The sequence below is a fragment of the Dermacentor variabilis genome, unplaced genomic scaffold (genome assembly GCF_050947875.1).
Source record: "Dermacentor variabilis isolate Ectoservices unplaced genomic scaffold, ASM5094787v1 scaffold_12, whole genome shotgun sequence".
NCBI lineage: Eukaryota > Metazoa > Arthropoda > Arachnida > Ixodida > Ixodidae > Dermacentor > Dermacentor variabilis.
This window is the reverse complement of record NW_027460280.1, coordinates 51332371-51590714: the sequence shown is the minus strand read 5'-3', so window position 1 is coordinate 51590714 and position 258344 is coordinate 51332371. Positions and strand designations below refer to the sequence as shown.

Sequence of the window (258344 nt, the reverse complement as noted above, 5' to 3'; positions counted from 1 at the left end):
AGTTCCACCATTTTTGATGCAACCGTATGGTTTTATTTGAAGTATTAATTATTTATTGTCAAGTAAAATAAGTACATAAATGCCTATAATATATTGCCACTTTTATGCTACATCTTGGAGTTACAATAAGAAGTATACTTTGCTGTGCTAAGTTGCAACTTTCGCTTTCCCCTGTCCTTGCTTTGTTTAAAGAAAGGAAAGTATTGCGATGAGCATGCTCCGATAGTATAGTTGTCATTCACTGCCCACGACTGGTTAACGTGTTTCAATGACTTCAGAGTCTGCTTCACTGATAGGCCGCAGATCTCATTCTTTGGTGCTGCCTGAGTATATTCTGTGTAACTTGCATCGTACTACTGCGCTGATTGGAGAAGCCGCCCGAGAGGCTCATGGATGGGACAAGTGATTCACTGCGTAGGAGCTCACTGGATGGCGTTTTGAAGTCTTAGCGAGTCCGATCAGAGCAATGCTTGAAGTTTCAAAGTATTATATTGAACAAGATGACGAATTGGTCGAGTTGGGGTGGGTTCATGGTTATGAAATTGCGATGGGGCAAAGACGACGGAAGAATAGAGTCCCGTGTTCTTCAGTCGTCTTTGCCCCTTCGTGCTTTCCTAACCACGTATTGTATTGAAGTTCATCCAGCTTTCAGATGGTAGCAATAGTCTGGTAGCGTTGATTTGGTACCGCAGCCGACATCATTAACGACTGAACATTGGTGACCACAACGTGGCCCTCCAGAGATAGATTTGATTGGTCTTCGGTAATGGAAATACATTTTGAGTGTCTTGGTAATGATGGAAGGAATTAATACGGTAACAACGATACCAACGATACCAAACGATACCAGAAATGTAATTTGAATATTCAAGTAATTCTTAGAAACCCGTGAAGTTAGGCTAGTTGGTATGCGACTAGCCGTCGGACTAGAAAGACTTTGCGCAGTTGCCGCTTAATGGTAAACTCGGAGGGCTGCGGTCAGAGCAAACGGAGAGCAGATGGACGTGTTGGAGAGAACATAAGGCAAATGTGCAAAAGGGCGAATATAGGAAGAATTACATGCACGAAGTTGGGCTTGCCAGCGACCAACTGATCAGCAGCCGAACGATAAGGCGAAATTTTTTGCGTCACGCTCTTCTTAGTGCACCGCCTTCTGCGCTGTTCCAGATGTTTATCAATTCTTCAAACGAAGTGCGCCACCGGGCAAGAAGGTAACGCTATAACATCGTTTGTATGGCTGCCAAAAGATCAACCAACTGAAACACCGAGAACGCTGCCGTAAAATGTAATCTTCGGAGCCAGTCCGCTCGCGAACATTTCTCATCTAGGCAAATGTCCAAAAGCTGACGTTGACGTTGAGGAACCCATTTCACGAGCAGCTGACGGAGATACGCCGGCAGACGGTGCTGCGGATATATAAGGACTGAGGACAGCGGGGAGAATATTTGCCAACAGTCCGTTGGAAATAGCACATATGACGACAAGGATGCCTGCGCGCGGAGCTGCTGAGGGTGTCGCTCGGCCCGGCCGCTATCGCGCCGGGCGTCACGGAGGCGCGTCAGCCGATGTCGATATTAGCTTTCGCGCTACCAGGGTCGTACGTCGCCGGCCGGCACCCCGCGCGTCGTGGTCGGCCCACTGACGCAACTAGAGTCATTCGTTCGTAAATGATTCGTCCAAGCTTGTGACAAATGCGCGCGCAGAGACGAAGCGCCCGTCCTGCGATAAGCGCTTTTTCTTCCAAGCGCGGGTGGCTCTCGGCCGGGATTTTGATAGCGTGCGTAAACAGGAAAGCCTATCGGGCGGCTGTGTGCGCGCAATTGTTAGGCTCACGTGCCACTTTGCGCCGGGTTCGCCGGCATCGCGCACGTGGGGGCCTGCGCTGCTGATCAGCGGTCGCCCCAAGGCTCCTTTTCTCTTTGGGCCGTTTCAAGAACCCGTCGGGGGTCCGCGGGCGTGCGCCTCGCTGTCCCTGTTTGGGCGCTTGCAAAACGGCGGGTTTCCGGCAGAACCAGTTGCAAGGCACGTGTTCATCACGTGCGCGACTCGGGGACCGGGCGCAGCGGAGCGATCGGCCGACCCAGTTGCCGCCGGCGGCGCTCTCCCTGGTCGTCCGCTGAAGATCGCGGCGGTGGCTGCTGCTGTGGCGGCCGCCGCGCTGGCTCGCTTTTCCTTGACACTTGGCGCGCTATTGCGTTCGGGCTGGGTTGAGTGGCGCCGTTCAAGTTATGCCAGGGGCCGCTCGATCTCGCCCGCGTCTGATCTACATTTCTGCATTTGTGTGTTTTCGCCCACAGGCAAGAATTTGATCGTCTTCGCAGGAAGCTGCACGGGTACTAGCGAAGTTCGTTAACTGGAGGCCGAATTCGCGAAGGTTTTTCTTCGTATGGGACGTTTGCCATTGGACGGCGCTCTTCGCTAATGGTATGCCCGACATCACCATTTACTGGCATCTGCACTTTCGAACAGTTTTGGCGTAATAACATTTTTTCGCGAACAGAGGCTCGGCTCCGAAAGACGCCAATATTACTGGCTGTGAACCTACTTACGTAAGGAGTCGCAGCTCAAGTCACGGTAAACAGAATTTACGAGGAAAAGACCACCTATAAAATCTATGATATGTTGGGAAGTATGCGTAAACATAAACTTCTATCGTTACTAACAGCGCGAAATAAAAAAAAACGGGAAAATACAGGACAATGCCGTCCTTCTTTAAATACCTCTTATTGTTCAGATGCCGGCTGCCGTAAGTGGTACGTTTTTCAATATAACGAAGCACTTAAATGCTGTCATCACCGCTTCATCTAGCGGGCCTGCTTCTTCCTCATTCAGCCATCATCATTACCTTATTTCTCAAGAAAGAGTGACACAGGCCTGAACCAGTGTCTTCAAAGCAGCTCTCTTCATTGAGCAAAACGAAAGGCATAAAATTATGAGGATGATGATTCGGAGAGAAAAACTGATGGCCATAAATAAAAAGGGCGAAAAAAAGAAAACACTGCCGCAGTGCACATCTCGAAGTACCACATCAAGTTCGCTGCCTCTCAGAAAGACCACGATGGCCTTCATGGCCTGGCGCGCAAAGTATTTCGACCAAGGTCCCTAAGGAACTTCAGAAAGGGACGAGTTTTCTACACGCACGAAAGATGCAGTCACTGACTAGCTATTTCGTGATTACAGCGGGCTCACACAGAGTGCGGGGTCAGAGCTTATCGCTTTCCGTGTAGATGTTGATTTTGCAGTGCATGGCACATACACACAAGCGGTATTGTCCTCCTATCAAGAAATGAACGGACTGTAGCCATAAATGTCAAAATTTACAAATAATAATGTGGAACAATTTGTCTCTCCAAGTCAGCACATCCTGACACGCGCCGTGTGCTTGGCAAGCAGGAGCTCATTACTTCACCGCAGAAGGAACTGAATGCGTCCTCAGTCCTACCAGTGGTTACTGTTACTTAATGACAGATGACGAAAAGTGGTACGTGATATGTTGCCACGCCGATGAAATAGGCGAAATTCCCTTCGAGACCCTTACGAGACCAGCGAGGCTTTGCAAGCTCTTTGCTGAGATTGAGTTGATTAAATTTTGGGGTTTTAGGCGCCAAATCCGCGATATGATTATGAGGCCCGCGGTAGTGGGGGACTCCGTATTAATTTTGACCACCTGAGGTACTTTACCGCGCATGCGCCTATTAGCACGAGGGAAGGACTTTTAGGACTGTGCCCCCCCCCCCCATCCCTCCCCATCCCCCGAAACACACTATAACACCAGAACATCCCACACTATAACTTCGGTATATCGACAAGCAACTCAACCACTCAGCAACATGCGCAGCGAGATTTGGAAGCCGCCAATGCGATGCCAGATTTCCTACGGCCTGGTTGCCTGGACTTGTAACCGAGCAATATAATGATGAGGCGCCCACCTCAAACGTCCGTGGCACAGTTCTGCCCGTGTTAAGCCACATTCACGGCCACGGCTCTTTGCTTCGATCATGATGACTTTCGTCGAGTGATTTATGATAGCTGAGCAGCCGTCGCACACATTGGCTGCGCGCGCGCAGCTTTTGTCACCGGCTATACTGCGCACCATGCTGTGGCACCGCGCGTGGAAAAATCGAAAGAAAGAAAGAAGACGCTCCTCCGTGCGGGTGTAGGTTAGAGATACGTTTCCAGTTCATAACTTCCTGGTCGGCGCTTGCAGAGGAGATGGAAATTCTAACGGACGGAATACGCGCGATGCGTACACGTGAACAGCACGCGGCGGCGGAGGACAGCAATGCAAGGAGGCAACGTGAAGCCTCCCCAAGCGGGCGCCGCCTATTTTGGTGCCTCGCGGTGTATGCGCATCGCGAAGCGCTGTAGATTAAGTTGGGCACTGTTTTGTTTTCGCTGGAAAATAGATTACGTGACCCAGAGATAAAGGCGCTGCGGGCCATGTGCCTCGCGTCAGCCGAGCCCTAGCAACTGGCCAACGTCGGTTCGAGGGTGACGACGCCGCAGCTAAAGTCCGCACTCCGCGCGGACCGCCGGCGGTTCTCGGTGGCAATTTCCGCAGGGCCCTGCGTTTCCCTAAAAGGGGGATTTATTCGAAGAAGCTGAGGCGCAGTGCAGTGTCCGTCACTCGTGATCGCGTTTACAACACGACTGAGCTGTGCACGGTGCACTCATGCGTCGCCTTTGACGCTTGCGTGATCATCTTTTGGCCGCACAGATGTAACTGTTCGCAACGATACGGGTACCATGTGACAACAAGAAACATTATTATGAGCTTAATGTTGCTCGAGGCTCGCCGCGGTGAATAGCACAACTGGAACAATTTTAGTTTGAATGGGCGCTGCAGAGCACAGAAGGGCGACTCCACGCATGTCTCTGGTCTACATATCTTTTACATTTAGTAGGTTCAAGAGGGAAATAAATGCGGAGAATGACGAAAACTCGATATCAGTTTTGCGTATTTTCAGCCATACGTGGTTAGTGAGCTAATCAGGAAAAAAGCACTCGGACAGAGTAAAGAGCATTTTTATGGCGCTTTCTTTTTTTTACTTTTTTTTGTTGCTTTGGACTGCATGCATGCGGTGAGGTCGCAGAATGAGCGCAAGGCTTGGCGCAGTGAACCCGTTGAGGCAGCTCAGAGGCTATGGCAGTTGCGCTGCTGAGCTCGAGGTCGCGGGTTTGATACTGGTCACGGCGCTCGCATTTCAATGGTGGCGAAATGCAAAAACACTCGTGTACATAGATTTAGGCGCACCATGTGGTCAAAATTCATTTGGGGTCCTGCACTACACCATGCTTATAACCAGATCGTGGTTTTGGTAGGTAAAGACCAAGAATCTAATTTTAAGGTTTGTCGCAGTGCTAACTCTTACACCACTTCGCTTTGTTCTATGTAGAGGAAGACGAAACTGTTTCTATGAATAAGTTTTGTGAACCTGTGTTCTTGCGGGTTGTAAAATTGCATCGAATCAACTTTGACTGAACGTCTCTAATGATAGCCGCCGTGGTAACAGTGGCTATGGAGCTGTGCGGCTAATGCCGGGGGCGCGGGATCAAATCCCGGAAGCGGCGGCCGCATTTCAATGGGGGCGCAATGCGAAAACGCCCGACTACCATACATTGCTTGAATGCATCAAAGAAGCCCAGATGGTCAAAATTAATCTGGAGTCCTTCACTACGGCTTACGTCATAATCGTATTGTTAGGGAGTGATCCGTACATGGATGAACGCGATGCTTGGCAGAGCGACAAAGATGAAGTCGTTTGCGCATGGGGCGGATCAGTAGTCTTCGATTACCCTACCTTTCTTTGTAAATATTCTGTAAATATATCCTTCGCCTACATCTCGCCTCTGTCACACTTTGGCGAAGTTGCGGGGTACGTCGCGCCTAGCAAAGGAACTCCGGAGCGGCCGTCATTTCGGACATCTGTCTGCAATGGCGGCAGACGCGGCGCCTACATTAGCACCCGCAACTTCAACGGTCGTGCTTGTGCGACCCCGGGATTCTGGCACGTTTCGCGGTTTTGGGGAACCGCACGTTGAAAGAGTGGCTGGCGAAGTACGAATGCGGGAGTGCTAACAACCGACGGGACCCTGATGTTGGCAAATATTATTTTCTAACTCAAAGGCACTGCGAGAGTATGGTTCGACAACTACGAAGCTGAGCTCGGGAGCTGGGATATTTGCAAAGAAAAACTACAAGTCTTGTTTGGGAAGCCCGTTGGCGTGTTATAGATGACATGTTACCGCAATGCCGAAAGGTCGATGCCGAGATACTGAGGCCGACAAGGTTGGGCACATCTTGAAAGGGATCGCCGTTGGCGCCTTCAACCTTATAATGCGCAAAATTTTTTCTGCAGTCGACGCCATTTAAAGGAGTGCCGGCGCTTGGAGCATCCGGCGCATTGGTCACGCCTTTGCCCGGCTTTCCAACACAGCAGCAACTTCCTCTTGCGAAGACCACAGGGCGGCACAGCCGCCATCAGTTCCACCAGATCAGCTCATACGGATTGTACGCCGCGAACTTGAGACCATGGCCCCTTCCCCAGTACACGCCGGTGACTCGACCTGGATTACGACTCAATTTGTCCAAGCTAGCAGGAGCTCATCAACATAGATATTCACTCTGCGTACACCTTGGCCAGCCCAATACAAACTTCATCGCGTCCGCTCTCATCCTATCGAGAGCAACGATTCTCTACACGATAACGCGACCCGGCTGCGTGGAGAATCCCTGACGATCGACCGATATGCTTTACTTGTCACCGTATCGGTCACGTCGCTCGTCACTGTGTTCGCTGTTCCTCGCCGCCTCGAACGTCGTCCACCCCTTACCGTCGCCCGGACAGCAACCACTTCCCACCTTCAACTCAGTCCTATTTCCCCGACGCTGATGCTCCCATTAGTCATTCTCCGTCGCTGCGTGGTCACCAGTCGCGCTCGCCTCCAGGCCGTCACTCGTCGTCTCGCTCATCGCAGACTCGCCGCCCATCGTCTCCCTTTATCCCTGAACGTTCCTAACAGGAAAACCAAACAGCGCAGCACTTGGAGGTGACGCTGCATTAAGGCTTCCACCAGAACTCCACTTCTGACGTTGCCGACGAGACGAAGCTTAGACGTTGATGTTGATGGCATCACTATTTCTGCGCTCATCGACACTGGAGCGCACATCTCTGTAATGAGCGCAGATCTTCGTCATCGCCATCATAAAGTGCTCACGCCTGCCGCCTCCTGCATCCTGCGCATCGCTGATGGAGGCACTTCTGCCGTTCTTAGGATGTGCACCGCCCGCGTCTGCATTTCTGGTCATCCCACTTCCGTCCAATTTGCCGTCATTGAGAAGTGCCCCCATGACCTAATGCTCGGCTTAGATTTTTTTTGTATTCAGTCTGCCTTCATTCATTGTGCGAACGGTGCTCTTCAGCTTAAGCTGCTCCATCTTCCCGATATTGCAGCTGACATACCACCACGCTTATGCTCTCACGTTCGCTTGCTCGCACGCTTACGCTCTCACGCCATCACGTTCGCTCGCCACCCCAAGCTGCTAAATACATCATTTTGACGTCTTTACGCGATGTTCCCGATGGCGACTACGTCTTTTCTCAGATTGTCAACGTTCTGTTAGCCCGCGAAGTCGCCCTCGCTCACGCCATTGTTTCCGTTGCTGACAATACAGCGGTCGTTCCCCTTCTCAACGTCAGCCTGTTGACTAAGGTTATACCGCAAGGCACGTCGCTGGCCACCCTTTCTGCGCTTGATCCCTGCAAGACTGCCGCTTTGGATAGAGATGTTTCGCGGACTTGCTCCGCCAATTTCTCTCTCGACGACATTAACAAGACGATCGCTCCCGATCTGAACCAGGCGTAAGATTTCAGATCTCTACCGCGTCCTGGCGTCCTCTCATGACATCTTTGATTTTGGCGACCGGCCTCTAGGCCAAATATCTGTCATGGCTCATCGAATCAACACTGGTGACGCCAATACTTTACGCCGACATCCATATCGAGTATCCCATCAAGAACGTCAAGTCATCCAAAACGAGGTCGACCAAATGATTACAGAAGACGTCAGCGAACCTTCGTCTAGCCAGTGGTCATCCCCTGTCGTTCTCGTAGTAAAAAAGGATGAGAGCTGGCGTTTATGCTTTCATTATCGGAATTTGAACAAGGTAACTCCGAAAGGAGTCTAACCTTTGCCTCGCATTGATGAAGCCCTCGACTACCTTTATCCATGGAGCCCAATATTCTTCGTCCATCGACCTTAGGCCCGGCTATTGGCAGATATCAGTCGGCCCTATAGAACGCAAAAAGCTTTATTATTACGCCAAATGGCTTATGCCTATTCAAGGTCATGCCGTTGGGACTGTGTAATGCCCCAGCAACTTTTGAACGTATGATGGACATACTGGTGCGTGGATATAAGGGTTCCATCTGTCTATGCTATTTAGACGATGTGTAATTTACGGCATCGTCTACTCGCCTACGTTTGACAGCCACCTCAGACGTTTATCGGCCGTTCTTGCCGTTTTCAGTAGAGCTGGTCTTCAGCTAGATTCTGCCAAGTGCAGTTTCGAGCGACGCGAGATAACTATGCTCGGTCACCTTGTCAGTGCTGTCGGTGTTCAACCAGACGCTGACAAGGTGCGAGCAGCGCAATGATTTCCCGTGCCATACTCAGCCAAAGACGTCCGGAGTTACGAAGGATTATGTTCCTACTTTCGTCGCTTTGTCCGGAACTTCGCGGACCTCGCCTGCGCTCTTGCCTGAACTCTCGAAGAAGCACGTTCCCTTCATGTTTGGTCCCGAACAAGCCGCTTCGTTTTCTGCCCTCATCCGTCTGTTCCCCACACCACCAATTCTGGCCCATTTCGACCACTTATTACCTACAGAACTTCGCACCGATGCCAGTGGTCAAGGAATCGGGACTGTCCTTGGCCAAAAAAAAAAAACAGCACGGCAAGGAACGTGTAATCGCCTGCACCAGTCGCCTTCTTTCATCGCCTGAGCGGAACGTTTCCATCATTGAAGGTGAGTGCCTGACTTTAGTGTGGGCTGTCACCAAATGGAGGCCTTGCTTGTTTGGCCGAACTTTTTTCTGTGAATACAAACCATCATGCCCTCTACTGGTTTTCGTCACTGAAGCATCCGTCTAGACGTCTCGGTCACTGGGCACTACGGCTCAAAGAATATTAACGCCATAGTGCTCTTCGTCTGCTTCTTCGTTTGTTGTTCACTACAAGTTTGGACGATTGCGACAAGATACAGATTGCTTGTCACGTCACCCTGTAGATGGTCCCCACCTCAATGATCCTAACTCAGACGCCTGCTTATAGTCCATCCTTGCTTTGGATGCTATCCCCACCGAACATCGACGAGACACGTCTTTACGGCTCATCATCGATAGTCTAGTCTCTCCATCACCAGATCCTTCCATTTGCCTGTTTGAGCTACACGACAGCGTTCTGTATCGTCGTAATCTCGGCTCAGATGGCTCAGAGCTTCTGCTTGTCCTACCTCGCCATCTACGCTCCAGTGTTCTTCACCAGCTTCCCGACGTACCGATGCCGGTCAACTAGGTGTCTCGCGTACTTACGTCCGCATCTGGTGTTGGTTTTTCTGGCCTGGTATGTACCGTTCTGTGCGCCGCTATGTTGCTTCTTGTGAATGCTGCCAACGCCGCAAGCGCCCTTCAGCGCTGCCTGCAGGCAAGCTTTAACCTCATGATATCCCTGCAGAGCGATTCTTCTGCATCGACCTTGGCCTTCTAGGCCCTTTCCCTACGTCCATCTTGGGAAATAAATGGGTTGAGGTCGCGACGGAGTACGCCACGCGCTTCGCAATCATCTAGGCACTGCCGACAAGCTTTTCTACAGACGTCGCTGACTTTCTGCTCCACGACATATTTCTACATCATGGCGCCCCTCGGCAGCTCTTCACCGATCGCGGGAGGTACTTCCTCTCCAGAGTGGTAGATGACATTATTCATACCTGCTCCCCTCACCATAAGCTCCCCACCGCTTATCATCCCCAGACAAATGGAGTGGCCGAGCGCCTGATCTGAACGCTGAGATGCTGGCCATGTATGTTTCAGCTGATCACCATGACTGGAACAGCACGTTACAATTTGCTACCTCTGCGTGCAATTCGTCATGCCATGACACCGCTAGATATTCATCGTTTTATTTACTGTTTGGCCGACATTCTGCATTGGCATTCGAGACTCTCCTTCCTTCGGTTCCTCACTCGCCGCTGATCACGCCAGTGACGTCATCGCTCGAGCTTGTGCACCTCGTCAACTTTCTACTTCGCAAGAACCCAAAAAATCTCGTCACGACAGCCGACACATAAGTGTGGACTTCTCGCCAGGCTCTCTGATCTTACTATTGTAGCCATGCCGCCACGTTTGCCTATCTGAGAAGCGTCTCTCACGTTACACCTGGCTCTACAAGGGGCTGCGCCATCTCGGTGACATCAATTACGAGACTGTACCTCTGGACCCTGCTTCTTCGTCCTCCTCGCTACCAACTTATGTTGTTCATGTTTCCCGGCTGAAGCCATTTTGCTCTGACAACTCCTCATCTTCATAGCAAGCGCAGGACGATGCTTCCGCTGCCGGAGAGTGATATTACGGAGCGCTCCGTACATGGATGAGCGCGATGCTTGGAGCGATGAAGACGACCGTGAAGACGCTTGCGCGGGGGGCGGATCAGCCATGTTGTCTTGCCCTACCTTTCTTCGTAAATATTCTGTAAATATATCCTTCGCCTACATCTCGGCTCCGTCACAATATCTTGGTTTTGGCACGTAAAACCCTAGAATTTATTTTTTATACCTAATGATACGTGTAGCCAGTTCATGTTGGCGAGAGAGAGAAGCGCGAATCTTTGCGCTTTTTGATTTTTCTTGCGAGCATGCTTAAATTGAGGCGGACAAGGCAAGGAGAGCGAAAGGATGCAGAGAAAGGGTGGGTATACACATTGAGCAGATCTAGTTCTAACCGTCGTATACTGCGCTTGAAAGCGGTTAGGAATTCGAAGCGTCGACGCAAAGGGAACGCTACAGAGGAAGAGCGTGCGCAGGGTCGAGATGATGCAGAAGGCCAACGGCCATCGGCTGGTGTTACGTCGCTCGGCGTCGACGCGGAGTGAGTCTGCAGAACGCCGAGGGCTGGAGGTCGAGAGCCTCTTGCGATCCGTAGAATGCGGGAATCGTCGTGCATCAGCGCCGTCGCCAGGAAACGTCAGGAAGTACTAGAAGAAACGTGAAGACACAATAACGACAGAGGACTGCATCATCAAAGTCTCGGGTTGTAATCGATGCCACAAGCATACACAATAGACAGCTATAGCTGGTTTAGGCAGTCATCGTTTCATCTTCTCTCAATTTTTCCTATTTCTACAAAACGCTGGAATTGCATGAAATCTTTTAATGTTGCATGGAGCGTATGGCCCAATTTTGCCTGTCATATGCGGATTGCCTGAAGAGGCGCACGTTACTTGCAAGGCAACTCTAGTAGCTAAATAAAATATTTATTAATTGACATTTAGTTAATTTTAGATCACTTGTAGCAGTTGCGACAACACTAAAGCCGTGCAGTTGTGAAGTCGTGTCTGCGTAGCCCCACTCTCGAGATTTCTGTCGCCAAAATCTGATAAAAGACGCATTGACGCACATGCATCCCAGTTCAAGTTGTCCCGAACTACCAGAGGGAGGCTTCTCTGTCAATCAATATCTCTGTCGCTCCCTCGGAAAATTCTTGATTGGAATGTATTTCGTGGCGCATTATAAGGGCGCCGATACGTGGGGAGCGGTGCAAGTCTTTTAGCAGACATGATCACTGCGGCTCGGCTGCACTTTTGCAATTGCGACATGTTCCCTAGAATGTATAATTAAAAAAGTTGAATTCTTAAATCCACCTGAAAAGGTGGAAAAGCGCAGGCGATTTTTAACAATCTGTTCATACTAAACAAAAGAAGAAAAAAAAAGGGGGAGGCGGAAATTAGCTATTGCATGGAACACGTTTTGGACGCATTTTCTTTGCCGCCTGGCGATGCCCACGTTGTGATCGTGGTGTAGATGCACACGTTGTTGCGATGTCCACCATTGCACCTATTTAACCGTCATTTACTCTTGATTAGAGCCTGGACGTCGCGCTACTCGTGACAGACCAAGCGACACGCCCTGCACCGAAAATACGTCGGAAATACTTTCCACGTGGTTATACTGCTTTACGTTGCTGTGCAAATTCTATTGAATAGAGAAGTCGAAAAACACAACAGCTGCGTCAAAGAGGTTCCGCAGTGCCTCGAAAAAACATTTCAAAAACAAAAAAAGGGGGCACGCCTCGAAGAGCGAGCGAACAGCTTGTAAGGTTCGTAGACGTGACAGTGCGAGCGGCGTACAACTGCGCTTGCAAAGATGCGCGTAGAGCGTCCCTGGCGGAAACTAGCGAGCGCCCGACAATCGCAGCAAGGCTGCCGCTCGCAGCGTCCAGTGCTCCTCGACTCACGTGATCAGCGCGTGGAGAGGTGTGTTTCTGTTTTTCTCTTTACTACACGCTCGCCCGCGAGAACGCGCGCAAGGACTCCCGCTCCTCTGATCCGGCTCGTCACTGGGAGAGCGGGAGTGCGCGGTCGAATGACCTGGCGCCGGGGGGGTGACGAAATACGGCCAACGCACAAAACGGCTTTTTTCATATCTTAACAAGTGGATTCGTTGCGAGGGCACGAAAATAATGCAGAAATGGCGGAAGGTCACCTCGCGAAGGTCAGGGTGGTTTTTCACCTTGAGATGAAGTAATCCAGTCGTTACGAATGCACGACGGGCGTTTTGACCGCTGTAGATACGCGGACGAGTTCGTGCGCACTCTATACCGGGTGTCCCACGTACGTACAGAGTCAGCCAAACTTTAAAAATATGCACGTGCCACATAGCTGGACAAAAACGAGGTAATATCGTTTGCCGTCGCTTGGAGATGCTCAGATTATTTTTTGCATTCCGGTTAATTACATAATTAGGCTTAATTAGTTAATCAACTTCTCAAATATTATATTTAGACGGAAAGTGTCAATCAGAAAATCGTAGAGCAACATGAAAGACTCCCGGTATAGCTTTCTCTGCTCAATACGTGACATAAATTTCTTTTATTGCGATAGCAATTATATGCACACTCCAGGCGCATTCTTGCCGTCGCCATGAGATTCCGTATCAAGTCTAAGGGCGATAAAATCGTCGCCGCGCGATATTTGCTGTATGTGTGAGTGAAAGCGTGTGAGGGTGAGCCGGCGATCGCGGCTCAATCTCGCCCACGCAACAGCGGAAAGCGGGGAGGAAGCGTGCCATCTTCCGTCGCGCACAAAGCTCCGGGGGGGAGAGCAGGGAGGGGGGCGCGTTCTACTCCGGGCCGCTGTATCTTAATTGAAAGCCATATCCGACGGGGTCAGAGTCCACCATGCGCTGTGTTTTCGCGGCTTAGTTCACGTTGGAGGCGAGAAGCAGCACGAAGGTCAATTCGCTCGCTGCTGCTGCCGTGCTTCCTCACTCCACCGTTTTGACAGCGAGTGTCTGCGGACATCGAGCGCGATATGTTCATGTTTGCCTCTGCGCGCCGACACCGTGCTTTTTAATTCAGTTAGTAAGCGAATTAATGCTTCCAAGTTTATACGGCCGGTAAAACTACTACGCTTACTTCGTATAACTGTCTACTAATTTCCTATTGTAATGGATGCTTCGCCTTTCGGGCGAAAATGTGACTTTTTATGTAGCCCGTTTTCAGCAACAGAAATCTGTAGCGGTAGTTTTTGATGTTGCTCTACATTTTTTTTCATTAACACTTCCACCTAAATATCATATTGGAGAAGTTCATTAATTAAGACTAATTATGTAATTAGGCGGCTCGTAAAAGATAACCTGAGTATCTCTAAGCGACGGCAAACAACGTTACCTTGGTTCTGTCCAGCTACGTGACATCTGGATACCTTTAAGGTTTGGCTCAAGTTACGTGGGACACCCTATATATTCATCAGCGAACTCGAGGAAAGGGCCTCCCTAAACTCGCACACACGCACGCACACACACACACACACACACACACACACACACACACACACACACACACACACACACACACACACACAAAAGAGGCCTGTACACTGCGGGGCTTCCGGCAGGCAGGCAGACACTCGAAATGGTCATGGCGAATTAGGAAGTCACGCTTCATTTCGACGAGGCCTGGTGGAAGAAGGTCGGGTGAGAGAAAGTTCTTTGTGCACGAGGTGCGGGACGCCAACAATAGCAGGCGAAGTCACGCCTCATTTTGAGGATGCAGAGTGAGAGATGGTCGGTTGAAATTCCTTTCAACACGTGGTGCCAGACGCTAACCCTAACAAGCGGGAGATGAAAGGATAGCGCGCGAAGAGAAAAGTGGAGGAGGAGGCTACAGTGAAAGCATGAGGGAGAAAGCGGAGGAGAAGCGGAGGGGAGGCGACCTGCGCATGCGCAGAGTTCCCGGCGGCCATGGCGTCAGCAGCCGCCTGGGAGATCTCACCTACGCTTCCGAGGGGGCGGTCAGGGTGGCGTGAGGTGGGGAGGGCTCCGCCATTACCCCCTGAACATCTTTCAGGCCTACGCCCAAAATTTTGACGTCATATCCGGCAGGCTGATACTTCCAGAAGCCGCAGCGTCAGCGACATGAATTTAGCCTTGTTCTTTCACGCTCCTGGCAGCGCGGAGACCGGTTGGTTGGAGCGGCGTCGTCGCGTTATCGTTTTGCAGCAATTTTGTTTCTGTGTGCGACGTGCAGTGGGTGCTAAAATGCCAAATAAGTGTTGTCTGCCGGGGTGCACCGGCAACTATGATACGGGGAAGAGGATACATGTGTTTTCTTTCCGTAAAGACGACGACACTTTCAAGAAGTGGCTACGCGCCATTCCTAGGAAGGACTTCACGCCCACTTCGTACACTAAGGCAAGAATTCTTGATGGTCCTGTTGTGTGCTCCTAGTTGCTTGTACTTGTTAAACACTTTTGCTATGATACTTCAGAAGCCCAGATAAACTTATTGTGCCCACAGGGACTGTAAACACGCTTATACACAAAGGGGAGTGCATTAGATTATTTTAATAAGTGTCTTCTCAAGCATTTACGAGACGTTTGTACGTTGCTGCAGGTTTGCGCGAATCATTTCCACGCTTCATGCATCGAGAGCCCGACTTCACACAGGGATCCAAGAACAGGAAACGTTCTTACAGTTACACTGCTCGTACCGCGGTTGCGCCGTGGATATGTGCCTACAGTTTGTTCCGGCTGTCCTTCGTACCTTTCAGCACCAGACAACAGCACGAGTGAAGCACCTGATGCCAAGAGGAGCCGACTAGAAGCTTCCCAACTGGCCCGTGGTGTCGAATAGTCACTGAATTCACATGAAGCGGAGCAGGAGAGAGACGATTTTTCGTCCCCTGAAGACCTCAAGGCGCGCTTGCAAGAGCCATCAGTGTCAGTGAAGTGGACTGTGATCCATAAAGAAAAGTGCACGATGTTTTTGACCATCACTGACGATCGTGAACCTTGGTTGAAGGCGTCATTGACGGTGTTCGAAAACTTTCAAGTGTCTGCCTGCTATCAAGGCTCCGCGGTCAAGAACCTTGTTAACGCTGTTGTACCGGACTCAGTTCGCAAAGTAAGCTCCTTGTAGGAAATTTTGGACAACCTGTGCATGCTGTCTGAGGAGTGCTGTAGTTTTCGCCACCTGTTGCTTACAATACATTCCCTTCTAGACATATTGGAAGGAAGCACTTATGAAGACAAGAAAGAGGCTGTGAAGTTGATAAAGGAACAGCTACTACTGCTTTCTGCAGAGCGTATTCAGTGCAGCACACAGGTAATGGTGTTTGCATGCATTCCACACACAATATTGCTGCATGCCTATAAGTTTTTGAGAGTAACAAGTGCACTACCTTGCTCCATCCGAGCACTATCAGGAAAGTGTGCTAATCATTTCAAATGTGCCCAGAAATTGATTCTTGCGATGAAACTTTCCTTCAGTATGCTTCCCAGAGATTTAAACATCTGCAGCAACATGAAAACACCGTGACGTTGATGCTTGACGAAATTTTTATCAAGCCTTGTTTTGATTACAAGGGTGGGAACATATGTGGTGCTGCAGTGAATTCCAACGAGACAGCCACGTCAGTACGCGTATTTATGGTTCAAAGTCTGCTGGGCTCATTCAAGGAGGTAGCACACATTCTTCTGGTAAAAACCATATCGGGCGACCAACTTCCTGCCATACTGAAGAAGGTAATCTTACGCTTAGAAGAGATTGGGTACAGGGTCATAGCTGTTGTCTGTGACAATAACTCACTAAACAGGAAGGCAATGAAGATGTTTCTGCCAAGGCCGATGCTTCGTCATGTTTGCCAACATCCGGCAGACCCAGATCGACCGCTATTTTTCGTGGTAGATGCTGTGCATCTCTTTAAGTGCATACGAAATAATTGGCTGAACCAGAAAAATGCAGGCACTTGCTTTTCATACCCACGCTTCGAGCTTTTAAAGAATGATGTTCGTCCTGAATTCAAAATGACTGCCTCATTTAGGCGTTTGAGAGATTTACGTAGAGAGGAGTCATCTCTGCTGCTAAAGTCTGGGTATAGCTTGACGTCAGTCACTTAATCCAAGCAAATTGGAACGGCAAAATGTTAAGCTGGTACGGCTGGTTTTTAATCCGCATGTAACCGCAGCTCGCAGTGGCGAAGCCAATCTTCAGCATGCGCCAGCAACAGCAGATTTCCTCCAAATCATTCTTCGCTGGTGAAGTATTGTCAACGTAAAGACACCGAATAAAGGCTTCCATCATCGTAATGTTTAAGAAGAACCCATGTCATACCATACATATAGGTGTCCCAAAAGTAGTTTTTCTAAATGCTTTCATTACATGGCTCGACGTCTGGGAATTTCATGGGCATGACACTGGAGTCCTTACCACGGAGACATGAGTGTCCTATGTCTCTCTGCTCGTTCATTCTTGGAATTAGTAAAGTACTGCATAAGTGAGCTTCACTTATACTACGTCCTACTAGGAAAACTCCAAACGGATCCTCTCGAGAGTCGTTTTGGACAGTACTGGCAGATGGCTTGTAGGCTGTACCACATATCTGTTGGACAACTCTGTGAAACAGAGGGCAGGATTCGCCTTCAAAATGCCCTCCCAAGGATGAGCACTGATGACCTCAGAGGCATCAAATAAACAGTGTCAGAGATGTAGGCACCTCCTTTAGTGTTCATGTTAACAACGGTGACCTGTGATGAATGCCAGTTATTGGTTATGTTGGTGGGTATTGTGCGCATGCTACAATGAAAGTTCTAAAGTGTGAAAGTTGCCGATGGCACTTGGTTGTTACTGGAAATGAGACCGAAATGTATGAAGACACCCATTCCTTAATCGCACAACTGGATCGAGGTGGCCTCAAATTTCCCTCTGCCCTTGTGATATGTCATGTACATGGAAGTTGTAGCAACAAAGCTTGTGATACAAAGTGCTTGCACAGTTTCTCCTTGGGCTCAACCAAAGGAGTGTCGTTCGGAAACTGACTCTAGACTCTCTGCCGAGGCTTGAGTAAATAGATGCATGTGAAAATGGGCCCGCCTGCGAGCTCCTTGTCGCACAGGTTGCAAACTGTGGAGCAAAAATAATGTTGAACAACTTGTGCAAACAAGGGAATGATCATCTAAATATTAGAAAAGAACAGAGGGCAAAAGCCCAAAACTCAAATCTTTCTTGAAAAGTAATTTTCCATACCTTCTACTCTGTACATTTAATTGTGTTGAATTGCACTGCGGATATTTTATTGCATGTTTCTGATGTGATTTCTTCGGCCAACTTCTGCCTGTCGCAGTACAATGAGCCTTCTTTTGTTTGTGTCGTGCATATTTTCTAGCCTCAATTTAAACTGCAGTTCGTTGTTTTGTAATTTGAAATTGTAGTGTTTTCGGCATCTCAATGCGATATGCTTCTTTTTTTTTCATTGAACTAAACCTCAGGCAGTTCTTGCTGTGGTTGGTGAATGTCCTATTTGTGATAACTTGTGGCTGTGCGTGCTTTTCTTGTGCAGAGTGCATACAGAGATATTGTGCAATTTGGTTTGTGCGTTGGGATTTCTTGTGGATGCCTCTAACTGTAGCAGCGCATTAAGTGGTCCTTTGCGTCACTTATTTATCATACTATAGTTCACAATTTGGCCACCAGTGTGTTTAATGGACAGTGGTTTCCTCGCATGTCTTTGACGCTGAAATGCAATGTGTTGTGTTTGGTGCCTTTGAAGTGCAGCATTTTTTTCAATCTGATAAATGAGTGAAATAATATTTTTCTCTAACCTACAATTAAAATGGCAGTACGGTTTTCATGTTCTAACTTTTGGCATGGCTTTGGCATTGCAGTGTGCTATGTTCTGCTTTCTGTCATTATACTGTGGCTCCTAGTGCGTACATGAATAAACAAATGGCTATTTTGGGGTATTGTTACTCTGCGTGCCTCTTATCAGTGCAATGACTTCTTTTGGCCATCCGTTATGATTGTATAGTACACAGTACAAAAGGCAACATGTGTCTATATTACAGCGCGGTATCGTTTGCTGTCATCCATATGAGCCGCGATTATAGTGTAGGGGTATATATCTTTACAGACAGCGTCTGCTGTGATCAATAAATATGTATAATATCCTTTGTTGTATTCAGCGGTCGAGAAACCTTTATGTGACATCACTTCTCACGAGGCGAGCGCGCAGCAAGCTCTCGCAGCCCTCTTAGCCGGCGCGCAGTGACGTCGCCGACGTCACATCACGTGGCGCACAGGCCTGAAAGATGTTCAGGGGGTAATGGCTCCGCTCTTCCGCAGGCGTCAGCCGCTGAGGTCAGCCCACGGTACCACCGTGTGTGACGGGGATCACTGCTGCTGCAAGGGGCGATGGCGTGCTGCTTCGAGTAAGGCTCGATGTGACGCTCCACTTGGTGTTGCCGCTGACACTGGTGGCACGATAACCCCGCTACGAAGGGCCGCTCTCGTCATTGGTGGAACAATAGCGTGCGAAGAAAAGGGTAGTGCCGCGCAAGACGGACTGTGCAGCGGCGATGGCTACGATATGGAAACAAAGTTCTGCATAAGCGGAGGTCTCTCTGCGACGGCTGCTGTGAATCGCTCCCATGCGTCATCCACACGCTGCCTCTCGCAATCTCCCGATTAGCGAGGCAGTCGCACCACACTTAGCTCCGTTTGCAATGGGCCTCACGAGACAGATTGTCGGCGCCAGCTGCACTGCTCACGGCGTTCTCTTCCTAATATAAATCGTGTGCCGATATGATCATGATCATAATACAAAGTATTGACACGCGAAACGAAATCACGTTTAGAGCTGCGCTCAAGTTTCGCATTAGGGAGTATGGTAATTGTCGGCGAATTTATTGAATCAGAATTTTGCCATCTGCAATCGCTATCTTGTTCATTAAATCATACCCTGGAAACAGTCTGGAAAGAGTGATAAGGGAGCGTAATAGCTATTGTAGCAGACGATAGATGCGGCCCTAGCTGTAACAAAGTAAATATTATATTTATCAAGCCGTTGTGTTTATGCAGTTAGTATTTGCTGAAGTGTTGAATTATTTCTGTCATAATAGCTACATGCTTTCATGGTTTCCAGTTCAACTGCTTTCGTCCATATACAAGTCAAGGCGTTTTTTTTACTCAAGCCGAGCTAAATTTTCTACAGCTAAACGACGCTTTTACACGTGATACGCATTGAGCTTGTTGCCGTAGCCTTACGTGCGCTTTTGATTTCGGAAGCGTGTCATTTTGTATGTCAAAGGGAGACCACAGAACTCGGGGTACTCAGTCACAAATTCGCACGCATATAAAAGCACTCATGCGCGCCGCCACGCAATGAGGGACGCCATGGGTCTGCCGTTCCACTTGTGGCCGCGAAGGCAGCCCCGCCTTACGCGTAAGCTTCTTTTAGCTCATAGTACGCATAGAATAAAGCGCGAACGTCTGTATGTAATATAAAGACTTCGATCTTGAGCAATAAGTATGCTGCACTTTATAACAGCCCACTTAAGTACAGCAATCTTATTGAATCCATCTTTATGTACCAAGTTTTCGCCGCAAGTGGGCGCGGCATACCCTCCATCATGAGTTTCTCTGCCAATTTAAAATTCCAATTCTTTCTCCAATCACGAACAGCATGTTTGATTTTAATACTGTAAATCATGGTCTTTACATTTTCACGAACATATCTTGACACGTTTCGGGCTATTGTCAGTCCTTTAACGGCTTCTCTTCTCTTGGTACTCACGTGAAGCTTTCTTTTCTTTTTTTTTCTTGCTGTGAGACAAAAAATAACTCCTTAGTAACGATCACTAACATCCTAACCGCTGCTCCGCCGTAGACGCACCATGATGAAAACGGCAAAAAAAAAAAAAGAAAGTTCGAAGCTGCAACGACATCACAAGAACGACCGACGGCAACCGACAACAGGAAAGCCATCCCATAGAGTTAAATTATGCTATAAGTCTAGAGGAAAAGCTGGGCGAGAAACGTGGCAACCACCAAGACACTGGCATGTTGCTGCGACTCCTTTTTGTTAACGCTGGAAACAAAAATAATATGGCGCAATAATGCAGCATATTGACACGTATTCTTTATATTTCTGGGGTGACCGCTTTTCACCGGCTAGCAAATGTTAAACATTATCATTCAGCACAACACGCGCCTGCATGATTTGAAATTTACGTGAATGTTATCGGTCATACTATCTGTTGGGTATGCCCTCGCCGAACCATGCATTAGGATTGCATTCGCGACACGAATTGTGTAGTAGTTTCTGGAAACCACGCGGGCACCAGCGATTACACTGGAACCATGCTATAGAACCTTCGACAAGTGATGTATAAAAGCCGACGGGCTTGACCCGCTGATCAGATTCCGAAGATCGCCGACTGTATTCGCCGCTATCGTTGTGCTTTGAGTGTAACTTGCTTTTGTGGACGCAGGTTCGCCCTATAAAAAGTTAGTTATTCACAGTTTTGCTGCTGTGTTCATCCCCGTCACTACTATGTGACATCTGGTGGAGGTGCTTGTGCGTTCATGTATCGGACGCCCCCGCAACGCCGCGATCCAAGCCCGCAAGTTGAAGACCCCATCAACTTCGCTCCGCACCATCGAGCAATCGCAGGCTACAAAACCTAGCCCCTGAGCACGTACTTCTACCCGAGATGACCAAGAAGATCGTGGCCAACTCAACAATCCCAATGGCAGCCCCACCGTCCCCCATTCTGCTGCAGCAGCCCAGGGAGCCACCGACCTTCCGCGGATCATCCCTTGAAGACCCGGAAAACTGGCTGGAAATATACTAAAGGGTCGCTGCATTCAATAACTCGAAATCCGACGACAAGCTGTGGCATGTGTAGTTCGCTTTAGACGACGCCGCCAGGACGTAGTTTGAGAACCGGGAATCGACCCTGACGACATGGGACGAGCGTCCGGCGCAAAGAGCGAGCCCAAGCACTGCTGAAAACCCGCATGCAGCTACCCAACGAGAACACAGCGATCTTCATCGAGGAAATGACGCGCCTGTTCCGCCACACCAACCCAGATATGTCTGAGGAGAAAAAAATTCGGTTTCTCATGCGTGGGGTAAAGCAAGAACTCTTTGCCGGTCTTATGTGCAACTCGCCCAAGACCGTAGCAGAATTTCGGACGGATGCTACGACAATTGAGGAGAAGTTAGAAATGCGTACAAGACGGTACAGACGCCTCTCGACGCCAGACAGCGCAGACCTTCAAGCGCTCTGCTCCAAACATACCTGCGGGAGGCGATAAGGTCAGTTCTACGAGAAGTTCGAACTATAGAAGATGTCCCCAGCGTCATAGCCCCAAGTGAATTCGATTGCCGACGTAATCCGAGAGGAAATCCAGCAGCCACTGAGAGTTCCTGGACCTCTGCAGCCTCAGCCGGATACGATGACTTACGCCGCCGTAGCCCGCTGTCACGTTCCTCCTCCGCGCTCAGGGCCCCATGACGCCGCGACTCCGTCGCCAGACGCCGCCGCCGCCCCCTCCCCCCGCCTGTCGACAAACGCAACGCCCCGAGGAAGACAGACATTGAGCGCGCCCCTAACCACCGCCCGCTCTGCTATCACTGCAGGGAAGCCGTCCACGTCTACAGCCGGAGCCCACACCGCGAGATGTGAATGCGTTGCGTCCGCAGCAAGGTGAACGTCCTCGCGATATTGCCGACTACCTCGTCGCCACTCAGTAGAGCCTTCAACGAACTCAACGACCCGAAGTTCGCCGTCACCAGGCCGCTACTTGTAGCCGCAGCGCCGACCATACACTTGGCCGGCCCGGGGCGGGTCCGTCAGCCCATTTCCGGAAAACTATAAGCAGTACCCGATAGAGGTGCGGTTGCTGTTCGTCAAACTGACGACGATCGTTCGCCGACAACGAAACGCCGAAAAGATTATGTCGACGACATATCAACAAGACGCCGCCATCCCGACGAAGCCTAGAGGCGAAGAATACGCCGACAAAAGAACATATGATGACGCGAAGTTCCAGCCACAGGTCAACATGACGCAGCCATGATCCGACGCCCAGACCAAACTGCAACGCCAGACAAAGAACCACCTACCTCGACGTGCTCCTCGAAGGCCACGCAGTCAACGCCTTAGTGGGCACAGGAGCCGACCACTCCGTCATGAGTGGACCCATTGCGGCCAGTTGAAGAAAGTTGAAACTGCACGGAAAGGCCCTAAAATCCTGACAACTGGAGGACACCTAATAACACAGACTGGAATCTGCACGGCAAGAATTGCCGCTCACGACTGGACCTACCCTGCCACCTTCGTTATCCTCCAACAGTGTTCACGAGACGTCATTCTCGGCATGGAATTCCTGAACGAACACGGCGCAATCATCGACCTGAAGTCGAAGTCGATAACGATGCCAGAAAATCGCGCCATACCGCCAGCGAGCTCTCGTAGTCGCTATGCTTTGAGTGTGCTCGAAGATCAAGTGAGCATTACGCATCGTTCCAGCATTGTCATTTCCGTCGGCACTGAAAGACCCGCAGGCGTAGAAGGTGTCATCAAATGGTGCTCAACGTCTACTGCTCGAGCGTGAAATTTGTGTCGCAAGAGGGATTGCGCGACTGCAAGGAGGAAAAACGAAAGTGATGCTGACCAACTTCAGCAGGGAGTTCAAGCACGTCAACAAGGGCACGACTTTCGGAAACCTCGGGGAAATTGTGGAAACCAGCAATGCGTCTGTGTTCTTGGATTCTGCCGCGTCTACCTCGACGATCATATCCAGCTTCCGAGCCAATCTTCGACATAAATCCAAGCTTCCGCATGAGTAAGCAACAACAGTTTGAAATACTTCTCTGACAATACAAAGACTGTTTTTCGACGTCATCGAGGATTCGGCAAACACGAGTTGCAAAGCTCCGCATAATAACCAAAGAATCCGCTCGACCACCCTGCCCAGAGCTTTTACCGAGTGTCGACGCGAGAACGAGAAGCTATAACGCGACAAGTTGACGAAATGCTGCGCGACATCATTCAGCCGTCGAAAAGCCCGTGGGCGTCTCCTGTGGTCTTAGTGAAAAAGAAGGATGGAACTATGTGCTTCTGCGTCATTTATCGCCGCTTGAACAAAAGAAACGAAGTTCGTATACCGCTTCCCCCGTATAGTCGACGCGTTAGACCGGTTCTGCAAAGCTTCTCGACTTTTCGTCGATGGCTCTCAAGACTAGTTATTAGAAAATTGAATTCGACGAAAGGGATCAAGAGGAGGCCACTTTTATCACGCCAGACGACCTCTTCGAGTTCAAGGTGATTCCATTTGGACTTTGCTTTGCACCTACAACGTTCCAGCGCGTTATTGACGCAGCCTTGGAAGGGCTGAAGTGGCACACTTGCTTCGTCTACTTGTCTACTTGGATGACATTGTAGTCTTTTCCACGAATTTCGAAGATCACCTGAGGCGGCTTCAGACAATACTAGAGGCGATCAAGTCATGTGGACTCACCCTGAAGGCGGAAAAGTGCCCTTTCACTTACGAAGAACTCCTGCTTCTTGGCCATGTCATTTGCAACTCTGGAGACAGTCCCGACCCCCAGAAGACAGCTGCCATCGCTAAGTTTTCACGGCCCGTCGACAAGAACGCAGTGCACAGATTTCTTGGCTTGTGTGCCTATTACAGGCGCTTTATAAGAGACTGTTCAAGCATTGCGGAACCATTAATTCTTCCCACTAAAGCTGACGTCGACTTTAAATGGGAAACACGGCAAGATGACGCATTTAAGTACCTGAAAAGACGACTGCAGTCACCACCGGTGCTTTCACACTTCGACAAAGACGCCGACTCCCAGCCACGGCGGCCGCATTTCGACGGGGGCGAAATACGAAAACACCCGTGTACTTAGATTTAAGTGCATGTTAAAGAACCCCAGGTGGTCGAAATTTCCGGAGTCCTCCACTACGGCGTGCCTCATAATCAGAAAGTGGTTTTGGCACGTAAAACCCCTTCAATAAAAAGAAAGACGCCGACACGGAAATCTAAACCGACGCAAGAAGCATTAAAACTTCTTTCTGGGCGAGTTGGTGCATACTTGATATAAAAATTGTAACAGCGCCAGCACATCCATCCAAAAGTATCAAGGATGAGACACAAGCGCTCGAGACACAAGCACTTGTGTCTCGTCCTTGTTACTTTTGGATGTATAGGCTGGCGCTGTTACAATTTTTATGTCAAGGACGCAAGAAGCCTATACACCTCGGTGCTGTGCTAGCTCAAAGGAAGAACGCAGTTGAAAACTAAATAGCTTGCGCTAGGCGGTCACTGTTAAAAGCGCAAACGAGTTATTCTACGACGCAGAAAGAGCGCCTTCCGATCATTTGGGCTACGGTGAAATTTCGGCCTTGCATATAGGGCAGGCACTTCCAAGTGGTAAGCGACTACCACACCATGTGTTAGCTGGCAAACTTAAAGGATCCTTCAGGTCACCTAGCACGATGAAGTCTCCATGAATTGGACATCACCGTCGTGCATAAGTCCGGGAGAAAGCATTCTGACGCCAACTACCTGTCACGTGCTTCGATTGATCCGCTACCGCAAGTTGAACTGGATGACGACGCCTTCCTGGGTGCAATAAGCGCAGACGACTTCCCCGAACAGCGATAGACAAACCCTGAGTTACGAAGCATTATGGAGTACTTTGAAGGCAAGACCGACGTTGTCCCTAGGGTACTTCGGCGTGGACTGTATTCGTTTTCTCTAGACAACGACCTCCTCGTAAAAAAGAACTTATCCCCAGTTCGCGCAAACTATACCTTCTCGTTGTGCCCGCAGCACCCCTGTCAGAAGCCCTGCACGACGATCAGACAGTCGGGCACCTCGGGTTTTCCCGTACGCTAGCAAGAATACAAGAGATGGAATATTGGCCGCGCCTAACTGCCGACGTCGCCCGTTACATAACGGCATGCCGTGACTGCCACCGACGCAAGACACCACCGACAAGGCTAGCGGTATTGCTACAGACGATCGAGCATCCTTGCCGACCGTTTCAGCGAATAGGAATGATTTGTTGGGACCCTTTCCGACGTCAACATCTGGAAATACGGGGATAATCCTGGCGAGGGACTACCACACCCGCTTCGCTGAAACGGAAGCTCTGCAGCAAAGTAGTGCAGTCGAAGCGGCGAAATGATTCGTCGAGAACATCCTGCTGCGACAGAGTGCCCCAGAAGTCCTCATGACCGACAGAGGAACAGCCTTTACAGCAGAGCTCACCCGAGCCATTCTGAAATACAGCCAGACAAGCCGCAGGAGGGCAGCTGCCTACCACCGCACACGAATGGTCTTACGAAGCGGCTGAACAACCACCTCGCCGACATGTTAGCAATGTACGTCGACCCCCGCAGGGGCGTCTACGTCAGCAGGCGTTTGGTGTGTTGCGACACCACGTACCCGAGCACACGAGGGTTGGACCCTCCCGCGTGTAGCCGTGCGTGGCTTAGCCGTGTCTGGGGAAAGGGGAATCCTTGGGGTTGAGCCGATGCAGGGTGTTTGGACCTTCAAGACCCCCCGGCGGAAGCAACACACCTCTTCGGCCTTTGCTTCACAAAGACGGCAACTCCAGACTGACCCACCTGGAGGAAATCGGCAGTCGCCCTTTTCTGTCCCTCTATTCAATCTTATGCTTTCCCTAGCGCTGTCTCTTCTTTCCTGTCTTCTTCTCACTTCCGAATTTCTAGGCGGTGTTGGATCTGGAGGACAATACCAATTGCTGTCCCCCAGATTTTGGACCTTGCCGTTGGGTGCGGGAATTGGCCGAGGTTGAGAAGGACTTTTAGATGAAAACTGGAGGTTTATTCACATTATTTACAGTGAGAGTACAAAGAAATTAACAGTCATAAAGTCATTACGGGCCGGCAGCAACTCAGACGCTGCGGCCCGTGGCAAGAAGCTCGAAAGAGATGAATGAAGGAATGCTCTCTTGCTGCTCCCGGTCTGTGTCTTTTAAGCCCTTCGGTGTCTCGAAGTCACGTCACGTTCGGACAATGGGCGAGCCCGCTCAGGTGACGCCATTTTGGCCAATCGGCGAGCCCGCTCAGGTGTCGTCATTTTCGGCCAATGGTAGGCGCCCGTGTGATTGTGTCACACCCGGCGCACAGGGTCGCTCCTTGGGCCCCAACTGTCCGAGCGCTTACTTCTCTCTGCGGTATTGTCATCCTGACTTGCAAGCGCCGTGACAAAGGCGGATGGGGGCGATTGCTGCCAGGGCTTCACGGTGCATTACACTCGTCTTGCCTCTTGGACCCTGTTAGGGTTGGCGTCTGACACCCCGTGGCGAGCGGTCATTCACCCTACCCCCTGAGCCGGAGCCCACGAGCGCCGGAGAGGTCATTCGCCCTACCCCTGAGCCGGAGCCCACGGGCGACCTCTTCCACTCCTCTCATGGTCGTGGCATCGTGTGTGCTTACCTCATCCCCCTCACCTTCTCTTGGCCGGAGCCCACGACGCCGGAGAGGTCATTCACCTGGATTCGTCGATGAGAGGATCGACCTCTCCTCCCCGTGCTTGGTATTGCAGGAGGAGGGGCCTTCTCTCCGTGCCGGTCACGTGTCATTCGACGGAAGCAAGATCCCACCCACAACTTGTAGAGAGCCTATTTAAGGGGCTCCGAAATGTACTTTGAGAGACTTCAGACTTGTTACTTCATACTTGATACTTCATATTCATGCTTTCTTATTTTCTTTCAACTACCTTTGAATAAACCGTGCAAGTTTCGCACTAGCAAATCGTCTCGCCCCTGCTTGGTCGCCATGATCTACCGGATGCCTGCAGCCCGCCGACAACGCCATGCTACCCAATAAGTAATGACGGTCGAGCTTCGATAGGCAGGCGCCGCTACTTCTCGGCAGCAGTACGGTACGCTACCCTGGAGTACGCAACAACCCACGTTACCTGGAACAGTGCCAGGCTCCCGCTACACTTTCGGGAAGAGTCAAGCAGTGAATAGCTCCACCTGCGGCGCACGAGGTGGGGGACGCCAACTCGTTTGCACGTGCCGCGCTTCGGGAACGGGGTAGATGTGCTTCTGCGCCCCTTAATTAGCTGTGGCGCGATTCGATGTGGTCTGCTGAACTCGAAGGAGGCTCAGGAAAAGGTCCCGTATCTAACAGCGGCAAGCGTTAACCTGGTGCATGTATCCAACTTTGGGTATTTTATATTAGGTTATAGTAGCTACGTACAGCTCGCGTCTGCGTTTCCTCCCGGACTCGTGGCGTCCCCTTGTTGGGCTCGGTGGTGGGCGGCTGGCGTAGCTACCGAAATTAAATGAATCCTGTATGGCTAAGACGTCGTTCCCCCTTCTTTCCGATTGTTCTCTTTCCAAAAGAGGGCGCACCGAAGAAATTTTCCAGCTATTCAGCCAGTGCAAAGAAACTTTCCCCCGCTTCCATGTGATACGCAGTCAGGATCTCGAAAAGACAGTCAGAACTATTTCACCTTTCATCGTAGCTAAATATCTTGCCGACACAATAGGTTCTGGTTACAGAGTGACGAAAATGAGCAGTGGCGACCTTCCTCTTGAGGTCCGCGACACTCAACAGTATTGAAAACTCTCCAGTCTCTTAGCATTCCGTAATGTGGCAATCACTGTTAGCCCCCATCGATCATTGAACACATGTAAAGGACTTATCTCTGATGAAGATCTCTTGAGCCTGAGCGAGGTAGTGCTCCTGGAGGGCTGGAAAGAACACAACGTGATTCAAGTGCAAATAATAAAGATCAAGCGAGACAACCAAGATATTCCATCTAAGCATCTCATTCTCACCTTTGCGTCGAGCGTACTACCGGAATTCCTAGAAGCGGGATATACCAAAATTCGAGTCAGACTTACATCCCAAACCCACGAAGAGGCTTCAAGTGTCAGAGATAGGGCCATGGTTCGCAAAGCTGCCGTGGCCGACTGACCTGTACGAAATGTGGCGAACACGAACACGAATCCGAGAACTGCAATGGCACACTCCGCTGTCTCAACTGTGACGGTGAACACGCAGCATACTCTCGAACTTGCCCCACATGGAAAAAAGAAAAAGACATAATCACAATGAAAATCAAGGAGAATATATCATTTCAAGAAGCACGGAAACGTGTTTCCTTTGTCCATACCTCACGGTATGTTGATTCGGCGCGCAAGGAGGCAACGTCGCATTAGACTCCGGTACTTGCCCGGCCCACAAAGAGTGTGGTTGCGGCCATGCCACAGCCCCCTTGGCGTCAGCAGCCAGCGCTGCTTCGCCATCCCTGAAGGAGGGCCCATCGACCTCTGGGTTGGTGGCCTCCAAGGCCCTTCTTTTAGAGGCAAGGCCTACGGTGAAAACACCCCGTTCGTGTGAACGGAAGCCCAGCGGCTCCCAAGAGTCGATGGACGGAACCCCGAGCCAGACAGCGCATCCAGCACCTCGGGAGCGGCGTGAATCTCGCGACCCCTCCAAGCAAGACAAAACCCGAGTCACGGGGCCTCACACGGCTCCGTAAGTCATCTCTTCAACTTGACTCCTCTTGACACACGGCATAAAAACACGAACAATGTGGCTACACAAATAATACACTGGAACGTTAGAAGTCTTATCCACAACCTCGATGATATTAAAGAACTCTTGCACAAATATAACCCAAAGGTGCTGTGTGTTCAGGAGACACATCTTAAATCTACACAAACTTTCTTCGTCAGTACACCATCCATCGTAAAAACCGCAACGAGGCGAACACCTCGTCTGGCGGTGTAGCAATAGTTGTGGACACGTCTGTAGCTTGTCATCATGTCGTTCTTCAGGCGCCCCTTGAGGCAGCGTCAATTCGAGCAATTCTTTTTAATAATTTGATCACTGTATGTTGAATATACATACCCCCTAATTATCATCTCGGAAAAAGTGATTTCTATAACTTAATTGATCAGCTTCCGGACCCATACATACTCGTAGGCGATTTTAATGCCCACAACACCATGTGGGGAGACTCGCGATGTGACGTGAGAGGTCAATTCATCGAAAACTTTCTTGTGAACTCCGGTGCGTGCTCTTCAACAAGAAGGGGCCAACGTATTATAATATTCATCATAATTAGTATTCATCAATAGACCTGTCGATTGGCTCTCCTTCAATTTTCCCGGACTTGCAATGGCATGTAACCAAAAATCCCTATGGAAGTGACCATTCTCCCGTAATGTTAAATCCAATACGTCTACACGAATGCCCCCACATACCCCTTGGTGGAAACTAGCCTCCGCCGAATGGAATCATTTTAAGGAATCAACTTACTTATCACGACATGTTATCGCCGATTTTAGCATAGATGAAGCAGTAGCGTATTTTACTTGTTTTACACTCGACGCAGCAGAAAAATTCATTCCACAAACACAAGGACTCTCATGCAAAAGACGGGTCCCCTGGTGGAATGAACAGTGCAGACTGGCACGAAAGAAACAAAACAATGCGTGGGGTCGCACCCCGACTGCCGAAAACCCTATAGAACTTAAACTAGCAAAATCACAAGGAAGGCGCACGCCGAGACAGGCAAGGAGGGCTAGCTGGGAGAGGTTTCTCTCGGGCATCACTTCCTACAACCACACCCAAGAGTTCAAAGGATGGAATAGCGTAAGAAAGCTAAAGGGGCAACAAATCCACCCTTTGGCCTTGGTGGACGACCGACGTACTACCTTGGAAGACCAGGCTAACGCTCTGGGCGAATACTTCCAACATGTATCAAGCTCCACATATTACACAAAAATCATTCCTAAAATATAAACAATTAGCTGAACTTAAGGCACTGGATCGTGAATCCCGTCTGGATGAACCATACAACCGTCCTTTTAATATTGCCGAGCTTAAAGCTGCATTGAGCACATGTAGAAGCTCTGCACCGGGAGCTGATAGAATCATGTATGACATGATTAAGAACTTACACAAAGACACACAAATGACACTTCTGGCACTTTTCAACTCTATCTGGGCTGTCGCATACCTCCCGTCCTCATGGAAGGAAGCTATCGTTATTCCCGTCTTGAAGCTGGGTAAAGACCCTTCCTTGGCGGCAAGTTATCGCCCGATAACTCTTACAAGTTGTCTGTGTAAGCTATTTGACAAAATGATTAATCGTAGACTGATACAGTTTCTTGAACTGAACAATATGCTTGGTCCCTATCAGTGTGGCTTCAGAGAAGGGCGGTCCACGACTGATCATCTTGTGCGCATTGAAGGAAATATCCGGGATGGATTTGTACATAAACAGTTCTTATCGATATTCCTCGATATGGAGAAGGCGTATGACACAACGTGGCGATACGGGATCTTGCGAGACTTGTCAGGAATAGGCATTCGTGGAAATATGTTAAACATACTAGAAAGCTATTTGTCCAAACGTACCTTCCGCGTGAAAATCGGCGATGTATTGTCGCGATACAACAAACTGGTGTACCCCAAGGAGGTGTGCTTAGCTGCATGCTCTTTATCGTGAAGATGAGCACGCTTCGGGCTTCCTTACCGCCTGCCATTTTTTACTCTGTTTACGTAGATGACATACAAATAGGTTTCAAATTCTCCAACATTGCAGTGTGTGAGAGACAAGTACAACATGGTTTGAACAAAGTGTCCAAATTGGCAGACGAAAACGGATTTAAAGAGAGAGAGAGAGAAAAACAACTTCATTGATAAGTTAATCGGAGTTATGGCAGGTCTGGGTGGAGCCCTCAGTCCAGGGCTCCACTGGCTCTTGCGGCTCGCTGAGCTTGGTCCAGGAGGGCCAATTGGCTCCCCTGATCCTCGCTTGCGAGTAGTGCCTCCCACTGCCGTACGAAGTCCGTGACGCTTATAAAAGGTGAGTTGACGTTGCTTGGCCGAGCCGTACATTCGCACGTTATGTGGGCCAGCGTGGGTTTCGCGCCGCACCCCGGGCAGGTGTCCGTGTAGTATGTCGGGTGCTTCTTGTGTAGGAGGTTTAGGTGTGGGTATGAATTAGTTTGTATGCGACGCCAGTCTTGGGCTTGTATTCTATTTAGTTTGGTGTGCGGAGGGCCATAGGTCTGTCTCTCCATCCTCTGAGTCTCTAATATGTCGCGCACTGCGGACAGTGGTTCCTCTAGGGTTCTGGCCGCTGCTTGGTCGTTGCTTCCTCGAGCTATGCGGTCTGCCCTTTCGTTCCCGTCGAGTCCGTTGTGCGCGGGGCGCCACGTCATGCCGTGGTCCAGGTCCAGTCATGAGCCGAGTATTCTTCGGGCGCTGCGCGGTAGCATTTAAAGTGAACCCCAACAAAAGTTATTGTGTGCTTTTCACAAGAAACAAAGGGCTCATTGCAGGGTCCCAATATCAAAATGTATGGTCAGCAAATCCCTGTGAACAAAGAGCACAAGTTCTTAGGCATCATACTTGACTCTAAACTAACTTTTATTCCGCACATAAAGTATCTCAAGGCGAAATGCTTAAAAACAATGAACTTACTGAAAATTTTATCCCACACAACATGGGGCAGCGGTGTTGAATGAATCTTTACAAGAGCCTGATTCGACCACTAATGGACTATGGTGCCGTGATCTACCATTCTGCAGCCCCGAGCACGCTAAGAATGCTAGATCCGGTCCACCATCTAGGGATCTGACTGGCAACTGGCGCTTTCAGAACAAGTCCCGTTGAAAGTTTATATGTAGAATCAAATGAGAGGTCACTCCATCTGCAGAGAACATACATCAGCCAAACATATTTTCTGAAAGTTCACTAATCCTCAGCATCCGTGTTTTAAACCGTTAACGATATGACATATGCTGCACTCTTTCGTAATCGTCCCTCTGTAAGATAGCCCTTTTCACTTCGTGTGAGGGAACTTAGCGTTGAAATGGATGTCCCACTCTTCAAACATCGCTTAATGCCTCCAGGTAAGCTGCTACCTCCTTGGGATTGGCAGCTGATACAATGTGATATGTCTTTCCTGCAAGTTACAAAGCACGCTCCAGAGATTGAAATCCAAATGCATTTCCTGGAACTGCAGTACAAGCACTCCTGCATGGAGTCCTACACAGACGCATCGAAGTCACACGACGGGGTGTCCTATGCAGCGGTCGGTCCATCCTTCTCGGAATACGATGTACTGCATCCGGAAACAAGTATCTTTACGGCTGAGGCCTACGCACTTGTCGGCTGTGAAGCATATAAGGAAATCAAAACTCCAAAAATCAGTTATACATATGGACTCCGTAAGTGTTCAGAACGCCTTGATGTCATTCTGCAAGCACAAACATACAGTAATTAATGAACTCTATTCCGTCCTGTGTAAAGCGTATATATCTAACCAGCATGTGATTATATGCTGGGTGCCTGGCCATAGGGGCACCGAGGGTAGCGTTCTAGCGGACCAGATGGCCACATCAATTGCATCACACACTGTTAATTCTACCGCTGCGGTCCTAGCTGTCACAGACCTGAAGCCTTTCTTAAGAAGGAAACTGCGAAACTACTGGCAACGCTTGTGGGACCTGGAAACAAATAATAAGCGGCATGTAATAAAGCCACAATTAGGTTTCTGGCCTCCTGTAACAAAATCACGCCGGACAGATGTCCTGTTCTGTCGTCTAAGAATAGGACACACATTTGGCACGCATAACTTTTTATTCGCTGGAAATGAGCCTCCAACCTGTGGTAGATGCGGGAAGAGGCTGACCGTCCTCCATGTCCTCCTGGAGTGTCGGGAAGCCGAATCTGAGAGAAAGAAACATTTTCCCTTAGCATACTGGCAGCACATCCCTCTTCATCCTGTAATGTTACTCGGCCCAAAACCGCTCTTTGACACCAACGCAGTCCTAGGTTTTCTGAAAAATGTTGTGTTACATGTTATTAGCCCCATATATTCGTAGTGCCTCCTCTCTTCAGAGGATACCGCTGGGATAGTTGTTTCGTATAGCACGTGCCTCTAAGCCCTTGTGCTGCAAGGGCTCTGGCGAGACAGTAGTGCTCTAGGCAATTTCAGCATCTCACATATTTTGTATATTGCATCATTGTTTCCCATTGCAGTTTAGTGTTCGTAATACATGTCAATAATTATTGCCATAATTTTATTACACGTAGATTTTATGCAATTTACACCAACTCATTTGGGCCCCTTTACAGCCACGTCACATTAACTTCACAGAACCCATCAGTCCACTACGAACTCATTAACACTAGCATGGCGCCCTTTGGCCATACCTGGCCCTTGCGCCACTAAACATCAAACATTCATTCAATGTACTGTACGTCGACGTTGAGCAGAAGACGTGGGATGCCGTCCTGCCTTACGTAACCTCCGCTTATAACACGGCAGGGCACGAAACAACGCAGATCACGCCGTTCAAGTTGGTTTAAGGCAGAAACCCGGCGACGACTCTCGACGCCATGCGGTGTTAAGAACGGCCCGCTAAGGTGCAAGTTTTGCCAGCCAGTTGCGACAGCGGCGTCAACTTTTCCTGGAACGCCACCGCAACCCTCTAGCCACGGCGTCACTAAGTCGACTGTGTACGGAGAACAATACGCGCGTCCTCGACTCTCCGTCACAGGAGCCAAGATGAGTTCAACGAAGCAGGCTTTGTGCCTGAACACGACACCGCCGACCCGGTCTGCGGTGAACAAGGGAGTCCCCGAGGGAACGTAGTTCGAGGCCCCTTCCCACGCACCATTCCTGACGTCAGCCCCGAGTTCTGCGAAGACTGTCTGACCTCGGTTGGCGACCGTGAACCTGTGCGGAAGTGTGTGTGTGTAATCCCTCGCGCAAAGAGGCAGCTCGTCTACGGTGCCTGGTCGAACGTTTCCCTCACCTTGGGATCGAGGGAGGACCGAGTGTCTATAAACCGCTGTTGTGCGGCTGCTCAGTGTACTTTCTCTCGCAGTCATGCTAGACTGATGAACCGTAACGTCCTTATGTAGATACTGTAAATAAACCCATATTCCTCGTTCTCGATGAGAAGCGATCCTTCCCTTCAACAGCGTCCTCAGCGTGGATAAGTTGGACGACGGCATGGGCCAGATACCATCTAATTCATGCCTGACTCCAATTTTGACAACTGGTTACGAACGGTGGGATTGACCTCCCAATCCTGATAACTGGACGCCAGCGCTGGGATTGTCCTCAAACTCTTACAGCGGTCGCACGTCACCGACGAAGAGAATCTCGACGCCGCTGCCTATCTCCAACGCACCAAAGAATCCCGACAGCTCACCCGCCTGCACATCAAGTATCAGCAGAGGACCGACAGCCGGCACTACAATCTTCGACGACACTCTGGGGAGTATCAGCCCGGAGACCATGTTTGGGTTTGCTGACGGGGACTAGGCGAAAAACTTTTGCGACGCTGTTTCGGACCCTACAAGATCATCCTACGTATTGGCGCCCTTGACTATGACGTCGTGCAAGACGGCATTTCACAATCACAGCGGCGCCACTTATGTTTGTAGCATCAGGATGATGCTTTCTAAGAGGGGGGGGGGGTATTGGCACGTGTGCTTGTTTTTCTCCGGTGACCGCTTTTCACCGGCTAGCAAGTGTTAAGCGTTATCACTCAGCGCAAGACGCGCCTGGATGATGTGGAACTTACGCGAATGTTATCGTTCTTTCTATCTGTTCTGTATATCTTCACCGAACCATGTATTAATATCAGATTGCATGCGCGACACGAATTGTGTAGTAGTTTCTGGAAACCACGCGGGCACCAGAGATTGCACTGGCACCATGCTCGAACCTTCGACGAGTGATTTATAAAAGCCGACGCACTTGGCCCACTGATCAGATTCCGACGATTACCGACTGTGCTCGCCGCTATCCTTGCGCTTTGAGTGCAACATACTTTTGTGGGTACAGGCTTGCCCAATAAAAAGTTATTCGCAGTTTTGCTGCTGCATTCTTCCCCGTCACTACTACGCGCCAATATCGAACAAGTTTGGATCTACATATAGCAAAGCTTTGTGTGAGTGCATTAGTCGAAACACAATTGCATGCACCCGCACCCACACACCTACACACCCGCACAAGCACACACACCCACACAGGTGCGGGCGCGCACATATTTTACGTCATACGCAAAACACCGACAACGCCGCCTGTCACCAAGGCTGCGAAGCGTAGGCGGGCTCGGGCGAGCACTGTTCCCGTCTGCGTAGTTGATTGCTTTAAAACGTACAAAAAATCGCCAGGCACTCACTCAGTTGCCGGTGCTGCATCACTAGCAAGAGAGACGACGGCGGTGGATCGCGGCGGTTCGACGGAGAAGATAAGCAATCGCGCTTTGTTTACTGCAGTTTCAGAGTAATTACTGTTTTTTATTTTTTGCTTAATGCCGTTGCGCCTTTAGCGAACGCTTCCACGTTTAAACTTAGATTAGGTTATTAGATTATGGGGTTTAAGTACCAAAACCACGATCTGATTATGAGGCACGCCATAGTGTGGGGCTCCGAAAATTTGCACCACCTGGGGCGTTTAGGGTGCACCTAAATCTAAGTACACGGTTGTTTTCGCATTCCGCCCCCGGCGAAATGCGGCCGCAGTGGCCGAGATTTGATCCCACGACCTCGTGCGTAGCAGCTCAGCACCGTACAGACTACGAATGCTTGCACGGGAGATCACGCTCTCTATGGTGCACACCAAGCAGCCAGACCAACCGGAGCAATCGTCAATACGACCTGCCCTCTTTGATGCATCTCTGTATGCCAACTGGACTCCGCCGAAGTGAGGCCACTCTGCTTTATCGCTTATGGCTAGGGGTGGCCTTCACGAAATCTTACTCATTTCGAATTGGAATGGCCGACAACGCTCTCTGCAATGCCTGTCTTTGTGAGGAGACGCTAGAACACATTCTGTGCGACTGTCCTGAATATAACGTTCAGAGACAGTCCCTGGCGTCCGTGCTAGCGCACCTTGACAATAGACCATTGTCAGTTCAACTATTTTCACATATCGCCGACAGAAGACATCGCAGCTGAAGGCGACGAAGGGACTACTTCGGTTTATGAAAGAGACGGGCTTGGACAAGCGGCTGTGTCAGTGATGTCACGTACCGCGAAAGAGTGACTAACGATGTGTGTGCTGTGTTATGTGCTCTCTCTCTCTCCTCCCCATCCCCCACATCGCGCTCCCATGTGTAGGGTAGCAAACCGGTTAAGCTAAACTGGTCAGCCTCCCTGCCTTTACTTCTCCACTTTTTCCTTCCTTGCTCAACACCGTAGCCACTAAGCAACCATGGCAGGTCGTTTAAATTTGGTCGCCTCGTCTACAGTCCAGAAGATACAATAAAGAGAGAGAGAGAGAATACAGAGGAAGGCAGGGAGGTTAACCAGAGGTAGTTCCGGTTGGCTACTCTGCACGGGGGGAAGGGTTAAGGAGGATAAAAAGAGAAGGAAAGTGGAAGGGGGAGATAGAGAGAAAGCGAGACGAGCACTAACAAAGCGCGTACACTATAGAGTGGTAGTGGGCGGCGTCCTTAAAGTCTATCGTTAAGCCCCGTAGACCGCAGGAACCTTAATAACGCAACTAAGGCCTTCAACGCGGATGTTCTTTCGGAGCACTGACCTAAAGCTTTCAGTTCTAATAGCGGACGATTGTCCAACTGGTCCAGTACTCTGCACATCACTAGTCTCTGGGCTCTATATCGCGGGCAGACACAGATAATGTGTGTGAGCGTCTCTTCCCTGTTGCATGTGTTGCACGTGGGGCTATTGGCCATTCCAATAAGGAAAGCATATGAGTTCGTAAAGGCAACGCCTAGCTACAGACGGTACAGCATCATCTGTTCACGTCGTGGTAAACCAAGCGGGAGGTGCATCCGCATGTCCAGAGACAACGAACGCAAACGACACATGGTGTAAACGGTCGAGTCTCACAGGGGCAAAGTACAATCACGGGACATCAATCGCAGCACAGCCGCAGCGTCTGTTCGCGAAAGCGGAATGAAGACTCGTTGACCACTTTCATGCGCAGATCGGGCGGCTTCGTCGGCGTGGTCGTTCCCACTGATGTTACAATGTCCTGGAAGCCATTGAAAGATTATGTTGTGTCCCTTGTCATGGCTATGATAATATCTGTGTCGAATTTCTGAGGCCAGTTGTTCATTGGGTCCGTGGCACATTGTGCTTTGTATGCACTGAAGGGCGGCCTTCGAGTCACTAAAGACAGTCCATTGTTGCCTTGGTTCCTGCTTAATGAAATCAAGTGCAGCACGGAGTGCCGCGAGTTCTGCACCCGTCGATGTGGTCACACATGAAGTTTTTAATTTGATTTCTTCAGACTTTGCGGGGATGAAGACTGCAGCAGCAAAGCTTTTGAGTTTCACCGAACCATCTGTGTAGACATCTTGGCGGAATCTGTGCACGTTGTGAATGTGTTCCAAAGTTGCTTGTTTCAAAGATTGCAAAGGCTTTGTTTCTGATGCCTGGAATCGTCAACTGCACTTGCGACCGGTGCAGACACCACAACGGGTCGGATAATCGTGTAGCAGGCGTAAATTGTGATGGCGAGTAGGACTGATGTCTTACAATACTTTTGGCAAAAATTGAATGTGGCCTTTTTGCTGGCAGGCAAGCAAGATGATGGGAGCGAATCCGAGTCAGGTGTCGGATGTGTGCTCTCAGGACATCTGTATCGATGTAGACTGTCAAAGGAACGTCTCTGGCAATGGCAAATGTCGCAATCGATGATGTACTTTTTGGGAGACTGAGACAAGTTCTGAGTGCTTGTGCTTGCACACTCTGGAGTTTGCGGATATTTGTAATGCAAGTATGCAGGTATGCAGGTAATGCAGGTAAGCTGGTACCGCAGGAAGCCCAAAAACAATGCTTTATACAGTTGCAACATTGATGGTACTGTTGCGCCCCAGGACTTCCCGCCGAGGAACGCAAGAAGATCCACAATGGCGGCCAAACGCCTTGTCACGTACAAGACATGAGGGCTCCAAGACAAGTCTCTGTCAATGATCGCGCCAAGAAATCAGTACGTTCGTCTATATTGTATAGTTCGGTCATTAATCCGCAAAGCACATGGGGCCATCGCTTTGGGAGTAAAAGCAACGAGTGCACATTTCTCATCTGAAAGCTCCAGGCCTTGTCTTCTTAAATATGTTGACACAGCCGTTGAAGCTTTCTGAAGTCGCGCGCGGACTTGTACACGTCCCACTCCTGAAGCCCATATGCAAATGTCGTCTGCATATACGGAGAGCTGAACAGTTTGCGGTAACGTATCAGTGAGACCAATGAGCACCAGGTTGAAAAGAAGATACAATAAACATTAGGTAGTTGGTGATGAGACGGGATGCCCCTCTTTAAAAAACATAAGGAATGATGCTAAACGATAAGTCGGAGAATGCGGAGCGAAGCTGTGGAGAGAGAAAGAGACAGAGAAAGAAAGAAAGAAAGGAAAGGGAGGGAGGTTAGCCAGAGGCGAGTTTCCAGTTTTCGACACTGCGCTGGGGTGGGGCATAGGGTTTGCAAAAACGACAGAAAGCGAGAGGAGAAAGAAAAAAGAGAAAAAGAAGAAAATAAATCAGGTAACAGAAAAAAGGCGTTCGAATCACAGGCGTTCACACAGGTCGGTCGATCTCAAGAAGCGCAGTAGTGCTTGCACGACATTCTGGTGCGATGTTAAGGCGCTTAGATGTTGTAAAATTCTTTCTCCCGACAGAGGCTGGTCGTTCAACTGGTTCAGCACGACAGGAAGCGATTGTTTCTGCACATTGTACTGCGGGCACTGGCATAGAAAATGACGAATGGCGAATACGGCGTAGCGCTCATTGTGGTTAAACGCTTTGAATAAAGGGCTCTGTATTAAAAAGCAGTTGCCGGCGCCTTCAAAAAAGCGTCACGCAATTTCTCATGCGTTGCACGAAATCGGCCGAGTCTCTACCTATTGATGGCACTGAAATGCGACCTGCGGCATAGAACGTTCAGTCTACGCTCGCCTCAGCTGTCTGCATGTTGACTATACAACCTGGCGTCTGTGAGCATTAAAGTCTTTTGGCAGGGCATTATACCTCGTTTTGAATGACTCTTAATATCACTTCGCTGTAATGGGAAACGCCTGAACTTCGAAGCCCTGATGTCTGCAACTAATGCAGATTCACTTTACCCCAGCTGTATCATGCATTGTGGTCAATTGTGAAGCCTTCATGTCTCTTTTTTTTTGCTTTTTTTACTTGATAGTGGTGCTAGCTAGTGCTTGTGTTCTTTCCCTTCTTTTGCATGAAATGGGTCAATATATCTTCATGTTACTTCACTGTAGCAGTCTCTGCTTTGAAAATGATTTCGATGTCGCACGTGATTTACAATAATTATTTAATGTGATGCTTTATATTTGCTTTAAAGCTTGTTATTGTGTCCAACGTACTCTTCTAACTAATTAAAAAGCGCTGCATTGGTTATTCAGACTCGGGGCACTACAACAGGCGGTACAACATGCGGTTTAATTCTGTATTTGAGTAAAAATAGCGCCGTGACACTAAAAGAAATCATAAAATGTAAAAGCAATATGCTCTTGACGGACCAGGTAGGGGAAATTTTCAGCTATGGCGTCCTCTGATATCTCACTTGCGTGCTCCCGTGAAATCATCGATACGATCTGCTTGTTTCACGATGGAATATATGAAATCGATGCTGTGCAGACAGTGGTAAAACGAAAGCATAAAAAAATCATCCCTTATTTATTGCCGGAGTCCTATATGTGCTATTTTGCTCAAGCTAATCGTGCTGGTTTGCAAGCTTTACTGTCGCTGTCTTCTCACGTGGCCGCGCCTGTACGAACCATGCATTTGCAGACGCGACGGCGCTCTCTCAACCTACTATAAATATACACGGCATGTAAACGAAGAAAGTGTTTGCATAAGAAACGTTGGTTCACGGGCCACCAAATGAAGCTATTAGCGGCTGGGGCGTTGTAATGAAAACGGCATATTGGCGATGAGCTCCACTTCGTAGGCAAGTGATGCTTATCGGCAGCAAACACTTGTATCATAAGGAGACACTGTCGTCCTAGAGAGCCGTGAAGTCGTACACATATCCACTATTGCACAGTGCGATTTCATTGCGCACACTGACACCGCAGAAGTAACTATCAGGGGCGCGCACAAGCGGCAAATCCCACGAACGCACGTCAGTCATGCCAGCAATGGAAGCAGGCACAAGCAGGCGTCTCCGGCGCGAGGCCCGCCTGCGGTTCCAACGGCCGCCGCTACGCGGCTTTCAGTGGCGCGCTGCGCATTTTGATAAGTGGAGTTGCTGGCTACTAGCGATCCAAGGAAAACAATGGGAAGGCGGGAGGTGGAAATTCAAGACGATGAGCAAACCGAGAACAAAGTGAAAGCAGGAGCTAGCGTTTCGATAAGTGGCCTTGTCTTTTTCAAGGCTGTCTACTAGCGAGTAATACCATAGAGTCCAGCGGCCGTATCGACTGTAGCGCATCAAGCGGATGGGATTAACTTCTTCCGGTTTCGTTTTTTGGCGCGCCAGATTTGAACGCTAGTTGGGACGCGCTACGCCGGCTGCGCTGCTTTTTTTTTTTTTTTTTGCTCTTTAATTGCCCGCGGTCCTAGTGCGGAGTCGTTTAAAATTATTGCAAACGATATTTCCAAGCCTTAATCCAATCTGTGCCACATGCAATTTGAGGAAATGTTTATTTCGCTCTATATAAATGCTCGTTCCACGCTTTTCGTGCGTTCATCCAACTTTGTGGCTCCAGGTAAGCAGCAGTAGTTCCCATGCGAAGCTCCACCGGACGGCATCAGCTAAAATAAAAGTAAATTTCAAGCATGTGTCATTTTGGTATTTAGCCCTTTTAGGAATACTGCATATAGAGGGAAAACGTACGAAAGTGACGAATGGGCGACATTAAAAACAAAAGCAATTTGCTTTTACATACATGGCATCGAAAATACCCCACTCATTCCAAGCCGTACTATATATTATGAAGGAAACCTGCGATTTCCAAGCACTCCCCCATTCCCGGGCATTATGTCCTGCACTTTAAGAGCACAAATGCACGGGCGACTGCGCGTTTCCAAAACAACTTGGCCCCAGCCGACGCTAGGCTACATACATCCAGGTGGCCACAACACAGGCTCTCAGCCAGACCACGTTAGACGCTCGCAGAAGGCACTCTACTCGTAATCAAGACAAATGCCTGGGTACAAAGCCTGTTTTCAGTCGTTCAGAAGACAGAATTTTCGAGTTCTTTGTTTTTGAGCTGCTCGGCGTTATCTTTTGCGCGGACTGCCGGCGAAAGCAACATACCGCAGTATTATCACTCTTGGCAATCGCTCGTCACGTCTTCGAGAAGCGTGAGTACCGAAAGAAGGTATATGTTGCGGGGCCGTAGAAAGCGTCACAAACTTGTCTAAGATTCAGTACACGCCAAACTGTCACCACGGCCGGCTTGCTTTTTTGCTAAGTGCTACACAACCCCAGGCGCTTCGAGCGTGCCTCAAAAGTATCGCAAGAAGTTACGAAATTAAGTAGGATAATTTTTGTGGTCAGAGAGTGCGTCACGAACGTGTCTCAGTAAGATACAGTTCACGTGAAACTGCGGCACACAGCCGAGCTGCTTTTCGCTAACTGCGCCACAACGCCGGGCGCGGCCCCTGTGCTTGAAAAGTAGCCCAAAAAGTAACGAAATAAGTTATAATAACGTCCGGGGTCAGAGAAGGCGCCAGAACTTGCAACGGTAAGATTCAGTACAGGCCAAACTGCGTCACACGGCGGAGCTGCTTTTCCCTAACTGCGTCACAAAGCCGGGTGCGGCAAGCGTGCCCAAAAGCTACCGAAATAAGTTACAATAACGTTGGGGCTCATAGAAAGCGTCGCAAACATTTCCTAGTACGAGTCATTAACTTACATTAAATACGTCAGGACGGCCGAGATGCTTTTCGCTAACTGCGTCACAAGTCTCGGTTCCGTACCGTAAACGCCAAAACTGCTTAAACGCGTCGCAGACTGTCAAACAAAATTTCTCACCTTGCCGTAGCCCAATAGTGCAGTGCTGCCGTGTCGAAGTGCAGAAGAAACGTAAGAATACGTCGGGAGTCCAACAAACACGCTACATCCAAAAGAGACGGGTAGCCGAGAAGGCGAGCTTCACATGCGCAGCCGGCCTCGCTCGCTTCGGTGGCATTTCTGGCGAATGACGCATCATTTGTTTCTCTATGGACGCAAGCTTATGGCGCGTCTGGCGTTCTGCTAACTTGTTGCTAGGTGACGCAAGAAAAATAAGTCGCAAAGTATAAGTTTATTTATATAGAAAGCTTTTTAGTTTTAGTGCGAAAGAATAAAAAAATTAAATGTCTGTAAGTTCATTTCACATTCTTTTTTCTGATGCTCGCGTCAACTAACGGATGGGGTTGATTGACACTTGGTGTGACGTATTTCCTGTTGCCAGATTTCGCCTGGTGTCCCCTATTGTTGAATTTATTTCTCTATAGTGAGACAGACGCCTTGAACGCATGATTATTTCAAAGGCAGCATGTGCATGTGCACGTAGCGAGCGCATTCGAAGCGCCATTGATTCTATCTGCAAGAAGCGTTTACTTTCTCATTGCCGTGCAACCGCGAACGCGCCAAGGCGAGCTTTCTGGTTATTTTCTGGTTAGCACGGCCGGCGCCGCCGCGGATGCGCAGAGGCGAACGCCATCTGGCGGTGGTCCAAGGAACCCAGAGGCGCGCGCTCCGCGCGTACTCCGCTGCGATTGGTTGGCCTATTTGGCAAAAGACCAGCCAGGCCGCAGCCATGGTCACGAAACCCGATGAGGTTTGCAAAGAAAAGGTTTGCTTTTAAAACAAGCATTTATACGTAGCGCGTACTTATGGAAAGATGCAAAGTTAATCCCATATATTTTTCAGGAGGATCGAATGGTTAGTTGTAAATTTTTATGTAAACTTTACGGTGCGTGAAGCGACGCGTTTGCCAGCGCCTGAACTAGATGGCGCCACTATACTCCCTGTGTACAAAACTGGTGATGCGAACCATCCGAGTAGTTGTAGACCTATTTAAATTCTTCGTGTATTTAACAGACTATTTGAAAAGCTAATTGTACTACAGTTAAATGCATTTCTTGTAAGCAATAACATTATCTGCCCACAGCAGCATGGCTTCGTTGCAGGTAGATCTACATCAACCGCAGTTTTAACACTTTCGCAATGCCTTAACTCTGCTCTTAACAAGAATAACATTGCTGTGTCAATTTTTCATGATACTATAAGAAATGCGTTCGATACAATCTGTCACTCCATATTGTTAGAAAAACTGGAATCTTATGGTATCGTTGGAAACGCGCTTCAATTCATCCACAGCTACATTAAGGCACGAAGGCAAGAAGTGGTAATTATTAACAAACATCATTCTGCTTTCACCGATATGATATGCGGTGTACCACAAGGCTCGGTTTTATGCCCTATTCTGTTTTCATTATACATAAATGATTTACCGGACGCACTTAACCTGTCAAAAGTTTTGATGTACGTTGACGACACCGCCTTAGTTTACTCAGGCGACTCACTCTCGTCATTACAAGACACTATATCTGGTGAGCTGCTAAAAGTAGCTTATTGGTTTTCAGAAGCTAGAATAGTCCTAAATACTGATAAAACTAAGTAAAACAGCTGCTTCTATCAGCGACAAGGATCTGCTGATGCACCCAGCCTCAGTCGACGAAAGCTACCGGCCCTTCCATGATGGCGCTGGTGTCACATCGACAGATATGCTGGGATCACCGATGACGACAGCATGGAGCGACCCTATGGAGCATGGAGCAGTGGGCACGGTAGCATCGCAAAGATGCAGCCTTCAAATTCGTTCCTGTTTATTCTACAGGTGAGTAGACGCTATGACAAGTCATTTCGTAGTAACGATGTCTGCCTAATTCTGCTGCCGTGCCCACGGCCGCTTCGCGAACCCTTTTGCAAATTGCGTGTTTTCTTGCGCATGTTGTTACTTCTGGGTGGAGATGTTGAGTTGAACCCAGGCCCTACACTAGACGGCATAGCAGAACAGTTAAAGCTAATTGCAGGGGCTATTGAAGAAATTAAGAAAGAAAAATTTATAACAAACACTAGACTTAATGCAATTGACAAGAAACTTGAAAAGATAGCTGGCATTGAAAAACAAATCTCAGAGAACAATAAACGAATATCTAACTTGGAAAAAAGCTTAATGGCTATGGAAAAGAAAGTCGAGCATCTGGAAAACCGGAGCCGTCGGTCCAACCTTGTCATATACGGTGTTGAAGAAAAACAAAAGGAAACAACAGACATGCTTCTTGAATTGGTCGAAAATAAGATTCTAGACGGTATACTTCAGATAAAAACCAAGGGAATCGAAAGAATCCACCGCCTATGTAAAAAGAAGCAAACTGATACTTCTAGACCACGACCCATAATCCTCAAACTACTCGATTGCCGAGACAAAGTTTCAATCCTCAACCACTGCTCGCTGCTCAAGGGCTCAGGTTTCTCTATCAGTGAAGATTTTTCTCGTAGTATTCGAGAAATAAGAAAGAAGCTGTGGGATCGAACGAAAGAATACCGGGATAGGCAGGAAAGGGTGTCGCTAGTCTATGATAAGGTGCGTATAAATGGTCAACTTTTTGCTTGGGATAGTGACCACGAAGATTTAGTTGAAGTCCAAAGAAACGAAGAAAAGGACGCCTTACAAAAGAGTCACTCGAAGTCGACAGAAGTAACCTTGTTGAATGTGAACGCACGAAGTCTTGCAAATAAAATAGACCAATTCGAAGCTCTTGCTTTAGAAATTAAACCTGACATTATTGCTGTCACAGAAACGTGGCTTCACTCGGATATCTTAGACCATGAAGTCTTGCCGCCGGGATATGTGATTGTGCGCAGAGATAGGGGCACTAGAGGTGGGGGTGTCGCACTTTAAGAAAGAACTACGATGCACCGTTTTACCAGATAAGCCAGAAATTGAGGCGGTGTGGTGCAAAGTACAGCTGCAGAAAGGCTGCATATTTGTAGGAGCTATCTACAGACCGCCAAACGCTCAGACAAGGTATCTAGAACTTCTGGATTATATGCATGATCACATGACGAATAGAAAAATTATCATGGCTGGTAATCTTAACGTGCCTGAAGTGGAATGGTCGTCAAAAAAAGTGCGAGGTGCTGCGAATGACGTCATATTAGATATACTGTTCAACTTTAACCTCAAGCAACTCATACGCGTCCCCACACGTATCCAGGGCAAATCCAGTTCTATTCTAGACGTTGTTCTTGTTAGTGACCATTTCCTGAACGACCAGACATGCACCGAAATCTTAGACGGCATATCTGATCATAAATTAGTCCTATGCACACTGCCTCTACCTGGTCTTGTACGACACCACGGCCCTGTAAAACACGTTCTTGCATTCAACAGAGCAGAAAACGATGCAATAATCACATATCTCACTCACGAATTTCTCGACTTTTCAGATCTTTGCTCGGATTAAAGTCGTCGATAGATCACATATGGTTGCAATTCAAAGCACACGTGATGCATTGTATTGAAAATTTTGCCCCACTAGAACGCAAACTTACAAGAAAGTATAATCCATGGATCACCCGCGAAATAATTCACGTTGAACGTAAACTTAGTAGGCTGAGGAAAGCTAGGAGGTCTGGTTTAGCCGCTAATTTCACTACCCAGATTTCCGCGTTATCTAAATCATTGAAAAGCAAAATACGCGTTTCCAAAATGCAATACTGTGGTACTACTCTATCCACGTTCATGAAAACGTCACCAGCAAAATTTTGGCGTTACGTAAATGGTAAAAAGCGATAGCAAAGCTTCTCCTTCAATAGAAACAAAAGATAAGGCGGATCAATTCAATCGCTACTTCCAATCAATTTTTACAATCGATAATGGACTAATGCAACATTCCCCGATTATCCCATCGACCAAAAATAAATTACTAGAAACCCCAGAAATAACCGACAGTGGTATACTGTGTCTGCTATTAAACCTTGATGAAAAAATGAGCTGTGGCCCAGACGGGATACCAAACGCTTTTCTCAAACGGTATGCAGAACCAGTTAGTAAGTACCTACGCCTAATATTCACAAAATCTACCCAGGATTCACAGATTCCTTCTGAATGGAAAGTCGCAAAAATAATCGCAGTGCATAAATCCGGTGACAAGACGATCCCATTAAACTACAGGCCCATTTCCTTGACGTGTACCAGCTGTAAAATACTCGAGCATATTGTCCCCAAATTCATCACAAAGTTTGTCGAAGACAATGACCTGCTACACCCCAACCAGCACGGATTTCGAAGATGCCTATCGACCGTAACGCAACTCGTCGAGATAACGCACGACTGGGCCCAAGGCATTAATGAACACTCCCGAATTGACATAATTTTCATGGATTTCTCGAAGGCATTTGATCGAGTTTCCCATGAAAAGCTAGTTATCCAGCTGGTCCGCAGACTTGGGGATGAGCCAATGACTCGATGAATATCAAGCTATTTGTCCGGGCGTCAGCAATTGGTGCAATGCAATGAGCACGTTTCTGACACATTAAATGTCACATCCGGTGTGCCCCAGGGATCCGTATTGGCACCGATATTATTTTTGTTGTTTATAAATGACTTGGCAGTCAACATTGACGTAAAAATTAGGCTATTTGCAGACGACTGCGTACTGTATAGAGAGGTCAAAAGCCACAGTGACCAAATTGAGCTGAACATTGCCCTGAATGACGTAGCAAGTTGGTGCTCTAACTGGCAAATGGCGATTAATTCAGACAAAACAGTTGCAATGTCAATAACAAAAAAGAAAACAAGCTTAGCATTTCATTACGGTTTCAATAACGTCACGCTCCGAAATGTAAGCCAGTACAAAATCTGGGTGTGATAATAACTTCTGATCTCAGTTGGGCAGTTCACACGGAAGCTATAACCGCGAAAGCAATGAAAAAATTGTTTTTCCTTAAGCGGACGCTGCGGCACGCTGACCGTGACACTAAGCCTATAGAGTACACCACACTTGTCCGACCGATTCTAGAATACGCCAATATAATCTGGTTCCCCTTCACAAGTAGCGGTATCAGCATGCTTGAAAATGTGCAGTGCAAAGCGATTAGATTTATTTTTAACCGCTATCGACGCCTTGATTCCCCGACAGAATTGCTACGCCGTGCAGGTTTGCCCTCACTCCAAAATCGAGCTAAAATTCACCGCCTGAAGTTCTTATATATGCTAATGCACAACTATTTTAGGTTAGACCACACAAGATACGTCGAAACTAAACAAACAAGGCAACTACGTCATACAGATAATCTCACACTCCAATAATATGCATGTAACAACAATACATTCTATTATTCTTTTCTCCCTAGATGCATTCGGGAATGGAATACCTTTGACCGACTTGTAGAGGAACAGCAAGGAATTGATGATTTCCTTGAGATGTTGCATAACACACTTAATGCATACTCATCAACCTGATCTCATTTATTTATATTTTCGATATGATTATTTATTTTTTTCTATTGGCATGCTTGTCAATACTCGTATTCATACTTACTGTTGTACGTATATTTTTTCCTTCTTATTTGTACTTTTTTAGCATACTTACCTTGACAATTAATATTATTACGGTTTCTTCCTGTAACCCACTCCTGTATTAACCCTGTCACAGGGTTGACAGTATGTTGAAATAAAAAGAATAAAAATTAAAATATCATATTTCACACCAACAGGAAAATAGTAGACTACAGTGCGTTCACTTTGACTCTAGCGAACCGAACTCTGGATTGTGTTGATTCATTTAAATATTTAGGTGTTACTTTAGACAGTCACTTGCACTGAAGAGAACAAATTAGCGTTGTCTGTAGAAAACTCGCTTTCAGCTGTAACACACTGGCCCGTGCTCGGCAATATTTTCCTCGTGCTTTGCTCCGTTGCATATACTTTTCTTTGTTTCATACTCACATGAGCTATTGTTGCGAAATATGAGGCCTAACATATAAAACTTGCTTAACATCTATAGTGCAGTTGCAAAAACGCGCCCTAACAATAATAACATTTTTCTCAGTTCATTACTCAAATAGCGTTCTGTTTACTGACCTTCGTATTCTTTCTTTCACGGCGTTAAGAAATTATAAGATCACTTGTTTAGTTCACAAGATACTCAATACCAACGTTCCCTTACCCAACACCATATTTAACTTCCCGCGTGCAAACGCCAGGCAAGCAACTAACTTTAACTTAAACCTTCCTTATTGCAGCAATGACTACGGTGAACGTTATTGGAGTTCTTTGGCGCTGTAACTTGAAACACTGTGTCTGTGTAAATGAAAGTAACCAGAAATTTTGATCTTGCATGTAAACGCTTCTTCTTCTCTATCCAAACGTAATAGCTCTTCCTTTAAAAAAAAGTACTTGTTCGTGGAAATAATGTTCCTACTCATTCAGCAGATATGTATTTGGTTGACCTGTAATGTATTTTTATGTATTGGACCAGCTACTAGCCACGTAGGCTATTGGTCCAACTATTTTTGTATGCATCCTTTGAATTGTTTAAATAAAGCTCACTTTTTGATTGATTGATTGATTGATTGATTGATTGATTGATTGATTGATTGATTGATTGATTGATTGATTGATTGATTGATTGATTGATTGATTGATTGATTGATACTGACGGAGGCTTGGGATTGCGTTGATAACGCTTCTCAAATCGCATCTCGTTGTCGGCGCCCGTGCGTCTACACAGAGCAGTAACATGGCGTGGTGGCCGATTTCAATGTATGGGTGCAATGGGGAGCTTTTCCTCTAAAGCTGGTTATATTATCTCTATGCTAAATCCAAACCTTCCTACCATTACAAGACACTATATCTGGTGAGCTGCTAAAAGTAGCTAAATGGTTTTCAGAAAATAGACTAGCCCTAAATACTGATAAAACTAAGTATATCATATTTCACACCAACAGGAAAATAGTAGACTACAGTGTTCACTTTGACTCTAGCGAACCGAACTCTGGATTGTGTTGATTCATTTAAATATTTAGGGGCTCATCAGAGGAGTGGACCTGGAAATCAGCGAGGCCCAGCTTCAGGCCATGATCCCGAACCAAAGAAATCCCAAGGCCTTGGAAGCCAAGCGGATCAAAAACACCTCGACGGTGGTAGTGCTCTTCGACGGCATGAAAGTGCCGAACTATGTCATGTGTGGCGTAAGCCTAATACGCTGCACGCTATACAGGCGGCAAAACGACGTGTGCTACGGGTGCGGTGACTTGGGCCACAGAGTCAACGTGTGTCCAAATCCTGACAAGAAGAGGTGCCGCGGCTGCAGAGTCAACGACCCGGCTGAAGACCACCAGTGCTCGCCCAAGTGCGCCCTCTGCGGGGGCTAACACCCGACGGCGGACAACAAGTGCAAGCAACGATACCAAATCCCTTACGTCGGGCGGCGCAGGAGGCGCCGACGCAGAAGCAGAAATGCGAAGAAATCGCAGCTGCAAAGCCAGCCACAACCGATGGAGGGTAGATCACGCGATTCCAGCGTGGCAAGCGCCCCTAGACGGGGACGTTCGAAAACGCCGACACGAGTGCCAGCCAGCCGATCCCCAGAGTGGACAATAAAAGAATCCTGGGGCTGCTAATTGATGAGATTGATGAGATTGCTCTCGCTGAGCCCTCCCCTGCGGTTCGTCACCCTGAGGATCAGCCGGAGCATGTTCTCCGTTTTGGACGTGAGCCTCATGACCGTTTGCTTGTTACCGCCTTTAGACTCAATTAGCAGCCCCAGGATTCTTTTAGTGTCCACTCTGGGGATCGGCTGGCCGGCATTCGTGTGTAATTTGATCGGTATTTGATCGATCGGCGTCAAATTCCTCCTCCCTTGTTTCGAGGGCCTGTACAACAACAGTTCCGACACAAGCACATGCGAGGAAGCGCTTCTGTCAACTGATTTATTCGAAAAAAATAACAGTGGAAATGCAATCGTGGAGAGAAACACGCATGGTACTCCCCTTTGAATACATTCTAATTAAAAGGACTCAAGAAAGCGTCACCTAACGTGGATTCTGACGCATGCATAGGACCTCACGCACGCACGCATACTCCCACACACGAACACACATACACACGCACAGGCACGTATGCACCACACAGGCAGTCTCTCTCTCTCTTGCATGCGAATGCCGAGGAATATACCATTTGTTATTTTACCTGCGCCAATTTTTTAATCTCGCCTGTGGCAGGGGGTAGAACAATTCTCACCGATGAAATGAATTACTCAGCGAGGCGGACATTACGTCTACGAGAAATCAGTATGCTTAGTTGAATAGTTAACATAATCGAATTAATTATCTATTTAATTCACTACTTTATGGCACATGTACTGGTGTTTGCGAATTGTAGCCGGTAACTTCTCAAGGCATATCCCCTTCAAAGAAATTCTTAAGATAGCACTCTTTGGGCATATTGATTTTCAAAGTGTCCGTCGAAATACATTGACGTCCCAGTTACTTTTGTGCTTCAATACATAGAACACCATTTTCATAAAAAATAAGTGGAACAAGCGCATTTTTACCGCATGTTTGACGCACATATCTCGAAACCGGTGCCATCCTCAGAACTCGTTCCAAGTTCATACGTCTTGCAAGCTCACTAGCTACAATTCGTAAATCGCAATATGTGCTGTAAATTAATTAATAAGAAACTTAGTGAAATTCTGTTAATTAGTCAATTACGCATATGGTTTCTCGTGGAAGTAATGTACGATCCCGCGAGTCATTTCTTTCAAAAGTTAAATTTTTGCTATCTGCCACAGGTGATGTTGAAAAAAATTGGTGCACAGCTTTAGAAATGAACCATTGAATATGATTGTATCCGTAGTATCCGTAGCAGCACAAAGGCGCGGTGTCCTTTTCCTTTTTTCTTCCTATTGATGTCACACTAGATTTTCATCCACCGGAAGTGTCTCTCCATCACAGAGATGCCACCATTGTCGGTGAATCGCCATGTTCTGAACGTATGGGCTTTTTGAAGCTTCCCTACCATACGAACTACCTTGGCCGCTATGGGAAATTTATTTACCCTGCCTGGCTCACTGTATAAGCGGATCATAAATACATCTGACCCTTTCGGATTTCGCAATGGGTTGCCTTTATTGCGGGACAAGTTTGTCTTTAAGCGACACATTCGCATGATTCTGTATCGTTGTTCGCACGCAAGGGCATGAATGCATAAGAATATTTGTTACCTTGCAGCACTTACAGCTCCCCAAAACGCAGACCGGCTGGCCGGTACGTAGGCCCACGATAATAATGGCCTTCTGCCTGTCGGAATCGCTCCGCGCTGTCTCGGCAGAACGAGAAACGGCGTAGTAGAGTGCGAAGTAGGGAAGATAAAAATGGGCAGATGTGCTTTCTGAGTCTTCATATGAACTCCAATTTGTCGAGTTTGTTTTTTAAGATGAGCACAGCAGCTGGAAAGGGGAAATAAATAATACATATGGCTCTATAAAGAACCGCTGTCGTCTCAGTACATGTTATAACCCAAGTTTTCGTACAAGTAACTGCAGTGGCACATGCCCAGTGGCGCGAGGTGCATAATCGGCAAGACAGCAGCAACCAGCACCCTTAAAGTGTGTTCGTGTGTGCGTGAGCGGGGGGGGGGGAGCGTCTTGAGACATACAAAGCAGATCTCGCTTTAATAAATACGCTGATACTTCTACCGGTTCCAGGTGCAGCCCGCATGGGCGGATTCTGTCCTTAAAGACCCAAGGCGCCGTCTTCGCCGGAACATCAAGGCAAGAGAAAGACGGCCATAATGAAATTTAGCGCTATTGGAGCACAAGTATGAGGCATTGTGGAGGGCGTGTGGAAAGGAGTCTTGGCTCCGGGACTTACACATGGAAACTCGGTATTGTGCTTATAATACCAAGTGCATACTAGACTATCTATAGATTAATGAGGGGCTGTAGCTTTAGGACTGGTCGGAAAAATTAAAACGCGAACAATGAGGCAGTACATGGAGGCATGGGCTGGCCATCGTTCGACGTACGGGAGACCCAGAGTGAAATCTGCTTCGAAAAACGAAAGAGGATAATGAAGAAAAACAAAATGGGTGACTGTTGTTTTTAGGTATACCCATACAGAAAGAAGCACCCACTCACAATGAAGAAAAAGAACCTGGAAAGTTACCTGTGAATATTTCGTCAATGGCGTGGACAGTGACAAGGTTAAATAAGGTTAAACGCGAAGTTAGACACGCAGAATCAACATATTATCTGATACATGACGGAGAAAAATCCAGCGACGGAAATATGTCAAAGTTACAGCAAAGAAACCAAAAAAGAAAAGTTGCGCGATAACATTAAACTGCTGTGCACAACTGTTCCGAGGCCACATCAGAATGTTTGAGAAAAAGGTGTTAACAACTATATGAGAGGATTTGTCGACGACGGCAATACTTGGTAGCCATGTACAAATAACGCAGAAATCATAGGACATATTTTATTAGCATAACACATTATCCACATAAAGGTCGGTGATGACTTGGCTTTAAGGAAATGAGAAGAAAGGTTAATAAATATGCAAGGGAGAATAATGAAAGACTGCCGGAGTACTCGTGGCAATAAATCGGGGAACATAAAGAATTGATTGAAAGGTAATATATGCCTATCAGGTTCGATGGTTGGTTATCACGAACCATGGATCTTTAAGGTCAATAATACGGTTAGTAGAGGTAAAAATAGGCAGCTTGCTGTTATGCGCCACCATGCCGTTTCAGAGGAGATGCTCATCATATCCGTTCCCTCATTCATGAAGGTAACTCTGTCGCTCTCTTTCTTGTTGAGGTATCGAAGCTATGGCATCGATGCCTCCATAACTTTGTTCGTGACCAGATCAGTAAATTCTGTAACATCATGCATTTAGATATTTTTGATGACAAAACCGCCCATCAAATCTGTTGCGCGTTGGCCAGGAACGGAGCAGGCAAGTTGCCAAAGAAATACGGAGTTTATTTTCCGGCACTCACGGACACATGGTTACATCGGGGAATGAACGAATATTGACACGTGTACTTGTTTGTCTTTATAGGCGACACGTGTCACCGCCTAACAAATGTTATCGCACAGCGCAGGACGCGCCTGCATGTATCGGAAGTTTCTGGAAAGTTATCGATGCTTCCATCCGCTGTCTGTGACCGAACCTTGTGTAATCTGAACGCATGTGTGCGCGACGCGAATAATGTAGAACTTTGTGGAAGGAACGCGGGTCCCAGCGATTACTCTGGAACATTGGACGACTGATATGTATAAAAGCCGACGCGCTTGACCCGCTGATCAAATTTTCGACGATCGCCGAATGTGTTCGCCGCTGTCGCCGTTCTTTCATTGTAGTCTGTTTTTGAGGGCGCAAGTTCGCCCAATAAAACGCTAGTTTCGTCTTTCACAGTTTCGCTGCTTTCTTCACCGTCACTGCCACGTGACAATATCGCACAGAGCACGGGCTTTTACAGCGAAGCTGTATATGGTTTGCCGATTCGTCCGTCCGTCCGTAGGTGTTCCGCCTATAGCCCCATGCGCATGCGCGAAAAAAAAAAGAGGTGAAAGAGGGGCGCACCATTGGCTGCGCCTGTAGTGACGTCATTGCTCTCCGTCGCAGCCGAGCGCGCGAGCAGCAGTTTCTCTCCGGCTCCGAAATGGGTATAGGCCACGCGTCATACATCCTCCTGAGGAGCAGGCAGCTGAATTTCGATCAGCAACGCCGCGAGCAGAACCGGGAACGAGCTCGTCTACGCCATGCCGATGCTGCAGCCCTGGCACAAGAACAGGCACGTGCAGCCAAGCGCAAGCAGCAACTGCGTACCGAGGATCCGGCAGCCTACCAAGCCGTCGTTTAATGAATCGTCGGGATTGACCCAGCGGAAGGGAAAGCGCGCGACGATAAGATGGTTCTTTATTTTATGACGCCAACTTTGACGCTCGTTGCAATGGACGACCCTGACAACGACACATTGGCTCGCGCTGCCGGCTCCGTTTCGTACTACTACGATGGCAACTGTATGTCATGGCTGTACATATTCGCACATTTGTAGCTTTTCCTTCGTGAAAACCAAATGCCGCACTCACCGCCCCGTCTTCGACCTGCAGTTGTTCTTGCGCTTCGGAGAATGCAGGCAAGACCGACGGAACAGCGCTACGGGAAAGCATTGAAAGGCACTCCACACGACTTCAGTAAGTCGGCGTTGAACTCGTAATTCTCTGGACGAAAGTGCAGCGAGTACATTGTGCGATTTTTTGGCTCTTTGCCAACGCGCTGTGGCAGAGGTACGGCACTTAGCCACTTCGAACGGAGAAGTTCACTCGCTGGCACACAGTGATAAGTAACGTTGGATTCGCCGCTGCAACTGCCTTGGCCAAGTTCCGCGGACCGTTCGCGCATCCCACGACATCACATGGACGTGGCATTCTCGCTGCTTGTTCCAAATGCAAGTTTCGCGAGCTAGCAGGACCAGCGCAGCACGACGCGATAACGAAACAACTGAAATTCCAAAGCGCGCGCGGCGCAGAGTCGAGCGAAAACGAAACCTTTCGACCATCCATGCTGCTGAAGGGTAACGTCAAAATGGTTATTTTTTCTTAGAGTCGAGCAGAAGTAGACAAGGAGCATTTTCTTCCGTCTTATAACCTAATGAAATTATCTTTTTAATACGAGTAGTTGAGTACTAGTGACATAAATTATGATGAGGAGCGCTTTCGTCATCGGGCTAGTACCGGAATGTCGCTGGGGGGTCTCAAATCGTGTCATGCATTTACCTCAATTTCTCGGTTGCTAAAGCTCTGTTCGCGATTATATTGACGCCTTCGACGTTCTAGAGCATTGCTGTATCACTTTCACTTCACTTCATGGTAACCTTTAGTGTCCCTTTAGATCACATAGGAGCATTACATGTGGTCTGGTTGTCAGACGCGCTATCTCGGGCACAGCAATGTTCCTCCACTGTCAACGCTGTATGCTTTGTGGTAAAAACAAAACACAATGCGGCACTACTTGAAAAAAAAATGTTCACAGCACTTAAACATACGCTAAAGGTGATGAAGGCGAAAGCTTCTGCGCTCACGAGACATTAATTAGATTACTTGACATTCTCATTTGAATGCGTTGCTACTTCCCATTACTTGTTTTTTCCGACGAAAGGTCAGGAGTTCGTCTGCCTTAATTACATATACCTTAATTAACCATGAATTAATTAAATTCACCTTAATTAACACAAGAGGTCGTAGGTTCGAGCCCCACCAATGGTTTTGGGTTCGACCATCAATGGCGGCGCCATCAATTTTGGTGCCATTGAATTTCGGTCCCACCGAAGGTCGTGGGTTCTAGTGCCTTAACTTTGCCTTAATTAGAACCAATGGTCATGGGTTCGACGCCCACCAATGGTCGTGGCCTTGACCGTCAATGGATGGCATCATCAATTTTTTGATCTCATTGAATTTTGGTCCCACCAAAGGTCGTGGGTTCTAGTGCCTTAACTTTGCCTTAATTAAAATCAAACGTCGTGAGTTGGACTCCCACCAATGGTCGTTGGTTCAAGTGCCTTAATTAACACCAAAGGTCGTGGGTTCGACTCCCGCCAATGTTCATGGATTTGACTCCCAGCAATTCTCGTGGGTTCGAGTCACACCTATGGTCTTGGGTGACACCATCAATTTTGGTACTTCGACGCCGGACGGCCAACTTTTCGATAACGCCAGACAAGGGATTTTTCGACCCATGGGGCTCTATGGGCTTTCTCCTTAAAAATTTCTCGCCTCAAGCAAAAGTCAATCGACAAAACTGTCCGAGCGCAGGGGGACTGTGCACATGCTCATCCGATGCTTACTGGACATGTTTTCACCTGTAGCATCACGGTCTTCAATGAACGGCTAAACATGGACTAAGGCGGTGTTTTCCCTCAAACTGCGCCCGTATTGACAAAAAGGTCTTGAGCTAGAATTGTTGGCAAGAGAACATCTCAGCCAATCTTGATGCTGGACATATTAGTGAAGGCGGCCAGCCAATGACAAAGAGCACTTTCGAACGAAAGACTTAGTGAAGTAAGTCACTGGGGTTGTCTGCAACTTTGTCGCTTTCTATTCGTGCCGCGATACGTTTTTGTCGCGCAATTAATTTTTTTTTTTGCGAAGAGTGAGTGTGTTGGACACCTAATTAAACAAATATCCAGCCCACAAAACTCATCCAATTCTTTTCTTTTCATAAATTTTCAAGAAATTCCAAACTTGACCCCCTTTTTAAGAATGACAAACTAGCGAATAGATATTATTTTTTGAAAGTCGCTTTAGATGACGGCAATAATTGGAACTTGCAAGTAACCAACGTTTGCAAAATTCTGCTCACGACATAATTGCCGTTTGAAGCGATTTAAGAATCACTCAGTTTTGAGCTTTACGAGAAATGTTAAATTGCCCTCACGCTGATCAAGCTTCTTCTCAAGCAAGGTGGTTGTTTGTGCGAACTGGTACTGCATTTCTTGAAATAAGATGTTAGCTCGAAGCAGAAAGGGGCAAGAGACGTGCGTCTATACTTCCAATTTATCTTTTAGTGCACTGATGCGCCCAGCTTATATGGAGATATGTGAAAAAACACGGTAAAGAGAAAAAAAAGAACAGAAAGAATCATCATCTTACGTACACTTCGATTCCACATGGAATCAAGAGTCAAACTAAAAAACAGGAACCTAGCGGGTAAGCTTGGTTGACTTGTTCATATGGTTCTATGGCACCCGACGATTTCATGTTATCTGCTTGATTCCTGTTTTCTTATATATTTTCTTTTGCCCTTCATTCCAAGTATATCTATATATATATATATATATATATATATATATATATATATATATATATATATATATATATATATATATATATTTCTTTCACAAGTTTCTTGCATGTTTTTTTCACACTTCTCTGTATAAATTGTGCGTAGAAGTGTATTAAACAGTTGCAGTTTCGCTCGAAATGCGAAGCATCGATTGCAATAGCAAATTAGTAGACAGCTATACAAAGTAAGGATAGTAGTTTATCGGCTGTATAAACTTGTTAACATTCGCTTACAAACTAAATTAACAAGCATGGTGTCATGCACGAGCAAGCAAACATGAACCCATCTCTCTAGATGGCCGCACACACCCGCTGTTAAAACGCTGGAGTGAGGAAGCGCGGCACCAGTAGCGAGCGAATAGACCTTCGTGCTGCCTCTCGCTTCAACGCGTACTAAGCGGCGATAACACAGCACACACGGAGCCCGGACGGCCCGCACGACCGCGCCATACGCAGCCGCCGCCGAGCAGAACCACAGGTAGAACCTCCCCCCCTCCCCTGGAGCCTTGCACGCGATGGGGCAAGACGGCGCGCTATCTCCCCGCTCTCCTTCCCTGCGCGGGGTCGCGGGATTGGCTATCGTCGGCTCACGCTCGCACGCTTTCACTCGCACATACAGCATACGGCGCGCGGCGACGATATTACCTCATTGGACTTTATACGGAACATCACGGCGACGGCGACGGCAGAAATGCCCTTGGAGGGTCCATATAATTGCTATCGCAATAAGATCAATTGAAAGCGCAGCGAATGTGCCTTTCTGCTTCGTGCTGGCATTCATGCTTCGGGAGAAAGATATATTGGCAACGGACTCTACATTACCCGTAATAAAGATTATTAATATCTTTAAGAAGAAGAAAGAAAAATGGCAGAGCGCCGAGGTTAGAACAGTCGTCGCCACGGTATGGCACCTGTGCAACAAACAGTTCACTCAATAAAGGCCTGTATACTCGAGTGCCGTACCTTAAAGGTTAGAGGCCGGCTTCACTCGCCCTCGAAAGCTGTCCTCAAACGTTCGTTGTTATCTGTCCTAAAGACACAAAACGGATAAGAAAGCGAACTTTCTTATAATTTTAATTTCTAGAACCTGTTTTCATTTTTACTGGGAGAAAATAAAAGGTTGAGGCCCCCTTCCTGAGCTGTAGGAAGCATTCAGCCCTCGCATAAACGATCTATTTCGCGCCCAAGTTAATAGCGAGGGCAGAGTAGCGCGCATCACCTATGAAGAACAGTGTGTCCTGTTCGTAGGATATTGAGGTCAGAATTTTCATTTTTCCCGCGCCCTAAGCAGCTGGCAGCGCAGCGCAGCGCATTTTCGTCGGATGGAAGAGGTGCACGCGCCATCTGTGATCTCGACGAAGAACGTTCTGCGTACAACCGAGGGAGATAGCGTCACGGCAGAAGGCCGTCAGAAGCTTGCAGCACGCAATAGGTGCCAGCACCGTCGCGTTGTACGCGCACGAGGCACCAGGCAAAGTGACGGCGCGGGAGCTTTCCTTGCGTTCAAATTGTTCTGGAGGTAGCCCAAGTCTTCTTTTCGTTTTCTTGAGATGCGATACTACTTGATATATACATGCGTATATACTACGCAGCCTTTACTATGCGGCCTTTGATAGTTGTTGATGACAATGACGATGAGCAATTCACATCGCCTTTGAAATGGAGCACTCACAGAGTTAATATATGGGGCACTGACAAATGGTCACCAAGCCTGCTTGAGCTAATAAGGTACGCTGCACAAGGTTTTCATTCTAGCTTTTTTATATATGTTTCGGGAAACTTTTTCCTTTACTTTTTTTTACTTTTTCTCTTCCTCAAAAATGCTCGATCTCTTGCACCACTACCTATGCCTGCAACGGATCCGGCCATATCCCTGCTTTTTGTTTCCCCACCAATACTCCAAACGTCTCTTTCTTAACTCGACTGCTGACCAGTTGCTGACGACTGCTGAGTTGCGAAATGCTTTTACATTTCAGTGGCGTGAATATAATGGGCACACTTCATCATTACCTCTGTGCATTTGTTTGAGAATTGGCTAATCACTCTCAGCACGCTAAAGCAAGTGAAAATTGAGGACTCGCAAGAGCGTCGAAGCAATGCTACGAAAGGGCGATCTACTCAAATACCGAGCTGATTCGTGCTCGCAGAATGTGTTGAATTGCTCTGTCAAAGCATAACTTCACATACGGCGTAGCGATGCCCGAAGAAACACTTTATGTGTTTCCACAGAAGAAAGAGTCATTCTTTCACACCAAGAACGTATCCAGCGGCGTACAACATTTTTCGTAGACGGAAGCCAATAATTTTGCAATTGGCTTGACGTCACAAACGAAAATTCGCGCCATGTAGTTTCGATGCTACCACAATGCGGGCAGACCGGTCCCTCCGTGCCAGTGTTGACTCAACTAGCCGCGCGAAGCGCTGATAGTTTTTGCTCCGACGCGCCGCCTAGCTGGGCAATGCTGGGAGCCTCTAGTGGAGAGGGTAGGTGAAATGTTGTTGGACAATTTATCTCCCCTCTCTCCCTTTCCCAGTTTTGTCTACCACACTGTGTCCAACTGCACAATGACAGAACATCAGTTGCTCGTCGGAACAGCAACGCATTTCGCTGCAGGTAAGGCGCACATGTTTCTTGTTGGTGCAAGGTGCATAATTTTTACAGCAAAAGATTGCGCTTTGAGTACACGCGGACTTCAACAGCGCAATTACAGCATGTCCCCTGTAGCCATTAATTAAGAAGGTAAAAGTGAAGTTTTGTTACTTGATAATTATATTGACGATTATAGCGAGAAGTCTTATGTCCGCCGTTGCTCGAAGCCTGGTCACCTAGATGACTTTTTCTCGAATCACACCGTTTAAAAAACATAATCTGAGACAGGCGTCAACTCGTCGTGGAAACACGCCACGTACCTATCAGCCCAACAGCGAAATTCTCCTGCGCTATTTCACCTTTGAAATTTGTGTGCGCACTACTGTTACGCCTGTTTTACTTTTGTGCGGTGTTACGATGGGCCTGCAAAGGTACTGAACTGCAAACCTTTCACAGCCCGCTGCAGTTGTTTCGATCGACCTGCAGGAGTAGCGATCTTCGGAGAAGCAACCTTCGAACCTTTCCCAGCCCGTTGCGACGAGTCGTTTGGGAGAGCCAACAATGCGCCTCCTGCGGGCAGCCAGCGGCGCCAGCGAGTCTAGCCACGTTCGGCGGACCGAGTATTGTTAGTTGATTCGCTGTCGCCTTCACGGTCTATCTGGAGCAAGAGAACTCCTGGAAAAGGGTGTTTTGCGGTGCTTTGTCACGGACCCCAGAAGTCGTCACAGTCAATGGACAGACGCGGCGGCTAGCTGCGGGGTCAGCTCTGGGATCAAGAGGCGCCTGCTTGGGTGAAGCGTATCAACCCCTGTCTACGACGGCCCACTCCCCTCGGTATGTTCAATGAAACCAAAGTGCGGAAGTGAGTGTGTGAACCCTCCCTCTCAAAGGCGGACCGACTGCGATGACTTTGGACGCTCCCATTGGACGAAGGTTCAACGGCAGTTTTCCCTCACCTAGGGATCTAGGGAGGACAGATGGGTTTTAAAGGGACACTAAAGGTTACTATTAAGTCAACGTGGACTGTTGAAATACCATCCCAGAAACCTCGAAACGCTTGTTTCGTGCCAAGGAGAGACTTATTTTAAGAGAAAATGCGTTCTGAAGCGTCCGCGTACCTCTAGCGCAGTTCAAATCGCCCGCCCTCCGATCGAGTACTGACATCTTGGTCTCATAGTGACGTTGCGCCATCGGTGAGTAGAACGGCGTCCGCAGACGGCGCTACGGCTTTTCTGCGCAAAACGCAAACGCGCGGCCAGAAACAGAGCCAAGACAGAGCCGACAGGAGAGCGAAAGCGGGAGTATGGTGGCTAGCGGAAGGAGAAACGCGCGACCATAAGCTGGTACTTCATTCTATGACGCAAACTTCGACGCTCGTCGCAATGGACCCTGACAACGACAGATTGGCTCGCGATGGTGGGCTCAACTCCAGCGATTTGAGCACTGACGAGCGCGACCTGCTGCTGATGGCTCGCGCTGCCGGCGTCGTTGCGTACTACGACGGCGGCCTCGACACCGGCTCTCCGGAGCGGGAAAGTAACGAGGGCTTCCCACGACATCACATGGACGTGGCATTCTCGCTGCTTGTTCCAAATGAAAGTTACGCGAGCCAGCAGAACCCTCAAAGCACGACGCGATAACGAAACTACTGAAACTCCAAAGCGTGCCCGGCGCAGAGTCGAGCGAAAACGAAACCTTTCGACCACACATATTACTGAAGGGTAACGTCAAAATGTTATTTTTTTTTCTTAGAATCGAATAGATGTAGACATGTCGCATTTTTTTCCGTCTTATAATCGAATGAAATGATATTTTTAATTCGAGTAGTTGAGTATTAGTAACACAAAGTATGAGGAGTGCTTTCGTCATCGGGCTAGTACCGGAATGTCGCTGGGGGGTCTCAAATCGTGTCATGCATTTACCTCAATTTATCGGTTACTAAAGCTCTGTTCGCGATTATATTGACGCCTTAGACGTTCTAAAACATTGCTCTACCACTTTAACTTGAGTTTCTGGTAATCATGCTAGACTGATGAACTGTAGCGTTCTCCACCCTTCATGTAGATATTGTAAATAAATCCCATATTCCTCGTTCTCGATGAGAACAAGTCCCTCCCTTCAACAGCGTCCTTAACGCGGATGAGTCGGACGACGGCATGGGCCAGCTAACACTTATTTCATGCCCGACCCCAAATCTTACAGGGGACAAAAACTCTGGCGGGCAAAAAAAAAAAAGAAAGAAAAAGGAAACTATCAGTTTTCCAGCAATACAACACAGAGAGAGCCTCCTGTTTGAGTTTAATGTGAACATATCAGAACAAAGAAAAAGTCAGTTTGCTGATCCGCAACAGCAATATTTTTAAGTAATGTATTAATTATGAATGAATAAAGAACAGCTGGATTATTCAGAGAGGCGGACATTGCTTGCACAAGAAATCGAAACACAAATTCAGCTAATTAACAAAAATGCGCTAATTAATTACTTTACGGCACATATTGCCATTTACGAATGGTAGCAGGTGAGGCTGCAACGCGTATCCACCTTGAATTAATTTCCAGAATGACATTAGTTTGAAGATATGCGCCATCAAACTCGCCGTAAAAATGCACTGTTGTCCAGAATGGTTGCTTGCTGTTCTAGTTGTTCAGCAGAAGTCACTGTTATTCCACTTACCTTTTTTAACAAAGCGACCTTTTATGCATTGAAGCACGAAAGCAACTGGAACAACCACGTATTTCGCCTCACACTTTGGAAAATATCTTGAAACTGGTGTAATCCTGGAAAAACAAGTAGATGCGTCTTGCAAACTCTTAAATTTATACGTCTTGCAAATTGTAAATTGTAATATGTGCCATAAAAATAATTAATTATGAAGGTAACGAGGGATGTTTTTAATTTTTTAATATGTGTTGGGATTTCTCGTGCTAGTGTTGTCCGTCTCTTCGAATAATCGAGCTCAAGAACAATGATAATGCTACCGGCCACAGGAAATTTTTTTAAATTCCGGAAATTTTAAAAAGGATCCCCGGTATATACACTCTGTTTTTTGTAGCTGTACCAATATCAAGAGGCGGAATTCCGGGTGACTGTTGCAGCTTTCAATATGCCTTTTCATAGTTATGAGACGAATAATATTTTTCTCTCAAATATTTAAGGTATCTTTGACAAATAATCACTGCAACGTATTGACAAAAATTGTTGGTCTCAAGGTTCCCTGAGGAGGGTAGAAAAAAGGCAAGTTTCCATAACGCGCATAGTTGTAAAAAAATTAATTTCCAGCTCAAAGAACAGCTTTTCTCAGGAACTTGACCAGACAAGCTGTCGTCTTTGAATGGACCGATAACGACGAAAAGGAATGGAAAGAACTGTGTGACTACTTTAGCACACAGCCATTGTCGTCGGTATTCCATCCGGCCAAAGCAACAAAAGTGTCATGCGATGCATCCCGAGACGGAATCGGTGCCGCTTTGTTGCATTGCCGCAACGACACATGGAAGCCCGTGGCGTATGCGTAGCGAGTGCTTACCGAAACACAGCAGCGTTATTCTAAAATTGCAAAAACAAAGCTACGGCCGTGGTGTTTGGCTGAGAAAGATTTTACCACTTCGTCTGCAGTCGCCAGTTTACTGCTGAAACAGACCACCGCCCTTTCGCCCTTTGATCGCCATCTCCCAGAAGGGGATTGGTGACATGCCTCCGAGGTTGCAAAGTTTTTTGCTGAGATTGCTGCATTATGACGTTAAAGTAAATTTGTTCCAGGTAAACAGCTCCTCCTGGCTGACATGCTGTCACGTGCCACAACCAAGACAACGGCGTGCTACCTCGACAGTAACGATGTAAAGGTACATGCCGTGGGTACAGTTTCTTCACTTGTTAGTGAGGGCACATGGCGGCGGCTGGCTACGGAAACGGCGCGTGACGAACAGCGAAGAAGCGTGCTGCGAGATCAGAACTTCGCCCGAGTACCTTGAACTAAAGTGCCTGACATTTTTCATTAATGTTCTTTTCCCGTTTCTTGTTTTGTTTTTCGAACGGAGGAAGATGCTTCGTTTCTTGGGCGCATAGCGCTATACGTGTGCCGCCCAAGTGCATCGTATGTAAAACCACATGCGCCATGTGTTCAGGATTCCACTGAAACAACTTATCTGTTATTGACAAAAAGACACGCCTTTCGAAATCCTGTATATGTACATGTGTGCAATAAATCGGTAGTTTTTCCCCCACTGCCCTGGCAGTGGGGGAAACTCCCTCATCTCTTTGACTAACCCATAAGACCTTGGCCCCCTGCGTCATTGTTTTTTTTTTCCCAAATGCAAACTGGTGCTCCGGGGGCGGCATTTCGGGGTTGTGACGACAATTCAAAAGGAAACGGCATCGCTGCTGAAGCGCTTAACAAAAGGGGACTTCAAACGGTACTTCCATTAATTGAACTAAAGGGGAAAGCGGTGTAAATTGTGTCCAATGGGGAGTATATTGAAGGTGATCAGGCTGATGTATCCGAAAGTTTTGCGGAATTATTTTTTTTTTATAAACGTAGTGCACGAACTTTTGGGACACACTTCGGACCAAAGAATGCAGAAAATAATATACGCAGCCTTCGTCAGGCGCACAGCCTCAACTCCAAATGGCTACGTGTATATTTTGCTACGTGTATGAAGATGCACCCCATCCGCCAACAACGAGGCTCGCTGTTACATCTGTGACGATGTCACGCGCACTCGACGCGGAAAACAGGAAACGAGACGGCGACACCAGTCATCGCTCATATATTGCTGGCCGGCGTGCGGGTGATCGCTGGTCACGAGAACGGAATTCACGCTCGCCCCTCGAGCTTGTCTTCGAAATGAATACAAAGCTGAGCGCATTGGAACTCTTGTCTTCCAGCGATACGACGGAGACAAACATATCACTTATGTGACTTGTTGTTGGGCCGAAGCATTACACTTGAGATGTGTCTTTACTGGGAGCGATGTAGGCACGAACATTTGAACATATTGAACACTCCCGCATAATTCGACTGTGCTAGAGCTAAATAGTTGTGAAAATTTGAAGACCTTCTGAAAAATTGCACTTTGTGATTTTATTGAACCGAGATCAGCGTGTGACTGCTGAAGCGTGCTGAAAGAGAATGAGTCGGAGAAACTCGGAGGGAGCGCGGAGATAAAGAGAGTGAAGAAGTTAGAAATGGTGACATGACGCTTGCTGCTATTCTTACTACTCACCATCTGTTTGCTTTTCCCTTACAACTACTAGTGATTCGCCCATGCTAAAACTTTTTCACTTGCTAGTTCCTGCCCATCTGTAACGTGTTCATTTGATTTGGGTACCCGATAATAAAGGTTAGTTTTTTAATGACACTGACGATTCACTGGTAAAGACAACTTTTCGGCCGACTCCTTCCTGTTCTACCACTGACAGCCCACATCACGGTGGCTAGATATCGAATGCAATCAATTATTAAAGCCTCAGCAAACCCACTTCTTACTGCTTCTCCATATTATAAGCACCTGTCATTTCCCTGGCATAGTGAATGCTGTAACACAAAGATGCTTGAGGTCTCCTCACAAAATTACGTTGCCGCATTCCCTCTCTGACTTTCTACTTACACAGGTCGGGTCTGGCTTCCTCCCCTCTATGCTTGTTTTGTAATGAGGAAGAGAGAATCCATCACTTCCTTCTATCTTGTCGCCGCCTTACTGCGGCAAGAAAAAGAATACGGGAAATACCGTTTCGAGAACTTAGCCTGCACTTAAGAGAACCTGTTATTATTTTGCTTGGGGACTCCACATTGGGATTCAGCGACAGGGATGCTTGCTCCGCTGTCCAAATATTTCTTGCAAAATCCAACCGAATGGCCCGCTAAATTCTGTCTTTTCCTTTTTGTGTGCTTTTAAATTAACTATTATTCATTCGATCTCACTTTACTGATTTTATTTTAACAGATAATTCTACATTATACAGCGTTAAGTCTATAGATATTCAGAAAGTTACTCATTATAAATTAAGCTCATCCATGCCTTTCTTGGTCAACAACAACGCTTGTTTGATATGTGCGGGCTTATTACATATTTTGGCGCAGCCGACGAGTGAGCGAAGCTGTGGGTGACTTTTTTGGTAGAGAGGTACAACGGCGGAGCGGTATTTGAAGGCTACCAAGTCCAAGATGATTCTCGGATCCACCCCCCAATGACACAACGAATGAGCTCCTGGATCTGGTTCTGGATCGAGCTTCTGTGTCACCCGCAGAGCTTGTTAAACAAAGTTCGGCGAAGGTGAATATTCCGGTGGTCCTGTTTAACCAGCTGGTACTCGAACAACCGCTCGGTCGTGCAGCGTCATATGACGAGAGATCAAGAACTCTTCAAGCCTTAGCGATGCAACAACAATTTTTGCAACAGAATGCCATGGTGGAAACTCTCCTGCCTGCTGTACACCAGAGCAGAATTCATTCAGCAGAAATTTTACGGCCAGAAACTTCTGACGGGTCTTCTGATAATCCAGAAGGATGGATCACTTTTTATGAGGCCGCAACAAAATACAATGGCTGGATGTCAGACCAAGACCAATTCCTAAACATGCGACAATTTCTCAGAGGTGTAGCGAGAAAGTGGCGTGAGTTGCGCTTCTTAGGGCATGTTTGCGAACCTTGGTGCATGTGGAAATAGAGCTTCCTGTCAACATTCCGAAGAAATACAGTTGAGCGATGGGCCCAGGCACTGTTTTACCGGTTTAGGTCTGGTTCCCCGCTTGACTACTTTCTTGAGAAGCAGTGACTGCTTCGACTTGCTGAACCAGAGTTGGCATTAAGATCTGTCTTGGCATTCATAATTCATGGTCTCCCAAGATATTTGTAACGGCACGGACAAATAAGATGGCCGGAACACTCGAAGCACTACTAGAGCTGCGACAAGCATTCCCTCATTACTGGTCTGAGAGAAGCTGCAAGACGCGGCCAGATCTTCGGGGACAGTCAGATTCTCAGCCCAGCAACTCGGATGTAAGGTCACCACAACTTAAAGATAATGCAAATATTAGACTACGGCGACCGACTCAGGACTCGGTGAACCCTTGCAGTCATCAACAAAGTTCAAACAGAAACAAATGACACCAAAGCCTCAGTGTTTTCAACCTGAATGAGACGTACTATCTTACTTATTTGTTCAAGTTTACTTCACATACAACTTGAAGTGAACAGAAAGAGCCTCTGACCTCTTGTCGACAGTGGAGCTTCAATATCAATACTCAAGAGAAGCAGAGCAAATGCAGAAGACATTCGCAGGCAGACCAGTCCTTGTACGAGGTTATGACGGTCGTGAAAAAGAGCACTGCGACTGTATAAGCTTAAGGCTAACTTATAATTCTCAGTGCGCGGAATTTCTAGCTTTGGGGATAGAAGGCATCAAATACGACGTCCTTCTCTCTCGCTAGGGCATGGAATCGTTGAAGCTAAGCATTCATTGGGAGAACATTGTGTCTGTAAGCCCCAATGCAGATAATTCCAAACCTGGGACTGATGCAAACCGAATTCGCAGGCCGAAGAATGGAGACAGTATTCAGAAACTCTACCCGGAATTGTTCTGCTTGGGAGGCTATCCTTCTTGTACGACCAAGTTTGAAGTCCCCTTTAAATTACACGAAAAAATTCTAGGCCGGGAAAAGCCATACAACCTATCTAAAGAAAAGAAGAGATGGTTGAAAGAGGAGCTCCAAAGATGTTAGATGCTGATATCATCCGTTCATCTAAGAAGGCTGTCCCGCCGTTTACATCGTCAATCACCTTCGCCCCAAAAGAAGACGGTAACCTCAGACTATGCACTGACTATAGAGCGATCAACAACCAGATGCATCTGACCCCATTTACAATGCCTCGAATGGACAGCATCATTAACGCAACAGGCGGATGTACCTGATTTTCCAGCAGAGACCTGTGCAAAGGCTTTTGGCAAATGCCACTTCAAAAAGAAGCCAAGCAATACACCGCCTTTGTGACTACATTTGACATTTATGAGTATAATAGTCTTCCGTTTGGTTGGAAACACTCGCCCAGCTGGTTTCGGAAGATGATGAATACAGTTCTGAACCCTTTCATTGGTTGTTTCTTCAATGTATATGCAGACGACATCATCGTATACGCCAGAGTGAGCAGCAACATGAAGAACACCTTGCGCATGTGCTCACTGCCTTTTCCGAAGCCACGCTAAAGGTTAACTTCAACAAGAGTGAGTTCTAATAAAACAGCTACTTTTTTTACATCGAGTAATGGATAGTACCACCAAGAATACCAAAGAAAAGTCCGTGACGCACATCGCTAAGTTTGTGAAGGCATCTGATGTCCATTCACTTCGCATGTTTTTTTGCTAGCCGGCCATTTCAGAGCGTTCATTCGAGACTATGCCGCGAAGACACAGTGCGTAACAAGGTTGACGCAAAAAGATATGCCGTTTCTATGGACAAAAGGGACTATTCTATGAAGACACGGTGCTTAGCAAGGTTGACGCAAAAAGATATACCGTTGCGATATACAAAAGAATGCGATTGCGCGTACGAAGAGCTGGTACAGATAACTTCTTCTGACCCTGAGCTTTGCCTTCCGGAGTTTTCGCTTCTATTCGAACTAAATATAGATGTGTCGCATTATGGAACGGCAGTGGTTCAGTATCAGGGAGACTTTACCCGGGAAACCAATCAACAGCTTCGCGTGGTGGGCTACCACAGTTACACTTTCACCAAGAAGGAAGTAAACACACAACTGAGAAAGAAGCTCTCGCTGTCCTAAAGGCCATTCCGTGCTTCAGCTTCTACTTAGAAGGAACAAAATTCAAGCTTTATATTAAGAAGCACTGACACACCTTTTGAAGTTGGCAGAACTTAAAGGAAAAATCGCGCGCTGGGTTAACGAGCTTCAGCAGTTTGACTTTGAAGTCAGTCATCGCCCGGGGCATTCCATGAAAGACGCTGATGCTATGCCGAGGCTGGTGGTCATGCCTGTTTCAGTACACCAAGAAGCAATAAACGTTGCGAAACTTTGAGAAAGAAGTGAAGCGCTCCAGCCCGCACTGAAAGGGAACGTTGCAGTGACTAGCTCCCACCCAAACTGGGATACATAGCGCAAGAACGACACAAGGACGAAGCAGGAACATGAGACGAGCGCTAACTTTCAACAATTGATTTATTGCAGCTGGTGAGCATATATATACTCACTGGGACGCCACTGCAACAGAGACACTGAAGGGAAGGAGGAAAAACAGTCATGTGACTACTGTTCCCAAAAATTCAAGCTCTTTCTTTGATAAAAGAATAGACGGCGTGCTAACACAGTCGTCACCTGCTCTAGTTATCTCAGCTGCTTCGACAATTTCCCTCGTTATCTTATTCCTGTGGCGATAGACAACAACAGTTTGTATTAAGAGAGGGAAGCATGGTGCCTTCGCGTCACATTTTCTACAATGGGCAGCCAGATGCCCATCGATTGCGATGCTCTCCACTTTATTACTATGCTCCGCCAGACGCTCGTTTAGACATCTGCCCGTCTGGCCCCTGTAGTACTTCCCACACGAAAGTGGAATCTTATACACCACGTTGCGAGTGCATGTACCAAAAGGATCCTTGTGCGCAGTAGTGCAACCTGGCTTTCGTTTCCTCATGGGAGAGCTCAACACACTCAACCTCAAGCGTTTGTTAAGTGCTGTAAAAACAACATTTACACCATACCTTTGTCCAAACTTTTTTAGGTTGTGGGAAACCTTATGAAAGTAGGGAATTACAGCCAGTTTTCGTTTGTCCCTTTGTTCTTTCCTCTCTCTTTCGTCATCCGCTCTCTGCTCATGGCTCGTGCGTGAAGTTAGCTTCCTTCGACGATGCAGGCTTTCAGCAACCGAGATAATGATATGTCTCGGATAGTTCGCTGCTTCCAGACGAGACACCTGCTTACTAAGGCCTTCATCCAGCAAGTGGGCACATGACTTAGAAAGAGCGCATGACAAGAAAGAACGTGCGGTACTTCTTTTTACGAGTTTTGAGTGTGCAGAACTGTACCTCAAGGGCGGCTTATTAGCTCTGGGCTCATATACCCAACACACGTGTTCAGCTTTGACATGCAAACGCAAGTCTAAAAACGTGATATTGCCCTGCGCAGGAAATTCAGTGGTGAACGTAAGTGGCCTTAATACTCATTGAATGAGGCAAGAATGCTCAACAGCAGGGTTTGAACAGTCAAAACAGCAATCTGCATGAGAAGTGGCGGCCGGAACAAGTAGCGATCTATCTAAAAATACAAAAAAATCATCTACATATCTAAAACCCTGTACAACGCCCAAGTCGCCCATCATCATCAGCCTGGTTACGCCCACTGCAGGGCAAAGGCCTCTCCCATACTTCTCCAACTACCCCGGTCATGTACTAGACAACGTTGGATGTCCTTTTGCACCAGCCTGGACCCAAGAAAACCATTGTCCACAGTATGGCATGTTGTACGAGCACTACCATCTTCTCCACAACAGCTACGTCCCCTCTGAGCTTTGGATATCATCCAGACGCGCAGTCAGAGAAAATTGCGGAAGATTTCTGCACACACCTCTCCGGACCTACAACATAGGTAGCTTCAGAGCTGAGGTGTGCTCCTCCAACAATGGACGATCGTCTCGAACTACCATTCACGCGGCGAGAACTACGTGCAGCGATTTCCTCTTCGAGACACTCAAGTGCGCCTGGTACTGATGACATTACCTATTCTACCTTGCGCCATTTAGGCCCTCGAGCGACTGAAGAGCTTCTGGCTTTATACAATCTCTCTTGGTCCTCGGGAACTGTGCCTGCACACTGGAAGACAAGCAAAATCGTGGCATTATTGAAACCAGGCAAGACACCCCATGCTAGGCTTTCCTACAGACCTGTGGCGCTTGGCAGTTGCATAGGTAAAACCATGCAACGCATGGTTTTGACGCGCCTGGAGTGGTTTTTGGAGAAGCGTAATATATATCCAGAAGCAATGACAGGTTTCCGAAAGGGTAGGTCGTCAATCGACAGCGTCATTGACCCAGTAACAACTGTTGAACATCAGTAACGTCGCTGTCTTTAACGGCTGCTGTCTTTCTAGATATCAAGGGTGCTTTTGACAACGTTCTACATGATGCAATTTCAAATGCTCAAGAAGAATGTGGCATCCGTGGACGTATGCATCAGTGGGTGCTTAGCCAGCTGCCTTCAAGAGAGAATGATATTCATAACTCCAGACGGTGAAACAAAGAACCACCCCGTCTATCGTGGAGTGCCTCAAGGAAGTGTATTGAGCCCAACCTTATTTAATGTCGTTCTGATTGGACTGCTCAAAGAACACGCAGGCACAGTCTCGGTCTCTGTGTACGCAGACGACATCTGCATATGGCTGAAGTAGTAAAGGCAAGGCGCAGAAGACCAGGACTCAAGAAGAAGATCACAAACGACAGGACCGTGCCACTCACAACTAAGTTTATTTTCGCAACAAGCCTGCCTTATGTGGGTTATTCACGCCGAGTCGCGCACAATACTTTAGAAGTAAAAAACAGCAATCTATCGACCACTCAGGAATCATATCTGGCACATAATAACGAATGAGCAAACAAGAACCACACGTGGATCAGCACGGGAGGCAATTGATCTAGTATAGTCTTTTTCCAAGCCAACGGGGACAAAACAAGACATAAAAAGTACCGTCTACGCTTCACTACCAAACTATCCACAACATAACGCACTTCAAACGCCTAAGGCCCAGTCAGTGATAAAACCCGGGGTTTTGTCCCTGCAAACTTCCTAATCTCATCCGCGCACCTAACTTCCTGCCGCGCCTGGTACGCTTCCCTTCCCTTGGAATCCAGTCCGTAACCCTTAATGACCATCGGTTATCTTTCCTCCTTATTACATGTCCTGCCCATGCCCATTTCTTTTCTTGATTTCAACTAAGATGTCATTAACTCCCGTTTGTTATCTCATGCGATCTGCTCTTTTCTTATCCCCTAACGTTACACCTATCATTCTTCTTCCCATAGCTCGTTGCGTCGCCCTCAATTTAAGTAGAACCCTTTTCGTAAGCCTCCAGGTTTCCGCTCCGTACGTGAGTACTGGTAAGAGACAGCTGTTATAAACTTTTCTCTTGAGGAATAATGGCAACCTGCTGTTGATGATCTGAGAATGCCTGCCAAACGCGCTCCAGCCCACTCTTATTCTTCTGATTATTTCAGTCTCATGGTCCGGATCCGCAGTCACGACCTGTCCTAAGTAGATGTATTCCCTTACCACTTCTAGTGCCTCACTACCTATCGTACTGTTCTCTTCCGAGACTGTAAACATTACTTTAGTTTTCTGCAGATTAATTTATAGACCCACCCTTCTGCTTTGCCTCTCTATAGGTCAGTAAGCATGCATTGCAGTTGGTCCCCTGAGTTATTAAGCAAGGCAATATCATCAGCGAATCGCAAGTTACTAAGGTATTCTCCATTAACTCTTATCCCCAATTATTCCCAATCTAGGTCTCTGAATACCTCCTGTAAACACGCTGTGAATAGCATTGGAGAGATCATATCTCCCTGCCTGACGCCTTTCTTTATTGGGATTTTGTTGCTTTCTTTATGGAGGGCTACGGTGGCTGTGGAGCCGCTATAGATATCTTTCAGCATTTTTACATACGGCTCGTCTACACCCTGATTCCGTAATGCCTCCATGACTGCAGAGGTTTCGACTGATTCTAACGCTTTCTCGTAATCAATGAAAGCTGTATATAAGGGTTGGTTATATTCCGCACATTTCTCTATCACCTGATTGATAGTGTGAATATTGTCTATCGTTGAGTAGCCCTTACGGAATCCTGCCTGGTCCTTTGGTTGACGGAAGTCTAAGGTGTTCGTGATTCTATTTGCAATTACCTTAGTAAATACTTTGTAGGCAATGGACAGTATATAAGCTGATCGGTCTATAATTTTTCAAGTCTTTGGCGACCCCTTTCTTATGGACTAGGTTTATGTTATCGTTCTTCCAAGATTCTGGTACGCTCGAACTCATGAGGCATTGCGTATACAGGGTGGTCAGCCTTTCTACAACAATCTGCCCACCATCCTTCAACAAATCTGCTGTTAACTGAACCTCCCCCTTTGCATAGCTCCCAAGGCTTTCTTTACTTCTGCCGGCGTTACTTGTGGGATTTCAAATTCCTCTCGACTATTCTCTCTTCCATTATCGTCGTGGGTGCCACTGGTACTGCATAAATCTCTATATAACTCCTCAGCTGCTTGAACGATCTCATCCATATTAGTAATGATATTGCCGGCTTTGTCTCTTAACGCATACATCTGATTCTTGCCTATTCCTAGTTTCTTCACTGCTTTTAGGCTTCTTCCGTTCCTGAAAGCATGTTCAATTCTATTCATATTATACTTCTTTATGTCAGCTGTCTTACACTTGTTGATTAACTTGGAAAGTTCTGCCAGTTCTATTCTAGCTGTAGGGTTAGAGGCTTTCATACATTGGCGTTTCTTGATCAGATCTTTCGTCTCCTGCGATAGCTTACTGGCATCTTGTCTAACGGAGTTACTACCTACTTCTATTGTACATTCCTTAATGATGCCCATAAAATTGTCCTTCATATCTTCCACAATAAGCTCCTCTTCCGCATACCTGTTGTGTAGCTTGATCCGGAATTCCTCTATTTTCCCTCTTACCGCTAACTCATTGATCGGCTTATTATGTACCAGTTTCTTCCGTTCCCTCCTCAAGTCTAGGCTAATTCTAGTTCTTAACATCCTATGGTCTCTGCAGCGCACCTTGCCGAGCACGTCCACATCTTGTATGATGCCAGGGTTAGCGCAGAGTATAAGGTCTATTTCATTTTTAGTCTCGCCATTCGGGCTCCTCCACGTCCACTTTCGGCTATGCCGCTTGCGGAAGAAGGCATTCATTCTCCGCATATTATTATCTTCTGCAAACTCTACTAATAACTTTCCCCTGCTATTCCTAATGCCTATGCCATATTCCCCCACTGACTTGTCTCCAGCCTGCTTCTTGCCTATGTATACCCTGGCATTGAAGTCACCCATCAGTATAGTGTATTTTGTTTTGACTTTACCCATCACAAATTCCACGTCTTCATAGAAGCTTTCGGCTTCCTGGTCATCATGACTGGATGTAGGGGCGCAGACCTGTACGACCTTCAATTTGTACCTCTTATTAAGTTTCACAATTTTAGACCTGCCACCCTCTCGTTAATGCTATAGAGTTCCTGCATGTTACCAGCTATATCCTTATTGTCGTCTCTCCGCTAAGCCTCGGTAGCACAGGACGTGCCCGCTTTTCAGCACTGTATATGCTTCTTTCGTCCTCCTAAGTTCACTGAGCCCTATTATATCCCATTTACTGTCCTCTAATTCCTCCAATAGGACTGATAGACTCGCCTCACTAGATAATGTTCTAGCGTTAAACGTTGCCAGGTTCAGATTCCAATGGCGGCCTTTCCGGAGCCAGGGATTCTTAGCACCCTCTGCTGCGTCGCAGGTCTGACCGCCGCCGTGGCCAGTTGCTTCGCAGCTGCTGGGGACTGAGGGGCCGGGGTTTGATTGTTGTGTTCATATAGGAGGTTGGGGCCAAGTACTGCACCAGGGTGGCCAATCCTGCTCTGGTGAGGGAGTGCGTTACCGGTTCTGGTCACCGGTGTCAGGCCACACTCCAGGCCTGTTTATGCAATTTCATCAACACGCGGATTTTTTTAATCCGGTGGAAAATTGCGCGGAACCGGGATTCTTACCATGGTCCTCTTGCACGCGAGGCGAATGTTCTACCTCTACGCCACCGCTGCACCCCTTTGTTAACCATTTTCTTAACTATTTTCTTAACGGCGTTTGCCAAATTAAGATCTTTACACATCTGCTTAGCTCTTAACCTTACTTTCTTCAGCAAAACACGCCGAATAGGATTAAAGACAGTGCATACCGTAGCAGAGGCTTTATCACGGAAATCACCCTGCGAAAGCACTACGAAACCCCCCTCCTTGTCCGCAGGCAGGACACAGAGCCTGCTTTCTCGAAGTGTCGCCGCCACCCGGCCGATCCGCTCACCCGTGCGCTCATGTCCGCCACAAGAGAGCACATTGACTCCCTGACAAACACAGGACTCACGTTCCTCCACTGGCGCCATCTTAGCCACATCACGAAGACAAGTAAGAAGCACAGCGGGATCATTCCGAGGCTGGACAGCGAATTTTGGGCCGAGGCGCAGAATCCGGCGACCTTCCTCAGGAACGTCGGCGTCACCTAGAGTGTGGAGCCTGTCCTCACTAGGCGTGACCTTGAGGGAAGCCAAGGGACGAAAGGCGTCCAGAACGCCGTGCCAGAAGGTTTCAGTGGAATAGGTCAACAGCCTGGAGTGTTCCCGCCATTTCTGGCATGCTCGCATCACGTCGTCATCACAAAAGATGCTTGCGTACAACCAGTCACCGTCGACGCCACTCAGCATGAAAGATCTTGTACAACCTTCTACCATGGTTAAAAGACGGAGGGAACCCCCCAGGCATATCCATAATTGCAGGAGGTAAAATCCTGGACCGAACACAGAAGGAGAGGGCCCGAGCTTGAACCTCTGCATAGGCCGCACGAGTAATCAAAGAACAAAGATCAGGAGGAACAGCATAGGGAAGGCCCAAGGTACTAGAAATGCACTTTAGCAGGGAAGAAGTTTGGGCGTGTTGGTGGGATGCATACAAACTGGGATACATAGCGCAAGAATGACACAAGGAAGAAGCAGGAACACGGGATGAGCGCTCGTCCCGTGTTCTTGCTTCGTCCTTGTGTCATTCTTGCGCTATGTATCCCAGTTTGTATGTATCCCACTAACACGCCCAAACTCCTTCCCTGCTATAGCTCCCACCCTTGTGTAGAAAATCTTGGACCTCTACAGTAATAGCCCTCATTCAGGTGGGTATGATGGGTTTTGGAGAGCCTATTACATGAAGCTCACGAAGCGATTTACATGGCATCACATGAAACAAGACGAGAAGATGTATGTACAATCCTTTCACGAATGTCAGCTGAATAGCTGACAGTCGTGAAATTCAAGCAACCAACTCAAGAAACGACATTGCCAAAACATTCAAGGACACCATTCGAAGTATTCCACTTGAACTTCGCCGAGGTCCGTAACAAGACTGTGCAGAAGGTGTGCAGAAAACGCAAGCGTTTCTTGTGTGCGTGGACAAGTGCACAAGAATTGTAGCAGCGAAACCAGGAAGAGAGAATGCCAACAGCGTGATCTGATTGCTGAACCGCAAAATGTTTCACAATGTGAAAATTTTGGTATCGGATAATGGTTCAGCCTTTCGAAGCCATAATCTGCAGCAGTGAGTAAAACGACGTGGAGTAACACTGAGATTCATCGCCCCGTACCATCCAGCAGCTAATGGATTGGCGGAACGAACTATTCGGGACCTGAAGCAAAACATCAGCATGTCCCCAAGTTTCCCGGGAGGATGCAGGTGCCGCCTTCAAGCAGCAGTATCGCATAAGAATTGATAGCGCACAACGGGTCTAGGATGTAGACCACTCTTCTGTTGCAACTGGAAAACCAACTTATCTGCCAGCTGATGTATCCTTGCAAGTCAACAAGATGGCGCAGCTTACAGAAACAAAAGGACAGAAGAGAGCCGAGTGAACTTGGTTGTCTTAAAACTTTGATTTTTTGGTTGTCTGAAAACAAAGTGCAACGTTACCAGCGCAGGAGGTAGGATACTTCGTTCTTCTGTGAAAGGAACTATGAAACACTGGCTATGGTATATAAAGGACTTCATCGTGTGGCGAAAACCGCAAGTCAGCAAGGCAACTTAAAACCTCTCTGGTATATCGAAATAACGAAAATGAAGAATCGACTTCTATAGCAAATGTGCTTAAATAACATCCCAGGAGGGATTGAGAAAGAAAGTGGGGGGGGGGGGGGGGGAGTAAAGCGTCCCGAAAAGAAGAAGCCAAAGAACATCGGAGGGAGCGCGGAGATAAAGAGAATAAAGAAGTTAGAAATGGCGACATGACGATTGTTTGATTTGTTTGATATGTGCGGGCTTATTATAATTTATACGAGAAGAAAAAATCTGTGGTTTGCCGTGCGAACACCCGGATCTTATTACAAGACACTCCAAGGGGGGGGGGGGGGGGGCGCTCTGGATTATTTTTGACCACATGGGGATTTTTAACGCACACTGCTGCGACGCCTGTTTCTCGAACCTCGACCGGCGTTACTATTTGGTAGTGTGCCGTTGTCGGCGGGCTGCAGGAGTCCGGTAGACCATGGGGACCAGACAGGGACGAGACGATTTCTAGTGCGAAACTTGCACTGTTTATTCAATGGTTGGCGAAGGATAAGAAGAAGAGAATTAATTATTTAAAATGTACATTGTGGGGCCCCTTAAATAGGCCCACTAAAATCGTAGGCGGGATCTTGCTCACGTCAACGTCACGTGACAGGCACTGAGTCTGGTCGTGGATGGGCGGCTGATTCCTTCTCCCAGGTGACGTGGCACGTGCTTGCCTCCTCTGGCGGCAACCCGCGGGTCCGGTTTGGTTCGCGGAAAGGGTCTCCCCTAGAGGCGGACAGTTCGCGGAAAGGGTGCTCCCCTAGAGTCGCACACACAAAGGGGCCTGTCATCACTGTGGGGCGCCTGCCAGACCGCCAACCACTCGAGACAACCATAGCAAATTAGTAATCCATCCTTTGTTTCGATTAGGCATGGTCTTTGAGCATCCTCTTTGCCCGCCAACCGTAACAGCACCCAATGTACGACACCACGGGTGTTTCTGCATTTCGCCCCCACCGAAATGTAACCACCGCTACTGAGACTGTGTTACGAGCGATGTGTTTATATTCACATAATGAAGCTGAAAATAGAACTGTATTTTTACGTGAGAAAAATTAAAAGAGGTTTCATTTCCCAAGTCGATGTGGAAAGGATAGCATTAAAAGAAATTGTCCCGACTTTCCTAAAATCCGTCTGCTGGTCGAGGAATATCCCGAGTGTTATAGTAGAGCACTGTAAGAAAATGTTGCATTTGGTCCAGTCTTGGGTATCGTAACAAAATCCAAGACAACACAATCATTTGATAAGCATGAAGTCTACAGACGGACAGGCCTGCGCGCGGTTCAACAAATATTTGTGTTGTCTGCGGGGTGTTGCGTCCGCCAGGGTGTTGCGTACCTCCCCGCTGCCGATCAGTTGTTGTGACGCCTGTTTATCGTAGCTCGACCGACGTTGCTATTGGGTAGCATGGCATTTTCGGCGGGCTGCAGGCATCCGGTGGACCATGGCGACCAGGCAAGGGCGAGACGATTTCTAGTGCGAAACTTGCACGGTTTATTCAATGGTTGGTGAAAGATGAGAAGAAGAGAATGAAGTGAAAATTACATTGCGGGGCCCCTTAAATAGGCCCCCTAAAATTGTAGGCGGGATCTTGCTCACGTCAACGTCACGTGACCCGCACAGCGTCTTGTTGTGGATAGGTGGCTGGTCCCACTTTCTCCGGTGACGTTGTTTTGCGGCTGGTCCCACTTTCTCCGGTGAGCCTAGACGGGCTCGCCTCCGCAGGTGGTACTCAGCAGGTGACGTTGTAAGTTCTCGTCGTGGCTTTGCAGGAGGTACTACTTCCGGTGGGCCTTTCGTTGGTTCTCGGAAAGTACTGAGAGTTCGTGGAAGGGGTCCCTCTTTGAGTCGCACCGTTTGTGAAAAGGGTTCTCCCGCACACACACAAAGGGGCCTGTGAACACTGGGGCGTCCACCCGACCGGCATCCACTCGAGACAACCATAGCAAATTAGGAGTCCATTCTTCGTTTCAATGAGGCATGGTGGCCGATCTTCCTTTTTGCCCGGCGTGTTACACGCCAACCGTAACAGGGGATCGAGTTGCGCAGCTAACCTTCCAAATGCAACATAGACGAATGCAGCGCGCGTTTTCTTGGCACCTGGTGGTCTTTCCACGCACCCTTAGTGTATGGATCTGTATGCGAACACTTTTTTAATCCGAAATACATTAGAAACGACCAACTAGTCGAAAGCCGTAGCCTTAGTTAGGAAGGTGCCATCTACCACTGCACTGACTGGTTCGGTCGTAATGCGAAAGCCTTGACGCTAGCCAACAGAAAAGAGGAAGGGTAGCAAATAAATAAATAAAGTGGTAGCATGCCGTAACTTAACTCATCCCTTCCTCGATACAGGAGCTCTTGCTTACGCGATACTACATCACTTTAGTATAAGGACGTCCTAGGAGCGCCATTCTGTCTAGCTCGGAGACAGCCTTTCTTTCTTTCTTTCTTTTTTACGACATCGATCTTATCTGGCCATTCTGCGCATGGGTGCTTCGCTCACGTGGGCGAAAGTCACATTCCGATAATTTCAGTTTGCCTGCAATTGTGTTTTTGCAGCGACATAGCTTCCAGGGCGAAAAAAAAATTACGGAAAGAGAGAGATGACAGGACAGGCCGCTCGTATTACAACTGAAGAAATTTAATAAATTAAGGACATTCAAAGGGGCCACAATATGTCCAGATATATGTGCAATCGATCGCGGAAACAAGCCAGCAAAGAACAAGGACAACAACGCACGACAAGCACACTAGAAGTTGTTGACACAAAGATTCCTGTCCAGATATGATACTTATTTTCTTGTGTGGTGTGGGAAGGAGGGCGGAGGGAGAAGGTTTGTTATGTGTGCAAAAACTTCGAAAATGCCTTTGAGCCGTCCGAGCTCATGAACATTATCAAAACTCGATGAGCATTCGCATTTGCTCTAGTGGTCAGCCAAGGGGCCATGTGCGGTCAAAGCGCTGACAGCGGCCCGATGCTCCCTTAGGAGGCCGTTCAGGCATCTCCCCTGACCTATATAGCATGTTCCTATGTAGCGGAATCTTGTAAGTCACGGCAGCATCTTTGGAATTCACAAAGCGGGTGGCATGTTTCTTTGTGTCGACGTGTGTTTTTTTTTTATATTTAGAGCAAAGCTCTTATGCGCCCGCTCCTGCCGCGAGCGTCGGCGTCTTCGTAATCGAGCGAACGAGCACAGAGAATGATGAAAGAGCGAACGCGGAACGCGAATGAATGAAAAAATAGCGAGAAGAGCACGAGGAGGAAAATGGTGAAGGAGGGTGCAGCGGAGCCATGAGGCGGAAAGCGGAGAAGAAAGTGTGTGAAGAAAAATTCGTGTGGTGGCAACATTCATATGGGGACGGATTACGAGCGACGCTGTTTAGGCTGCATGCATGGGCCACGTACATTATGAAATCATATATTATTTTTCATACCTTCCCACACTACGCCGACACAAGCGCCGCAGCGGTCAGCGCGCGTCCCATGCATCTGCTACTGCAACCGCACCGGCACCTCAGACGCGCGGGACGTTATAACCACAGAAGCGCAGGCCATGTGCACAGGCGCCGTCACAACTCTCTTTCGCCCTTGCCTCGAAATGGTCGGCTACGCGCGCATTCCTTTCCAGGCGCCGTGTCTCCGACGCGGACGCAAGCCGCCCAGGGGAACACACCCGCTGGGAACACACGCGGGGAATGCATACGGGGCCTAGAAGTAAACAGCTTCCCTGCAAAAAATGTAGTGCCGGGCAAGACGGGCTTTCCGACGACGATGGCTACGAGATGGCCCCAGAGTTGCGCATGTGGTCTTTTCACCGATGGCGCCACTGACACAGGGAAACTGAACGCTGCATGAGCGGAGGTCTGTCTGCGACGGTTGCTGTGAAACGCGCCCACCTGTCACCCACGAGCTGCCTCTCGCATTCTCCGGATTAGCGAGGCAGTTGCGCCACAGTTCGCTCCGTTTGCAACGTGCCGCACCAGACAGATTGTCTGCGCCGCCTAGTATATCGCAAAATAAAAAAAATTGGAGGACGCTTAAGCTTCGCCTTCAAGAGTGGAACGCGAAAGCGTTCCCGTCGACCCGCCAAGGGGTGTAAGATAATGCGCTACGGCGCAGCGATCACTCACGAGGCGCCCCGCATCGGACTTTGCACCCACGCGGTGAGCGCCGAGCAACGCAGCGTTCGGCGCGGCAACGAAACGTGCGCCTGAGCAAGCGGAACGAACCAAAGAACTCGGTGTCTCGGAGGGGGAAACGATCTACGCAAGCCAAACGTCGTGATCGGCACGGACCGCGACGCGCCTCGCACCGGTCCCCGCACAGCCCCAATGCGCTCAAACGAGACGAAGGCGAGAAGCGGGCGAGTGGCGCGCCACCTGTCGGGGCAACGTGGTACATGGCGAGGAGGGGGTCTTCTGTGTTTGCCGCAAGATGGCTCTGAGTGTTCGGCAAGCGCAGAAGAAATGTAGCGGAAGCGTACTTCGCTATGTGTTTAACTACGACTTCTGTAATTTACATGCTCATGATTACCGATACATACCGCTGTATAACTTTCTACGGCACGTTTCTAAGGCAACACAGCATTCACTAGAGGTGCTTTTGTCCCACTTTGAATCATCGAACTCATGGCTGAGTGCTAGCGTCTCCGTCTCACACTCCGGAGACCCTGGTTCGATTCCCATCTTGCAAGTTGTTTTTATTACTGAATTGCCTTCCGGGATTTTTCGCTCACGGTCAACGCCGACGACACCGGCTTTTCTGCGACACGAGCTCCTTAACACGTCGCGTGTTAAGGAGCTTGTCGCGTTAATAATATGCGTATACAGTTGCGCTCGAGTTTCGCATTAGGGAGTATCGTAATCATCGGTGATGACCATGCAGCATATCCTTGAGAACGTCTGCGGTTCTGAATAAACAACACGGACACCGTATTTCCTCGCCGCCTTCTTTAAGCGATCGGACACGAGAGGGCTCTATAGGAGGTGCTACCCAAAAGTTCCAGGGATTCAGTCGTAAAAAAAATGAGTTCAGCATAACGCCTAATCAGCACTGTCTCCTTCAAGGTGTAGTCCCCTTGACCATGTATACACGGATCCCAGCGTTTCTGCCACGATTCCATGCATTTGTGGAACTCTCCAGGTGACAGTGCGTTGAGAACCGCCTGCCATTCCGACTGGACATTTTCAACAGTGTGAAACCGACGTCCTTTCATCCTCAGCTTCAACTTTGAGAATAAGGAACAGACACAAGGGTAGAGGTCAGGTGAACAGGGTGTGTGCTGGGAAGTACAGTCATTTGTTTGGAAGTCAGGAACTGTCGAACAACGAGTGATGTGTGAGCGGGCGCGTTGTCGTGATTAGGAAGCCAGGTGTTCTTCCACTTCTCCGTACGTTTGCGATGGATGCTTCTTAAGCTCCTCAAAGCGTCACAGTAAAGCTCGCTATTCACGGTTTGTCGAGGAGGTACGAATTCCTTGTGGACAATTACATGTAGGTAAAAAAATACAATAAGCATGGACTTCACATTGCCACGAACTCGACGTGCCTTTCTCGGCCGCGAGGAATTGGGCGACTTCCATTGCGACTACTGCTGTTTGGTTTCAGGATCGTAGTCATAAACTCATGCCTCACCCCCTGTTATTACACTGGAGAGGAATGTGGAATTGTCTCTCACTTGTTGCTTCACTTCCGTGCAGATAGAAACAGGTGCACTTTCTGTTCGTCACTGAGCAGTCGGCACGAATTTTGCCGCAATGTGCCTCATATTCAAAACATGCGACAAAATTCGCTGACTGTGCCGTACGATTGTCCTACAATGTCGCAGGCATTCTGTATAGTTAGCGTGAGATTTGCAAGGATAGCCTTACGAACTTCCGCTATCATTTCCGTGGTTGTGCTCGTTGACGGGCGTCCAGAATGTTCATCGTTCTCAACACACATTCGACCCTCTTTGAAGCATTTATGCTATAAAAACATCCTACTTTGGCTCGCGGCGCCGACTCCAAAAGCGTCCTCTAGCATACGACGAGTTTCTGCCGCACCTTTCCCAAGTTAAAAAAAAAAACTTGTTGCAAATCCTTTGCTCCTTGAAGTCTGCCATATTGGTTGCTAAGAAATGCGCCAAATCAGTGAAACATTGCATTGCAAAGCAACACTTCGCAAAACAATACTTCCGCTCAGATGCAAGTAGTTGAGTACACTGATCCGCAAGGTATGCTGCTAGCCAGAGCTAGCGGCGGAAATGTGTACCACACTCAGTTTACCCGCGTTTTTCAAATTCCCGCAACGTTTGGGTAGCGTTAGGGTTGAATAATGTTGGCTTTAATACTCCTGCCTGTGGAACGGCACGATAAGGGTAACGCAGGGCAGTTGGGCGATTTCGGTCTGCATGAAGAAGCTTCACTGCAAGTAATCTTGCATCCACTTGAACATTCTCCCGCCGATTTCAACACTTTCCAGAGAAGGGAATATGCCAATCTGTGGGCGACATTGTCATAAGCGCCCTTTACATCAGGAAAAGCGTCACTGGTATGCATTGCAGGCTTTTCTTTGCGCTATGGCATCAGTATAGTAAAGTCAAGCAGAAAGTCATTGTCAAAAAGCAATCACGTACATATCCACAGGAATGCCAGCATATTGGACGTTTAAGCAATGCACCCGGAGCTGAACCACACTGATAAAAGCCGAAATATTGTTGAGTGAGGAAGCTCGCCATTTCTCTAGCTAAGAACAGGAAAAGGACTCCGATGGAGTTAAAGGCAACGTTAAGCCAACTTGCACAATAAAAAGAAACTGAGCATGTGAAACGTGGCTGGACGACACCCGAAGTTCTGTTAATGGATCGAAGCATAGCTGACTCCTGATTTTCATTTAAAAAAAGAAAATGAAGAAAGATGATATGAACTGAACTAAACAACAAATAATCTCGGCAAAGCATCTTGGATGATCATCGAACCGCTCAGAAACGTTCGCCCATTTGCCCGCCTTCTCCGTGAGAACACACGTCTATCGACAAACGTTAACTTGACTCTGCGGCTGGAGGCGCACTTTTTAGCAGCGGCAATAAGCTTCCCACGGCACCTCGGATAACTATCAGGAGAGAGTGCGAGCAAGCTGCGCTCGCCTCTCGTCTGGGAAGGAATCTTTGACACCGCGTGTGAGAGCGCGAACGGTGGCGTTCTGCAGTGGCAAATCGCAGGAAGGTTGCGTAGTCCGGGAAGCCAGGTTGACTCGGGTGTCCCGGACGTATCAGGTGCACACCTTCGGCTCGCCTCTTGGCTCATGGGATAGGACGTCACCGGCATGCCAGGAGCCGTGGCTATAAACAACTACTGGGGGCCCAGCCCAAACTGCCTGAGAGAGACGGCCGGCCTTCGAGCTGCCTGAAACGAGAGAGGCCTGCTCTCGTGTGAGCAAGCGCCATGCCACAGGGACACAATAGGCGCAGTGAGTCCGATCCTGTGGCCATGAAGTTGCATGGAATGAGAAAAGAAAAGCTCAAGGCCTCAGCCTGAGTAAAAGCTGCTATCGAATGTATTTATTACTTGGCACTCGTCTGCTCCTGGAAAATTGCACTTCAATACTTCCTACTGGCGAGGAGCAGCGAAGTTGAGCAGCAGCATGCCGTCACTTTCCACTTATTTGGATCCTCAGTCAGGCTGAACGTTCTTTGCGTAATTATTTCGCATTTTCTCATTCCGACTCATCGTAAATTGAGTTTAGATGCGACGGAGAAACAGTGCGAGATATAGATATTGTAAAGATGTCGGAACAAAACAACCTTTAGTAAAACGAAGAGAAATAGCACAGTACAAGCGCGCACACGCATGTACGCACATCGAAACATTCCGCGCAAACTGGGCCGTATGGTTTGTTTTTCGAAGAAAGTGATAGGTTCGGCCCCGCTACCCAACGCTAACGATATATATTGGTTAACTCGCCGACTGGGGGCTAAGAGACGAGAAACGAGCAAGGTCGTGTAACTTTATTTGGCGCACTGCATTGCACAGATGACAGGGATTGCGTGCACACATTTGATGTTCCAATTCATTTTTAGTCTAGTGAATTCCCATAGGAGTATATATATATATATATATATATATATATATATATATATATATATATATATATATATATATACTACAATCCCTGGTCGGGATTTTAGTAGGGTGGGAAATGAGCCATACATGATCTAATACAATAATATTGGCGGACAAGAGAGAGAGAAACAGAAAAAAAGAAAAAGAAAATGTATGCAATGCAATCCATATGCTCAAACTTACACACCGATATATACCGATTGACATATTCATAAACACATACGCATACATACATACATACATACATACATACATACATACATACATACATACATACATACATACATACATACATACATACTACATACATACATACATACATACATACATACATACATACATACATACATACATACATACATACATACATACATACATACATACATACATACATACATACATACATACATACGGTATACACGCCCTCGGTTCATATAAAGCATTGAATTTAGAAAGCAGGTTAGCAAAGCACAAAAGCAAAATATATATAAAGAACGAGATTTATATGCACAAGCTTGAGAGAAACTCAGCCAGGGAGGGCTGTAACACTTGATCGTTTTTTAATAAATTCCAGTCACGAATCGTTCTTGGGAAAAATGAATATTTAAAGGAATTATGATGTGTTTGGTACGGCGTTAATGTTCGATCCTGCCGTTGTCTGGTGTTATAACCTGAGGGAAATCGAATAACTGTAGATGCATCAACCTTAACAAGTCCCGCTAGCATTTCATATAGAAATCTTAAACGTGAATGATGGTTTCTCGTGGCTAGAGGTATTAGATTACCTCTGGTTACCAAGTGTGTTACAGATGTGCGGTCGTAACGATTGTATATAAAGCGAACTGCTCTTTTCTGAATCATTTCCAGCTTTTCAATATTTGTTTTTGTGAATGGATCTCAGATAACAACGGCGTAATCTAACCTAGGCAGAATGACAGATTTATACGAAAGAAGACGGACTGTAGGAGGGGACAGTTTCAGAGCCCTGTGAAGAAAAAATAGTTTGCGTTGTGCGTTTGCTGTGACTTGATCGACGTGTTTATTCCATCTAAGATCACCTGTTATGAGGAGACCTAAGTATTTATACTCTGTAACTTCGGTAAGAAAAATCTTATTGATGCCGTATTGATAAGTGAGGGGTAGTTTTTTGTGAGTAATTGTCATTGCTACTGTATTTTCAAGATTGAGGGACATTTGCCAATTTTCACACCATGACGTAACCCTATGAAACGCTTGATTTAAGAGTAGCTGGTCAGATGTGCCTTTAATCTCGGAGTATAAAACACATACATGTATAGTTTAATTTTAACTGGGATGTTGCCAACAATGTCGTTTATAAAGATGAGAAAAAAGAGGGGTCCCAGCACCGAGCCCTGAGGGACACCGGATGACACTGAAACGTTACCTGAGCATTGCTGGCTTCAAAACATACAAATTGTTGGCGGTCAGTAATGTAAGATGAAAACCAGGATATTAACTTAGAGTTTTGTAGTACCAAGTTTAATTTATAAAGCATTTTGTTGCGAGAAACCGTATAAAAGGCTTTACGAAAGTCTAAAAAATCGCGTCAGTTTGATTTCCATTACTTATAGAAACCGCGAAATCACGTGCAGTTTCTATTAATTGATTTTGTGTAGAAAAGCCCCAGCGAAACCCATTTTGTTCTTTGGTGAAGAAGTTTTGCTCCTCTAGAAATACTGAAATGTGCTTAGGTATTATGTGCTCCATCAATTTGCAAGCGGTTGAGATTAATGATATGGGACGGTAATTTTTTACACAGCATTCGCTGCCATTTTTTGTAGGGGTATCACCTTAGCCATTTTCCAGTCTCTTGGGACCTCTTCCTGCTGTAACGATTTCGAAAACAATATGTGAAAGTACTTTGCCACCGACTCAGCATACCACTTTAAAAATACATTTGGGATGTCATCGGGACCACACGATTTTTTGATATCAATATTTAGTAGCATATTAAATATGCCCTGTTCGTTTATGATCATATCGGGTATGGGCAGAAGGAAGGAGCTGAAATTGAGCATGAAATCGTTGTCTCTAGCGTAAACAGATTGGAAATTATCGTTAAATGCGTTTGCTATTTTTGAGCGATCTTGGGTAATGCAGCCCTCAATATCCAAAGCGCTGCAGTTGCGGGATGAAGGAGAAACCAGGCGCCAAAATTTTTCTGGGGATGACGAAATAAAATGCGGCAATAGTACCCCATGATAATTCTGCTTATCTTTCGCAACCTGATTTCGGAGTTGAATGGTTAAGGTGGATATTTCTTGCATTCGGAAATTTGTTAGACAGCCTTTTTTTTTCTGTTTTAGTGTTTTCAGTTTACTTCTCAGCTGTAGTGTAGATCCAGTTATCAAAGGGTTCTTATTTTTAATTTTTTTCCAATACTGGGAAAAAACGATCAATACATTCTTTGATATAATATCCTTTAATGGTCCCAGAGATTGTTTACATTAGCGTCACTGCGCGAAAACGTATCAAAGTGAAAGGACAACTTGTCTATTATTGAAACATCATCTGCTCGCGAGAAGTTTGGAAAATGACAGTTTGTTTTATTTGCGTTCACAGATACACCAGAGAGCGTTAGCAGTACCATCTGGTGATCAGAGATGCCGGGATAAATTTCGCATTTAACATTAAAAGCAGGAATGACTCGTATAAAAAACAAGTCAAGTATGTATCTAGCATGACCTTGTATCCTAGCAAAGTCATTAACAATCTGTAATAGGTCTAAGGCAAATACGAGGCCAATAATTGCTTCGCCTGCTCTGTCGCTTTGCTTCTGAACTGTCAACGAGTTCCAGTCAATGTTTGGTACGTTTAAATCGCCGGACAAAATAATCCGATCCCCTTGTTTAACATGAATGCTGATATAGTTTTTCAGTTCAACAAGATCGGTAGGTTCGGAGGAGGGTGCCCTGTAAACAACTCCAATAATGTACTTAACATTTCCGTGGTAAGCTTCACAGAAAAGGCACTCGACGTTAGGCACATCAGGCATTTGAATAATGTTCACAGAATGTTTAAAAAGAATCCAAGCTCCGCCGCCTCTAGCTCCGCGGTCTTTCCTGAATACATTGAAGCCAACTGGTACAAATTCACTCTCGAAGACTGAATCATTCAACTATGTTTCGGTTAGTAATACAATGTCGGGGTTGTGAGAAACTATATTACCTTCCAGTTCAGTGTTTTGTTTAATATGCTTCTGCAGTTTATGTTCAGGATTCGTAATTATGGTCAGGGTTGTGTTATTGATCATTCATGGGACTGTTTATTTAGTAGATAACGTTGGTTTTTCTAGTCATTCCGCGCGTAAAGAGTTCCGTCAACAATAAGTTTGTCATAAACGAGTTTTGACTTTGGCACCCCTATTTCTCTCTTCACTTGCGTTTACCCATAGATTTTTACGCACCTCGCGCACCCGTTGGAAGAAGTCCTCGGAGATATACAAAGATATTTAGTTCTGTGCGCATCTCGAATGCACGACCGGACTTTTCTTTCAAGAGGGAAGCGAGCCTTCCGTACTTTTATTGCTTTCTCTTTCATCGAACCCCCGCGGTCTCTGAGCTGTGCGCGAGAGAAAGGACCTCCGTTCGGTTCCTGGAAGTGACCCAGTGACGACGTTTCGAGGTGTCGGGTGATGTTTCCCGGGCCTTGGGGACGGCGGCAGGGATGGAAACCGCCGTTGGAAAAACGCGGGACGGGCAGACTCGCCCCACCGGCCCTAGAGACAGGACCACTTCTTTAACGGCTAAAACTGAACGTTTTGTGTATTTTTGACTTGCCTTAGTGTAAAGTTTGACGGGATCAAAGATCCGCTGGACAGCGGATCTTTGATCCCGTCAAGTGCGATCCGCGAGACCAGCATATATATATATATATATATATATATATATATATATATATATATATATATATATATATATATATATATATATATATATATATATATATATATATATATAGTCTTCTGTAGCGCAGCTTAGCGAAGAGCATTTTTTCAGCCCTTTTTGTTCATATTAGAGGCTGCGCGATGTAATACCAATATTCTCCAATTTTCCTGCGATCTGTTCTGCTCGGACTCACATAAGGTGCAAATTTTGTGGTGTGCGCTGCAATTCTCAAAGTGAGCAGTATACATGCATACAAAAGCCAGTTTATCCGTAAGAGGTACTTGATTCGGAACCGAGGACTGGGATTGAGAGAGCGGATTGAATTATACGTTTCATTTATCTTCTTTTTTCTCTGCATCTTCTTTACGATGAAGAAGATCCTCGAGCGTGGGTGCAGTACGTTAAATTGCCTTGAATTTGAGCTTTTCTTTGAGCGTATTGTTCCAAAATAAGATTCCTGCAGATTGCGAGCTTCCAGAATGTATGCAAATGTCGAAGGAACCGACAGGAGTGCTTTAATTGGCGGCAATCTTCTACGCGGAAGTAGATTTTTTTTATTTAGTCTTTTATTTCGCTTCGAGGTCGAGACTAAGTTTCCTTTACTTAGCAGTAGCCGGCTTTGTAGAAGAGTGTGAGATCTATGTCAACCGAAGTTTTTGCTTAGACTGAAATTTTAGGAGCAGCTTATGTATTCTACAAGACAAACTCACTGGCAGACGGAAAGGTCCTTCAATATAATTTCATTCCAGGGGGAAGGAAAAAAATGAGGAGGTCCGACCCCCTCCGCGCGTGAGGAGAAAAGTGCGGAAGAAGTCACGTGGTATTTTTCCCGCTGTAGCGGCCATTTTGTCACGGCACAATGGCAGTTTTGTAATGGTGGTACGGGCTCATGCTGTTAGGATTGGGGGCTCAATCCCATCGCTCGTAACCCGTTGTCAAGATTGGAGTTCGGCATGAATTAGAAGGTAGCTGGCCCATGCGTCGTCCAACTTACCACGCTGAGAACGTTGATGAAGGGAAGGACTGCTTCTCATCGAGAACGAGGAATATGGGTTTATTTACAGTATGTACATGCAGTTCATCAGTCTAGCATGACTGCGAGAGAAAAGTACATCAGTCTAACATGACTGCTTGATAAAGAGTACTGAGCATCCGCACAACAGCGGTTTATATGCACTCGGTCCTTCCCCGATATCCAGGTGACGGAAACGGCCGTCCAGTCATCGTAAACAAGTCGCCTCTCAGCGGGACGGTTTACACACACTCACACACACACTTCCTTGCGCGAGGTTCATGGTCCCCTACTGAGGTCAGCTGGACTTCGTAAAACTCGGGGCTTGTGTGAGGAAAGGTGCCTTTTATTCCCCGAGCTGACCCCCGCAGCGCGGCCGGTAGCCCATTGTCTTGCGTCTCGAACGGCGCGTGGGAAGAGGCCTCAGTAGACGTTCCCGCGGGCACTCCCCCGCTCGCGGCAGACCAGGTTGACAGTGGCGGGCTCAGTAACAATAGTTGGTCCACCGAGTGCGTTTAGCCACAGTGGCGACGAGGCTAGAGCGTAACGGTGGCGTTCCAAGAAAAGGTTGCCGCCGCTGTCGCAACTGGCTGGCAAAACTTGCATCTCAGCGGGCCGTTCTTAACAATGCGTGTGCTGCCTCGTAGGCCTCGTAGCGTGGCAAAGGCGTCGTGTGTGCCGGATTGCGTTAGTCTCCGTGTTTTGTTAGGCTGTGTTATCATCTAGGTCAGGCTCTCCCGGCTGTTGTTGTGGCCAGGTGGTACTGGAAGACGTAGACAACGTGAAACAAGCGCGCATGCAACGCCGTACTCTAGCGTATCACACCACAGACGAAGGACGATTTGGGAATATATTTCCCGTCTTCGCTGGATTCATGCCAACGTGTTATCACAGACTGAAACCGCTGTGCTTCAGAATATGGAGGATACACGCCTTTCAGGTCAGTGATAGTTGTGCAGTGTTCCTGCTGTTCATGCCTTTGTGGCACGTAAGACTGCCATGTGGAAAGATGGGAAAGAAGCGGCTGCTGTGAGCAATTAAGGGATGAAGCCTCCTTACCGCAGATACCTGTGTGCTCGAGGGACGCAGGGCAGTGAAGTTTGGCAGATACGGTGCAAGAGTGAACAATCCTCGACAGCAGAACGCACGCATGGATGCCCATCAAACGGTTGATGGTTGCACGTAGGCTCGGTCAACGCGCTAGCCGAACCCATAGGCGCTTACTGTTCGGCACCGCAGAACTTCGTTTCCGTGAAGCTTCACTCACCGTGAGAACAATATCCCTAAGGCCGCAGTCGGTGTATTTAAACGCGTAACGACATTCTCCTCTGCTGGCCTTTTCATCGGCGCGCTGTGGCTCGTCGCATCTCCGCGGAGCCCGGCCGTCAGAAGCTTGTTAAATATAGCGAAACGATTCCCATAAAGCCACGACCACAATATTTGTTTGTTCTAATAAACTTCAGATGGGCTAGCCATAGGTCGTGATGTGCGTAAAGTGTGCTGCCGATCATGGTCTGCGCATTCTTGCAGTGCAGTGAGAATGCACGAGAAGAGGCGGCAAAAGTAGCGGGGGACCAGCCTCACAGTCTAGCCTGTGGAGTTCATTATGAACTTCTTTCAACGCTAGAACACAATACTCGGACGAAAGGACTTAGGCAACGGTATTGTGATCGTATACACATCGATTGGATCCGTTGGTCGGATCACTACGGCTGGCGTATGTCCGCGCATCCCGGCGTGGTTGCGCACCCAAGGCGATAAATGTAAACATGAGAGGAGAATCTGCGCCGACTAGATGGCGGTGTGATGAAAACTTCAGGCGTCACTGAGCTTCACTAAGAGTGACGTCAGGGCCTCTCCTTAGTTTTTCCTTCCTCCATGTTTCCATCCAACTACGTAATCTTCATATAATCGCGAAGTTTGATTAATCCTTCACATCTCTTCTGAACTCTCTCTGTCAGCATCGCTCCTCTTATTCTCGAAATCCGAATAACACTGTTGAGCACAGGCAAACCCAGAATGGTCATACGGGTGGCTTCCTCTGAGAACCACTTTTCGCCTATAACTGAAGGTTTCTCCGCGGCATATTTATTTCTTATACTCTGCATGCTCAATTCACCGTGCTAATTTCTTTGGTACTTGAAGGAAGAACGTACGAGCAGATGATATCCGATATTAGGTAAATACACCACCATGCTCTGAGAACAGGGCACAACATATTCTTTCAGTGGATTCCTGCTCACTGTGGCATTGTCGGCAACGACTTTGCTGACAGTGATGCCCGGTCGGCCCGCGAGGACACCCAGACGCGTCCGATACCTTTGGCAAGGATGGGCGCTGCCAGGGAACTTCGTCTGCTTGCACGCAAAAAGTCACAAGCTTCCTGGAGCCTTCAGCTGCCGAATGCATAAGCTGGACCCCTTGCTACGACTACAACTGCCGTCTAGCATTTCCCACGGCGAAACAACCTTACTGCGCCGCTTGCGGGTTGTGGCGTCCACCACGTATGGGAATGGCCGAGAGCCCGATGTGCGACTCCTGTAGGTGCGAGGAAACCATCGAGCACCTATTTTGTATCTGTCCTCGCTACAACGTACAACGCCTCTCCCTGCGGGCAACTTTAAACCGACTGGGCTCGAGACTGTCCTCTGAGACAAAGATACGCGGACCGTGGCCACATCCGTCAGTGGCACAAAAAGCGATTCGTGCACTAGTGTAGTACTTGAAGAGCACAGGTTTGAGCGACCGCTTAAAGTGCCCCTGTGGATCCTCCCACGTACATGCACTCAGTGATCACTCTCTTCCTCTTTCTCTACCACCTTTCCCTTGCCCCCGGTGTAGGGTAGCAAGCCGAACGCATGTCTGATTGACCTCCCTGCCTTTCCTCTCCTCGCTTTTTCTCTCGGGAAAATTCCGCCGTTACTGCCGTAATGTGGCCTGGCACCCATATTGCCAACGAAAGTTGAGTGGAAAATAATCATACATCATGGTGACTAATAATGCATATGGTAACAACACAGATAAACGAGCTACCGAGTGATAAAGAATACAGATACTCACAAGTATGGATTGAAAAGGGAAACGTGAACAAACACTCAGAACGAAAAGAAAGAGAAACGTGGCGAGTGAAACATGGATCGTTGTCGGCGCGCGGCAAGTATTAGGTGTAGTGCGATGTGTGTGGAAAGGAGTCATGGTACAAAGACTTGCGTTTGGAATCTCACTGTTTTGCATCAAACTCCAACGTGCAATCAGAACTAGAGATTAACCAAATGAGCGCTTGAAAACTTGTTCTAGGTGCGCGTTAAAAAGATATGAACGAGGCAGTACAGGGAGTCATGGGCTAGCTTTTTGAGCTGGGCAAACGATGGTAGAGACGAGAGGGAATACTATTCATACGGATATAGTCCTCATACATTTCCTCTATTACATTTCTAATTCATTTAATCAATTCCATTTCTTTTCTTGGGCTGTCTAAGAAGTGAAACAACTCGCCCAGCTTTGCGTTGTATACGGAGACATATGTGCTGGATGTCCTTCGAAGTACAGTATAGGCTAAGAGCAAAACGTTCTTCGGAAAACAGCTAAGAAACATGATAGAAAATAGATGAATGTCTAGGACATTTAAGTACTTGCACAGGAAAAAAGTTCGAGTTATAGTAGAGGAAAAAACAACAACAGGGAATTAACCAGTAAGGATTACGCTAAAACGGTGGACAACGACAGAGAAAAGGGTGGTAAATGTAAAGCTAGAGATGCAGGACCAGCGTATCAGATAGCGCGATGGAAAGGAAACTATGAAGATATATTGAGCCGCAAACAGAATCAAAATAGAAAATTTTTATCGTAATCCATAGAGGCAGTATCATCCTGTTCGAAGCCAAATCGGGGTGTTTGGCCGGGCAGAGTTACAGGAGAAAATTGTCCGATGCAGATTATTCGGGCGTAGTGAGTGGAAACAGCACAAAAACCATTGGGTGAGTTCTGTTAGCATGTTCGCAGTATCGATTCAGAGGTAAATGAGAGCGAAGTGTAACCAAGGTCCGAGACCTTGGGCTCTACAGATATCAATGGGGAGGAATTACCTATAGGGAGGACTAGCAAAGGAACCTGTGGCGGAGTATCGTAAAAGACAGATAGAGGATTGGTGGTTTAAGGAAAGGGACCACAAAGAATGAACGATACTTTTTTTGATAGTTGGTTAACACGAGCCCCGGATCCTAAAGGCCAATAATTACTGCATCAGAAAATAAAAATTGATACCTCGTTGGCGCCATCCGCTATGCTTCTTTTCTATAAGGGTACTCACAGGAGCCGTCCACCCGTCCAATTAACTGAACGCAGATTTTTTTTTTTTCTGTACTCAATACTCCGCTGATTTCCGTATCCAACTGCCACCAATCTTACCCTTTCAGAAATTTTGTCGAAAATACTATAAAGGCTGCGCGGACCGCAGTATAGTGTTTCCGTAGTGTTTGGTCATAGAACAAAGTCTGGGAGTGTGTGTTAAATTCACGTAGACCGTGAATAGCAAAAATTTGTTAATTAATTCCTTAATTACGGATTGTATGTATTTCTATCACAACCATGAAGGCGAATGGTATTCGATGCTTGAAGATATCCGAGGTCGTGGCCCCAATTCTATTCAGGGGGCAGCGCAGTGCGGGGCGAGAAGAGCCTCGCAAAGGCAACCTCCTCGTTTTGATCTACAAGTGGGTGGGCCAATGGTATGTATAATAGCGTGACACGCGATAAGCAAATCGCCGTACCGTGTCGCGATGCCATTATAAGACCCATGCGGACAGACGGGCGCCCACGGTGAACCAAGTTTCGAGCTTTCGAGTGCTGTCGCAGTAAAATCAGTAGAATCGCCTGTAGCGGCACACAGTACCATTCTAATCCTTGGATGGATTACACCAAGAGGCAGACATTATACTTTCGCGGGAAATTCAAATCAACAAAATGCCAGTAAGTTATGTTTTTTCTAACTAATCGCTTTGGTGCACACATTGCAGAAGAAATTCTGAGACCCGCATCAGTTGCGAGATGCGCGTTTGCAAATTGTGCGACGAAATGGAGCAGTGTCCCAGTTCAGGTTGTCGTGCACTGCTGTAGAAGGCGTTTTGTTAAAAAAGAATGATGTCGTTCGAGGTGCATTTTGACGCAAGCTTGGCACTTCTTACCTCAAAGCTGATGCGACATTCGGAACAACTTCCTATAGTTGGCCTTCATTGAAGGCTCAAGTGCTTCAACTTATCAATCGTGACATGTGCATTGAAATATAAACGTAAAGTTTTGTTTAAAAAGACTCGATAATTAGCTTATTATTTGTTTTTTGTTGTTGTTGTTGCTTAAAGACTGTATTCAAACGGACGGTAAGCTACGATAAAGCCGTCTATATCCCAAGACACTGCTAAGAAATTGAGGCTACCTTTCCTAATACAAGACAGGCAAGGCGCATTTCACAAACACACAAAAATAGTAAGCATACACAAAAAAGTAAATGTAAACCAGACAAAAAAAAATAAAGATAACCAGAAGTGTTCCATATGCTTCACGTTAAGAAATAGAAGTTTATGCCCACTTGGAATAAAAAAACTATTATACGCTATTGTACGCTCACACAAGAATGCCAGTGTTCAAGTAGTCAGTGATTGTTCATGCAATTTATGTCCGCACCTCGACTAATTTATGTACCATAGACAATTTTATAAAAGCCTGTTAGGATTTTAAAAAAATATATACCGTGTAAAAAAACTACGGGGCTTTGTCTGGAATACCGATGCCCGCCCACCCCCCAATACACACTCCAGCTTCCTAACAAATAAAAATAAAGCTTGTAATCAAAAGTTGTCTTCCGAATAGTTGTTAATTCTGTTCTTGTGATTGTAACAGCTCCAAAATGTGTCCGCTTGGTGAAATAGTATAGCTGCACTAATGTGGTTTCGTTTCGCTACCATAGTCTCATTTATATAGGGCATGTAACGTGCCTTCTTATGAGGCACAAATTGCGTTGCCGCTTCTTCATCCATTCAGTATCACGCAGAGATGCGAGAAGGCGCGAGACCGGCCATTCGTGTTTTCGTTGTTTCAATGAACGCTAGAGTTTCACGCAGGTATACCACGTCGAGGCCCTGTGCAGAATGCGTTGACTTGCTACATGGTGCATATCGAAACCTCAGCGTAAACAAGACGACACGATGTTTTTTTCTTTTTCAATCGTCCCATATCCTTCCCGTGTCGTCCTGTTTACGCTAAGGTTCATTGTGCAAGTCATGTAGGGGGGGGGGGGGGGGGGGGGGGAGCTCTCCACAAACCTTCAAGTAACGTCTTATCTCTCTTCATTGGAACACTCATAGAGGCCGATAAAGCGCTCCGCGTCACCCTCTTTGTCGAACTGTGCGCATGCATAGTGGACAAACGGTGCATGAAATTTCAGTAACCGAGCGGGAATGTATGAGGATCATGCCTGGACCTGCAAGGTCCAGGCAACGATCGTGCGTGGCTTCTGCAAGGTTGAGCGAATTACGAAGCACTCGTGCGGTGGCGTAGAGGGCTGGAGATTCTTTGGAAACCTCGACAGAGCTTCCCTCGCGAGCTCATCTGCACCCTATTCACAAACAAATAGCGTACTGCGCGGAATTAGCGCGGAAAGAGAGATATGACAGGACGCAGTACATTATTTATTCAGTATGAACCAATTAGCCCGCAAGGAAGTTGACTGAATAACCACCGTTCGGGCGTCTGCCACACATGATGGCGAACGGCGTGATGACGATACAGCCGCCGATGCTGACGGTCTTCCCAAGGAGTAATGTGAATACTGCCCCGGCTCTTCCGACTACGAGCACAGCCACGTAAGAAGGCAGCCACTGAAAGTGGATGTTAAAACCTTTGTCTCCGCGCTCCTTGGGCCGACAGGACTGGTAAGAAGGCAAGGTTGCCGACTTGGAGTCAAAGCCCGTGTTCACTTCACTTGTCTTACGTGACAACGCTTCTCCTTTCGCCGGAACGTTTGGGCGGGATAAAAACACGATCGCCACGACTACAACCGATCGCGCACTGCGCTTGCATGTCAGAAGTTCTGTGAATACGGCTCCATATGTGTTTGGTTTCCGTGCTCACCAATATTTACGCGAACTGTGTGGGGCTCGTTGAGTAAATTGAGCCGTGTGAGAAGCTAACGGTCAGCAAACTCAATTTCATCATCATCATCATCATCACCATCATCCTGGCTACGCCCACTGCAGGGCAAAGGCCTCTCCCATACTTCCCTCTCCCAAACTCAAGTTATGCGCAGGGAACTTTAATCGCCTTAGTCAAACGTGGGCATTAACCGTACATTTTGCTTTATATCTCAGTGAAACATATTGTTACGGTGCATACGGGGAAACGTTAGCGGTAATCGCGCAGGCTGGCACATAGGTCACAGCTCCAGGAGACAGTCTACCACTTCCTCTTCCTCTTGCGCGCACGGTCCTGCCCAAATGCACCGTAACAATATTTTTAAAAAATGGGGAGAAAGACAACCTTCCACCCTTATGTCGGTTGCGGTACTCCACCAAATGGGCTACGGCGCTTGCTGTTTTTTTTTTCTTTTATTTTCGTGGGCCGTTTGGCCAAGCGTGTAATCGCACATGTAACGCATTCTTGAGTGACAACGCATCTCCTGAATGCGACGACGAACATGAACATCCGGTGAAGCTGCGGGAGCCACGACGCTTGAAAAAGTGTCTGAAGTCACCTCAGCTTCCTACATTGGCATGTTGTCTTCTGTTTCCCTTTCAGCGCTTCTCGATTCGCTTCGGATATAGGTGACACCTCTATACCCGTGCGTTTATTTCAAATACTTCAGCTCCTTAATGTTGTTCGGCGTTTGAATGACTGTTGCCCTATCTCTTTTTCTTTCTCCTTTTTCGTATAAGGAAGTTGCACCATTTACGAAGAATCGACTGCTAGCATCACAAAGGGAGGTGATTACTGAGCGAGTGACGCCGAACTGTGGAGACAATGATAAACGAAAAAAAGAAAAAGGAAAGAGAAAAATGGGAACACGAAGTAACAAGACAAACAGCACGAATCCTCTCTTCCTGTTCGCCTTGTTCTTTTGTAGTCGCCTTTCTCTTGCACCAGCGCCGATGGCGGCAATCGCGAGTGTCTTCATATTTGTTAATTGTACGTGAAGCTACGTCTGCTGCGGCCCACTGACAGTGACGTAAAAAGCAAGAGCCTGTTGTTGTCGATGCGCAGCCGTTATTGCATGGCATTGCACATGACCGAAGTACAGAGGAGATCGAGTTCCATCGAGTGTGAAAGAGAAAGTTGAGAAATGGCGAGACACGGGATGACGTATGGCAAATCTTTATTCTGGTCCTTCGGAAGGCGCGTCAGCACGTAGCGGGCCGCTTCCACGTTGGTACAGAAAGGCCGAGCCTCTCTGCTGCGTGCTGCGACAAAATAGACGAGGTGCTGAAGGTTCATTTTCGTCCAGCGCGACGTTGGCGTGTTTTAATTTTTATAGTACTGCAACGTGTCATTACTTGCGTAACTGCGTCCTTCTTCCATTGTGATTACATGCAGTTGCGAAGGACGCCGGATAAGTTGCGCGTACTCGAGCTTTGTTCGGAGAAACACAGGGTGCGTTTCTGTTGGCCTTTCGCGCAACGCATAACTGAAATGTCGGTGGCAATGGAAACTGTAGAAAGGTGCTAGCTATGCATGGTAGCTAATAATTTAGACATGAGCGGACTATTCGCATATTTATCTAGTATTGCCTACTATGGCATATGTTTGCGCAAGAAAGGACTTGAATGAGACACTCTCGCCCATCTTTGTTGTCTCAAAGCATCCGCATTCGCTCGCGAGCGACAATTCCGCACAAGAAACTCGCCCGTGTGCTCACCTGACGCCTTTTATTCTCGTTTGAAGCGGGCCCGATGTATTCAGATGAAGAGATTTGACTCTCTCCTGTAACAATTAAACGTAGCTGTCAATAAAAACTAAATCAGGGTTGACTCTGTGCCGTGGTCCATCGTCGTTTTTGCTTCAGTTGACCGCGATCTTAAGGTCCCGAGTCAGTCACGTGAGTATATTGCAACATACATTCTTGTCGTCGTATGGGTAACTGAGGTGCAGTGCAGTTCCGCTCTCTTGATTCCGTCAAACCACGACGGCTACTGTCGCCAAAGTGACATTGCATCAATTCCTCTCGTCGGTTGCTTCAGCCGTCGTGGCGGGCAGCGTAAATGAAGACAAGCGCTTTGCGCCTATTTTGCATGTACTGAGAATAACTTCCGACGAAAAAGAACAATCTTACATAGCATCACTTTCTTTTGTTCGTATAGCAGCACTTTATGTTAGCTGGCTGAGCTGGCCAGTATGTTTTCGGACTGCCTGCTGATTCTCTACACGTTGATTGTTTCTGGATTTCGTTTAACTTTCTAGCCTGCGGGGAAGACGATTACCATGCAGCTATTCCCTTTCAGCCGAACAGCCCACGACTAGAACAAAAAATTAGACGGCAGGTTTTACAGAAAATTTTTGAACGCGGCCACTACTGGTGATCATTCTGGTGTCCATTTTTGTTCTTCCATAGGCCTATATTTTTTTTTTTCAAAAAGGCGAATAAATCCTAAAGAATGCCCACGCTATCTCATCGGCGTCCGAACAACACCGCGGAGAAAAATAGAAACTGCTTGGAACGGGACATTTCTTGCGAGTCGTACTCTACACTTATTTAGAGACTCTTTTCTATGAACAAACCATTTGTCACCGAGCAGCGCTGTCACGAGGTCGCGCTCCGCTTACACGGCGAGCAGCGCGCGCGGCCCGTGCAGCGAGCGCCTTCGGAAGATGAAGAGAAACCACACAATACCTATGAGTGCACACGTACGAGATACAAACTTTTAATAAACGCAACTGGACGAAACAACATTGATGCTCTCTTGATATACATCTATACGTATGTACACCAGTTTCTTCGAATCAAGCCCAAACTAGACCCGAAATTTCACAGTCAGCCGCCGGGCTGGTGTATACATGTATAGAGCCGCTAAAACTGCAACTTGAAAGACATCGGTCACACAAGAGCGACGATAAGAGCGCGCTACACGTATCGTGAAGAGGTAACAACTGCAATGACCCTGTGTAAGAGTTGTCGCGAAACAAAAAAATAAAATCGACAAGCTCTCCAAAAGCAACCTCTGAAACATCCGTTCAACCAGTCGTAATGTAATTCCGTACACACCGCATTTCTTTCCTTCACACGCGACATATCACACACCAGACCAGAGGCGTATCCGCTTTGGAAATGGGGGAGACGTATGGGAGGAGGGTCCCACGAAACGCGACCGAGGCTTGCGCGCGCGAGTAAAAATATACAACAAACTAAAATCGCACGTAATACTGTAACGCAGGTGGTGTGGTGCATGAGATGACTTAGCATATCGGACAAAACGCTCTCGACTCGGCGCTAGTGAGCTGTAGTTGCAGTTCACTGCTTGGAAGGCAAAAAATAACACGACGTCCACTGCTGCCCTTAAAAGATCGCCGTAACGGTCACGTGATGACAGGCGGTGATGGCAGCGACAAGAACCAGGCAAGACTAATGATGGCATCATGCGGAGGTTGCGGCGGCGGCCGCCCACAGTAACTTCCTTTTTTTTTTTTGTTGCTTTGTTTTACGCACTTCTGCCAGGCTCATTAAGCTTGGCGTTCGTCATATCAGCTGCCACCACCGCTCCCGGTTTTTCGCGGAACCGTTACGGAACCCTGTTAAACTTAGCCATCAAACAAGCAAACGAACAAACAAAAATGAAACATACCCGCCGTGGTTGCTCAGTGGCTATGGTGTTAGGCTGCTGAGCACGAGGTCGCGGGATCGAATCCCGGCCACGGCGGCCGCATTTCGGTAGGGGCGAAATGCGAATACACCCGTGTACTTAGATTTAGGCGCACATTAAAGAACCCCAGGTGGTCGAAATTCCTGGAGTCCTCCACTACAGCGTGCTTCAGAATCAGAAATCAGTTTTGGCACGTAAAATCCCATAATTTACTTAAAATGAAACATGACAAGTTCTCATTCTCTTTGTCACACGCACCACTAAGTAATCGCGGGAAAAATGAACGCATCTTAAATAAAACGCGAATAATTAAAGCTTAGCTTCGGCCGCTCCATCCTGACAGCTTCTAAGACCCCCGTAATCCGAGCGCTTTCTGGCTACGCTACAGCATGAAAGACCGATTAGAGCGCAGGGATTTGTGAGGGTTTCTTTTTGTCGATGAGGGGTGGAGAACAATTTCACTTTGCTGGTTTGAACGAGGTGGGACCAAGAGGCCACTTGGGTCACAACCTAAGTCGAGCTAACGCGACAGAGGATTTCGTTGCGTTGACAGCCCTGGGTGCCTGTCGGTGCACGATTTCAGAAAGGGTTTACACTACGATGCAGGGGCGAAGCGAGGCGGGCCGGCAGATGAAACGAGGTGTCGTGGGTGGGGTCGACAATAAATAGAGGGATGTGGGTCAGAGGGGCCTCGGACGGGCAGCAAGCCTTGGCGGGGTGGGCCCGGACAACCCTGGAATGTTCGGCGACGCTATGTACAACAATCCAGCCACGTTGGAGGACGAGCTCGCATCACAATGCGGGAAGCAGCGATGACTGCGCAGTGACCACTGTCCTACACCTTGTCCGGCTGCGATGGCAGAGAGAGAGAGAGAATAGAACAGATTTGGTCAGGTCAGCTCCCAGAAACCAAAACAAAAATAAACTCTTTAAAATATAAAATATGTCTTACAGTCTACAAAATAAAGGGACGTCTGGAGCTATATATATATATATATATATATATATATATATATATATATATATATATATATATATATATATATATATATATATATATATATATATATATATAATTGTAGGTAAGCAGGTCATCCCTAAGTCTCTCCACGTCTCCACAGAACGGAAATAATCTCTTTAAATGGAATGGCGCTGTTGCGGTACCTGGCCAAAGCTACCCATGCCTCAGAGATTTGGTTATTGTTTCCCTCCGAAAAGTGCATCTTTCATGCCGACGCTTTTGCTGCATAATGTACCACGTATTCAGACTTCCACTGCGCTCTGCGGTTCCTATGTATCCGCAAGGACAGAATGGCAGGGCGCAATCACCAGTGTCGGGTAGAGGAAGGTCGACGTCCGGTCCACTCCGTGCGAGTTCTCTGCAGTGCACGTGTAGCCTCCCATGTCATTCCAGGCAATATTTCGGATCTCGAGATCACCGTTTTCCAGCACCTGCGCGAAAAAAGAAAGAAAGAAAAAATAACGGGAAGGGTCATTGAACAGCTGATCACGACTTCGTGCCAGCCATTTTGTGTGGTTTCACTACATGTGAGCAGGCCGAGTTGCTGCTGCGACAGCTACTGGCAGAATAATTCGGAACAAACAGCTTTCAATTCGACTGACAGTGACGGGTCGCGGAATCTCGTCTACGTATACGTCACGTCAGACTGCCTGCGCGTCCCTCAGCGGCTGCTTTCGGAATGCATAGCGAACTGTCAGCAGGCGAAAAAAAGATTACAGGCGATGAGAGGCCGTACCTTGTATTTGTCGCTGTTCTGCAGCTCAGTGTCGTCGGGACCGAACCAGGAGACGCTGGGCTTTGGCGAGCCAATGGGCCGGCAGAATAGCTGCACGGTACTGCCCATCAGCTCTAGGCGGGTGTGCGTCCACATGGTGATGCGGGCAGGGACGCCAGGGGGCACTACGTACAGAAGAAACCAGCAGCCGACGTCAGCCATAGTACAGCCGCAAACACGGCGACACGCATCTCGCTCCTCCATACAAGTGAACCCGACATTTGAATGAGGTGGCATAAACCGGCATTTGGAGTTGGTTATACGCAGACACAGCCGGCCGCGTACTGCCACACGCCTTCAGCGAGACATCGCATGCAAATTCAAAAGCGCCATCTCTTACGGAGTCAATTGAATACGCCATGCTCCTTAGTGTCTCGCTTAAGTGACATAACTTATGAAAGCGCAAGAATTCAGAACAAAAGTGAACAATGTAAAGTGATCTTGGTGGCCATGCATGGCAGGAGGTATGCACGCACCGAAGGACTTCTTCACGAGGCACATGGGGCTGGAGCGAGCCGAGCCGATCTTGGTGACCTTGACCTTAGTGCTCTTGCTGATGCGGTGGTAGGGGTTCTGGGCGACGCACGTGTACTCGGCCTCGTCGTACTGCGACGACGCGCAGTCAATGTACAGCCGCGATCTGGTGAAGCTGAGGCCAAGCATGGGCGCGCCCTCTGGGTTCACGTCCTCTTCCGTGCGTTCGCTTCCCGACATGTCCTGCGTAACGGGTCGACGGAACGAGGTCAGAAAATGGTTTCAATAAAGATCATTTTTCATTTTTGGTTACCGATTTAGAAGCACTCGAAAGTACCGAAATGGCGCAGCAAAATTGTTAGTTTATAGCAGTTTTTCTGAGGTCATGACTATGTTTAAAACAGTGACATTAAGCACAAGGTCAACGCGGTTCTTTGAATATATATAATCAAAGTAGCCCTTATTTGATGTTGTGAGAGCTGGCGTAATCCTGACGCACCATCGCTTCTCAAACAGCCGCACGCAACTGCCGCTCTCAAGGGCAGATCGAAAGAAAAGTCACCGGCAACTCTGGTCGCTCTTTTCGCGAACGACAGAAGCACACTGCAGGCAATCAATTACGCTCAGCGGAGACTAAACACAGCTGTCACGCACACGTTGGTGGAAACGTAAGCAGTGGCAAAGCTTGCCTTGACGTGGTCACGGCGAGACCCCCGCAAGGAGATGAATCGTGAGACGCTTCATGTTGCGACGATAGCTGCCCACAGAAACAGCGGAGTAGCAGAGCTAAATGTGCGTACTAATTTGTGCTGGCCGCTTTGGACTACTAAATAACAGATTCTAAAGCGCCGCATTTATAGTAGAGCATCCAATTCCATTGAACGGGATTGACAAAGCTATTGGAGGAAAGGAACGTTTTTTTCTAGCTGCTCGATGCCTGCATTAGGTCGTTCACTATTTTTCTTAAGTACATTATACTCGGACGGGCACTATAGGAAACAATCGTGATGTTATCGCAGAGAAGGCTACGTTATTATTTCGTTTGCATCTGATGAAATGTTTAAATTCAGCAAGGCGATAATAAAGCCGTACATTAGCCGAGTGTCTGCAGGTGCGTTGCACCCGTCTTAAATAGCCCTCGCCATAGCATCTTCAAGGCACATTCCGCTGCCGACAACGAAATCGAACGCGAATACAATTAGACATATTTTAATGACGCCAATGCGCACAGAAAATACCGCGCGCCGAAACGTTAGCAAATGGACGCGGCGAGCATATATATAAGTGCCCCAAAGTGTGCGTACAAAGGGTGCAAACACACCAAAGGGATGTTCTACAGGAAATGGATACCACGAGGCTAGCTTTGATCTTTTTACCCTTTCTTTATTTATTTAGTATGTGTCAGCGCGCACGGGGCAACGACACGGAAACTGTATTTACCAAGGTCTCGAGCGCAATGCCGCATGTTCTCATCTTACGCCAAAAGCAGAATTCTACTCTTAGTTCAAAGCCATCGGGGTCACCGGTTCATTGGCTGCACGCAGAGAGCAGCAATCCTTTCTCTTTCATCATTAAATTATACAAAGGCGCGTCGATGAAGCGACATGTGTCATCGGCACTAATCGATTCGACATATCGCGCGACAGAATATATAGCCAAACGAGAGAAAGGCTAATGCCACGGGAGCCCAAAAGAGCACCGAGTGAAAGGGCCCTTGCCAACTGAGAAACTAGCGAAGGTTCGTTCTCTTTATTAAAACTTCTTTCTGGGCGAGTTGGTGCATACTTGACATAAAAATTGTTACAGCGCAAACACATGCAACCACAAAGTATGAAGGACGGGACACAGCGCTTGTGTCCCGTCCTTCATACTTTGTGGTTGCATGTGTTTGCGCTGTAACAATTTTTATGTTCGTTCTCTGCGCCATGGAGACCCGCGTGTCCCTTGGCGCGGACAGCAGAGGCCTTCTCTCCGGTCAGCGACGAATGATGTCACTGCACCTGCTTCGAAAGAGCCCGGGGAAAACGACTCAGCTGAAATTCTTCCGGGTGACACGCGAGCGCAGTCGCATTAGCGCTCTTCGCAATCATGGTGCGAGGCTTTCGGTTTCCCTGCGAGCGCGCATGCATCGCGATAAAAGTAATGCGACGACGTGCCCTCCCAACGCCCTGGAGACAAGTGCTGCCCAAGGCTACCGAGAAGAGACTGCATCGCGTGCCCATGCGGCAGCAGCAAACGTGGACTCCGTCACGATAGCGCTGCCGCTGGCAGCCACTATCGCGCCGCCAATGTCCTCCTCGATCCCACAGCCGCCGGGGTTGAATGAACAGCCGCCAGCGCTGCTACAGCACCGGCCGCGCTGCAGGCGGCCAGCCAATCTCGGAGGCGGCCCACCCGAGGTCGCCGTGTGTGAAGACGTGCAGAAAGCGCATAAGCCGATGGCGCGACCGTTGAAAGCGTGCTCTACGCTTTTGCTTTTACTGTTCGATGCGTGAAACCGCGGATGGCGTGTACTCGTATTTCCACTCATTCTCTCCTTTCTTTGGTTTTTGCAGTCGAGTATTATTATCTGATCGCTACCAGAGCCACAATCAACGGAATAAGTAAAGAACTTGTCAGCTATAGAGGTATTAAAGGAAAGAGAGACATCTGTAAACAGCCTGAATCACATCAAAAGGATTGAAGGGTTGTAACCATGTTTTGACAGCTGGATCTTTCTTTTCCGCATTAGATGTCCCAAATGGCATTACAGCTCCAGAAAACCGGATAACAGAACATCCTCTTGTACTGCACGAAGTATAGTCGAGCCTACGGCGTGTGCGGTTAAGCATGCAAACGGTTCCGATAAATGGAACCCGGTTAAATCCGCAAATCAGGCAAAGAGCAGCGCTCACCTGTCCGATACGGAGTCCGTTTTTGAGCCAGTGGATGGTGGGTGGGGGGTTCCCACCTGCTTCGCATTCTACCACCAGAGACTCGGACTCGGCGACCGTCATCACGTCAGGTGGGGTGTTGCGAAGCTTAAGGTGCGACTTGCGCAACAGGTTGCTGCCAGGGCCTGCGTCGGAGCGAGCACACGACACGTCAGGTTTTTGCCGCTCGAAACCAACATGTCACTGGTCAGACATGATGGGATGCTTCGACACTTACCTACTCGTGAGCCTCTCTGTGCCTTGGACACGAACAGCTGCGTAAAGGAGCAGACATGTGTGTTTCCGTTAATTTTCCGAACACACACACACACACACACACACACACACACACACACACACACACACACACACACACACACACACACACACACACACACACACACACACACACACACACACACACACACACACAAGTTGATACGCAAGGTCGTCTTATTTTGGATTGACTATTAAAGGGCAAAGGAGGGCGATAATGGAGCACGATATGCGCTCATACGCTTTCCTTGATTTCGTAAAAGCTGTTCAAGAAGCCGCAGAGACATCCTTGCTAACGGCCAAGGGCACATTTTTCACGATGCAATGAACTTTTCAGGCGACGCCAATCAGCCCCTGGAAGGCTTTCGAAATGGCTACGAGCCCGCGACCTCAAATGAGCGCCTTCTGTAGCGCCTTCCGCGAATATTGAGCTTGCCTTCGTACCTTTCGAGACACGAACCGGTGCAAGCAGTTCAAGTGCGAGCAGGCGCGCTATCAGTCAAAGAAAAGGGATCAAGAAAATCGAGAGCATCGGTCGTCTCATGCGCTGTAGCCCTGTTACCTCAAACGCGATAAGAACGCCTCTGTACTCAGTATTCGTAGAAGTGCCAGGAGCCTTACATTTTTTCTCGCGTTTATCTCTCGCTACACTACCACGCATCTTGAGTGGTACTACAAGCCAACAATTGAAGCCCGCGATAGCAGCCTGCAACTTTCATTCATATCTCCCGGAGAAATGTCAGCAGCATACCTGTTCGTCACAGGTCTGTGTTCTAATGAGCAGCATGTCCGCACTGACGTCCCTGTGTTTCCCAGCGTGTTCAGACATGATAAGACAGGGGGCTGCACCTTTTCTTCGCACATATTGCAAAACCTTGAACGTACCTTTCCCTGCAGCGTTACGCACCTTCCACGATATCTGATTCGTCTATAGTACAAAGCAAGAACTACCGTGCGTTGCGTTCATCCGATCATGATGGCGACTATTCACTGGTAAAGAAGAGAACGCAGGCATTGTGATTTCTGGACGCGCTTGGTTGTCTGTTGCGTCACGTATCACAAGAGTGCCTGTCAAATGACGCGCTACGTAAATGAAAGACAGCAGAAACATCCTGCGATATCCTACATGGCTGCCGAAGTTTAGAATAAATTAAACATTCAGATCCTCTTGTAAGAGACAAGTTCCTACTAGAATTAAAGATACGCCGTGTTCTAAAAGGCGTGCAAAACACGATTCAGCATGTATTACGAGTGTACGCGTAATCTACAGCTGCGGTGCAATAGCTTCTAGATACGCGAGGCAAGGGGCGAATGCCACTGCTAACCGTGTCTTCGATGCTGCAGACTGAGTTATCAACGGCAAAACGGGGTAGCAAGACCACACTCGGTGTGCTGCATCGGTACATACTACGTAAGTTCAGTAGGCTCTGTGAAACACCGGTTGGGCGAACTCACCCCGACGGCGTTGCGCTGCCGGGCCCCTTGGCCGACCAGCGACCTGCCCAGGACGACAGGCAGCAGCAGCACCAGGACGCTGACGAAGCTCGCAGTTCGCGGGCGCATTCCGTTTGCCGGGATTCGCACAAGTGGCGTCTGGACGCTCAAGACTCAGAGGCACGCTTCCTGCGTTGACAGAGAAAAGACGGTTATATAGTTCACTGACAAGCCAATGCTTGCGATTTCTCTTGACGAAGGGAAGTGGGACAACTGAGTTAATGGAAAGAGAATTACAAGAAAACCGTGCAGATCAGCACAATTGTCACACAAACACGCCGTCTATCTCGTTTCGAGAGCTTGAACACGCTCGGAGGCTTCCGTGAAGGAGGGAGATGTGACCTGTGCTCGGGAATGAAAACGTTCTCGTGATTTCTTCGTGATTCAATGCTTATATCTGCCTCGCATTGTACAAGAGCTCAGTACAGCACGAGAAGTATGTTGTCCTCAGCGAGATAGAGAGAACAGAAAACAAGAAACGGGTAGGAGGAGGAGGACGTTGTAGGTTCTAGGCGGATCTAGCCTTGCAAGACATGCCCCGGCAGTTTCTCCTCCAGAGGGGCTCCTTTCAGGAAAGTTCGGCCCTGTTCAGAAGCGCAGCACGAAACAGATGAACAAAACGGCGCGCACAGCGAAGGCACAGAGGTTAGCCATATTAACTGTCCGGTTGGGTAACTCTGCACTGAGGAAAAGGAAATGGGTAGAACAGATGAGAAGATATGAAGAGTGTCTGTCCACAAAAACATTTGGAAGGCAACTGACAACAGCTACTGTTGTTCATTACATCACGGTGGCGTTCAAAAAACACAGTAACGCTTTTAGAGCAACTCAGGCAGACGTTGGATGGTATTAAGGCTTTGTCCTTGGTTTATGACTCACCAAAATAGACACTACTTTGGCGCATCTATAGGTATGTCGCATAATTGTGTACGTCTGTTCGTGCTATCTTATACGTTGACGACGGAGTCTCCGTCAGAGCTACTCAGCAGTAGATGGGTAATCAAGAGAATAGGCACCAGGCCATGTTCCATAACAGTAATCGACCATCTTCCTTTCACATTACGTACAATATAATCGATAAAGGACATACGTTCACTTTAAACGTAACACAATTTTTAATATAATTGTGCTCATTTTAACTTTTCAAGATCGCGTTGCAAAAAGGAAAAAGAACAAAGAAGCCAAATGTAAAGAATTATATCCAGAACATGCAAGGCTCTGATTTTTGTAACTTGCTGAACAGATGCCATTCAGTGTCTTATAGTAGGTCTGCTTTTGCGTTATGTGCACAGTTTTGCAACAGTATTCACACGCCGGCGATACAAGCAACGTAACCATGGGCAACGTCTCCTCTGTCTTGCTCTTATCCGGCCATGTGCTGCTTTTCCCCCGCCGAAACAAAGCACAATACCCGAAACGCTGGCGGGAGCCGTTAGAAGTGTATCCCTTTCATCCGCTGAGCCGCGACAGTTACGCGTATACGGGACATCCGTAACTCCGCCGGATACACCGCGGCAACGTCGAGCTAGGTGTTACGCGACCCACACCTGTGGCGGCGCCCGTATCCCCAGGCCGCATGCTCCGCAGGAGGCGAAAGCTGCCATGGGGAGTTTCCGGGAGACGCCAAAGTCCCACATAGACTCCGCGAAAGGGAGAGCGGCCGCTTTCTTGGGGCCTTTGTCGGTCGGCGTACTCCTCAGATTTCGCGCATCGTCGTCGCGAGAAGCACCGGACGCGCGTGCTCGTGACAGCACCGCGTGCCCCGAAGACAATGCAACGGGCAGTGGTTGTTGCTGCCTCCGACCGTAATGCGAGAACAAGCGCCGAGACACCGTCGCAGGCGGACGATCATCATGCAACGTTTCCCTGCACCCGCACGCGCCGCTGATGCGCCCACGCGTAAAGACGCATAGCGAAACTGAACAGCCGCAGGGCGAGCTCCAGCGCAGGAGCGTTTTACTCGCAGACCATTCAGGCTTGAAGAATGTCTTTTCGGTACTTTTATTCAGCATCAGTGTGGCCTCCAAAAAAATTTCTGCCGTCGCCGTCGTCGTGAAGTTCCGTATAAAGTCCAAACACGATAACATCGCCTCCGCGCGTCGTACGCTGTATTGCGAGTGAAAGCTTGCGAGGGTCAGCTGAAGATCGCGGCTTACTATCGCGCGCGCGAGCCACATGGGCCCATTCAACTCCGACTGCTGCTGCTGCTGCTTACGGCGCGGCCGCGCGGGCGCCGTCTCTTTAAAGCGATGTGCGACGTGGCCTACGTGCGCGCCCGCGCGGGCCTCATCTTCAAAGCGTTCTGCGATGTGGACAAAGTGCATGCGCCGAGTGCCGGTATAGCGTTGTATGCACTGTGCTTTCAGCGTTTCATTCGCATTGAAGCGAGACACAGCACGAACAGCAATTTTCTCGCTTTTGCTAACGCGTTTCCTCATTCCAGAACTTTGAACAGCTAGTTTCCGCGGTCATCGAGCGCGATGTGTTCATGATTACCTGTGCGCGCGTGACACCGTGATTGTTAATTTAGTTAGTAAGTGAATGCTTACAAGTTATATACGGCCGATAAAACTACTATTCTTACTTCGTAGAGCTGTCTACTAATTTGCTATCGCAATCGATGTTTCGCATTTCGGGCGAAACTGCGCTTTTGTGTGTGTGTGTGTGTGTGTGTGTGTGTGTGTGTGTGTGTGTGTGTGTGTGTGTGTGTGTGTGTTTGTGTGACACGGACGTTCGTCCAATTCCCAAATTACCTCAATTTTGTTTTAATACGTTCATGCGATACTACTGCTGCGATTACTACTATTGCAACTGCTACTACTAACTGTACTAACGCTACTATTACGACTACCAGTACTACTGCATGTACTACTACTAATAATAATAAAAAGAAGATGAAGAAGGAGCTTATCGCGCACGCGTACGGGACTGAATTTGTCGGCAAGTTGTCAGAACCACCGGGGCACCATTCCCATCCAAGAGCGGCTCGCAGACTAATTAACGAGGTGACGCCAACGTCAGCGACGCTGTTTACTTGAACGCAAAGCCTTTCAGTGGCAGGATGCTTTGCGGCACAGAGATACTGGTCGTGCGGACACTCAAGAACGAGGAGAACGCCGAGCTTGCTAAAAGCTTGGCGCTGCACAGACGCATTAGTCATACTCGCCTTTCGTAATTAGCCGACTCAAAGCGGCTATTGATCCTGACGCCCAGTGCATGGCACAAACATGCTATATACCATTTAAAAGTGTGCTAGCCTCCCAAAAGCATATTTGCGCGCGGCATAGACGTAAAGTCGCTCGCAGCAGCCTGACCATTGAGCGCGAGCGATGAACACGAAGCCGTCGCACATACAGTGCTCTATGGAAATTTATGACGATAACCGCGACACTCCCTGCCAATTCGACGTTCAGTCTCTATAATTACTCGAAAATGAGACGTCCACCCAATCGCAGCAATTGCTACAAAGGAAACCCATACGGGTTCCTCAGTTCAGTTTTGCACAGTTCTCAGTTTAATCCAGAGATGTATACCTCTTGTTTCTTCAGGGCAAGGAACGGTCGATCCATTAAGCCTCTTTGCGGATTTCACGTCGTCGCTGCGCATATCGCCTCATTATGTGGGCATTTTCAAGTAATCAATAATACAAAATATTCTTCTAGTCGCTACAGGGACTTTCCGTAGAAATGCGACTCGGTAAGAATACGGCCGTCACAAGAGGCAAAATCAAAAGCACTGCGTCTGCTGCAGTGCTCGCAGATACTCTCTTATCGCGCGACTCTCCGCAGGTACGCACGTACTTCATCACAGCAGGCATTGGACTTCTCAAATCTCACGCAATCCCTGTGAAACGCACAATCCTTTACTGCTCTCGCGCAGTCGACACCTCTCCCTGCACGAGTCACCGCCCTGAGTATTATCTACGTGGAGCTCTTCGAAATTCTTTTCCTTCATTTATTTATTTATTTATTTATTTCCCTGCTTTCCTCGTTTCTTGGAAAAACTCGCGCTCACACGGTGCACTCCGCTCAAAAACGATTAAGCGCAATTTTAGGTCAGTATGGGCATCGATGCGTCTTACGTTGGTTTGGTCCGTTTGATTCTGTATAAGGGCTAAATACAGTCCGACGTAGCGTAAGCGCGCGCACACGTTACGTCACGTTGGCAAGAACAAAGGCGTCTGTAATTCCGACCGATGGTTCGACGCACTCGCGCAGCCATGCAGCGTAAGCGGACGCGCCCGGAGTCGAGCGACGCTGCGCCGGTAACGTCGGGCTACAAACGCGCCTTTAAGGCTGTTTCGAGATGACTGAACTACGTTCACGCTACGTTTTAACTTCTAGCATTTAGACCACTCGGTCCCCTCCACTCAATGTACACAAAGGCTTTCTCCCGAAAGAAAGAGAAGCAAAGAACAGCTGTGCGCCGGCGCCTGCATACGCACAGTGTGGGCGGAACATATATCACCGGCTCACGCACACCGGCTATCTATACACACACTCCTTTTTACCATATATTGAGTGGGACCGGTAACAGAACGTAGCGGAACGAAAAAGAAAATGACTAGCATGCACTCGAGGGAACGATATATAGAAATAATAACAAGAAAACGCCGAAAAATTTCGGGTATAGCCCTGCGACGATCCGGTTATTTGTACGAACACGAAAAAGTCAACACCCCATAAAGATCTTACTAACGCAAAGCTTGAGAAGGGGCAATTATCGACGCACAAGCGACAAAAACGACCAAGAGCATGAGCACGCAGTTCATGAAACAGCGATTCGACAGGGGCGCAAGTCAGTGCTTGACAAAGTCCCGAGTCGAAGCGCCTTCGTCGCGGTACAGAGCTTCGCTTTCGCGCATGGTGCAAGATCCTCCGGAAGTTCACGATAACCAAAACTCATCAAGGTTAGCTCTTAAGAGTATATAAATCGGACTCTCGGAAACACCAGAACCAGCCAGAAAAAAATCGTCAGAAGGCACGGATGGCGCAGCTTGGTGGGTAGTGTTACACACACACACACACACACACACACACACACACACACACACATATATATATATATATATATATATATATATATATATATATATATATATATATATATATATATATATATATATATATATATATATATATATATAGTAACGGAAGACAGCGCATGTTGCGCCAGACTGCACACCACCCTAAGCACTTGCTCCTTACCTATAGATCCACACAACTTCGAGTTGAGCTCGGATACTCGCAAGATGGACCGTTCGCCAAAGGAGATGAGGATGGAGTGAGCGAATTGTGCAAGAGACAACACGGGAGACGCACGGCGCTTGCTTGCAGAGGGAGCGAATCTTGACTGGCCCTCCCTCATGCGCGATAACGGAGACCTTTCAGCGGGCTTCTCGGATAAAATGGCTGAGATTGGTGCGTTATACGTGGTCACGTGTGCCACGCGGACGAAACTCATCCACGAGGGCTAGCCCACCCGCGAGCCTTCCCTGCTACCCAGTATAGAGACATTTGCCCCTGGTGCGGCGCCAAGCCCACCTTTATCACATTACATGGGGATGCGTTCAGAATCAACAATTCCTTCAAATAAAAGACCCGAGTGCGGAACAGCGGGAGAGGGTGCTCTCCAGCAGCGACCCGAAAGTCCAGCATGGACTAGTAAAGCACGCTCACCGAGTCATCATTATCATCATCAACCTGGTTACGCCCAGTGCAGGGCAAAGGCCTCTCCCATACTTCTCCAACAACCCCGGTCATGTACTAATTGTGGCCATGTCGTCCCTGCAATTTCTTAATCTCATCCACCCACCTAACTTTCTGCCGCCCCCTGCTACGCTTCCCTTCCCTTGGAATCCAGTCCGTAACCCTTAATGACCATCGGTTATCTTCCCTCCTTATTACATGTCCTGCCCATGCCCATTTCTTTTTCTTGATTTCAACTAAGATTTTATTAACTCGCGTTTGTTCCCTCACCCAATCTGCTCTTTTCTCATCCCTTAACGTTACACCCATCATTCTTCTTTCCATAGCTCGTTGCGTCGTCCTCAATTTAAGTAAAACCCTCTTCGTAAGCCTCCAGGTTTCTGCCCCGTAGGTGAGTGCTGGTAAGACACAGCTATTATACACTTTTCTCTTGAGCGATAATGGCAACCTGCTTAATGATGCCCACAAGATTGTCGTTCATTGCTTCAACACCAAGGTCCTCTTCCTGAGTTAAAGCAGAATACCTGTTCTGTAGCTTGATCTGGAATTCCTCTATGAAAGCTCGACACAAAAATTCAAGCATGAAAAAGTCTGAGCTTGTACATACTCTAAAATTTTCCCTCTTACCGCTAACTCATCGATCGGCTTCTTATGTACCAGTTTCTTCCGTTCCCTCCTCAGGTCTAGGCTAATTCGAGTTCTTACCATCCTATGGTCACTGCAGCGCACCTTGCTGAGCACGTCCATATCTTGTATGATGCCAGGGTTAGCGCAGAGTATGAAGTCTATTTCATTTCTAGTCTCGCCGTTCGGGCTCCTCCACGTCCACTTTCGGCTATCCCGCTTGCGGAAGAAGGTATTCATTATCCGCATATTATTCTGTTCCGCAAATTCTACTAATAACTTTCCCCTGCTATTCCTAGTGCCTATGCCATATTCCCCCACTGCCTTGTCTCCAGCCTGCATCTTGCCTACCTTGGCATTAAAGTCGCCCATTAGTATAGTGTATTTAGTTTTCACTCTGCCCATCGCCGATTCCACGTCTTCATAGAAGCTTTCGACTTCCTGGTCATCATGACTGGATGTAGGGGCGTAGACCTGTACAATCTTCATTTTGTACCTCTTATTAAGTTTCACAACAAGACCTGCCACCCTCTCGTTAATGCTATAGAATTCCTGTATGTTACCAGCTATATTCTTATTAACCAGGAATCCGACTCCTAGTTCTCTTCTCTCCGCTAAGCCCCGGTAGCACAGGACGTGCCCGCTTTTTAGCACTGTATATGCTTCTTTTGGCCTCCTAACTTCACTGAGCCCTATTATATCCCATTTACTGCCCTCTAATTCCTCCAATAGCACTGCTAGACTCGCCTCACTAGATAACGTTCTAGCGTTAAACGTTGCCAGGTTCATATTCCAATGGCGGCCTGTCCGGAGCCAGGGATTCTTAGCACCCTCTGCTGCGTCGCTGGTCTGACCGCCGCCGTGGTCAGTTGCTTCGCAGCTGCTGGGGACTGGGGGCCGGGGTTTGATTGTTGTGTTCATATAGGAGGCTCACCGAGTAGCCACCCTCAGTGGTGCCCTGGAATAGGGGCGTCGACCCTGCGCAGATGGGGAAGGAAACCGTGAAGACGGCCGACCACATCTGCCACCGCTAATTTCTAAGCAATCAGAGCAAATAAAGTTTTTCCTCCTCCTCCTCCTGCTACTTCGTATTCTGCTTCTTTTATTTTATTTTCTCTCCTTCCACATTTTCCCTTCTTCTTTTTTTTTCTTTTTAGTGCGCAGCGCTGACGGTCACGCGCCAGAGGCACGCGGCACTTGGACACGTGCGGCCGTTGCGGAACACTTGCAACTCCGAAATCCGGCATACTTTTGTTTTCCTTTAGTATACGACGGTATGCATGTTAAACCACGTACACGAATTCAATTTTAGGTCTTGTGTGTATATCACCATAGTTTAATGCGCCAGGCGGCAATTCACGTTAAGCGTGGCACAACTACAACGCATTTGATTGCATATATGGAGCATTTCATTGTTGCTTTGGTCGTCGTATATTTGTTTGGTGCGGCAGGCTGTGCCATTACGCGCCGCTGCATGACCTAACAGCTGCTGCCAAGGCCCACAGCTGTCAAGGTAAGAGCGCGCCCTGAGACGCGAAACCAAAGTGCGAGGCTGTGCCTTGGACCGTCGACTTGGCGCACTTGCGTATTAGGTTAGCGACAGCGGGGATCCTTCGGTTCGAAATAATTATGGCACGTGGACAAAGTGAACGGTGCACCCCTTCTTATTCGGGTCAGAGGTCGCCGACTTTAGATGCCAGACACCGTGACACAAGAGAACGTAAAGACGCGCGCCTTGCAGGAGTGCGGAGGCTCTGATTTGGATAAAGACGTTCTTCTTCCGCAGGTGCCTAGAGCCCGCTACGTCGCGGACGGTCGACCTGCCCGAGGTTCACCGTGACGCAGCAGCGCTTATCACGAATCCTGAGGGGCGACGGCGCGACCGCAGATAGTGCGCATGGTGCCACGGAGGAGCAGACGATAAGGGCAGCCGCATCAAGGGTTGACGACGCGAAGAAAAAAGAAAGTATCTTGCCCCATGGAGCGGCTGCGATAAAATAAAAAATAAAGAAAAGCCCTCTAGGAACCGAGTCCGCTGAATAGAGTCGGTCTATTTGCACGCACTGTTTGTAAACGTGGCAACGTAAGCGATCGAAAGGTCAGAAGTGGCGCCTGGATGGCGGAAGACTGGTGGGCTGGCTGATTCGGCGCCGCCGGGAGGGAACGCGATCGTGTTGTGTATGTACGTGTGCCGGTGATTATACGTCAAGCTCGATAAGGCCTTGCCACGACCACCATGCGGACCAATCCGAACAGTCGCGCGGGAACCATTGAGTGCATTTGCTCACGCTCAAGTGCGCCTTACGTGAAAAGAGTTTATGTCATAATTGTAGACACGTACTACTGGCTTCTCAACCACTATGAAAATTGAGTGAAGAATGCGGGTATGTGTGTTTGGGATTGTTGTTGTCCGGTAAAGAGTATAGGCCAACCACAAAGAGAAGAGTACCGTGGTGTGTGTGTATGTACAGCGATGGGCGTACGATGAAAGCGACGTGCGCGTGTTTGTGCCGTCTCTTTCTGCCCCGGTACTCAGCAGTTGAAAGCTGCCGTTAGCAGCACGTGCATCTGACGATCGCAACTGCGCAGATTACAGGGAACTTGCTCCTTACAACGTTCCCACGGAGAACAATCAAACGCGTGAGAGAGCACGATGAACACGACGCTCGATTGCTTCGCCGCTGCGCACAAGACATTTGATCTTGCGCTCGGAACCGAAGGCCCTTTACTACAGGCCGCTGTTTCTCACAGGTGGAGAACGTAATACGTGCCGGCACCAGACACTTACCCAAGACCGTATGCGCGTCTTTCTACGACGTTGGACTGCTTCCAGAGTATGCGGCTGCTTCTTGTCGCTGGTATAGGAGTGTCGGCCCGTTTTTACGCACGATTATTTAGCCTTCTAAATGCACTAACAGCCTCCACCCCACCTCGGCGTACTAGGTAAGAAAAAGAAATATGACGAGAAAGGATCTCGCCATATAAACGCACCATTTCTCACAAGACGTCTTAAGAATGCGGTTACGGTTCCCAGATCTTATGATGTTTTCCATAGTCTTCTTCTGTATATACTATCTCCTAAGTTAAACTTTAATGGGAAGGAACGAAGCAAGAGTGTAGTTGTGTAGGGTTTATGTATAGACACCCATCTGGGCCCTGTAATGGCTACAATCAACGCTTCACGTTTGCCCGCCGTGGATCCTTAGTGGCTTTGGCGTTGCTAAGCACGAGGTCGCGGGATCAAATCGCGGCCGCATTTGCGATGGGTGCCGAAATGCAAGAAACGCCCGTGTATACCGTGCATTGGGTGCACGTCGAAGAACCCCGCGTGGTCAAAACTAATGCGGAGTCCCCCACTTCGGCGTGCCTCGTAATCAGATCGTGCTTTTGGCACGTGGAACACTACGTCGCCGCACACACCCATCGAGAGATCCTCACCGCGCCGCGTCTCGTATCTCGATCAGTGGCCGCGCGCCGCTGGGGAAACGCCGGCCTTGGCACGCTTCCGGCGATCCGGAGTGCCTCAAGGTCCTCCAGTGAGACACCTCAGCTCGGAGCGCTTTTCTGGGCTCGCAGTCAATCAGTGCTGATCGATTGGCTGGCGCGCCAGGCCGGTCCTGCGTCGAGCAGGTATATGGGATGTACAGCCGACGCGAGGAATCGCGTTTCTCGGCGGGTACCACCAGTGCGTCTCAGGGTCACGGTAGTACGCGTCGAATTCTCGAGCGCTGTCACTTCCTTTTTCGTCGAACATAGCTTTACTTGGTTCCCGCGGTTGACCTCGGCTCGCAGACGAGGCCGCTCGCCATAGGGACTGAACTACCGTAATGTTCCCTAGCTATGTACGCCCCAGCTTCGTTTATTTCTGTTATTTTTTCTTCCGTTATGTTTTTTTTTATTATTATTAAAGAAGGATGCAGAAGTGCGACAGGCCCTGTCGCTGCCTGGTTGTGCTTGCCACTAACCTCATGCAACGCGTAAGTAATGAGATGGTAAAAAACAAATTGCTTCCTGTCGTAGGGAAAAAAAAAATGTGACCGAACTTGTACATTTACAAAAGCCCAGTGGTGACAGTATGAGGATCGTATAGCTGACGGTAGCCCATACATGCACTCGTATGCCTGAGAGTAATATAACGTGTGAAAAACGCACGAGTCTTTAATTGTCGTAGGTACAAGTTCGAGAGACCGCCATAGGAACAGGCAGTCGGTGAAACGAAGCAGAAGGGAAAGGCTTAAGAGGCACTGGCTTGCAAGGAATTTTGTGGCAATACTGAGCGTAGGGTTTTCCGAAGAAGCTGGTCCTCGAGCACATTTCGCGAAGGAGCGAAAAAAGTGAACATTACCAGTGTCATTACATCACTCACAAGGAAGCTATGGCAGTAAATTTTTTTCGCAATTACCGATGGCGCAGTCCGATTATTACACACACATTAGCGAGCAAGGCTTATTCTGATTATTCTGACACTGAACATATGGACGACCTTTACTAGAGTGATGTAGTGAAGGAAAGCATGTAGCGTTAAGTGGTGTAAAAAGCAATACCTTCGCACAGTACATAGCCGGATGATGCAATGCTACCTGGTGAGTTCACGTGCGCACATTCTTTGAGAGAGAAGTTCGGTTATCACTTGCTTGGCTTTAACACCCCATAACCAATTAGTGAATACTTCCCCTCCTTTTTAGGCAGGCACCACACCAATCCCTAATGGAATTCGCTACACAAACAGAATATATATATATATATATATATATATATATATATATATATATATATATGTACACGAAGGTAGCTTCAGAAACGTTAAAATATTTGGCGGAAGAAGTGTTTCAACCGATGCAAAATAAAGGGAGCCAGTAAACCGTCTCGAAAGCTATGCAGCTTCTCGCACTCAGTTTCGTGCTGAACGCGAAAAGCATATGCGCATTTCTGAGATATCTTAGTAGATCAGGGACACGTCATTTTACATGCAGTCATGCCCACGACATTTTGTACGAAATCAGTTCTCGGAAATAAAGTGACGCGAAGCATCGAGGAGTATCCCTCCTGGTTACTGCTAGTGCTAGCTGGTATGCAGATTCCCGCGCATGCCTCTTGACGCTTCAGCGAGCAGTGGAGGCGTGTCCCACACCGAGTTGCATCAGGACGGCGCGGCGGCCGACATGCAAGGCGAGATAGACGAAAACGCGGAGCCTGCGGAGAACAGTCCAGCCAGAGAAGGGGCTCGGGGCAGGATTCGGTAATTCTGCTCCCCAGACAGGCGGTCAAGGTCGCCGCCATCCAGGCATCTGGTGCGAGAAGCTCCAGATGGTCGGCATACCGGGCTCTATTAGTCATCCGGACACGCTGTGAGAAATGTGCATGAAGACCTTGAACACCTCGCACGTTCGGAGCGCCCGAAAGGCGAGGCCAACCCTTCTGCAGTCGTCGCCTGGGGCTGCCGGAGTAAGCAGCCGCAAATTTACGGCCGCCCTCGCTTCCGCATGGCAACGAGGAGCCGCACTACGCCAGCGCCGGTGACGTCTGTTCGCGGCACTGCGAGGTGCTGCCATTCCAGCAGCGTGCGGTTTGTCTGGTTTCGGCGACTTTGGGCAAGGACAGATCCAATTTGCTGATAAGTGTCCATCCTTAGTGCTGATACCACAGATAAGACCTCCCGAGTCGGCACATGCCGCCCTGTCGGCGAGCGAGTGGCATTTTATCCAGCACTAGCTGCTCAATAGGGTACCGCCGTCTCGTTATTGATTATTTTTGTCATGTGGTTGAAGACACGCCACATTTACCAGGATGGTATACACAATGAGGCGTCACAGTGCGGAGAGACCGGCCCCAGACATAGCAAAAATGCGACTACTATACATATATATATATATATATATATATATATATATATATATATATATATATATATATATATATATATATATATATATATATATATATATATATTCGTTCACAACACAACACATTGCCAGAAAAATTACGATGGCAATCGCATTGCTGGGGCAATGAATTACCCGAGCCCTTCTCTAGCGGTGCCGATATCAAGAGTCTTGAATCATCTCTCCGTACATGCCCGAAACTTGCCCGTATTTCTTGCGGCTGTCGCTATTCCAAGATAACGTAGCTGAGATGAAAGCTCACATGCCTTATCTTCATTGTTACACTCTTCCTTGACATCTCGCATCGACACTCTGGTATCACGAAGTGTGAGTCACTGTCAATGTAAATAATTAGACAACGGCTGAAGCTACCTGATGTCTTGCCTCTGTCCGTTCAGCAAAGCTGTTTTATTGCTTCTGATAACGGGTCTCGTTATACGGAACCGAACGTTATATATCATATCACGTATAAACGGATATATATATATATATATATATATATATATATATATATATATATATATATATATATATATATATATATATATATATATATATATGCGTGCTCCTGCGGGGCGGCGGTCCCCCAGACAGAGTACTCGCATCTGATGGGGTGCACCCCAGCTGCGAGGGGGTGGCCATCATTGCCAGTCACCTGAGTGGCGGCGGACGGTCGCATGGATCTTGGCGTGATCACACCTCGAATGGTTACGCCGCGCCCGCGCGGCGGGGCTCACCATCCCGTCCGGGCGATGCCCAAGCTGCCCCCTGTGACGGGTCGGACCAACACGCTGCACGTGCCCGGAGCTCCGGCACGACCAGGGGCGCCGGTTGCCGAGAGGGCAGCGGACACCGCGAAGATCGCCCCACCTACGCCGAGGCTGTCGGCTGCGCAGCGCCAACGCCGAGAGATTGACTGGCCAACACTTCAAGTACGGCGCGATCCGGCACCTTTCGGTCCCGAGAGTTCATTACGTTGCGTAAAAACAATTGACAAGAGGGTGCCCTTTGAGATGCATGCCTCTAATATGAATAAATGTTTAGCCTCGGGCGTCGCACCGAAGGGTCTTTAGGTAAAACAGAAGCTGGCAATGGATACCTTTGACGAAAAAGAAAGAGAGCAGTGGAAGGCTATACTACGGGAGGCCTCGCTTGGGCTCACTCGGCTGAAATTAAATACTTGTTCTGTTTATCTTGTAGCACCACTCAAGTTCTTTACGTTTGAAAGGCAGCCTGAAGAATGTCTGTTTGCCTACTACATATATATATATATATATCCGTGTGTGTGTGTGTGTGTGTGTGTGTGTGTGTGTGTGTGTGTGTGTGGTTGAAATGTGTGGTGCCACGTATTTGTCACTGAACCGTCGCGGCACCATTAGTGCTGTAACACAAGTAGGTGCTCTGCCCCTAAAAAAAAGTGACGGAGCAATATTTACTGCTCCACTTCTGAATAACCGCGCTAGGCATTTCAAATGAATGCCGACTCAAGAAAGTATAGCCTTTGTCAAAAACCTGCAGAACATGAGCGGTTTCGGGAGTATTACGACTGCGCGTGAGCTAAACCGACTGCAGACTTTGTAGCGGACCCACAGCAAGCACATCGCGAGAATCCGTGAGCTCTGGCCTGTGAAGATATCTGTCGTCTTCACCATGCGTACTCTTACAGACCCAAGCTATGGTTCCTGCAGGGCTCCACCACTTCGCTCGATAGCACGTTTTTCTTGCGCGTGGTGGCTTTCCACGCAACTCGCCACGGTGGCAAGTGGTTGTGGCGTTCAGCTGCTGAGCGCGAGGTCGTGTGTCCGATTCTCTGCCGCGGCGACCGCATTCCGAAGGGGGAGAATCGCAAGAAAGCTCGTCTACGCAGATAAAGGTGCACTTTAAACGACCAAGGATGGTCGAAATTAATCCGTGGCCCTACGCTACAGCCGCACAGTTTCGGAGCATTAAATCTCACAATTTGATTGAATCTTGCTCTCGGCCACTCGCCGGCTCGCGAAAATAACTCAGACCTAGCTCTCAGAGATGCTCTGTCGCTCGTTGATCACAGAGTAAAGCCAGGACGCAGGCCGCACGTAACGCTATACTGTATCGGACACGGCGAGCACTGCTCGTAATAACTGCGGAAAAAACGGGATGGTGCCAACGACGGCCGCGTCGCCACAGCCTCAGCAGCTGTCAGGTTCAACGGCACTTGTGTTTCAGAATTAAGCGCAGAGGGTGTCGCGCTCCCACTGAACCATCGGCGAGCGCGTAGCGTGACTAATAATCATCGCCCCCGACGTGCAAGGTAGAAAGTGTAAGGAAGGTTGCCCGAAGCTACAGCTGTGTTCTGCCCAGTGATTAAGTGCTATCGTCGCGAAGGAAAACGCCTTTTCGTAACCGCACGCCCTTTACTTGGCGTCGTCCGAAGGGCCGTCTTTTTCTGCCTTGCAAAAGGGCCGCTAGCTGACTCTCGCAACACCCACTAATCGTGTTGAGGCCGGGATGCGCTACGCGTGTGACAAGAAAGCGCTCGCCTGCGCACAATGCGCGGTATGCGCTTATCGCGGGGACTCGTGGGTGCGCCGTGCTGACGTCACAAGAACCGGAGGAGAGAACAGGTCCCGGACCTTCAGTAGTTGTTGCGACACTACGCGCATACGGTTCGTGGTTTCGCACGTACTCTGGCCTGGAGAGGACAACTCATTCAAGCCGGACTCCCGATAGGATTGCGGACGCCCTGGAGGCTTTTGATATCGGGGCTAAGGCAAACAGAGCTGAAAATGGAAAAGCCTGCGGCATCGCCGCAAGCGAGCGTACGCGGTGTGTTCAAAGGAGGGAAATGATACATTACAGAGGCGAGAAGTGGAGGAGGCGGAGGTAGAATACGCTAAAAGCGGTGTGGCCCTGCATTTCGTGGTTGCGCTGCCGTCGGCGCTAAGGCTATCTGATAAGCCTCGGTAATGGAGAAGCCCAGAAAGCTTCCGGCCAGGCGCGCGCGAGAAACCGACAGTGCAATGACGCAACTTCCGGAAGAGAAAGTGATATCAGAACGAACAGGCACGCCTCCTGATCTCGCTTGGCTAATGTCGCCTATGATAGCCGCATTCCTCTTACGTACGTCTCTCCCACTCCTTCACTGCTCTCCTCACTGCAGAGTTGGCTTCTTCCAGATGGCGTACATGTGACTTTGCTTTATTTTGTTGTCATTCCAATAGCAGTCGGTGTGCAACGAATGCAGTACTACAGAAAAATATTCTGAGCCCACATGTGTGTAAAATGATTAAGCTTCCTAGAAAAATTACTTGAAGGAACTCTGGCGCTGCGATATATCAGTTACCGTGGGAATGGCTACGTTCTTGTGGAGATAATTATTACGCCTTGTCTTTCTATATTTTCAAGCAATCATGTTTTTTATAACGCATGAAGACGACAAGGCTCCGCGGAATTCGCATCATTGCAAATTGTTGCGTTTATAACGCTATATTTTGTTGAAAGTGATCAATTCGCCGAGTCACAAAACCATTTGAAGCCACAAAGACGAAGTTTAGTCAAATTCATGATCCGCCCATCATTCTCATGCTGGCAGAAAACCGCCTTACTTTCGGCACCCGTAAACACTAGTGCCAGAGTTCCCTCTAGTAAATTTTGTAAGAAGCTCCCAGTGTGAACAAAACGTTCTCAACTCCAGCCTCTATTCAGCTAGACTCTTGCCTCCAAAAAGAAAACAAAATGCAGATTCACCGAAGTGTTTCGGAAAGTTAAAACGGCCAGTCGAGAAGCACCACCGACGTCTTGGCAATTTACGTCAGCTCCTGAAGCAACGAAGAAATAAAGTCAACATATGATAGGAAACACCTACGTAATCGTCCATAAAAATTACCGCGACGAAATTTATGCAGTGTCATCGAATATGCAGAGCAGAAGCGTACTACCGAGGTGACTATCGCTTTATGATCGCTATCATATATATGACGCGTGGCTGGAAAGGTTCTTGGCCAATGTGAGGTCTACACACGGCAGATGACGCGTCGCGGGCACACTGATGTTTGTGTAACATTGAATGCCGAACCTTTCCAAGAGAAACGCTACGAGGCACTTTCCGCCTCGCCGAGACACGTCTATGTTGAAATCCCCCACAATTACGATGGCAGTGGAGTCGGTACGGGTAGGGGTGATGCGACCAACGATGCATACGCTTGGCGTTTGCGGCACCATCTTCGTCTTACATGCACGCCGTCGCCGCGCACATTCTCGCTTCTACTCACGACGGTGTTCTTCGTAGGCGCGCTGTTATTCCGCAGTCCACACCGCACGCGGCCTACCCATTGCACGGGTGGAATAATAATAATAATAATATTTGGGGTTTTACGTGCCAAAACCACTTTCTGATTATGAGGCACGCCGTAGTGGAGGACTCCGGAAATTTTGACCACCTGGGGTTCTTTAACGTGCACCTAAATCTAAGCACACGGGTGTTTTCGCATTTCGCCCCCATCGAGATGCGGCCGCCGTGGCCGGGATTCGATCCTGCGACCTCGTGCTCAGCAGCCCAACACCATAGCCACTGAGCAACCACGGCGGGTAGCACGGGTGGAAGGGAACTGAGATAAGCTTATGTGGTTTGCCTATGGAGCCCGCGACGTCAAACCGCAATCCATACTAAACAGTGTCTGTTCCGGTTTTACTTATTTTATTACGATATATTTTCTATCACAATACGTTTTGACATTTCTCGTGATTAAACACAGCTGGGACATAACCTGCAATACGCTTTTGCTTTAAGCTTTAGCTCTCGGGTGGCCGGCATCTTTTTTGCCTGCGCACAAAAAACGCCAGAACCTAGCGTATAGAAGCTGGGCTATAACAATAAGGAAAAAAAAAAAGAAAATACATTTGGATCACATATTAGAGAGTTTTAGAATAGGGGCCCCAAACGTTTTGGGGCCCCAAAGAAATAGCGTCGAAGCCACTGCGCAGGCGCAAGACGCAAACTCCGTTTGAGTTTTGCGTTGGGAACGCTATTTCACCGATTTAGCGGGAGCCCAAATAGCGGCCCCAAAAGCTTTGCGTCGGAAAACATGGTGGCACCCATCGAAGCTACGGCTGTAACCTAGCACAAAACTGGGCTCGATTCGCGGTAACGCGTGAAGTTCGCAAGCTAAGAGAAGTGAGTGCTGTTATCGCTTTCTCTAACTAGCGTGTGTTATGAAGATTGACTCATTAGACGCCGCTGATTTTGAATTCGATTGTGGATTTTATGGCTCGTAGGCCTAACACGGCTAAGCTTGGCTGGTGAAGGCTAGTAAAGTTGGTTTGCTCAAAACTAAGCGCAACTAATTGTTTGCTGCTTACAGAGAATAACCTCTAAATTGTAATTAAACGCGAATACACGCAAGTAAAAATTATTATTCCTATCATAAAATGGTATAATTTATTTAATTATTTCTAATAGTTTTTCTTTGACGCCGTAGTGGCGCTGTCAGCGCAAGACGCTGTCCGCAAACGTCAAACCCTATTCTAAAGCTCTTCATTCCTACGTGCCCCAACGCTAACACCCGCAAAGCTCTTTGGGGCCCCAAACTATTGGGGCCCCTATTCTAGAACTCCCTATTCTCAGCAACTGGGAAGTGATTCTCACGCGGCGCAGGCCGGTTGCTCGGATCATGTCGGCGAGGCCGTTTCTTTTACAGTACGGCGCATGATGAAAAATTGCATCATCTTCGGCCGCATTCACGGCCCCTAGTAGAGAGGAAGCACCGCTGGGAAGGAGAGGGGGTTGCAGGCGAGGAGGGGCTGAGTGCATTTCCGGGGGCGATGGAGGGTTCCAGAAATTGAACTACATTCGGCACGCACTGCCATGGGGCGGGACAGTGGCGAGGGAAACGCAAGGAGATAATCTGCAGAGGAGCTTGGCGTACAGAAAGTCAAGTATGGCTGGCCTTCGTGCAAAAGACAAAATAGAAAAAAAGCACATAAAAAAGAGCAGCATAGAGCAAATTGCATCACCCGAATGCATTTCACTGCAATAAACTGGATACGTTTTTCTTCATTGAAGTCGCAGCAACAGGCGTAGCACGTTAGTTTCGAACTTTGTGAAACCTCCTAAACAATATTCTATAATATCTTGACCAACTTTGAGAACAAGAAAGAATATTCTGTGCTGAGTACATTTTAATGCTGGAAATATTACGGATGCCTTCCTAGAAATTAGTACACGGGTTTTAAAAACGATCTATCTGTGGCTCCATCCGGATCCAACAGTACTTAGCGAAGCTCCTTGCCACGAAACCCCCCCATCAACGGGGTAAAGCATTCGCTACCCAATATTTGGATATCAGTATGACTGTTGCTAGCGTTGGACGCAAGAGTTTTATGAGGAGCTAGCCGGATGCCATAGAGGAGATATCGCTCGGCTCCTTGTAAGAACAAGTCCGCTGAACGGTCTTGAAGACAAATTATCTGCCACTCAGCGCGCACGAACAAGCAGAAAAACAAATTTTGTCACAGATATCTGGGTAACCTCATAACACTACGGCATTACATGCAGTTGCACTCTCTGGACTTCGTTCTTGGTGTCCACGTGAGATAAAACGTGTTGATTCCGGAGTCAAAATAACAGAGAGCTTTAGATTATGGGGAACGCAAGCGTTGAGGCCCCCTAGCGCTTGGGGCCACGATATACTGCGCAGATCCTTACGTAGGGGCCCGCGCATGCGCAGTACCGTGGCCCCAAGCGCTAGCAGGCCCCAACGCTTGCGTCCCCCATAATCTAAGGCTCTCTAATCAAATACGCGGGCGGGCCCATCCTGGTACCATGCAGTACACGACACGTGTCCTCCTAAGGGTTTTAATGCGATTTCTGCAATGCATTGAAAAACGTAGGTGGGCCGGTTCTGGTACAAAAGTATGGATAAACTGGCAAGTTGGTTGACATTCGCCTTGAGGAGCTTTTGAAGCGCAAGAAAAAGGCGAAAAAGAAAGTGGGTTCTGTGTGTTTTCGTCCCCTTTGTTGCGCTTCAAAAAACTTCTCAAGGTGATTCTCAGTGTACTACATGTCTTTGCAAGGGTTTTAATGCGACAGCATTATATAGATCAAAGCCTGTCTTGCGGCGATGTAGAGAGGTATGTCGTCGGCGGGACCAGCGTTGGGTGAGAGTGACGGCTGGAGAAAGCAGGAGCAGCGGAGTGGTGTGACGTAGAGCAGAACGTGACAGGGATGGGCAGGTGTGCGGCTGTGTTGCACAATGGCCTCACCAATCTGCTCTTTGTGAGAGTGCTTAGAATAAAACCACGTTCGATGGATAATTATCGACTGATAGGAGATCAAAATGCTAACGCATTACAGTCATTGAGGTGTAGCATGAGAACCTGTGAGCTTTCTGCCTTTGGTAGGTGTTTGACGCAGGATTGAATTGAATTTCATTTCATTGAAAGTTCTAAGCTTCTTAAGGCCACGGGGTGCCTGACGGAAATCCCTGCCCCGCATACTGATGATGGTGGACCAGCCTGAGCCACGCTGCTAGCGTGACTGAGAGAGACCCAACATATTCAGGAAGCTTTTATATAGTCTTCGTCAAAGTTCACGGGATCGTCGCAATCACCGGCGCTTGGTGGGATGATCTCGAGGCAATGCAACGTTTTCCAGAGTGAAAAATCCAGCCTTTCTCAGTGGCAAAGGGCTGTTGAGGCTGACACATTTTTCATTTGTTACCTTTGCAGTTTTGACATAATCCGTACCTAGAACGTATTCATGGAGCCGCACATTTTACCATAAGTTTGAGCATTTTTTTACTGATATGATTCTTGGTCTAAGAATACACTGAACACATATATGCACGAGTGAGGGTTTTATTCCGTGATATATTGACTTCCCCACCATAATTTATGGTGAAGAACGCATGCTGCATCTACGGGCGCATAAACGTGTGGTTAAGGCTGGTGCTGATAAGGCCTTGGCCCCATTCTTGCTATCTCAGCTATGGGCATTCAAAGAAACGTGTGCAGGGGCTGCGGCAAATGTGACAAAACTGTCTCAATCGTTTTCTGCTGTCTCAACCAAATGCTACGTTTCTTTCTTGCATCGCGGGCTCAGTTATTCAAAAATCGCTTTCAGATAAGCGGACCTACTTCTCAGGCAACTTTGATATAAGGCAATTTTTATCCAGCGACGACAGCGGCGCAAATGAAACAAGAACCCTGACAAATATGAAAAGAAAAATATTTGCTCGGTGGCATTGTGGAACCTGAACTATTTCAAGCATGCACTCGACGTGATTTAGCGGAAAGGTGAGATCTGCTTGCCAAGAAATTTATTTGATTTGTGTTCTAAGCCTTTCTAATTAATGCTTTCGTGATCTGTTTAATTATTCAATCTCTACCATTAAAGTTGACTGCATCAAACTGGGAAAAAATATCTTTGCGTTGCAGGAATCATTCCGAGTACAAGTAAGTGACAGTTTTACTGCGGTATTAACCACAGGGCTCCGCCAAACAAACTACGTATCACGTTTTACACTAGGGCACACCAAACAGGTGAAGTGCCCCTGTTTTATTTATATTTTCCGCCTCAAAGAGAGCACGCTACGCAGCTATGGAGTTATACGGCGGAACACATGATCGCGGTGTTCGATAACCATCCGCGGCGGCCGTACTCATATGGGAGAGGGATGCGGAAGCGCCCGTGCACTAAGATTTTAGCGCATGTTCGGGAACCACAGGTGGTCAGATCAATCCCTAGTAGCCTTTCGCAACGACGCCATTCATAGCCCAGATGCACGAGCGGTAAGGCGTTTAAAACTCTGTCATTCAATCTCTCTCGAACGCGGTAGAGTGGCTTCCTTTCAGTGCATCTTGTTGCACAGGCGAAGTTAGATCCATTGACACCACTAAATATCTACTAAATGTTCCTTTAAAAAGTCAGCTTCTTTAACATAACTTGGGGAAAATCTTGAGTGGGAATCTCGGTTTGAGCTGGTTTCGTAGCTTTCAGTGTGTCGTCGGCAACAGATTGAATGAGCGCGTGGATTAAGTCTGCTTAGGTTGCTTCTGCACTGTTTCTAATTGCTGCATTTCGAGCAATACTTAAGGAGTCAAAATTTAGCAATCTTAACGAGCCTTGCCAATCTTTCCCACGACATACAACCTAGAATAACCATAATTGAAAACACAGAAGTTCTCGAAACATCATCATCTTTTCTAGCTACCCGCAACGCCGAAAGCACAATTTATCCGAATGCTGTATAGTATGCAACTAAAGCAACATCAGGAATCTGCACGTCGTTTAGCAGAGCGATGAAAACCACTCGGCTTCGCGAGATACCAGCAATATTTTTTTTTTTATGCGAAAGCATTAAATAACCCATTAAGCGAAAGAGAGCCGGCGACTTTAGCAGCGAAATGACACCTAAATTCCCATTGGCTGTGACGCCACTGCAGACGCAGTGGCGTCACAGCCAATGACGCAGACGCAATGACGCAATGTGGCGTCACAGACGCAATGACGCAGCAGAGCGGGCGAAATGGATCTAAGCCTGCTGCCGCGCTTGGCCGCCAGGTGCTGCGTGAGGGGGGAGGGTATTGCCGCAATGCCACGTCCCCTTCACTCTCACTCTTGGAGGCCTGTGTTATCCGCGCGTTCTTTGTGCGCGCAAGTTCTCACGTGTGTTCGAACTTCACCTTGGTAATCTCTATGAAGAAATTAATGTATAAAAGAAAACAGAATAAATTCGAAAGGAAAAACGTTGGTGGTAGGGGGTCTCGAACCTACTACCCGACCCTCAGATGCCGAGTGTCTTATCCACGGGGCTAAACCAGTCCTACCTATATAGCTGGCCTGTGCACTCTGCTTTATGACATCATGTTATATGGACCGAAATTTCCGTTGCCAAGACCGGTGTGACGAAAGCAGATGTTGAAATCACCGCGGCTTACTCGGGAGCGTCTCCATTAGATTATGTGGCAGTCGAGCAAGGTAGCATGACGTCACGGATAGAAGTGCACCGGCCTTGTGCTATCTAGGAGGCGCTGGCCAAGGGCGTCAACGCGCCTGCTGGCCCGCGACTCATAACTCCAAGGACTCATAACTCTATAACTAGAAGGAGCGCTCAGCGGCGTTTAATTGGACATTAATGCTTTCACATTCACAATAAGAAGTGCTTAGGTGTTCACGGATTTTTTTAGCTTCGTCGTCAAATAAGTTTTGAGTCTATTAAAACTAACAGCTAGTGCCATGGGTAATACGGGCATAGTTTTCTTTTAGTAATCCAAAAGGCAGGGGAATTTCGCAGTGCACGAGCGTTTATCTAACGAAAATATTGCCGTGAAGAAGACGTAACTCTGTATTACGATACGGATGCAAAAATTTCAGTGTTACTTCTTCAGTAGTAAGAACTATGTCAGGAACATTTCTCATGCAGTATCTTCCAAGACAGACGTCTACATTACGATACATTATACACAAGTAACACATTGCAAATAGACATTTCTGATTTATGTTTCTACAAGCATTCCTCTTGGCTCACCGAAGCAAAGTGTCAAATCGATTGACGAGATTTCAAACCGCTCACGTATGATTCCCCCATCAGGCCCAATTTGCGCACTGCCTTCCTTGGCATTCATGTTGCGTAAACAGCACAGCGTGATAATGACAGGAAATTTCAAACGAATGATGTCTCAAGGCCTGCATAGGTTGGACACTGAACGTTTCAATCAGCGTCACAAGTGACGTCGCAGCCCACCGGCGAATGCCACTGAGGGATTAGATAGCCGCGTGTATACGGAATGAATGGCAAAGGAAAAAGAGATTATACCGCACTACTGGATATCAGTAAGCGGCCGAGGGAGCAGCGATCGCAACTCAGGGTGATGGAGAAGTGCCTGAGCTGCGCTCGGCGTCCACGAGGGTCGCTATCTTTCCGCGACGACTAAACTACTCACGCGGCAGGCGCGCGGAAACCGGCCACTCACCAGTAAAGGGGGTAACACACGTCCGGCGATGTCTAGGGGTCGAAAACAGCGCTCCACTCTCCGAAAGGCAGGTGACGACAGAAGTTCAAAGTCAGTCTCTATGAGGGCGGCGGAACGGCTGACTCTTGATCTTCGTGCGAGATGGAGAAAAACGCTCGCGCACAATTCGCTCAGGAGCTCGCAGGGCGAGAGACCGGCAATGAATGATCCTCAACTGGCATGAACCCCCGTATAAGTAGTATATACAGGCTGTCCGGAGCGCACGTAACACCTCCATTGGTCCTTCGCTCGCTGCTGCAAGGAGGAGCGGACGAGGAGATTCACCCTCCCCCTTCTCAACCAACTTCGCCCCGCGTACCGCTTCTCAGTGCGCCAGTGGCCGCTGTGGCCGGCTTGCCGCGTTTCTTTTCTCTAGGCTCCAAACCGGTGCGTAGACCTGTGGCACGCCTATTGCCGCCACAGGTAACACAAACTCGGCTTATGGACGCCAGGCTCGGGGAGGGGCACCGGAGCCAGCACTCCTGAGTGGTGGCCAAGCTCCATGCGAAACACGCCACCTGCCTTCCGCGTGCGATTCCATCACGCTGCGCGGGAGGAAATGTGGGAGCAGCGATTCGCCATGGCGGAACTACTTCGATGCACGCGACGATTTAACTGCGCTTTATTGATGTGGTAACTTTTTTTTTTCTTCTTCTCTAGGTTGGCGGTCTTGCAGCCCACCTGTTTCGCGATTCTTCCGATCACTGGCGAACATGTGTCACTTGAGCCACCCTATTCAGACGATACGTGTGTCGTGAACTGTTCTGAGCTAGTGCACATCACCCTGTATGTGGATAATCTATTGCGGCAGTCTACGCTCAGACCACTATATCGGCTCATTACCGGGAAAGAAAAGGCTGTTGATTAAGCTATTTTGTCTACTTACGAAAAAAAACAAAGGTCTAGCGAAAAATTGAAAAACGTATAAGTTTCCTTTGTTATTTACTGAAATGGGTTTTCACTTCTTTTTTACTTCTATGTAACTCAATGCTCTTCGCTCAACGCACGCTCTAGTACCCTTCTGTTCACTTCTCCACACTCGGCTGCTTTTATGCCGACTCCTTCACTACTCTCTAGTTGGCTTCTTAATTTCTGTTGCCGACGACGTCACTTCTTCCCACTTCTGTTTATCTCTTCGGCCACCTACCCAGTGGCACACACCCTGGGTCAACAGTGTTAACACACCCAATGGCACATGCCCACTTACACATAACTAGGGTCTTTCGTTTTCGGACTAAGCTCGATAATTCCGGATTTTCGCACCTGGAACAAGTTTTAGCAAAATCGGGTTACCCCGATTTCTCCTCGAAGTTTGGTCTTTCGTAAAGAATAAATAATAAATGCAGGTGTTACAAAAGCAATGAACCCTGTGCACCCTGTATGAGCAAGTGGTCAAGATATATCACATTAGTAATCTTATTAATCCGTTAATGTGATATACGCGTATCTTTCACTAAACATTCAACGGAAACCGGCATATTCAGCGGCTTCCTGCCTTCACCGAACGGAAATTTCTTGCTTTTTAGTAACCGCATTTACAAGAATACGACAGTGACCCATCATCGCACGGCGGTGATGCGCTATGAAGCGAAGGCAGCGCTGACGTTGTTCTGAATTGCGAAAAATAGCTTTGACGTTGAGAGTACGTTTAATCGACTATATTACGTTCAAAAAATAGTGGCAGACTGGCCCTGTTGATGTTCCATTAATTTTGGCGCAAGAGCTAATGGCGCGAAGCCGTAAAAAATTCCCAGGTATCCTAGCGACCGCCTCAGAGACGCGAAGCCTTGTTAGGCCTACTGTAATTAACCTTAATCCTCCTTAATCCACCTCAATCATCCTTAATTATCCTTAATCCATCGTAATTATCCTTAATCGACCTCAATCCACCCTATTTCACCTAACCCACTCTACACCACCATAACCCCCTTTAATCCCCCTTCATCCACCATAATCACCCTTAATCATCCTTAATACACCTTAATCCACCCTGATATACATTACATTAATCCAATCACTTCTCAATCATGAATGAGCTTCTCATTAATCTAATTCTAATCATTTTAATCATCAATCATCTCTTATACACGGCTGGACATGCTTTGGTTCGCTTCTGGCCTTCATTGGGTCACGTAATGTTTCCTGTACGTCACAATGCGACCTTGAAACATAGAGATGTTTCGACTTGTTAAATAAGGTGCAGAGAACAAAGTGGAGATCGCAAAACACGTCTCTATTTTTGTCCATGTTGCTTGCTTTAAAGCATAAATAAGAATGCCTGCCAGCGAGGACTCGGAGAAATGAGTTCATCATTCTGGCCAGCTCTCTGTCATTATTTGTTACCGTGAGGGATTTCGCAAGTTTAGGCATGTTTATGTCCAAAAAGAGAGTTTGCGCGTGTCAATCATTTGTGAAAGTTACCAGGAATATCCCGTACTTTGAGCTGCCAGAGAACAAGCCCCCCCCCCCCTTCCCCCGACTTCTTGTTTTTTTTAAAGTAGCCCCCAATTTAACCCCCCCTCCCCCCCGAAATTAAAAATGATAAAGCCACTAGACGAAAGGCCCACTGTCCCAAGCTGACTATTCGGGCACGTACCCACTGCCTCAAGGTGTATATTCGGCAAGACAGGTGCCAGCACCCGCAAATGGGGGGGGGGGGGGGCAAGATGGAACGTAAATTTGATGTTAAATAACCAGAGCCTAGAGCCCACTGGCGGCCTCACATTGTAAGCCCGTTTGTTACTTGCAGGATTAGTAGTAGTAGTAACACTGGGACGACAGACACTGGCAACAAGCTTAAGGTGACGCCCTAAAATCACGTGATGTTTTCTGTACGTCACAATGCGACCTTGAAACATAGAGATGTTTCGACTTCTAAACCCTGTAAATTATTACAGGGTTTTACGTGCAACAACCACGATTTAATTATGAGGTACGTTAGTAGTGGGGAAATCCGGAATAATTTGGACCACCAGGGGTTCTTTAACGTGCCCCTAAATCTAAGGACACGGTTGTTTTCGCATTTCGCCCCAACGAAATGCGGCCGCCGTGGCCGGGATTCGATCCCGGGACCTTGTGCTTAGCAGCCCAACACCATAGCCAACAAGCAGCCACGGCGGTTTGGGCACCGCCCTCGATGACAATGTTAGGATGACGCTCAACCTTCAAAAGGCTTGGTTAGCGTATTGCAGTTTGTTTGCACAAAATCAAAGCACGTTGTTCATTTTCGTGCAAGAAAAAAGAAAATTGGGCAGTATTTAGCTACCACTAATCGTCAAAGTATGCGATAGCATGCTTATAAGTTTGTTATGCCTATCTTTCGATATAGGTACAATGATGTCGGATTCAACGCACATACTGGAATATATGTGAGGCGAAGCTTTTGTGATGCGTGATACCAAAAAACATGTCAACCTACTGCACCTCATTTTGCAGCATAGCGATTGCAGCGCCAGTTTACTATTTTCGACATGTGTTGGGCGTTTCGACAGCTCTGCGCTTGCACCACGGGCGACCTTGCACACTCTCATTTATCGAAGTGACGTTTCAGTACTGAAAGGGACTTCGCACCTCTCACAAACTTGCGATTTCGTGCGCACTGTGACGCGCGCGCGTACGCTCAACACCCCACCTCGAGCTTTCTCTTAGATATCTCCAAAATGGGGGATGCCTGCCTATGCTGATATTAAGTAATGCATTACTGGTGGTGGGATCGAACCTATTAGGCCACGATTGCTGGCATGCTTTTCTCGTGCCAAAGACGCTCTCTGAAGCGCCTGGCGCTACGTACGTGCTGCAGGTTCTCGCGTTCTTCCTTCGTAATGCAATTCGCTTGATAAGTAAATTATTTTTATGCAGTCAGCTAACTGTAAGATAAACAATGCTTACACAGGATCACTCCATAGTCTGACAGCCGCCCCCTGCTCACAGAAACCTCGTTCGAAAGAGACATAAAACGGAGCATACAATCTGGACCATGCGATCAACGGTAGTGAACTCAACAAAGCCACTGCAGCCACGTCTTGAGGCGACCATTCCTAGAAGTGGCCGTGAGACGTATGCAGGCCGATTCATTTAAACCTGCACAAATGACGCACGTTGTGATCAAGGCCTGAGCGCCCGAGCAGAGTGCGCTTCATCACGTATAACTTTTTTGTCTTTCCCTTTGCGCACTTTCTCTGCTCGCCAGCCCACAAACTCAGGCCTTGTCTGCATCAGGAACGCTATAAGTGGCTATCAAAGGCTCCGTAGTAGATTGTTTAGCCTAAATGCTACGCTCTGAGGTGAGCAAACTATTCCAGGGAAGAACTCCCTCGCATGGCTCCCACTGCTTGAAGAAACTGAGATTTATTCTGGTGTCCGACCAATTGCGCGTTCAGGAGAAAGGAAAAAGTGCATAATATTTAATGAAAGTTGCGACAGGGTCCAGAAAAGGCGAAAAGAAAAAAATACAGACGCCACTCGGGATTTGTTGTTGCTTGAAGAGATAAATAAAACAGAAGAAAGTGTACGTGCAACGCTCCATGCTGAAGCTATACCCGCCTGCCATTCAATGTCACAGCCACTTCGGCGAGAAGTACCTCGCGACGCTTCTTTATCTGTGGCAGTATATATATATATATATATATATATATATATATATATATATATATATATATATATATATATATATATATATATATATATATATATATATATAGAGAGAGAGAGAGAGAGAGAGAGAGAGAGAGGTACGACTGAGGGTAAAGTAAGAGCGGTCACACGGGTTCCCATGGGCAAACTCCTGGAAGCCCGTCTTCTTTTTGAGCGATTGCTATTTTCTAAAGGAGTCCCTGAAGATTAGAAACATTTGAGTTACTGTATGCGTTTCCATGACGGTAAGATTTCCCAAGGACTTGCGACATGCAAGGCTTTTTACGAATTGCGTTTCGACCTCATCTTGCTACCCTCACAGCATCACGTGTATACCTGTGCATGCAACTTCAGGCTGCCGCTCGTGGTGCCGGGAGCATCATTTGCTGCAACTGCTTTCGAATTTTTTCCTAGTCTGCCTCTGGAGGCCTTCGGAAGGACGACCATTGTCCTTTGGTTATACTTCTTTCGCTGCATAGCTTTTTTTTTCTTTGAATCTATCATTTGAGTGGACGCCACTGCGGCTGCCTTTCGCATACTGCATGCACGCAGCATTTCTGACTGAAGATCAAGCACTGTATTTTTTTATCTGTCCTGGGCTTTTTCGAGCAAATGTCTACAATTACTTTATGACTGTGCTCATTTAGATGAATCGTTATAAAGTGTTACGGCTGTAAAAATTAAATTCAAATCAGGGTTTGAAGCATCGCGTTCTCATGCAGACACAGTGCTGATATCAGTGATGCAAAACTATCGATGGTTGAATTACTATCGATCTATAGTTAATGAAGAAAACTGTTGATAGCACACTTGATAGTAGTCTGTCGATAGTATAAGATTATCAGACACCCCTAACCGCGGCCAGCCTCTAACACAGAGCTAATGATTCGCCGGTACATTGAGTTGCAACCTCTGGCAAGAAACCACAACCCCTTTGAAATTCTGAAGGTCAAGCCAAAGCTCCACAACGCCACTCTTTGAAGTGGCTATGAAATACTTGTGCGTCCAGGCAACGTCAGTAACAGCAGAACACGTGTTCTCAGCCATCGGCCAAATAATTTCAGACAGGAGGAGGAGACCGAAGAGCAAGAAAGTTGAGATGCTTGTGCTCTTCCACAGGCTGACTCACGATTAGGTCACACGTCTGATCGGTTGAAGCGAAAATAAAGCCGCCATCGATTGTACATAACTGCAATCCAACGCATTTTCGTTGCATTTTGAGATTTCAGTGTAATAAGTACATCAACTAATTTTGTTGCTCTAGTGTAACACTGATTGGGTGAGTATGAATGTAGTGAAGTCCATATGTAAGTTTTTGCCAGCGAAGGTAAATAATTTAATACATTTGCCAAAATATTGTTGCGAAAGTGCGTGAACTGAGTGTCGTTGACACTAATGGCACATGCGGCTGTTTTTGAGCGCTCTAGTGCGTTCTATGGGTGTGGTTTACATTCGGTCGCTCGAAATCGAGCGCTCGGAACGCATTCGCCGCGCTGTAGCTCAGAGTGCTTGGAGGCGCTCCCACCTTCAACCTGGGAGCGCTACCCGAGATCCGACAGAAACTCGATCACGTGGCTACTCCGACTGCTCTGGGAGCAGCTAACACGTTCGGCTGGGGCAGGCTTCCTCTCGCTCCAATCTCGAGAGGGCTACGCGTCGCTGCAAACCAAGTTGGAGCGCGTTCGGAACCAGTCAGTTGTACCATAAGTTGATACCAGAAGTGTTGGTAATGTCTCAAGCTGACAATTAGAACTATCGATACCACTATGAATAGCGATTGCTAGAGAACGATCGTAGTACTATCCATAGCAATATCGATAGTAACATCACCATAGTGCTTTTACAATATCGATAGTAAGACAGCTATCGATACTATAACGATGGCAAATTTACCGATACTTTTGCATCCCTAGCGCTCATACGACGTCTCTAATGAACGACGAAAATACCACACGCCGTTTATATCATACAAGACAGCAAACCGAAAGAGAGAAGCGATATCATTTACTTCAATCTCTTCGTGCTGACTAATGGCCTCAAGTATATTTTGTCTTCCTTCGCCGCATCACTATAGCGCATTAAGCGCGGAGAGGTCACAGTCTGCTGGCTGGCGGCACTTTGGGAAAGGGAGCACCCCTGGCGAAGGCAACCGACGTTCTAGATTTCTCGCCACCAGCTCGGGCTCCTCGTGCGTCCGCGCACGTATGCGTGCGCTAGCGTCTCGTATCGCGCGAGCGACAGCAGCAATAGAGAAGAGAAAAACGCTGAAAATACGCACAAGCGCAATCTCGCATGCAGTTCAGGTGGAGGCTTGTGACTCGAAGCAGGTGAGCCGTGCGGCTTCGTTGCTCGAAGAAAAATTACCCGTTAGATTAGCGACCGAGGTTGGCAGCTTGAAAATGTTCTCGCATTCTTACCTCAACGTGCATCAAGTGATTGCGAGACGAAATTAAAACCATAGTTTTCAAGCATTACTCAGTCCCGAATGCCCGCTTTACGGCGCCGAATTTCACCTACTACCACGAAAATTTCACTTCGGTGCCTTATAGCTCCAGCTCCGCACGACAATTGTTAGCTCAACTGGGTTCTATGTTCGCAATACTGTGCTTCTAGATTGTTTCTGTCCGTGATTCGCCACGGAATAGTAGTCGCAATAGCCGATGTACTGGTTAGTGAAGAAACGATTTTGCCTCTTAAAAGCTTTGTAAACCTGCTCTTCCTTTTGAGCTGGTTCCCAGTAAGTTATTATTATTATTATTATTATTATTATTATTATTATTATTATTATTTTGTAGCTAGCATCCACTTTAAGCTGTATGTGAAATTCGCGGCAGCGTAAATGACAAATTGCAGAATTAAGCGTTTGCGTCATATTGAAGTGGACATACAAATAAATATAAAAGTGGGAGCGAAGCTGCAAGGCAACCCAGGCAAAATAAACACTCGGTCGTATGGAACACTCGTTGGTCTCAATTTACAGACTAAGAACGGCGGGTTTTTTATTTTCCAAATCTATACGCCTTGGCCACGAGCAGCGCCGTAGCGCTAGGCGCCGAATTAATCTTAACCACATGTTACGTACTGTGTAAACACGCGTCTTTTCATTACGTATCAAACGAAATGTGACCGCCGCGACAGGAAACAGATACAAAGACGACCTCGAGCTTGGAACGCATGAGTGCGCCGTCACCGTTGATCAGCATACGGTTATGAGAATGCCCTCGGAATTTTTTTTTAAAGAGAAGAAAGAAAGAAAGCGAGACTTTAAGCAGAAACGGCGCTTTCCAGCAACCCAACCGCAAGTTTTCATACTACATGTGCCAGCTCTCTCAATAGTGTCGATATGATAGCTCGGACACCCGTTTACGTTGCTCCTGAGTGACGGACGTAGCGGAGGATTTCTGTTTAAGGGTTGCTGGTCTACCATCTTCGTTCCCCGTACATGACCCCCTTGACGTTCCAATTTCGCGGGATTCTCGTATGGACAATCAGTTTTGCATTGACGAGTTACAAGCGGCGTTGGCAGCGTGTAGACGTTCCTCATCGCCTGGGCCTGGCGGGGTGACTATACAGCTCTTGGCAACCTCGGTCAAACAGCCCGGCATGCTCTTCTAGATGTGTACAACAATTCATGACGTGAAGGAGTGGTTCCAGCTGCATAGAAGGCCAGCCACCTTGTGCCTCTGCTCAAACCAGGTAAATCACCCCTAGATGTGGCGTCTTATCGTCCCATTGTTCTGGCCAGTTGTCTAGGAGAAGTGATGGAGAGAATGGTGCTGGCACGTCTAGAGTGGTATCTAGAACATTACAAGATATACCCTGATGCTATGGCAGGCTTCCGACGCGGACGCTCTTCAGTAGACAACGTCATAGATCTAGTCTCGTCTGTACAACACGAAAAAAGCCTAAGGAGACTGTCAGCGGCGATGTTCCTGGACGTTAAAGGCGCTTATGACAACGTAACACATCGAGCCATCCTGGACGCCTTGGGCGATGTCGGCCTAGGTGGACTTGTGTTTTGATGGATATTCAGCTACTTGAGGGACAGGTCATTCTTTGTGCAAACAGAGGATGGTGCATCATCACAACACAACACCTACCGTGGAGTACCACAATGCGGAGTCTTGAGCCCCACTCTATTTAACCTCGTGCTCATCGACCTGGTCCACACCCTTCCACAATCCGTCCATGTGTCGATATATGCAGACGATATATGCATTTGGTCATCAGGAGCGACGCGTCCACAGGTGCGCGCCAGACTGCAAAAAGCGGCCACACTAACATCCAGCTATCTTCGAGCACGAGGTTTGGAGGTGTCCTCCCACAAGTGCTCTACGGTTGCTTTCACGCGCAAAGCAATGAGACAATACGTTGTTAGAATTAATGGACAGCCTATTGCCTACGAGAAGACGCACCGTTTTCTAGGACTGATAATTGATCGAGACCTCTCCTGGAGTCCTCACGTCTCTTACCTAAAAAGGAAACTAGTGATGATAACAGACGTGCTGAGATTTCTTGCAGGAAAGTCATGGGGTGCGTCTGTGAGTACAATGCTCCAACTCTATAACACACTGTTCCTGGATCTCCTACGCTACAGCTTACCTGTACTGGGTGGGGCCGGTAAGACCAACATCCGAGCCCTCCAGTCTGTACAAGCTCAAGCTCTGCGAATTTGTCTTGGCCTTCCCAGGTGTGCATCAACGGCAACAACAATAGCCATCGCGCATGACCACCCTATCAATACGTATATTCATGTCGACTCCTTAAGGATGCACATCAGGCACTTCGCCCGAATTCCATCGCATCATCTCGCCCCCCTTCCTGCCGCTCGGCCTAGTTCAACGTTTAGCAGAATTATTGCCGCCAACCAGGGAAGTTAACCGTCAAATTTCACACCTGCAGCACGACCATCTCTACCGCTGTGGTGCCTGCATCCACTCCAGGCCCTTCTTGTTATTCCCGGCATCAAAAAGAAAACGGAGATGTCATCTTTCGCCCTCAAACAAACCGTTCTTTCATTCCTACATGAAAAACACAACGAACGCACCCACGTTTACACGGACGGTTCTGTCTCCTCTAAAAGTTCAGCTGGAGCAGTGGTACTTCCCGCTCAATCTGTCACTATCAAATTCATGACATCTCACGTTACATCATCGACGGCTGCGCTTATGGCTCGGCGTGGCATTCACGAACTCATATTCCTTCCGCAGTGGAATGGCCGACAGCCCTGCATGCGACACCTGCGGCTGCGAAGAGACGATCGCGCACCTCCTCTGTGACTGTCCACGTTACAATGTGCCAAGGAAAGTGCTCGTGACCGCGCTCGAAAAACTGGACAATCGCCCCTTCACAGAAGAGAAAGTTCTAGGACACTGGTCCAGACGGGTTTCGGCACTGAAGGCCTTAAGGGCTTTGCTCAAGTTCTTAAGGACATGTGAATTGTGCGATCGTCTTTGACAATTGTTGCGCGTAACATCGCGTTACTGTGTGCACTTTTTCTTTTTTTCTCTCTCTTCCTTCTCCTTTTATTCCATTTACCCCTTTCCCCAGCACAGGGTAGCCAGCCGGTATTTACACTGGCTAACCTCCCTGTCTTTCCTTCCTTTTTGTCTCTCTCTCTCTCACGGCTCCTCGAGTACACTTATAAGACGCGCCTGCTGATACCGGGGAAGGATAACGCACCAAATAAGCCAAAAAAAGGGGGGGGGGGGAAGGTGTCAAATAACATCATTGACGGCTAAATGTGATAAATGAACGGAAACAGAAACAAGGGGTACACTCCGCGACGTTAATTATTTTCGGGCGTTTGATATATACAAGAAAAGAAAAAAAGAAGAAGAAACGTCCAGACGGCGCTGTGGGACCGTCGACGAGTTCAGACCTGTCCTTCACATTTCTCTTTTTTGTTTTTCTCGTTGTCACACTGTGTAGGAAAGTGAAGGCGGGACGCATATAGTGGCAGGAGAACTGCACTGAGCCATCGAGGAAAACTCAACTTCACAAGGATTCCGCTAAACGGTCTCCGGCACGAAGCTGCCAGTAAAGCTATACGTACGTACGCAGACCGCGCGCAGTTACAAAAAAAAGCAGATAAAAAAAACGCAATGCAAGCTTCGCTCACATGCTGCTGTCGTCCAGTCCTGTTTCGATAATTTCTCTTTCGCTCATCGTTAAGCTGCCATCGATTTTGCTATGACCTTGGTTGTATTGAAGCACATGGAGAAAAAAAAAGGAGACAATTTAGAGGCCTTCACCCGGCGACAATTTATTCAGAGAACCGTCCAGCAAATCAAAGAATACAAAAAAGGCAACCACAGGAAAGAAATGCAGCAGACGAAATTAACGAGCGTGGTTAACCCCCAGAGCCGCATCGTCTAGTGCACCTGCGACAGCGGAGCTATAGCGACTCGTTGCAGCAACGACAGCGCGGTGACGGTGTGTGCTGGGTGCAGAATGTGAACGGACGTCACCTGTTTCCACAGCAGCCAGTTTCACCCAGGAAACTAATGCGACGGTTACTCGACAAAAGAGCAGCCTTGTTTTCCCAAATTTCGTGTGACCGCAATAACAGCCACGGCCAGCTCGAAGATTAGACAGCCTACTGCCCCAACTTGACATTGTAGATTGCTATCCTCTCAAAGCAAACCTACCGACAAGGAGTAAACTTGTCAGATACCCAAAGGGGTGCCGAAACGTCTCTTGTCTGTTCTTTTCCTGCGTTCGAATCCTTCGCAATCTTTCGTCGAGTCAATGGCGTCTTCTGTTGCGTCAGCTGCACGATTTACCTGACGGTTCGCAGCTTTCTTTGAACGGGAGTGTCAAGCACTCTGCCAAGCAGATTGTCGAAAAAGAAGGTCGAGAACCAGACAGACAGCATAGTTACGTGCGACTGGTCGAGCATCATTGCTGTCGCGCATGCGATGGTGGACCCGGCTCCGTTTCCAACCAGTGGGCTAGTAGGGTGGACAGAGGGGCTGCCGCCGAAAAATACCTGAAGGTACGCTTTTAAAGAGACGCTTTAAAGCGTCTCTTTAAAGAGATGTGCGATGTGGCCAAAGGGTGCGCCCGCACGGGCCTCATCTTCAAAGCTATCTGCGATGTGGACAAATTGCATGCACCGAGTGCCAGTAGCTTTGCATGCGCTGTGTGTGTGTGAGAACATTTGTTATAATGAGGTCCGGAGGCTCGACTTCTTAAGTCAAGGCGGGCCGCTCCCACGTTGGCACTGTCAGGCCAAGCATTTAAGCGACATCATGGGCCCTCTGGACGGCCCTTAGTTGGTCCTGAAACAATGGGCTTTGAATCCTTTTCTCCCACTGTGTCCATTCTTCAACGGGGTTGGGGAGAGTCGCGGGACACCCCGCCAGCATATGTCTGATTCCAATGATGCCATTACAATCGTTGCAGTCCCATCTTAATCTCCCTCTCTGGATATATTTTATTAATGGTGTATGGTGTGGGGTATGTACCTGTTTGCAATAAACGCAGTGAGACTGCCTGAGCCCTGTTCAGTTTTGAATGTGGCGATGGGAATTGCCTGCGTCCTAAATAGTAGTGTTTGGTAATGTCATTGTATGTTATTAAATGATCTCTAGATTCCCTGGCTTGATGGTGAACGGCTCGGTTGTGACTGTCACGGTTAGCAAGTCCTCGTGCCAAGTCATGAGCAACCTCATTGAGGTTTATCCGAGTCTCGTCCACTTTCCCCATATGCGCAGGAAACCATCGGATTTCAGTTCTCATAATCCCAATGTTTTCAGAAAGTTTAGCTGCAACACCAGCTACGTAGCCTTTATCAAAACACGTTATAGCGTATTTCGAATCACTGTAAATGCAGGCCCACTTATTACTCCTGATGGCTAGTGCAATTGCCACTTGTTCCGTCACCAAAGGGTCCTTGGTAGAAATAGTGATAGCATCTTGCACCTTCCCTTGATAATTTGAGACAATGGCCGTATATGCTTCTTTACCTTTCACCCAGGCTGCATCAACTATAGCTGCGAATTGGTTGTGCCGTTCTATTTCCTGCAAAAGTGCTTTAGCTCTTGCCTTTCTCCTTTCGATATTATATCCTGGATGCATGTTTCTCGGGAGAGGGTTGGTTCTGATCTTGTTCCTAACGTCAGTCCTTAATTCTACTTCAGCCTCTATTGGGCTCTTTGATGTATTCAGTTCTGCACCTATTGCCTGTAATATGTTCCTGCCAGCTCGTGATTTTGTCAATCTTACGTGTTGCGCTAGCTGTTGGGCCTCCGCGATTTCTTCCATCGTGTTGTGCACCCCTAGACTCATGAGTTTGTCAGTTGCAGCGCTACTGGGTATCCCTAGGGCTACTTTAACGAGCTTCCTGAGCATCACAAGAAGTTTGTTAAGTTCTGCCTGCTTCCATTTGAATAATCCAGCCACATAAGTGAAATGACAGAGAGCAAAGGCGTGTATTAGCCTCAAAGGGCTGTCTTCTCCTAAGCCTCTGTGTCTATTGGTAATTCTCCCTAGTAACCTAATGACTTCATCTGTTTTATTCGAGATATGTTGTATTGTTCTATAGTTAGCATTGTTTCCGTCTATGTGATGCCAAAGAACCTTGATTGTTTCAACTAGCCTGACTTCGGATCCTTCATGAGTGTATAAGCACACTCTTGGCTCATCTTCCGGAATGTAACCTCTTGGTTTGCGACCTTTTCTGCGATGTTTAATGACCAAGAGTTCTGATTTGGCTGCTGAGCATTTCAACCCCATGTCTTTCAGTGTGTTCTCTACAGCATATAAACTTTCCTGTAATCTGGTCTCTGTCTGTCCTACATTACCCTTGCCACTCCATATGGTTATGTCGTTGGAATATACCACATAATGTATACCCTCAATTTTCTCCATATTTCTTGCAACCTTGGACATTGCTAAATTAAATAGCATGGGTGAGAGCACAGCCCCTTGTGGAGTGCCCCTATTTCCCAAATTCTTAGCTTCTGATTTAAGCTCACCCAGCATGAGTTGTGCAGTTCGATTTCTAAGAAAGTCCTTAATCATGTTAAAAAGTCTCTTACCTAACCCCATCTCCGAGAGGACGCCAAGTATTGCCTTATGCTTTATACGATCAAAAGCTTTTTCCACATCCAATCCCAAAAGAGCTTTCGTATGCGCTGGGCTGGCCTGTGTAAACTGGTGTTTGATCACAGCATAGCATCCTGAGTTGACAGCCCGGGACGAAAGCCGATCAAGTTGTATGGGAGGATGTCGTTCTGCTCAACGTATTTAGTGAGTCGATTTAGGATGACATGTTCCATAGCTTTGCCTAGACATGAGGTTAAGGAAATATGACGGAGGTTGTCCAGAGTGAGTTGTTTTCCTGGCTTTGGTATGAGGATAATATTGGCCACCCTCCATTCCTCTGAGTATACCCCTTTTCTCCAACATTCATTGAAATGTTCGGTTAGATAAGAAACTGATTCATCATCCAGATTTCTTTATATCTCGTGAGTTATTCCGTCAGGTCCAGCCGCCGATCTACTATTAAGACTGTGAAGAGCCGCCCTCACTTCACTCTCAATGAAGTCCCGGTCAAGTTCTTCACATGTGCCTCCCGTATATTCGGGGCTCTCGTCTTCTTCGTTTGGTTGTTTAAGTGGGAGATATTTGGCTGCGAGACTATCCATGATATCCTTCTGTGTTTTATCTTGGCTTTCCTGATGAACCAACTTAGGTATAGCTGTTCTCTTGCTTGTCCTTGTTTCATTCTCGTTGAGCAAGTGCTTGAGGAGGTTCCAGCTACCTCCATGCTTGAGTCTACCATCAGCCGAATTACAGATCTCATCCCACTGTTGCTTCACGAGGGCCTTCGAGTGATCATCAATTTCTCTGTTTAATTGCGCTATTTTTTTCCTTAGCCTTCTGTTAAGTCTCTGCGTTTTCCATCTCTGTAATATAGACTGTTTAGCCTCAATCAGATGCGCCAGCCTGCTGTCCATAGCCTCAATATTTTCCTCTGTCCTGATTTCTTTAGTGGCCTCTTTGACGTCCTCTCTGAGCTGGGTGACCCACGTCTGAAAGGGATCCTGCTCGGCATCTAGAGGCCCGCCTTCCCTTCTGTTCGCCCTGATTTTTCTGAACTGATCCCAGTCAGTGAATTTGAAGATTCTAGTTTCCTGTCTCGGTATGCGTATGGTTATGTGTATGATATAATGATCGCTCCCGAGATCCATGTTTGAATTTTCGCAATTGGCTCCTCTTGAGTTGTTTACAAAAGTAAGATCTGGTATGGAGTCCCTGCTTGTGGACGTGCCACAACGGGTGGGATACGTCGGATCAGTAATCAAGCATAACCTCAGATCCATGGCAAAACTCCATAGCTCCTCTCCCTTCTTTGTGTGCCAAGTGTATCCCCATGTGTGATAGGGAGCATTAAAGTCCCCTCCAATAATGAGCGGGGAGTTTTTGGCAACCGAAAGCACCTTGTTGAAGAGTGCTCTAAACCTCTGTCTCATGTCGTTAGGACTGGTGTAAATATTCAAACAGAAAATGCTTTGCGTCTTACCTCTGTTCCTTTTAAGTATTATCTCAACTAGAATAAATTCAAACCTGGAATGTCTAAGATGAATATCATGCTCAATGTATGGCAACTTTTTGTCAATGAGGGTCGCCAACCCCCTCCCCGTTTTTTTGTCTCTACATATAACTTTGTACCCAGTAAGCATAATTTCGTCCGCTAAGGTTTCCTGCAGCATAATTACTTTTGGCCTGGCCTCAGATGACCTGATCACCTGTCGCAGTGCTGCTTTTTTGTGTTGGAACCCGCGACAATTCCATTGCCACACGTTAAACCCATGATTACTGTCCATTGTTATTAGGTGAGGCTGCCTTGCTATTACCCGCTACTTTCCTCTTTGTGATGGCCCCCGACAATCCAGGAATGGACTTTATACTATCCGCCTCCGATGGCAGATACTTATCGTCGTCATCCCCTCGCGTCTCAATTTTCCTAAGTCTTTTCTCCGCCGTTAGCCTCCATTACCACAATTTGTCCACTTTAAAGTTGGTCGTTTCCACCGTCTCTCTTATCGCTTTAATTGCATCTTTTATTTCACTGAGGGCTGAGAAGACTGACTCATCCTCGGAACTCACCGCCCTCTTTTTAGGGGCAGGAGAGCTGGATTCTCCTGGATCACTGCTTTTGCTTATAGGTCTATCTATCTCTACTCTAGCAGGGCTCGACTGCTCTTTTTTACGAAGCTCTATTACCTGCCTGGTCAATTCTTCACTAGCTTTTCTTAAAGAAGTTACTTCTTTAATTAATTTCTCTATTCTGGCATCATTGTCATCCCCCACAGCAGCCGAGGCGCCCCCAGCAACTCTCGCCATACCTTTTACTTTGTCAGCCCAAGTGGTTCCTGGCGTCTTCTTCTCTCCAGGTATTGCATGCGCTGTGCTTTCGATGTTTAATTCGCATTGAAGCGAGAGACAACACGAAGAACGATTCGCTCGCTGCTGCTGTCGCGTTTCCTCGCTCCAGCATTTTTAACAGCGAGTTTCTGCAGTCACCGAGCGCGATGCGTTCATGTTTACCTCTGCGCACATATGACACCGTGCTTGTTAATTTAGTTAGTAAGCGAATGCTCAAAAGCTTATACGGCCGATAAAACTACTATCCTTACTTCGTATAGCTATTTATTAATATGCTATCGCAATCGTTGCTTCGCCTTTCGGGCGAAACTGCGACTTTTTTTCCTCTTGCAGTAATCACAGATATTCTCTTCCTCCCGACACCAACGCGACAAAAGAGCACGCGGAGGACTAAGTTGGGGCCCGGAAGTAGGGAAGTGAAATAAGCGCGGTCGGGAAATAAGCCTTTCCGGCGAATCAGCGAATCAGTGAATCATCGTATCGCCGCAATCCATGCATGTATGAAAAACTTTGAAACGAATAAGGGCCGCGCAAGGGGCGATGGAATGGTTACCGATGGACTTGGCGTTAATATGCATGAATACGACAGTTTGAACTATAGAGAGCAAATTCGGGTAAGTGTAAATATATAGACGAGGTTAAGAGGAAAAAAGTAGATTCGCGCAGTTCAAGTACTGCGCGGAAGAGCTAACAGAGTAAAATAATGAGTGCAGAGGTGAAAACTCAGTCGAGGATGGCAAAAGACAAGACACATGGTGATGTGACAAGGAAATTTACAGGGATATATATACGATTGAGTCGAGTGACGCGGTACGGGTGTGACCACAGATCGCTGGAAGACGGCCGCAGCGGACTTAAATGGGCTGCTGCCGCCGCTACTGCTCATCATGATGCACTGGGCGCGAAGATTAGAGACTAATCCTAGGACATCTTCGGGTACTTAGTGCTTTCCTCACGTGTGGCATGATAAGGTCTACGGGAGAGACAGGTTTTGCGCAGGCAGAGTATACGCTCCCTCGCTGTGTATAAAGTTGCCCTTTGGAGGATGCGACGGGAGAGGCCAAGAGAGAGAGAGAGAGAGAGAGAGAGAGCGAGAAGTCATAAAGGAAAGGCAGGGAGGTTAACCAGACTGAGTTCGGTAGATTACCCTGCACTGAGGAAGGGGGGAAGGAGATTGAAAGAGGAGAAGGAAGAAAGAAATTCATAGAGGCCAAGATGATGTCTCCACCCGTAGAGCACCTCCTGCTGCTGTAAGCTGGCTCTCTTGTAGGCTATACGCTCCACATTAAGGAGTGAACATGTATTTATCCGTATACACACTTATTTGTTAAAGACGTAATATTATTCCACGTATCAGAACCATAGGTAACGTTAAATAACAACACTTACCATAAAAAAGAACCAAACATCATCTTTTAAGTTATCATGAAATTAGCATGAATGGCACAGACGAAATCGTTTCGCGCGATTCTTTCAGAGCTCCGCGCGTCGCTAAACAGTCTGCCGTTAAGCCAGCCACGCTGCACGCATACCGCCTACGGGACCCTACCGCTGTGGGCGCCGACGCAGGTGCGTGGGCTATTGTTTCCTGGTCGACGGCAGGAAGGCCCACAGTCTCGATCCGAGGCGGCCACTGACCCGACATTGCCGACATCGCGCCCACGCAGAAGGAGCGGGAGAAGAAAGTGCCGCGCGCCAAGATGTTTCCTCGCACGTCGCGCCCATCTTCGGCTGCAATATAGTGCGCTGAACCATGGCTGAACCGTTCTCGCCTCGATAGGCCATTCGTTTCACCCAGTGGGCGCCACTGGGGCTGCTCGCTGCCAGTCTGCTGACCGGGAAGTTCGTTTCATCTACGGCGTGCGCATTTTGGAGCTTCGTGGGAGATAAACCATAAAGGCGCACGGCAACCGTTCGAAAGGAGTGCGCCTTGTGCAATATAGGAAAGCTCGCGAGGCATCAGTCATTATGCATAACTCTTTTGGTGTAGGGCGCGTCAAGTGCATTGTATCTTGGCTCGTTTTCACGTGGGACACATAGAGGAAGCGTTAAAGTGGCAATAGCGGCTCTAATACAGTGTAATACAGTCCATGTTCATCTTTAATCTACATGTCGTCGTGCTTTGGTGTGTTGCCGTGGGCTATTTATTTATTTATTTATTTATTTATTTATTTCCTTCTTTTGCAGCTGAGGTAACTCAGTGCTTATGACGTTCTGCTGCAGAGAATGAAGTCGCGGGTTCCAATTCAAGGCCCGGCGGCCATATTCCTGTGGGAGCGGAATACAATAAGCGTGTCGTGTACCTAGCAATGGTTGCACATAAAAAAAAATAACAATATGTGATCATAAGTAATCCGCAGCTGGGCCTTCACTACGGCGTTTCTCAAAGCCTCTGTGCTGCTTTGGGGCATTAAACTCAATTCATCAATCACTTAATCAAATATTTTTCTATTGTTGTTCTGTCACTTCGATCGTCGCAAAATCTGGGCGCTTGGCACGAGTTATCGGGTAATGCTTTCAGACGCGCCGACATAGTGTCGCTCCTTACGCACCGAGGTCTTCAACGTCTCGATTTCACTGGCTTATTTAGCACGTTTATTTTTTTTTTATTTGGATACGATCGTCCCTTGGTATTAACCGTATGAATTAAAGGGAAAGGGTGTAGGTTCTAAGGATTGGGTGGTTTTTAGAGATCGTGAACTAAGTCACTCATGCGTACATACAGACGCACGCTCTCGAAGAACGTTTCCTGAATGTCTGGGCCAGGTGGAAGGTGTAGCCACGAGTGCAGCTCCGTGTGCCTCAGTTACGCTGGCTGCATACTCAGGGCTTCGTGCCTGTTCTGCTGTAGGACCGGTTCAGAATAGGTCATTAATGTCGTATTCGGCAAATCGTACCGGCGCCCTGGGGCGACGATGGCTGGACGAAACAACGCATTGAGGCGCCCCGGTGCTCCCCGGTGCGATTTGCCGAATTCGCCATAAGGTCAGCGTAGGCATTGTGTGCGCAGTAAAAGCACCTGCTGTCGCTCTCCTAGATCGGGGCCCACTCTGCAACGCGAGGCCGGTGTGGTGACAGCCTCTGGCAGCAGACGCCTGACGGCGGCTGCCCTGGATGTTGGAATCGGTGTGGGATTCGGCGGGACTGTTTCGGCAAGTTATGGACGGCGCCCCATACAGGCAGCAGCTACAGCCTCGTGACCGTCGTAGTAAGATGCAGGGACGCCAGTGTGAGCGACTGAAGGATTGTGAAGCTCCTCCCTTACCAGTCTGTCAGTTAACGTGTTTCCCTTTACTCCACGGCGACCTGCGACCCAGCGAATACGTACATGCGCTCCAGCCTGTTCCACTCTGCGCACTATAGGTGATGTATTTGTTGAATCGTGCTGTTGGTCGGTGAAATGTTACAACAGGTCCGGATTGTCCTCACTGTGGTATGTAGTATAGCTGTCGTACACAGTTTCGGACTTGGTGAATTTTGTCTCATCTGGGCCAAATGTCGAGCCGATGTGGTGGCAGGCAAGTGGGATCGTAGAGATTTCAGCTTGCCTGCTAGTGAGTTCATGCAACGTCGAGGTACGGTTAGTGTGGTTCGTTGTAGCATTTGCGCATCCATAAGCGGATGCGGTGGTGTTTGTAGCTGCGTCGCAGTAGATAAGTATGTGCCAATTGTCTTGGGCGAGGTGCTTCGTCCTCTACGCATGGAGTCTAGCTCGTCTGGCTGTATTCAAGTAAATCCAAATGGTCTGTGACACAGTGGAGCTTCCTGCAGCTCACTGTCTTGTGTGATCGCTCAGAAAGCGGCTGCATGGAGTCGTACACGATTCGGCAAGCGAACAGCCCGTGTAACTGCACTGTTGCGTCACTGTTGCCACCACGAGATTGAACAGGTGTCCAGCGTTCGAGAGAACAAAGACTGGTTTCTAGCCTCATGCTGAAGCTCGGCATTGGGACTTCTAAGTGTCATCATTGGTATTTTAGCAAAACGTTATTCTCGTGGCTTGAACACTGCAATTTCAAAGAATTTGTTCGTGGTGTGTTCAGCGAACAAATATTTGGCGCTTGAAATGTCCTCTTTCGCACCTCATTACAGACAGAATACCGTGCTACAACATTGACCGGCGTAATCAACGATTGTACGTAATATCTATGCTGCAAAGCAACTAGAATCAGAGGGTTCCACGTGTATTTGGTGAACGTCCGGAGTTCGCCCATCCACCGCCGAAGGAACCGGGCATTGGCGCATCCTCCCTCACCAGCGTCCTTCGGCCGAAATTGCGCCTGTGCACGTTCCCGTGCGTGATCAGCGTTATCGTGTTTACAGGCCGCCCACCCTGCGTCACAACGGCTAGAGGAAGCCAAATCAGGCGCTGTGATGTGCAAAGAAACATGCTGTCAATGGAGGCTGCATTTTACTCGATCTCAAGGAGTCCTTATCTTCCCAAGATCGCGCGTAGAAACTCCCCTCTTTGTTGCTTTCTCTTTCGTTCCACTCAAGGGTTTCGGCGTCTTTTTACGGAACACGGCCGATGGCGGAAAAGCACGTGCGCTCCTCGTGACACCGTGCACTAAGTTATCACGCGACCTCTGTTTGTGCAAAGCTCGCTCTCCTCTGGCAGTTTGACTGCCACTCGGTCGCGGAAATGCTTCGGCGCCTGAGAGGGCGAGGTGGCGCTAAGTCAGCACGCTTTGCCAAGCGGCGAGATGGCGGGAACCGTGTTCTGATATCGGCTGAGCAAATCATCGAATGCCGACCTCCCGACAGGAGACATAACTAGCACTTGGAAATTCCATTCGATAATCGCTGACGATATCAGTAAGGCACGCTCTGCGGAAGCCTTACTCTCTCGTTTCTCGAGGCCGCTATTCGTTAGAATAATACTGGCTGGCAGGCGTATAAATTGTGCCGAGCGTTCCTGTAACACTGGGCGTTGCCATCGATAAGAGCCCGCCTATAGGTGTAGCGATGCGAGCATTGAATTATGCATTAATCCAGAAGAAGGTCACATAATTTGCAGCTTAATCGCATTTCCAGTGAAGACTAGTTATCTTAACTCGTCTTTAATTCATGCACACGTACTCTTTGCCTCCTCAATGTCTGCGAACGAAAAGAAGTCTTGAGAGAAATGCTTAGCGACATAGCTGGCGAAATCACTGAAGGTCTGGAGAACATTGCGGATTTAGTGAGTCATAGACAATTTCCAAACGATTATACTTATAGAAGCTGCAAGAAGAAATGCACTTTAATTTGAATAATTCAAAGGGCTCTTTCCTCACATGTGTCGCAACAGAATGTCAGGAACAAACTTGTACCGAAGGCGATGCGTTCTTTGGCTCGTTGCGTTAACCGAGGAAAAAAAAAATGGCGAAAACCTCCGAAGGACTGTTCTATGCCTTTTTCTTACACTCGGTCGATCGGGCAAGTATCGCGCTTATTAAGTTAATCATGCGCTTTCTTAATTAAATTCATGCTTCTTTTAGCGGTGACGAAATTCGAGTCACTCTTACATAGTACACGCAGCATCCTTTGTTTGGACTGTACAGAAAAAAAAATAAGTGTAAAGATGGATCGATCTGAAAGAAATAATTTCAGGTATTTTCTCGCCCTACATCACCAGACAATTAATCAAGACGCGCTCCTGATATCGTACGTCATGAGCGTCGGTGCTGACGTTTTCCTCTATCGTCAGACCCCCGCTGCGATCTTATCACTCAGCCGTCACCTTGCCATCGCATCTTCCGCCGTCGCTCAGCCGCGCCTTATCTCATCGGCAGCTGGGGGTGTGGCAGTTGCTCTTCCGAACTCTCTGTCTTCAATCCCTCTCTCGCCCTTGGCGTGACATGGGGTCATGTGGTCGCCCGATAAAACAAGTACACGTGTCAATGTGAAGACCGGACTGAGAGCCCCTCGGTGTCGGAGGGACGTTGCGCCGAGGCAGCCTAGACTGCCCAGATTGGTCTGGCTGGTGTTAACATAAAAAAAAAAAAATATGAAGAAGGATTGTTTAAAACTCATCGTAGTAAGCTCAGTGCGTTCCGCTGATGAGCACGATGTGGCGGATTTGATTCGCTGCCGCGGTGGGCGCGTTCAGATGGAGGTGGATTGCAAACACGCTCATGGCCCGGGCTTTGGGCGCACGTTTACGAATCCGCGGTGGTCGATGTTAGATGGCCTCTCAAGTAGTCCGTGAGTTATATTTAGGACGTCAACCCCAATAAAACGAAAATTGTTGCTCTTTACCGACTTCTTCCCGAAGATTTCAAGCGCTGGCGTTTACGCTCAGTTAATATGAATTTGGGATTTCAAGTTTCAGTATGATGCCTAAGCGCAGGGCTTAAACAGTTTTTTCGACAAATGCACATTAATTAGTGACCTTAATTGGCGTCTTCCGGTCCTTTTTCTTGTGCGTGCCCGACGGTGTGCCACTATAAACATGTAGGCTGCGGGTCATATCTAAAATGTTGTCGAGGGCGCAGACGCGAGGTCAATCGCATACATGTGCGACTCTCTCCTCGCACCCGCACCCTTTAGAAACACGTCTGTCCGCCGCGCCAATGCGAAAAGCGCGTGTGTTTATAAACGCCACGCCCTACAAGTAACCAGTGCGTACGTTTAACGTGCCTAATTGATGGTCTCGTCACGCCTGGGCTACGTGAACTTAGTGACGCCGCAATCTCGTCGCGTCTCGCAGATCTACGCACACGCGCCGAACATTGCGCAGTAGATATAGTTTGGCTACGAGGAAGTAACCGCAGCTCCTTTTTCTTCTTTTTGCGATGTGTTACTCTTGACTGCAATGCTATAATGGTCGGGCTTGCGCGTGGCCGAGGTTCTCACGCCTAAACTGTGCCTTTTTTTTAATCTACACCGGTTGCACCGTAATGAACGACTCCACGGAGAGACTGAATTCTGTGACACCTTGCTGCACGCAATACATTCTGAAACTTTTGCCCGCCTAGAATCTCGATGTGCCCACTGAAAAGAGCGAGCGATGTCGTCCACGTGCATGACGTCACCGTCTAGATCGTAGGACATCACCTTTAAGTTGTGCTCCAACTGGTGCGACGGGCGGCCTCCCTGCTTTCTCAGCAAACCGATGCTCGCTGAAAGTGATATCTTGGAATGTTATTGGTCGAGATAATGGCGACTACCTTCGCAGCTTAAAGAAAGGAAACAAGACGCAAATGGCTCCTACTTTGCCACAAGGGGGCACGTCACTTTTGCCATCCCTTGCCGGTGCGGAGTGCAGCAGTCATAACGTCTTTCAATGTGCAGACCTTCTGTCCCACCATGCGATTCATATTGGGCAACCAGCACCGTCGCCTTTCTCAGTGCTACGGCATACTAAGCCGCCGCCACCGCCTTTGTCTCGTTTATCCGACTCTTAAATCGAACAAGAATGTTCAGAGTGCCTACCCAAACCCGAACCAACATTACTGAAACGTGATGAGCACAAACCACACTTGAACGACAAAAATAAAATTAACATAAAAGCAACGTAGCCAGTATAGGATAGAAGAGCTCCAACATACAGAGCAATACGGGAAACATATATATATATATATATATATATATATATATATATATATATATATATATATATATATATATATATATATATATATATATATATATATATATATATATATATATATATATATATATACGGTGTCGCTTCTATTTTTCACGTGACGCTAAAGAATCGTTTCCGCAATCGCCATTTACTTGTAAAGCGCCCACCTCTCAGCCTGTCACGAACAAGTTGCGACCGTCGAGACGGGTTGAATGAACGAGTCGGGACGGACGCGGCAAATGCGCCGAAAATTACCCGCACTCCTGAATTCGGCGGCTCGGCCATACCGCCGGCGCTCCGCGCCCGTGACGTTTCTTCAAGGGGCGCCGCATAGAAAGGTCGTTCGCGTAGAATTTCATGGCTCAAGGGCTCCACGGTGAAAGCTCGTAGAGAGTAGAGCACGCGCACTATACAATGTATGTATAGCAGAAAAAAAAATGACGTTTTCGGAGGAAAAGCCCGGAATTCAACGAGCAGAAAGACCAGATCTCTTGGAACCATTACACAGAAGCAGCGACCGTCCGTTGCAGGCACTAAAAGTGAAGAGCAGGTAGAGACGCGTAGACAAGCGTCTGCAGGCCCGCGCAGCGCAATAACAATTGGCCTCGCAAAGGTAACCATGTATGCGCTACAGTCGGGACGCCTATCCTCGTTGCCTTCCTACCAACTGAGCGAGAACCAGCCACGCAGCAGACGAATTTTCGAGTAACACGACCTTCGCGGCTCATGGCTGCGAACGAGCTCGCTGGAGACAGATTTGTGCGCTTCACTACCTGTCCTCGCATTGCCAACCTCTTCCTTCACCAACCTCCGTGCAGAGTAGCAGGATCTTTACGCCACGATCGACCTCTCTGCTTTTCGTCAAGTAAATTTAGATGTAGATTCGATGGGCAACCAGCTCTTCACGTACCAACAGCAGCGCCGTTACACACAGCCTAGCGAGTGGTGGAAACAGTTCTGAGTAGCACATGCTGCGATTTCGCGTCATCAGTTTCACCGCTCATCTTGATGTACGCGTGTCCAGGTGCTGCCCTGACTGGGAACCTGCTAGCTAGAACGTATGCGCTTCTCCAACGGGCATGGGTATTGCCAGAGCCTGGCTGGACGCATATAGCGAAAGCGACCGTTGATACATGCGCGCGTCTGCTATCATCCAAAAGGACGTACCATTCTTGCGGCCTCCCTATCGGATGGTGTCAGCACATATCAGCTGCGCACGCAAGCTGCCGTAACGCCTCCTGGCCAGCGCTGGTTCCCCATAGACCATGGCTTCGGATGCTTGCAAGTTTGTAACTGGGAAATAAATCTCGAACTGGTCAAGCAGGGGTAAGTTTACATTGCAAATCAATTATGTGGTTTCACGTGCTGAAAAAAGCACGATCTGATTATAAGAGGCACGCCGTAGTAGGGTGCTCCGGAAATTCTGACCACCTGGGGTTCTTTAACGTGCACTTAAATCTCAGTACACGGGTGTTTTCGCATTTCGCCCCCATCGGAATGCGGCCGCCGTGGCCGGGATTCAATCCCGTGACTTGGTGCGTAGCAGCCCAACACCATAGCCTCTAAGAAACCACGGCAGGTATGTTAATATAATCAGAAGTAGAAAGGTTATTTGTAGTGAAGGTGACAGTATTAGATGGCCTTGGTCCAACCTCCAAAATTGACGAAAGAATGTCTAATTATTCTGCTAAGGTGAACATTATAAAAAAATAAGTTTTTCTATCGCATCTTATTCCTGATGTTATTTTTATTGTTTTCTTAAATATTACTTATCCTCAATATCATAGGTATTGCAATCTTATCGGAATCTGACACTATATGCCTATGCCGATTGAGTCCCCACGTTTTAATGACGACGTTTTCAAACTAATTAAGTGTGAGGCCTCATGCTTGGCAATCGCGTGGAATTAGAGACGTCCGAATCGTTGCCAACTTTAACCAATACATCCCGTGCCACGGCGGCTAGTCGCTTCCTGCGTTCATTGCTGCGCACTAGAAAAAAAAAACAGCTTTTGTTTCACCTGAGAAATGGTGGTTCTGCGCAGTGTGCCCTTGTTAAAAGACAGGTCACTGTTACTCCCCGCCCCGGAAAGATATAACAAACGGGAAGATAGAACAGAGCATTTCGTACACTATTTCGGACACCACATTTGGAACAATTTTCGCTTTCAGAACCTTTCAGCAACAGTATTCTCGACAATGTCACCCGCGACAGGTAGATGATGAGCAAGAGCGGATCAACGTGAGACATCAGGCGAGTGAACATCCTGCTGAGACTGTATTCCTCAACCTGCCACTTGAGGCGCAGATTGTGATAATCGAGACGCATCCTAGCGCATGTCAGCAGATGCTCATCAGTGTACGGGTACTGCGCACACCTACTGAGCTTATGCGCGTTGCCAATGTGCACGCGGCAGCGCTTTCTTGCGAGTCGCGTCGACATTGCAGTCAATTTCTGAAGCGCTTGTTCGGATTTCTTTTTTTTCCTTAAAAGCGCAGAAGAATATTATCGTTAGGGCTGTTGCTATTTCGTTTCTTTCATTCCTCCCCCCCCCCATGTTCCCCTATTTATGTTTTTTTTTGTTTTTCATATAGCTTATATTTGAATAAATAAGTAACACAGGGGCGAAAGCGGTTGTTTCCCATTCGCGTGCTCCTTTAAAATTATGGGGTTTTAGGTGCCAAAACAAGGATCTGATTATGAGGCACGTCGTAGTGGAGGACTCCGGAAATTTTGACCACCTGGGGATCTTTAACGTGCAGTTAAATCTAAGTACACGGGTGCTTTCGCATTTCGCCGCATCGAAATGCGGCCGCCGTGGTCGGGATTCGATCCCGCGATCTCGTGCTTAGCAGCCCAACACCGTAGCCACTGAGCAACCACGGCGGGTCCGCGTGCACCTTTCTGTACCGTTGCCGCGGGACAGCCCACTAAGATTTGCAAGCGGTTTGTCACTTGAACTTTTAATGGCATAATCTTGATGACGTTGAGTGAAGCCTCTCGGTAATGCCGGCCACCTCCTCGTCGGGTAGTGAGCGAAAAACAGCCACACGGAAAAGTGAGCTCTCAAGTGGTTGCTCTTACGCAAGAGACCTGAGGCACATACCCACTAAGGAGGATTGGCCATGAATGCAATGGATTTTTCAGAATGACAGCAGAAAATAAACTACTACTGCTGATAACAGTGAATGATTCCAGGAAAGCGAAATTTCAGATTATCATGCGAACAATAGCAACAACAGCCGAAAAAAAGAACCATGGAGTCTTAATTAGAAAGGAAAAAAACAAGCAAAAAAATTGCGGCAGAACCCATCTCACGATGAGTGTAGACGGTAATGCGTTAGGATTGGATCAATGTAGCGACACAACGTATCGCCATCACGGTAACGAGTTATGTATGAGGCGTGTACAATAGCGGGGCTATTTCGCGCTTTCCTATGAACGCTCAGCGCCATCTAGCGCTGCCGCCGCGAAGCCTGCGCGTGGCCTCCGAAATGCCTGGCACGCCGGTGCACCCGAACGCTGTGAAACGCGTCATGCGGCAACCGGGCTCCTCTTTCGCGCTTCTTTCTGGACACGCTGCACCATCTGGCGGCACTGCCGAGAAGTTCCCACTAGAAACGTGGCGCGCTTGCTAACGCTGAGGATTCTTCCCTCACTTCCCACACACTCAGTGGCACATACTCAGTGCATTCATGGCGTATAGCTCGCTAAAGCGTTGGCGTGAAAGGCTTTCCTTTGAAAAGCGGTACATTTCCAGTGCATTTGTGGCGCAGCCTGCCCCTGCGTCGGGTTGCTGTCCTTAAGGAACCTTTGTGACGTGGATTCGATTCCACTCTGCGCCGGATAAATTTAGTGGATCTATTGCGTGACCCAAGTCGGCATCAAGGAGGTTCATTGAATACCAGCGCAGACCGAGTGGCACATACCCAATGCTCCTATTCAGCGTCAAAGTGTATCTTCGAACAGCGATACCTACCCAGTCCCGCATCTTACAATGACCCATATATGTTGGCGTGAAAGAGGTGTTCTGTTTTGTATTCTTGTGTTTGTTTTAACTGCACGTGCGCACTCCTGACGCCTTTCCTGGAGAAAGTGAAATGGACCTTTCGTCTGTCGGGAATGGAGAGTGGAGACGGTACCACCTCGACGGAGGCAACCTTTGCCCTCGGCGATTAACGAAGAGCAGGGCGTCGCTCCTGTTGTGTTTACATCTTGGAGGTGAGGTGGAGCTTCGACGACGACAGGATAAGGATTCATAATGTAAAAAAGAGGTGAGGCGTGCAGACAGGACACAAGAGTAAAGAAGTGGACAACACGAACGAACGCCGTTCGTGTTGTCCACTTCTCTACTCTTGTGTCCTGTCTGCACGCCTCACCTCTTTTTTGCATTAAGAATCCTTACCAACTAGCTCAGCTTTCTGTCGTTCTATGATAGGATAAGGACCGTGTGCGCATGTGTGTGAGTGTGTGAGGGAGAAGAGAGACGCTGTCAGAGACTATAGAGAGCGGACGTTGCGTCCTACGCTGGGACGTCTTCCTTGTTCAACTGTACTGCATAATCAGAACATAAGTTTTTTTTTACTTTTTTCTTCAAACTGAGTTCTGTGTTATAAATCTTTCACAAGAAGTTCATTGAAGGGCGGTACGTATGTACCCATTGCCACATACAAAGTTACCCAAATTGGTTCGATGGTTGGTTTCGATCCCTAGTAGCTCAGCACAGCAACCTGATGCGCCACCCATTCGACCACGAACTACACAGTGACCCAAGGAGGTGGGAAAACGGTTAGATACCAACATAGATAGATAGATAGATAGATAGATAGATAGATAGATAGATAGATAGATAGATAGATAGATAGATAGATAGATAGATAGATAGATAGATAGATAGATAGATAGATAGATAGATAGATAGATAGATAGATAGATAGACAGACAGACAGACAGACAGACGGACGGACGGACGGACGGACGGACGGACGGACGGACGGACCCCGGGAAATGCTTGAATTACCCTAAGAATGCTAAGGATATTTAAAACAGGCGAAAATCTACCAGAACAGTTGAGTGGATGACGATGCTTCTCTTAACTACGCAAGCATTTACCATCACCAAGAGATGGACCAATAATTGAGCGCTAGGATAAAATATAAGACTAGCAAGGAGAGACAGAAAATGCAAAAAGAAAGATGGCAAAAAGCAAGAATGATGCCTAATAGAGAATGGAGAAGAGACTTCAAACTAAAAGATCAAAGTGATAATAAGTAATTAGACATAAATTACTAAAGACAATAGTAACTTTAACTGTATAATTAAAACATCGCTCCTGTAACGGCAAAACGGCAACTCTCGCACTACAAGGGAGGTAGGTATGCCGGAGAAGACGTGAAGTATGAAAGAAGGGTGGCGAAACCAATTCTCGAACCAACTCGCCATGATGTCTTGGATTCGAACAACGTCTACACTGGTGTAGTTAATTATTTATCAGTAAAATAGGACTACATTGCATCCTAACGGGACTAAAGTGAAAACCTATCGTAAGATTCAGGAATGCCTCTTGCGTCAGAAACAGAAATCTCTGAAGATATATTAAAATCCATGATGTCACAGTGACTTACCGAAGCCTAAGTTGCGGTTTAAAATTAAAAAAGAAAGAGAGACACGGTTTGATATAAATTTTCTCCGTTAGTAATCCATCTTTTTGCGCCCGATGAATGAACATGTTATTTTTAAAGAACGGTTTACCAGTCTGTAGTAATGCTCTTCGGTGTCTCGTTGAGATTGCTGCTGCTTGGGCGAGCGGACACTACGGGGGATGTGCTAAAGGCCTATGAATAAGGCACACGCAGCCAGACACACTGAAGTCGGGCTGCGTCAAAGAAAGGATTCGGAGAATGAGAAAATTAAAGTGAAATTAAGAATGAACAGATATGAAGGGAAAAAGAAATTAACATGGAGATCACTTTCTTTCACGTTGAAAATTACATACATACATACATACATACATACATACATACATACATACATACATACATACATACATACATACATACATACATACATACATACATACATACATACATACATACACGAGCACACTTGCGCATGTACTTCGTCATATTAATTTACTTTTACACATGCCTATCCGACGGCATAGTGCCGAATAGTGTCAGTGCGTTGGACAGCCAGAAACGCGATCGTCCAGATGCTGCGTATAGTTAAGGGGAAGCTGTAGCTCGGGCCTGTCTCCGAGGCGGCCAATTCGAATACATGTAAAACGCAGAAACGCTTTCCTGAGATAACCGCTGAACTGATTTTAATGAAGGTGTTGCATTTGAGAGCGAAAGTCGAATTCGAGTAACAGTTGCAAGCAGAATTTTGATTTAGGGCATCAGTTTTGTTAAAGGAATTTTCAAAAATTTGAAAGTTCGAAAAATATAGAAGCACGAAGTTTAGAAACTAATAGCTCGGCATCAAGAACAGATATCGCGGTTCTGCAAACGGCATCGATTAGATCATTCAAAACGGATAAATTTGGTATGTCACTTTATATCTTACGTGAATTAGTTGCGTGGTGTACAAGGGTTCTGCAAAAGCTGTATTTTCATATTACTAAATTTTTTGAGATTCACGTGTAGCATATCAGTTTTGTTTGCTTTAGATGTAGTATTAGATGCAGTTCACAGAATTGTCATATCATTTTTCATTGCTGCGTTACAGAGTAGTAAATTTGATAGTTTCGTTTTCTGAAGATGTCCGATGCTTGCCCATTTTTATAAGAAATTGACGACCTAAATCAAGAATTCGAAATGAACAGTCACTATATTTTAAGTTTTCTTTTATATGCAACAAACCTCGTCAAATATGGTGCAGTGGTTGCCGAAAAAAACTAATTCTCCTTTTTCGTGTATTTAGAATTTAGATAGGAGCACCTGATCTAAAGCTTCCTTTTTTTATGCGGAAGCATCAGATGGCCCATTGAGAGAAAAATCCAGCGTCTGTAGCGGCGAAACGGCGCCTAAATTCCCATTGACTGCGACGCCACGTCACGAGCGAACCTCGAAGGAGCACAGCGGGCGAAACGCAACACCTGATGCTATACTAGCACGCTAGGTGTTGCTTGAAGTGAGAGGGCGTCGCTGCGGCGCCTACGTCACCAGTGCACCTCGACGCAGCAGATATGGCGACGCGACGCCGCGGGGCGAGACGGGTTGTCGTCGGCGAAGGAGTCACGTGAAGCACTCGTGTGGGTGCCGCCGTCTCGCCCTCGGAAGCTGGCGCGCGGTTCGCATCTGTCTCTCACCCCCACTAGTGTTAGCTGCTGCGCGGGCCTGCCAGGAATCGTGGTGCTGTTGCTTCCTCAGCCTCTGGTCGCGCAGGACGTCATTGGCATGCGCCGTTGGCGCCGAAGGATGCTGCTGCTTACTGGCTCGGGCAGCACGTACTACACTCGCAACGCTAAACTCGAAGGACCGCTCAGCGGAGTTCAATTAGATATTATTGCTTTCGCTTTCACAACTCATAAGAAGTGCTTAGGTGTCCAGGGAATTTTTTTGTGCTCGTCAACACTGTTCTCACTGTCGAGGACAGGAGTAACCTGCAATACTTAGGTGCCGCAGTCAGGGCGTAGTTTATTGTTTTAATTATATTATTTTATTTTATTTATAATGCCCAACACAATTTTTATGTCGAGAACCGGATCTATGGACTATGCCATGGCCTCCTAGATCATGCTCTGCCCGGTGTCTGAGCCCATGCTCATGCGCTTCTAGTTCTCAGAGCTGCCGCCACATGCCGCAGCTGAATCCATAATTTCAACCTGGAGCAGGGGGCACAAGCTGACATTTGTCTATTTGAAATCAGAAGTGCCAGAAGGAGCCGATAAAGTATTTTCTTTTTTATTTGGATAGCAATTATACACTCCAGGCACATTTCTGCCGTCGCCGTTGCCGTGATGTTTCGTGTGTAGCCCAAGGGCGATAACATCGTCGCTGCGCGGCGTATGTTATGTGTGCGACTGAAAGCGTGTGAGGGCGAGCCGACGATGGGGGGGGGGGGCGGCTCAATCTCGCGCTCGCGAAGGAGGAAAGCGGGAAAGCAGCGCGCCATCTTACGTCGCGTGCAAGGCACCGGGGGAAAGGGAGGAAGGGGGTGTTGTACTCCGACGGCTGCTGCGTATGGCATGACTGCGCACGGCCACGCGGGCCCTACCTTGCAAGCGATCTGCAATGGGGACAGAGTGCGCCGAGTGCTGATTGCTTCGTGGGCGCTATGTTCTGGTCGCTTAGTTAGCGTTGAAGCGAGAAGGTCAATTCGCTCGCTCCTGCTGCCGCGCTTCGTCAATGCAGCGTTTTGACAGCGAGTTTCCACGCTCATCGAGTGAGATGTGTTCATGTTTGCTTGTGCGTGTGCGCATGGTTGTTAACTTAGTAAGCGAAATAGAATGTTTACAAGTTTATGCGGCAGCGAAAACTACTATCCTTACTTCGTATAGCTGTCTACGAATTTGCGATCGCAATCGATGCTTCGCCTTTCGGGCGAAACTGCGAGTCTTTTTTTCGCTTGGCGATGAATGTGAAGTATTTGACGTCGTCTTTAAGTAATGTTGTCATAGTATTACTAAGACCGCTGGTGCAATTTCACTTGCTATACAATAGCGCCGCCATTCGCGATTGAAAACAGTGCAGCAATACATATTTTAGAGGCTGCTCATACCCTAAGCGCCATTGGGCGGCATAAAGGTCACTAATGAACCCGGTGCATTTATTGTATAAAGCTAAATATTTCCCACGGTGGACCAGGAAGGAAGTTCTGCAGAGACGTTTGAGTGCGATTGAGTTGCGGCTTTTTATGCTAAGTTTTAGAGTGCAATTCTCAGGCGCCGGTTTCTGCGGCGAGCATTGGCGTCGGCCTCGGCGTTGGCGTAACCGAGCGATTAAGCACAGCGAAAGATGAAATTTAAGAGCGAACGTGGAGGGAGGGATGAAAGACGCGAGCCGCGAACGGCGGAGACCAATGAGAGCGGCCCCATCAGTGACATGCGCGCGGAAAACTGGTGTCATGCAGACCGCCCCGACCGCTCAATGCGTACTCGTATCTGGTCTCAGCCCGGCCGCTCGTTTCGTAAGGCATGCGGCGATAAGGCACGCGGCGAGCACGTCAAAACAAAGTGCTGCATGAGTAGAGGTCTGTCAGAGGCGGCTGCTCTGAAGCTCGCTACGCGTCACCCGCGCGCAGCCTCTCGCGTTCTCCCGATTAGCAGGGCAGTCGCCCCACACTTGGCTTGTTTGCAACGTGCCGCACGAGACATTTTGTCCGTGCCAGCCAATATATCACGAAATGAAAACGCGTATACAGTTGTGCTCAAATTTCGCATTTGGGTGTATCGTAATCGGCGGTGAATTTTCCTGTTATTTTTGTGCCTCATTGGCCCAGCCACGTTATCGCTTATCGATCAGTCAGGACATGGCAGAACATTATGTGAAGCTAGGCGCACCGTCATCCAAAACCACGCTGACCAGCATGCGCGTGAAATTATCGAGGCATTTGCCATCACCCAACGTGGTCCTTCATGCATCACTTCACCATTCATCCAGTTATTCGACAAGGAAATCGCGTATCTGCAAATTCAACCCATCTCCGCCCACCTGCAACCGCAAGTCATTCTTCTCATGTTTATCACGCCATTTATGCTTCCGCTCCTCTTTCTCTGCCTATATATTCGGCGCTCACGCAATGAACCTACTTGTTGGAAGTCAGCGCCTGTGTTGTGTGCCCGTTTTCTGCGCTGTTTGCTAAAGTACCTACTCGTACCAACAAGCCCGGCTAGCCACTGTTGTGAAGCATGATAAGAGGTGTCATGCGTGTGAAGGCATGCTGATGGTCTAAGAGCAATATTTCGCCATTAGACCAGTCATAGGATGTGAAAAAAGAATGTGCTCTATGACCTTGTGAAGTCATTTTACCTCGAAAGAACCTTTCCCACCCCTCGCTGCAAGTTAAACAGAGCACAGGCAACCACCCTTCGCCTGTTACAGACCAATACATACCCCTCCCTCATACGCTATCACATCATACACCCCGACATCTACCCAAGCCACACGCGCAAGATCTGCAAAACTCAATCGGCAACTCTCCCCCACATGCTATGGGAGTGCAAACATCAATACCCAAATCCCATGACCCTCTCATCGAAATGGCACGCCGACCTGCGCAGCTCCCATCTCGACGACTAATTCTGGGCTACCCAGCATGGCCTACGAAGCGGCGAAGAGGCAAGACCTCGACGTCCCATCGTGGGAGACCTAAGCCCAGCCGACTAAACTGCTGGTTCTCAATAAAGCTCACACACACTCTCTCTCTAGGAGCATCAATCAAGTGGAGCCTCAGTTATACATCAGGCGGTAATTATTAGAACTCTTGCTGTCACATATTTGAACATGTAAATGACATGCGCCATTTTGCAGTCATCAGGGATGCGCCTATACCGTTCCACGACTACTGAAAGATGAGTGACAGTAAAATGGTCGAAACATGCACTCTCATTTTTACAAGCTCGCTGTTAATACCATCAGTACCACAACTACGATTATGTTAGTAATATGCCTGTTAACTGTTGCACGTAGGTGGTGAATAGCTGAATTAGTGCCCAGACCTGAAGAAGCGACTCATTAGTGCATATATTAGATAAATATTTATTACACCAGGAGCAGCTTTCGCGAGTGGAATACTATACTGCCTTCGTCTTATAATATAGGTATTGCGCGTTCCTCTTCGGGGATTAATCACTTGCCAAAATATTGTAGTTACGTTAGGCAGCGTATAATTGAAGAAATGGCCTGTAGGGTCCTTAATTACTATCTGAACACTATCGAGTGGCTCTCTCCACTTCTGCCAATCGCTATCAGCGTTCGTTTGATTTGTCATTCAGTATAGTCTTCCTTTATCATTAATAATTTTTTAACATCCCGTATGAGCCACGGCGCATCTACTTTACTTTTGATGGTCACTTTAGAGATACAGGTAAATTCAATTTTTCAATTTATCTGGGAACAAAATCGAATTTTCTGTGAAAGGTTCGTTCAAACATGGATGCATACTCGTCCAGCATTCGGTTCAATTTTAGCGCTGTCAGATTAGAATAGCTTAGAATATATTTGGATTATTTGTAAAGAGTAAATCAAGAGCATTATGTTCAGTCGTCTGTCCTTGTACCAGCTCAATTGGCTAAACATACTAATTGCGTTAAGTAGTACAAAACACTCATGATGGTTCGACAATTTGTCTTCGCAGATGGCGAGGTTCAATTTATACCGAGGTAGTTAAAGCCACCGCTTAATATTACAATGCATTGTGTATGTGCACTGAATACGTATTCTAGACATCAAATTGAGGCAGGTATGCATCGTCCCTACCAGAGTTTCTTGTGATGTTTCCGCGACGGAACGTCAATATGCGTCTATTTATTGTATTGAAGCGCAGATAGTTACGAACATATTGCACGTAACCTTGCCTTAAGCGCTGCGATATCTCTCCACTCCACGAATCATTCCTCTCCTCTTTAGGGTAACTTACTTCTTTTTTTCCATATAGAAAATGGGCTAGAAATGTGACCAGGTGAAATGTGATATCTTATTCCCAATATAGGATCACAAAATTTGTTGCTTCGTATCACTCCTGCTGTTGCGAGCCAACCTGCACTCACTGTTTCGCAACACCAAAGCGCCGCTGAGACCGGCAATCCATAACAGAGCACCGGCTTCAATACAGGACCTGCGCGTCCGCAAGGAATTTTCATTTTGACATCGTTCTTCGGCCTGCGCATATCGAGGCCAAAGTGCTTGTTGGTCCTCGCCTTCCTGTCCAAACGTCGTCGCCGATGGAATCCTTAACGCTCGCTCTTACAGCAGCCGGGTGTCATTAGCCGTACGGTGTCATATCGAAAGACAAGAACGAAGTCGCCTCCTCCTCCCTTTTACCTCCTTCATCCCAGCTCCGTTTTTTCCAATGCCCAGTGATACTGCCCTCTGAGGAAAACTGCCTTTATTAACCCGTCGTTTTCGGGGTCGAGCCGGAGCTAAACGAGGCAATAAACGAAGCGGGTAAAATTCCATTCCTAGGTGGCGACGTATACCTCAGGCTGTACCGCCAGCTGTACTGCCAGCTGTAACTCCCGTAGTGTTCCGCCGAGCGCAGAATCGCTAATTTAGAGAGCAGGAGGGGATCGCAGAGCCATCGCCATGGTACAATTAATAGCGACAGGCACAGAACCGCAGCGAAGAAGAAATATTGGACAGTGTGGCGCGCCAGCGCAGTGTGCGCGGCCGTGGTATTCATCACACGCATGTGTAATGTACGTGGCGCCATCGCGGCGCCTGCAGCTGTCGGTGCATCGGCGCTGTAGCCTCGACGAAGTTTTCCTCTCTTCCCTTCTTGATGCTCACGTTCTTTTTTTTTTTCTTTTTACTTTCCTCTTTAAGTTCTCATACTCGCGTGCCTCTCGCTCTCTGAGCCGGTAGCACGCGGCGGCATTTGTCTCGTCGTTGCGCTGCTGCCGCGCCGGAGGCAGCCGCAGCTATAGTCTGCCAGGCACGCATTTCCTCCTTCTGGACCAAAGCATCTTCCGTTCACAAACATTCGTACACAAAGCCTTGCGCAGCCGCACTGTGCAACGTGCGGCCTCTAATTCGCAGCCCGCCGCCGCTCTCTCCCGCCGATCGGCAGTTTCTGATCGCGTCTAAGCGTAACACGTGAAGCACCGGCGTCCCGAAACACTCATTCGCTGTAGCAGTGCACCAACAATTGCAAGCAATGCAGGGCAGCACTATAGCCGTCGACCACTGCTGGTGCACCCGGCAGGGGGTTACTGGCATTATGACAGCTTTCTGCCGACGTGAACGGCGCTTCCTGATGACCAGCCTGGTTGTTCGCGCAGTCTGTACGTTTACTACGAACGGCTGTCGCATCGTTGTCAGCCTTCAGCGCCCTTCAAATCTCGCCAGGCACAGTGTGAAGACAGAACAGCGGTTCAGACTCCACGTGAGCCTTGCTAAAGCAAACCAACTAGTTGTAGTAAGACCACCGTATCCGAAGAAAAATAAAGAAGGAGACGAAGTGGAAACAGATTTGATTATTGACATTGCCTGACGTATATCGTCACTTGCATAACGAATACGTCAAAGCGTCAATTAACGACATTATATCGTAACGCGTTGTGCTCACTAAGCATGACAGCGGACCATCAAGCTTGCTCCTAGAGAGTTCAATGTCTGAATGTCGCACGAAACACCATGTCGAATCATTGTGATTATCACCGATTCTTGCGACGAGAAATACAGGGAAGGCGCTTGCACGCGAGTGAAACATGCACTCCTGCGCTTCCTGTAGACGTTCGGACCTGCGGTGGTCGCTGACAGCCGCTCAACAATCGACGTCTCCTCTGCCAGTCACGAACCTTCTTATTCACAATTCCTGTTGTTCCCTCTACATGCGCACTAACACGAAAGCAATATCGATACCGACCGCGCTCATGGTAACCGATACATGATTGCGGCCAGATAGGTATAATATTGTACTGAACTGCCGCAGGTCCCAGCTATTATGTCGTCGAATAACACGTGCGTCATCCGTAACTATAGGAAAATCAATGCTTGGGGCGTGGCACTCGAGGTTATCTTTTCCTCTACAAAATTTTAGAGCGCAGACCTTTAGGCGCCCGTTTTTGCTGCGAGCGTCGGCGCCGGCCTCAGCGTGGGCGTCGGCGTAACCAAGCGAACGAGCACAGTGAAAGATGAAAGCGGACGCAGAGCGCAGTGGGGGGAATGAAATGCGCGAGGAGGAAAGCGGGGAGTAGGGTGCAGCGCAACTAGGAAGCGGAAAGCGGAGGAAGGCATCACGAAAATTGTGAGGAGGAAGGCGTAGTGCCGTCACGACCACGCATGCGGCCAGCGAGGAAACAAAGCGCTGGCGGGGTCTTCGGACCCACTGCGCATGCGCTACCTAGCTAGCGGCGGCGGCTCCTCCGCCACCGCTAGAGAATGCGCTTCGCGCTAGCCACGCGTTCTCGTTTTTACGCTTTCTTTCTGAACAGTGAGCGACGCAACCGGTGGAAATGCTTCGTCTGCCGCTACTGGTAAACGAGCTGCCCGAACAGAGGCTCAGCGCCGAGCACCTTGTCCTTCAGAATCAAATTCTTTGCCATAATATATCGCAAATCCAAAAGACCTAAACAGCTGCTCTCGAAGTTCGCATTATGGAGTATCGTAATCGTCGACTATTATTATTACTATTTTTACTCCAGAGCAAACCCCTGACGATAATGCCGAAGGCTCCTGTGTGTCAAATGCACGGATTACTGCGCAGTACTCAAGCGGGGCCGCTGCTTTTCTGCCGGCCAGACCGGCTGCGCCTACTTCGATGGGAAGCTTGATGGATGCCCCCTTATACGCAAGTGCATGTGATACGACAGCCACAAAGACACGGCCATCGAACGCTGCGGATGTAAAAGATTGCCCTGCACGCGCGCGCACGTCCCCGTGAGGCTCCGAAAGGCGTTCCCATGGGAGAGGAGGCCAGCAATGATCCCTGCCGGGGGCCAGAAAGATAAATGTCGCGCGCCGGACCGTCTCGGGCCGCAGACTGCGCGGCGGCATTCCGTAGTCGTGAGTCGTCGTGCCAGGCAAGATGCCGGCGACGCAGCGTAGAGTTACCACTGCCGACGAGGGGGCACGTCACAGACCAGACCCTATTCGTTACGCTCACGCCGCTGCTTAGAAACGGCAAGAGGCTTCGTGGAAGACCATGTCCAGAGCGTTAGCAACAGCGAGCCAAGACACCGGAGTGCCTGCTACGCTTCTCAGTCTCCATTGCAGTCTTTTCGTTCACGGTTACACAACAGCTCGAAAGAGCCGCTATGAAATCGGTTCTGGACCTCCCTTAACGCAGGTGCTTGACGGTTGGGGGAGCGAAAGGCTTGTTTAATGGCTTTGCCCTTCTCGCCAGCGTTCCTGTGTGGCAGTGCGCCATCGGGGAGCGCGCTGAAGGGCCCGTCTCCAGAAATAATGCATTTGTTCAATGTTGTTCATTCGCTTCCTCACGGCTTCGCGCCTTTGATATCACTGTGCTGAGAAACAATCGCGGAGAACTGCTGTGAAAAAGCAAAGAATGGTCAGCATAGCGGTACATAGCCGATTGCCAAAAATGTTCACGACAGCAAGACGCCACCCCTGTATACAATGGTCTGTCCTAACGACTAAAGCTGCATGCAAATCGTATTGCAGGGGACATCTTGCAGACGGTTACTCTTGCCTGTTTCAAGGTCCGCAAGTATAGCTACTCCATGCGATATAGCAGTGAATGTTGCTTTTCAGCGTATCACGTCATCTTGGTACTTGCTATAATATATTTGACTTGAAGCTACGTCTGGGAAATGGCTCAGCGTTATTGATCACTTCAGGTATACTTCAGGATCACTTCAGTGTATACGAGAACACGTCCAGCTGCTTCGCTTTACGAACCTCATTAAGAACACGCACTCGCTGTTCGAGTAAGAATTGCTATTATTATCAGTTTTATGAATAAACCCCATAGTCCGAAGGTATTTACTTATAAGGTAGTTGCATAACAACTGATACGTCCAAGCAGTCATTAAATATACTAGAGCTTGCGTATGCAACCGTATATAAGAGAACCAATAACACCCAAAAAAAGTATTAGTGCAGATCGACGAATATAGGACATGCGCCAATAATTTTATTTTATTGCGATAGCCAACTATATGGACACTCGAGGCGCATTTCTGCCGTCGCCGTCGCCGTGAGGTTCCGCACAAAGTCCAAGGGCGATGAAATCGTCGCCGCGCGCCGTATGCTGTGTGCGCGAGTGAAAGCTTGCGAGGGTGAGCCGGCGACCGCGGCTCATTCTCGCGTGCACGAGCGAGGAAAACGAGTCGGAAGCGCGCCCTCTCCTGTCGTGCGCGAGGCGCGGGGTTACGGCGCGGCCGTGCGGGCTCCGTATCTTAAAAGCGACCTGCGACGTGGTCAAAGTCCGCGCCCGTGCGGGCCTCGTCTTCAAAGCGATCTGCGATGTTTGCACAGTGCGCATAGTGCCGGTAGCTTCGTATGCGCAGTGCTGCAAGTTTCCGCACTCACCGAGCGAGATGTGTTCATGTTTACCTGTGCGCGCGTGACACCGTGCATGCTTGTTAATTTGCTTAAAAACGTTGGCGGGCTAGTTGATTTGAATCCATGACAGAATGTGCAAGCGCGGCTGAACGAAGACGTAGAAAGAAAGGCGGACAGATATATCGCTGTCTCTGTGTCTGTTTCTTTCCAAGTCCTCGTTCGGTCGCGCTTACACATTATTAGATAAATGTTAATTTCGTTAGTAAGCGAATGCTTACAAGTTTATATGGACGCCAAATCTACAATCCTTACTTCCTATAGCTGTTTATACTTATTTGCTATCGCGATCGGCGCTTCGCCTTTAGGGCGAAACTGCAACTTTTTTTTTTGTCGGTTGCTTCTAGCGAAGGACACGAACGATGATCTCACGTGTGCGCAGACGCGCCGGTGCGAATAGCAGAGCGCACGCATGGCTCCTGCACCGCAAGCCTTCCTGATAGCCCCAGAGGTGGCTCTGTGCCCTGCGCTGTCTACTCCAACCCGCCTTCCTGTCTATACGCCTCCTTTGCGAGTGCCTTCCCATCGGAATATCGGAATACTTCTCACAATTCTGCGCGATGTTAAGACGATTCTCGTGGGAGAGCAAAGCACGGCGGAGCTAAGCCAGCTCCCCCGTGGGAATCGTTTCCCTCCACGAAAATGTTTTAGCGCCACCGAAACGGTTCATTGTCGTCGCGCTAACAGAACGTGATAGGACGCGGCGCCTTGCCGTCGTCGCGACACCTTTTCTGCGCAAGCTCCGTGCTGGCGCCGGCGACACGATCGACGACCGAAAAAAAGTCACCTTGGCGGCGAATGGCGAAAAACGCTCAGAAAGCAAACGAGTAACCAGGGAGGCGACTTGTGCTCTGAGGAATCGAGTTTGGGCATTGTTTGCGGCGAGAGTGAGCATTATTCCGGACTGTGAAGCTGGCGTTTTCGCGTCACAGTTCTTCTCAGTCAACGGTGGCATCGGTCGTCGTTGATAACTACTACTATGATTATAGACTCAGGCTTGAATACGCATGCGTCGTCTGAGACTCGCATGCACGACGACAGCATCAACGAAGTTGAACGAGTGCAGGGAAAAGCCGTCGATATCATTTGCTCTAAGGATACCCGACAAGGCTTGCCCTCCCAACTAGTGAAAGATAACGCTATCCAGTCACTCTACTGGCGCAGATCTCAGCAGATTCAATTCCTGCCTCTACTCTTAACAAAACTTGTGGTAGACTTTGAACAGTAATTGTCACCTCTAAAGGAACGAGAGACGCATTCCCTATCACCGTCTTCACAAGAACCGATACGTTTAAGTAATTTCTTTTAATGCGAATTATTCTGTGCCTCACTCTTGGCACTTTATGGCAGAAAGGTAGTTAGGTAGGAGGATGCGTGCTTAGGAAGGTAGGCTTCTGTCTAGCCTCGCTGTAATGAAAATAAAATAATGCGTGAGGGATGCTGAAATCGAACCTCTGCCGTCGAGCACAGGAGCCCGGGGCTCTAACCAATTGGCTTCAATTCCATTTTTTTTTTCTGTCATGACATTTACTACATTGCACACAGTGTCATGAAGAAGCATCGCCTGATAAACTGACAAATGATACGCTTACTTACAGAGGCGAATGACGAAATGATGCCAACACCACATATGTGAACTAGTGACATTAACCAGGCATATACAATTGCACACCCTCAAGAGTCACCACAAAACCCGCTGTTCGCATTTCCAGGGAGTTCTTCAAAATAATATTTTCCCCACTAGAAGGTTGGCAAGGATAAACACTTCACCAAGATGGGGTGCCAGTCCCGTGTAATGTCACATTCATCATAAATGTTATTTAGATGCATAGCCGTTCGAGCAACATGAATTCTTGAAGATATCATTCGTTCTGCGTCACAATCCTGCGTACGCGTTTTTTCACTCCCCCCCCCCTCAAGCTGTGCATTCCCGTTGAAAAAAAAAACATATCAAATGGTTCATTAGACAGGAAATTGGAAACAGGTATCCCACAGTGTCAGGGTTGATGTTGAAGTTCTTTTTCAAAGTTCGCTGAAGCATATAATAAAATACGGCTATAAAACTTCGGCTATAATATCGCTGTAATAGTTTTGTCTAATCGGTTACAATTGGCGATGGCAATTATCATTGGTTCTCATCAGACGTTTTGGATTAAGGGCCGCTTGATAGAAACCAACATACATATCGCTTGCACGGTTATTCATTATTGCTACGGCTGTCAAGAGCAGCCTGCAATGCTACAGATAGAACTCGCAAAATCCTTTGATCGTGTCACTCATTCCGTCTTTTTTTCTCTCTTCTGGAGCACACCAACGTTGGATCCATTGCGCTTAAGGGCGTAAAGCTTTATTATAACCGGTGTTCGACTAGTTTAATTGTTAACAGTCGTCTCTCAAAATCCATTTCTATTTACTCTTCTGTAAAGCAAGGGTGTCTCATATACCCACAGCTTTTTGCCCTATATCTTGAACGGCTGTGCATGAGCATAATACGCTGAAGTTGTAGTCATGGCTTCAATATATTGGGCAATGAAGTTAAAGTACTAGCTTAAGCAGATGATCTGGCATTCTTCTACTCGGATAGACGCAGTGTTGAAAAAGTTGTATCTACGATAGAGAAATTTGGTACTGTATCAGGAGCTCGAATGAACTCCTCTAAAAGTTGGGCTTGTGGTTTGTCTCATGGTGTTATACGCCGCCTCGGATCGCAGGAATTAAATGGACTGGTGTTCCGTCAAGGTAACTCGGCCTGCCGCAAGATGCCTATAGAATAAGTGCACATTACTGGAAAGAGCGAGTCCCAGCACTTCAACGTCATGCTCAGACATTTGTTTCACACCGCCTCTCAATTTTTGTGAGAGCTGAAGCTTCCCAATATATTTTTAGCAACAAAACTTTACTATGCATTCACGTCATTCACTGTGCTAGGCTTTACGTACATTTTCATTGAATTTTCGCAACTTTTACATGGTCCTCCGCTTTCGAATCAATGAGACGTGATAATCTGCTTAGGCCAGTTAGTGCAGGTAGACTGAGACAAGTGCACCTCTACGTAATAGATAACCTATGGCAAACAGATTCTCGCTTCTTCCTTTTTCGCCATAGTTCGCATCGCATAATTCGGTCATTCTTGCAGGTTACATTTATTAATGCCTTATCTGATTTAGTTGTTTATTCCAAGTTTGCTGCCCGCTCGTGTTTGTGGGGGCTCATGCATAAAGTTTACTTTGCGGTTCTCTTCCTTCGAGCTCGGTTTTCCACCGAGTGATTGTACACATTGTCGTGTAAGACACCATACAAGGACTTATTGTCCATGCTTTTTCCGCCCCCTTTTTATCGGTCATTATATATTCGTCTTCCAGGTCACGGCGTACTAAAAAGAGTTGGCAAAATTTATATTCCCACTAACTCAAAAATGACAACCATTCCACTCTGTGAAGATGGAATGGCAGCGAAAACTGACGACAGTCAAAGCTCTGAAACGAAAAGCAAAATGTTTTCGCTGCTATTCCATCTTCACAGAGTGGACTGGTTGTCATTTTTTGCGTTGCGAGTCTGGCGTCGTTGCTCGTTCGGAGGTGCCCGGGCTCGCGATTGTCGTTTTCGTTCAGCATCGCGGGAACGTTCTTCGTCGGTGGTCGTTTCGCGCCGGCGCCGTTTACATTCTCGTTGCTGTTCCCGCCGGCGCTCCTCGTACGCATCTTGTTCTTCAGGTGTACGAACTATACGTGTTCGCCCCATCGATAACGCAGCTGTTTTTAGCGCCGATACCTCGCCTGGTTATATAGTGCGATAACCTTGACGGCACGCTATTGTCCACGACAAGCGTTCTAATCTGTTCCGCATTTTGACATCTTCGCCGCCGCACTGCACCCGTATGGGTTTGTTAGAGATAGCTAAGCCTGTTTATGTTGCCGGACGCTGAAAAAACTGCGGAAGGTTAGTCATATACAGCTTTCGCGGTAAAACATTTATAAACTGCATTCCGAAACCGTGTCAGGGAAAATATGGTTGTAGAGAAACTGTATTTTCGTTTGTTCTGTTAACTGCCGTATACGTGATGTGCAGTTCTAAACAATGTAATAAAACATGGTTTTATTAGGCCACCATTGCCAGCCAGCTGGCTCTTTGATACAGTTGGCGCGTGCGTCCCGTGCCACTTTGCCGTCTTCTTTCCTCGCGACAGCTCGCGCTTTGAGGCGCCGTGTTGTTAGACTGCACATTCTCCGGGACGCGGCCACCCTCCACAGTACTATACGCTCGTTGACAACGCCGTTTGGTAAATTGCTCCACTCTGCGATGGCGCTAGGTAAAAAAAATATTGGTTAAAAGAAGACTTTGAATCATACAAACGCTGTATGCGACAATAATTAAATAGTCGACTTGATGTGCGAGTCAGTGGGATAAGAGTTTTTCTGTGAAGCTTTTGGAAGTTATAGCAATAGTTATATGGGAAAACAGTGGAAAAAGAAGAGCTGGGCGAATCTCCTTCGGTATACCAATGGTTCGAGTTGTATGGATGATTTAATCGTACTAACATTTTCTTCACGGCTGTACTTTGAAGTGATGAATCTGGTTGCGCAATTTTGTAATGATACTAAGCTGCTAATTAAGCAAGCTCGGTGGTGGCTCCAGATAGCTGACGCGTCATCATCGTCATCATTAGCCTATTTTTATGTCCCGGCGATCTCTAATTACCCCTCTCTGCGCTGGCTGATTCCAACTTGCACCTGCAAATTTCCTAATTTCATCACCCACATCATTTTCCGTCATCATCGACTGCACTTGCTGAGGTGTACCGGAGTTTATATTGAATGGAAATTTCGTAGGCAAGTTTTCATCTGGATGAAAGGCATATTGAGAGAGTACGTCTGACGTAGCTAAGTGATTTAGAAGTATATGCTTCCACTTTTGTGATGTGATCGGACTAGGTCAACTTGCTATTGATAGCGTTACCGCAGTAGCAATATTATTCAACAAGTGATATGGTTGTCGAGCTTAAAAAGACGGGTAATTCTTGTTAGAGCGTTCACGGGATGTCTACCTAAGTTTAGATTTGGAGATGCTAAGCTTCATTAAAGGATTTCAACATGTTTCTATTAAGTGTAGGTCTATTTGAAGCATTGCTTTGTCGGTCGGGGCTGTAATACAATGATAAAGTACGGAGTCGTCTGTAAATTATATATGAAATGCCGTTAGGGAGGTCGTTTATCAAAATTGGAGAGAAAAGGGGACCGAAGACGGATCCTCACTCCGGAGATCACGTTGTCAGTAGCTGTGCCCTGGGACGGATTCATAAGGAAACAGCGAATCCATGACAATGCGAGAGAGGCGATACTGAGGCATGAAAGTTTAGCCAATAGTCGCCGATGCGAAACACAGTCGAAGGCCTTGGCAAAGTCTAGATAGATGACGTCAGTTTGAAATGATGAGTCTAATTTCAGGGGAAGATCGGTGATAAATTCAAAAAGTTGTGTGTCGCCTGACAGAGCAGGCCGAAAATCATGTTAATTGGAAAAAGAGAAGGAATGTTTCGAAGATGGGATGCCTGCGGCCGGCCCGATGCGTGCAGTGCTTCGATTTCCGAGTTTTATGGCTCTCGAGCTGCAGGTGTGCCGGGAACGCTGACGGGCCCGGCACACTACGGGGTGCTAAACGAAGACAATCCAGCCAAAGTTGCCAGAGAATGCGAATGATCCAATAAATCCAGCTTCTCCGGAGCCCTCCAATCGGACGGCACGGATGGTTTGTGGCGGCCGAGCAAAGCATTCGACCTCCGCGCGAATGCACGTCAGCGCGGGCGCTTCACAATAGAGCGACTTGCGTGTCACGTGATTCAAGCTTCCCGGAGCGAAGTGTCGGATAAATCAGTGGAGCAAATACTGCTTTAACTGCACAATCTGTATCTAGCCTCTCTCCCTCTCTCTATCTCTCTCTCTCTCTCTCTCTGTCTCTGTCCTAATTAATTGTTCAAGGTGACATTTAAAAAAAAACGCGTAAACGCCAGTCAAGTCAACCTGCGTCGCCGAGTCATGTGCGTGTCTCATTTCCTGCGAAATATTCGCTTGGCGAACCCGCGTAAATACGTTTTCCGGAGTCCTGACGCAAGGGAGCATCCTCGTTTCGACAGAATTCACGCGTACACTCTTTTGAAATACTGTAAGGGATCGTTGAACAGTAGCTTCCTCGTTTCGACAGCCTTCACGCGTACACTCTTTTGAAATACTGTAAGGGATCGTTGAACAGTAGCTTCATCAACACCGCTGAGTTGCGGTATTCGCAGACTGAGAAGAAGGTTGTGCTGAGGAATCAACTTTTTCTGAAGACCCCTGCGTATACGAAAACACTTGGATAGGGCTACAGTTCAGAAGACTGCGAGTTAAACGGGGTGGTCAGAGGTTTTGTCCGCGAGTAATGCGATAAGGGCGGTTTTCGGCCTTCATCTCTCGGCACAGAAGCGATTTAATGGATAAGTCGCCCACTAACTTCTCACGAACATACGTAATGAAATTTACGTCGTATGTCACGCAGGTTTGAATTAGCGTGGAAGGCTGAATTACCGGTTATTAGGTTTAAGTTAACGTGGAAGATTAGAAAAAGGAAAAGTATAGCCATAGGCTGTTTCCCAGCCGAGGACCTAATTCTGCGTCTGTGTAGCAGCGAATTTTCACCGAAAAACCGCCGACGGTTCACCTCCGTGCGTTTCTCTCCTACAATTTCCGCACTGATCCGGGGTCCCCCCGAGAGTGCAGGATCGGCCGCTCCTGTCGCATTTCCTGGCAGAGATGCCAGGCGCGGCGTCATGATTCCCCAACGCCGTGCGTCAGTGTCGTCAGCGGCCCACTTCGGAGCGCATGCACCTCGGCACGTAGAACGCGCCGCACGTGCGGGCGCTCGCGAACAGAACGGGAATCGAGGCGGGGGTCTCCCCCGCGCTACCGGAGTCAGGGCGAAGGCAGGTGACCTGCTATCCTAGAGCGACGCAGCTTAGCGACCGAGGCACGCTGGCGCACTCGGCAGAAGGAAAGGCTACCGATGAAGAGAGGCGCTAAGGGACGCTTTCATCGAAGTCGAAGACCAGCCGGTCTGGCGCCGCAACTTCTCGTTGCGACCCAGTCGAAAGTCGAGAAAAGCGAGCTGCTTATACAACGATGCGCAGCGCGCATGGCAGGCATGCGAGCCAACCAAGCCAACAGCTGTTCACAACAAACCGCGTGTGGCGTCGCCCACAGAAAATGCAATACGTGCGCTGTGGACTAATTTATGCTGGGATCGCTCGAAACTATACAGTCCCGCCGACTAAAAGCCTTGACAGAGAGGGACCTAGCCCAAGAAGCCGCGGCTCTGCCATTTTTGACTAGTGGTCTCGCCACATAAAAAAAAAAGGAAACCTGCGCCAGAAGGGCCTCTCTGACTATTTTAAGACGGACCGTAAAAGTAGAGAGAGAGAGAGAGAGAGAGAACACTCTTTATTGAAATGCAGCGAAGTCTTCCGGCGTATATGTAGGCGCCTACATGCTGCTCTGTATGTAGCAAGTAGAAATATGCATATGAACAAGATACGCGACTGGGGGGGGGGGGGGGGGGGGGGCATTTCTGTTACATGACGAAAAGGCAATCAATCAATGCGCGGGCTCCAGACTTTTTCTCCGTCAATCTATCAAGGCTCCTAGCGACGAAGTTTCTGGTTCCATTTCCGGTTAAAACACTTTCCATTCCACGAGACGGCCATTAGTGGGCGTATTTCCAGGTGTCCCAAATGTTGATGGCTAAGTGTGCCGGCTCAATATCGGGGCAGGATGTCGTGATGAAGAATGATATGGCCAATCCTGCAGTACGCAAATTTTCCGATGTCGTAGTACACACGGCGCATGGGTTGTCACCCGAGCCCATTTGAGATGCAGCGTTGTTTGATGCAAGCTACAATATTACAAGATAATTCATTTGCATAGCTCGGTTCATCATGCCAAGTGATTCTCTTTTACGAAGTTTTTTTTTTTATTCGCGGTGTCTATCTGTATTGAATGCTTGCTGTATGTATTAACCCTTATACGTGCACAACCGTACCGCAACAGTACTGTACTGGATGCAGCCGTTTCACATTTCTCATGCTTCCTCCTCTTACTTCCTTACAAGCGAAATACAGATAGTCGGAATGTACACTCTTCAAGAAGGCAAATATACTACAAGAGAAGAAAAAAATGACGTTTTACATTGCAACTATTCGCTCAAATCATAATATGTAGCGAAGTTCATGGACCGTAACATACACTATACGTCATTAGCACCACCGCATCAATTCATTTTTTTTTTCAGTGTAGAAAAATTGGAAGGCGCATCTACTAATACCAGCCGCAATATCTAAATGGCCATGACATTTTGAGTTATTCTTTCGCATGACATTTAGACAAAGTAATAAACAGCCCGCATGAGCACAAATGTTGATGCACTTGTGTTTATGCGTTTTGCTGCTGAAAACAAAGTTGCGGCTTCGATTTCTGGCCATGGCGGCCGCACTTCGATGCAGGTCAAATGCGAAAACGCTCGTGTACTCAGATTTAGGTTCGCGTTCAAGAACCTCTGCTGGTCAAAATTAACCCGGAGCCCTCAGCTACAGCAACTTTCATAACCCCAGTATTGCTTCGGGACGTTAAAAATCAATCAATCAATCAATCAATCAATCAATCAATCAATCAATCAATCAATCAATCAATCAATCAATCGATCAATCAATCTCTATAGCGATGAGAAGAGGACGTGTGGTGATGTATTTCAAAATCCTTTTATGCGTATTCCACGCTGAAAATGTGGTATTACCAGCGATGCAAAGCACTGGTCCTTGCTGCCATCACGACGGCATATCGTTTTTCGATAGTGCAACATATATTATGCTGCGATCTCGGCTCAGATGTCTTGCCTTCTATTAGCTCCAAGGATACGCACACTAAATTGTTTGTGAAATGTCAGATGCTCTTGTCAGAGCCTGCACGTGTTTACAACACTAGTAGCCAGTATTGTTTACTAGTGGGCTCATCATGTCAGCAGACATTCCCTGCTATAGCCGCAGATATCATCGTGCGGTATATTAGTTTCTATCGACCACGCGGTAAACTCATCCTTGATACCTTGGTGGCCATACTCAGCTGATCTTATGGTTATTTATGCAATCCCTCCCGTATACCGCCGGACTCTTTATCCCCTTTCAAGGAAAAAGTGAGCGTTGCCTTTGTGACGTCAACTCACCACTACTAAAGATGAAACATATTCTCCTGGAATACAGAACGCGTGATGTGGTGGAACACGGGACTACATCATGACGTTGTCGCCCCTAAACGACAGAAAATAGCGTAGCAAATGGTAATGTTATTGGCAACGTACATTCCAAGCAATTCCCAGTCTCAGCCCAAAAAGAAAAAAGAAAAAGAAGGGCTTTGTGCTCGTTACTCTTGCCTTCACCGCATGACCTTCAGCGAAGAACGTCGTGCGCGACAACAGTCACGGCCATCTGGGCTCCGACGAGACAAAATCGCACCATTGGCAGCGAACATGCGCAACTTTGTCCGCATTCCTCATCACACGTAGTCGCCAGGTACAGACACAAACATGTAATTGGAAGCTTCACCCCTAATTTAAAAGCAAAAAGAAAACAAAATAACACACAACTTCAAGTAATTCCCGACCAAGTTTCAAAGCTTCGAGAAAATTTATTTGCAGACACTTCCGTCCGCGGAAAGCTTTTGGCGGTCAGGTATATACGACTACAAGTTAGGCACTACGAAAGTCCGACTGTGATCCACCAGCTCGGAACGCGTGCACCTACTGTTAGTGCCACTTGTCTAGGCGAATGGATAATATCGTCTACACACCCGATTCGATTAGCTACTATTAATGCCAAAGCGTATCCATGCAGGAAGGATCGAGCTTTGGCGCACCCGAACGCTGTCCGTGTGCTATTCGACACGGCATCGACACGCTGATAGGTTTCTGCGTGTGAAAATGTGCTCCCGTGCCACGACGGACGATTTGCGCTGGTATCCGAATTGTAAAAAAAAAAAAAAAGATATTTAACTCCACCAGTAAAACGCTGAACAGTAAATGACACTCTCAACAAAAGCACTGTAAAAGGAAGCACATGGCAAACGGTAATTACGGTGTTAGTCAAGAGAGACAGAGAGAGATAAAAGGAAGGCAGCGATGTTAACCAGTCAAGAGTCCGGTTAGCTACCTTACGCTGGGGGAAGGAAGAAGGGGCATAGAAAGAAGGGAGAGAGACAGCTTAGCAAGGTGATGGATGGCGCGTTGGTAAAGAAGTATCCCACGTTGTGCGTAACGTGCACCTCGATGATTTTTCAGACGCAGGTTCGGCATTTTTCTTTCTTTCCTTTTTATTGAAGTTACTGCAGCCACATGCATCGCAATGCATCGTGAGTATCCGGCGACCGCAAGCCAAACAGCGTGCGTACTGCGCACTCGATCTAGAGACGACGGCGTGGAAATGGGATGAATCCCACTTCCGATCTAGACCGGTTGCACTACGGGAGAGATGCTAAATATACTTTGCTGTGCATTTAGCAAGTGCGAGAGTATACACAAGAAGTCCTGAGACGGACTTGCTGTTGCAAGACACATTAAAAAATTGCCAAAAAACGCCCATTCTTGAGTCTTTTACGGAAAAGCGAAGTTTTTTTTTCTTTCTTTTTTTTTCTATTGTGGGCTTGCGCACGCAACTGAAGTTATGTTATTGCACTTTATAAAGTTGTGTAAGTAAAAAAACAATTATTAATAGGCATATTGTTTTTATAATTTTTTACACACTGTCAGAATCGGAACTTAATTGTCTCAGGTAAGATGTTTTTCAGGTTGAAACAAATGCGTTCGCTGAAAACATAAGCTCGACTCCAATGTAGGGAGGGATTTTGCTATCTCGTATAAAAATATCGTTGAAATAAAGAAATGGTCAAACAAACATTGTGCAACAGTATTCACGGGAAAAAAGCCATGATTAGAGAATGTGTGTATTTAAATATGGCAAATGAAAAGGTAGACGCATAAATTTGTTTTGCCGTTGTATACCGTTTAAATATTGTAAGAGATGTTTATAAAAAATATTCGCCATGTAGTGAAAAGCAATTTTGTTAATTCAAAGGAAAAATAATATTAACTCCGGTAAGCATTTCGTTTTAAACCTATAGAATTGTGACTGTGAGTTCAACGCAACTTGAGTTCTGACTGTTGTAACGCTGACACAACGAAAGAGAGCAATTTTGAGATGACAGCTACTTCACTGCGGAGTCTTCCGCGCCAGCATTTTTCACAGCCGTGTTGAACGAGAAGCGGCCATGTACTCTACCGCGTCAGTTTTCTTTGGCGATATCAGAGCCGCGTGCTATCTTTAAAAGAGTGCGTCTCAACCGCTCAAGAGCTGCAGAGTTCAAGAGTCAGGTTATCTATGGGAATTCTAAACCCTCCCTCGTTTGTTAAAAAAAAAAGAGCAATAAATAATGCACAGACCCCCCCGCAGAGACAGTTTCTGACAGTGGAATGGCTGAGGACATTGGTTCGACGTCCGCTCTTCTCCCGGCGTATAGTCTGCCGACAGAAAAAGGGGCAATGTAGACACGCACTAAAAATGAAACGCTGGTGAAAAAGTCACAACGGATTGACTATACGCAGGAAATAGTTTCCCATTTTATACACGACAGCCGCCACAGGCCCGTGTCTTATTGGGGGCAAAAAAAAAACATAGTTTAACGCTCAAACTAGCAGTTACTCTTACATTTTTGCCTCTCCTGCAATCAATAAGGTAATATAAAGCGTCTAATGACTCATTTGCGCCCCAGAGTTGCAACGTGGTCGACAAGAGTGGATTCGAACTGTCGACCACCTGGTGTTCCTCGATGGGCACTGATATCTACGCATGCATTTGTTTTCGCATTCTTAATCCATGTAAGCGCAGTTGCTGCAGCTGAATTCGGGAATGAAACCCGAAATCTCGTACTCAGCGACAAAGCGACAGATGCGCTGACGAACTGGGCCAGTGAAGTAAAGCGTGCCGAGACACGAGGGACATCCCAACATTACTTGACGTCATCTGAACAGGTGAAGTCTTCGCTGTGCCTGTATATCAACTGAAGGTATGCCTGAGGCCAATATGATACTGGAACGTTTGGTTTTTGCACCATTGTTTCAAGTCCGTCTGTGGGTATCTCGCAGGATATATATATATATATATATATATATATATATATATATATATATATATATATATTTGAGCTGCAGCAGCGCGACGTCATAACCACTGTGCAACCGCGGCATGTAATATACCACAATATGAAACCTGCACACATAATGTAGCCTCATGGGTACAAGCACAAAGGCATCTTAATAGAACAGTGTGTGATACTGGACGGCTTACTTGCTTTTCTTAGTTTAGGCTACCCCACTCTTAAAAACTGTGCACGTGCCCCCATCAGATGACCCGGCTTATACATTGCACGAATATTTTGAGCAAGTAAGGAATGACAGTGAGCACACCTACTAACTGCTTTTTCAAACAATAAATCAGTACATTAAAGTATGTAAGTACGTTGGCTCATAGGTGTCTCTAAAGCACATAAACCTTTTAATGGAACGGCGCATGATTTTCAACGGCTTCTTTCTTTTTTATATATATATTCGGCCCACCGGATTGTTGGGCCCCTCGGCGTGTGCCAAGGGGTATAGAAGTCTAAAATGTTTTTTTTTTTCTTTTTGCGTATGCGTCGCACTTCTCTGTGCATACACCTCACCCCACCATTTTTCCTTCAACAAAAATTAAACATCGAAAGATCGCTTTCATCCTCGCGACATTTCCGCGTCGACGTTTCACAGTGTGCATCCTCATGAAGTGCTCTTTTGTTTGCATAACGGCAAAGCTCCTGAACGCTGTAGTGCACAAACATGAACATCGCACGACATTAAAGTTAGAACTTGTGCAGTGCATAAACATTGCGTGAGATTACAGGTTGCTTTGAATTAAAATAATGACAATTCTAGGCATAGAGTTTAGTTATTTAGAACTTAATTTACCGCTTCAAATAACGTTTCCAGCATAGATTCCACCACGTGCATTGTAGCTGCATAATTTAGCCGTCTTCTTTTTTTTTTTTTTTTTTGCTTTTGGTCTGTCATGCCTCACGACGAATCCAAAGGTGTAAAGCTACACTGGCCTTCTCAACATGGAGGTTCGCTGTTCTCAGACAACAATCTAACATTCAACAATTTGACCTTCTACTTTTTGCCTATACTTGTGGAAATGCCGCGTTTATCCTAACCCGCCTAGAAACGCCTATTGCGTCGTCCCTTTCAGGAAGTGCCGTGCTCAAAATACGTCCGCTTCAATGCCCGCCGTGCCAGTTCTCTCGACTGCTCTTGTGGGCAAAGCGACAATTGTGCTTTATGTGCGTTCCGCTTCACTACTGAAAGCACTCGGCACAAAGAGGCCCGTTCAGATCGCGGCTGACAGGGCCGGACAGATGGATTTGCTTGCTTTGAGGAAGCTGCTTGGACCGAAGCCAAGCAGCCAAGTGCTCGCTGCATTGCGTAAGCGGGCTTTCCACGCGGCGTATACCGCAGCGATTGCAAAGAATGCAGTTCATTTGTCGCGGTCTTTGGCCTCGGCCCAGTGGGGCCGACCTCGGCCGCACTTCTGCGAGAGATGCAATCTGGCATTCTTCTTTTCTGACTATACATCTTCCTTTTTACTAACATCAGCTACTTCTTTTTCTTTTCACTGCAGTTATGAAGGGCAAGGAAAGATAAGGCCTTTGCGAAGGGCTCAACAATTTTTTGCCACACTATACAGTCAAAGCAGTGATAATTGTTGAGCACAAAATCTGGATTTCAACTCGCGATCCGTCCGGCGTCTGAAAGCATTAAAATAGGCATGCTTAGATTTATTCCTTTTAGCTTGAATCGCATCGCATATTCTAGCACATGTAACAGTTTTCAAATAATACTTGTTTTAGTGTTTAAACAATAATAAAGATTGTGGGGCTTGGGGACCTTATCTAATTGCTTGTCTTATTAATTGGCTGACAAGAGGCGCGGAGCACGCTCAAGTGGAGAGGGATTCGATGGGGCCGAGCCAGTGCGCTGAAAATCGATAACCGGACTAAGAGGGTGGTACCAGCGTCTTTGTATTGGTCCGATTTCCCTTACTTATCTTGCGGTGGCTGGTCGAAAATCGCGACGGCATGCAGCGGAAGGTTAAGAATGCCGCTAAAACGGATCCTCAGAAAAGAATAGTTGGAAGAACAAGGTTGTAAACATGCCGATAGTGCTCGAAAACGTTACACGGCCGCGCAAAAACCTCTATTGTATGCAAATAAACCCATGTTCTCCGGCTGGTGCGAGTAGCCAGTGCCTGAGCCATCAGCGGCAGCCATCTTTTATTCCTTTCGGAACAGGGCACCCTGCGGCTATTCAGAAGAAAACCCAGTTTTGTTCGGCATATTCATGCATCTTCAACGCGTACACATCACTTTGACGTGCTGAGTTCTTGCGGTTTTGTGACGTCGCGTGACAGGCAGGGGAAGTGTGTATCGCCGAAAAATTTTGACCAATAGTCGAGCGCTAATGGCGACATGGCGTCGAATCATAAACAGCTATTTTTCTTTTGTTCTTTCCAGTCATGCATAATCAGTGTGTTCACGTCATATCAGATGGAGAGCTATCGCGGTTTTCGTGACGTCGTGTGACAGACAGGTGAAGTAGGGGTGGTTCAAAAAAGTTTTCAGAATCGGAATAGAAAAGTTTGGAATAGTTTTACGTTATATCTACACCAAGCGCACTTGGTTGCGCTTCAAAGCACGAATTTCGACGTATATTTCGCACACGATGATGAAATGCGCTGACTTCTCCTAGGCCAACAGGTTTGCCCCCTTCTGCTATTCCATCTAGTACGACATGACAAAGTACAACCTGGTTTTGTCATGCTGGACAAAGAGTCTTTTCGCGCGAAGTACGTACTATTTCAGAATAACTTGCATACGCATTCTGGAATCTTTTAAGATAGTATAACCGTTAAGGATGGAAACAAAACGTTTCCAGATAAGCTGTAACCAGGAATAATCGCTGCACGCTCAAAGTTCGCCAGCAGAATCAATTGAAGCGTATATTTTCGGAGACCCTGCAAATTGCTGTTGAAGTAACGCGATCTTTAATACTCCGAGAGCAGCCCCCTAACAGCTACATTATAACTCAACAACTGCTCGTCGAAGGGGAACAAAAGATCGGGGCGAGAAAATTGCTCTTTGTTTGTGCCTCTGTTGTTTCTTTCTATTTATTTATTTATTTATTTATTTATTTATTTATGCCTTTATGTATCCTTTCGCCAGCCATGAATTAAAAAGTTTGAATATATAGTGGTACACGTGTAGGTTGTACAGCACCGGCATGTCTTACACCCTAGCTAAGCGACAAGAGAGGTTCGCGATCCCAATAGGTCTCGAACATCTTTACCTGCAAGCGTGATGTAGCAGACAAATCTCGATTATGTGATGCAAAAAACTAGTTGGCCAGTTGTATAAAAGAATTCACGCAGAAACTCCTCTGGGAGTTGTCTAAGTATGCGTAAGCATCGTGCCACTTGCTCATCTCCACGCATCCCGGTGTCATTATCAATGTTATGAAGCTTGATCCGACCAGTATAAACCACAGCGCTGCGGCGATACGAACTGATGCGGACGGTGGCGCAAGGTGAATTGATGACGCAAGCAAAGTACTGCAGGTGGCGGCGTCAGGTTCGCTGATGACGTTCCGATCATTATAAGCCGTTATAGCTATTTAGCGCCTTATCCATCCGCGTCGAACCATTATCAACCGTGCTCAACCGTACTCTGGCGGTGCTCCGTATGGTGCGGCCGCGCGGACCCTGTCTTGTAAGCTATCTCCGATGGGGACAGAGTTCGCCGAGTGCTGATAGCTTCGTGTGCGCTGTGTTCTCGCCGCTTTGTTCGCGTTGAAGCGAGAGGCAGCGCGACGGTCAATTCATTCGCTGCTGTGAGCCCTACCTTGAAAGCGATCGTCTTACGTGACGGACGGACGGACGGGTTTCCTCGTTGGGCAGGCATAGCAATGCATGCGCATCTAAAACTGCGATAAGGCTGGCTTTTCTCGCACTGTGAGACGCGTTAAGGCTTTAGAGATCACATCGTATGCCACCGAAGGCACGTGCTCGTACAGCCGATGCTGGAAACATGACGACGCGACAGACTGCAAAACGGGCGCGTATGGGGAGAGTTCGCCGAGAGCTTTCCTCGTTGCGCCTCGCTTCGCACTTTTTCGACGCCCCCTTTCGGGCGGCTCGTGTCTGCTCCCGCACCAACTTGCATCGCTTCCAGCTGCGACAGAGGGCTCGGTCATCCTCTCCGTCGCACTCTTGCCGCACGCGAGCCCCAGCGGCCACCGTGCTGACCGTCCTGAACCTCGAATTTCGGATGGCTGCGAGTTCAGCGCTCGCACCCGACGACACGCATCGTGGAGCGTGCCGAAGAACGTCGAGCGCAGCAGCTCGCCCGCCAGCCAAAACGCGCTAGGCTGCGGCAGGCACGGTTGTTCAACCCACGAAGCAAGGGAAACAAAGCGCGCCAGTAGAAGACCCAGTGCAGAGCGACCTGCTCGGCTGCACTGCTCAGCCCGCATCCCGGGAGCCCTCGACACCATGAACCGGTTTCTCGTGGTATTCGAGCCGCGCCGAGGAGAAGCTCGAGAGCGAACGCCTGTTCATTACTCGTTGCGCATGCACAGCGAAACATACCTCAGCTTCTCCGTGTGTCTGCGCGTGCGTGCATCGCTCGCAGCTGATGGGGTCGAGAAGCGCGTCAGACCGCTCCCGCATGCCGGAAGCGGGAGCGCAAGGCCGGAGTTTTCACTTTCACGGAAGCGTGAAGGCGGCTATTCTGAAAGAAAGACAAAACGCGAAAAGAAGAGCGTTCCCTGCCGCCGGCGCCTATAAACACAGGGCGCAGCGGGAGAGAATCCGTCTTGAGGCCGGTCGCGAGCAGCGGCGAATCCTTCGGTGAATCGCTCGCAGCGCCTACGAAGACATGCTCTCGTGCGTTTTGCTTTCACCCGAGGCACCGGCGGGCGGCCAAGGCCACGACGCTCTCCTTAGTTTCATTTGTTTCTTTTCGTGCTGTTATTACTTTGGCATTCGAGCAGTGTGGCTTTCACTCCCCCGAGAGCAACATCGCGGCGGGAGTTCCGCCTAAAATTTGAGAGGGTTGGTGCGGCAACTGGCATGCCCCGAAGGATTGCCCGCGCGGTTATTAGCATAGCGATGCCGACTTCTTCGGCGCTCCTCTGGCCCAGATTACAAACACTGCCCGAGGGTTTCCACGTGTCGAAGAAAACGTACCGAAGTTTGTTTTAAATATTAGAACCTGTATCGTACTCCCAGCCCCCTATCGCCCCTTCAAGGTCCCTTTGGTCTTCAATGTCCAGTGGAAGGCAAATGCAGGACGTTCGACACTGGTGTAACACTTCTAGCCACGGCAACTGCCATGGATCGCCTCTTGTGTTTTCTGCTGACTTTTTTTTATCCTTATTTTATCCTTCTCACATATTTTCTCACTCATTTTAAACCACTATGGCGGATTTCACAAAAAGTTGCACTAACAGCAAGCACGTGCACTAGAACGAGAACTTTTTGACACGTCTTTTAGTTTGGTCATAGGGGGTCGCTTGCTAAAATCACATGTAACAAATGCATGATGTATACTGTTATCGCTTATAGCTATGCAACCGTCCTATCCGCGCGCCTTACTTTGATTGTGTTGTGTAGAAGAAAGAAGCTATTACTCTATCATGCATGTGTTGTGTGAGCAGATGCGCCGTTGTTAATTGCGACACGCATGACGCAGTCGGAGGTAAATCGCGCCTCGCGCAGGGCCTTCAGAGAAGCGTAGCTCGGCCGTAGTTTTGTTCATCCGAGCAGCAATGGTCGCATTTGAGAGTGCTTACTGTGCCACAGCAGTTTATTAAAGTGATACTGGTGCTCATTGACAATTTGTCGCAGAAATTTCACGCTTGCGCGGCTATGGCCGAGGGATATCCGGCCCCTTTGACCACGCGGAACGTGTTTGCGCTCCATAGCGAGCGTAAGCACAGGAGATTGAGGGAAGCGCGGGAGCCCCAACCTTCGACAAACACGGCAGGTTCGAGCGGCGCAGGGCCTTCTCGGGTGTCATCAGTAGGTGGTCATTTCTGTATCCTATAGTGCCCAAACGCCCGCTGCAAAACAAACCGGCCCCCTACGAATATAGGAAACGAGTACGATTGCAAAACTAGACCGTAAGACTCTCACTGTGTAACATAAGTTAAGCATGTAAGAATTGTAACGCGTGAATAAATTTAATTGTCTATTTGATTACGCCATCTCTGTACCGTAGTGCTCACTCACCCTTTGCAGCACGAACACACAAGCCGTTTCACCGTGCCCCACAACGGCTGCGTAGCTGATACAGCCTACCCAATTTTTTTTCTCGTTCTTTTTTCACCGGCAATGATCAATCTGGGTTACGGGCTCCAATCTAAAGATATTTACTCCCACAAGATTTAATGTAATGGCGAAATCCAGTATATCTTCATAGCAATAAAGAGAGAGAGAGAGGAAGGAAAGTCCGACAGATCAAAGAAATTTAAGAAAATCACCGACGATTACGATACTCCCTAATGCAAAATTTGAGCCCAGCTCTATATGCATTTTCATTTCGCGATATATTGGCTGGCACGGACAATCTGTCTCGTGCGGAACGTTGCAGACGGAGCGACGCATGGCGCGACTGCCTCGCTAGTCTGGAGATCGCGAGAGGCAGCGCGCGGGTGATGCGTAGGCGCAATTCACATTAGCCGACGCACACAGACCTCTCGGACGTCGCGAGCTACTCTGGCGCCATCTCGTAGCCATTGTCGCCGCACTAAGCTTCTCATGCTTTCGCCGTACCCTCCTCGTCCGCTTTCCGCCTCATGGTTCCGCTGCATGCTGCTCCTCCGGTTTCCTCCTCGCGTCTTTTATCTCCCGCTGCGCTCCGCGTTCGCTTTTTCATCCTTCGCTGTGCTCGTTCGCTCGGTTACGCCGACGCCGACGTTCGCCGCAGCAACGGGCTGACTGAGTCTGACTGCTGGACACAGCCAGCGAGTGAAACAAAATCATGCATGGTGCAGCTGTGATCGAAATTAATACTGAAACCCTTCGCCTAATGTTTCCTATGAAAACAAAGGGAAAAAAAGTTAATTACTGCAGCTTACATTAAGCTTATGACGTACACGTAGCCTCAGCGTATTGCCGCAGAAAATAAAAATAATGGGAAAAGCGTTTTGTCTCTTTCTTCATTTCTTTAGGCTCCATGTCACCCAAGCCAAATTAGTATCTTCAATAAAAGATGCCGAGGAAACAAACGACCATTAAGGTTGTCAATTACAAGACGCTCTTCTGATTTCAATTTTTATTTCATACTTTAATCGAACACTATACTCAGTGCGTCACGTTCGAGCTATTTACTGACAGGATGTGCGTTTGACACTGGAGGAGGGACATTGAAAATGTCCACACTCAAATGTTCTGGATGCAATCCAATAATTTCATGTTTTTCGTGCGATTATTATGAAAATTACACGGAATTTATATGAAATGATAGTAAATACGGAAATTATACGAGAGAGATGCATATATAAATGAGATGCGAAAGGCAGAGAGGTTAACCGGAAGGTATATATATATATATATATATATATATATATGCAGTTTGCTACGCTGCACTGGGGCCTGTAAGGGGAGTCAGAAATATAAAGAAAATATACACACACATAGAAAGAGAGGGCGATAAAAGAAACACCCCTGCACACAAAGGAACGCAGGAGTGTCACAGTCGTTCAAACAGGTCGGTTGACCGGAGGAACTTCAGTAGCGCCTTTGTCGCCTTTTGGTGTGAAGACCGCATCAGCCGGCACTCCAAGATTGTCTGCTCAGAAAGCGGCCGGTCGTCGTGGCGTGCAAACTCCGTCACGATCGATTGTCTGTGGGAGCTGTAGCGAGGATGTTCGATTGTTTCTTCGCTGCCGCAACTATCACAGGCAGCAATGTCAGCCATTCCTATGTGGCAAGCAAATTCATTCGTGAAAGATACTCCAAGCCACATTCGGCAGACAACAGTTGTCTCGATTCGGGATAGTCCCCGTGGAACGCGTAGTAAGACCGATGGGTCCAGACGGTGCAGACGAGTATGCCGGAAACCTCGCGTGTTCCACGTGGATTGTGTGGCACCACGCGTGAGTATGCGAATCTTTGTTGCTGCATGGGTACTTGATAGCGAGATGCGTTCCTTCACGGCATCTTCGTGAGCCCTCCTAGGAGCTTCATCGGCATGTTCATTGCCCATGATGGCGCAGTGGCCTGGGAGTCACTGAAAAATTGTCATGTCCTTTCTCTGCTAGTTGGTGATATAGCTACCTTATTTCCTGCACAAGTTGGTCTTGTGGTCCACAACGTAGAGCGGATAGCAAACATTGCAGGGCTCCTTTGTAATCTGTAAATATACTTAATCTTCGTGGTAGATCTTCATGAATCACGCGAAGTGCGCATCGATGGGGAGCAAGCTTCGCAGCAGTCGACGTCGTCCGGTGAGAAGTTTAAAACTGAATGGGCGCGGCGTTTTTGGGAAAGATCACAGCTCCTGCAGATCCGCCCACAGTTGCCGAGCCATCACTGTACATCTGAAGATGTTCCTTGTATGTCTCGTGTAGCATGAGTAGATATAGCTGCTTGAGAGACAGCGACGAGGATTCTGCTTTCGTTCGAATTCCTGGTACCGAGAGTCGAACTTGTGGGCGAGCCAAACACCAAGGAGGTACCAGCAGCCTCTCGGTAGGTGCACGATATCTAAGAGGGCAGTCACGGTACGCCGATATCTCCTGGCAAAAGGAACTGGACCGGTCTTTTGGCAGCGCGGGGAGGTGGTGGAAAGGGACGACGGCAATATGCCTGATGTGTGCTCTGAGCACTTACAATGTCATATCAGTTGTGGTTGGGTATTCTTGGGATATCGAAATTGTTTCCGCTGTAAATGTGCTGTGCAGAAATCCAAGACAAACCCTGGGTGCCTGCGCCTGAGCACTCTCGATTGCGCGGATGTTAGTTCTGAAGGTACTGCTCAGCACAGGTAAGCTGTATCTCAAATATCCGAGATACAGCGCCCTGCAAAGTTGTAACGTTGCTTGTACTGACGTGCCCCACGTTTTCCCTCCAAGAAACTTGAAAAGGTGTGAAATGGGCGTTAGCTGTTGCTTCAGGTAGGACACATGGAGACTCCAGCTCCGGTATCGATCAATGATCACCCCTAAGAATCTGTGCCTCCTGGCGTAACAGAGGTTTTACCCATTGATAAATATGGCGTACGACGTAATTGGCTTCCGCTTAAACGCGACTAGCGCACATTTCTCAGATGAAATCTGGAGGCCTTGTTCGCTAAGGTACGCCGATATAGAGGTCGTACGCGCGACCTCTATATCTCTATCGATATAGAGGTCGTACACGCGACCTCTATCAGGTGCGCGCGAGGCTTTTTGAAGCCTCGCGCGTACCTGAGGACGTGTTGCACCTGACATCTACACGCAGATGTCATCGGCGTACATTGAAATCTGGAAAGTACTTGGTATGCGTTCCACGAGAGCGACAATAACAAGGTTGAATAGTGTGAGGCTCAAGACGCGACCTTTGGGAACACCACGGTGTGTGTGGCGTTGAGAGGTCCGACCGTTATCTGTCAGCACAGAAAAAGGACCTCATGTGTAAGTTGGTTTGGGGGATCACCGGAAGACTCGGCCACCAAGGCCAACCGATTCAAGAACATCAAGTGTGGCGCCATGAGTAACATTATCATAAGCTCCTTTTACGTCCAGAAACATAGCGACAGATAACCGCTTGCGTCATTTTTGATGTTGAACGTTAGCGACCAGACTAGCCAGCGCGATTGGGCGGCATGACGTGAGCTCCAGTGATTACTTGTCATGGTTGAAGAGTGCTACCAGACTGCTTGTCTTGCATTCTTGAGGAACGTTTCCATCCAACCAGGATTCACTGGACATATACAGCAACGCATTTCGTGCTTGCTCACCCAGGTGGCAAAATATGCGGTACGATATGCCATTTGGTCCAGGCGACGACGACCGATTACACAAAGCAAGGGCCGCACCCAGCTCCTCGGTGGTGAAAGGCAGGTCTATGCGTGAATCTAATGAATGCTGCGTGATGCTATCCGTACCAAGGTAGCCTGTGCGCGTTGATTGGCCTTCCTGCAGAAATATTCCACTACCTCGATATCCTTTACACGTTGGAAAAGCTCCAGAGCTTTGAATGGGAAATTATATGACATTTTTGGAATGGCATAGGGAAGGTACTGGTAGGGGTGTCTTTCCGCGGTGTTTTCTTCTCACGATACATAAATAGAGCCTCCAATGTCGTTTTTTTTTCTTTCCCTTTTTTTCTCATAATGGCAAAGTCTTTAGCGCAAATCAAAAACGACAGGGACGTGACAGAGACACAGGACAGCGCTGTCTCTGTCACGTCCCTGACTTTTTTGAATTGCGCTAAAGGCTTGGCCATTATGAGTAAACCGTACCAACTAGCCCAAGAATCAGCCTTGTTAAACTTTTTTTTTCTACCGTGGAAGTTCATAGACCCACAGAATTTTTTTGTTTGGTTGCAGTGCCGAGAAAGTTAAATAAGCCAATTGAGGTGCTGTATCACGTATATGGGAAATACGCTGCACATAGCATAATCTACTTTCTTTATGTTTATTTTTTTACCTGAGCAGTTTCGTTCGTCGTATTCACAGATCCCATTGCCGTCACTGTAAAGAGATGTCCCTACTACGGGTGTTGCATAAGTTTTCAAACGCGATCAAGTTTTCAATGACAGCCAAATTATTTTCCGTTATTAATTTTTTTCTCTCTCCTTTCACCGTCCCGCATAGTCTTCACTGTTTCTAAAACCAGCCTACCTTGCACAGCATTTTCTGACTTCAGGCGCTGGGATCTATGCAACAGGTCTCTTTTTATAATGATTTGTTCAGCAGTGCACATTTATTCTTACGAAAAATGTAGAGTGACAATCGCATTATGCGATTTAAGCGGAGAAAACATCGAAAACTGTTTCCCTCCACCGACAATTGGGCAGCAGAGTGCGGGGGAGCCCAGCAAGCAGTGTATGGCAACAACGTTAGCGGAGGTTGACACGCTCAATACCTCAGAGACTACACTGTCTTGTTTCCTAAAGGTTTGTCTACTTCGTTGTGCTGTGAACACCACGTACACTTTCCTTCCCGCGCGAGGTTGTCGCGCTGCCAAGGTCTCCAGCCTTGTACAGGACCCGGCACGTGGAATAACTCATCACCGGCTTTCGGCCTTTACCGACTCCTACGGTCGATGCAACTCTGTTATACGCTCATGCCCTGTTACGAAAACAACAACAACAAAAAAGGAAGTGACGTGCTATTCCGTCCCAATATCTGCAGCTGTTCAGTAATACTAACGAGCACACTTAGCAATTGGACACAGCATTTTGAGCACTGCATTTTTTTGTGAAACGTCCTACCAGAAGGTGGCTTGGAAAGGACTAAAGTCAAATAACTGTTTACAAATCCATGACCACCAAGTCCAACACAATGCCACCACAATGTGTGAATATGCTTTTCGTCAGCATACGTTAATTGTTTCCGCGTTTTAAAGGCTTTATTTATATATGTATGTTTTGTGCGGAAAACACGCTCCATATATCTAAAGCTCCAGCATCATATAACGGCGCATGTGTTGTTATTTTCTTCTTTCTGCAGTTGCTCGGAATCCGCCTTTTGCGACGCCGAACTGCGCAGGCGCAGCGCCCAGCGGCTGAAGACCGCAGCAATTTGGCAGGCACACGGCCGGACTCGACTCTCTTCTCCGAGTGTAGTACGGCTGTGACAGGCGCTGCACTTGCCAGTGGAATATGGCGCCAGCCGTTTCTCGTAGACTCTTACAGACCGGTACATATCCGTGTCTTGCCATTTTACACGGTTTACCCCGACGTATATCGCGACGACGCCTGCCCGTCCAGCGGGCAGACCTCCACTCTAGCACACGTGCTCCGGGAGTGTGGGTCGAGATACCACAAGTTCCGCAAGGAGGAGTGGGACTCGCGTTTGTACAGCCCCGCTCTAGACAAAGCAAATCCTGGCTGTCCGGCGTGCCCGTGACTGGGCCGGTGTGCTAGACCTGCCAGTCCCGACGTGGGAATAGCCAGGTGCGCGACGAGTTCGCGTCCTCGCCGGAACTCCCAATAAAGTCCTTTCACTCACTTGTCAGCCTTGCCACTCTCGCTGCCGCGCGCACGGAACGCCTTTCGAATATTATTGCCATCGAAATTCGGCGCGATGCTAATGTCGTGTCTCGTTTACGGCTGCACATCCCGTGACCATCCTAGCAGGTCAATGCGGATTTTCCGATTTCTGTCGGTGAAACGCGATCGACAGCGCCGCGAAGCCTCGATTAGGGCTGCACTTTCTGACAGGTATGTATTGGCATACGAATAATCTCGACAAAGACGCAAATGTATGTTTGAGCTAGCAAAACAAACGATCTCTAAGCTCGCACGACCTGGTTGAGTGAAACGCGAAGCGGTTTTTTTTTTTTTTTTCTATCGTCTCTGTGCGTCCGTCGCAAGAACGCCTGTCATGTCGCAACTTCACACCGTGCACACTTGCAGCTTTATAAACGCTCAGCGAACGCTCGTGATGTCGGCGCAGTTATCCGTCGGAGCCAAGCTCACCTGCACTGCCGGGCTGACGTGGGAAACAGCGTGAACTGTGGAAGTAGCTGATAGCGCTAGTTAGCAAGCGTTGCTAGTTGTCGTTTCGTCATTCTTGTCGGCACCAAGTGAAGTAATATTTACTTGCAGAAGGCTTATATGTTCGTTTAGCGAATCGAGATGTAGTACGGTATCTACTAAGGCTCATTTTTCCTGTGCGTCATCTTCTGGAGTCGAATGGCGCGTCTTACTGTGTAACCGACACATTTCAGGGGTGCCTTCCCTGTCGCCCAGACATCCGGACTTCATACCGACACGTGCACTTGTTTATCTTTTTCGGGTGACCGCTTTTCACCGTCAAACAAATGTTATCGCTCAGCGCGGGACACGCCCGCATGCATCGGAAGCTTCTCGAATGTTATCGATCGTTCTATCCGCTGTCTGTCGTCGCCGAACCTTGTGTGATGGGATTGCATGTATGCGCGACGCAAATGGTGTAGAACTTTCTGGAAGACACGCGGGCACCAGCGATTACTCTCGAACGTTCGATGGCTCATGTATAAAAGCTGATGCGCTTGACCCGCTGATCAGATTTCAACGATCGCCGACTCTGTTCGCCGCTATCGTCGTGCTTTTTAAGTGTAGCCTGTTTTTGTGGGCACAGGTTAGGCCAATAAAGGTTATAGCCCTGCCACACGGGAAGATCTAATGGCATTCGAATCGAATGACATTCGATGCATCGAATGCCATACGGCCTCTTGCGGTGCTACACAGTAAAATATAATGGCATTAGCAAATGATACCAATGACGATTTGGAACAAAATTTTTGAAATTCAAAGAAATTTTGTGCCTATTAAACGCGTTTAAGAACTTTTGCGAGTACTTTTAAAATGAACGAAAACATTTTGACGCCAATTATTCACAACTAAAGGCACTTCGATCAACACATCCAAAATGGCCGACCACCGCAACAGACTCCTGATGCAAAGAGTAATAGCGCTTGAGCACAACCCGTGGTGAAAATATCATCACTGCAAAAATAATTATTACTTTTTATAAGCCTAAAAAAATATTTTCTGACTTTGCTGATGCACGCATTATTTTTTCGCGTTGCATGTCGCTGCTGTCTATCTGAGGTCAAGAGTACACATTCGGTTCGAAATCGAATGCGAATGAGTCCCCCGCAAATGTCATTCCATTCGAATGGCACTAAATTTTCCCGTGTAGATACCGATTAGTGGGATTACGTGCGAATGCCATTCGATTCGAATGGCATTAAATATTCCCGCGTGACAGGGGTATCAGTTTCGTCATTCACCGTATTGCTACTGTGTTCTTCGCAGTCACTACTATACGTGACAATACCGACGCTGTTTGTGTACACGCACCAGTTCAAAAAAAGGACGCGGTAGACCGCTATGTTCGTACCGCGGCGCGTTCTGAGAGGAAGACAGGCGCCCCACAAACAGGGGGTATCACCGATTTTGGTCATTCTGACCATTTTTTGGCATTCTTGTACATATACACACACTTTATGTGGGTAAATTAATGTATGCAATTTGGCATTCTGTTGGCCTCCCCACTGCCTGTGTATGTATGTGCGCCTAGCACATGGCACACCGTAAAGCAAGACATGCAGTGGTGAAACGTCATATTCGCCCTAAGAACAAAATGGGAAGACGTCATTTTAGTGCTGACAGAAGGGCGCAATAACAGGAAGGGGGAGGGGGGGTTGTCACGTGCTGCGGTGCAAGCCCCTGTGTGCGGCTATAGCTGTGGCGCGAGCTGTACGGTCTGTACCGGGGCAAGGAAGTCATTCCGAACTGACAACAGCAGTTGGTGATTCCGGCACAAGATGGTTCCCAACACAAGGTAGCGCATGGTGATTCCAGAACAAAACGCCTGAGGAGAGTTCGTTGACGAATAAACGGGCATGATGTGCTCGAACATACCGAAGTGTCAACCTTAATTACTTCACCAGCACGTCCACTGTCAGCAAAAGACCCGTGGACATAAACCCGGTCACTTTCCGCGGTGACTAATCTTCCGGGGATGCCCTTGATCCTGTGTCGGCAACTGTCGTTGTTGGCACGGCCATGAAGACTCCCACACCCCTGCACACCTTTTCGACAGGGGTTGTTTGTTCCCTCACCCATTGCCCTCCCCTCGTGTTCTCGAAGTGTCTCGTTGAGGAACCCTGTCCGGAGGCGTTGTCGCGACGCAGGGCGATCCGCGTCAAGCTGAGCGACCTTGCCCCGCCCCCTGGAAGTAGGAACAGAGGGAAGCCTTTTCGTTGGAGGAAGTGGGGGGGGGGGGGGGCTCTGTCTGTGAGCCCCCGCACAAGAGAAACGACCCGGCGAGTCAACGTGACTCGAGTCACGCAGCTGGTGCCCCTCGCGTGGCTTACGCACGTGCGGCGCTCACGTACACGGCGGCCCCCGCGAAACAACGAGAGAACCTCGACGCGCGGCGGCCTCCTCGCGGCCGCCGAATGTTGCGCGGGCGGGGGGCCCGCCCCTCACACATCCAGGCTCTCGCTGCACGTGTCGTCCAGCCGCGCGACTGAACCGCCACAGCGCGCGCCGAGATACGAGCCGACAGCGCGCGACCGACTTTCAAACCAGCGTGATACGTAACCAGCTGGCCCCGCGCGAAACGAAACGTGACCAAAACTCGCAGCTAGTTGCGCGTTGCCCACCACGCACCAGCCGCCGGCAGTTCCGAGGTCGGCAATTAGGCCGCAGGGAAAGGAAAGCCGCTGGGAGGAGCTTCTTTTTCTCTTTTTTTTTTTCTTCTTCACATGGGCGTGCAAACGCGAGCCCGTGGTCCAGAGGGTCATATAGGACGTGTGCGCATTTCATGTGTAAAGCGTACTTATGTTGTAGAACGCGAGCGACCCGGTTCGTATCTGAAGCGAAAATTTCCTAGGCATTTAACATTAACACTCGTGCCACTTGCCGCGGTGGCTCTGACGCTCTGCTGCTGAGCATGGTGAGGTCGCGGATTCGTTTCCCGACCACGTTAGCCGTTGCTCAATGAGGGAGTAATGCGAAGATGCGCGCGTACCAAGCATTAGGTGCACGTTAAAGAACACCAGGTGGACAAAATAAATCCCGAGTCCTCCCCTACAGCGTGTCTCATAATTAGGTCTTGGTTATGGCACGTAATACCCCAGAATTTAATTTCATCCCACTATATGACATATGACCCTTGGTTTGCTTTGAGACGTTAGGGACGATCTTCGCTCATGTCTGACCCACATCGTGCGCATTTGTCCAATGACACCTTGTTTTCTTTTCCGACGTTTGCATAACATGTTGACAGCAGGATGAAATGCCGCGAAACTTCCAAGGAGTGCCTCGTCAGACTTTCAGTAAAAGCTGTGCCGTTACTTCCTGCATAGATAATGTTAAGGAGTATTGTCACGTTGTAGTGACGGTGTAGAACTAGACACTGTCACTCTTTATTGGTTGAACTTGTGCCCTGAAAGACGAGAAATACTCGAATTCCAACGATAGCAACAAACACGATCGCCAAATTCGATCTCATCGCGGCTAGCCGAGAAGACTAAGACCAACGTCGCTACGGAACAGCGAGCTAGACTCAGGCAACAGGGATTGCCGCCGAACTACGGACACCTATCCGTGAAAACAGGAAGAACGTACCGCTAAGTCAATATCCACAACGAAGACAGACCCAGTGTCCCCTGCAGCGTCAGCATACAATGTTTCAGTATGCTATACCAGCCTGAACAAGCCACGTATGTATTCTGTCTTACGCAAATCGCAATCCCTCCTTAAGTATGTGGCCGCCTTAACGGCTATAGCGGTGTCGGCTGCGACCAAACAATGGCTCTGCAGGTGTACTAGTCATGTGTACTCCCAGGCATGATGTATGCGTTACCAGTCCTGAATGTGCCACCTAGTTTAATGGACGAACTGAAACGAGATCATCGCGTTGGCTCCCAACTAATGTTTGGATTACCTCGTGAGGCGCAATCTGTTGCATTACTCACTGAAGCGCATCAGTTGCGCCCCTGAGGCTGCAGGCAGATCAGAGAGCTCTATATCATATTGAGCGTCTGCACCGCTCATCGAATGGTCAATCGTTCCTTGATCGTCTGATTCACCGCCAGTTATCTCGCATGGGGAAATGGTGACATTATTTATGAACATTTAATCCCAGCCACGGCGGCCGCATTTCAATGGGGGCGAAATGCAAAAACACCCGTGTACTTAGATTTAGGTGCACGTTCAAGAACCCCAGGTGGTCGAAATTTCCGGAGTCCTCCACTACGGCGTGCCTCATAATCAGAAAGTGGTCTTGGCACGTAAAACCCCATAATTTTTTTTTTATTTATGAACATCTCTGGCAGTTCGGAACATGCTCCTTCAGTTACGCCTCCGCCTCCGAGAGATATCACCAAACACGTATTCCCCATTTATCTCACAATCCCTGACCCACACAAGAAGTCTCAGATGCCTGTTTCGGCAATATTTGAATTGGGCTCAGTCACACATGTTCGAAAGATTTCGAGATTATCTTCAAGTATCCACAGACGCATTTGTACAAAGCGACGGTCAAGGCGCCTCTGCAGCTTTTTTCTGCCCTTGGACCACAGGCGGAAAGTTGACCTTCTAACTTCATTGTTATTTATAGAAGCAGCCTTTGTATCCTGTTCATTACTACTTCAAATGGAGTTATTGTGGCTGCTCTGGGTATGGTACAGGTCAGTATAGAATTCTTCTGCTGCTTTTACTATATCTTCGAAATGGCTGATGATATTACCCTGCTTATCTTTCTGTGCATGCATCTTGGCTTGTCCTATGCCAAGTTTTATTCTCACTGATTTCATGCTGCGTCCATTTTTTACGGCTTCCTTAGTCTTTCTAACGTTATAATGTCCAATATCCCTTACTTTCTGCTCGTTGATCAGTTTTGACAGTTCTGCGAATTATAGCCAATCTCTCGAGTTGGACACTTTCATTCTTTGTCGTTTCTTTATTAGGTCCTTCGTTACTTGGGAGAGCTAACCTACTGCTTGCCTCGGGGCCTTACCTCCCATTTCAAATGCTACTTCTGAAACCAGCTTAGTCGCGGTTTCATTCATTACCTCGATGTCATCTTCATATCTTTCTTCTAAGGCTGCATATTTGTTAGCAAGTACCAGCCTAAATTGGTCCGATTTTACCCTTTATACTTCGTATAGGTTCGCTTGTTTCTTCTTGACCAATTTTACTCTTTCTCTCTTCACACTGAGGTGAATCCTATACCTCACTAACCTATGATCACTGTACTTTACCTTACGTAACACTTCTACATCCTTCACTATGCTGGGATCGGCAGAAATTATGAAATATATTTCATTTCTTATTTCAATAAGGAATTTTCCAGGCCCACTATCTGCTGCTACGCTTCCTGAACAAAGTGTTCATTATTTGCAGCTTATTCCTTTCCACGAATTATACCAGCATCTCTCCTCTAGTGTTCCTAGAATCGACGCCGTAGTTGCAAATTGCTTGTTCACCAGCCTGATTTTCCCCCACTTTTACATTGAAGTCGCCAATGATTACCGTATACTGAGTTTGCACTTTTCTAATGACTAATTGAACATCTTCATAAAACTGATCTACTTCATCATAATCATTTTTCATTTCATTTTCATTGATTATATCCGTCAGGGCAAGGGCATTACAGGGGGGGGGAAGTGGTAAATACAAAAGAATGAAGAAGACAAATACAGTTGGTTACATGAGTATTTCAATGTCACCTGTATATACAATATTAGCTAAGGCTTCACGGAACTGTTCGTAATTAGTAAGGCCTACAACTTCAGCGGGAAGATGGTTCCGGTCACGTGAGGTTCGCGGCAGGAATGATTGTGAGAAACTTTTAGTGTTGCATGACAAAATGCACTTTGTACTGATGATCAACGCGACGGGGTACATAAATTGGTTGGGGGATGATGTGATCTCGTATAGTATGATGATGACACAACTTGTGGAAGAGGGCAATACGAGACACTTTTCTGCAAGATGCCAATGATGGGAGGCAAAGATTAGATTTTATGTTAGTTATACTAGCTGTGCGGCTGTAGTTAGCAAGAATAAAACATACAAAGTTATTTTGAGCCATCTCGAGATCAGTGATTAGGTTTTCATGAGCAGGACTCCATACCGGAGTCGCGTATTCGAGTTTGGGTCGTATTAAAGATTTATATAACAAAAGTTTCAAATTAGTAGGTACGTTGAAAAAGTTGCTACGTAGATAGCCAAGCATGCGATTTGCGTTTTTAATTATGTTCTGAGTATGAAGAGACCAGCTGAGATTAGAAGTGACGTAAACACCAAGATATTTATATGAAGAAACTGATTCCTGCGACATGTTGTCAGTGTAGTACGACGGTATGGTAGATGTTTTCCTAGACACACGCATGACTTTGCATTTGTTATTATTTAGCTCCATTAGCCATTCGTCGCACCAGTTCCCTATAGTGGTAAGGTCCGACTGAAGTAATTCAATGTCGTTAGCATTGGCAATTTCTCTGAAAATGACGCAATCATCAGTGAACAGATGGATATTGGAGTTGATAAGCTAGGGAAGATCATTAATGACATTAATGACATCATGACTGGAGATTGGAGCGTAGGCTTGTACTACCTTTATTCTATACCTCTTACTAAGCTTTATTATGACTGCGGCTATCCTCTCAGTAATGCTGTAGAATTCGTCAATGTTGCCCGCTATGTCCTTAAGGATTAGAAATCCTACCCAGTATTGCTTCTTATCTGGGAGTCTTTTATAGCAGAGGACGTGGCCGTTAATCAGCACTGCATAAGCCTCACCAGTTTTTCTAACCTCACTAAGGCCAATGATATCCCAAACAATGCCTGATAGCTCCTCAAAGAGTCCTGCTAAGCTTGCATCACTTACCTATGCCCTATATCTCGTATGCGTGTCGTGCCACTGTGATCTCGCACTGTGTTGCCGTTACCGATAGCTGGCGGACCGGGAGTTTGTTATGCCGTTACGCTTGCCCAGTTTTAGTTTTGTTGGTGCCCATCTCTGTAGGTTGTACTCCATGCATCTTGCGATTGCGTACGACCGATTGCTCCGTACGCTCGCACGCCTTTCGCGTGCTATGCGCAGCAATCGTCCAAAACGACTTAGCCCGCGTTGCAATGAAGGTACTATACATATATGGAAGCGGTGAAGGTGCCGATTGGAACGGCGGAAAAGTTTATTCACAGCTGCCCTCGTGTAGGACGCACACTTCTGCGATGACAGCAATTGCTAACGGGCAAGCATCAGATCCAGGTATAGCCATCGCGTACGCCTAACTCCCACTCTTTTGTGACACGTTAGCATGTAAATATATGCGCATTACATACAAGTACACAATCACGAACTTACGAACACACCCTCTGATCATAGAAACAAGGTGATTAAGGTTCGAGAAGGGTGCGCTCATCGTCATACCAAGGCAAGCGAAAGTTGAAGTGCATTCGCGTGTTCCTGCGCACAGCTTGCACATGCGTAAATGAATCGCACGCATTCGAATGCCACAAAAGTGTTAGCAGCCCAACAGCTGGCTTTTCAGCTGTTGAATAAAAGGCCGAGCTTTGTCCGTCTGAGTACCGGCAATCAGATGCAGCCCTTTCGGTATTGACGCTCCTGCGTACGCGTTGGTGTAAGCCAACGCCAGATAGAAAGGCCGCGCTGACTCCTTCCTTGAAATACGAGCGCCTCAATAACACTTGCATGTAGGGCTTCGTCAGAACATTACCTCTATACGTTGCACCTGTCCGAAGCAGCTGCAAGTGATAGCTTGTGAGACTTGCAGGGAATGCCGCAGCATGCCTGTCTCCAGACGACCTGCATCAATGCCACGTGCGGCGCGCTGCAATGAGCACTGATACACATCCCCAATACATAAACGGCTTGCATGCCTCAGGGCCGGGGCAGATTGGCGACAGTTGCCTGTAATGGCGGCCTGCTGTTACATTTGTGAGCGAAGGCGTCGCGCTCATTGTTTGTTTCGTTATGCAAATTTTAACAAATAGTTGTTGCTGCTGTTGTTTCTTTTTTTTTTCTCGTAACTTTGACTTCCGTCCGACGTGAATGGAGGGCGGGTCGCAGCAAGGCCGAATTCGCAACACTCGTATAAAATTGTCGGACCAAGGCGTAAGGCGCCTGTGTCATACTTTTAATCACTGCCTCACAGTTAATCCACAAATATCGAGCACATCCGCATTCTCCACCAGCACGCAAACCCGCGTGGCGTGGGCGTACAGCGTGGCGACATTCGATACCGATGTGCGAGCCCTTCCGAGCATGAGAGGCCCGCCTAGGCGCGCAATACGTGTTGTGCGGGAAAGCCGTCGAGTGTGCGAGGAGAGGAGCGACGCGGAAGCGCGCCGCCTCCCTCATTTCGATGTTTAATCGGCGGAGTCTCCCCCCCGTTCTCTGGCCACGTCACCGCGGACGGGCATCCCTTCTGCGCCGTGTCATGGCCAATCCTGCTCTGGGTGCGCCGGTGCGCTGATACCGTAGAAGGACCGACGAGGCAGGAAGGATCCGTCCCAAGTGCGTGCTGTAGCCGAGATTCCGCCAAATCGCGGGGTGAGCGCCGCGGGTTGCCAAGGACGCCGCTCGTCCGGGGTCGTGCCCCGGCGCGCGCGCTCTGCGGGGCAGCAGTACTGACGCGTCTTCTCGGAAAGAACGAGCTGCGCTGGCACCCCGGGGGTTCCTTCCAGAAGGACGCAGCGACAAATCGGGGTCGATTAGAGCGAGGTCGCTGATGCGCCACGACTTCCTGTTCAGCACGGCACGAACGCCGGCGTTGCTAACCCGAGTTCAGCAGTTACGCTGAGAACGCGAGAAAAAAAAAATTGATGCCCATCGAAATTACAACTATGCCGGCAAGAACGAAGCACGCGAACTGGGTTATTAGAGTGTGTCGTTAGAGAGGCGTGCGAGATTTTTAAACGTGTATGTGGAATAGATGGAAGGCTGGCTTCCGGCAGCGGCTGTAGAACAGCGAACTTGCACGACTGGCGCGGCATCCATCGAGGCGTCTTGGTGGAAGTGACGGACTCCAACATTATATGGCCCAATTTTGAGGTTAGGCTGTCCACACAGGCTTTTCAACCGTGGATGTACGTTTGAAAGAAGTAGCTATACTACGTTTTGCCTGTGCAAGTGCGCCTCCACCTACCTCCGTTATCCACAGTAATCTCTTTACACATTTCATAGCCAAAGGACCGCAGCGCAATTGTTTCACAGAGTGCGTGCAAGTTTCTCAATAGTTAGAGGCTCGTATCAATTGCCATACTTTGTTGTGTTATAAGCCATGAAAAGAGGGAGAGCTGTGACATTACGAGAAGTACGCCAGTATATGTAAAAAACAAGGCTCAGTTATGACACCCACCGGGGTTGCATAGTGGCTATGGTGTTGGGCTGTCACGCACGTGGTCTCGGGATGAAATGCCGGCCACGGCGGCCGCATTTCGATGGGGGCTAAATACGAAAACACCCGTGTATTTAGATTTAGGGCCCAGTTAAAGAACCCCAGGTGGTCCAAATTATTTTGGAGTCCCTCACTATGGCGTACCTCATAATCAGATCGTGGTTTTGGCACGTGAAACCACATAATTCAATTTTATTTTTCGATTAGATGACAGTCCTGTTGAGATTAAGTGGAAAAAGTAAGGTTGAACACATATTGGTAATACGTAGAGCAAATAACCGACAATGAAATACCAAGAGAAAGTAAGCAGTTGAAAGGCGGCAAAGATCTCCATGGAGTGCCGAGCTCAAGCAATTTGAGAACGTAAAGTGCAGTCGCTTAACACAGAACGGGGCCAATTGAACATAACTGGGAGACTCCTTTGTCTTCAGGGCGCCCATGTGCTGATCATTACGATCATCCTGCAGAAAGAACTACAATGTAGCCACAATGACGGCATGGCAATACTAGCCACTATAATCTCGAATGAAGGCAGAGCCTAATATGGACTCAAACTCTGAAAAAATCAGACATTGTGCCCGCGGCTTCAATTGCGATAAACGCGCCAGTTAGGTTTCCGCTATCTCCTAACGGTACCCCTATTGTTGCAGAAAACTTCGGATGCGGCCCAGCACTGCAATGGGCACACGGCCACACCTGAATCGAGGGCACAGCGAGTGCTTGAGTCATGCAGTGAATACAAACGAGTGCACTTACTTCGGTCTGAGCAGGCGTTGACAGGTTCAATTTCTGCAGCTTTTGAGTTTCGCGACACTTGAAGGTAGGAATTGCCTTGTGGTTCGGAGTTTCCGCAGCAAACCGCTAATGGTGGAAAGGTGTATTCAGTGGAACACATTCTCAAGTGCGCCTGAATTTCTCTTCCGTATAGTCCACCAACGTGAGTTTCCTTTGAAATGCTCACGTTATAATCCTTGTGACACGCGATTAAAAAAAAAAAAACAGCGCTACATAATAAGAAGCGGTGGTGTGCCGGTGTAAGCAACAATGTTTGGTATAATAACAGGCTGTGAACGCCGCATTCAGATACAGCTAGCAGCATAGCCGTCAGTCGAGCTCCCCAACCTCCGAATCTGCTCCGAACCAGTTCTCGGCGCAAGTGCGAGGCGCTGCCCTCTCGCCTGCGCCTTCCGTTCCTAACGCGGTGCAAAAGCCGGCGTCAGAGCCGCAGCCCATCACCCAAATAGTATGACCACGGATGGACTATAACGGCCTCGTCTCCGCTGCTGCTGTAACGCCGAGGGTCCCGTTTCGCGAGTGCTCCCTTCGCCGAGCCGCCTCAACCGGTGGCGAAGGCAGCGGCGACTAAAGAAAGAAAAAGGCGAGCGGCCGGCGGTGGGGGAAGCCCAGGGAAGCCCCCGCAGCCCGGAGAGCGCCAGACTGGCTGGCGCCGCAGCAGAGGCCGACGGCCCGCCGCGAGACCGAGCAAGCCTTCTCTCCCATCTGCGAAACCTAGCGAACATCCCAGCCCCTGCCAGGCGTTTGGCGGTGCGCATTCCGCACCCGCTCCGAACACAGCGGTCCGCGCTCTCGGAATTCTCCGGTTGAAGGCGAGAGAGTCCGCTCCTTTCTCGGCGCCGTAACTGTGCAAGCCGGCTCTGCGTCAGTACTTGAGCCGTCGCATCGTGCTCTGAGCGGTACGCTTTTCTTGGCCACTCATCCTGTATGATAATGGTCCGCAAAGCGGAGGCTGACTTCTTTTTTCTAAACTTTGCAATTTCACTCCCTCCCCGCTGACTAATCTTTCTGCTTTCGTTACTTTCTTCTAAAGTAAAACTCCTTCTTCAAGCATTCTTACCAAAAAGACCCTTCAATATATTTTTTTTATTTCTCAAGCGAAGCGCGGAGAGATAGAGAGAGCGGCAAAGCATAAGACATAACCGGGCGAGTTGAAGCGGCGCAACTTCTTTAAAAGACGGAGCCCTAAGCATCGCTAAGTAGGAGCTGACACTGCGCCCGAAACCACCTGATACGAGCCACCTGATATAAGGCAGATTGCTCTGGTCGCGTGGTTTATAGAAGGCGATGGATCGGCGGAGTTCCAGGAAGGCTTTAAATGAAGAAGCCCAAGGGGTCTACTCAGGCGGCCGGAGTTAGGTTAGTGGACGCAACGCGTGCGCTGGGTGCATAGAGGGCGAAGAAAAATGTGAACCAGCCCAGTGTTGCACTGTTCGTGTGTGCAGACTGTGCGCGAGAAATCCGTATCCTTCTGCTCGTTATCCGCGCCTTTTTATCGTCGAAGATAACATCTCGCGCGAAACCGTGTACCCGCTCGCGAAGTACCCAGTCGCCACCGAGATAAGCGCGGTCGCAGAATCCTTTGTCGGAGTGCCCGGCGCCACTCTACAGGCCAGTGCCTTGGTCTCTCAGGACGTACTGAACATCCGTTGCACGGCACGCCTGACACTGCTTCCTGGAACTCTTGTAACGCGTATCTGAAAATCTTCTTTTACAGGCTTTGCAAGCAGTCCTATAGGCGGTGATGAAATGTCTCCGAGAAAAGAAAGGAAGGCACTGCGCAAGAAAGAAGCAAGGAACAACGTCTTAAGAAAGGACAGGCCGTTTGTCACCTCGCCACGTCTTTCGTAGGCCACAGGGAGAAGTGAAACTTCAAGACACACGGGGGAAAAAAAAAACTAATAAGGGGCGTCATTGCGGATGATAACGATATGGGATCCTCCCGGACGCACGACGTTGTGCAAGTCTTGACCGTGAACCCTGACCAATTTATGACTTTCTCCTGCCTATCTGATCCGATTTATTTTCGTGTCCCCGCAAAAGGATCACGAGAAAGAGCAACCGGTGTCGGTCTCTTGCAAGCACCCAGAATGATAAGCTCGCGTGGCACCACGTCGGGGCGAAAGTGATGGCGCTGTGGCCTTCTTCTTGCTGTACGGGGGCGAGGACCAGTTTCTGTGCGTTTCAGTGGAAAAGGCAGATTTACGTGGAAACGACGCACCTACATCACTCTTCTCCTCGAATGAGCGTTGCTTCGTCGTATTCAAGCACCCGGCTTCGGGACACAGCCGATGCCGAGCAGACAGCCGCTAACTGTTCAGTGCCGCGTAATTTTAAACAGTCCGGATAGGGTTAACAGCATGCAGAAGCGACAAGGAAAATGGGTTGCCCGGGCAGGCTGCCGTTCTTGAGCGGGTATACGCTTGCGCGTAGCCACACCGGCAAGCCCGTTGTACACATCCGCCTCGTGGCACACCCGCGCAAAGCGTGCTGTGCTTCCGTATACGTTCTCCGTTCACTCCATTCGCAATCCGTGCGAATGAACGAATTATGGGGTTTTACGCGCCAAAACCACGAGTGGATTATGACGCAAGCCGTAGCGGGGAGCTCTGGATTAATTTTGACCACCAGGGGATCTTTAACGTGCCCCCTAACGCACGAACACGGGCGTTTGTGCGTTTCGCCCCCATAGGAATGCGGCCGCCGCGGCGCGGAGTCGATCCCGCGACCTCTTGCTTAGCAGCGCAACACCACAGGCGCTAGGGGCCACCGCGGCGGGTGCTATCCGTGCGACGTGAAGCCAACATGTGGCAGCTTTGCGTTCCTAAAGCCGCTACGCTCACAATGCTATCATTTCTTTTTGGTCGTTGCAACGCTGTGCTCACTGATTGCCTGAACGACCGATTTATTTGAAAGAAATGAAACTCTTAGGGCTTGCTGCCCTCTTCTAAACTTGAGAGTTTAGAGCGACGAAAGTGATGAAATTAGACAGATATGACGGTAATGACGTGCTCTATAAGAAATGTGACACGCCTTAAAAGGTTAGTTGCCATCACAAGCCGGAGGGCTCAACAGCACCTCCTAGCTGCCTTTCCATCGCTCTTTCCTCAGCTCTCTCCCTTTGACGAGTTAGCCATTAAACGTTGAACAATGAACAATGTTGCTATTTCACTCAACTTCACTAAAGTTCTAGGCTATATAACCCTGAAATTGAAGGCTATTAATTAGCTTTGAATTTTCAATTCTTTTTTGCAACAAAACGGCAGTAATGTGGGATACGATAAGGAATATTTGGCGATCAGGCATCGAAGCAAATGTTGCGGCATGGGCACTTTCTATCAAGCGCCATATCATTCAGAAACTGTAAACCTTATTCAATTTTTCAGATTCAGATTTGTTGCAAATAATACAAATAATGAAAATTTGTGCACGATACAGAAGGAGGTCCCAAAACTTAAACATCGTGGGGGAGATATATCCAAGTAGAGTACTGAGAATAAAACAAATCAAATTAAAAAGAAAAAAAAGCACTGCCCAAGCACTCCGTACAGACGGTTAACCAGCGAGGCTGAAACGTGCGGCCCCGGTGTTTTATCGGAAATTTATCGAGGCCGAAATGAGTGATAGGTTAGGGGATAACTGTGTTTCAAAACCATCAATTACCCTTTCGTCTAAAGAGTTATCCTATCTACGTAAAGATAGGTGAGTCTTGCAAACTGCACATTCGTGACAATTGTTGATGTTGCCCATAATTATATATGTGGTATTCTCACACTCGAAATAAACACTGTTGGAAGTCGGCGCCTGTGCACACCACGTCTGTCTGTGTCCTCGTCCTTTCGTGGGCTATAAGCCTCATCTTGAAATTTAAGATGAGTGTCAACAATGACTCCAGGAAAAGTAACATGAACGGACGAGGTAAGGGGCTGGTTTCTGATGACAAGAAGACATCGTTTTCCTGTTTGGGGAGTGAAAAAGCATGAAAGATAAGTTCAAAATTACGAATGGACTCGCACGCGTTTACAGAGGTTAGCACAGCCCTTACTTTAGTTAGGAAAGGTTCAAATTATCATATTGCGTAATGGCACTACCGTACACGTAATTTCACTTCGCCAGTCGTGGCAGCGCAGGAGGAAGCCGACCGCTACTAGACTGGTTCATTCGAACCGGTGCGCTTTACTTTATTTTATTTTTATTTAGATACACTAAGGGCCCGCAAGGGGCATTACATAAAAGGGGGGGGGGCATAAAGCAGAACATCATTTTCACAAAGGAGCATTGCAAGTGGTTAATTATACAGCACTTTGGTACAGCAAGTCGTAAAACATAGTAACGAGGTAAAGATTCTTACAAAAAATGTACATTCAACAAAGAAACAACAAATTGTGGTTGAGAATAAGTGCTCTAGGACATTTTCTTTTTTTACTGAAAGTACTAGTATTCTAGAAACATTAGCAATGCTGAATGAGATAAAGAAGCCTGTGTTATCGTGGTCATTCTGGAGGGTAACTCATTCCATTCTCTTATTGATAAGGTTAAAGGCGAATTCTTGTACTTTTCCGTCCGGGCGAAAATGGGGTATACTTCGTAGGCATGATCAATGCGATGTCAAGTATGAGGTGGCAGTAAAATATGCGACCGGGCTATTCCCTGGACTATTTGCATTTGCCGGGCTATAGGTGCTTTTCTGTTTTCTTTGTTGTTCCAAGCAGCAACTTCTCCCCCGTGACACCTCCTGACAGTCGCAGTTTCTGACATACTGCGCTTGAATGTTCTTCAAAGTTGTTGGCGCGTCGTCAGATGCCAACAACGCCCACTTTCTGCTCTCCTTTGTGCATAATGATGAAAGCTAGCTTTGCAAAACAAGCAGACCGTGTCGTCGCCGCGCGGCCACGCATGTTGATGTGCATCCCTACACGGTATACGAGAAGCTGCACTTGGCGTGTTTAACGTCGGTTGAGCCTCAGAGAAACGGACGAAGCACAAACTCGGAGCGCTGCACGCAGTCGCAGAACGGAAGGCCTCGTTCGCTGTGCGCGGTACCCAGACGGTAATTTCCAATTCAAGTCGTATCGTTTGATATCAGTAGGCGAAGAGAAAGTCCGGAAAGTTTCTTGATGCAGAAAACGGATGCAGGTGGTGGGAAGCTGCGTCCTCTATGTGGAGGACGACATACGGCGCGGGAACAACGCAGTGAGCAGCAAACGCCGGCAGCGCTAAAACCGACCTTTCGCAAAGTGAAACCAACGTTTTGCTGTTCCTTACCTACGACGACGTTGGAGATTTCTTCGCTAGTAACATAGCCGGCTTTTCCAGCACAGCAGTTATCGAAGAACTCTGAGGCAAAAAGCAAGAAAAAATGGAAGGTGGAGCAAAAATAAAAGTGCGCATCGGACGAGAACAAAGCCCTACGCGAAGAGCGCGACGCTTCCCAGCATCGCACTGCCGTCTCTGCCCGCCGATCAGCATGCTGTTGCTTTATTTAATAATTTGTTTATTATTGTTCTTTTATGTCCACGTTGTGATCGGGGGCCACAGGCTTTACGCCGTGCCATGGCAGCGTTGCCAGGCAGGTTGCGCAGAAAGCAAGAGTGGCACGTAGGCAGACTTTCTTGTATGTTTTATTTTTTTTTGCTCAGTTTATAACAAACCGGTTTGTAGAGACGATGCAACAGACAACTTGCATAGAGCACGTAACAGCCCTACTAAATGCTGCAGATCTCCCTGTGATCAAAGACTCTTGTTGATAGGAGGCAGCGTTACGCGATTCCACAAGGTAGCGTGATCAACTTCAATAATAATCATCATCATCGTCATTATTATTATTATTATTATTATTATTATTATTATTATTATTATTATTATTATTATTATTATTATTATTATTATTATTATTATTATTATTATTATTATTATTATTATTATTATTATTATTGAACCCGTTCTGGAATAGAAGGAGGAACACCGTATGCGTGCAACTGCCGCATGCAGTCACTGGTAGCTGAGAAAGGGCACTGCGAAGAAACGTTAAAAAATGCTAGGTATTGGGCTTCCACAAACTAGAGAAGCGATCACTCTTTCTCCTTTTTTGCGTTCAGCGGAAATCCATTAGAAAACATAGGCCTCGCGATGGCAACTTGTTAAACTTGCTCGCTGGCTTCCGCTTTCGGTATCTGCGCTTCTCTCGTTGTTCTTTTTTTTTTTTCCGGTGTCCAGGTGTCTTCTCGTTTTCGTTTTTAAACACCCCCGCCCGTTAACCTTTTGGCTAAAAGAAAGGGCCGCGCGTCTTTTGGACGTTCCGTTCTGCGTCTCGCGAGGGCGGGAGTTCAGGCATATAATACTATCTATAAACGAAGCCATGCGACCAACAAAAGGAACGTGCATGCAGCTGGAGCGCAGGGGCGATAGAGGCTAGGGAGGCTGCGTGGAACCTCTCGCCGCACTTCGTTCGCTTGTTATTACTGCCAAACACGGGCAAAGTTGTTTGCGAACGCGTGCTTCAGTTTCAGGTGACGCTGTGACAGGCGCCCCTTGGTCAGTATTAATTTGTTCGGCGTGCGGCTTTCACCCGGAGCGCAGACGACACGTGTGGTTGTGTTTCAGCTAGTGTCGCGCGGCCCTCGTGATAACGACGCTTTGCAGCGTCCACGCATAAAGAAATGCAAGCGCGAGCACTGGAACGCGAGTATACAGACTGAAAGCGAACTTAGTTCCCCAGGAATTAAATTACCAGGAAATTGTGGATAAATTTGCCTTCGTGACCATGGTAATGTGCATCAAATTACAGCAGTAAAATGGAGTAGCAGAACGCGCACGCCTCCATTCTCTCCACCTCATGCCGTAGCTAACTCTGCCTGTACTGACGAGCGAACGAGAAAGACGGTGTCATTGATTGGCTTTATAGACAACGAAAGAGCGTCAATTTGCCTAGCAATGCACTACACCGCCTGCTATGTTCTCGCAATCTGCAGGGCTTTGCGTTGCAAAATATGAGTAGTCAGGGATGGGGAGGCCTGGAACGCAGAGTGGTGTTGATAGTTTATTCCGCTGCGGACATTGAATTAAATTGACTTCATTTCCGATTCGTACTTGTGGAGGGGGTGAGAAAAAAATATGCTGCATGAGCAAATTGACGAGCCCATCGATTCCTGCAATGCGGGGCCGCCAGTTGACGAAAAAAAAGCTGAAACAAAGAAAGAAAGAAAGAAAGAAAGAAAGAAAGAAAGAAAGGAAGAGAGAGAGAGAGAGAGAAAGAAAGAAAGAAAGAAAGAAAGAAAGAAAGAAAGAGAAAGCTAGATATTCGCCAGAATGAAACAAATTTAAACACTAGTTTAGATAGCTCTAGAGTTATTAAAGAATACGGCTATGTAAGCAGTCAAAGAGAAATAAGTACAGCGGTAATGAATAAATAAGCAACGGGTACAGAAAAAGAAACAGTAAGATGGTAACACAACAAATAATAAACGGTTATGTGAAAGACCTTGCCAAACAGAAAGTGACGATTGCATTGCATACTGATGGTAGATACTACCTAACAAACTAACATGGCACAACGCCGTAAGGAAACTTATTTCATAGAACGGGATAAGACGTGGCTAAGACACATATGAAATCACATGAATCAGCGTTTTCAGAGAAACTTTACATGCATCGGCATTCATTTCATTAAACTTGTTTAATAGATGTGGTAGTTACCACATCTACTACCTAAACTTTGAGTTGCGTAATTAGTTCGACATTTCGGAAAATGCCAAAGCTCCGAGTGGCCTGTTGTTATACGCGGATATAGTGGTATGAAGATACGCCAGAGATGTTATAAGCTCATGCCTAACGAACAACTCATCTGTGTGAGCGAAAATGCTTTCATTAGATATGACGCGTAATATTTTTGGCAAGGTAGTGGCAGTGGTTGTCGCGCACACAAACTGGCAATCATTTAGGTGTGACAAAAACACGGAATTATACAATAAGGCCTTAACTAAACCTTAATGAGCGGTGTTTGTTTGCATGCATGGCAGCTTATGAGCGTCGATGTCTGCGAATACGTGTTTTCATATACAGGAACAAGAAACCATCTGGATGATGGCACACTCAAGTGACCCCCAATGACTTGTCATCGAAAGCTAGTGGGCCGATTAATTCAGCCACGCTGCACTCGTACATACGGACGAAACCCACGTCGATTGTCCTTTTCTAGCCAAAAGCCTTAGGTTTCAAACAAACAAACAGGCAAACATTCTTTTCTTGCCTCTCCCAATGCGTACGGGAGCCAACTGCGTGTGCGCCTAGCTAACGTGCCTGCCATTTCCGCTTTCTTTCTCTCTGAGCTAGTACTGCCGAAAATATTAACATTGCCGCGACGCTGAGCACGCATTCCATTTTTCGGTGATGTTTTAGTTTAGATAGGGTACCAGTAAGTGAATGCCTCCAGTGAACGTTGTATACAACCCCATCGAGCGAACCGCGTCGCCGCACGCCGCGGTCAACTGAGCGACTGCACAACTCAAAACCAGCGAGGGCCAAAGCCAGCTTCTCTGCAGGAGCTGCACGTGTCACAGTTCTGTGGGAAAAGCTGCACCTACCGCTTGCGGAAAAGCTGTCTGCTAGCCAGCCGAGGATCATTTGCTGAGACATGCAGCGCGCCTTGCAGACGCGTCACTCTCCGCGAGCAAAAAGAAAGCATAAAATAAATCAATAAATAAACAATCCCTAAAAAGGATTCTCCGTCCGCTGCGCTATATGTGGCCCCCTTCTGCGACACAGTGTAGCGTTGTGTCCTTGACCGTACACAACCTAATAGAAGTGATTCCTTTCACGTCCCTCTTTCACTCCCCGTTTGAAGGGCAGCGCTCGCTCATTTTCCTGCCTCCCATCCGGGGTAGGCCGGAAAGAAAGGATTTGCAACCGTCTTCGCGGAGAATTTGCAAATGCGCACATGTGTCGGTAATGCAGTGCGAGCGTAGCCTCCCTGCGCGTAGGCGAATACGACAAATGTCGACTCACCAGAATGGGATTATGGAAAGAAGAACGCGTCGCATGCGAACACTTGCCACGCAGCCTCGACTCCGAGATTGGAATGCGCGCCCTTCGTTCTGGCAGTATTTCTCGCTTGTCTCAGAAAGGGAGATGCACGAGGGGGCTTCCATTATTGTTGTTATTTTTTTTCCAGAAACAGTTTCTTCAGTTCTCAGAAAAGAAGGCAGCAGATGGAGCCGGGCACCTTCTTACGTTGCTAGGAATTTTCCCCTGTGTTTTCCAAAACACTTAACGTGGCCTTAGGATATATGCGTCGTGACTAGCTTTGACAGCTCTGCGCCGTCATGTCAGCGTGGGATTGCATAATGAAGGAATGCAAGTCGCGGTTTTGCGGCCCGAAATTGCGAAGAAAACGCTTGTGACAGCTGTACTACAAGGGTAGTACTATACGCGATTTGTCGGCCAGTTAGCGTCGTTCAACAAGCCGCTTTTTCCAGCCCCAATTACGGAACTATAGATATATTTAGATGTGGCGCGAGCACCATAAGCAATCATTGTTTCTTTAGAAACTTCCGAGAAGCATTCGCGGTGCCGAGGCCGTGTTGTCCCCAAAGCCCCTTGACGCCATTGTGTGTTTCGAGTACAAAAGAGCCTCTAGTTTTAGATTTTTTGTATTAGCAAAAGTTGGCTGAACATCAAACGTGAAGCGGAAATGCTTCGTCCGCAATTCGAACGGTACGCGCCGCTGTTTCTAAGTGGCTACGGCGTTCTGATGCTGAGCGGGAGGTGGTGGGCTCGATACCCGGCCCCGGCGGCCGCATTTCGGTGGAGCCGAAATGAAAAAAAAAAAAAAAAGAAAGAACACTCTCGTGTACTTATATTTAGATGCACGTTAAATAACCTGTACACATCCCTCTGCCGACCTCTGCTGGAATATGCCGCTGTCGTTTAGAACAGTATACTTGCCGGTCTTTGTTTGACAAATATCGAATGGACAGAGTTTAGCGGAAATTTGTTTCTATAACATCGATATCGGTGCTCCAGGCAGGTCGGCCGTGAACAACAGCCGCGCTGTCAGTCCTCGCTTGGTCTAGAAGACCTGGACTCAAGACCCACGAAACCTGACTTCTTAACTTCCTTATTCGAGCTTGTAAATGGTCTCATTGATTGTACAGAAATGTTAGCGTTAGTATAAGAATTCCACAAAAGATAACTAGCGTGTCTAGCCACTTTCATGTACCTACTTCTGGCACCTCAAGGAAACCTTTGGCCAGGATTCTGCAGGCCTATATTATACAGCGAGCATTCACACGAAATTGACATGTTGCACAGACATTTGCCCATTTTCCAAGCAGCACTCGAACCCATTTCATGATTTATTTCCAGAAATGTCAATGTTCTTTTTGTATGTTATGTGGTGGACCGTTGGTGTATGGCATGTGTACTATTTGTTCTTGTTTGTTTGTGAGTATGTGTCCGCTTTGTTCGATGTGTCGGTTACCATGTGCTTGATGTCGAGACTTCCTGAAATCTCAATCTATGTCTTTTTCTTTTTGCATGCCATATGTGCTATGCTTTGTAAAGTTATGTTATGTAAAGCTATGTTATGCTATGTTGTGTTATACCGGTGTCACACGTACACTTCTGATCGCGATCGGGGCCGATCCGGATCGGATTTCTTGATCGCGATCAACAGTGGTCGCTGTTACACGGTCCAACGATCCGGATCGGGTTAATATCGTCTGCTGATCGTCAGCAACTCTCACAACTGCATAATGTATTAGCTACGCATTGCTTTCGGCCTATAGTACGGCAATGCCCACGCATAGCCGAGGTAGAGTTGCTGGATATGCTACCAAGGTCTCCCTCTGGGAGCCATATACAGTAACTCTAAGCCGAGGGAGCTAGTGACGCCACCTTGTGGTGCTGCGTTCAACCGTGATACCAGGACTGCCACCGAGGACACGGCCGACTGAAACCAGACTCCAGCGCAGGCACCGCTCGTGCAGCCGAACTCTCTGCTCTGTATAGAGTGTTTCTCAAAGTGTACTTGCTCGCACCTGTGAACGACGTGGGCCTAGCCGGCCCCGCTTCGCGTTTGCGAGCAAGGGTGTAGTATGTGGCGTTTAAAGGAAGGAAATTGAAAAGTGCAGCGCCACAACTGTATCGCGCTGTGAGGACACTTCAATAGCATTGGACAGGGCAGGGCTGAGGGGAATAAAAGAAGAGAAGAAGGAGGAGGCCTCCCCAGTCGAGCGGCAAGGTCGGAAGACCTGAGCAAAGATGGGTGTACTCATGCTGCCAGGCGTCGTTCGCTGCTGATCGAAGCTGCTCAGTTTCGCATTTCTGGTCGAAATATTCATCGCGCTCCTCGGTGCTCATCGGCCGCGTCGCGAACGCGCGGCGCGCGCACCGCGACGCACGTTCGCTTCGTATAGAGGTTCGTATAGAGCTTCGTATAGAGGCAAGATTAGTGGGTAGGGAGTAGTGGCCAAGTGGGTAGGGTGGAAGTGGATAGCAGGCTTGGGTCTACTCGGCAAGACAGCCAGCACCCGCAAATTAAACGCGAGAGGGGGGGGGGGGAGAGAAGAGGCAAATACAGCTTGCCTTTAAGGAAGGAGAGTGGTAAGCCGAGACAGGGCTGTGGCGACATCTACGAGGCCCTATAACATCGCATAGGGTCATGGCTAGTGCTACCGTTATCAAATGTGAAGCCAAGCGCAAGGACAGGAGTGTGCGTTGAAGGGACACTACTGAAGAGCACTGAAACATTATAATCATAAAGCATCCTTGGAAGTATCCTTTCAATACCCCATTTTCATGCATTAGGCGGGAGAGGGTTAATTATTACTAAAGAAAGTGATGTGCATACTTTTTTTTTATAACTTCACGCCCGAACATCAGCACTGGCAGTGTGACGTCACTGATTTCAAAGTATCCTGCTCGTGTCACAGTGAGCCGTTTTCGCGCAGCAAAAGTTCCCTAAAGAAACAATTAATGAAATCCAGGTGAACGCTGACAAAGTGCATGACGTCACCACGCGCCATGGCGCGGAAACCGTGGGGCGAAGTCGCCACCCACGTTTCGTTTTCTGTGCCTTCTCGGGAATGCAACGCTTCTTGTCACGCTGGAGTGGCCTTTTTACTACTGTAGAATAGTAGCTTGCTAAACAGCTTTAAGTTAATGTCTATTGTTAGTGTTCTTTACAAATCGCATCCTCTGGGGGAAAAGGAGAATCGTAACGTGCGCCCTGATCGCCACCCGTGCCCCTCCTTGAAATCTGCGGCCATTCTGCCTTCGCGCGTCGCGCGCGTCGCAGCTCAAAGAGCAAGGATAAAATTAATTTGTTATCTGAAAGGCATTGACGCGTGATGCGGCATTTCCTGGTTATTTATTCAAATGAAAATAAAAGAAAGCGATTTAGTTACCTTATTGTGCTGCATCTACTATTCCCGTGCAATCCCGTTTTGCTAATGATTTACAATTTGTGATCTTGTTGTCGGTCACCGGTAACTCTGACGTAGCTGCCTCGAATTGTTGTGCCTGAAAATTGAATTATTTTTATTGTTCGAGTGCGCCTGAGGGGTCCGGAGCGGCGTTAGGCAAAGTCACATGCCTTTAGTCCCTGGGGCCCCTGGACAGTCTTGTAAATTTCCGAATAAACTAACATTCATTCATTCATTCATTCATTCATTCATTCATTCATTCATTCATTCATTCATTCATTCATTCATTCATTATATTGGTGACGGCTACTCTTTTGAGTGGTAATAAAAAAGTTATCAGATAAAAAGAAAGTTCAAAGATTAGGAAAATTAATATAGGCAAAAGGCAATTTGCGGACGATGTGTTTCTGCTGTTGCACTCATGAGGGATACAGGTTCTTAGTTCAGGAAAGTTGCGTTTGCGGGAGCGACACTAGTGAAGAACTTCGAAGAACCTCAGCGAAAGTTTGTGTTTCCTGAACTTTGGGACTGCATAATTCACACGTCAGCGAAGATAAATATAACGCATATATATATATATATATTTTCTAAATTCATTTTTTATGTGATGACACTTATGCAGAAGGCCTTTGGTTGCGCTGGGTGCAGTCCATTCTTAACTACATCCATTTAAAAATCCGAGGACACTTAAGCAGTTCCTATGAATTGTGAATGCGAAAGGATCCACTTGAACACCGCTTAGCGGTCCTTCGAGCTTTGCGCTGCGAGTAATGTACCATAGATGTGCGTGCTGCCCGAGCCAGCACGCAGAAGCAGCCTGCGGGGCCACCGCCGCATGCCACCGACGTCCTGTGCGACTAGAGACCGAGGAATCGCGTCACGTGACTTCCTTGCCGACGCCAACCCGTCTCGCCCCGCGGCGTCGCGTCGCCGTATCTGCTCCGTCGAGGAGTGCTGGTGACGTGGCGTCGCGCCGATGCCCGCTCCACTCACGCAACACATGGCATCCTAGCGCGGCAGTAGGTGTTCGTCCGCTCTGCTCCGTCGAGGCGCGCTCGTGGCGTGACGTCGCAGCGGCCCAATGGGAATTTGGGTGCCGTTTCGCTGCATACAGAATCCGACGGCTTTTTCGCTCAATGGACCATTTGATGCTTTCGCATCAAAAACAAAAGATATGCCGGAAACAGGACTCAAACCCTGGTTGGTGCGATTGAATCGAAGTTACACACGCCTCTCGCATGCAATCGTCAAAGGCCCGCCTGTGTTGCTTCGGGGCTAGGACGTTGCGCTGCTACGCACGAGGTCGCGGGATCAAATCCCGGCCACGACGGCCCCATTTCGATATGGCCGAAATACAAAAATGCCCGAGCATTGGGGGCACGTTAAAGAAGCCCTGGTGGTCAGAATTATTCGATAGTCGCCCAATATGGCGTGCCTAATAATCAGAGCGTGGTTTCGGCACGTAAAACATCAGAATTTAATTTTTAATCGTAAAGCTCACGCTCGTCTTGCATCTTCGGCCGGAAGAAGACCAAGTCGGGAACGAAACCAACACGACAGCAATGATCATCTTGAAACAATCCTAAATACTTTTAGCCCGTTCCCTCTTTCTCGATTAGCCAGTGGTGTCCCATAAGGCAGCTGGAGGTTACCACGACTAGGTGGAGCTCTCACGTTCCACCAGTAGAGTTTCATTTGCATAAGTCTAATCTCTACAAAAGTACAAAAACACAACATCGAGCAATGCGCCTGCAGGCATTGTAAACACAGTCGATTATTCCGGAACTATAAGCGCGTACCTTGCTGTAAAAAGCAGTTGTTAAGAGGCGCCCGTGGGAGCCGATGGGATTGCATGTTTATGCAGAAAAAATATCGCTGAATTGACTAATCACGCAGAGGGAAACTTAAGCATTCACATGAAGCATTACAAGCCGAGTCGATCATTATACCCACATGGTATTTATTTGACAATACGGTGTTCTCGGTATCGAGTGCGGGCTTACAACTGTAAGTATGTATTTCTGTATATCAAGGAGGTTGACACCCGTTGGTCGTTGTACTCCAATATTTGGTGATATAATGGTTTATGCAGTGTTCACACTTGCTGTTGTACGTCATGCCAGTTACTATAGTACAACAAGAGGCTTCTCTTTTGTCTTTCTTTCTTTTTCTCTTTCTTTCTTTCTTTCTTTCTTTCTTTCTTTCTTCCCGTTTCTTTTCTTTTTCTTTTTTCTTTCCTTTTTGAGCGAGTATTCAACAGGACCAGAAGCTCATGTAAATCGGTAGAGCAATAAGTTTCCAAACACCGAGCCAGCATTTCAGTTTTTCGCAACAGCGTAGCGCCGTATAAAGCAAAGCAGCGATCGACGTGCGCAAGTTGACGTGAGAGGTGATGGAGAGAGCCAAGCACAAAAGTAACGAGCATTGCTAACGTTCATGATAATGTGCGAAGTACATGTATAGATCGTAATTTCCTTTTCCCAAGCCTCAAGAAAATAAGATCTCGCCCATGCAGTTCCCCGTGCATACGCCCGATTTCGCGTGAAGAGCTGGAAAGGCCAGGCGCGACTTCGGATTCCATACACTCTTTAACAATCGCCGTCTCCTCGCCACCGTAATTTACATGAAGCGCATTACACAAGGGTATCCGGCTGAATGCACGACTACACGACGAATGTCAGTGCCGGGTCATGCTTTCACGATACGCTGTTCACGGTTGATGAATAAGCGGCGTTTTCGCCCTTTGGCTTCTGTGCATCACGCGTCAGCTACAACAGGAACTAGTCATACGATGTACGCAATTGTGTGCAGAATGGACATCGCTCGTCAAGAAAATCACTGATCGAAAGAACTACGAATTGTCACCTAATAGTTCTAAGGTATTCGCATGGAAAAAAATCCCCTTGTCTCCTGTAGGAATGTTTCGATCGCACGAAATCGAAGAAAAAGGGACGCCGACAAAAGTTGACACGTGGTAAGCCAACGTGTCCGCGTTCCTTTTTCGGTACACAAGGTAAGGCGCCACAAAAAAGTACTATCGCTATAACGTTCCTCGTCAAATCCTAAGTGAGCAACTGCTAACGATGAAAATTGCCGTATACCCTAAGACGCGTGGTTTCCGATTTTTTCCCCTTTGTTTGTTTTGCGAAGCACAAAAAAAAATATTCGATGTCATCATCATCAAGATCCCCATCTCTGGATGTGACACAAGACAAGAAGCGGCGTAAGGGAGCAGATAAACTACTTTTTGGTGTTTGGAGAGGAAAAACAGCAGAGGAGGGTTGTACCTATATACTTGCTCAATGCTCGCAATGTTTTCATGTTTAAGTAAGCGCACGCTTTCAAAGAAGACGAAAAGAAAGGTACGGGAAAGGTACTTCGTCTTCCTTCAAAGTGTGGGCTTACTTAAACATGCAAACGGGGGAACCAACTACCCCGACGACGCGTTCTTTTAAACTGGCACTGTCATCTACGTTTACCCCGTGCAACTCCGAAGAGAGTGGGCCCATATTCACAAAAACCGTTTGTCTGCGAAAATGGTTCCGAAGAACGGGTGCTGACCATAGGATAGCGGTTACTGACAACGAGTATGACTTCTCAGGCATGAGGGCTTTGCCGACGTGAAATGATGCAAATGGAAACGACATGCCGCAGGTCGTGTACTATCGGAGTTGTCATACACAGGGAGTGATTCCGCGTCTGGTTAACGCTCAACTAACGCGAGCGAGTACCATGTAAGCATTTCCCTTTAGTGGCTCACCCTCAAGCAACACGTCATTAGCGTGCGCACGAGACAAGCAAAGCAGGCGAAGTGGCGAAGCAGATGAACGCCGTACCTTTTGGGTGACAGTGACGGGCCGCGTCGGCTCGTCGGCCAAGGGGTCGAGTCGCGGGGTCGGAGGGGGCAAGTACACGATGTGTCGGGCAAGGCGTCTGGGTCCGGGCCCGGGTCAGGATGCTGTGGCCTGGCGAGCGGACCCGGGCCCCTTCTTATAGAGGCCCAGCGGTCCCTGTACGCCGGGGAGGGGCCGACGGCCGCTTTCGCTTCCCGCCCCATCGCCCCGAGCGACGGCGCACGCGCAGACGCGCGCCGCGGCAACCCGCGCTTCTTCCGCGCGCGCGCTTTTGCGACACTCGTGGTCTCTTGCTCCGAGCGCGAACGATTCGAGTGAACGTCGGGGCGGCAGTCCGACAGGAGTGACCGCACCTGAATGAGCCTTGGGTTTGTACACGGAAGGAAAATGTCGTGAATGTGTGTTGCGCGCCCATTTCGGGCAGCGCTGTCAATTCCCAAAATACGGCGCGCGAACGAAATTATAGCGCGCGATCGTTAGCGTGCAGCGTTAGTTAGCCTCAAGGTAGAGTAATGCGTTAAGTGCAAAAGTACTCAAACTGTTACGAAAATCAAAAGCGTAAAGAACATAGTGCTGTTACTCAGTGGCAAACGCTTTCTGATGTGCAGAATGTAAAAGAAACAATAATGTAAATTTTGCGATAAGCGCACTATTCCCCTTCATGGTGTCCGTTAAACTCCGTGAGATAACTTAGGTGTGAATATTTATTTTTTTTTCTTGCGAAAACAAGCGACCTCTGAATACCACTTCCAGCAGACGGCTTATTTCCTCCAAAGTGCCGCGATTAAATTAAGATGAGATTCTTTGAAGAGAAGAAGTTGTTTGAGGACGTAAGCAATTTCATGAATAAAGTTAAGAATGATTAGCGATGGAGAAAATCCACATCGCTTACAAATAGGTAAATGCATATTTGCCCAAAGTCAGCCGCTTGAATCGAAGCCAACAGGGGAACAGCCCGCGCAAACGAAGTCGAAATAAGCGGCATGGTGTCTCTAAGGTAGTCCAAACTAATCTAAAGTTTTCCAACAAAATTTAATATCTAGTTTATGCGATTAAACATGTTCCATGCAGTTGAAATATTGATGCATATCGCGGTAAATGACTCGTTTTGCTAAAAAAAAAGAAGAACAAGAAAAAAACATGTAAAGTAACATGGCTAGAAACTTGTCGTCAGTGATCACATGGCGTCTTCGAAATTAAAATTGTGGGTTTTACGCGCAAAAGTCACGATATGGTTATCAGCATGCCCCCGTAGGTGCACGGGGAACTCCACATAGATTCTGACCACCTGGGGGTTTTCTTTTTAACGTGCACCTAAATCTAAGCACACGAGCGCTTTTGCATTTCACCCCCACAGAAATACGGCCTCCGCGGCCGGGTATCGAACACGCAACCTTGTGCTCAGCAAAGCAACACGATAGCCATTGAACTATAGCGGGCGGGTGCACACGGCGTCTTGCGATGTTACCGACGATGGCAAAAGAATTTGGGCTGGTTTCCGGGTTTCTAGTGAAAGATATGGACTTCATTGAGTCTGACGTTCGAACCTATCTCCGAAATTTACAAGTTTACTAAAGGAAGAGACGAATGAAGGCAAGAACAAATTAGCTTACCAAAAAAAAAAAAAAAGGAATGTGAGAGCAAGCACTCGGCTCTCCTTCCCAGGAGTCATTAAATAGCAACTCTCTCTCTCTCCCTCTCTCTCTCTCTCTCTTGCTCTCTAAGTAGGGAGTATGACGGCGATCACCCTCGGCAACCGAGATTGAAAAGGGCTAAAATAAATGGAGGGAAAATATTTCTGTAGGGCGACAGCTCAGACTGAAGTAAACACAACTATTGGTGACTTCACCACTATCACAGCGCCGATCTCCTGAAAAGAGAGGGTAAATGAGAGTACCAGCTATATTTCCCTTTTATTTCTTTGTCGTTGAAGACTGAAATAAAATGTAAAATCGTTGGCTTAATGTGCTTAATTCAAGGAAACTCAGTTAGAGAATGTTGCTTGAGTACAATAGAAATTATTGAACATGCTCTTTTTTTGCACAGCAGCGGCATCAGAAGCGGGAAGCAGCCAGAACCCCCCCTCTCCCCCCTCGCTTTTCTTAGAAGCCGTAACCCAGCCTACTTGACCATGAAAACTGCGATAAAACGGTAACAAGGCGATGGTAGATTTCTCCCCTCGCTTGTTCGTTGTTTCTCAGTGAAGCCTCATCACCGACGCAGCAGCGGGAAATTTTCATCTCCTTGGAGAAACTTTGCTACTGGCGATTTCACAGATTGGGCGTCCCCGCGAAATTCACAAGCACAGCCCCATTTGTGAAGCTACGAGGATATGCTGTCCTCAATTCTTTTACGTATAATGGGGTGTGCTAGAGTGGCGATATGAGGATCAGGTATTAGAAGACGTTTTATGACTTCAGATTTAAATTTTCGAAGTATATTGGTGCTTTTGATTTTATTGTCCTTCGTCTGATGAAGCGTAAGGACTCATTAACGCAACGTGCTGTTTAAGAAGAAAGCAAACACGGAATTCATGGTGAAGCAATCGCGGTTTATGAAATGCCCTTGCTCAGCTGCAAACCGCAGTACCCCTTTTAATGACTATAGAAACAGTCGCGTTCAAGACTGGACGTTGATTCCTTATCTATGGCGACCGTATACCGGCCTCGAATTTTCTTGTAAAGCTTATATTTAGTCACTCTTTTCTTCTCGTTCCACCAATATACTGAGGCGCCCGGTAATTTATTCAGCTGGCAAATATGAGAACACAGTCCGTTTTGATCCGTTTTGTGTTTACCCGCGCACCGTCTTAATATCTCGAATTGAAATTCAGTGACGAAGACAATAATTTAACCTCTGTTATTCTCTCTCTCTCTCGCTTGACTACCCTTCTCTGCTTTTCATGTGAAAGAATTCAATTTGTGTGTGTGCGCGCGTGCGCGTGTGCGTGTGCGTGTGCGTGTGCGTGTGCGTGTGCGTGCGTGCGTGCGTGCGTGCGTGCGTGCGCGCGCGCGCGCGTGTGTGTGTGTGTGTCATACGTTTGTCATGTTTGTCATACGCATTCAAGGAGGCACGCGCAAGAGGAAAGAACCGTAAGAACAATTCCGTGAAAGGTGTACATTTTTGAGGGGGTTTTTTTTCACTTGTTCCCGAGAAGACCCGCACAGCACCTCTCACAGAGAAGAGTAACGCGCGGTTAGGACTTATAGAAATAGAGCCTGGCTCCGGATGTAAAAGGAAACGCAGATGTTTGCCGCCAGCAGTGCACGAAAATAGATTCCATTGAAAGTCTGTACTTATGCGCTCACTGGTTTCTTGCTGCGATTACTGTCACAGCTTCTCCGAGTGGCCCATGGAGGATAACGCTCGTTCATGCTCAAGTTCGGGCATAACGGTGCCATAACGGTGCCAGTTCAGCGTTGGCTTACATTGTTAAGTTTTCATAAGAGGACTGACATAGATCGTGAGGGTACTGCTTATTTTTGTGAGATTGCGAAGAAAATGAAGTGGTCGAACTAGCTCGTAATGGTATACGCTATCTTCCACTTCCGCTCTGACCTACTAAGGAACTTCGTTCTTACCCGGAAAGAACTGTTAGCATGGAAGCTTTCTCGCAGGGATATCCTTAGATCGCCTAGTCCCTACGCGTATGTATGTATGTATGTATGTATGTATGTATGTATGTATGTATGTATGTATGTATGTATGTATGTATGTATGTATGTATGTATGTATGTATGTATGTATGTATGTATGTATGTATGTATGTATGTATGTATGTATGTATGTATGTATGTATGTATGTATGTATGTATGTATGTATGTATGCACGCATGCAAACATGCATGCATGTCGGGTGAAATATGTGATGGCCGCACGGGGAAGCGTAGACGACAACTGTGAACTCTAGATGGACGCGTTTGATGCAACTCCGCGTAGCGCTCTTGCCCGCCCGATAACGGGATAAGCAAAATCTCGATCGAAAATAATCAGAAACATCCTTCATAATTTATATTCAATTATCGCACTCACTATTGCCTCAGAAATTTCAGGTCAGTCCATTTTCCAGCTCTCTCCTAGCTAGCCACAGCGGTTTTTTATTACTATGGGCCTGACGGACCTCCCTGACGGCGCTGCGGAAACGCCGGTCAACAGAGCGCTCCATGCCGCGCTTGTGGGTTTCGGGTAGAACAAAACGCGAGGCCCTGCTGGTGAATGTATGGCTGTCACAGAAAATCTGTACGATAACACGAAGGGAAGTGCCTTGCCATTTGAGGCTCGAGCTGGTTGCCTAAGAACAAAAACATACCGGAGCAAATATTCGCAACTAGATGAGGCACGTGTATGCTGCAGAAAAAATCGAGACCCCTCAGCACATCCTAATTGACTGCAAAAGGATTCACCCCGTGAGACCCGTATAGGTAACGTATACTTTCCAGAACCGCTTGGATTTAAAGTGGACCGAAGCATCAACCGGTCAGCAGTCGAAATAAGCCAGAGACTTGGTATTGGTATTGGTATTGGTATTGGAGTATTGGTAGAAAAAAGCATGGAAAAGATTGATGCGACCGGGTCCGTTACAGGGGTAGGTATCGGTACAAGGTAGGTGGATAGGGATGTTTTGAGGAAGAGAAAAAAGATGTATACAGAAATGCTAGAATTAAAAGCAAGTTTAGCATACCTGAGTAAGTCAAGCAGGCTAGGTGACTATTTGTCACCACCCCGTTTCAAAGAGGATGCCAATCATCATAAGCTGATGGCGGAAAAAAAGCAGGGAAGAGATTGATACTACGGGATCCGTTACAGGCATAGGTAGCGGTGAAAGGTAGATATAGAAGTTTTGAGGAAGTAAAGAAGCATTAAGGAGATGCATACAAGAATGCTAGAATGAAAAGCCACGGCCGAAGGCCGTGGAAAAGCATTCTTGATTACAACTTGATTAACTCAAGCAGGCTAGGTGACTTTTTGTCACCGTACCGTTTCAAATGGGATGCCAATAAATCATCATCATCATCATCATCATCATCATCATCATTTTGATACTCACGTCCCTGCGGTTCGCTCAAATGAGTCAGAACAACTCCGACCAAAGGTTCTTTTTTTCTTTTTTGACGGCCCACAGCCAACCTCCTCCCCTAAATAAAGTATACAGCAGTTCAGTTGCTCGCACGAAAGCCTGCGCCGCGTTCCTACCTGATTTTTTTTTCTGCTTTGTTTTTTACTTTGACATCAGTTAAGAGACAGCAGTTGGTGGGCAGATTGTTCTAGAGAAACTGGCCACCCTCTATACGCAATGCCTCATGACTTCGAGCGTACCGGAATCTTGGAAAAACGCTAACATAATCCATAAGAAAGGGGACGCCAAAGACTTGAAAAATTATAGACCGATCAGCTTACTGTCCGTTGCCTACAAAGTATTTACTAAGGTAATTGCAAATAGAATCAGGAACACCTTGGACTTCCGTCAACCAAAGGACCAGGCAGGATTCCGTAAAGGCTACTCAACAATAGACCATATTCACACTATCAATCAGGTGATAGAAAAATGTGCGGAATATAACCAACCTTTATATATAGCTTTCATTGATTACGAGAAAGCCTTTGATTCAGTCGAAACCTCAGCAGTCATGGAGGCATTGCGGAATCAGGGTGTAGACGAGCCGTATGTAAAGATACTGAAAGATATCTATAGAGGCTCCACAGCCACCGTAGTCCTCCACAAAGAAAGCAACAAAATCCCAATAAAGAAAGGCGTCAGGCAGGGAGATACGATCTCTCTAATGCTATTCACAGCGTGTTTACAGGAGGTATTCAGAGACCTGGATTGGGAAGAATTGGGGATAAGAGTTAATGGAGAATACCTTAGTAACTTGCGATTCGCTGATGATATTGCCTTGCTTAGTAACTCAGGGGACCAACTGCAATGCATGCTCACTGACCTGGAGAGGCAAAGCCGAAGGGTGGGTCTAAAAATTAATCTGCAGAAAACTAAAGTAATGTTTAACAGTCTCGGAAGAGAACAGCAGTTTACGATAGGTAGTGAGGCACTGGAAGTGGTAAGGGAATACATCTACTTAGGACAGGTAGTGACTGCGGATCCGGATCATGAGACTGAAATAATCAGAAGAATAAGAACGGGCTGGGGTACGTTTGGCAGGCATTCTCAGATCATGAACAGCAGATTGCCATTATCCCTCAAGAGAAAGGTTTATAACAGCAGTGTCTTACCAGTACTCACGTACGGGGCAAAAACCTGGAGGCTTACGAAAAGGGTTCTACTTAAATTGAGGACGACGCAACGAGCTATGGAAAGAAGAACGATAGGTGTAACGTTAAGGGATAAGAAAAGGGCAGATTGGGTTAGGGAACAAACGCGAGTTAATGATATCTTAGTTGAAATCAAGAAAAAGAAATGGGGGCGTGGGCAGGACACGTAATGAGGAGGGAAGATAACCGATGGTCATTAAGAGTTACCGAACGGCCACGGCGGCCGCATTTCGATGGGGGCGAAATGCGAAAACACCCGTGGTACTTAGATTTAGGTGCACGTTAAAGAACCCCAGGTGGTCGAAATTCCCGGAGTCCTCCACTACGGCGTGCCTCATAATCAGAAAGTGGTTTTGGCACGTAAAACCCCAAATATTATTATTAAGAGTTACCGAATGGATTCCAAGGGAAGGCAAGCGTAGCAGAGGGCGGCAGAAAGTTAGGTGGGCGGATGAGATTAAGAAGTTTGCAGGGAGAACATGGCCACAATTAGTACATGACCGTCCGTCCGTCCGTCCGTACCGTTAGGCTGCGGTGTGCGTTATTGTATCAGATCCATACATCGTTTAATTAATATGGGATAGGAGTACCATATAAAATTTTACTGCGACAGCAGTGAAGAATCAAAAACAGGGTTCTTTCCATCCTTCAGTGTTTTTTTTTTACTTCCGTTACGCAGCAGCACGCGTCGTCTTGCCGTCATTGTCATCCCCCTCTGTTGTTGTTGTAGTCGTCGTGTCACCGCCGTGTCGTCGTTCCCTAGAGTTGGGTCACTTTGCACAGAATTGCGGGCTTTTCGCACAAAGTAGAGGGCGTTGGCTGTTCTCGGGGGAGTGACATCTGTCGCAGCTGATTTCCTTGGACTGACTGCATTAAGCTTCTATTTCTGATGATTTACTGATTTGTTTCGAAGCGCAGAAATCGCAGAACGTGCCGCTTTGTTGCTGTGTTTTCTGTGCTTACTCAACTGACTGTTCGCGCAAGTTTGCGAAAACAGCTCCATTCGTTGGAATGCTGCCATTTGACCCCACGTTATAATCCTTTAATCAGTGAGAAATTTACCGTTTGTAGAGAAGCCGGTAACAAAATAGCTGCACACAGTTCCAATTAATTTTTTTTCTTCAAATCAATCAGTTGCACTAAATGGATTTGTAGCCGGATGAATCGCACAGGTCTGTTGGCCTTTCTTTCTCTCTCTCTCTCTAAAAATTAAAATTAAATAAATTATGAATTTTTACGTGCCAAAACCCCGATCTGATTATGAGGCAGGCCGTAGTGGGGGACTCCGGAAATTTTGACCACCTGAGGTTCTTTAACGTGCACCTAAATCCAAGTAGACGGGTGTTTTCGCATTTCGCCCCCATCAAAATGTGGCCGCCGTAGCCGGGAGTTGATACCTCGACCCCCCCACCTCTCTCTCTCTCTCTCTCTCTCTCTCTCTCTCTCTCTCTCTCTCTCTCTCTCTCTCTCTATCTATCTATCTATCTATCTATCTATCTATCTATCTATCTATCTATCTATCTATCTATCTATCTATCTATCTATCTATCTATCTCTGCCAGCAAAACAGTTATTCGTTCGCCGTTGCAAATGTGTGCGCAAAGTCCGCGCCTGGATCACTACGCATCCGTTCAGTGTTGAAGCGTGCGTATATGAAGCCAACCACTGCCCCGCCGAAGTACACAAGTTACAGCCCATTGTCGAGAGAAATATGTCGCGCGGCGTGCCCGAAATGTACAGTCACGTTCAATATGAGCTGCAACACGGTGCCCGTCGTCGAAGAGGCTCCAAGACAGCACGGCGGCACCGACAACACGAAAAAGGTGGGAGAACTAAACACGGCTCCAATTATTGGTATTTATTAAACCAATTTCTCGCATGGTCGCCGCCACCATAGAGTCTCGGAGCCCCTTCGACCTGGGGCACCGCGTTGCAGCTCATATTGAACGCGACTGCACTTCCAAAATGAATATTAGTAATACACAGCAGCGCTTACGTCCCCTTGATCTCTCTCTCTCTCTCTTTTCTCTGTGAGACTTATGTAGCCTTCCTGACTAGAACGGCAGTAGAAAAGAGATAATCTCAATGAGGCGGGTGTCGTCCGCCATTTTATTCTAACTTCTTCGTCCTCACTTCTACCCTAGCCCACTTCGTCTTCTTTCATGCATCCAGCGCAGACCATTTGTATCTATCTATCTATCTATCTATCTATCTATCTATCTATCTATCTATCTATCTATCTATCTATCTATCTATCTATCTATCTATCTATCTATCTATCTGTCTGTCTGTCTGTCTGTCTGTCTGTCTGTCTGTCTGTCTGTCTGTCTGTCTGTCTGTCTGTCTGTCTGTCTATCTATCTATCTATCTATCTATCTATCTATCTATCTATCTATCTATCTATCTATCTATCTATCTATCTATCTATCTATCTATCTATCTGTAAGACATATCAATATTTATTCGAACCATACCGGCCTTCAATTCAGGTCATTAAGCACGAGCCTGTGCCTTAAAACAGGCGGCTCCACTCGCGAGCGAGCGCAAAAATGCAAATTTAGCACAGTGTCTCCATATGCAAATAATCATAATATGTGGACACCATAGGATGTAGAATAAAGCATCCTGCACAAACACATTAGTGCAGATAAAAAGACTGTAAGTCTAATTCACTTCCGCGTACTCTCATCGTCGTCCGAAGAATGGAACAAGCGGGTTTAAGTATCGTTGCTGACAGCCTGAGTGCTGCATAATGAAACAAGTAACCCGAGAGAAAGAGAGCAAAAAAAAAATAATAATAAGAAACAGCAGGGACGGTCAAGGTAGCGAGTGCTGAAGTTCATACGGACAGGGACATCTCAATTTACATGTTTTTCAGGCATGCGCGCCTAAATAGGTACTCTCAAAAGCGCAATATGACAGCTCCGTTCTTCTAAAAAGATGCTTGCTATAAACGCACTCTGACCTAAATTAGGTCTCTTGTTTTATTTTTTATTTCGTTCGTGTTTTAGCCTGCGCATGCTCTGTAAATACTAAAAGGCCCGTGCTCGGAGCTTAATTGTGCGCTTTCGCTACCGTTACTGCCGTTATTGGTCTGGTGCGCTCAGATAGTCATTTTACCCCTCATCAAGTCTACCTTGTTGACTTACTTGAAGCTGTCCAGAATCGCGCAGTAAGTTGTGTTGCTTCCAACTATGACTATCGGCTAAGTGCTAGTAACATTAAGCAACATTCATCCATTGAAGTATCTTTGCAAAATATCATGTATATGTTTGTTTTACAAGGTTTGCCACAACTTCCCACGTTTACGCGGCACGCTTCGTCTGCCCCCTAATCGTACTTCACGTCGTCTGTTCTATTCCTTCAATCTGCATCGTCTTCAGAGTTCAACAAACGCTTTCAACAAATCTTTTTTGCCGATAACCATTGAGGAACATAATAGGTTACATGACCATATAGTAATAGAACGTAACTCATCCAAGTTTCTGCAATCACTAATAAATAATATCTATCTTGCTACTTAACATAGTTTGATTCATCTGCTTTGTATTACTACCTTGTGCCGTTTGTTTTGGTTGTAGTTTAATCTTTGTTGTATTTCACTGCATTGTACAAGTTGTATCCAGTTGCGTTGTATATCTTTTTTTTTTACTTCACATCAGATGACTATGTTTCTTGCTTTATCTTATGTATACTACCCCCCTTATGGAATACCCCAACAGGGCCCTTTAAGGGTTAATAAATGATCATAATGATGATGGCGACAATAAATTAGCTAGCTCTCCGGCCCTTCCAGATTAGCTAGCTCTCGGCACCGCCGCCATCCACCACCATATAGAGAGTGGATGGGAAAACGGCGCCGCGGTAGCTGAATTGGTAATAGCATCGCTCGCGTAATGCGAAGACGTGGGATTGTTCCCCACCTGCAGCAAGTTGTTTTTTCACTCACTTTTATTTCCACTAATTTAACATTTCTTTAATTCAGTTACTAAGTACAAATAAGTTCCCCTATGTTGTCCTTGGTGTCTTTACTTATTGGCTTCTCATCATAAGATTTATATATATATATATATATATATATATATATATATATATATATATATATATATATATGAGCTTTTCACACTTTCACAAGCATACTTTTCCACTTACTCGTAATGCTAACGCATTAAAATGTATATATTAAGCTGTATCGGCCAATCGCGCTTCTGCAGTATAGCAAACTTTCCGCGAGCCGCGGTTTGACAAACCAGAAAAGACGCAGAAACGTAAAGCCCGTTCCACATGGTGCGAATTTGACTGCGTTTTCGCACTTGAGAATTCACAGTTGCGGCAAATGGGCCGTCGGATCCTTCGTGCGTGCGATTTTTCGATGTTCGGATCTGTGAAATTCTCTGCGACAAGTTGATCGTAGACACGTCACTGTGGTAACGCGCTCAGACGCAAAGAACTTTCACGGAAACAGCTTCTAAGTTGCTTTGCTTTGTTCTTACCGAAGCGAACCGACGCCAAGAATGTAATCCAGTCCTCCGCTAGGTGCTCGCAAATGCGAAGACTGCAGCTGCCGCACTCGGTGCGGGTGAAACAGGGATACGAAGTTCGCACACGCGGAAATCGCAGCTGCGCAACACGCCGTGTAATATCGCACCATGTGAAACAGGCTTAAGGCGGCTGGCCACATCGCCCTAAATTTCCCGTACCAGCTTGCGGTCACGTGATGGATCCTGATACCGTCTCGACGGGTCTAGTTAATCGGTAAAGCAGGACTACACTGCATCCTCAAAGAAAAATAAACAAAGGCTACAACCTATACTCGCGGACCACTTTCTGTGACACCCGCCGAGGTGGCTTATAGCGGCTATCGAGTTGCGCTGCTAAGCACGAGGACGCGGTATCAAATCCCTGCCGCGGCGGCCGCATGCAAAAACGCCCGTGTCCCGTTGTGCATTGGGGGCACGTTAAAGATCTCCTGGTAGTCAAAAGTCCCCAACTATACGGCGTGCCCCGCACTCAAAGTGTGGTTTTGGCACGTAAAACCCCAGCATTCAATCAAACATTCTGTGGCAATGAAGGGAAAGCTACGGGGGCGGAGCTTCTTTGCATGTGTTATTGCGCGAAGTAGTCCTACAGCGTTTAGAAGCGCTTCTCGGAACAGCTAGACGCTGTGAGTCGGCGTGCAACGGTTTCGCGTTTGTGCAGGCGCCGAAGGGAAAAGCCGCGAGAGAGCTTTCACATTCAACGGTGCGTGTTGTCTTATTTAACTGTTTCATACAAGATGTTCATCTTTTCTCTACCCCAACTAACGCGGATGAAAGTGTGGAACATTTTTTACCCCCAGAAGCGCTCTAGCTTGTGCCCACTTTGCCTCCGTAGCGTTCCCTTCATTGCCACAGAAAGTTGTCCACGAGTATAGCAAGTTTACAGAGCTATCTTGTTGCTGTTGCTCCAAAACGGCTGCGCAATGCGAGAAAAGTAATGTGACATCCATGATGTCGCACTGACGTTCCGGCCCCGTGGTTTCGGCACGAAATTAAGGAAACGGAAGTTTGGCCTTCGTTTTCTCCAGTAGAAACGAACCTTTCTTCTGCCAAAGTAATGAAAATATAGTTTTGAAAGAATACGCTGCATTTATTTTTGCTCATTAGCGCACGTCCGTTTAAAGGGATGTATACCTTGCCGGTCTCTTGGCGTTTTTTTTTTTTTTTTTCTAAATGGGAGACACTGCTGCTTCACAATGCGGCCGCCGCTGCCGGGATCCAACTGGCGACCTCACGCGTAGCAGCGCCACGCATAGCCACTAAAGCTACCGTGAGGGTGTTTTTATCATGTAATGAACACGGACGACGAAGGCTACTTCCGCGTCGCGAAATGAAGGACAGCGCCGACGCAAATGACCTCGTAAGCTGATATAGTGCTGGCCATTGACCCGACAAAAATAAACGAGCTCTTTCTCATAACTAAAGTGAGAAAGCTGCGGCCTTGAAAGTTGCTCAGTTTCGGAAAGTTAAACGGAGAAACTAACCCGGCGCGTCATGGCCCTTAAAAGAAGCCGAGGCCACGCAAACATCCTGACGTAGCGTCATGCGCCGTTACGCTGCAGAAGAAAAGCGACTCTCTCGCGGGTTGTTTTGATCGTGACTGGCACAGCGCGGCTTGCACTGAAACAGAAAACAAACAAACAAACAAACAAACTATTTTTCTGTCCTTGTCAGCGTCTGTTTTTCTCGTGCAAAGTTTGTGCGAGCTATATCAGGCAAACAATGGAGCCGCTTTAAAAATTGGCACAATGTATATTTTCTGCTTTAATTTATGATAGCTTAGCCGAAGTGTTAGCGGCCCGCTGCGCTCAAATCATGGCAGAAGCAAAGCGGACTTAAAATATACGTGCTCCAGAAAAGAACGGCTAAGCCTAAACGCTCGCATACATTTCAGCTTTTTTCTCGGCTACTTCAATTTCATTTTTAAAATTACTTTGTCCACTATAAGTGTCACTGGCATGTATAATAGTATTTTTATTATAATGTGTTTGTGTTTTATTATATTGTAGTCGTGTATGTAGCATTATGCTGTAGGTTATCTTTATTATATTTATTGTCATACGTTTGTTGTTTTCCTTTTATACATTACCATATACTAATTCAGACTTCATGTTAATTGACGTTTATTTTATTTCAGAAGAAATTCAAATTCATTTCTGATGTACTTGCTTTGCAAATACAATTTGTTGCCTGTATACTTAAACATTTTACCTTAAACCTATAGGTCTATTCAGTGTTTGCCTATGTTCATGTGCTCTAATCAAAGGAACGCGTAATAAATAAAGAAAGCTGAAAGTTAGAGCCGAGCGGAGAGGCATGAGACTGCACGTTTTAGCAACGACTTGAGTGCAGTGCGGTTTCTGCCCAGCAACTTTCGATGTGCTGAACATGAGTAAGCATAGAACTTTAAGAACATTAAGGGGCATTCGATAACATCTCTCACGAAACAATTCTATCCGAGTTCAACGCAATTGACTGCGAAGCGAGAATAGTTAATTACAGTAAATCCTTCCTCTCCGGAAGAACGGCCATCATAGGGCAAGGACAGACCAGATCCGACCCCATACATATGTTAAACAAGGGCACATCACAGGTAGCCATAATCTCCCCTTTGCTCTTCAACATCGGCATGTGCAAGCTCGATCACGCACTCGAGGAAATCCTGCATTTTAGTTACACTTTGTGTGCGGATGGCACCACCCTCCGAAGTACAAGGGGCTCAAATGCGCAGAAAGAACAGACATTAAGAAGCCGCGGAGGCCGTATCTGGGTTCGTCAGGAAAAGTGGACTGAGCTGCGCCCCCGACAAGTCTGAAATCATTTGCGTCCACGGCAAGCGCTACGTGAGCAACGGTGAAAAAGTACTCAGTGAGGATGTACACACCATTGCGGAAGTCTCAAAAGCACGCATTTAAGGTTTCAGGGTGCAGTGCAATGGTAAGGACCAGCCGCACCATCAAGATTCTAAAAACAACACTTCACAGATCTCAAGAATGATACACCTCATCACGCACCACAAGAAGGGAATGCGAGAAAAGGACACCTTGAGGCTCGTCCAGGCCCTCGTTCTTAGCCAAATAACGTACGGACTACCACACCATTCACTCACCCGGGACGAGGAGACCCAGGTCGACGCCTAAACCAGGAGCGCCTACAAGGCGACCCTCGGGCTGCCAATATATGCACCTACCTACAGAAACACTACTAGCCTTAGGACTAAGCAACTCCTATGCGGAGCTCCAGTCCGTTGTTCTCATCTCCCAAAGAGACCGCCTCAGCAAAACAAAGGCTAGCAGGGAAATCCTGTCAAGGATTGGAACCCCACCTCGCCCACGACACCTTGATGACGACTTGGAAGACGCGCCGGCTGAATGTCGAAGACAAATAACAGTGGCGCCCATCCCCCAAAACATGAACTACGAATATCACAACGCCAAACGTAGGTCCAAGGTCAAATGGCTCAGGAAACAATACAGAGCCAACCCCAACGTCACTTACGTTGACGCGGCTACTATACGACAGGCGTCGCCACGTCTTCGCCAACCTCGAAGGAAACTAACACCTAATAACTTGCGCCTCCGTGCGCACAACCTCAGTCACGCAGGCGGAAGCAATAGCCATAGCCCTGGCCATACAGGTACACGAACACAAAGGTGCACCATCCATAATACTAACGGCCTCTCAGGAAGCCTGCCGTCTCTACGTGACGGGCAGGCCACCTGGTACTTCCCTCAGACCGCGAAGTCCAAAACTCATCCACCACCACAAAATAGTCTGGTGCCTGGGACACGCTGGATAAGAGGGCAACGGGAGGGCGGACGCGTTAACTCGTGAACGTAGCAACCGAGCGGCGCAAACCGTCCCTCAATCGTTGCCCATACATATATTACCCAGGGAAATACTGGATCACCAGCGTTTCACGCGTCAAAAATACGCTGCTCCCCGACGCTAGTACGGAGGAACAACATATTTAGGAAAAACACTGACGGGCACGTATATCTACATTTAATAAAGTTACATGCAATTCACCTGACACAGTTTCGGTGTATGTGCACATGGTGTAAAGAAAGGCCCATGCTTTACCTCACCACATATCGTCGGGGTGCGTGCAGATATCCGTAAATCCTAATGTTAATTTAAGCACATGTCGAACTTCTAGTACGGAGCAGTGGGAGGCACAGCTGGCCCGCTCGGATGCGGTAGTACAGAAGGCACTCCTCCATCAAGTCCGGCGGGCAGCCGAGGCCAGTGGGGCCCTCGACGGAGGGCCCCGCCCTTTTTCTTCAAGACCCCTTCACCCCCTTACGCTATCTCTACTTTCCTGTCACTGTGCCTCCCCCTCCCGTCTCTCTCCCTAGCGTAAGGTAGCAAACCGGGTCTTCCCCTCTGGTTAACCTGCCTATCTTCCGCCTTTCTTCTGTCTCTCCCCCCCCTCCCCCCTTAAATAAAGTTTCCACGTATATATATATATATATATATATATATATATATATATATATATATATATATATATATATATATATATATATGACTGAGTGTGTTGCTTTATCCATTATGGTATATTTTCCCATCTCTTCAAATTAAAGAAAAAGTGATACGCAACAAGGCGTACCATACTAACCTTGGGTTTATTAGGCCTTTCGGTTCCTCTTGAATTTGTGCGTTTGAATTCAGATTTCCAGGCGATTAATCGAGAAACTATAGGCTTAGCGGTCTCGAAGTGTCGAGGCAGTCTTTATGAATGGGCGCATTTTGTTACACGAACTTCGTGTTGGTGCAGACATCACAGAACATCGAGCCTACTGCACCACTCGTCGTTTTGAGCGCAAGGCACTACTTCGACAAAGTGGCGGCTCCGAAATGAAGCAGGTGGTTTTGACGGCCACGTTTCCTGACGATGTTGAGCCGTGGTGACGTGGAACAGTGGAGCGCAGCGTGACTCTCATTTTCTTCGTTCTCCCAATTGCTGAGCGTATCGCGCATACGCGTTTGCGTTCTCGCTCAAACGGCTGGGCGCACAGAGCCGCAGAAGTATTTACACGCAACATTTTATTGACTATATGTGTGATTGCACGGCTTCCTTCGAGCGCTTGGGCACCCTTACGGCGGAAATCTGTCCTGGAAGAGTAAACAACGTGAAAGCCGAGAGCCCGCCGCGATCTTCGAGAAAAGTTATTGCGCATTTGGAAAGGCTCCAAAATCGATTGTTTTCAGCTTCCATATGGGTCACGTAATGCCTCCACGCACACTTCAACAACATCCAGTGAGAGAGAGAGCCTTCCTTGACATGCAGAGGTGTTTACGGCGTATATTCGCTTGTACGTTATAGGAAAAGGGAAAGAGAAAGGCCTTCGACGAAAGCGGATAGAAGACTATGAAAAGGATTAGCTGTGGGGCATAACGTCCGTAAGTACTTAACTATAGCTATGTGAGACGCTAGTTGGGGTCACCGAAATAAGTCTGATCCCTTGGGGCTCTTTTACTTGCACCATAAGCACGGTACCTGAGTGCCTGCATTCCACGCCCATCTGAATGCGGCCCCCGCGGCCGGGAATAGAAACTCATGACCTCGTGCTCACCAGCAGTACTCCATGGTCACTGAGCCACCACTGCGGGTAAAGAAGAAGCCGCGATGTTAATTTTACTGCGGGGCTTGATGATAAATGCATATGACATCCTAACTGCAGTCGGTAATTTGAAAGGTATTGTCATCTGAATCACGGTAAGCAAGCAAGAAGCAACCTGTTACACATAAAAACAATGATATCATAGAACTGCCACCAGCGTCCGCGCACCTCGGTCGTCATTTGCAGACCGACGTGACATGCGATTACCACATAAACCTCACCCTTACTTCTGCCTAACAGCTCACCAGACTGCCCGAAACAAAATCACACAAGTCCCTCCAGCCGTAGGTTAAAAATAAGCTATATCACATTAACACAACCTAAAATTAAGCCCGTTTCTGACATTTCTAGATCGTACAACGTCTTCGCTGTAAGTACTCATATCTAGGCCCTTCAAAACCATGCTCTTCGCTTCATGTTTTCAGACATACGACTGACTGTGTCACAGCTACAAAATATCGCACTCTATCTTACTGCTATTTTGTAACGTCAATTTTGGCATGTTCTTATTTCTTTCGGACACCTGCAGCAAACCAGCAGTTACCTTTCCTTAGCGCCGACCATGCTGGGTCAAACACACAATATTATTATGTAGAACTGCTTATTGGAGCCAATGCTTTCAATAATGGGAATGCGCTGCCGAATGAGGAAAAAGGCGCAATGCCCATCGAAGCAATCGCGGCAGACACACTAAAAAAATTTGGCCGCCCTTCCACTGTGAAGAGGGGTGCAAGCGAAGCTCGGGATCTGCGGCTCTTCGTTGTCGAAACGTCTCGGCTTCGCATTCTCTCACGGCGAGGTCGGGACGTCGGCTACGATTTCCCGAGCGAGTGTGACTGGCTCGTGCCTTGCGCGGCGTCTACTTCATGCATATAAAACCCCGCTTTAAAAGGCGCGCATGATGGAGCGTTTGAGATGTATATATATGGGGATTCACTTGGGAAAGAACTAGCCGGTGGAACTTGTTTCATTCGGTGGAGAATAGGGGACAAGGGCTACCACATTTGTTTTTGAAACAGATTGTTAGTAGGTTCTTTTTCTTAAGGGACCAAATTGACATATTTCTGCGTACTGTTACTTAGGTGAGATTAAGTTCTTCCTTGCCAGAGTGGGTTGTCTCATCAACAAATGAACAAACTCCAACACCAATTGGTTTTCTGAGGGAAGTTGTTATGTCATTTTCTTTACTGAAAGCACATTTTTCGAATGAATTCTTGTCTTATGTGACGCGTAAGAAACTCTTTTGTGATCTGGTTTATATTTCTTGCCGCTTCCTGTATACCTCACGATGTATAACTTAGGACCTGAACGCAATGCGCCGAAACGCGTCAAAAAAAAAAATGCCGGTTAGATCTTCAGCGAAAACCTTCTTTTTCCAGTTGCATTCTGGCATTCTTGTGAAGCCATGGCTACAAAGCAAGGGCTTCTTTGTTCCGTTGTCTGTTAACTGCATCATATGTAAGGAACCTGAAACTATTGAGCACATCTTCTTGAGGGATTGCCATGACCCCGTTTTCTTGTGACATGTTCTTAAGCAAACTCTGAAGAAAGAACTGCCGATAAGCCCTTTCGGTATTCGGTTCTTACCATGCGCAGGCACCGGGGGAGTGCCGCTTGGCTTGATAATACTTTTGTGTATGAGCAGCATGTGTAAAACACGAATGGGTGTCAGGAATGCCCACGTAGATGAAAGGTCTGCGAGGCAACACCTAAATAAAAGCCTTAGGTACACGCGTGATGCCTTCAAGCATATGATTGAACCGCCAGAATGGTTTCAGGAGCTTGACAGGTTGGTGTCTGTGATATCCTTTTTGAAGGCCTTTTAGAACAGCACAGTCTCTCCAGACGATGTAATATTATTGTTCTGCAGCAAGTGACCTGCTTTGTACGCGTTTACGTGGTGTTGTAAGGAAGGTAATGAAGAGAAAAAAAAGCGACACTGGCTGAACGTGTTAGCGCGGTAGTCTCGTAACCCGGAGGTGGGTGGTTCGAATCCGCAGGCCGACAAGCATTTTTTTTTATTTTCGCGCAGCTTGAGTTATTTTTTCATACGGCAACACTAGCACCGACGCCGAAACGAGTGAGGCAAAGAAAGCTTCGCTTGAAAACCAAACTATAAGTCGGCGGGTCTCCCACTATATGTTCGATTGCATTTAGTAATGTTCACGCTTTCAGTGTTCGTGCGTGCGTGCACATGACCAGCAATGCTGGCGGGCAGCGATGCTTCGAAGCTTCTGCCTTGAGTGATAGGTAACACCAACTGCGTCATGCGTGTGGTTTGTTGAGTGGAAGGCACTTTGGCTGGTTGTTTCGTCAAGCGTAAGGGTGTAAATTTATGGTAAAATTCTAAAGGTACCTATAGACGTATCCTCACGCGCTGTAACGCACAAGTCGCGCCTACATGACAACACTTTTCATTGACTTTCGAGATAACATTAGCACTTTGCCACTTTATGTACTCAGCACAAGTCCATCCGATCGGCAAGGAATGTGCTAACGTAGAATGATTTGGCAGCAATTTACCCGTCGCGGTACCTCACGTTATGGCGTTGCGCTGCTGAGCACGAGGTCGCGGGTGCGATTCCCGGCCGCGGCGGCCGCATTCCGACGGCGGCGGGTTGCAAAAGCCCTCGTCTGCATGCCGCGCATTGAGTGCACGTTAAGGAACCCCAGAAGGTCAGAATTATTCCCGAGTCCACCACTACGGCGTGGCTGATAATCAGATCGTGCTTTTGGCACGTGAATCCCCAGAATCTAATTTTTAATTAGCCGCATGCAAGTTTCCCTCGCATTTTCAGAAACCTAGCACAGCTTTTTGAAATCATCCCTTCCCCCAACTCGTGCTTTGCGCCACGGAAGGAAAATCACGCCCCGTGGCAGTGAAGGCCTAACACAACTTTATGACGCTAATGCGAAGGGATGGAGAGGAGTGGCGCGACACTTGGCATCCTCGCCCTCGCCAATGTTTGCTTGATATTTGAGGAGCTGCTTTCTGTGTTTTAACCCCGTGCATGCGGATAAACGATTACATTTCCGCAGAAAAACGCCACTGCCTTTCTCAGTTATGTCGTCCATGGTTCGTCCTAACATCTCACTGTTCACTTGAGAGCGCGTCAACGCTGCAAAAGCAACTAACACGCGCTTTCAGCATATGCCAAATTACAGAGACTTTTACGTTCAGTGCGATCGAAGCCTCGGCCGTACTCGCAGAAAGTATAAGCGTTCTCGCTTTACGCTAACAGCGCGAGCAGTTGTGTCGCAGCACGTTTACCGCCGATGAAGGGAGTGCTCGGCCTTGGTTAAACACTGCATGCGCTGCATGGCGCCCAGGGCAAAGCACTCTGACCGTACTTCCTTGGTAAGGCCAGGCAGGCGGAAGCAAAATGAGCGGTGGAAGATGGAGCGACGCAGAGACGCCTGTCGCCGTGCCAAGTTATTGCGCTGAGTGCTCGTTTTGCCGTTGAGAAAACACCACCGCGCGAGAAGAGAGCGATGAGCCAGACAGATCGGGTTACCACTGCCAACATGGAAGGACGTCCTCAAACAACGGGAATTGCCCAGACGAGCCGTGGAAGCGGCCAGTGCCAGTGCTATCTAGTACGGGAATAGCTCATACGTATGCAATCAAAAGCACGCACGGAGCACCCAATTGCATTCTATATACAGGGTCTTCAAAGTTGAACTATCAGTAATTTTAATAAAGAACGCTATGCTAGCTACACAAACTTTGCTTGCATAAGCGGTTGTTCGCTTTGGTGGACACGAATTTCGAGACAAATTAGAGCCACCAAGTACATAATTAACGAAAACTTCCTAATTAATGTTCTTGTCATGGCAATTGTAATATATAGTTATATTGGAAAGCTTAAGACAAGCATATTCGAGGACAACTTCACTTTGTTTGATTCTGCTGGAGCGCATGTCTTACGAGATTCTCATCATCATATCTGACACTCATTCAGCTAATTTCGCATTCAGGGGCAAGGATCTCGACATGCCGTCAAGCCCTCATTGCAGTATGTGGCATATCGTTTGAAAACTGGATGAAGCTGATAATAGCTGCACTCTTGCTGGCGGCTGGCGAAAACAAGCAACGACTGACTTGTTTCCTGTCCCTCGCGTTCCCTCACGGTCTGGCGCTGTTTAGAGGTCCACGCCCCTGAATGCAAAATTAGCTGACTGAGTGTCAAATCTGATGATGAATATCTCTGAACAGAAGCACTCCAAAAGAATTGGGCTATGTGAAGTTTTCTTAAAATACTATTCCTTCACGGCTTGACGTTATTTAGAGATCCACGCTCCTGAATGCAAAATTAGCTGACTGAGCGTCAAATTTGATGGTGAATATCCTGCAACAGATGCACTCCAGGAGAACTAAACAATGTGAAGTTTTCTTCAAATACGATTCCCTCGCGGCTTGACGTTAATTGGAGATCCACGCCCCTGAATGCAAAATTAGCTGACTGAGCGTCAAATTTGATGGTGAATATCTCGCAACAGATGCAATTAAACAATGTGAAGTTTTCTTCAAATACGGTTCCCTCGTGGCTTGACGTTAATTAGAGATCCACGCCCCTGAATGCAAAATTAGCTGACTGAGTGTCAAATTTGATGGTGAATATCTCGCAACAGACGCCCTCCAGGAAAACTAAACAATGTGATTTTTTTTGTCGAATGCGGTTCCTTCACGGCTTGACGTCATTTAGAGATCCACGCCCTTGAATGCAAAATTAGCTGACTGAGCGTCGAATTTGATGGTGAATATCTCGCAACAGATAAATTAAACAATGCTATAGCAGCGCCTTCAAACAGTCTCTGTATGAAAGAAAGTTGTTCATCTGTTACTGGGCCGAGCGGTGAGGATAACAGCAAGCGTGTTCTTTCCACAACGCGTCAACAGTCTATTACTGCGTACTGGCGTCAAGGAAACGCGCCGCACTCAGCGGCGAGCCTGAGATGAACAGCTTGTTTCCACACAGAGACTGTTTGATGGTGCTGCTACAAGCTGCTTCATATTTCGCAGGCTTTCTCTCTTGGCTGCGAAAAATAAACATGCGATGTGTACGATGACCACTATCTTGACCTCTAGAACAATTAAAAAGTTTGTAACTTTTTAGTAACGAATTGGATGTGAGCGAATAAAAATAGCATGCATTTGGTCTTATTCACGTAGAATGATGTTAAATATCGGTGCATGATGGATACAGGACCGTCGGTGTGTGTGTGTGTGTGTGTGTGTGTGTGTGTGCCTCGCGATAATATTGTACACATATTTACTAACAATAATTTGTAACCAAGAAGCATAGTTCTTTTCAGTTTTCAACATTGGGATCAATGAGTGAAAGTACAACCGCGATTCAGTACAGTTCGATTCAGTACAAACGCGCATAACAAATCAATCAGGCAGGCGTAAATTTGGGTAACACGCTTTGTGATGTCACAGCTGTCCGCTGTTCGGAAGGTATGAAATAAAAATTAGGACCTGCGAGAAGTGCGAATCAAATGCGCCGGCTCACACGCCGCGCAATCTTTGCAAAGGCGTGACTGTCAGAGCACAGAACACATCGAACAGGACCGCGGGCATCCCTTGCACGTGGTGGTCTTACCACGCTTGTCACAAGTTTGCGAGCCAGCTGCGTGCATTCAACACGAGTTACACGCATGCGCAATGTGTGCCCGCGCAAGCTCTGTTTGAAACTCAGTACGCCCACTTGGCGCGAGACGCTCTTCCCACTGTTGTGATGGAGAGGCCGTGCGGAGAAGACTGTTGCAAGGGGTAATAATTGACAGCCGGTGGCGACAAAGCCCTCACGGCAGTGGTTGAATTCTCGACGTATATATCAGCGTAAGGCGGAGCGGCATCTGAAGACACCGTTGTCGCACACGTTAATGGAAAAAATAACGATCGTAATACGCAGTGCGCATTTTGCACCTTTCATTGATGCGAATAGCATTCTTTACCTACAGCTGGGGCGAGGGTACACGCATGCGCATAGCGGAATTAGAAAAAGGCCCATTTCACATTTATTCCAGACACCCCGCCTCCCCGTCCTCCTTCCCGTTTACCGTCTCTCTCTCATTTCACGTGATCTCTTTTGGAACGCTAAACCCCGTACTAGTACTTGATCCTTCAGTTTATTGTTTTCATTTCCCATACCGAATAAAAAAAAGAAGAAATACTTTTGCCGAAACCCGGGATCGAACCAGGGACCTTTAGATCTTCAGTCTAACGCTCTCCCAACTGAGCTATTTCGGCAGCTGCGCATCACTCAAGAACGGAATGATAAGCTCGCTGAGCGACGGCTGCGCACGCGACAGGTCTGCGGAGACCGTATAACTCGTCGCTGCGGCAGCCGCGCTCGGAAGGATTTCCGTACACAGGGTGCCCCACTTAACGAGCCAAACGTTAACAATGCGCAAATGCCACGTAGTTGGACCGAACCAAGGTAATGTTGTTTGCCGTCATTTCGAAATACTCGGATTATTTTTTTTGCATTCCGCCTATTTAGATAATTAGTCTTAATTAATTAATCAACTTCTTAGTTATTATAGTTAGATTAGAATTGTAAATGAGAAAATTATAGAGCAACATGAAAAACTCTCGATACAGCTTTCTGTTGCTCAGTAGGTGCTACATAAAAGTGTTTTTCCGCACGTGAAGGAAGCCCGCGAACACACGCAAGATTGCCGCGCGACTGGCCGCTCGAGGCACTTTAAAAACGGCGCTCAATAAAAACACCACGCGGCAGCCCACCTGGACATTTCTGTACGTACTCGCAAAACGAGGGAAGTTTTTCACTGTCGATATAATAATCTTGGGCAAGCTGAAAGCACAGAATCGTTTACAGACGCTATCTCTTTACCGAATACGTACAGTACGTGAACGCCACTGCGCGCGGTCGCCGCGATGGAGTCTCCCGAACCGGCTTCTTGCGTGAAAGGCAGGCAAACGCTGAGAGTAAACTATGTGAAATATGTTCTTATAGTGGGCTGTCTGTATAACCAAATGGGGCATAACAGAATGGAGCCTCAATCCAGTGATATATATATATATATATATATATATATATATATATATATATATATATATATATATATATATATATATATATATATGTGTGTGTGTGTGTGTGTGTGTGTGTGTGTGTGTGTGTGTGTGTGTGTGTGTGTGTGTGTGTGTGTGTGAACGAAAAGGAAGGAAACTGAGGGGTCCCATTTTTATTACTCATGCCATAAGAAGTCAACCAGTTATGACACCAAGGACAGCGTGGGGGAAATTACTTGTAGCTTCTAACTGAATTACAGAAATCATAAATGAAAATGAAAGTCGATGAACATACAATTCCCTACATATAGGATACGAACCTACGTCTTCGCGATTACGCGTGCGATGCTATTACCGACTAAGCTACCGCGGCGCTGTTTTCCGATCCACTTTGTGGGGTATTTAGGCTCAATCACACCGGCGACTTTTGGCTCACACCGGCGACCATTTGCGACTGGCGATCAAAAAAGCGACGGAAGGCGACCGATGCTCACACCGGCAAGCCCGGGCGAGTGCAACCTGCAAGTCGCAATCCCGGAGATTATCGTCCTCAGCGAGAACTCTAGGCAGACCTACGCAGTTCGCACGCACTTCGCTGGTTTAGCGTTCCGACAACAGCCATGGATTTTGATTCGAGCGAAGACGAAGACGTCGACACGGCGCTGATGCGCTCTGCCGTGGGGTCAGATGTGGCAGCGCGGAAGCTTCCGATGAAAAAGCGACGCCAGTGCGTGCGGCCGTGCTTCGGTTCGCGATAAGTGGCCGGCCACGCAAGCCGCCTCCTGCCCGATCTCCGCGAGCGTGACGGGGAGCATCATCGAGAGTAAGTCGTAATTTCTGGTTCGCGTTGCGAGCGAATCGGTTCATAAATTTTGAGCATTCTTTCGCTGCTGCTTAGTTCCCTGCGAATGCTACCGCGTACATTCGACACGCTGCTGGAACTGCTGCGCCCCAGCGTCACGAGGCAAGACACCAATTACATTACTGTAGTCTGGCATGGTAGCGTGGACCTTGTTATTTGGTGCAACGCAGGAGGACGCGGATTAAAACACGCGCTAACATAACTTTCGGCACGCCGCTGATTGGTTTAGCAGTTTTGCGACCACAGCCGCACGACTGAAAAATCGAGCAGCGAGCGACTGGCCCGGAATAGTCGCTTTTCGAGAAAAAGCAACCATTTGCGACCAACTTGGTGGCGCGACCACTGTCAGTTACCACCTTGAGGGTGCTAAGCCAGTGCCACCACTCACGGCCTTGGCGGCGGATGTGGAACATCCTTTCTGCCGCAGGCGTCACGTCAAGGTGAACTTTTTGGGTGAAGGTAAGTGGTCAGCAAAGCCACACGTGCTACCTGAACGCATCAAACATGCCGGATTCGAGACCCTCGCTATATGGTGAACGGGAAGAAACGAAATCAAAGGCGTCCGATTTCACAGCGAAACTGTTAGCCTCTGGTTGGTCGGGATTGTTCTTGGCGTTCTAACCCCCCCTCCCCATAAAAAGAAACAAAAAAAAAAAACGTAAGCTGAAAAGGGGGTTTGTGTTTGAGTTTCCGAGTAAGAGAATTATGTTTTCTCGTGTATTCGAATTACAATCCGATGCTATCATGTCTGCAGGTTGCGTGTAAGTCGTACTTTACGCATTTTCTGACGCAATTAACATTTAAGCGTTGATTTGGTTCAATAAGGCACTTGCGATTGATAGACGGCTTAGGAGGATGAGGATGTATGCTGCACTTCCGCACATGTGCGTGCGTGCGCGACGTATACACGTCGCTTGTGGTGGTGGTACTTGTCTAACGTCCGCACCAGCTTCGCTGTACATGCACTTTCAAAGGGTGGAATGGAGGCGGATTTTTTTATTAGGCATATCATCAGAAGCCAGCAAACAGTGACATCGAGGACAGGATAGGGGAAATTACTTGTAGTTAATAACTGAATTAAAGAAATGGTAAATAAATCGAAATGAAAGTGGATGAAAAGAATTCACGCAGAAGCTCCTCTGGGAGTTCTCTCTATATGTGTAAGCATTGTGCCACTTGCTCACCTTCAAGCAGCCAGGATTCATTATCAATGTTGTGAAACCTGATCCCACTAGTGTAAACGACAGCGCTGCGGCGACACGAACTGCTGCGGACGGCGGCGCCAGGTGCGCTGATAATGTTCCGATCATTATGAGCCGTTATCGCTCCTTAGCGCATTATTATTATTATTATTATTATTATTATTATTATTATTATTATTATTATTATTATTATTATTATTATTATTATTATTATTATTATTAACCGTGATCAACTGTATTCCAGCGGCGGCTGCATATGGCACGGCCGCGCGGCCCCTATGTTGAAAGCGATGCAGGCAGAGTGCGCCGAGTGCTGATAGCTTCGTGTGATGCTGTGTTCTCGCCGCTTAGTTCGCGTTGAGGCGAAAGGCAGCACGAAGGTCAATTCACTCGCTGCTGCGGGCGCAATCTATAACGTGATCCTCTTACTTGGCGGACGGACGGGTTTCTCGTTGGCTAAGCATTTAAAACTGGCCACAGGTGGGATACGAACCCACGTCTAGGCATTACGCGCGCGATTCTCTTACCAATTGAGTCGTCACGGCGCTGTTTTCGCCACCCACTTGCTGGGGTGTATATGTTTATCTACTAGAAGTAACCCTGGCAGTGTTAGCCAGTGCCACCTTGGCGGCGGATATGGAACATTCTTTCTGCCGCAGGCGTCACGTCCAGGTGAACTTTTTGGGTGAAGGCAACTGGTCAATAAACGCACACAAAGGCATCAAAGCTGCCGGATTCGAGACTCTCGCTATGTGGTAAGCGAAATTAAGGGGGAACCGAGGGGCCCGGTTTTTATTAGTCATATCATAACAAACCAACAAACAATGACATCAAGGACACCATGGGGGAAATCACCTGTAGTTCTTAATAGAATTAAAGAAATGATAAATAAATCGAAATGAAAGTGGAAGAATAAATAACTGGCCGCAAATGGGATACGAACCCACGTCTTCGCATTAAGCGCGTGGTGCTCTTACCAAATGAGCTACCGCGGCGCTGTTTTCCCATGCACTTTCTCGGGTATTTTTGTCTACTAGAACTAAACCTGGAAGTGTTTGCCAGTGCCACCACTCCCGGCCTTGGCGGCCTATGTGGAACATCCTTTCTGCACTTGTGCACTTAGGACTGCAGCGGTCATGAATTGAGCCCTTTAAAGCGCCTTGGACGGATGTAGCGACCGATGATTAAAGGTTTCATCTTATTCGTACGGTGCGTTGCAACAAAACAATCCTTTGATCCTGACCTTGGAGCGCTTTCCACCTTTGCACGTGCCGTCTTCGTAGCACATAGTTTTTTCGTCGCGAGCACATGGGAGCACTTGGTAAAATACACCGGTTTCGTCTCCACTGTATACTTCGTCCGGGTTGCAGTCGCTGATGGCGTCGCGCACTTAAAGGGAAGCTGAGAGAGAGAGAGAGAGAGAGAGCAAATGATAAATGAAAGGTAGGGAGGTTAACCAGGACTGAGCCCGGTTGGCTACCCTACACTGGGGAAAGGGAAACGGGGACGGAAAGATTAAAGAAAGAAGAGAAAGTCCACCGGGGATATCATTCAGTCACTCAGTCCGGATCACAGACGCTGACTCAATCCTATATCTTTCAAATATCGCAGCAGCGCTTTTGTGGCCTTTTGTAGCTGCGATACGCGAGGCCATGGTCCCAAGATCTTGTTCAAGGTGAACGGTTTTCTATCTAACTGGTTGAGAGCTGTGCAGAGATCTTGTCTTGCATTTTCAAATGATGGGCAGTAGCACAGTAGATGGTCTATAGTTTCTTCGACACCGCAGGCATTGCACTCGGCGCTATCAGCCATTCCAATTAAAAACGTATATGCATTCGTGAATGCGACACCCAAGCGTAAGCGGCACAGCATTGTTTCCTCATTACGCGGAAGCCCTGGTAACAGCCGCAGTTGCATAGATGGATCGAGGGAATGCAATCGATGTTGAGTGAAATCAGGTGTGTGCCGCTTCTCCAATGTCATACGGTGCGCTAGCTTGCCTAAGTGTTGGGCTGCGTCAGTACGCGATAAAGGTATAGAAACAAGGGTTGCTCCATCGTGTGCTTTCTTAGCAGCTTCGTCAGCGAGGTCGTTGCCGGAGATACCGCAATGGCCAGGCAGCCACTGAAACACGACGTCGTGCCCTTTCGCAATCATGTGATGGTGCATTACTCGTATCTCTGATACGAGTTGTTCACAGGACCCGCGACGAAGAGATGACAGAAGACATTTTAAGGCCGCCTTTGAATCACAGAATATTGCCCACCGATTAGCCGGTTGGTTGTTAACATATTCAACGGCACCTCGGAGGGCAACAAGCTCCGAACAGATCGATGTTGTCAAGTGAGAAATCTTGTATCGGATGCTTAGTGATCGTGATGGTATAACCACTGCCCCGGTGGAGCTGGTCTGGGTGGAAGAGCCATCCGTATATATGTGGACTCGGTCAAAGTAGAAAGTGTGCAAACAATCCAGAGCTGCTTGCTTCAAGGCCAAGGTAGGCAGGTCGTTCTTCTTTCTTATCCCTGGAACCGTAAGACGCACTTGAGGTTGTTTTAAACACCACAAATCTGAGGTTGAACGTGCTGATGGTGTGAACCCCGATGGTAGGGAGGCACGATGCTTGCTGACCTTGTTGGAGAAGGATGCCTGTGGTCGTCGTTCTGGCAGACAGGCAAGAAAACTTGATCGAATCCGTGAAATATGACGAGTCTGTCGAATTCAATAAGACGCTCATATACGGATGCGGGAACCTTATAAACCATGTAGGTAAAATTTGGGTTTTTTTTTTCAAATAGGAGCGACGTAATCGTCGGTTGAAATTGCGCTGTAGCTCCGCCCCCCTTTGAGTGAGCGAGCGGAGCGGAGACCGGAAACCGCGGTGTTGTGACGTCAACTCTGCTTCGTTCCTTCGCAGCGCCCGCGACCGTGCCTGACCGCGCTTGTTTCTGCGTGCGTGCCATCGTAATCTGCTTCGATCGACCCTGCATTCCTTTGTTGGTGCGTCTGCGTGTATGTAGAGTGGTAGTCAACGTGCGTGGTAGTCAACGTGAGTGGTAATTAACGTGAGTGGTAGTCAACGTGAGTGGTAGTCAACAGATGAAGGTCACTACACGTACTGCATGAACCGGGAAGCTTTTCACGCGTTTAAACCGTCTTTGTAGGTTGCCGACAGCTTTGGACAGCGCACAAATGCCGACGATCGCATCCCCGCTTACGTTCCACGAGGAGGCATACAGGAAAACAACACTACAGTTGTTTGACCGGAAACGGCGAAAGATCGGCGAGATCACTAGATCGCTTTGCAAAAAACATACTCCCCAAAGAGCATTTCCAACACGAGGAGATCCCAAGACTTTGCTTTCGTTCGCGTCGAAAGCACTGCTCGCACCAGCATCGTTTGCTTCTTCGAGAGGCCGGCTCTTCGCAATCGGCTCGTACATGTAGGGAGTAACGCCGAACTCCTCAGAAAAACGCAGTCTCTCTAAATTTTCCATTACCGTCTCAGAAAAACAGCACCAAACTACCTGGCACCGCGCTTCATGTGTAGCGGCAGCGGTCGGCAGCGGCAGAGTTGACGTCACGAGGCGCACCGACCAATCACAGGCGGAAACGAGACGCGCGAGCTGGGCGTGTCCACTGCTGCACTTTTCGTCGAAATAAAATATATTTGTGCTTTCTTTCGCTCAATTTCGATACGATATTCGAATTCGGAGGGTTGAAAACCATTATGTACAGATGTTCACTCATTTTTTCTGGAAAACCTTTCAGCTTCCCTTTAAGCTTCTCGCCACGTGCTTGCAGCAGCGGTGTCTGCGCTGCTCGCTTCACCGCAGACCTGTTTCCATGCCATTACGCAGCGCGCGCGAAAGCGATGCAACCATCCACTGCTTGCGTCAAAACCGTTGACATCGAAAAGCGCAGCGAATTCCACAGCCTTCTCTAGAATCATGGGCCCTGGAACCGGAATGTTCTCGGATCGTAAATCCTTTAGCCATGTGGCAACAGCGTCGTCGACTTATCTGAAATATCTATAGTGCACAGGCTTTTGCGCGCGGGGCCGAGGTGCGCACGTTCTGTTGCGGCCGCGATTGCTTAGCACTGGCTCTTAATCGTAGGCAATGACGACGCCGGAATCCCGAATGCCATCGCAACGTCGACTTGACGCTGACCGGAGTCCAGCGTATACACGCAAAACATCCAGCTTTTGGGCTAGAGACAGGCGCTCTCGTTTGGCGCCCACAATCAATAAGCACGTGAATTAGAGATAGGTCGCTCAGGAGCGAGCCGGATCTCTTGAGCCGATTTTTTTTTTAATTAAAGAACGCGTGAACCATGGTTCAGTATAAGTGAACGGCCGTTCTTTTAGAGAAGAAGCCGTGCCAGCCTGTTCCGTCTGAGCCGGCTCTTCTGGGTGCGACAACGGCAGTTCGCAGTATTTCTCCACGTTCCAAACGTTCGGCCACGTTCGTTCGACTTCCAATAAGCTTGGCTCGGACTCGGCTGCCGTTCTGTTTCTCTCCTCTGCCGTCGCTCGCACCCAGCTCCACGCCGCTAGAGTGCAGCTCCGCTCAGCTTATTAGCTCACTGGTCACAGGGGCGAGATCGCGGAAGCATCTCGCTTTCCGAACGTTCGCTTGCGCGCTAGAGTGAACGCCGCCTACTCAGTGACCTATCAGTTACAGTATAAGAAGCATTTTATCACCAATATTAGAAAAGAAAGGTTCGTTAATATTAAAGATTCGCGCTTTTAGAATACGAAATTATTAAATAGTCACCAAGCATACTCAAAATGCCTATAACACGCTTATTCTACTAACGCATATATCATTTTTCTTTTCAAATCCAAGTAACTAGACTAAGTATACCGCAGGTTACAGATTTAAGTGAGCCGGTGAGCCGTTCAAATGAACCAGTTCATTTCAGTGCAGCTGAGTCACTTCGAGCCGCTCACTGAAGTGAGCCGTCTTACCCATCTCTAACGCGAATGCCCCCCCCCCTTTTTTTTTTTTGCGGTTGTAGGTCTAAAGTTGTAGCTGTGGCTATGGCTATGCTTCGGCTGGCCACGAGCTAACCTAGGCAGTCAGTCCAAGGAAGCTTAGCCGATCCAGTTCAATGCTAAAATAGGCTCATTATTCGTCGCCCGATTATGAATATATCTATAGTGGTTCTAAACGTGAAAATATGCTACAAAAGTGCGGATTTTACTTGAAGTGATCAATATGACTTGGGATAAATAGGATGATGTCGCGAAATATCTCCGTAGAACTGAAATGCGCACTGCACTGAATTTCGTTGAACCGAATGGCGTTTGCATTGGGTTCAATGGCGCTTCTGTGGGGGATTTAAGATAGTTCGTACAACTGAATAGTTCGTTTAAATGACGTTCATTTAAGTGATTAGCAAAACGAGAACAAGGTGAAAGCCGGAGCCAACGTTTCGACAAGTGGACTTGTCTTCCAACTTCCCCGTGTTTTCGCTGTTCGTTCAAGCGGCATTTTACTTACATACACACATACACACATAAACGCTCCTCCAAGTTCTCCCATCGCCTCTCTACCCCTACCACGCGACCGGCTTCCCACACTTCGGACCCATTCATTTTTTTCCCACTTTGAAACTCCTAATGCTAACACATTAAAACTCAGCACCCCTTTTTCCAGTCGTTGTCTACTCCGATCATCGTTAAGGCTAAATGTAAGAGGCAGTATCGGCCACAGTGAACAATGAATGGTTTGTACTCGAAATTTTTTATCCCTGGTACGTAGCCCTTAGTCAAGGTCTGAATACTGATTACTTCCGAGATAAAAGTCCTTAATTTGTGCTACGAAATAATTTGGCGTTCCAGTCAAGTTTCCCAAAAGCGTCCCTCTACCAGTTTGGGACGTCAATTCAGTTTTTTCGTATTTTTAGACCGATATCTCGAAAGTAGTGCTAGCCTTGGGACTTCAGATAATCGGACGTAACTTCAAGGGATAGGAATGCGAAGAGCACGGGAAAGGGATAAATGAGCAGCTTGATCGGCTTGTTCATTGCCGATAATACCACAGTGACCTGGTAGCCACTAAAACAATGTTTTATCGCATCGGGAAAGGCCCTGTGGTAGCTGAAACTTCAGAATGGATCGAGAGTGCATAAGCGACAATTCTAGAGACGGTGCAAATCCCACTCCGCTAGCGTGACTGTGTGAACGGGTGAATTGAGTACTGAAAAAGAAAGCAAAATGCCGATAAGTCGACTAGGGGCTCTGCAAGTGTATATAAGCTATAGGACGTAAACATTACGCCTGCCCGCTGCAAAGGGAAAAGAATGCATGCTACTACTACCGCCATCATCATCGTGCAAGCAGACTCGTCTAAATCAAAACAGGTCAGTATAAGACATATATCGCCCGGTGAATATTTTGCGCCTTGCGTAGAAGTGGTTGAATTTTTTACGAGCTGCTGTAAAATCTCAGCAGGCAAGTAGCTGTGCCATAAACAGGCACTCTACGATTTGAATCGCACACAACGCACAGCACCAAAGTTGCCATAATCGTCGATGATTGGTCGGCGACGGCTTCGTCAAGCAACAACGGCATTTGTTGCTGTCAGCAAGGAGCAGAGTACGTTGCTTTCAAAATAATTCTGTCGCTGTGTTTTCTCAGGTACGCCTCTTCTGTGACCACTTTGGCATTTCGAATGGACCAACGCGCAGTTTTCATGCCCACACAGAACATTTGCTGCTTCGACACTGTTTTGATATATGGTATGGTATGATATATATTTGCTCAGGCGCTGTTTACCAACTACGGCTAGTCTGAAGTGGGATCGATATAATGTGGGCTCTCATAAGGCAAACAAGCTGCCAGCAAGGTGACTTATGTGTGCTCTCAGCGTTTCAGCGGTGATGTGCGTATATTGGTGAGGTGGTCTCCAGCGATTGCGATAGCTGCTGCTGTTGATGCACTTGGAGGAAGACCTAGACAAATCCGGAACGCCATGTGCCGGAACACTTTGTAGAGTACATAGGCTTCTTTTACTTGCGTTGGTTAATGCTGACAAGCTTCCTGCGACTTGAAGGCGGCACTGCAGTGTTTACTGCCAGCTTTACGGCGGGGTCTTAATGAACAGTTGGCGTTCGAAATCACAAAGGACATACACCGCCTGACTGAGGAAGGACACGACGTCGCGTTTCAGTGGCTACCAGGTCAGTGTGGTATTATCGGCAATGAACAAGCCGGTCAAGCTGCTCATTTATCCCACGTAGAAGACCGCCACCCATAAATCCCGCTGTCTAGGACTAACGCTGCAATGATGCTCCGCATAATTGCACGCTAAGACATCATATTTGAGTGTGTGTGTGAAAACATTTATTGTAATGAGGTCCAAAGGCTCGGCTTCTTAAGCTAAGGCGGCCGCTCCCACGCTGGCACTGTCAGGCCAAGCCTTTCAGCGACATCATGGGCCCTCTGGACAGCCCTTAGTTGGTCTTGAAACAATGGGCTTTGAATCCTTTTCTCCCACTGTGTCCATTCTTCAACGAGGTTGGGGAGAGTCGCGGGACACCCCGCCAGCATATGTCTGATTCCAATGATGCCATTACAATCGTTGCAGTACATCTTAATCTCCCTCTCTGGATATATTTTATTGATGGTGTACGGTGTGGGATATGTACCTGTTTGCAATAAGCGCAGTGAGACTGCTTGAGCCCTGTTCAGTTTTGAATGTGGCGATGGGAATTGCCTGCGTCCTAAATAGTAGTGTTTGGTAATGTCATTGTATGTTATTAAATGATCTCTAGATTCCCTGGCTTGATGGTGAACGGCTCGGTTGTGACTGTCACGGTTAGCAAGTCCTCGTGCCAAGTCATGAGCAACCTCATTGAGGTTTATCCGAGTCTCGTACACTTTCCCCATATGCGCAGGAAACCATCGGATTTCAGTTCTCATAATCCCAATGTTTTCAAAAAGTTTAGCTGCAACACCAGCTACGTAGCCTTTATTAAAACACTTTATAGCGGATTTCGAATCACTGTAAACGCAGGCCCACTTATTACACCTGATGGCTAGAGCAGTTGCCACTTGTTCCGCCACCACGGGGTCCTTGGTAAAAATAGTGATAGCATCTTGCACCTTCCCTTGATAATTTGAGACAATGGCCGTATATACTTCTTTACCTTTCACCCAGGCTGCATCAACTATAGCTGCCAATTGGTTCTGCTGTTCTATTTCCTGCAAGAGTGCTTTAGCTCTTGCCTTTCTCCTTTCGACATTATATTCTGGATGCATGTTTCTGGGGAGAGGGTTGGTTTTGATCTTGTTCCTAACGTCAGTCCTTAATTCTACTTCAGCCTCTATTGGGCTCCTTGATGTATTCAGTTCTGCACCTATTGCCTGTAATATGTTCCTGCCAGCTCGTGATTTTGTCAATCTTTCGTGTTGAGCTAGCTGTTGGGCCTCCGCGATTTCTTCCATTGTGTTGCGCACCCCTAGACTCATGAGTTTGTCAGTTGCAGCGTTACTGGTATCCCTAGGGCTACTTTAACGAGCTTCCTGAGCATCACAGGAAGTTTGTTAAGTTCTGCCTGCTTCCATTTGAATAACCCAGCCACATAAGTGAAGTGACAGAGATCAAAGGCGTGTATTAGCCTCAAAGCGCTGTCTTCTCCTAGGCCTCTGTGCCTATTGGTAATTCTCCTTAGTAACCTAATGACTTCATCTGTTTTATTCGAGATATGTTGTATTGTTCTATAGTTAGCATTGTTTCCGTCTATGTTATACCCAAGAACCTTGATTGTTTCAACTAACCTGACTGCGCATCCTTCATGAGTGTATAAGCACACTCTTGGCTCATCTTCCGGAATGTAACCTCTTGGTTTGCGACCTTTTCTGCGACGTTTGATGACCAAGAGTTCTGATTTGGTTGCCGAGCATTTCAACCCCATGTCTTTCAGTGTGTTCTCTACAACATATAAACTTTCCTGTATATATATTCCCTGTCTGTCCTACATTACCCTTGGCACTCCATATGGTTATGTCGTCGGCATATACCACATAATGTATGCCCTCAATTTTCTCCAGATTTCTTGCAACCTTGGACATTGCTAAATTAAATAGCATGGGTGAGAGCACAGCCCCTTGTGACCACATTTGAGTGGAATGAAGCACATTTCATGCATGCCGGTTTTACACCCTGAATCCTACCTCAAGCCTTCGACTTCTACCAAGACTTTCCTGAAGAGAGGCGGCCCTTTTGTGTAGACTATGGTTGGGCGTCGCGTTTGAAAATGCCTACTCGTTCCGCATAGGGGTAACCGACACCACAGTCTGTGGCCACTATGGCGGCGAAGAAATAATCCGTGACTTTCTGCACCAGCTCCCGCAGTACAGTGTGCAGAGATAATCGTTTTTCGTCGTGCTCGACCAGTTGGACGACCGGCCTCCATCAGAAGAAAGAATTATGCAACATCGACTTAACATTGCATCAGAATGCCTTGCAAGCGCTACTGCGCTTCTTGATATCCACCTGCTGTGTGAACGCCTCTAATTGAAACGCCCTGTCTGTTAATTTCTTTCTCTCTCTCTGTCCACTTAAAGATTACTATTTCACCCACCTTAGTGCAGAGTACAGACAGACAGACAAAAAACTTTATTTACAAGGTCCTGAGAAGCTTTGCCCTAGGGCAGAGCTGCGGGCCGCTCCCACGTGGGGGGCTGGAAGGCCGAGCCTAACCACCGCACCGAGGGCTCTCTGGACAGCCCAAGTTTTCCGTGAAAGTTTTGAGCTCTGGGTGGCAGAGCTCCATTCTTGTTCCGTGATGCGATTTGGACCTTGTAACGAAGGACATCGCCAGAGCATGTGTGCGAGATTGCTAACAGCCCCACAGTCGGGGCAAGTAGAGCTAAAAGAGTGATCGTATGGAAATGGGCCTGGTTTGGATAGGACTTAGCCTGAAGCACACGTAAAGTGGACGCCAGAGGTCTAGCCAGCTTGCTATGAGGGAGAGGAGAAGTCCTCCTACCCAGGTGCAGGGTAGCAAACCGGAAATTCGCATCTGGTTAACCTCCCAGCCTTCCTGCCTTTTCTTCTCTCTCTCTCTCATGAGATACTTTTTTTTTCGTTTTGTAGCAGCGGTTACACTGTCGATTTTAATGCAAGAATGCAAAATTTCATCCTGAAGTGATTTTGTAAATATGGCCCCAAGGCCCGGATAAAGAAGGGGTCAGGCCAGGTCTGTGCCAAACGCTCCTGCCTAACCCTCACGATAGCGCGCGCGCGGACAAAGGGAGAAAATCTGACAAAAACCTTTAAAATTTGGGGGGATCTACGTTTTATGAAGCACACCGTAGTGGGGGACTCCAGAATAATTTCGACCACCTGGGGTTCATTAACGTGCACCTAAGTTTATGGGTACACGGGTAATTTTGCATTTCGCCCTCATCAAAATGCAGCCGCCGTGGCCAGGAGTCGATCCCTCGACCTCGTGCTTAGCAGCCCAATACCATAGCCACTAAGCAACTACGGCGGGTACAGAGAAATCAGTCGAACTTAAGTATAAAGCCCAGCTTCTCATCCCCTTTGTCCTTTCTCTGAAATACTTACACCCACTAAGAACAAGACGCACCTGATCCCTTTCTAAAAAGAAATCCTGTCTACGCCGCTTCTGCGGACACTGTGAACGTATAGTCAACTTTACATATCACAGAAAAGCTCATGAGCGCACTCAAGTAAACCGGACTTTTAAAGGCAACTGGCACCTCTTATTA

At 47.7% G+C, this 258344-nt stretch overlaps 1 protein-coding gene and 1 non-coding gene across 4 annotated transcripts; both read right to left on the bottom strand.

The window, feature by feature from the left end:
• Window positions 1–99787: 99787 nt before the first annotated feature.
• Window positions 99788–222160, bottom strand: ImpL2 (Ecdysone-inducible gene L2). Of its 3 annotated transcripts, none has more exons than XM_075677026.1 (8): window positions 222039–222160; window positions 107667–107834; window positions 106174–106210; window positions 105918–106081; window positions 103026–103266; window positions 102511–102674; window positions 102083–102205; window positions 99788–101603 (listed from the first exon to the last, which is right to left on the bottom strand). In XM_075677026.1, exons 2-8 carry the CDS (start codon window positions 107772–107774, stop codon window positions 101589–101591), a joined length of 852 nt encoding a protein of 283 aa, XP_075533141.1. In that variant the 5' UTR covers window positions 107775–107834; window positions 222039–222160; the 3' UTR covers window positions 99788–101588. The 3 variants fall into 3 exon arrangements, with proteins under 3 accessions (XP_075533141.1, XP_075533138.1, XP_075533140.1); XM_075677023.1 differs by lacking the exon at window positions 222039–222160 and adding an exon at window positions 130870–131085; XM_075677025.1 differs by lacking the exon at window positions 222039–222160 and adding an exon at window positions 112913–113049.
• A 22511-nt stretch (window positions 222161–244671) lies between these two features.
• Window positions 244672–244744, bottom strand: TRNAF-GAA (transfer RNA phenylalanine (anticodon GAA)). The gene has a single exon. It is a non-coding gene; the product is annotated as a tRNA-Phe (tRNA).
• Window positions 244745–258344: the final 13600 nt, after the last annotated feature.

Coding starts and splice junctions, on each gene's coding strand:
- ImpL2 (XM_075677026.1), bottom strand. CDS start 107,774: ATGCGCCCGCGAACTGCGAGCTTCGTCAGCGTCCTGGTGCTGCTGCTG. Junction 103,267..105,917: donor ACGGACTCCGTATCGGACAG/GTGAGCGCTGCT, acceptor CCCGTTACGCAG/GACATGTCGGGAAGCGAACG. Junction 102,675..103,025: donor CCTCGTGAAGAAGTCCTTCG/GTGCGTGCATAC, acceptor TTCTGTACGTAG/TGCCCCCTGGCGTCCCTGCC.